Source organism: Erythranthe guttata, chromosome 4 (assembly GCF_056151865.1).
Source record: "Erythranthe guttata isolate IM_541 chromosome 4, IM_541, whole genome shotgun sequence".
In the NCBI taxonomy this organism is placed as follows: Eukaryota; Viridiplantae; Streptophyta; class Magnoliopsida; order Lamiales; family Phrymaceae; genus Erythranthe; species Erythranthe guttata.
In genome coordinates, this window is record NC_142536.1 from 18,412,091 (window position 1) to 18,682,198 (window position 270,108).

The following is a 270,108-nucleotide window of genomic DNA, read 5'->3' on the forward strand; positions in this document are numbered from 1 at the left end:
AATCAATTCTTTGAATTCAAACACAATTAAAAAATATATATTTCCTCATTTGTTGTGGTGATTGGTTTAATCTTTGTCTTGGAGGAGTTGGGAGTTATACTGTAGGCTTTTGAGGTTGGGAATAGGCCAACTAAAAAAAATATACAAGCATTATATTTTTTTTCTTATTCCTATGTTATCGTTTAGACTATAAGTTAAAGCTATTTACGAAAGAGTTTTTGGGATCGATTGGAGGCGAACTATATATAAATAGTGTTCTTTTTATTCATGTGCCTTCGTTTTGAATATACTTCAAAGTTATTTGTGTACAATATGAAAGAATATGCAAAACAAGAAAATGATTTCAAGATTTATACTACATATTGAAGTTGTCCAGGCGTATATATTTAGATTTTTAATTTCTTATACACATTCAGCTCTATGGTTTACTTTTATGTTTTTTGTTATGTAGTTTGAGGCCACTTTTATTTTTGGCGGTTTGCACTCAATATTTTCTTTAAGTATACTCATTTTTGTTTTTGTTTTTTTTGGTTTCAAAAGAAAATATACTCATTTTCCAGATCATGTTTTGAATCACTATTTTGCTCATTTTCGAATGTCACCCCGTATGAACATCTCCCCGTGCATCGCACGGGTACGAGTACTAGTATGATATACATTCTTAATTATTTTTTTATCCCTAAACTGCCCTTATAACCTATTTTTTTTAATCTACATATTCACGCAGTTCTTTTAATAAATTTATTTCTATTTGTTCTTTACTTTTTCTTTCTCTCTATCCCCCTCCCTCTCTCGCCTCTTTCTCTCTATTTTTTCTCTCTTTTTCTCTCCCTGCCTCTTTATTTCTCTCTGTTTTTTTTCTCTTTTTTCTCCCCCTCTATCTATCACTTTCTTTCTCTCTCTTCCTCTCCCGATCTCCATATTCCTCTGGACTAGTTTTTTATTTGGGCTCACAAATCAGTTATGCCGTATGCTTGGAGAAGCAAACATGGGTGGCGGCGGCGGAGTGGGCGGCAGTGAATCTTAAGGTGGCGGCTGCGGTGAATCTATGGTGACGGTGGATCTGAAAGCGGCGACGAGTGGGTAGCGGTAGCGCGTCGGATCTATGGTGGCGGTGGTCAGGACGGACCCAGGGGGTTTTCTTGGGGGTCGAAAATATAGGGGTAATTTAAGAGAGGAATTTTTTTTTGTCTTTGGGGACTAAAGTGTACAAAATTAAAAGTTTGGGGGGCGAAAGTATATTAACTAATACATAAATACCCAAAAAAAAAAAGCTTAAAAAAAAATCTTGGGGGGGCGGGGGCCACCCCAGCCATAGGCATGGGTACGCCCCTAGCGGTGGTGGATCTGAAGCGGAAGCACACGTGTTTGGGAAGAGATGAGTCCAAATATATGAGTGGTGGTGGGTTATGGTGGGGGTGGTTATGGCAATAACGGAGGCGGTGGCTATGGTGTCGGCGATGATGGCAGCAAATCTAGGGTTTAGCATGGAGATGACTATGAGTTACTATAGACTACTACGAGTTTATGTGCGGTGGCGGCTAGAGTTCAAATAGGGGCTAGGGTTTTCAAAGTGTGTAACTACCAATAACTATGGATGACTACAGACTACTATGAGTTTCTATGAATACAGACTTCTACGGATTTCTATGGGTATCTATAGATACAGTTGAAAAACATTAAAAAAATTATTTTCATAATTTTCAATATTTATTCAGAAAAAATAAGGTTTTTATAATAATGAACAAATATGAAAATGGAAAAATAAAAAAGTGTACTACGTAAAAGAAAAAAGTAATAAGTTGGTAGATGTAAAATTGAAAATATTAAATACAAAATAAAAAATGATAAATATTGTTTTAATATTACTTGGTGCAACTTTCCTTTTTTGTGTGTAAAGGGCAATTTTGGAATGAATTTTATAAAGGATATGAAACAAATGTTTATTTGTACTTGTCATTTAGTTCTAATAAATTTTGTCATCAGGGTCCTATATCTTAAAGCCCCTATTTTTATTTTACTTTTTTTAGCTTTTGAAATTTTGAAATTTTTCTGCGCGATTTTGAAATTAATTCAGCCACGCGTTACTAATCAATTGTCATGTGATTAATAAATGTTCCATTTTTTTATTATTTTAATTTTATTTATATAAAATGTACTTTAGGATAGTGGCGAGTCCATATAGATATTTTATGTATAATATATACTTTGCAATATTTAGACATGGTAGATATTTACTATTTAGAAGGAAAAAAAAAATTACTTCATTTATTCAATATAAAATATCGTCCAGTGCATCTTTTTCTAATATAGTAATATAAAAATATATATATCTAATCTAAATAACCTTAGTACATACCAATCAAATCGCACATTAGATTAGAGCAGCTCCAATCGTAAACATACGAATTGAGTTATTAATTCCTCATTTGATATTTGCGAGAAAGATTTTAAAATTTGGGAGTAAATTGGAGGTTAATAGTTAAAAGGAGACTCGTCAATTAATCGATCACCGATGAAAAAAATAGGTTTTCAAGATATGGGATTTGACCATGACCAATCGTAGTTGTAAACGACCGTACGTTAACTCGAGTCGCGACTTGGTCGATCGAACATAGAGCAACAGTCGAGTTCCCCGAAAATGGCGGTTGCCCGTTAAATTCCATCCATGCTACCTTTTCTTGACTTAGGCTACTGCTGCTGCTGCTAGTTACTTTGATAATTTGACAACATTTTTTGCTAAATAAATACAAATACCCTCCCAAACATGTCATCTTTAATTGATTGTAAACTTCACGTGCTAAACCTGGATACGGCAACTTGTTCAATCTGTCGCATGTCGAATCGAAACAAACTATTTCCACACGACAATTACCACGTCTTTCGATTTCCACAAGAAAATATAAATCACCACCGTCGAAACTGACCCCTTGGCCCATGCTTACTTCATCGAGCGACGAAAACCCGTTTACGGTGTCTAATTTAATCTTACTCCACACCTTGGTCCTACAATGAAAAACCGCGTAGTGCTTCTTATAAATAATGACCACCTTGTAATCCTTGAGTAACGGATCGTAGCACAGACCGTAAGCTGTTCTACTATGAGCCCGTTTGGCTAAGCTTATAAGCTCCTAAAAACATCTTATAAGATGTTTAGGAGCTTATAAGTTGTTAAAAGGTGTTTGGTAAAAAAATTGCAAAAGATCTTATTTTTTCAAAAAATAAGCTGTTAGGGAGCTTATAAGATGTTTTTAAAAAAGTACCTCTACCCCACCTTTTTTCTTTAAGATCTTATTTGCTTCTTTACTAAACACTTAAAATACAAAATTACCCTCAAATACTTTATTATATTACATGAATACTAATAATATTTATATTTTATCAAAACAACGTATTCTTGTAATCAAGATTAATAATTAGTTACATATAATTATCGTAATTATCATAATAATTGTAAAAAAAATTATTCTCTATTTATATTTTATATGTATATAAAAATACACGAATATTCTTATTATCTCCATAATAAATTATATTTCTTTCATCTACAAAAAAATTATATTTCTTTTACAACTTTTATTTTATATTATTATATAATTTTATATTATTATTATTATTATTTGAAACAATAATTTGTAAATATTATAATAATATTTTAGGAACAAAAATATTTGAGTAAAATAAGTTTAAAAATTATACTGGCGTCATGTACTTTTTTGTCATTATAGCAATAAACAGACCTTTTATTTCCAAACACCAGAACAACTTATAAAAACAAAAAGTAACTTATAAGCTACATATCCAAACACTTTAAAAAATAATTTTTAAAATAAGATCTAACAGCTTATCAGCTCCTAAAACATCTTATCAGATGTAGGAGCTTATAAGATGTTTTAAATAAGCTTAGCCAAACGGGCTCTATATCTACGGTGATATATTCGATAAGGGCATCTGAACTGTACCCATGTTCGAGACGATGGATTGCACAGCACGTAAGTCTTGTCCTTGGCTTTACGAGTGCGCCTCAGAGCTAATCCATCGCAGTGACACAACACCTCGAGATGCAATCCTTGTTCCATAGGAAACTCGATCTGCTTCCGCTTTCTGGATTTCATGGATTCAAAGTCTTGTAATGTGATCAAGTTTGTTTTATTACCGTTAGGGTAAGTTTCGATCCAAAACATTAAGTTTTTGTTGGATGAAGAAGCCGAAATCTTAGATTGTCGGAGATGAACGTCCGAGAAACCAGGGTCGTCGCAGATTATCGATTTCCATGATTTCGAAACTGCTTTGAACCTTAGTAGAGATTTCGCCGGCAGTCGACATAGGATGTTTTCTAGAATTTCGTGTGGAATATGATGTCTTTCGGCCGGTGCTATTAGCTTTTGTCTCTTCTCCATTCTGTCGATCGCCACAATAATTAATACAAGATGGAAAAACAAACGGAGATCTAAACAAGCAAGTCGATTTAAGTAGAATCAAGATTCAAATCAAAATCAAGTGAATGCAATCGAACTACCAAAATTTTACCGGAAAGCTAAAAATCGATCAGGTAGAATCAAGATTAAAATCAAAATCAAGTGTATGCAACCGAACACAACTTCAATCGAACTACCAAAATTTACCAGGAAAGCTAAAAATCAATTAAGCAGAATCAACATTAAAATCAAAATCAAGTGTATGCAATCGAACACAACTTCAATCGAACTACCAGAATTTACCGGAAAGCTAAAAATCGATTAAATAGAATCAAGATTAAAATCAAAATCAGGTGAATGCAATTGAACACAACTTTTGAACTACGAAAACTTACTGGAAAGCTAAAAATCGATTAAGTAGGATCAAGATTAAAATCAATATCAAGTGAATGCAATTGAACACAACTTCAATCGAACTACGAAAACTTATCGGAAAGCTAAAAATCGATTAAGTAGGATCAAGATTAAAATCAATATCAAGTGAATGCAATTGAACACAACTTCAATCGAACTACGAAAACTTACCGGAAAGCTAAAAATCGATTAAGTAGGATCAAGATTAAAATCAATATCAAGTGAATGCAATTGAACACAACTTCAATCGAACTACGAAAACTTACCGGAAAGCTAAAAATCGATTAAGTAGAATCAAGATTAAAATCAAAATCAAGTGAATGCTTGTATGATTATGATCTGTGAATTGTTAAGACTCTCTTTTATGCATACAAAGTATTGAACTTCCCGATTCACAAATATTATTTAACTCCTAATATAATACTAATTTTCATATAAAAATATCCAACCAACTAATTAAGGACAAATAATATTAAAAGAAAATTCTTTTGTATTAGTGCCCAAGTTAGTGGTTTTTTGGGGAAATAGAATCCCACTGGATTCTAACAATTCTGATTTGAATCTTACTTTACGTGGTTTTATTGACTTTTAAAATTACCTAATATTGATTTATTGACTTTTACAATTACCTAATATTTTTATTTTGTGTGTAATTAAGAGATATACAAAAGTCGTGATTCATTAGTTTGTTCGAAAACGAAAAGAACACTGGTACATTTAGATTAAGAACCCGTTTGACTAAATTTATTTTAAACAACTGATAAGCTATTACGTTAGATAAGATGTTATAAGAGCTGATAAGTTGTTACATTTTACTTTTTGAACTAATTTTTAAGTGTTTGGAATTTGGATAATGAGTTTATTTGTTATTTTACTCATTATAAAATCCTAAATAAAAAGATTGGGGTATATATACTTTTTAAAAAAAATCTTGTTTGCTCTGTAACAATTTAATTAAAAAAAATGAAGATATTTTTAAAAAATATTATCAAACAATTTGGAAAAACTTATAAACTTCTAATCCTCTTATAAGTTCCTTTAACATCTTAGAAGGTTAACCAAACATCATCTGACTTACGAATAATTAAGAAGACAAAATGCACTTCATCCTTTACAAATTTTTCAAGGGGGTCGAATCGATCCTTTTGATAAACAAACCAACCTTTCGTCATTAATCTTCGGAGGGAAATTCCATATGAATTTTAATTTTCCTTGTCCAAATCTTGTTCACAATCAGGGGGTTAAGTTAGCGATATTCCTTTTCTTTGGTATACCTAACCTTAATGAATTTAAGAAGTCAAAATCATGCCACGAGCCCGGTGAAAAACAGCAAAGAGTTATTCACATAGATTTAGGGAATAACCTGATGTATTTGTGGACAAGCTAAAGTTTGTTGAAAAATGCTTTGGTAAGTTTCATTGTCAACAATGTAATGAATGGGGAGTCTGCTTTAAAATCGTCCGCCCTGCACCCACCCCAGAGTATATGCTTCAACAGGAATCACACAAGGGTAGATTGGGTTTTTTTCTACCAATTGGGGCTCTCCCTTCACCACCCCATGGGGATGATCTACAGGGTTCATAACTACTCCTCTTACTACAGGACGCTTACCTAGCCAACGCTTGGATCCGGCTCTACCCAAACTTTTCTGGTTCGCCCCAACATTCCCCACTTGTCCGACTGTTGCTGAGCAGTTTTTGGATATCAAACGGACCTCCCCAGAAGGTAATTTTAATGTGGCCGATTTCCCCTCTTTTGCAATCAGTTTCGCTACAGCACCCGCTGCTCTAACTAATTGTCCACCCTTTCCAAGTGTGATTTCTATGTTATGTATGGCCGTGCCTAAGGGCATATCGGTTGAAGTAGATTCCTCTTTTTGATCAATAAAAACCCCTTCCCAAATTTCGCACTTTCCCTCCTAAAAATTCAAAAACTGAATAATCTGTCTTCAAAATATTATTTTGGTTGCAATTTTCCCCACAAGACAATTTATGGTGGGTATTGTGCAGCAAAAATAACATTTTAAAGGGGAAATGCAAAAAAGATAATGTTTTTAAGGGGTAACGTGTAACAAAAATAACATATAAAAGGGCAATGTGCAACACAAATACTCAAATGTCGATGAATGATCCATCGAAATATTGCCATCGGGCAATGTGCAACAAGAATAACACTTTGAAGGGGGACTTTTACTTTTTAAAATTATGAGGAGGTAAATACAAAAATAAGAAATTTTTAGGGGGTAATGTCAATATTCCCAAGAATTAAATTACTCAAAGCCACCACCAGTATTGGTGGGATAGAACAATTTCTGGTTATATTTTAATCTAATGATGAGTCAGATTGATATGAGCAAACAGTTCTGGATACATTTTTATGAATATTTTTCTCAATTTCATAGGGAAAACAATAGATTTTCGATTTTTTCGACTTCAATCTAAAAAAAATTGATTTTGTTACGATATTTTCATTCCAAAGTCGAAATTTTCAATATTTCCATTTCTTTTATTGAATTCGAATCTTCATCAATACCTCTTAAAAAAATCGGTGCCCCCCATAAAATTTAACCTAACCCGTTAATCGTTATATTATTTCAAAAAGAAAAAAAAATCGTTGTCATTTCAACAACGTCTACAAAGTTCTCCTCGGGCCCCCGAAATCTTAGAATCGGGCATGACCATAAGATTCCATGTCAATTATGTGATTCAAAGTTGTGAGCATGGGATACTTGTTTGGTTTACCTTAGCAATAAACCGAAGAAAAAACAGAGGAAAAAACAGGGCAAAATGGACACTATAAGATAGTTTTTTTTTGCTACTATTAATTTTCAATATAAAAAAAAATTACATATTAATACAAATAGATCAAAAAAAATAAAGGTAACAATAGTAACATGAACTGTACAAATAAAATAAAAAAGGGCCTCAAAAGGCGAAAATTAGAAGTAATAATCCAAAATGAATAATCATCATCCTCCGGAGTTGTAGCCACTCGGAGTTTCGTACGGGCTTGTCGAGTTCGAGCTCGAGCTCATACCATTTTCTCGAATTCGTTTCGATTGATCATCGGCGGGCGATGACAAGAATCCGGCAGTCGAGTACTTGACAAAAGACTTGAGTATATTAATCTTGATTTGCCCTCGACGAGGTGGAGGCCTCTGGTTTTGTTTGGACATAGGTTTTTTTGTAAGAGATTGCATCTTTGGTTCTGTTAGAACAGAGGAAAACAGAGCAAAACAGGGGCTGATGACGTGGAGTATTGAGGAGAAGAGTGAGTGTGTGTGTTGAGAATTTATTTAATTTATCCAATGATGCAGTAGGGACTAATCAGTAAATTCAAGAAACTTGGCCTCCAAGATTGGGTGAAAAGTGGGGCCAATCAGTTTTCAGACCAGTCAATCTAGACACATACTTGATTTCATTTAACTATATGTATTTTTTTTTAATTATTAAGTTTTGATGGAAATTGGAATTAAATTTTTCGATTTTATTCGGATTCAATCTGAAAGTTTTCGATTTTGTAATGGTATGTAACTATTTTTAGTTCCCGATTCGAAAAATTCAATATTTCCCTTTTATTATTGAATTGAAAAATATACGAGATTCGAATTTTCGACTGCTTTTAATTTTTTAAAATATTTATAGAATCAATGTTATTATAATTGTGCAAGTGGCCAAAGTTTTCCAAAGATTGACCTAAGAATCAAGAACAAATATCAGCACGTGAATTAATCAACAATAGTTTATGTATTATATATGAATAAATTCTAGACGGTTGTAGAATGAGGATATATACCCAAGAAATTCTTATAACTATTAGAAAATATTGTCTAATGTATGATGGAATTATCAAAGTTGTAATTTTTAATTGGGTCCATTATTTTTTAATAATCCTTGAATTTGATGGAATTGAATTTGTCACGTTTGAGTGTGGGATTGTCTTTGGAGTTTGGACGAACTCAGCTGGATCCACCCCAAAAATAAATTAAATAATTATGAGTACTCTAACAATATAACATAGAAATCATTTTGATTAGTACAATTCTTTAAGGTAAGGTCTAATCACAGAAAAAAATTCGTCATATTTGATTAATTACAATCATCCATCAACTATGAATCTTTGTATACATACACTTTTGTAGTGTTAGATTTAATAGAATCTTCTAAACTATGTGTGATATTCTCCCGTTTGTACCCACTTTAGCCCATTCGAGCTTCATATTTTGAAATAAGATGATCATAAGATTTGTCTCTAACTTGTAAATATCAAACCCGTTGCACATCAAAAACTGCACTTATACGCAAAACGAGTCCAACTAAAGAACATTTTATGTTGAATTTAACACCATAAGAATGAAGGTTTAAAAAAATTCATAATTGATGGGTGATTGTAATTATCCAAACATGAGTAATTTATTCGTAATTTGACTTTACCTAAGGGGTTTAGCCGTAATTTACCCAATTATCAAAAAGAATAAGTAGAAATCATTTCGGTAGTTGACCTCTTTTTTTAGTAGTTGACCTTAAAGAACAACCGGCGCCACTTTCTCCGTCACCAAGATTCCAGAGAGATTCCACAGAGAGAGAGATAGAGAGAGAGAGAACACTGGAATTTTATTAATAAATAGTATTATTATACAAAGAGATACAAACAAGAAAGAGAAACCCACAAAAATACCATCTCCAATCTAAAATACTTGAGAGATGATATATGTAGGAAGAAGAGGCCATACAAATTATAAATTCCACACAAAATAAAAACCCAAATTACTTTCAGAGCCAACACTAATAAAACAAAAGCTCTGACCCGACCCGACCCGACCCGAAAACCCAACTACGGTTACTCTATTTCAAGTTTTCAACACTGCCTTTTTCTTTTATTCAAACTATTAATTAATTAATTAATAATAATAATATTATACAGAACACACAAATGAAAAAGGCAACAAAAAAAGCATGCCCAATTTCACTGATCATGAAACATATCCATCCAATCAGATCGTTCCAAGCCTGACTGATCGATCAGGGTAACGGTCCGCTCGGCGGTGGGCTGGCGGATGGGGAGATTTCGTCGACGGCGGCGGCGGCGGAGGTGGAGGCGGAGGCTAATTTGATTTTACCGAGCGCCTCCGCGGTTTTAGAGGCGGCGGTGTAGAGGTTTCCGGCCAAGCTCCCAAAAATTTGAGCTTTGACACGGCCCCTCCTCGACGGGGCCTTCTGGTATGTGGATGTGTTTGAAGGTGCAGTTGCTGCCATTAGAGGACCTTGAAAAAGTATATAGCTATGGAAAGATCGAAGAGAGAGAAAGTGATCGGCGCAAAGGGAGAAGAGAGAGAAAGCTAAGCCCCCTCAGGGGCGGAGAATTGGTGTAGAGGGGAAAATGAATTGTTTCAGAAATTAAACAAATGTGGGTTATTTATAAGTGGAATTTGGGGTACTTTTGTCATTTCACTTGGCAATCTAGCTACTTGGAATATTAATATTTAATACAACTACTACGATTGATACTTGCAGATCTAAGATGGATTCTTGTTCATTCGGTAAATTACAACATTCCCCTGAAGTATGGTCAATTTACGAAAAAAGTCTTTCTTGTTTGGATAATTATATTTAACTATGATTTTTTCTTACGCCTGTTTCTTATGATGTCAAATTCAAAATCTAGATTTTGTGGAATGTGCTCTAGTTTGTACTTGTTTTGTGTAAAAATACAGTTTCTAATGCACCACAATCTAATATCTACAAGCCGAATAACACATATTATGATCATCTTGCTTCAAAATGTGAAGTTCGGATGAGATAAAGCGGGTACAAAAGTGATAATATTTCATATAATCTCGAAAATTCCACTAAATTTGAAACCGCAAGGGTGGACGTGTAAAAATATTTATAGTTGAGGGGGTGGTTGTAATTACCCGAACATGAAGAGGGTTTTCGTAATTTACCATACCTCAGGGGTGGTTGTAATTTACCCTTGTTCTTTTTATATTTGGATATTTGGGGAAATTACAGTTTTCATCCCTCAAGTTTGTACTGATTTCATATTAAGTCCCTCATGTTCACGAAAAATACATTTGATTCTTCATGTTCCAATATTAACACTCTTGGTCATTTCCGTCAATTTACCGTTTGTCCGTTAGTTATAACGGAAAATTGACGGAAATGACTAAAAGTGTTGAAGTTTTTAAACATAAGGGACCAAATGTGTTTTTTCGTGAACATAGGGGACCAAATTGAAATTTATGCAAACTTGAGAGATGAAAACTGTATTTTTCCTATTTATATTTTTATATCATACTAAAGATGGGGGATTGGAACCACATTTTCAAATTCCGCAAATTTCAATTAATAAAAAATCGATTTTGAACAATATTTTCTCATTCCCATATCTAAAAATTTTAATTTTCGACTTTTTGAAGTTCTTGAACTGAAATTGAAATGGATATTTATTTAATTAAAACTATGATTCAAATTTAACCGATATAAATAACTAGATATAGCATCTAAATCCACGTAAAAGCTTTGGTAAAAGCATAAATACTTTCACCTTTCTACTTATGATATTAGATTGACTTACCAATAATTTGATCCCTCAAGTCAAGCCCACCGATATTGGTATCGAACATTCTTTATCAAAATATATTGTTATCAATCCCATTGATGAGTCAGATTGATGGGACCGCAATAAATATTGGAATATATATCTTCTTTTTTTGAATCTCAATTTCATAGGAAAGCCAACCAATTTGGCTAAATAAGATAATAAATTGGAAAAGTGTTACCCTTTTTGTAGAAAATGGGCGGCCAGGGGATTTGATTTTGATGTTAGACCTACTGATTTACATGAGTGTTTTTTTATCTTTGATTTGCATATACTTATACATTTACATGTGTTTTGTGGATAATTACTTAACATCATCAACAGTTAAAAAACGTCAGATGTATATCACCCGATGTAGTAGCACCTAACCCTGGTTGGCAGATACATATAGGCCAATAATAATCATTTTTTGGGTAGGTAGTAAATTTTTTTTATTTAATTTATTTGGCTATATTTAAGAAATTAAAAATATTTGAGATGGATGAAAATTAGAAGCAACTGAGCCAACCATTACTTGCAGTCCCACGTTATGAGTCATCGCTGACTCACTTTTGAATTCCACTTCAATCAACCATTACAAAAAGAAGGTCAATTTTTTATTTACTGGTTCGAATTTTCGAGTTTCGGGTTTCGGATATCGAGTGATCATATACCATCAATCTACATATAATAAAACATACACTCATATGTATACGTGCTTAGTGATAGTTTGTTGTATGAATTCATTGTGTAAACTCACCCGATACTTTGCATCAGGTGTGTAATATCTCACAGACCTACACTACGGTACACAAATTGTGTTCCTTTCGCAGTTAGCTCCATAAATTGTACAAATATGATATAAAAAATAAAATAGAAGATATTTGGCTGACGTATTATTTTGATTTTTTCCAAATTTTTTGATTTAAAAAATCATAAGCTGTTGGAGTTTTAATTAATTAATTAATACTTAATTACGTTATTGTACTATAAAATTATGAGCTTTGTCTCCTACATAATATGTGTGTGTCTGAAACCGAATAGACACATTCTGGGACAAACATATCATATCACACTACATATAATCTTGTTGTCAACTCAAAATCGTGTTGACGTCATCATGATTACCTAAGTAATCAAAACGCTGCGTCCCAGTCAAACTTTGGAATATTCTATACGATAGCGATTATTTAACTTGATTGACTTTGATATATTACTAATTAAGATTATTTATTTTTTCAAGCAATGATTTAGCTTGATTAAATTACCTTTTTTTCTTTTGCACAAGGGAACAATTACTATGTAAGTTTCGATCACATGCAATAGTTCACAAATCACACAAGATATATAAATTATACGTTGGCTAATTATATGTGACGATATGATATGACGATGAGGAAGTATATGTTTTGAGTTCGTGAGCGTGTGCAGGCAAAGATCTATTGAAGAATGTTTGGGTGCTATTAGTTTTTGGGACGACCACTTGTTTGGAGATGATCCTCTTTCGGGCATTATTTGGGACGACCACTTGTTTTGAGTTCGTGAGCGTATTACACATTTGAGAGTCTAGTCATAGATATCTGCTGGTGACTAGGATTGGGACATTATATTCTTGCTTAGGATTTTCGTATGGAGTGGGGTTGATCGGATTTGTGAGGTCCCGATTCATGGTGCTTCAAATGATAAGTTATCTTTGACCTCGTCTTGGACTTTGATTCTGTTGCAGCACGCCCCTACCCCTCTTATTTGCTATTTCGGGGAATTTACTTTGCATACACTATTGCCATGCAACACTTAAGTACGCATATAAAAAATTAAAAAATTAAAAAACAAATTGGTGAAAATTATTCTCTAGGTAAGTAGGCAATTATATTTAGGGAAAATGAGGGATAACCCCCTCATTAGGTAAAATAATATAGCACGGGCCCAATTTATAATTGGTCCTTTGTAGACAAACTCATTTAATATTTTTTGAATTGTGTGACCCCCCTAAGCTTATGTTAATGCCCATTATGCTCTTTTTTGTCCATATTTTTCTCCAGTTTTCTCTCTCTTCTCCTTATTTCTCTCATATCCGTCATTTTATATTCTCCATTAATTTCTCTCTCTTCCTTATTTTTCTCAATTTTTGACGTGTTCTTTTACTCTTCTTATTTTTCTCTCTCCTCTCTCCTCTCTCCTATCTTCTCTCTCTTCTCTCCCTTCTCTCTCTTCTCTCTCCTACCAAATTTCCTCGTTCACCGTATCTTTTTCTTTTCTTCTTCTCTCTCTCTCTCTCCTTTCTCTCCCCTCAATTCCTCTCTGATCGTCTGGTTCTGTTTTGATTTTTTTTTCATCTATTTCTTCTCACTACTGTACATTTTCGTATATATCTCATTTTTTGGTCGTTGAAATCAATTTGTTTTCTACTCTATGAAATTCATGTTTTCCTGAAGATGAGATTTTTATCGTGAGTATTTAATTTTATAACACTATAGTATCTTAAATTGAAAAAATAATATGGTGAATTAATGAAAAAATTATAGTTAACTACCAATTTTTTTATGGTTGACATTTGAACAATTATCGTTGACATCTATTTTTTGTAGTTGACTCTGGCAACAATATAGTTAACTACCATTTTTTTATAGTTGACATCGTAAAAATTATATTTGACTATCTACTTTTTATAGTTGACTTTGGGAAAAATATAGTAAACTACCCGATTTTATAGTTGACTCTGAGTGTAGATGACTACAATGTTTACTACAAGTTACTATTATAGTTCACTATAATCTTTGAAGGTTATTGCAAATATACATCCATAGTTGTCTGTAAAATTGAAAATGACTAAAAACTTCGTAGTTCACTATAATCTTCGTAGTTCACTTCAACCCTTGCTCAAAGTTTTGTCAGGGACCTCAATGGTCTCCAGAGCCGCTGAAAAAAACAAAAAAATGGGAATATGTCGTATTATCACATAAAATAGAGAAATCTAATTATATATTGTAGGAAAAACGAATTTCATAGAAGCCTACCTTTATTCATTTTTTTTGATTTCACTATGTTTTTGTGTCTGCTTCTCCTCGATTCACACGATTGTGAATTTTTTTTCAACAAATGTAGAAAACTAGGGTTCCATCGAAGGCTGTAGACCATAGGCAGATTTTAGCGAATTATTTGGATGATATACTGCATATTACCCTGATTTAGGGGGGAGAGATTTTTTTTCCTATAAATATTAGATATAAATCCCGTAGTTAAGATATATGGCGGGGGGGGGGGGGGGGGGGGGGGGGCTGCTGATTTCTAATACAAAATGTGAGGGTAGTATTGGTATGACACTAATTGAGGGGGTTTGACTTATTAAATATAATAAGGGGTGGTTAGTTCTAATATTTTTCATAACAAGGGGTTATGTCTCATTAACCCTTATATTTATTTATTTGATTCTATTCTAAAAATTGAGCCTACGATTTAAAAATAATAATTGAGAGATGGAATTTAGAAGCAACTGAGCAAGTAGGCTGCCGACCCACATTACGAGTCATCGCTGAGTCAGTTAATTTCATACTGATTTGACCATTATGCCCTTCCCACCATTGTCTATTAGTATAGAAGATATTCGGCTGACGTGTCAATTATGATTTTTTCCAATTTGTTGGATTTAAAAATCATAAGCTGCTGCAGTTTTAATTAATTAATTAATTCTTTACATTATTGTACTAGAAAATGAACTTGTCTCCTACCATATATTGCATTAGAACCCAACTATTTATGCAATGATTCGCTTGATAAAACTAACTCTTTTTTTTTTTTCCTTTCGAAAGTGAACACACGAATACTCGAATTGTACTAGGTAAATTCCGCTCACATGCCACAACCCACAAATCACACAAGATATATAAATTACACTTAATGCTAACCAATGAAAGAGTATTCGCAGTCGCTCCGATTTTTTTCTCTATTAATTAGCATGATTAATCTCTCTCAAATTAGCCATTGTTAAACATCGTTTACTGCTCGCATCTAACCACAACATAAAGCAGGCAGCAGCACATTATCTCAGATTGTAAAACCATCACCTTGTCTGATATCAGTGAGACATGTTGTCCCCTCCGATTGAAAGAAAACCTCATAACCGAAGGATTGCAACGTGCAACATCTGCCACAGCCTTCGCATCGACCTTCAATTTTAAAACCCTTTCACCTGCAAAAATAGTAATAAATCTAAGAACAATTACATGAAAAAAAAAAAAAAAAAGTAGAAAACATAAAATTGTGGGGGGAAAAGTTCAAAAAAAATGTCTAGTAGATGTCTCACAAGTCACAACGCATGCATGTATGTATGTGCGTGTGTGTGTGTGTGTGTGTGTGTCTATATATATATATATATATGCAAAACAATCCTTTCTTCGTTCTTTGAAAAGAGAGTGAAAGTTCACCTGTTAGCTTCCAGATCCCCATTTGACACAAGTTTGAAATTCCTCCAATGTAAATGTGGTCGTTAGAATAATCATGGCACTCGTCTTTCTCTAAGCAAACTTTGTCAAAATCTCTCGGCACCATACTGTAAAGTGAATACGAGAAAAAAAAAAGCAGTTGCCGAGTAAATTCGAGCTCCTAGCTTCAAAACCTTGATGCTTGTTCAGTCAAAGTCATATATAACGATCATCCACTTTCACCATTGATATGTAATCACCAAACCAGTAAGGAAAAAAAGAAAAGAAGTCTTCAAATTAAATCCCATATGTCCTATTGTATAGATTATTATTGCCTGAACTAGGCATTCGGATCTTGGAATCTTCGTAACCACCATAGTAGTTATTGTATCCCGACCGCTCACCCAAATTATTCCCACCCTGGGCCTCGTTCCACCCGTCATGCCATTGCCCATTAGAAGTTATTCCATTCCTAGAGTGAGGGATTGTGAACTGAGAAAATGGAGAGAGATTACTCGGTAGATTTTGCTCAATTATCCTAGAAGGAATTCTGTAAGCATCACCATTGGTCGAAAAAGATTCCCCCGGATCAGTATATCTTTGGTTCTGAGGCGAAGGAAGTGATCTTTGTAGAAACGATTGGAACCTTGAATCTTCGTATGTACCCAAATGTGGAGAAAAACTAGACCTTGTGTCTATGCCTGGAAATGTTCCTTTGCCAACAGCCAAAATTGCAGGGTCCATAAACTCAAGATCACCGTTACTAAAAGTATTACCATTTGAGGGCGTTTCATACTGATTTCTAAATAAAGAGGAAGAATCGAGAAAATGATTTCCTGCACGTATACATTAACAATAGTTTTCCATAAGAACGCAAATTTTGAAAATTAAAAAAATAAAAAATAAAAACTTAAATTTGCTCGGCATATAACTCTAACCATTAGAAAGCGATTCGTAAACTTGCTCGCTCCTTTCTTGAGAAGAAAAGCCTGGAGGTGGTGGTGCTCTACTAGGCACAGAAAATCCAGGAGGGGCAGATATCTGAGATCTTGAAACTGTTTGAAGACATTGGAAAATAGCTTTTAGGGAGGCGAAGAAATAATTAAACAGATAAACAACATACATAAACAAGAACATATAAAGGAACAAAGTAGTTCGGATATTCATTTGTGTAAAATGACACTACCTATGAGAGCTAGAGTAAATTTGAAGTAGGTCTTAAACTTCAGCCCTAATACCGGCGAATTCAGAACCGAAAACCGGTAGACTTAGACCAATTATCACTCTATGAAATGTCCGCAATGGCCCTACTATCATGTGCACCAATTCTCATTCATATGCATTAAACCGCCTATGCATAACAACCCCTAACAATGACACTCTAAAGAGGTACCGGAAGCAACATATATCAAGTAAACTTCCATTCTGAAAACAAACATCTTTTCGTTTCGAAAGTGAAAATTGTAAATATATGGCTATGAACTCGTGTTGTAAGAAAGTTGGGAAGGAAAACAAAACACGGACCAGATAAATCAAAGTGGTCCTATGATATCTAGAGATAAAGCCCAGAAGCACTATAATATTCTGTGGGATTAACTTTGAACAGGAATACATGACTCAATCCCATAAATACTCTGGTGCTGAGGATTGTGATGATGAATGGAAAAGTAAATTGCACATACTCTCAATCACTTCTAAGTCATAAACAACAAATTTCCATGATTAGGTCACATAATTAGTTATAACTTACCAGAAAGCTTGTTAGATGAAATATGAGAATGACTGTTGGCAAAAATATCCGGTTCAGCACCACCGGAAAGAGGTAAACCATTGCGACTCAGAGACTTCTCGTTATAAAAGCTGTTGCCGCTAGAGAAATCTTGGCCAGAATGGGGCTGCATACGCGCTTGTCCATAGTAATCAATAGATTGCGCATAATTAGATACATGGTTCATATTTTCATCCTCTCTAGCAAATGAGAACCTTGATTGGCTGCTATTCTGATTTTTTCTAGCACCTGGAACTCCAAAAGACCCTTGTTGTTTATCAGTTTCACCTAACAACTTAGCTAGATTCTGCGGTGAGGTTAAAGACTCATCCCATGAGTCAAATTCCATAGACAGAATATTTGATATTATGCTGCTCTCCCCCATATCAACAGCCCCGCAGCCCACTCCACCTTCATATCTCCCAACAAGAGACCTTTTCTCCTTACTTGGAAACACATTAAAACACTCGGCATTATTAACATCCTGATTATTTTGCATATTCTCAGGATGCCCTCCAGGAAAATTAGAAGTTGAAACCATCGAATTGCTATTTCTATCAACAACCTGCTTACCAAAATCAATACTGACTGACCCACCAGCTTTATGTAACTCTGGAGAATGAATATTAGAATGGTTTGATGAATTAAACAAGTGAGGATAATCTGGTACTCTATTGGTGGCAATCTCGCGATCATTAATCCTTTGGTTTTCAAAAGATAACAAATCATCGTCTACTTCATGCAAGTTGACCGGTGTTACTTGAGCTGGCATACCTAATCTATGTTCAGACTGGACACTTACATCACGTACTTCTGTTGAATTTGCAGTTTTTTCAGATGTTCGACAAATCAATGGTTCTGTAAACTGCTCAGCATAGCCATTTTGTAACTGTTGATTTTCATGAATGCTTGTTGACAAAATATTAGAGCATAGATTCTCCATGTCTCCATCTAGATCATCAATAGAATCTCTGTCTGAAGCAGGTCCACTAGACGTTGTCGCAGAATCAACTGTACTCGAAGTTTCTGACGGTGCCTTGGTTGTAGGTGCGCTATGAGGCTGTTTAATTAAGGGTCCCTTGGGAAGATGTACAGATACCATAGAACGGTCAGGTATAGTAATTTTTCGAACTGTCTTTGTTTCCTTTTTAACTGGTTCAAAAGTTTCCGTTCTATGTTTTTCTTGGGAATGGGTGCTTCCTTCTTTAAGAACCTTCTTCTTTCCAGTATCACTCTGCCACGAAGAAACTTGATTTTCCCCTGCAATTGCCTTAGAAAATGTCGATGGACCATTGCAGATTTCAGGTTTCTGATTAGATGGCCCATTGAAACATGGCGTACTAGTCGAAAAATGCTGATTAGTAAATGGACGAGAACCCCTGGTACAGACAATAGGACACTCAGAAACAGTAGAAAACTGGAAGTAGGAAGAAACTACACAAAAGGATGACGTACCATGAGGCCCCAGCTGGAAGAGCAGCAGATCTTCCAGAGCTACTATTTGGTGGAGAAACTCCAGGACTGGTAGCTGAATTCTGGTGGACCAGAAAATTGTATGAGTAAGGAGAAAGGACTATAGTGTTTCAGCAGTGATTACGTTTAGTCAAAATTTCACATTCAAAACAGAACATTAACATGAAATATCCCCAAAAAACTGATTTTAAGTAGTATCAGGAAGCTCAATGCAGCAAAATTACAAGATGTGCCCACGTAAGGGGGAAAAGAAAAAAAAAATGAAAATCAAATAAAATTTAACCAGCAAGTAGTATTAGTTAGAATAAAAGTGTCAAAAGCAATAGAAAAGAAATTTTACATTTGTGTTTATGGCAGTTTTAGTTATAGGTTTAGCTGAAGATGCAGAGGTGTTGTTGCAGTAATCTTCTGCTGGCGGAGGTAATACATTTCCTGAACGCGGCTGCGCAGCATTTGCAGAACCGGTAATTTGCTGAACTCTACTCGTTCCGAATCATTATGTTAGTCATACGATACATGAGAGGCAATAACATAAGATCCATAAAACATATCAGACAAAAATCAAAATAGTAGCAGACACATTTTTTTACGAGACATCCACAAATGAGTTCCAGTTCCCAAAATGATAATTTTCTGTCCAAGACAGTGGCACTTATTTAAAGGGTGCGAATTTGGGACGGACTCCCCATTAATAGATGAAAAACGGATGCCACTTATTTAATGCCATGTGGAAAATTAAATTAAATATTAGTTAATAATCTTGATGGACCCAATTTAAAATTAAAATTGCATGGGCGAAACAAGTGAATTGTATATTTTCTCTTTGTTTGTGTCTTATTTTTTTTTTGAGATAAAAATTTAATTTCCTTAGATTATCAATTACCAAATATTTCATATATTCTTTTATTTATTTTTTTTGAAAATATTTTTTTATTTAAATCGGAATATTCAAGTGTGAGTCTTCTACTGCCACATGTCCTTATTTGTATTTTTCTAAAACCCCTAAAGGTTAACCCAAGTGGGAGAATATATAATAAGTAATTAAATATTACACGTGGAAGCAAAAGACTCACCCGGTATTTATCATTGGGTGTAGGGTTGAAAGAACCATGGTTGTACACAACAAAAATATTTTATTAAGAATTATGCTAATTAAAAATAAATAATGCAAACTAAGATGTGAAGCATGACAAAGGTCAACAAATTTTAATTAACAAAAAGATAAGAAAAATAAAATAAGAATAGGATAAGTATTTCTATTTTAAAAAATGGTTTGAAATGTAGCGAGAGAATGATAGTGCAATACTTAAATCTTTTGTACAGGTGTCATTCAATTAATGGACTCCGTTTATCACTTATTAACGGAGAGTCCGTTTATAATTTAATCTCTTATTTAAGATATATGTATATGACAACCGGCACCAGTAAACCACTACTTTTAAGGTTTAAAACTGCGAAAATACCAGACATTTGCCTTTTCAACTCCTTTAGAATTTTATACCAATTTAAATATGGACATTTAATAACAATTAACAGGCCAAATCAATATAAGAAAAACGAAAAATATATAGGTGAGCGCATCCAGAAAAGAGATACCTTGTCTAAGCGAAAATTATTGCATCCCTATTACAACTATCCTCGTGAGAACCAATCTTATGCAAATACAGACAATCTGGAAAATTTACGGCTGAATGAAACCAGATATCGAAATACCTTGTGTAAGCAGATACTATTTCATCCTTAGTAAAACTATCCTCTTGAGAACCAATCTCATGCAGATATAGACAATCATGATTTCCGCAAGGCTGGACCAACATGTAAACTCTTTATTAGGAGACACAATGTATAAACCAATAAGCTGTGGGTGCAATACCCGAGCATCTGTAGTATCAACAAACTAATGAGTTTGTGACAAAATTTAATTGTGAAAGGTATAAAAGACGTACCATATTTTTCAGCCATGCATGACAGTATTTTGTAGTCCCAAAGCATGCCCTGCAGCAGGGGTTCTCAACAACAATCTAATATCACAAAAGATGCCAAAGTACATGAATGCAGTACGACACTCACCTCAAAGGCCTACCATCCAAAACAAACCCATGTACCAACTGGATACACCGGACTGCTTCCTCCTCCTTTGAATATGTTATATATCTAGGCCAAAAAACAACGGAGATAATTATATTAAAGGATGCAGAAACGGGTAAAAAATAATTCGTTGATAGTACTAAACTAAGATGTAATGCTGCAGAAAATATTACGTGCAAGCAATGTCAATCATTAAAGTTTAACATGACTTAAACCCTAAGATTTGTTAATCTAACCCTGGGTGAGCAGCTCATACACGAAGTAATTCTGATTTCAAGACTAGTACATAGACACAACAAATATAAACATCAATTTTATATGACCTAGAAATTTGATAAAATTAGATTTCTAAGCTTATCATGGACCTGAGGCTGTCATTCCTCCCATGCTAAATAAAATATATAAAGCAGACAATACGACAATCCTCAGGAGCATTCCCGTAAATATGCATGAATTCCTTAGAACTTTAAACAACTCCCCAAATCAACCAATATCACATAAAAAAATTTATCTCAGGAAACTTGGAACCTACACACTGCATGTACTATTTGCAAACTGTTGTATGGCACCAGATGCTGTACGCGATATCGACACCTTCAGCACCTTTCCATACTGACCAAAATATGCTCTGCGATGAAGAACCTGCTCAACCAAAATCAATATTAATAAAACAACCAGAGGAGATTGGGGAGGAAAACAGAAAGTTACAGGGGAGGTATGTACATCTTCATCTGCAAAATTCAGTGGCAACCCCACAACATACACAAGAGTCCTCTGGATAACTCGCACATCACCAAGTTGCTTCCTTCCTTCCGAGGTTTTGCTCTTTCCTTTGTGTGACTTCAACTTTTTCTCCACAGTCATCTCTGACATCAGCCTATTACCATATAAGGCAGATCACAGTTAAAGCAGGTAACACTATAACCTGATCAAAGACTGAAAGATCTCCTAAAGGAATCAACTTAATAAAACATGTAATAACCTTTCACATTTTGCTGTAGTTCCAACAATCTTTTCCTTGTTATAAGGAGTACGACATGCTGGACAACGCCCTTCAGTCTCATCTTTCTCAGCCATACCCATAATATGATGCCAACACCAAACACAAATCTACAGAGAGGAAAAGATTCACATCAAAGCAGAAAAAAACAGAGCGTAAAGAAAGGGAAGACAGCAAACAATCATGTACAGGGTGTAGATGATTAGATATTAACTGCATGCAAACGAAGCTCGACATCATAACAAAGAAACACAACCTCACCAGCAGCCATCCCAATTTACAGCAGTGTCTACTATTACTTGCAAAAGAACATGATATTTTCAACTATATTTGCTTAATTTGAGAAATTTTGAAACTTGCTATCCTATGTCATAATGTTGAAAGTTTTGCAGCTTTGCCCTTCACCTATTTACATTTTGGAAGATCTTTCAATAACAACTTTGGCTGGGCAACCTCATAATCGGTTTTCTGAAATCTCTGAGAAAGAATTGCCTCATACTTTCAGAAACTTCCGAACCACAAACTTGGAAGTTTCAAATGAAATGTCTGCTAGAACTGGTTACCTTCAGCAGTTACAGACTATGTATATACAATATATAGGGCATAATAGAGTAGACTGAGAAGGCGAAAAAGAACACTCTAGGAGAAAGAGGAGCAATTAACATAGTACAGCTCAACATCCTGAGCTTGTAAATGGGCGAAATGGAGATGAATATGCTAGAGAGGATAAAGGTTTGCAGGAATTGAAGATGGAAACAAAAGTTGACAGAAGTAATAAAAAAATCACAAGAAACATGCACTAATGTACCTCATAGCCGCACTTGCAAGGCTTCAACTGCTGATCAGTTAAATCCATCTCCTCGGCGCAGAGAGGGCAGCTCTTCTCCACTTCGTCATTCATTTTCGCCTAAAGAACATTATATAAGTTATATTATCACAAAAGTAGATATTAATTCAACCCAAGCATACAAATCTTTTTATCTGTCTAGAAACAACCAAACATTGCATGTAAATTACTAAAAAATGCAATAATAAATTACAAGTGGTTCCCCATCCCTCAAAACGAAGAAAATATTCAACATAACGATTTTTTGGAGGAATAAATCGACTAAAACCAAAAGGAAAAATCCGAATCTTAATTCTGGAAAATTAAAAAAAATTAAAACTTTTTTAGGAATAAAAATCATTTTTACCTACCCAATCCAAAGTCAAACCCTAAAAATCCTTTATCCATGAAATAAAGTATACACGCTTCCAAAATTAAATTAAAATCAAATATTCAAACACAAAATCTTAAATAATTCCCACTAATTGTTAGCCAATTAAAAGTGAATCCAGTACGAGACAAAATAGAGACACATGGTCAAAATTAAAATCAGTTAAAAAGAACACTCTAGTGCAGAAATTGAACTTAAGACAACCATGAAATCAACACAAATCAAATTGATTCATTGAAAAAAAAAATTGATTTTACCATCTGTAAATAGAATGAGAGATCTAAATTGAGGAATTGAGATTGGAAAATGCGGCGACTTACAGAGTGGATGATTGGATCGAGGAAAGGAGTATGAGATGAATAGCGACGCAGAGATATAGATATCGATAGAGAGAGAAAGAGAGCCACAAAGAGACTGCAGTATTCAGAGAGAGAGTCTAGAGAGAGAAAATTAGAGTGAGGAAAGAGAAGAGGCGGATTCGGACTATGGATCCTTTTATGCAGTTTCTATTCAGTCGGGTTTGAAGTTTGATTGTCGGGTTTGATTCCGGGTTGAGATCTGGTACTTATGGAGGATCCGACTTATAAATGGTAGGTAGCAAATCTAATTGATGATGGGATATGCATGTTAATCCTGTGGGTGGTGTTTCTATTGGGTGAAAAATCAAATGAATCGTGTATAGAAAATATATATATGTATCAGAATATTCTGTTATTCTGTCAAAAGAAAATATTCTATTTTTATTCCTAGAGAAAAAAATCAAGTGTAATTTTCGAACAAAAATTATCTATTTATATATATCTATATATATAATATAAAAAGATGATCTATGCCATCAATAATTGACATGTGGCAAATGATGATGTCATTTAACAAAATTGCTTAGTTGGAGTTTAATTGATGAGGTGGATTCTTCAATTGGTGAGTTGTCAATTTTATTTTGGTATGTATTTAAGTTATTTCCTATTTAACATTTATACACTCATTTAAACAATTACCACATGTATGTATATTATTTCCAAAGTTAATATTTTCTAAATTCGAAATAAATATCTTATTTATAGTTTCAATATATCAAAATATATTTATTGGTAGTATCTTTAAAAAAATTCAGTATACTCAATTTTTTTTACGAATATTCAAATAATTTTCAGAAAAAATATTTCTTATAATATTCAAATATTAAAATAAAGGAATACAATTGTTTTTATTTAATTTTCAGTATTTGAGAATATTCGAATATCCATTTAATAAAAAAAATTATTAAAAAAAAAGTTTTACTTTTACATTGTACTTTTAATAAATATACAATAGTTTTTATTAATAATAATTTGAAATTGAGTATTTTTATTATACGTTCAATCAATTATACTGGATTAATTTATAAAATTCATTTTTTTATTTTATTAATCTTTTTTTACTTTTGAAGATTTTTTTATTTTATTAATCTATAATATATAAAAGATAAATTCCACCCTTAATTGATTGATAATTGTCAATTTTATTAGGTGACGTGTCCCCAATTTCATCTTATGTGTCAACTTGATTGGTTGAAATACATAATAAAAAACATGTCATCATTAAACATATTACACTTAGTGTAATTATCCACGTAATTTATTGTAATTACTATATAAAAAATATAATATCAATTTCCATATATACAAATCAACAATCAAAAGTTACCAATCACATTTCAAAATTCCGAAATTAACATTTTGAATTTAATTTGAGAGTTTCAACTTTTTGGTTACTGATGTAACTTTCATTTTAATACTTTTTTTTTATTAGAGCAACTCAAATAGTTTTATCAAATATGGTATTCAAATTTTTAACTTAATGGGGTTATTAAATTAGGGTTATATTTTGATAATTCAACTCTTGAGATGTAAATTTACTTGCGGAAAATTGAGTTATAAAAAATGTAACCATTTAAACATCCAATCATAAATTGACATGTGACAATTACAAATAAAATAACCCATAAACTTCCAATTAATAGTTAATTTAATAATCATGGTTGGAGTAGAAGAATTTTAATCAATATCAAAATATTATCTCAAATATCAAATGAATGTTTAATAATTCAATTTTGATATTCGGCATTGGAGTTGCTTTTATGTTATTTTCCATAACAACGCCTCGTCTTAAATTATTTATACTAGTTTTTTTAAATAAATTTGTTTGTAAGCATGTCTTTCATTTGGGTGTTATTTGTTCTTTCAGTTATTTATCTCTGCCATTAGTCAATGGAATAGTTTTATCTTTACCCTAATTTTGTTACACTTACACGTATATTTCTATTCATTGATCAGGTAATGGCAAATTGGACATATGTATTAAGGCTGAGGTATATTTATTAAAATTGTTATTTTTTTTTTAATAATATATCAACATCGCTTATCTTTTTTGATCTAAATTTATTCAATGGATTCGATTATTTTATCATCTTTGGTTCTTGCGAATTTTTGTTTTTACTAACATTAGTGTTACAATATAGACACATATATTTCATTCATACCCTTGAGTGTTTTTATAATTTTAATTTTTCAAATCTACGGATAAATATATTTCTAAAGCAATTTGTTGCTTCTATATCTCATTGAAAGAGTCGGTTCATACACCATTGATATTCCTCAATTACGTTACTTTTACATTTTAATATTTTTTTATTGGAATGGGGTTTATAGTTGTAGGATCCGATAATTTATAAAATTAGACCCCCTTTCAAGCTTAATTTAAATATAACATTAAAACATCAAATAAAATATTTTTAGTATGTATTTTTCAACTTTTGGAATCGCTGTAAATTTTTATTAGTTGAATATATATTCCCTAATTTTATGCAATTCATTTTTATATATGAAATTAATTACTAAAATTTTGGATAGCTTTATGCACTAATTTTAATTACTCCTAATAGTCTCCATTCAAATTACTCCCATCAAACTAAATCAATAATGTTTTCTACTATATTTTTTTTAGTTTCTTAGATTATTCCAAAATCTAAAGGGATAGAAAATTCTATTATTGGTAGTGATTGGTCCATTGCTTTGGTAATGATTTTTTGTTTAATAATTTCTACATAATTACTTTTTGGAGCGTGCTAAATCTCACACTAAAATTTACTAAATCCCACACATAAATTAAAAAAATCTCTCTACTCATATTCTCTCCAACTTCTCTCCACGATGATTTTATCCAAATCACTCAAAATTCGTTAATTTTTCACGTGAATAATCATAAAAAAAAATTTCAATTTTATTTAATATTTATTCAATTTCATTATGCCTTTTTAATTATTCAAATTCATATCGATTCATTTTTTTTTCCTAAAATTCCAACTTTATTTTAGTGTGAACACGTGAAGATTTTTCTCAAATTCGAACTTGAAATGCTAGGGACGTTTTTAGTGTGACTTTGTGACAAAATTAGCACAAAAAAAAAAAGGGTGGGGAAGGAGACGAGAAGATTTTAGGGAGAGAAATATTTTCAGTTATGTGCACGATTTGGTAAAATTAGTGTGGGATTTAGCATTCCAGTTCTTTTTATTCACCCTTCCTTTTCGGCCATAATTATATTAGTGTCATTATTAGAATTTTAAATTTTAAAATCAAAAGGATATGGAATTATATTATTGGTAAATAGTATTATTTAACGATTTTTATATAATTAATTATTATCCACCCATTATTTAAGGGGATAATATGTTCATTTGATTGTTGGAATTTCAAAATTCAAAACTAAAAGTGATACGAAATTCTATTATTCGTAATAATTTATTAATGAATTATTATTGATTTGATAATGTCCATATAATTAATTTATTCATCGATTTATTTTCAACTATATAATATTAATGTGATTATAAGAATTCTAAATGTCAAATTAAACAGGATCCTAAAACTCTGTTAATGTGAAATGACATTCATCTTTTTTTTACAATGTGATCATTTTTTGTTCAAATCATATATGACATTAGTGTGCCCCATATATTTAATGTTATTAATATATTATCATTATCAATATTGGTGTCAGTATTAGCATCATTATTAATATTAATATCAGTATTAGTATGAGTATCAATATGAATATCATTATAAGTATGAGCATGATTATCAGTATTAGTATCATTAATAGTATCAGTAGCAGTATCAATATTAACATCAGTATAAGTATAAGTATAAGTATAAATATCAATATGAGTATGAGTATGAGTATCAATATTAGTATTAGTACGAGTATATGTATGATTATCAGTATTAGTTTCAGTAGCAATATTAGTATCATTATTATTATCAATATTTGTATTAGTATCAATATCAGTATGAGTATTAATATGAGTGTGCATATCAATATTAATATTAATGTTAGTATGAGTATCAATATTAGTAAACATCAGTATCAGTATCAGTATCAGTGTTAGTATGAGTATAGGTATCAGTTTTTGTATCAGCATGATTAAATGTTAGTATCATTATTAGTATCAGTAGTAGTATCAATATTAGTATCGATGTAACTATCAATATTAGTATTAGTATTTTTTTTGTTATCAAGCTGGAATAAGCGACTAATATTACATGCAATGTTGTTTACGAGGAAGTTTTTCAGGGAATATGAATGTACATCATAAAAATTGTATATTGTGATTCAAATACGCATTTGTTGTTTGTATTATTTAAATGTATAGTCATTTTGTCCTGTTAAGTTTATTTGCAGTTTATGCTAATTTTATTGTCGACTCCATTGAAGTTTTTTTTTTTTTAAATCGATGTACTTTAGTATAAATTGTATTTATTTCTTACACTTTTAGGTGATTTGTGTTTCAGTAATGTGTATCATTTATTGCATTTGAACAATGAAAAATGTGCATGTTACTCGCAAGGTATTATATGAGTTATAGGCGATGTCAATGCATGTGTTGTAAAACACTACTTTGATAATTAAGTTTCCTATTAAGGATCGAGAGTATGGGACGGGATAGTTGTACCATTTGGGTCAGATAATGCATCTGATTTTCATATCACAGTTTTTCATATTTTATATTTTCTTTATCATTTATTTTGTTTATCTCGGTACTTAAATCAAATGAAATTGATATTGTTTAAAAAAAATAGATTATACACTATTATATATCAACTATTCAAAGTTTTGGTTCGATTATTTTATCTAAAACATATTTTTATTTTTTATATTACCCTCATGCATCGCATTAACATCCTCTTTTCATTCATAAAGGTGTTTGATTTATCTCATCGACGTATTTTAGTCATTAAAAATTTGTACTTAGAATTGATCCCCGTGCATCGCACGGGTGAGTTACTAGTTTTTATTATAAATTATAATCGGGTCAGGATTATATATATATATATATATATATATATATATATATATATATATATATATATATATATATATATATATATATATATTGATGGATCATAATTTGCACCCTCGAGACTTCCCTTTGAACTCAACTCACTCGATCGTCGGGTGCCTAGATTTAGTTGGCGATGAATAAGTGACCGAGAAATTTTAAGGGAGACAAAGTGTAAAAGTGTTTTATAGATGTTCAATCGTAAACCTAATAGGGCTCTTCATATTCGTTTTGTATAGAAAATTATACATGATTATTTCATAATTTTAGATCTCTATTCACCAGAATTTTTTCTTGATTGATCAATTATCAACCCTAATTAACATTTTATTTATTTATGGAAATTACGATAGGATCTTCCTCTCCAACGGCTATCTTCAAGCTCGTCACCTACCAACCCTTATTCACCTTTTTACGCAACTTGTTACGTGTTAATTGGCTTTAATATGCGCGAACTGCATGTTCAACAATTTTCTTATCACAAGTCCGGCTCCTCTTGGTGCTATCCTTCACTGAGCCGATTTTTCTTAATGGACTTTAATTTCCATCACTCATTAGACCTCGGCCCAATAATTATGAGTACGAGAAGTTCGGCCCAGATATGCCTCCGAATCGATTCACTTAACTTTTTAGAGAAAAAAAAAAATCAGGAATATTTAGATTTCGAAATGGGAAACATTTACATTATTCGAAAATCAGAAATTATCTTAATTCAAAAAAAAAATTCAGAAATTATCTAATTGAAATCGGCAGAAATAGAAATTTATTTCCAATTGTACCCCTACTAAGCCATCCAAATTTTTTAATTTCCGCCACCTTATAAAACTGACAAAATATTCACCAGATTTCTGTACCAATAAAAATAGTCAAAAGCAAAATATCCAATCGTAGCCGTCGATTCTCTAAACAAAATGCCAGCCTCACGATTGTTCTGATCCAACGGCTTCACATTAATCTCCAATAAAACTTTCTCTCTCCATCTCCTCACTCTTTCCCTATATATATGAAACGCCACATTTCACCTATTCACCTCACTCTGCTTGTGCTCTGCTCTCTACACACTCGCAAAATACAGTTCCATACAGTTTTATCTCTGCATTTTTCGATCTCTCCATTTTTTTTCAGGTGCGATTCACACTCTACACACGCTCGATCTAATTATCGGTTTTTCATTTTTGCTTTTTGCGATCGCATTTTAATATGTGTAAGAATGCAAGCGATTTGTTACGATTTTTATTTGATTTGATTCTTTTTTTGTTTGATGAATCTGATTGTAGAAAGAGGTGAAGATGGTGAAGAATTACCCAGCTGTGAGTGAAGAGTACCTGAAGGCTGTTGATAAATGTAAGAAAAAGCTCAGAGGGTTTATCGCTGAGAAGAACTGCGCTCCTCTCATGCTCCGCCTTGCGTGAGTTTTTTGCGCCTCCGTAATTTATTTATTTTTATTTTACGTTTGAATTTTGTGGATTTATGGATGTTGATTGATATTGAATGATTTGCGTATGATAATGGTATAGTGATTTGATCTGTGGAGCACATTAAATTATGATCATCGTCGTTATGTTATTTTATTTTATATTATTGCGAATGTATTTGTGTTCTATCCTTCTTACATCTATTAAATTGATGCATATGATATTTAGAGAAGCATAATTAATTTGACTTGAGTATATATGGCTTATATGAATGATCCGATTTATGGCTTGAGTCTAGTGCCGATGATTGCGGATAATTTTCTAGTGGTTCTGATCTGTGGAGTGAGGACACACGTTCTTCGGATGATGCACGAGTAATTTTAAAATATCACTTGAATAAAATTATTTCATCGTCTATTTTAGAATCTTAAAACTATTATGAACATATACGTTTTCTTTCTATTTAACATTTGAAAAATACAACATCCGACGTAATCTACCAACGAAAGCATGATATAAAAAAGATTTGACCGAGATTTGAGATCTATTATGCCTAGGTAATATGGTTTTTTTTTTATCATCTCATCTCAATGCGGTGCCTCGTTTTTTTGTAGGTGGCACTCTGCTGGTACATTTGACCAAGGCAGCAAAACCGGAGGTCCATTTGGGACGATGAGATTCAAAGCTGAGCAGGGACACGGTGCTAACAATGGTATCCACATTGCTATTAACCTTTTGGAGCCCATCAAGGAACAGTTCCCCATCCTTTCTTATGCCGATTTCTATCAGGTAGTTTTATTTATTTATTTTTATTTCGTTCAAGAATATATTTCATGTTTGCATGGAGTTGAAATTTTTTTGGTGTCATTTTGTTCGTCACAGTTGGCTGGTGTTGTTGCTGTTGAAATAACTGGAGGGCCTGAAGTTCCATTTCACCCTGGGAGGCAGGTTGGTGAATATTCCTTATTTTCCTTCCTGAACTTATTTTTTTAATTATTAAATATATTGTTTATTACCAGCATGCTTCGACATCTATGTTTTCTTGTACTGTGAAACTGTGGTGGTGTTGATCATCAATTGAGTGTCACTACTTTGTGTTATGTTGTTCCTTTTTCATGTATGATGTGAGAGAAGGATCTGATTTGACATCTAAGGGATCGTTTGTGTATCGGTAGTGATTTTGAGTGTTCTGTCCAAATGGAGGTTTTTTCTTCGAGTATATAAATGTAACCATCGTTTTATTTCATCTTTTTTATTTCATGCATCATATGTAACGCATGTTTAAAATTGGTCGTAGTAGTAACTGATGGCTTTTCTGTTTTCTCGTTCTTCTCATCTACGGTAGACGTAGACCTATCTTGTGAAAACTATTAGAATTTTTTCCATTTCAATACGAAGCATATTGTATTTACGCAAGGGCTTTATCATTCTATTGAAATCTCAGGACAAGGAGGAGCCCCCTATCGAAGGCCGCTTGCCTGATGCTACCAAGGGTCAGTTTAGTCATTCCCCAATTAGGAAATCTTGTTTGTATTAGAAGGAAATTATTATCTTATGTTAACAATATTACTTTATTCTTATCTTATGTCTCTTTAATTTGATCATATTTTTTTCTGTTATGCAGGATGTGACCACTTGAGGGATGTTTTCGGGAAACAAATGGGTCTGAGTGATCAGGATATTGTAGCACTCTCTGGTGGCCACACTCTGGTTTGTATTTGCTATTATTTTACGATTTTCTCCACACTATTAATAATTCTTACACTGTAACTACATAACTTTTTATTTTTATTTTTATAACAGGGAAGATGCCACAAGGAACGTTCGGGATTTGACGGACCATGGACTCCTAATCCTCTCATCTTCGATAATTCTTACTTTACGTAAGACATATACACCCTCTTATACAGTTACACTCGTGGATTTTGAGTTGGTATATACGAAATTAATGTATGTTATGTTCTTGCAATTTCTGCTGCTCGAGTCTTGTAATTTGTTTTTCTCTTGGATCTGTTAACAGGGTGCTTTTAGGTGGAGATAAAGAAGGTCTTTTGATGTTGCCGTCAGACAAGGCACTTCTCTCCGATCCTGTCTTCCGCCCCCTCGTTGAGAAATACGCTGCGGTGTGTGCGACAAAAACATATCTCTATATATATATATATATATATATATATATATATATATATATATATATATATATATATATATATATATATATATATATATATATATATCTCTCTCTCTATATATATATATATATATATATATTTGTATGTTTGCTTATGGATTGTTTTGATTTAGGATGAGGATGCTTTCTTTGCCGATTACACTGTGGCTCACATGAAGCTGTCCGAGTTGGGGTAATTAATAGAACGGCTTTAGTTATTGTCCAAAGCCTTTTGGTGTTGGCATTTCTGTTAACATTGTACGTTTGATTTGCAGATTTGCAGATGCCTAAGCTACAGAGTAGTGATGGATGCCCCGGTGGATCGTTCGTTCATGTTTTTCTTTTTGATAGTCTTTTTTTTCGAATTTCGATATTGTCAGTGGCATATGGTGAATTGGTCCTTCTTGAATAATAATTAGCAGAAGATTTGACGGATCTATATCTCTCTCTCTAGACTCTCTCTCTCTCTCTCCAAATTAATATTGTAGATTGATTAACTGTAGGCTCAATCTGAAGTCACCAGCTTTGGCATCATATCATATATAATTTTCCTATGATAACCTAATCGATAACATTGACTTGTGAGCGAGTCAAAATTCAAACCATGATTATTGATTGGGTCAAATGCGATGGAGTCAGTAGGATGGTAATACGGGTTTAGATACGGGTTTGGATTCGGGTTTGGGGCGAAACTAAAATGACCATGTTAAAATAACGTATATTACACTTCCAGAAGTGTATAATTCTCATAATACTTTTCAAACTTGTGCTTAAAAATCATGGTCATCTTCAATGGGATCCAAGCTAATGCAATATTGTTCATTATTAAGAATTTATAAATGATTTGTGAATTGTGATACTTCAATAATTTTAGAACTAACTTTATTTTTTAATACACTGAACGCGTGTATTTTTTTGGATTAGAAACAACCTTGACTACTCAGTTTAGGGTTCAATTTAAAAAGTTGGTCAATTTAGGGTTCAATATTTGGATGAGGAGTCATGATTAGGTTACAAGTCAAACCTTGACAGATTAAGGCTTGTACCTTACGAATGTAAGGTTGTACATATTAGTTGCTGACTAAGGATAATTTTACCAACAAAAAAAAGAAAGAAATTCTAAAATATTAAGCACAAACATCTGAAAAATATAAAAAGTAATAATTGAAGCATGCCTCACAAAGTCACAAGTCACAGCCAAGTCGTCTGTGCTGAGTTGGACTTTTGGTCAAACTTGACACGCTCAACTAAATTTACAAAAATACCAAGCGCAAAAAAATAACAAGTAGAGTAATAAAGATAATGGAAAATGAAAATATGGACACTGGTACTCAGCGTTAAATTGACGTGGAAAAAAAGCAAAATGCGGAGAAATTATTTATTTATTTCACACACAACCTCAGATTTCCAAAAAGAAATCAATATTCAGTACATTTTTCACAGTTCCTTTCCCACTTATAATTCTTCCACGAATCTTCCATGTTATTTCCTTTACTTAAACTTATAAAAAACGTGCAACCTCACCTATTTTTATTTTTGTCACTTTAACTAATTAAAAAACTTTATTAAATTAAATAAACACACAAACTTCAATAATCACTCAAGCAACTTATTAAAATAATCACTACTACTCCCTAAAGCTCACCACAAGTGGACCAAAATCGTTGACAAGAAGAAGATAATCACTTTCCAAATTATAAAACAAAACAAAATAAAATAAAATAAAATAGCAATTCATAGGATTCAATAGAAGACCAAAACCAGCCGTTAGATCAAAGGCGGCTCAATTATCCACCCCCACCCCCACCCCCCACGCGCTTTCTTCCTCCCTACCTTCTTCTTTCCCAGCATCTCTCATCCTAGAAACTGTTTTTTTTCCATTTGCGAATTATATATATACACATACATATTCAATTTCAATATCATCAACACAATCTATATATATACATATACATATATATATGCAAGTCACGGATATAGATATTCCACACGTGCGTCATTAAATCCAAGGCTGTAGTAACAAATTGTACTTACAGAAGAAGGAGAAACAACAAATGGCAGATATGGGAGCTTCCGGCGGTCAGTACCCAGATTTTCCGGCGGCGGCGACGCACGGCGGTCAGTACATACAGTACAACATCTTCGGAAACATGTTCGAGATCACAAACAAGTACCGCCCTCCGATCATGCCTATCGGCCGTGGCGCTTACGGCATCGTCTGGTAATTAAGAAATACAAATTGAATTGAATTATTAATTAGTTAATTAATAATGTAATTAATTTATTTTTTAATGTTTGGTGTACTGAAGCTCGGTTTTGAACTCGGAGACCAACGAGATGGTGGCGATTAAAAAGATAGCGAATGCTTTCGATAACTATATGGATGCGAAGAGGACACTCAGAGAGATCAAGCTTCTTCGCCACCTGGATCACGAAAATGTTCGTATTTTTTATCCGTTATACCTACAATTCCGATTCCGATCCAAATAAAAAATAATCGAAAAATCGGAAATTATCCAAGTTACTAAAAATTTCGCAATATTTGAATATTGACACAGGTGATTGCTTTAAGAGATGTAATTCCTCCTCCTCTAAGAAGAGAATTCACAGATGTATACATTGCCATTGAATTAATGGACACTGATCTTCACCAAATAATCCGGTCTAATCAAGGATTATCCGAAGAACACTGTCAGGTAAACATTATTATATTATCACTCTAATCAAGGATTATATTATCACTCTAATCAAGGATTATGTTATCACTCTAATTAAGGATTATGTTATCACTCTAATCAAGGATTATATTATCAATAACGGCGCCAACACTAACAAAAATTTACTTTACCTGTATATTTGCAGTACTTCTTGTATCAGCTACTTAGAGGACTGAAATACATACACTCAGCCGGTGTGATACACCGAGATTTGAAGCCGAGCAATCTATTGCTTAATGCTAATTGTGACCTCAAAATATGCGACTTTGGTCTCGCCCGAATGAGCACGGAAAACGACGTCATGACAGAATATGTTGTCACGAGATGGTACAGAGCACCTGAATTGTTGTTGAATTCGTCGGAATATACTGCCGCCATCGATGTATGGTCCGTTGGCTGTATTTTCATGGAGCTCATGAATCGAAAGCCTCTTTTCGCTGGGAAAGATCACGTCCATCAAATGCACTTGTTGATCGAGGTAACAATATTCAAATTAAAAAAAAATTGAATTCTTGATTTACCTGGTTTGGATCATCAGTACTGAATATATTTTCTTCCTTTTTTGTAGCTTCTAGGAACACCAACAGATTCTGACCTGGATTTCACGAGAAACGAGGATGCGAGAAGGTACATAAGGCAACTACCACAGCATCCTCGTCAGAATTTGGCTAAGGTTTTCCCACATGTGAATCCTCTGGCTATGGATCTCGTCGATAAGATGCTCACCACGAACCCTTCTAAGAGAATTACGGGTAATTTTTATTTATTTTACTTAATGTTTATTTTTACTTGTGTACCTGTTTTAGAAAACAAAGAACTAAAAAATGTTAAAACGAATTTTAACTACATTTTACCTTACATATATATATCATGAAATGATTGTAAGAATTAAGGTTCCAATTTCTTGCATTGGTGTCTTAAAAAAAATTATTTAATGTCTTATTGCAGTCGAAGCAGCTTTGGAGCATCCATACCTAGCAAGGCTACACGATGCAGCAGACGAACCGGCATGCTTAGAGCCCTTCTCTTTCGATTTGGAGCATCAAATGCTGACAGAAGAGCAGATGAAAGACATGATATACAAGGAGGCCTTGGAACTTAATCCATCCTACGCGTGACGCCAAATAGACGCATATATACTACTAAGAAAATATGCAATAAAGAGTTATAAACGATTAGGTAAATTCGACTCACGGGGGTCGAATCAGAAGCGTCTTTATATATAGATGAAGGGCTTCAAATTCTGCTCTAACTAGTCACTCGTATTTTTTCGGTTTGTGCTAGGTTATGCACCTGGCAAATTGTCTTAAAATCTTCAAGGTGTATCCTCTCCTGTATATTGAGGGCTTGAGATTTTGTTCTTTTTTTTTTTTTTTTTTTTTGCACATTAAATTATGTTATGTGCAGATTGTATGTAATTCAGACATTCAAGATTCAAATTTATGTTTCTAAGTAATGCTAAAACCCAAATTATATAAATATATAAGAATATTATAATTTATAAATATAACTCTTTTTGGAAAAATCTGAATCTTATCTGGACATTTTCGTAAATTAAATTTGAATAGAAAAGTCAAAACTTTAATTTTAGTCAACCACACCACACGCATTTATTGGTGATACATATCAATCAATTATCAATCTTCTCAATTATTGCTTCTTCCATCATTAAATTAGGGGTAAATTACGAAAAAAAACCCAAACTTAGGCTAAATTACAAAAAAACACCCTCACCTATTCGTAATTACCAAAACCCCCCTGAAGTTTGTCTCTATCTTACATCGACCCTCTTATGGTGTGGTTTTTCACGGAATCTTTTGGAGTCGTGGGATTATTCCCGAAAAAATGCCGATTTCACCCCAGACGTGACATTATACTACTTTTTAAAGACAAAAACTAACCTTAGGGGGGCCTCTACACGAAATCTTTATTCTTCTTAAATAACACATTCACAACTTTTTAGTATTACCATTACGCGTTTGAGGTTAATTTTTGTCTTCAAAAAGTAGCATAAAGAAATGTCACGAGGTAGAATTAGCAATTTTGGCGAAATATTCACTGGAATAAAAAAGATTTCGTGAAAAATCACACCATAAGGAGGTTGGTGTAAGACGAAAACAAAGATCGGGGGAGGTTTGGTAATTACGGATAGGTGAGGGAGTTTTTCGTAATTTAGCCTAAGTTCAGGGAGTTCTTCGTAATTTACCTTTAAATTAGTGAAGGAAAAGATCATTTCATTATTGTTTCAACAAAAGATCAAGCAAAATCAACTCTTGTGTACATCAGCTCAAAAAATAGCACTCAACCAATAATCATGACATATTATAAGTATGTGACAATAGTCAGCTAGACATAATACTAAAGGATTTAGATCATCTTGGGAGGTAGTGACATGTCTGTAAAGTTATTCTCATCTCCTAAACAGACAAAGCCAACATGGTCCATTTTTTCTCAAATAATCCAACAACAAGTATTATTTTAAGGAGAAAGAATGCTGACTTTTGCTGGCTGGCAATGCAATTTTCCAAAGAATGGTTTGCTGTGCTATGAAATAATTATTTATAAGAATTGGTACACCAGCAACATTTATTTTGGACTTAAAGAAATTCTCAACATCAGTCTCTTCATAGCATAAACAGGTTGAAGTTCAGTGTCAGTGACTGTAGTGTGTGTGTGTGTGAGAGAGAGGGAGAGAAAGAGAGACTCCATGGATGAAGCAGCTCGAACAAGGCGGGGAGGATGGACTACCTTTCCGTTTATCATAGGTTTATTTCTTCAACCAACATTTTTTCCATATTTCAATAAGTATTAACATGATCACATTGTGCTAACTATGGACATTTTTGTGAAAATTAAAACACACACACAGGGACAATGGGTTGCCTAACACTAGCAGCAGGAGGATGGGTGGCAAACTTGATAGTATATTTGATTGAAGAGTTCAACATTAAGAGCATAAATGCTGCTAAGATATATAATTTTGTAAACGGAAGCATTACCTTGTTTCCTATAGTCGGAGCAATCATCGCTGACTCCTTTGTCGGATGCTTCTCCGTCATCTGGTTTTCGTCTCTCATCTCTCTCCTGGTACTTTTCATTCTTCTCCTACAATATATGTATCTGATTAGATGAAATAATATATCTATAGCTATTCTACATTCTTTGGCCATGCAACAAAAATTCAAACTATTATTAAATTAGATATAAAAAAGAAACGGAAAAAAGACTAACCGTTTTTCGCTAGTGTAGGGAACATTGCTTCTAGTTTTAACAGCAGCAATCAAACACTTGAGACCCCCAATATGCGAAAACGGATCGAGTGAATGCAAATATCCATCACATCTTCAATTCGCAATCTTATATCTCGGTTTAGCATTGGCATCTCTAGGAACTGCAGGCGCACGTTTCACAATTGCACCAATGGGAGCGGATCAATTCGACAGCTCAAAGCATCAAGGAATATTCTTCAACTGGTATATTTTCACAATGTACTCAGCCACAGTTATAAGCTCCACAGCAATAGTGTATGTCCAGGACAATGTAAGTTGGGCATGGGGCTTCAGCCTATGTGCTATGGCTAATGTGTTTGGTCTGGTCGTTTTCTTGTCTGGAAGCCGGTTCTATCGCATTGTTAAGACACAAGGGAGCCCGTTTAAGAGCTTAGCTCAAGTTATTGTTGGAGCTATCAATAAAAGAAGAATGGTTCTTTCAGACAAAAGTGAAGATTATTACCATGGTTTGCACGAAGACCGTTCCCACAAAACAGCAGCTAAGATTCCTACACCTTTCTTCAGGTCAGCTTTTTCTACTTCTTGTGCAAACTATGAACTAGGATCTCATAAAAAAAAAATCTCTATGAAAACTCTTACCGCGATTTTTTACAGGTTCTTGAATCGTGCAGCTTTGATAACCGAAGGAGACACTACGCCAGGTGGCTCCATTGCAAAACAATGGAAACTATCTACAGTGCAACAAGTGGATGATCTCAAAAGCCTTGTTAAAATCTTTCCACTATGGTCTACCGGTGTATTCCTGTGCACCCCACTAGCCATCCAATTAAGCTTGGCTATAATCCAGGCCCTTACCATGGACCGCCGCCTCCATGGTGGGTCCCACTTCAGAATCCCCGCGGGTTCCATGCCCGTTTTCATATTAATCTCAACTTCAGTCTCCATTTTCATCATAGACCGCCTCTTATTTCCACTTTGGGAAAAACTCACCAAAAGGCCACTCACACTTCTTCAAAGAATCGGAATCGGACATGCACTTACTATAATTAGTATGGCAGTATCAGCGGTGGTGGAGCTGAAGAGGCTAAATATAGCGCACTCTAGGAATCTCCAAAATCAAACAAATGTAGTTGTCCCGATTTCTGCTTTCTGGTTGGTCCCACAGCTGGCGATTGCTGGTCTTGGAGAAGCGTTCCATTTTCCGGGACAAGTTGCACTTTATTACCAAGAATTTCCGGAATCGATGAAGAGCACCTCAACTGCAGCAGTTGCCATGTTTATTGGGATTGCGTTTTATATTAGCAATGCACTTATTGATCTGGTTAGGAGGGTGACAGGGTGGCTTCCAGACAATATAAACAATGGGAGGCTAGATAATGTGTACTGGCTGTGCTGCATAGTAGGAGGACTGAATTTCGTTTACTATATAGCATGTGCCACGTTGTACAAGTATCAAAACGTTGAGGAACCGGAACATGATTGTAATAAAAGTTGATGATGTAAGGACGTATCAAGGACAGTAATAAAGAACCTGCACAACTCAAAGTGTATTCCGTTAGTTTTTCTCTACCATCATAATTCCATTTAACAAATCTGGCTTAAGGAGGACAAATATATGGCAAGCAACTAAGTGAACTCTACGTGAAACTCTTATCTTTAACACTAACACTTGTTACATAGAAAACAAGAACCAGTTTACTATTATCTAACTAGCATTCAGTAAATTGTGCTTCCATAATTCAGAGTGGACACATTTTCTTGTATCTGTCTCTTCTATATTTAGCACCTACTTTAAGAAAAATATGAAGCTAGAAAGTGAGGAAACAATCAATCAGTTGAGGCCACATACCTGTGAAAAGCGATCAAGTTTGAGCAGACCTTCAAATCCGCATATAACCATCTTAAATCCCAATCTGCTTCTGAAAAAGAACGAAAATTTTACAGACATCCCCCAAAATATGTCAGAATATAACAGAAGTTGTAAGATGACGCTGTCTCAATTTTTTGGTACATGCTATTATTATTGTAAGAACAACGTCTTCAACTTGTTCACAGATTGCAACGATGACGAAGAAAGAGACAAAAGGTTGATTTTTATTTTATTACTGCTAGCATCTCCGAGCTAAGGAAAGGCAGAGGATGATATTACATAACCGGGACTGTAGAGACCAACTATAAGATCTCGAAATATAACTGAATTATACAAGATTGATATACGATAAAAGGAAATCTTATTGACAATAATTACATAACTCTAGCTAATATTACACTCTCTCGAGTTACCACCATCCTCAGTGGCATCACCGTCAGAGAATCCAAGAACATAAGACTCTCCTTCAATATCCTCATCGCTCTCGATATCTTCTCTGTTATACCTCGGTTCGATAAATACACGCGCTTGCCTTCTGTGCAGGCGCAAAACATGCATGATCACATCAGGAGTGAAAGTTACGCGTGAATGGTCCTCACGCCCTTGCCTATTGGCTTCCATTATCTGTTCAGTTCACACACGGACAAAAAATATAAGGCTCTATTTCGTTCGTGGATTTTGAAATGAGGAAATAAAAATGTAAAAAGGCGAAAAAAAAGAATTTGCAAAATCGTGTTTGTTGAGGTTCTGACATGGAGGTGAACTATTCCCATAATTGGGTATTTCCTAGGACGGAGAGGAATTGTAATTGAAGATATAAAATCTGCTAGCTTTTACGTGTAGTTTTCCTCACCTTTTTTTGAGGAAAATGGATTTTTCTGTTCAAATATTGAACCGCCAGATTATTTTACCTAGTATCTTACCTCCTAACCAAACAGGAAATCTCTTTTACCTAGTCCTTTTTCATCTATTTTACTTGGCATTTTCTTTAATCTAAACAGAGCATAAAGAGTTGAAAACAACTGGAATTTCGAGCACAACTTGAAGTAAGTATCCAAGTTAAGGATGTTACCTCCAGAACATTATCAGGCAGACTGGTAATAACACTTGAAGATGGGGCCCACATCTTTATATTCTTCTCTATTCCACACGAGGCAAGGACCGGAATCAACGGATGGGGTTCCAGCTGGTTCACGATATGCCTATCGCCAACCATCAAACGAACAAGTTCGCCGCCTTTCTTCTTCCATATAAATATATGACCACAATCTGACCCACTTAAGACATACTCATCGTTCGGACCAAAGAAACTCACTCCTTTGACTGTCTGAGAGTTCCTATGACCTGTATAAACCTGCGGTGCATCGGCCTCTTTATGCGTGTCTTCAGACAGTGAAGAAGAAGGATTTGGACACAATCCCATGTTCTTTTGGAACAAATATACGAGCTCGTCATTGTAAGAAACGAGCAGCTCGCTCGTGTTCGAGTAAGCCAACGCTGTAATATGGGCATCGTGGGTCCCGTTAAGGTGACGGGGGCAAAAAGTTGCAAATGGGGTCCCAGCTTTAGTTGATGGGTCCGCTTGGTATTTCCTGATATCGTAAACGCGAGCGTAAACATCTGCGCCCCCTGCAGAGAAATAATTAGGGTTTCTTGGATCGATAACAATGGAGTTCAGTCCGATACTGCTTGAAGAAGATCGGCTGTTGTTTTCTGCCATGGATGTGCAGTAGAAAAGCTTTGTGGCGGTATTACTTCGTAAGTCGTACTGCAAAAAGAAATTGAGGAGTCTAGAAAATGATAATAAGGGATTTAAAAGGAAATGTGTGTATCGAAAATATTAGGATTTTTTAAAAGCCTTACATGTTGGACAAAGCCATCTTCCCCACAGCTGTAGAACACGTAAGGGCTTCCTGGTTCGACAGCAAGCCTGTGAACACGACCTTGGTGCTTCGATAATCTCTTTGTTTCGACTGAACCGTTATCCAACACCTGGCTGAGCCTGACCTGAAATAGGAAATCATAATTTGCATATGAACAACAGAATCCTAAACTTATATTTTAAACAACCCTTTTTCGAGGCAAAACTTAAAAGGAGAAAAAAATATGATAATGGTGTATCACTTAGAAGCATATATGTAAAAAAGAAAAAAAAAAAGGCCACAAACATTAAGAATGTCTAGATGTTTACAATATAAGCACCATTTTTTTAGAGAATTGCGCTATGACGTGTGAATTTTGGTAAATTGACATGTAATATTAATATTCAAACCAGTCCAATTACAAATACACGTACTATATATCGGTACTGTTTCGCTACTTAGATGAACACACTAGATTCAAAGTAATAACTTTCAAACTAAGCAGCAGTGAAAGCCTTCTATCATTCTCCATAACTATTAGGTATCTCCATAAGTAACTATCATTCGATCAATGTTTATAGAACTCTAATATTCATATCTTTTTGGCGAAATTTACCTGACAGTCAGCCGATGAAGTGACTATTTTTCGATCATCAGTGAATGGCATAATTCTGGCCTGGAATATGTTGTCCAAATGTCCAGACGGATAAGAGAATTTCAATTTCTGTGTAGCCCAGTCCCAAAGCATTATTTGTTTGTCGTCAGAACCTGAGACGAGAATCTCACCGGTGGAGTTGAACTCAATTGTATTTACACAACCCTGATGGCCACTTAGTTTCCCATACAAATCAATCCGCTTGATCATGGTCTGCATCAATCAAGCAAATATCCATATGAAAAACAATAAGTTCGAAAAGACGCATAATCTGCAGAGAGGGTTGACGTATTAAAGAGGATATAGATAAGGGAAATATTTGGCTATTCCAAGGATGAAAAATCCAGTTTGAATCTACTGTTGCACTTGGTGCTTCATCTCATATTGCACATCACAGATACATGCAACTGTAAATACAACAAAATCCCTAAAATACACGCTCACACACATGTACTTGAACATGTACACATGGCCGAAGATGCGGAATTTTAGGCAACACATGAAGAAGCGCCAAAACAATAAAAGGTCCAATTATCTTGTTTGGTTACTATCATACTACTACCAACAAGCTAAGACAAAACTTAAAATGAGTCCAATAGCTTAAACGACTCTAGGCTTTCGCATCCACAATTTATCGGATTTGAAAACCATAAAGCAATAACCAAAATCATCTTGCTTTTCGGTGGGGCTTGTGGTTGGGTGGGTGGTGTTATATGCAGATGAAATCATCACCAACAACATAAGAACCTATTATAATTCTGATGAAGACGATGAAGTATTTTAAATCCCAAATTCACAGTCGCAAATAGTAATACACGAACAAAAAACAGAGAATTCTATACACACAAAATCATCATCCAATCCAAATTAAAAAACCGCACAATGAGCTCAATTACATCCACAAAAAACTATATAATAGAAAGATACACATCGATTAAAATAGGATAAAGCGGAGAGAGGGCAAGCACCTGTGAAGCGGAGATGCGGCGAGAGAAAACCCTGGGAGCGGAGAAGCCCATCTCCCTCTTGAAGAATTCGACCGCTCCATTATCAGAATTTTTGAAAGCTCCCTCCATGAATTTGTGAGGGTTTTACAGTAGAAGAAAGAGGAGGAATTCGACGAGTGGAAAAAAGCGAGAATATATGAAGGGGAAGACGTGGCGTCTGTTTGAGGCACCACGTAATTCGAAAATTGCAGGGTATATTAACAAATCTATATATACATACAGTTAGATACAGTGTAGACTGTGATCAAGTGTGGACGCCATTTTTTTACGAGGTTTCACAATCCTCCGCTGCTGCTCGCTACATTTGTACTCCGAAGATTGAAGTATTTTAAAGGGGTTTTATCTAAAGTTTTAAAATAATACAGGGGTTTTATTACAATTTTCTCAAAAGAAAAATCTCAAATTCAGCCCTGATGACTAAATGTGCTGAAATATGACGACTTTAAAAATTTTGTTGACGGCCTTAAATGGGGACTAAAAGTGAAAAACGTGCAAATTTGGGGTACTAAAACTGTAAATATTCCGAAGACAACACTTTTGAAAATTTAGAAATTATGAGACCTTTAAAATGGAACAAACCTACATTAATCTTCTTTATTCTTATACAGTCTATCGAAATATTCTAGTGTTTTTATCGAAGAAAATAAGCGCAACACTGATTAATTTCCGATACAAAAAATGCGTTTCTTCGTTGATTTGCAGATAACTGATGAATTGGTGGAGCATTAGCAAAAAAAATGGATTCCGGTGCCCGAGTATCCGACTGTGGTAGTTGAATTATTCTGTTAGCATTGATTCATTTTATTGCTATTACAATTATTAATATTACGTTCGTGTTTTCCTACGTTTATTTGGCATTATCGAATTTACTTGCGTCTTTAAGCTGTATTTGCAAACATATTGAAAAAATGTTAACTGGAATTATAAAAGAAAAGTCGAAAAAAGAAAAACTCTAAATAAATAGTACAAAATATAATTGTCAATCCCACGAACCTGTATGGTAAGATACATTAGTCAGAACACATCCCTCTTTACAACAATTGAACACTAATCCCTTCTTTCATTTTTTCAGAGAAAATTACTCAAACGCCCTCCACATAAAACCGGTCAATTGCATCTAAACAATCTTGAGCCAAGATTTACAATTGCAACTCCCATAAATCCGTAATCTGTAATCCGTAATTCGTATCATTTTACAGCTCAAAATAAGCTTTAATTCTATAATCTATACTCCATTGCTTTGCTAGTTCGGAAAAACTTCATTTCCCCTGGCTATTTCCTGACAAAAGAAATTAAAAACCGAAGAGCACGCCAAGAAAAAAGGTGTTCTAATCTTCTTCTTCATTTAAAGCAGCAAAAGAAAACGGCACGAATTTGTAGCCGTCGCCACTGTAGAATTTGTTCTGAAATTCCACCCAATGGAGACGCAGAGCATGCAGGAAAGCGCTGAGGGTCTCCATCATTAGAAGTATAAAAGCTGTGGCAAAAGCAAAAACTGCTAGGCCAACCAAACGGATGATAAGATTGTCATACCTGCATTAATCGAGATCGGATTAGTCATACAAAAGGCAAATCAACCATCAGGCATCATAAAATGGGAAAAGTTGCTCAGCATCTAACACATTAAAAAATTAAAAAAAAATCGATGCATCGCCTATATTTGTCATGTAAATGATCTTTTTGAACCGTCAGGAATTTTCAATGGGGGATTGGAACTCGATCTCGGATCTAGATCTTGAATCCTGTTCCGGAAGCATTACATGCACAGGAAGTGGAATCAACTATATACTGCTACCCTCGAATGTTTTAAACGTGAGGCTGTGTTGCCGGTGGAAATTTACATCCTTAATTGAATTAAAAGCCTGCCAATTCCCGTCATTTTCAGCAAGATTTCACTTCAAAGAAGAATATTCAGTCGAATGGCGTAAAATACCAAGTTTCTTTTCTTAATTTATTCATTCCAAATACCTACAAATATATTTGGGACTATTTTGATAAAATCCTATTGAATCTTCCCCTTGCCACACACTGCTTGTATGGGGATTATACCATTTCATTACATTCCCAAAACAATAGACGCCATAAGGTTCCGAGATTTTGCTTCTCGAAACTTGACCTGGACTTTCTGCTCCGCTCATCATCATTTCGATAATTGAAGTCATCAAGTCTTACTGTGATCCAGACAAAACTCGACATTGGTTTCACCTGCTTCTATATCAAGAAATATAACAGTGTTTTGCCTTATTTGTAGTACGACTTGAATACCATAAGACTTCGAGAAAAGCACAACAATTTTGGAAGCAGACCTCATGCATTATTAAAAAATCAAGAGCATGTTGAAACTACAATAAGTTAAAACCCCAAAAAGAACAAACTGAAAAAAGAGGTGTTTGTTGCTGCCAAAACTTACCCCCAAGCAAGGACGAGAACTTTCTCGTAGAACACAGTCGATAGTTCTGAATGGGCCAAGCTGAAATCACGGGCAAGAATTAGAAAATGAATGAGACGATAATGAAAATTATGCATAACTCCATGTTGAAACTGCTCCTACCTCAAAGCCCATAGCCGGAGGTATGATGCGGTATTTGAAACTGAGCCAAGTACAAATTCAATGGCGTGTATCATTTGATGCACAAAGACCTCACTAAAATTGAACTCATCGGGTTGTGGTTGTCTTACGGAATCAGGGACCTCATCATCATAACTGTCGGAGGTACCAAGAATACCGTACGTCCGACCTTGAAATCTCTAAGATTTGCACAAGAAATAGAAATGTCAATAACTTTTTCAATTGTATCAGGACTTCAGTATTACAATCTATTTTTTTTCTGCGGCTTTGTGAAAACTAGTTTGGTTCTCCAGAAAACTTGTAAATGTATATTATCAGAACTAAAATGCATAAAAGATCAGGCTGGATAAGATAAAGAAAGATTTGTAAACGAACAGAAATGATATAGATAGTAGTACCTCAGTGTGAAGTTTCTTTAAAATAAAAGGTTTGGGGAAGAGCATCCACGGTACAGCAATAATAGCTAAAATCAGTAATACAACCTGCCAGAGAGATTTAATTCTTAATTTATGCATGTATATATGGACACGGATTTTTAATGGCATTTATGTATTTTTTGCAAGGATGTGTGTATATGCATATAAAACGGAATAATTAGACCAAGATTTAATGATTGACCATGCCTGAAGTACACCCTGACCCCAGAAGAGCTGATTTTCACCCAAATCTTCAAAAGGACTTAAGAACATGTAAATCATCACATGATAGAGATCTGCTTGGGAACCAGTACACCATTTCGTAATGATGAGAAGGGAAAGATACCCAAATAAGCTGTTAAGGAAGATTATCTGTGGCACAAACTGATACCTAGAGAGAAAGTAAAAGATTAAATTTCGACAAGAGATGCTAAAAGTTCAAAAGGTTGAGAAAAGGAGAGAACATACTTAATGTCAAGTGAGTTGCCGAAGTAGCGGGCATTTAAATAACTTAGTATAATTCCTAGATTCATCTGTACAATACCAAACAAAATTGACATTTTCATTTTGAGAGAATTCAAGAAAGGCAGCTCGGAACGACTTCCACGCCAACTTGGATCCACACCAAATGGATATGCATCTCGGTATTTGATTAAACCAACTGATCGAGAATCACTGTTGAGGTGAGAAAGAGAGCAATAACATGAGTTGTATTATACACCAATGTGAGAAGTCGAACCTAAATATTACCATACAGAGCTTGAAAGTTAAGAAACCATATGTAAAGCAGAAAACATAAGAGAACCAAAAAAATTTCCTACTGAATGATAAAGTAACCAGACTGAGTACGAGAGAACTCAGACTACTCCTGCTTGGTGAAAAGGCAACATGGATATTCAATTGACTAGCAAGCTAAATCTCATGTAAGAGAATAAATTTCACGAGAAAGGCAAATCATTATAGTGAATTTAAATGGTAATAGTCGGTTATTCTAATTCAAACCCAGTAGGAATGGAACATACACAATTGTACCTGCATGTGGCATCTCGGCATTGGTAGGCAGAGCTTCCAAATATGTGAAAAGGAACGGAAAAGAATTCATTGTATATCAAACCACAATAAATTGAAAAGAGGGACATCAAAAGGAGGACATATCGGCCACCATATAGCATCTCCATGAAGCTGCCAAGTTTCTGATAGAAATAAAATTTAAATTATACAGAATAGTAAAGCAAAAGATTAACTAAAGTGAAAAAAAGGAAAAAGTACATATAACCAAAATGAGATGGCATACCTGTGAACCAAACTTTTTCTCATGGGCAATAAGATATAATGCTCCCAATAGTAAACATATACCATGACCCCAGTCCCCAAACATTACAGCGAAAAGAAACGGAAATGTAACAATAGTATAAACTGCAGGATTTGCTTCCTGGTATTTAGCGACACTGCCCAAATAAAGTTTTGCATTAGTTGCCTTACAGTTATGCAGCTAAGTAATTGCATGCACAGACATAAAACAAAAGCAAACATCAATTTAAGTCCAGTTCTTCAATAAATGTTAAACATATGATAGGGTTTGCAACCTAAGATCAATAGAATATATCAACTTGCCCAAAAATTGATGATAACAAATAGCAAAGAGAAACCCAAAAAATTAAAGGGGAGCATATCATCCCAAAGTTATATAATTACACTTATTGACTTACCCATAAGCATCAACAATTTCTTGATATGCATTTGTAAAATCGTCTGTCTGGAAATATGTTGGAGGAGGCTCAATTGAATCCATTACATGAAATATTACACCCACTTGTGAGTTACTATCAGTTGTTGCACGTTGAAGAGCTTCTTGAACCTGCAATACGGTTTCCCTTCAATCAATATGATATAAATGACAGCTAATCAGGTATCTCCACAAACACCTACAACATATAACACTAGAACAAGTACCTTAGTTTTTGCAAATATAGGACACCAACCCTCACCAACCAAACACTTCTTTGTGACATCAAAATTTAGCATATTTAATGTGTCATAGACAGCCTTTTCCCTTCTCACCTAGAAAGGAGAGTTCAGGAAGTGAACTTAGTTTACCCCTAGAACAGCAGATATTTTGAGTTTAAACAGAAGAAGATGCAACAGTCATATCCTACCATCTTCATCCACTTAGCAAGATAAAGCCCAATGGAGGTGAGAGCCTTATCCCGATGCTGGAGGCCAGCCTCTAAGGTTGTTTCCAACTCAGACAAGTGTGATAAAACCTGTAATGGGAGTGACATTGTCAGCCTTGTATTCATGGAAACAACATATTACGGCATACAGCCAGTAGAAGCTAGATGAAACACTCGTGTCAATTTGTGGGTAATGTACAAATATTGAAGAAGGCCTTTGATAAATTCAATGTTGTACTGCTAATATATGGATTTGTACCGTGCAGATAAAATTACTTGTTAATCTTCCACTCCTGTGGTATATCACAACTCACAAGTATATAGTTACAAACGACCAACAGTGCCATAGACACAATCATTCTACAAATCCACCCAAATAAGAGAATGATAGTGACATACTAAGTTCTCAAGTGTACGGAACAGGAATCAAGGAATCATATTTCAGCCAGGTCGTAACAACATTATACACTGCAATTATGTGTATGGATCTTTTCTATATGCAATAAAACACAAACGCATTCAGTTACTAACATACTTCTCGACTTATTTGCCTTCGCTTGGTTGCCTCTTCCGGAACTGGATAACAATTTGCACCAAATGCTTCACAAATTTTCAGGATCTTTATCCTCACCTGCTCACTTGAGAAGAATACAACAAAAACTGTTTTCTCAACCTGTAGATAGGAGAAGCCAACAACTGCATATCAATTCCTGAAACATGCTCCAACAGTTCATCAACAAAGACAATCTAGAATATAACATCTTCTCATTCAAAATGTGAAAAATCTAAGCAAAGAAAACAAAAGTTTAAACTTTTATAGACATGTTTTTCTCTTTCATTTCATAAGTATTTAAACTTTCACTTTCTTGTGGCTTCTTTTTATGGTTAAGCTTTGGGATTCACATAAAAATTGAATATATTCTCAAAGAAAACTGAAGAAACAATACCATTTCATTTGACGCAGGATCCAGAATTTGATCATCAGCTGATGCCTGATTAAAAAGCATATTGCCCCTAGTTGTACGAAATAACATCCTCTCAAACCTCAGGATTTTAGATTTACAGATAACACCACTTATAAATCTCACACCAGATTGATTTGATGGTCCAGGTTGCAGCTCCTGAAATTTAGGAAACCTACATGATTAGGGCAACAACAATAAATCAAAAATCCTAAAAGCATCTAGTAGAAAAATCCATCTTAGTTGTTACCTGTTCGAGGAGTGATGATGTATCCGCATAATCATCACTTATATGGACATTCTCATCTAGTTCTGTCTCCTGAGCTGCAACTGGACTCCCATTCGACGATAGAAAGTCACCTGCCTGGAATTACCCATTGCAACACATAAATCTGAAAGATAATACTTGAGTTTTGAAATGATGCAAAATTTACAAAGAGAATATTATATTTTCCCTTTGTGAAAAAATCATGACAGGGAAATGTATTAGCACGTCATCCAATTTGTGTGTGTGTGTGTGTGTGTGTTTGTGGGGGGGGGGGGGGTGGTCTAATTCATGAAATCTGAAGAATCTATTTCATCTGAATTTCGGTTCCTGAAAATAAGATAGATTATATGGATTATTGTTCACCTTATAGAATAAGCATCCGTTAACTGCCTAGATTTCAACATGTGATTCACATGGTTAATAGATCGTAAAACAATTACATATTGTCCACAGAAAGAAGCCTCAAACTTGATTGAGTCAACATTTTTTTTTTTGTTTAACCTACGTAAGACCTGGTCTTCTTTAACTTTGTCTCATTCTTATTTTCTTTATTATATATTCAAATGGCTATTCCATTAATTTCTGCTTAACGATGACATCTGGCCCTCAATGTGTGGATAAGAGGATGAGTTGACTGGATGTTCCCACTTCTAATCATGACTGGTGCAGGTAAATAGTCCGTTGGTTGGAATAGTATTTCAATATTTGGAGGGTCATTTGTGATTCTAGTGTATTACAACTTACAAGTCAGCAACTATTCATTAATTACACTGACATCAACTCCTTTTCATGTCCACAAATGCCAGGAACTGTATACCAAGCATTAAGCAACAAAAACTATAATGCCCTTATCGGTTCTACTACGCTATACATTTAAGGTTGATTGAACTTTTCCAGACAAAAAGAAGACCACATATAATAACATAAATATCTATAAGGCATCTTTAAGAAGTAGCACGATGATATTCCGTAAACATAGATAATATCCTTCAAAGTGCTCTTGATTACTGTAAAAATTGAAATAATCGTATATTCTTGCACCTTTATATGCACAGGGTTCAAAGTTTTTTGTGTGTGAATTGCTATTCTTGACAAAGTAAACAAAGATAAGCATCAATAGTTTGATAATGTACCTTATGCAATACCATCTTGAACTCAAGCAGCTCATTATATGCTTGCTGCAGATGCTCACTATTGGCATTCATTTCAATTAGCCCATGTTCATGCTCTGCAAGTTGAATCTAAGATCAAATACAGAATAGTCATATTAGTTATGATATCAGGAGGAGAAAAAACCGAGGAGAAAAGGCTAATCTCTAGTTTATAAATAATAATGTGCAAGGAAAAGCAAAAATACAGACCTCCAATTCTTCCAACTCAATATCAGGTTCCGAAGCTGGATCAGGAGATGGTATCAGACCAGCTTTGTGTATGTGATCTTTGATAAACCGTAGTTTCCTAGCCATCTCAGCACATCTTTTAACCTGTGGAAATATAGCATATATAAAATCTAAACCAGCAAAAAGAATGATACCTGGTGAGATCACTCAGCAAACCAGCATTAGAGCATAATTATAGACATGTTAAATAAGCAGCCCATTTGACCATAAAAGTCAAATCATCTGATTTACATTGAAATGGAGGTAGTTACTAATAATTGGGAGAAAGTTTGTTTCTGCTATAAATGTAGTTTTATCTCCAAGAGTACCATCGCGAATCTAGGAAAACGAATGAATGACTAGGTGTTATTATAGAGAAAAACAGAGAATAGTATTTCATGAAGATTACCTGATTGACAAACGTTCGCTGGAAAGGGCTTTTGTCATCATTTAACTGCCAGTAAACATAGCAAAACATTTAATATAACAAAAAGTTAAGTATGTCGAGAAACATCAGCAAAACACAGAAATACACTAAATCTACCATCAGCTTGGAGAAGACTTGTATCAAAAGATTCTAACACAAACAATTCTAGTAATATTTCCAGATCAGGAGCCCAACAGCATCCCGTAAACAACAAAATCTTGAAATAAATCCCACTAACATCATCTATACATTTAATAATCAGAAGTATACAGTGCTAGCAAGATCGAACAGTCAATCTGAAGCGCAAGGCTTCTTACTCTGGTCCTATGAATTATATTATTTTTGCATTTTGCATACATCCATATACGAGAACCCTAAGGCACCCATCAAGCTGCACATAAAACTGGCAACTAACATCAATGAATTGGAACAGGTACTCGTTCAAGGAAGCATCTCTTTGAAATCTGAATCGTGAGCTAAAATCTTTTTCTGCTTAGATGAAAAGTTTATGCCCTTGAATTCTCCAGTTAGGATGAACTGTTGGTTACCGATTCTCATACGGAAGCCACAGCAAATCACAAAAAGCGAAACCGCATAAAGAAAACGATAAAATCCATTCCTAATCAGTGAGGCTACATCACTGCAAACCCTTGATCAACAACACTTCTACTCTGTCGGCATGATACTACATTTGTCCAATCAATTAGAACACTCTTTTAATCGAGAAAAAAAATAAATTCAAATCATCCAATAAGTAATGTCGGATACGCATTGTCACTGCACAATTACGAACTTAAACAAAGTATCAAAAACAGAGAGATCGGAGCGTACGTCGCGGAATTGCAGGAGACCGAGTTCGCCGAGATAAGAGACGGCGCGGTGAGCCGACTCGACGGGGATAATGAGCTGCACAAGCACCATCTTCTCGGAGCGCATCAGATCCATGGGTGGCAAATTGTCTATGCACTCCATTTCTCCACGCGCCGCCCAAAGAGCGCCTGATTAAACAATCTACTCGGACCAAAATCACTAAACTATTTCCTCTTATTTCAGATCTGGACACGGCGAAACTGACGTACCCGCGCGATTGTGTGTGGTGGGAGAGAAGGCATGAAACGCTCAGTGCGTGAAGAGTGTGTTGGTAAAGGTGGTGTGTTTTCGGTTATACGTATATGTGTATGTATAATTTTTTTCGGCAGCAACTAAATGGCAGCGGAGGTGGGGACTACGGTTTTCTAGTTGGGTTTGGGATTTTCCGGCGCGGTGGAGAAGAGCGGAAAATGGGAAAGAAAATCGAAATCTTATTCACGGTGTCCGTCTCTGATAACGCGGTTAAGGAAAGGAATGACAGAAGTTCGGTCAATTGATTTAATTATTTTTTATTAATTTCGATTAATTAAATTATTTTCGTCTTTATTTTGGATTTTACCTTGTAGGTCATTTTCTAGGTTTATATATTGGGTAAATTACAGACTACCTGAGTTTTAGTCACGTTACGAAAAACTTCCTCATATTTTGGTCATTAAAACCTCTCTCTCAACCAAATTTAGTGGAATCTTTTAAATTATATGGAATATTGTCAATTTTGTACCTGTTTTATCCCATTCGATCTCCACATTTTAAAGCTAGATGAGCATAATATGTGTTTTTTAGCTTGTATATATCACATTGTGGTGCATCATAAAATGTATTTTTGCACAAAACGAGTACAAACTAGAGATCAGTCCACGAAATCTAGATGATTATATTAAATTTGACACCATATGAGTTGAGATGTAAGAAGATTCACAGTCGAGGGGTAGATGTAATTATCCAAATATGAGGGATTTTTTCGTAATTTAACCGTACCTCAGAGGTGGTTGTAATTTACCCTTATATATTGAGCGGTCCCCAATAGTATGTTTTGGGTACTGCACTCGTGATAATCAACAACCCTACACTGGGTTGATGTTGGCGCCACCAAAACCATCAGTTATTTGTCGTTGCAATCAAGAATAATGTAAATATGAAGGAGTTTCTTGATACTGTAGCAGAAAAGTGTGGAGCTACATATCCAGATTCGTTGGTTCTTTAGTACCTAGCCTCGCGAAGAAGACTGTATGTGTCAATGTCGAGAGACGAAGGCGTGCGTATGCCGGTGAAGATACATGATATTTAAGATGCACATCGTCGACAATATTGTTTCTCAAAAAAACTATTTTCATCGTCGTCGAAACGAACCCGGCATAATCAGGTAATTTTTCGGTTCCTCATAAGTATGTACATGAAGTACATATAGACATAGTGTTGTCTATGGTCAATCCTTATGTGTTAATGAGCATGAGAAGCATACTCAACTCTAGCATTTAGTGTTTCCACATCCATGTTATATACTTACGTAACATATATCGTATGGACCTCACACGTACACCATATGCGCACCCTTTACCTTTAGTATGGGAAGTGCATCATTTATAGTATATGGACGTAACTCTTATCTTATGTATACGTTATCTGAACCGTTCGGATACGCAGTTTCAATTGTGTATACATAGCATAACTTTACTTTTGCTATACACTGTAATGATCCAACTATATTTTTCGTTTTATCATTGTTCAAATAGAAATAACGAAGTAAGGGGTCGATTTAGAACTCAGTTAATGCACGTAGAGACTGTATTCGTGGAAGCTGCAAAATTTTCCGAGACCCTGGTGAATTTAGGATCATGCTAACGAACTATGTTGCCAATATGCGATTAGAAGATAATAGTCATTTGCAATGATGGAAAATGCCTATGGCGGATTTCCACCACCGGTGATGACCAATTTTCGTGCTTCTTGTCACCAATCTTAACATTTCCATCTATGTGCTATTTACCCTAAAAAAAATGTTAGGAAGTATAGAACAAGTGTTTACCCACGTTAAATTTCTTCAGTTAAAAAAAATTAAAAAAAAAATTAAAAAAAAAAGAAAAGAAAAAAACAAATTTCAAACTCCATCCTAACAAGTGGTTATAGCTACAAGCAATAACTGAGGATCACTTAAACTCATTTTCTCTACAAAATGACTCTTGATATATATATAAAATTGCAACTTATGAAAAGTGCAGGAGGACAATGAGCTCTTATTCTCTTTGCATCTCTGTTATTGAATTGTGTATTTCGGACCCCAGCGTACAAAGACCTTGAAAAACTTCGTTTCTTGAATACAAATATACTTTTCTGTGTCCTGCATCATTGTCATTATTGATAAGAGAAGTAGGGAGTTGGAAAAAAAAACTCAAAGACTAACAATTGAAACACGGCAACGTAAGAGCAATTTTATACTGTAGGCATAGCAAAATACTACTGCTCGTGACTTCATAGTCCGTATGTAACTTCTCGGGACTGAAAAATGTACAATCTCTAAATAGAGGAATATCTGGGAGTTTTTTCCTAAGCTATTAGACAGGTATAATGTCTTTATAAGATATTAAGAATCAGAGAGTTAAACAACTGAACAAAAAAAATTACAAAAATATGTCCAAATCGTCCTCTGCAGATGGAGAATAAATAGGCCGTTTCCATTCACCACTCTAGAAAATTCATTAAGCCATTAACTAACCAATTTCTCAATGCTTGTAACAAGTTATTGCGATGTAAACAATCATAAATAGCTTCTTATGAACATGTGAAACTCTATGTGATTTTGTACTGCAAAGTTGTACAACTAAAGCTAATATATAAGAGGTGAGTAACACATATCCCACTTAAATATAAGCACAGGTCAAAAAAGAAAAGGCTACCAGTAGAAAAGCATAGCTCACAAATGTACGATTAACGATATACTAGTTAACAGATATTAGCATCTTACGAGGATTCAATGTAATTATGGAAGTCCATTGTCCGCAGGGTAACTCCCAAGAACCCTCATAAATGTCGCAAACTCCTGCCAAGTTGTGTACAATTGTTACGTTGCTAACCTAAAAATAATTACTTCGAGCAGGACCATATTAAGTAAACTGTACCTTTAGATGACCAAGGGCATTTTGAGCTCTTTCGTCTGCCATGGATGCTTCAAAATCAACATAGAAAAGATACGGGAAGTATCTGCATGAAAAGGTTACAAGTGATTATGCGGAAAGTTTGGTAAAAGCATTTTGAAATTCTAAGAATTATGTTGTGACGCCAACTGCCATGTTAGGGTGATTCTGCAGCCATGAATCCAATAGAATCCATGCTGTTTCTTGTAAGGAATAAAATTTTGCTAAAAGATCATTTTTTATTATAATCTGAAATTTCAAGCATAAAAAACTATAAAATATAAATGTGACCCACTTATCCTTGCTAACGGATCCTAACTCAACAAATAATGCTGGCCAAAAATCAAATTTCAGTGCATATATTGTTTCAAATCGTATGGTCATGTCTGATAATCAAGCTCCTCGAAGAACCAAACATAGGAAATGTAGAAATATAAATCACTTCGATACAAGTTTGAATATATACTAAATTCCTATAGAGCTTTATCTATTAAAAGACAAGTTTGCTGCACTTACTTAGGAAACACAGTGGCATTGCCGTCGGGTGTCTGCAAAGCCTGCTTTTGCAACGGACGGCTTTCAATCTATATCAGCAGAAAAGAGACGTTTTAGTTAAACCACAAAAAAGAAATTACCAAAAACAACCCTGGAAAGAGGTTTAAGATAAATCACCTTGGTGAGGTTGATATTCCTCATGGCAAATACAGCAAGTGCTTTAAAAAGCATCCCAGGTCCTTCCTCGAGTGAGAAGACTATACTTGTCTGATACATGATTAAATTGCTGTGTGACTAAGTGCATGAGATAAAAATGTTTCGAAACTTTGCTTATGACAAGAGTCGAACTGAAAGTCCCATTTTTCGAATTTTCTAACTGATCACTAATAGTTACTCATTTATGGGTGCTAACCTTGAAAGGTTTATCAGTGCCTGGTATGATAGGTTCTCTCGCCAACATTAAGAACCTAGTCACATTGTCAGAATCATCCTGGAAAGAAAAAGTTGAAATGACTAAATATTTATATTGTATTAAATCCAGGCGTAGAACTTCGTACGTATGAAGACAAATATCAACAAACTTTACAGACAAACCTGTATGTCCTGAGCAAGTACATTTAGACCATATATCTTAGCAGCAGTCATGCTAGCAACAGCCCCGGCATCCTTAAGTTTATGGAAGGCAACGTGCTAAATTCAAAACGAGGGAAATGTAAGGTGCATATTAAGGTTCAACTCAATTACCGACCAAAAAAACAAAAGAAAAACAATTCTTATGATCATTAACATCGACACTTTCGAAAAATCATTTGGGGTCCTGTTTTTATTCTGATGTCAAAAGACTATGCACTAAACTCTTAGCCAAGACTATTATTTACAAACTCTTCATGAGTACTTAGCCAACAAAAATTTAAAAAAGACAGTTCTAGAAGGTCTTTGAGATGCTACACCTGGTGACATACACCGGGTAATTATTAACCATTGATGTGGTGAAATAACTTCCTACTAAGCACACATACACATGGGTGTGCGTGTGATTGTGTGCAGATCAACGGTTAATAATCACCCCGGTGTATTTCACCGGGTGTAGCATCAAACAAACTGTTCTAGAACATTAAATTGGTGTTACTTATAGCATTGAAACTGCATTTTTTCAAGAAATTTATAGGAACTACACTTCTTAAAAAATTACCTTTGCAGCACCAGCAGTATCATCAACAGCTTCTCTAACAAGTCCCAGTTTAGTTAAGGTGTTCTCACACTGTGCAAGTGCCTACAGCGTCAGAAATTAAAAAACTGTGAGTTGTATGTCCTAGAGATAGATTAATATATTTCATCGAGTTTGAGTTACCTGTGGATGACTAAGAACCCTGTTAAGGTCTTCAATCTTGATGCCATGGTTAGCCAGTAAGCAGTGTCTGATTGCAAGTTTAACTTCGCCAACGATGTGCAACTTATGCCGGAGTAGAAGGTCATAGTTCCTATGAATACTGCCACCCAAAGAGTTTTCTATAGGCAAAACCGCTCTATCGACAAGCCAACTTTCAACAGCCTGTAAAATATGGAACCAACACAAAACAGAGAGGTTAGGTAATATACTGATATAGCTGCTCCATGGTTATCTGTTTGACATTGCAATGTTTATCAATTATTACGGATCGTTTTGAAACAAAGAATGCTGCTAAAACAAAAAAAAAATATACTCCAGCTGTTGACATCTGATTATAGAAGTAACTAACAAAAAGATTCAACTCAAAATAAAATTTTAATATTTGGCTAACAGAAATAACTGATGAATACTATAGAATACTAATTTACTTGAATATTCTCATAGCATTCAAGTAATAATCTATATGTCACTAATATTTAAACATTTAGACGAGATACGTCCGATATGCAAGTTATCCAGAACATAACTATATCATGGACCACATTCAATCAGTCTTAAATAAAGTAAGCAGAAGATAATTTTTGGAACTTATGCATTAAGTCAAATGAAGATATTAGCCGAAAGACGCCCAACCAACAGCAGCACCCCCCCCCCCCCCACCCCTCCTCTCTGGCTTAACCTAACCCATGCACAAATTTATTCAGGAATAGAGATTAAGAAAATTGGTAATTGAAATCTTTTTTAACAGAAGACGTAGCTAACTGTGGTCTACTAAAAACAAAATTGGAACAATGGAGCTCTCTCAGCACAGCACTCACCGAAACCATGATTATTTCATACAAAGAATGGAACCGCTAAAGTTTTACAAATTCGATGTTTTTGTCATTCATCATATCCGTCGTGAAATACAACAAGATTTTTTCGGCTTGGCCGCGTAAAGCGGTCATATAAATCAACTACATCCGGAAAGATTTATGCAAAATATGGTTAATTCGAAATTCCAAGAATGATATTTCATTACTGACTTCAAAAGCCGTGTCAAACTGTTCGCACGGAACTGGTTCACAATTTGGATACGCCTTCTCGGCTGCAGACTCACTGTAAGCACCTCGAACACCCTTTCAAAACAAAAAAAAAAACAAAAAAAAACCAATATCAGAAAAATCGCCCTAATCTACCACAGAAAATAAATCCATTTCCAGTACAATGGTCGAAGCATGAAAGTAAAACACCAGCACGTTGACCCTACGCTGACAGATGTTGTACCAATGCCCCCAAAATTTGTACCCTTAACACCACAAACTGAAAGAAAAATCAAAATTATTCCGAGGTGCAAACCTGGTAAGCAACGCGGAGATGAGACCCTTCCGTAGCCAAATTCGACAATAGAGCTGACGTCAGAGGACCTAAAATCGTCAATAATTACAGGATTAGTAAATCAAATTAATCCCCTCAATCGTAGAAAATCCAACCGTAAAACAGAAATAAAAAAAAATGCAAATCAAATCAAATTAATCATACGCGGAAGGGAAGAGGGAGAATCCTTGGAATTAAACTCGTAAGGGCTGTCTTCGATGAGCTTCTGCAGCTCAATTGCTCGGCTATTGTGCCGATTGCTTTCGCCGCCGCTACTGCTACTGGAGGCGGCGTGGAGAGGGATTCCGCGGCGGCGCTGTGGAAGATGCCTGGGGTTGAATAAGGGGGTGGGGTTAGGGTTTTGGAATTGGGAGTAGAGGGGGGTGATTGGGGATCGGGGTATGGTTGCCGTCATTGTCGGAGAGGCGTGGGTTGCATTTGCATGCGAATGAGCAACAATGGTAGATATATTATTAGCGGGAGCGAGGTTTTGAGGGTAATTTTGTTGAAGGTTTGGTTTGGTTTATCTAGCTTTTTTATTTAACAATATATTAAAAAAAAAAAAAAAAAAAACATATTTTCAAATTTTATTCACTAATTCAAAATCTTTATTTTAATAGTTTCATATCTATATATTATTTATTTGTTGATTAATTTATCCTTAACTTTGTAAAGTAGAAATTCGGAGATTTGAAACCCTGATTTTACCGTGATTCACGTTCTTTTAGCTAGAGTTCTAGTTCTCGATAAATCGACAATTGCATATTCGCGGAGGCGGCGGTTCTAAGACTAAACTTTGACTACTTAATTTTATTGGATCCCCTCGTAGAATTACTCAATCTTAGAGTCTGGATTGTATCGTAACTTTGTAGATATGAACTTTGATTGCATTTGTTCGAATTGCATTAAAAAGTTCATGACATAACAATAATTTCAATATTTTATGTAATATACGAGCTACTGGACACTGACGCAATTTATCAGTGCACTTCAATAGGTTGCATTTAAAGCGTAAATTGAAATAACGAGATTGTCCATAAACCAATGTCAGTGAGTGAAGATGAAATTCAGATGAATCAAAACTAATACTCCAATTATTAAAGAAACTAATAATTAAAGAAAGGTATACCAATTGTATATTTTTCTCTTGGAAATATCAAAATAATTTGGAAACCGAAATAAAAAAAAAAATAAAAAGAAAAATATTTGCTATTCGTTGGGGCCTGGGGGCTCAAGATAATGGATTGTGGGCCTTGAGATCAAGCCCATTTCTTCAACAATACTTTATTCATCTCAGAAACATTTAATATGGGCCAAGAACACAAAAATGAGCCCATTATTTATTTATTTTCCTCACAAGTTTTTTTTTTTTAAACGAGTTCCCTAATTCCCATCCTAATCTCCTAATTTTCTCACAAGTTTTAGGTTACTGGTTCCCTAATTCCCCTTCTAATGTCTCGGGTCCATAACCAAATATTCGTAGGTGCGCTTACCAAAGGGGCTACCTTGTCTCGACTTCTCACAATTCAATAGTCACTATTTGGTTAAATAGTTCTAAAACGAGTTGTGCGTGAGAAAGAAGGACAAACATTTAGACGCATCGAAATTCGAAAGCGGGCCATCTCGGAAGTTACAATAACTAAAACTTGGAGTGTAGCAATTCCTAACTGAACAGCAGATATATGTCACCTAAATCTTGGCTATATATATATATATATATATATATATATATATATATATATATATATATATATATATATATATATATATATATATATATATATATATATATATTTTATGTTGTTTATGTGATGATGAATCATAAGACAAATCCAAAATTCAAAACAAACCCAGCCCAACATCATCACATGTCCTGCCCACTCTATCACTCTTCCCATGTGTCCAGAAAACGACAAATGTTTTGGTAAGCTAAATTTTCAAGATTCGGGACAGTGCCTCGATTTTTTCTGTAAATTTTCAAAACATTGCCAAAATAATTTTAAACTGCTTATTTTTAATTAAGATGATTTATCAATAATTTGCAAAACATATCAACTTATCGATGCACACGTTAAACATAGATCATATAGTAATAAACTCGATCAAGAAAACACTAACAAAGAAATTTTGATTTTATATTATTAGGTTCCACAGTCTCTTGTTCCACAATTTATATCACGTTACAAGTTAATCAAAATTCTTAAACTTCGTGTGGTTGCCAAAATAGGATTATCCAATTAAACAATCTAAATAAAATCCGATTGTATTATTGGGCCATGAAATTAAGTTGATCTATTAAAAATCCTAAAAGACAAGATAAATAATACTTATAATAACATAGTATTTCTTGATTGATTCGGAAAGTTATCGGGCATACCAAACATTAAACAATTAATCATGACTAATCTCTTCAACTAAATGAGCGATCAAGATGTACAAGTCACCATATATCCAGTACATTTGATGGATGTGCCGTGAGCATCACTATATATAGTTGGTTAATTACATAAATTCGTCGTATATATAACAAAAAAAATGATAAGAATTTCACACATATAATAAGACACACAGTAGGCGGCGATCCCCTGCGTACAGCCACACAACAAGGGGGATTGATGCTTTACTTCGGAGGAGAGAAAACCGCAGAAACAAAAGCGGGACCCACCCACTAACGAAAACGATGATGGCGATTGATTTCTACACTGTTTTTCTTCTCTCTCCTCGTAAAACTGAATTTGAATTATTCGTCATCTAGCCGCATTCCTCACGCCACGTGTACTCCTTCTCAATAATACGGTGGGCCCTTCCACACCGACCGCCACTCACCGTGGGTCCCACCTGGTCTGACATGTCTGCTATCGTACGCCTTAGCCGCGCGCTTTTTTTTGTTCTCCTCGGCCCATGTTTTAGATAAATAATTATTTCAGGATATAAATATGTATTTTTCTATTTTATATATATATGTATATGTTTACTTGACAATATTATCTACAGAAAATACAAGAACATCGAACTTTTTTTAATGAACCAAAGTCCAAAACCAAATCAAAACTTTATTGAATTAATTAAAAATAATGTAAAGCATATATCTAATTATTTAAATATTCATGACATAGATCAATAATAGAGTATACTCTTTCTTCGTAAGAAAATATTGACGGGCATAAGTATACGACTGTATCCAGTTGTTCCCAAACTACAACGGCTTGAAAAATTCGAGCTCGCAGCATAACAAGGCTCAAACTTACAACGAACAAAACGAAATCCTTGGACTTTCTTAGGCACAAATTTTCTGAAAAAAGGAACGAGCTGAAAATGTACCCAATCTTTTCGCATGGACCAAACACCAATTTCGATCCAATAGCCATCGTTCGAACGAGCATGCGTCATTTGACGTGCGGGGCTGCTGGACGGTGATGTCACCTAGGACATGTGTCACGCTACGATAAACTTACGTTAACTCAAATTTAATTAATTTGTATCCAAACCATGCCCAATTCAAACATTCACAAGGCCAAAGGGGCACGGCCCGGACGAGCGGCGACGCTCGTGTGGCTTTCGCACTTAAACTCACACTTGGTAGAAATTATACAATATCTATCCATCTTACATTGTGTATACTTGTGTTTTCATCAATAAGAATGGTGTCTTTTCACTTCTCACTTCCCATAATTAATATTTTTTAAGTGGCTATCTTTATCAATTATGCATTAATTTCTCATTCAATTCATTCAAAGCACTACAAGAAATATTGGTTTTAGTGACAATTTTGTATGGTCGCTAAAAGTTAGAAAATGGTAGCTAAAACTTATAGCGACCAAATTAAGTTTGGTCACCGGTGGTCACAACAGGGTAGCTACTAAAAGTACTCAGTGACAAGAAAATTAATTGGACGCTAAAAGATGAGATTTAGCGGCGAACTAATAATGGTCACTAAAAATATAATTATTAACGACCAATTTTTGACTCGCTAATGTAAATTTTATGGTGGCAATATTATTAATATGGTTGCTATAGCAACATATATAGTGGCCATATAATTTTGGTCGCTAAATGATAGATACGTATAGTGACCATATTTTATTGTTGCTATAGGATATATATTTTGCCACCAAATTTTTTGGTTGCTACATAGTATACAGATAGTGACGGTATCTATTGGTTGATAAATAATATATCTCTTGGTTGCTAAAATATATACATATAGTTACCATATTATTGGTTGCAATAGTTTTTACATGGTTTCTCAACAATTGCATTAATTTACTGAGCAATTCAGACCCATAAAAAAAATTAAAATAAAACTAAAGATTGCAAATTTACATATTATCAATCAAATGTAAGTATTATAATTTTAGTCTATCATACTCAATACAATAATAAATCAATCATTCCAAATAATAAGAAAGATTGCTATAATTATTTCATAATAAATTCCACTTCATAAATTGTTAAGCGACAACAAATAGAACTTATTTGAATAGTTCGTGGAAGAAGATACCTTACTCTCGAGTCATGCTCAAGTCTTGAATGAGAGCTTTAGTATGCTCGATAACTATAAAAATATTTATCACTTCATAAGATTCTAAATGCTAATATAACCGTATTATTCCACTATATCACATAGTCAATTTTTTGAAACATTTATTAAGAATTTCTTGAAACATTTATTAAGAATATATTGCTGCCACAGCTTATTCGAACAATCGTTACGATCACCATACTTATCCGAATAACCTAAAAGATATATCGAATTAAAGCTAACGTATGTATCTACAGGTTCACTGAAGACCCTGAGCCCAAATTATCAACCTAACACACCAATAACTGCCCCGGAAGATGATTACATGAAACTGCCAGGTTTTAAAACAAATGCATCTGCTGGCACTGTTTATTTGAAAAATCATAACAATTTATTGAGTTATCCAAATTGTTCAAATAATACACTAAATTGAACCTGACAATGTAATCTACAAGTTCTCAGAAGACACACTGCCCAAATTATTAGCTCAACATAGCAAAAACAGCCCCGTAAGATGGATATTCAAAACTGTCCTGTTTTGACAGATTCAGGGTCGTATGATTCTGACCTCGGAAAAGGCTATACAACGTGCTCGAATTAGAAATAATGTAACACTTACTTATAACACTCGCGGTTCTCTCCGAGTTTTGAGAAGAAATGATTCCCAAATTCGCAATCCAAACCCTCCGAGTAGACGGCGTCGACTGCTTTAACGGAGATGAATTTTGTTTCCTTTATTTTCTTGCTTGAACAAGGGCAACAATGGTGAACAGTCAGAAAACAACTCAATTTGCAGAAAATAAAGAAAAAAAATCAAAAATCAAAGCATAAAATAGATAATTTGCGGCACATACAAATTAAAAACCCTAATCTCCCCAATTTTGTGTTTGCCGTTTCAATTGCGACAGAGAGGAGAACGCACACTCACCGGAAAATACACAAATGCGGAGTCTTGCCGGAAGAAAATGACGAATTCGCCGGTGAATAAGAAAATGGCTCTGTACTGAGAGAGAGAGAGAGAGAGAGAGAGAGAGAGAGAATTAAGGGCGGGCGGAGAGAGAGAGAGAGAGAGAGAGTTGAGTGTATTTTAATTTAGGGCCGGTAATTTTTTTTGAAATTATTTTAGACGAGAGTACAAGTATTCTAATGCACAAGGCACAATTCCTTAAAGCACATAAAAATCAAATAATATATTAATTAATGTAAATTAATGTACAAGCGGATAAAGAACAACGTACAAGTAATTAATGAAAATAATCACAGCATAATCTTGCACCAACTTATAAGTTATAAGAACAATCCATTCACATAATCCTTTATTGTTTCTTCCTTATTATCTCGTTCGATTCTTGCGATTTTTCCTTTGTTAAACGTTCTGAACTTCTGGTAATACTTTGGCTCATTGTCTTGCTACTCAGTAATATCAGGCGAGAATTGGTAGAGAGAGAGTGTAAGCGAGAGATTGAACAGAGTAATGATTTGGGATGAAAGAAATGCGTGTAACGAAAGAATGAGAATTCGTTGTGTTTTTCCATTATTTGCATTTTCGCCCTCCATCTTTCTTTTCATTCTTTTCATTTCTTGATTTGTTTAAAAATTAAGTTACTGACCAAATCGATAAAATTTTCATAAGTAGTTTCATAACAACCAAATTAAAGTGGTTAGTAGCAACTTAATTAGATGGTCGTTAATAATTAAATTAAGACTTGTAGCAACCGTAAAAAAAAATGATGTTAAATTGGTCACTATTGACACTAAGTTATAGTGACCATAAAAATTGTCGCTACAAACTTTAAATTTAGTTGCTATAAGATGTCAAACTATTAGTGACCACTTATAGCCACCAAATGTTCGCCGGTCGCAAAAGGATTTAGCCCTACCGACTTTTGCTACCAAATTACTTTTGGTCACTAAATGTGAATATTCAGTGACCATTTAGTTATGGTCGTTGAGAATTTTGTCGCTGAAGCTAGTTTTTCTTGTAGTGAAGTCAAAAATTAACTACATTAAATTTATCCACTCAAAACATAGATCGCAAATATGTATTCTATTTCTATTTCCATCGAATCATAACCACTTAAATATTTGGTTAAAGTTGGATCTATACCCAATTTTTCAAACGGACTCCACTTTTGATAGTAATTAAATACATTTTTAATGATTGTTTAATTACAACTGATTATAAGAATGATCCAAAATTTTCTTAATATAATAATATCCGACAAGAATGGTCCAAAATCTTATGGAGAAGCTTTATAGAAGTAAGAGAAGATCAGGTCATGAGTCATGACCTTTAGAAAAACCTAAGTATTACCATAATACCCCTCTGCACATGCTAGGTACATGCAGCAGCTGGTGGTACTCATGTTTTACCATTTGAATTATTAATTCATTTACACGTGTAAAGAGATGCGGCCAGTTTGGCAAATGTGGGTCGAGCTCCTTAGAAATGTGCCTAGCTAGTGAGCAATGTTGGTTTGAGCCCAGGCGAGTCCAGCGTATCGAAAGCCCAAAAAGCCTTCGAATCTCGTCGAAAGTGGTCGTTCAGATGTCTCTAATTGTTCGCCGTCGTAGCACCTGCTCGATCGCCTTAATAGAAGGATGGCGCGTAATAAACGGAGCCGTTGAAAGCATGGACTCGAAAATAGTTAGATACAATCTTTAAAGAATCCAAAGCCACTATATATATATATATATATATATATATATATATATATATCAAACCAATGGCGGTACCATGAAGGGGCGGGGGGGGCAGTTGACCCCCCAAGAAAAAAAAAATTTTTTTTTTTAGCTATTTTGACCTAATATTTTTTGAATATTACTTTTGGCCCCCCCAAAGATTTTGTAAATATGTTTTTTAACCCTTAATTTTTTGTTTATTCTCCATAATTTCATATAAATTATAGATATATATCATATTATAGATATGTGTCGTAATTTTTTTCGCAGTATAAACCTATTTTTACAATGTCTTGTAGCCCCCTACTTTCTAATCTTGTTCCGCCCCTGTATCAAACCCTAGCTAGGTTTCCAAGGCAGATATTATTTTCTTCTTAAATTAGGTGTAGCATGCCATATGACAAATACTATCAATTAGGCACAGTTTCCCAACGTAACCCTCTCCTTTCACTTTGCCTGTAATATTAATATCATATAATAAATATAAATATTTTTATTTTTATTTTTATTTAATTTGACTGGAAAAATTATATATCAAGAAACTAACATAACTTTGACTGGTCAAACTGATTTGACTGATGCTGATTACCCATTATTCACCATGGTCCTACATAGTCTTACATGTGGTACATTCTTGGACCCCCACCACATTATTATTTGAATCAATTTATTTATTTTTTAAATATTAAAAAGTAGTTTTTTCTTCTTTCTGTACATTATTTATATAATCCCCACACACAGTAGTGTTTTTATTCTGTGTCTTTTGAAATGTAGAGAGAGGCAAAATCAAAACCATTTTCATGGGATCCCAAGATAATGAAGAGTGCTATCAATCATTATTTGTTTATGTTATATATATATATATATATATATATATATATATATATATATATATATATATATATATATATATATATATATATATATATATATATATGTGTGTGTGTGTGTGTGCGCGTGTGTGTTTATAATGTGTGAATGTGTGTGTTAGTGACAGATGAAGGAAGAGATGTTGGAATATTTGTTGGGTGGGGGTGGCCATGCATTGAATTTCCCACCAAGAATTTTGGCCCCCTTCACATATTGGTTGATTACAATACAAACTCATCATTAATTAATTAATTAACCTACTTAAATTGCTAATTGGTGTAATTATTATCGTTTTAAATTAATTTTGATTGGCTGATTATCATTAGTAGTGGAATGCATGTGTTTGCTCATTTGTTATCTTAATGGATAAGCTAACTCATCCAATTTCATAAACATTATTTGAATATATAAACCAAAAAGAATTTATATAGCTTGTTAAAATAACAGCATCCCTATTTTGTTTTAGTGTGAAGATTCATATACATATTTGCCTTTATATAGGGTACAAAGTTATATATAAGGCTGATGAAACTTAGGCCACCTTGTTGATTTTTGTACATAATAACCGAAACTGAAATATTAAACGTCGTTTGAATTTTATTAATATCGTTATGACTACGAACATGATTTTGACCAATTTCTAATCTTATTTTGGCATAAGTGAAAACACGAAAAGTATTGTCCTTTAAGTTAGTTTTTCCTATACAGCTTGAATCAGCTAGTTTGGATGCCACATGACAAAGTTTTAATTTGCATAAATAAATTAGGTTTCGAATTTTAGATAGTTCAAATCATAAAAGTTGCGAGCTGAGCACTGGTAATTTGATTCATCGGTACCTTTCTATGCAATATATGGATTTGTTCATCCAGGTTTGGTTTAAAAAGCTAAATTGAACCAAAGAACTAAAAGTTCAATTCCGTACTGTTTTGAATTTTTCCAAATTTAGCGTAAAAATGGTCAAACACTTGTTTAAAATCGAAATGGTATTATTAAAACTGAAACGACATTTATCACCACATCCCCTATCCACAATCAAGGTTGTTTTAATTAAACACATGTTTTAATCATATAAAAACTAAATTTATATATAGCTAGGTCACCCATTGGATCCCCTTGTAAAATCTATAGGTCTAGAAAAGCAATTTTTAATTTTCTTGCCACAAAATAATATTAATTATTTTCCTCCATCCATTCTCAATTATCTCTCTAATTATTTTATCCATCATTTTAGTTTCTCTCTCTTTATTAGATATATAATTTTAATTAAGTTTAACCTTTAAAAAAAACAATAATTAAGTACAACCTTATTGTACGTACGTGTATTTGGTTATTTGGCAAATTAAATGATTTGAAAGCAGAGGCGCGTTTGCAAAGTATTCCCAGGTGGACCCCACTAATCAGGGGCGTTGGAATAGTGGGCCCCACCAGAGGTATATATTACCAGTCTTGCCTTCCCACGCCGCCGGGACCCACTGACAGAACTCGCTGAAATCATCTGATACGTAAAATCCCGTTGTCTGCTTTCCTTTTCTCTCTCTAGAATATAATCTACCCTTCCTTTTTTTTCTCTCTCTACACTCTAACTAATATTGTATGTATCTATGTATGTATGTATACGTATCTAACAACTGAAAATGAATGACTGCTTTATTTGTTTTCTTCTCTCTTGCGTGACAATATAATACTTAACAAAACACACATCCCCAGTACAATCTTGTAATCATTACTCTCACTAGCTATATTTTCTCTCTCTAGCTAGCTAGCTATGTTTCTCTCTCCTCAATATATATTGTCTATATATATTCATACCCTTGTGGTATATTTACACTATTTTCTCTCTTTGCATGTTTAATCAATATCTATATATATACATAAATATATATACATACAGTTCTTAATTAGAAGAACTTAGTGTGTTGCATGGGGATGGATTCTTCAATTGCACAGCATCACCACCAGGTGTGTGTTTTTTTCATGTGTTTGTGTGTGTGTTTATATGTATATATGTATGTATGTATAATTTTTTTTAAAATTTATTTAATTTGCAGGAAATGAATTGTTCTTCATCATCACAAACACTAGAGAGCATGCTGGCCGGCGGCACAAAATCGGCGGCGCAGCAGCAAGAAAACAAGAAACCGAGGCCGGCGGACATGGATTCCCTAAAATGCCCTCGGTGCGACTCCACCAACACAAAGTTCTGCTACTACAACAACTACAGCCTCTCCCAGCCGAGGTATTTCTGTAAATCGTGCCGGCGTTACTGGACGAAAGGGGGTACCCTCCGAAACGTTCCGGTCGGCGGAGGCTGCAGGAAGAACAAACGGCCCTCGTCCGCTTCATCTTCCTGCTCCTCCGCCTCCTCCAGGCAGCGGAGCCAGGACAACAACCACCACCACAACCCGATTGTGGTGGGGCCCGCTGCGAATATTCCGTCGTCCAACGACGATCTCAACCTTGCGATTGCTCGGCTTCAAAGGCAAGATAATACTAATCATGATTTTTCGATTTGGGGGAATCCAAACATGCCCTATCATCATATGCATGATCATTCCCTTATTAGGAGTGAGTTTCTTGAAACCCCTCTTAATGGGATTCCGAGTTTTCAGTATGAAAACATCGGAATCGGAATGGGAATTGGAATGGGAATCGGAATGGGAAACCCGTATGAGGAATTCAACACCACCACTTCCATGGCGGTGAAAGACGAAGATGAAAATAGTAAAGTGTTGTTTGGATTCCCGTGGCAGAACGGCGGTGGGAATAGCAATACCGGGGAATTCGATTCCGGCGCCAGACTAAGCTGGAATGGAATCAATAATGGTTCATCTTATAACAATTGGCATGGGCTTCTCAATAGCCCTCTCATGTAATAAAAAAAAACAAACATCGAGTCTTAATTATTCTTGGAATAATTAAACAAATATTTAATTTCAAGAACCAGGGTTTGGTGATAGATTAATTTTATTTTAATTTTTAATTTAATTATTTGAAGTGTTTAACTTAATTTTAATGATGTGGGTTTTGTCTGTAGTAAGAAGGAATGTTGTCAGTTGATTTTATTTTGTATGATGACAAACTAATGGAATTTCTATTATTACCAAATCATGGTTTTATTTATTTATTTATTTGTTTGTTTATCAGAGAATTGTTTTTTTTTTTGCAGACTGTCTGAACAACAGACTGAACAAAGATGCTGAATTTGGCAGTGTTTGGTTGATAGGAATATGATAAACAATTCAAGAGTAGGATTGATTAATTAATTAATTAAAAAAGAAAACAAAAGGTATATATAATTTTCAAGATATTCTGTGATGATTGTATAGTTATTATTATTTATTATTAAATGTCAGGGAATAATGTTTTTCTGTGAGAATGCGACCGCAGCAATTAGAGGATAGATTTTCTTCCGCGGTTTTCGCCACACAAAATCCAACAATTAGATTTAGGCGTGAAGTGGGGATTCATATATTGTCTATTATTATATTATATTAATGTTGTCACTTAGGACTTTGAACAACACATCTGAATGTTTTTTCAAACAATTTGGCCCTTCTGTCACACTTGTCAAGAAAAAAAATAAAAATAATACATATATATTGCTGAATGTTGTATGATCTAATAATACTCAAGAAATTTGTTAGAATGTGACTTTCACAATTAGTAATGGTTGAATCTTAATTAGTGTATATTTCTATATTAGACTTGGGTGGTGTTTGCAAAAGTTTTTTGAAAGTGATTATGAATTGTTTTTGTTTATAATCTGTTTGCAGGTGTTTGCAAAATCTGTTGGAATTTTTCATGATTTCCAATAATTGATATTGAGTAATATTAATTAAATTATGAAAAGAATAATTTCATTTATTTACTTGATCATAATCATGAAGTAAAGTTAATGAAAATTGTCTCGAATAATGGTTAAAGTTCAAAAGATGTGTCTCGATGTGATCGAATGATTGGATTAATTTGAATTTAGGTGTCCACAAATATTACTTTTTGGGACATTTAGTAATTAGTCAAACTAGTTGACCCATAATCTAAATAATAAAATATTGGCCCAAACCAAATATTTAATTAATTAGCCCTGCTTCTTCCTCCAACCATTGCAACTCTTTATGAATGTATCTCTACCACCTATAAAAAAAAGCAAAATCTTGCCAATTTTGTACTGAATTTAATTGCCAATTAAGAGATAGTTCTTCATATTCTTCTTTTTCTTTGTCAAAATTTCGTTCTTGTTCAAGTTCGCCGTGGATCGGATATTCGTGCAAATATTTGACAACCGATCGTTGTACCTTGGGAGACTACCGAGAAGAGACTGTGCACCGTTGACAGCCCGGAAATATTGTCTCACGAGAATTGCTTTGGCAAGCCTCGACCGTTCTTTGTGTGTTTTCACAATTCCTCTTTTCGACAAACAAATAAGTTTTTTTCATTTACGCAAACTGATATATTAATTACACCAACAAAATCAACTTTTACTTTTACTTCTCTTAAAATAATCTGCTTCAAGCTATTTTTCTAAAAGCACCCCTGGCCCTATTTTTTCTATTTAAGTTCAATTCACGGAATAACTGCAAACACCACCAACTTTTAAAAATAAACAACTCAAACAAATTTAACTCACAATCATTAACTTCTGATTTTAAAAATTCATTTGCAAACACCACCTTAGAATAATTGACCAAAATCCTTAATTACGATGAGCCCGGGTCTTAACAATAATTCCTTCAAGTCTTGGGCCATTAGCCACCGGCCCAATACAAATAATTATTTAACGGGCCCATGAAGGAACTAGGCTTAATTAGGCGTATCAATATACAAATTTATATATTTATTTTTAGTTTTTAATGAGAGTAATTAGCAGAATAAATTGTTTTGATTTGATACGTCATACTTACGCATACGATGCAAAAATTTGTGTGCATGAAATTAGCATGAAATATCCTTACACTAATTAGAAAATTTTGAGTTATATAGCCGTTGATGTTATTTTTTTTTTCCAGATTATAATTTATAAAATATTCTGAAATTTTCAAACTTATTCAGAACTATATATTTAAAAGATTATTATAAAATATTTTGATAATATTATAGTATGGTCTTAAATGTTTGCATATAATTGCCATTCCATTTAATTAATTGGGTCGACCAATCACTTTAAACAAACAAAAGCCGGTGATATGAATTAAATTATAAATAGATGTTTATTTTTACAAGACAAATTGTTTGCACAAACATCATGAATAATCAACTTATTTTAAGAGAATTTGGTCATGGGGGCTTTATATAGTTTAGCAGCTTATTTTTAGAGATCTAGAAGCAAAAGCTAGTATTGCAAACACTTCAAAAGTGCTTTTAAACCCAAAAAAACTCAAAAATCACATTTTCAAAGCTTGAGCAAACAACACCATGAATTAAGAATTATATTCAATTTAAAAAAAGGAAACGTAAAAATAAACTGTAAAATTAAAAATCAAGATTATAGGCTCCAAAGTAAAACACCTTTTGGAAAAATATCATCAATCTACTACCAAACTGTTTAGTAGCAGCCGTAAGTCCGGCCTTTTTTTCATCATCGCCAATACGCAAATACCAAAAATTCAAAACTCAAACTAAGACCTGTACAAAATATAAAATCAGCAGACATAATATCCGTATGTCAAGAAAAGACTCGTAAATCGCCCACGAGTTCATAGAACACCATTAAATTCTTCTGCAAATATATAATCAAAACTTAAATCACCAAATAAAAAGGGGAAGAAAAAATAATTCAGTCTATTTAAATTTTCATCTCCACTAATTAGCTACCCGAATAAACTTCGAGTAACCTTGAATAAAAACAGGAGAGGCATTTAGCTGTAAGTCCATTAGCATTCAAAGCAGCTCATTTGCCCAAAAGAGGGCTCAACTGATTTGCCAAGATGGACTAGAAAAGATAAAATAACACCACAAAACATTTCATCAAACACCTAAAAGACACAAGATTTGGAATTGCTATAAACAGCTAGTTATGTTTCACCGCAACTGACCTGCAAACGTCACTGATTGAGTTTCGAGTAACATTGAACAAAAATGGAAGAGATGATTTGGATGTAAGTCCATTAGCATTCAAAAGCAGCCCATTTGCCCTTAAAAGGGCTCAGCTGATTCGCCAAGATGGACTGGAATTAAAAAGCATATGATAACACCACAAAGCATTTGATCAAACTCCTAATACACATAATATTCACAATATCCACAGATAATTTGACAATAATTTTGTTCTTTTTAGATATGTTTCATCTCAACTGATCTGCAAACATAACCGATTGTGTTTCGAGTAACATTGAACAAAAATAAAGAGATGATTTGACTGTATGTCCATTAGCATTCAAAAGCAACTCATTTGCCCTTAAAAGGGCTCAGCTGATTCGCCAAGATGGACTAGAATTACAAAAGATACGATAACACCACAAAGCATTTCATCAAACACCTAACAAGCACAGAGATTCAGAATTTCTATAAACAACTTGTCAATATCTTATTAGTTATTAGATATGATCATCTCAACTGGTTAGCGAACATCACGATTGAGACATTGAACATAAAATGAAGAGATGATTTATCTGTAAGTCCATTAGCATTCAAAAGCAGCTCATTTGCCCTTAAAAGGGTTCAACTGACTTGCCAAGATGGACTAGAACAAAATAAATTAACACAAACAATCAATTCATCAAACACCTTGCATACAAAAGATCCACAATTTCAACAAATAACTATTCAATATTTATTTTTTTAATATGTTTCATCTCCACTGATCTGCAAACTTAACAGATTTAAAGAAGCAGAAAATAGTTAAGAGAAAGAGAGATTTAATATTAGTCCATTAGCATTCAAAGCAGCTCATTTGCTCTTAAAAGGGCTCAACTGATTTGCCAAGATGGACTTTTTACAATAATAATAATACCACAAATCAATTCATCAAACACCTAGCATGCACGATAAACAATTTCTCCAAATAATTCATCAAGAGCTTTTTCCAATATAAATAAATCCAAAAGGGGCAAAATCACAAACACCATATCAACAAATTTATTCACAGAGCTTCAGAAAGTGAGAAGAAAAAAAAAAACAGATTTAGAAAACCTTTAAACTTCAATTAATACAACAACTTACGTATGAAGATCGAAAACTGCTCGAGTTTTCAACGATAAAACAAGTAACCGACGAGACACGCAGATAGCTCCAAAGCTCGCCGCTTTGTGTGTCTCTCAGTTTCTTGTTCTACCGTGAATCTCAGATTAGGGTTTGTACGCCTGAATTGTGGATTTTAAAGCCCTAATTTATAGAAAGATTTGGGCCAGAAAAATATATATTTTCTCAATTTGGGCTTTATAACAATTATTAGAGCCCTACATTGGTTTTATTTTATTTTTTGAGTCCAATCTGATAATTCAATTCAAATTCCAATGGGATTGGGCTTATAAATACACCGTTATGTATATATATTGAATGGGGCTTGCTATTATCAGTGCGGTTTTTACCACTCGCAGTGCAAAATAATTCATTTTTTTTTTCTTTTCCAAATCTTATCCAAATACCCTCTCAAACACTCTCAACCTTTTATTCTTAATATTAATCAATTTTAGTAATTTTTCGACCAATATCAGTTAGAGCACAAGTATTATCGACATGGATGACAACGGCTTCGATTTTAAGGTGAAAATACACGTTTTTTGTTCGTTTCCAACGTTTTTACACATTTCGTGTTATACCACACGAAATATATGCTTTCATTTCGTGTAACACTATACGAAATATGTATTAAAATCGTTTGTTGTTTGTTATTTGTTTCGTATACAATCATACGAAATTCAAGCTTCCATTTCGTGGTAAAAACTACGAAATGCAAGTTCTTATTTCGTGTGTGTTTACACGAAATGTAGCTTACATTTCGTATGTTTTTCTACGAAATTCCTTAAATATTGTCTTTTAATTTTAAATATTTATGCAGGAACTAAGAGAACAATCTCACGATCATAGTCACTTCTTTGAACGTGGTATTGTGTGTGATAGTAGAGAAGCGTTAATTATGTGGGCAAAAGACACAACAATTAGTCATAATCATCGACTGATTAATCATTGTAAATCAGAAAAATATCATGTTTTAACGTGTGCAAGATATCAATCAGGACGACACGTACTATTAAAGAAACGTTCTTGTCCGTTCAGGTTAATTGGCAAAAAATCAACGGAGGATGGATTATGGCGATTGAGTGTGAGTAATGGTAATCATAACCATCTGCCGGGTATTTGAAAGTTTAACTTATGTTTAAATTTGTATTTGTTTTAATTTTGGAATATTTAAATTTGTAGCGTTGTGTTTTGCATTTTATATGTTTAACCTATGTTTTTGGAATGATTAAATTTGTAAGGTTATTTGTAAGGTTGTTTAAATATGTACTTTAATTGCTTCAGTTGTACGTAGTTTCTAAATTCAAATCATAAAACTAGTGAATTAAAATACAAAACAACAAACTAGTAAATTAAATAGTTCGTAATAATAATAAACAAAATTAGTAAAATAATTAGTTCATAATAAAAATAAAAATAAATTATTAAATTAAATAGTTCCTAACAATAATAAAAATGCATAGTCCTAATAATAATAAAATAAACTTTAAAATTAAATAGTTCATAAAAATACATAACTGGCAAAAAAGACCGATAAACTACCGCATCGCTCTCCTCGGCGGCTGCACCTCATGATCGTCGTCGTCATCGTCGTCGTCGTTGTCGTTGTCATGGTCGATGCCAATATATCGGGCGGCGGGCTGCATAATATCTCCAAGATCGGCACGTAGATCGGCAAACTGCTGCATCCAGTCTTGTCCAGTGCTCCTGGTGATCGGGTACAGTGCACGTACTATCTGGTAATAAGCCGGCTGATCTGGTGGCCTCACATTCTCTCGATGCACTGGAGCCGGGCCTACGTCGGGGTTGTTGATCTTCGGATGGGTCCGATCGGTGTACCATTCCATGTAGTGCTCGTCGACTTCCCACCCGTTGCCGTGCCGTCCTGTATGCGTTGGCACGAATGGAATGAGCTTGGACCATGTCCCACATCCCACCCGGAAATGGGTAGTTGACTTTGTACAATGTACCTCCTTTGGGACCGCGTGAACATGGCTTCATCGATGGAATCAAACTGCGCGGTATATCCTGAACCCACCCGAACTGTCAGACGCAACGATCAGGCATATACGGCTCTACGACCCACATGTACTGGATCGTGCCATGATACAACGTACGAGGGATACTCTCGTGTATATCCCGACCATACGGTAGCCACTCGACCTAAAGAAAACAATATAAATACATAAATCAAAAAATTCTTATTTAAACAAACTACAAATATAAATACATAAATATAAAAGACTTACATCATCCGCTGTCATATTGTCGAGTAAACCTCGAATATGCTCGAGCGTGCCCGCTTTTGGCGGCGCGTTCCACCTCTTGCATCGAGGCTGAAACTCGAGGTAACGCTCGCTCTCCTCCGGCGGCTGGAATCTCGGGAAATACTCGTATATCCAGCACTGCAATATTTTATTTAAAGATATTAAAATTTATTAAAATATATAAAATTTACAAAATATATTACAATTTATTAAAATATATTAAAATGAACAAAAAAAGTTCAAAATATATTAAAATTTACCTGAAGAAGGGTGGTGCAACCCGTCAAGCCCCTCGACTGTGCTCGGCTGCATATACCCAACTCTCTGTATAGATTGGCCAAACAGGCCGAACCCCACGAATACGTGCCGACCTGATCAAGCACTGAATCCTCGAGCACGTGCATATACCACGGTTTCACCCGATCACATGTCTTGTCGGGGAATAAAATAGATCCGAGGAGAAACACCAGGTATATCTGAACTCGGCGTCTCATGGGCGTGTCGGGCATCAACAACTGTCCCTGTATCATCCTCCATGTGGGGCCCCCACGCTTCCATGACTCGTAAATACACGCAATTTGTCCGCTCGATGGCCTCGTCGTACCTAGGCGCGACCACCCGTCCCTCCACATTGGCACCTAGAATCATCTGGACATCGTGGAGAGTGATAGTCATCTCTCCCCACGGCATATGGAAGCTGTTCGTCTCCGGCAGCCACCGCTCCACGAATGCAAACAATAATGGAGTATCTAGGCCCGGTAAATAACATCGGGCTAGGGGATACAAACCGGTCATCCGCAGAAAATGCTTGTCTACGGATACATCTACGTCTTCTAGGGCAGCTGCTATCTTCTCGTAGTTGAATTGGTTCAGGGAGTTGATACGGGACTCCACTCGTCCAACCGGACGTTCCTGCAATCATTTATTTAGAAAACATATTAATTAATCAACTATATAAGTATTTTAATAGAAGATACAAAAATTATAATATTAAAATTAAAACAAGTAATTAACTTACTTCTCCCCTCCAAATATATGCCGCTACGTGCGACTTGAAACTCGGTATCAAAGACGGATCCCGCGGGCCACCGGGAAACGGACCATCTAGCACATCCGGATTGACTCGAGTATGAGGTCGACCACCACGGCCCCGTCCTCGGCCTCCACGACCTCCACGAGCTACAACCTCAGTCTCGTGAACGGGGTCCACAACATCCTCCTCTTCTTCCTCCTCCTCCGTAGCACGAGAAGATCCAACATCGGGATGTGGAACTGATGATCTGGCTTCACCAGCTCTCTCAGCCTCTCGCCTACGTCGTGTAGACATAGTCATGCGCTCGCGCTCTTGATGTTCAGCCTCTTCACGAACTGCTCGCATAATTGCCCTTGATTTCCCTTTGTCTGCCATCTGTTAAATAAAACACTATTAACGTCAGTCTAAATAAAAATAATAAATAAAACAAATCTTAAAAAAAAAACTGAACCGTGCTATTTCACTGTCATTTAGTGGACAAACACACGAAATTAGTGCTTCCATTTCGTGTAAGAACACACGAAATACAAGCACTAATTTCGTGTGTTTGTCCACGAAATGACAGTAAAACTACCAAAACACATACGGTTCGTGCACAATTATACGAAACAAAAGCTTACATTTCGTGAGAAATCTCACGAAATATAAGCTTTTGTTTCGTATTATTGTGTACGAAACGTAAGAAAAACAAACAAATAAGCTAATTTCGTGTAAAAACTCACGAAATTAGCCCCTTAATTTCGTGAGTTTCTACACGAAACGTAACTTTAATTCCGAAAAGTTTCGAATGTTTTCAAAATACTGAAAACGTAACGATTTTCGACGAAATTTGTTAATATACTACTATAAAACATTGGGTTAACGATTTTGAGTTCGAATTTTACCTTAAATCGTTGTTGAATTGCTCGTTTAATCCGCAAGAACTCGAAGAACCTTGGATAGGGTTTGAGGGGATTTTGAATTTTCTAAAGAAAAGTTACAAATGAAATAAAGTCGCACTGCAAGCCGGTAAAAGTTGTTCTATGAATAGCATTTCAGATATTGAATACTTATCACACTGAATACCGAATTACTAATGAAATTGAATTTATACTGATGTTACAGTATTGAATACCGAAATATTTGATAAATATTTATTTATTTTATTTTAAATTCATTAAGGTTATAATAAATTATAAAATACTTTTACATTGATTTTTATTTTTCATTATTTACAAATTATCCTCTATTGATAATTAGTTTTTGTTTTTAGGGTTGATTATAGAAACTTTAATGAAAAATTCAAGAATTAATTAGTTTAAATATATTATTTTACATTTTTTTTTAAAATATTAAAACATATTGTTGTTCGTACTGTTATCGAACCTAAAAATCCGAATCAATTCCGTAAATATCCGTACTGAACAGAATATATCAATTTGGTAGCGATACACATTTTCATAGTACTGAAATTTAGATTTACATAATGATAAAAAAACGTTAAATTGGATTCGAATTGCAAAATAACTATTTAATTCGGAGAAGAGCTATTAATGGGCATCGGTGGAGATATCGAAAGAAATTATGGAAAAATAAGGGTTTTCAACGAACTCAAATTGTATTTGAATACGAAACGAACTTTATCTCAAGTGAAACGGCGCAAGGAACAAAACTCATGAGCTTTGCTCATGAATTACGCCAAATTTCAGCAATCCAGCGTTAGACTCCTAAAAGTTCGTTTTTGCTATTTTAGGCAATATTTAGAAAACTAATATCAAATCATAGAAAAATCGGATTAAGATTCCGTAAATTGGGTTATTCCCAAAATTACGAGATCTACTAGAATCAGACTCTAACTCGTTTTTGCCCTTTTTGGTAATTTTTATTATTTTCTTAGTTTAATTAAAGTTTTCAGTTTTTTTAGTATAAATAGCTGCCTTAGGACTTTATTTTGAGAAGAATTTCGAATTTTAATAAAATATTTAGAGTTTTCTCTATTTTTCTGGTGGATTCCAGAATTTTCGGAGGATTCCGAATGTTATCGTGTTCTATAGGATTAATAATTCGTAGAAATTAATTATTTACCGTGCTTCCGTTCTGCGTCACATAAATTATGATACGATTCTATATAGTGCTCTAAATTATGATACGATTCTATTTTTCTGATGGATTCCAGAATTTTCGGTGGATTCCGAATGTTATCGTGTTCTATAGGATTAATTCGTAGAAATTAATTCTTTACCGTGCTTCCGTAGGGCGTCACATAAATTATGATACGATTCTATACAGTATTACCGAATGAACACCGGTACGGGGCTAAGAAAGTGCTGAGAACTTCATATCAAATTATTAAACAGTATTGTTTATCAAGTAGATTATTAATTTTCTTAATTTTAATCATTGTCGTAAGAGTTTCAACAAAGTAATAATTTTAAATGATTTCTTAGTGGGGCCCACTGTCTCTAACCACCGACCACTTGACCTTCTTTGCATGGGGTAAACTCATATGCATGTGCAACTATTTTTATATGGTGGGGTCACAAACAATTAAGTGGTTTTTAATGGGTGATAATTGTAATTTTAAAAAATATCTTTTTCGTTCCACATTTTTCTTCCATGAAATATGCTCGAATTTCAGGGACACACTTCTTATTTGCATTGAATTTGCTGGATACAACAATTTCCATAGGGTAATTTAGTCATTTCCTAGTAAAACTTTGTTTCAACAAAGAATGAAGGGCTAGTGGCACTTCACCCTCTAAACTATCGCGTGATTTGCACGTTGCCCCTTGAAAAAAAAATACAAAAATTTACATGAACTTGTTAAATAGTTGTACGGTGCTTCAATTTTACCAATTCGGTTCATTTCTCGTCCGCATGTGGGTTTTTTAGGGTATAAACATTCATTCGCTGCAAATTTATTCGTACTTCTATTTCCCCTCGTTTTTTTGCTTCTTTTTGCCCTCAAAAAATTGAAGTGAATGGACATGTGACGCACATGTCGACGATTCCAGCAAGAAATGAACCGAATTGGTAAAACTGAGACACCCAGGGTGTAACGAGCAAAACGCACAATAGTTTGGGGAGCAAAGTGCCATTAACCCAAAATTTAAACAAAATTAGTAAATCACTCATTGTGTAGAGGGTACTTTAGTCATTTCACATTAAAAACTGTGTAACAAAGCATGCTTATCTCTGTTTCCCACAAAATTTTGATTTTCCCCAAAGCTTTTTCTCCATTATATTAATATATCTGCTCCCCAATAAATACAGCAGTACTCTCTCTCTCTCTCTCTCTTGTAAGACAAAATTAAATTTCAAAAAAATCACAACCACCGCCACCACCGCAACCGCCGCCGCCATGAGAACGGGCAACCACCTAATAGGCGCCCTGAACTTCCTCACCTTCGTCCTGTCGATCCCCATCCTCGGCGGCGGAATATGGCTGAGCAGCCGCGCGAACAACACCGACTGCCTGAAGTTCCTCCAGTGGCCGCTCATAATAATCGGCGTCTCCATCATGGTCGTCTCCCTCGCCGGAATCGCCGGCGCCTGCTACCGGAACAACTTCCTCATGTACCTCTACCTGTGGGCCATGTTCATCATCATCGCCACCCTCCTCGGCTTCGTCATCTTCGCCTACGCCGTCACCGGCAAGGGTTCCGGCCAGCCCGTCATGAACCGGGCCTACCTAGACTACTCGCTCCAGGACTACTCGGGTTGGCTCTCGGATCGGGTCGCCAGTGATAGTTACTGGAGCAAAATCGGGTCCTGCATTAGGGATTCACGCGCGTGTAGAAAGATGGGCAGAAATATTGGGGGCGTTCCTGAATCTGCCGAGATGTTTTACCTCAGAAAACTCAGCCCTATTCAGGTCAGAAAAACAATTTAATTATTATTTTTTTATTTTTTTAATTGTTGATTTTAATTTATTGAATCTCTGAAAATCTGATACCTATTAGAATTCATTAATTAATCTATATATGTTTGGAGCTTTGAATTAATTAGTGTTCTTAATTTGGTGATTATGTAAACATGCCCATTTTTTAATTTATATTAAAAAAATAAAATAAAAAATCAGTCTTTATTATTATTAGGGGATAAGATATCTTAACCACAAATTTCTGTTGTCGTTTTGTAATAACACTTTGATTTGAACTAGAGAGAGATTACACTGTTCTACTTTATTACTACCAATAAAGCAGATATTTTTTCTAGTGATTTATTATTTGAAATATTTAATTAATTAATTATATGAGCTTTTTGGTTAAATTTAAAAATCCCTTTTGCCTTAAACTTTTTTGTTCAAAGTTCAAACATCCTTCTTGTTGTGCCTTTTTGTTGCTTCGCTTCTTGTGATGCAAAAAGATTCATAGGAACTCTTTGTACTAGCTTTATTATTTTATTGGGTAAATTACGGTCACCCCCCCGAGGTAAGAGGTAAGGTTAAATTACGAAAAAAATTCTTCTTGTTTGGGTAATTACAACCACCGATCAACTATGAATCTCCTTACACGTCCACCCATGTTGTGTCAAATTTAGTAACATCTTCTGGAATCTCCAGTTTGTACCCGTTTTACCCTAATCCAATTCTACATTTTGAAACAAGATTATCATAAGATGTGCCTCTTCGCTTGTAAATATCAGATTGTGGTGCATTTGAAACTGTCTTTTGCACAAAATGAGAAATTAGAGAAGATTTCACATAATCTAGAAGATTATGTTGAATTTGACGTCATAAGGGTGAACGTGTAATAAAAATCATAGTTGAGGAGGGGTTAAAATTACCCAAACATGAAGTTTTTTTTCGTAATTTGACCTTACTTCAAGGGGCGGTGCCGTAATTTACCCAATTTTATTTTATTTTTCATCAAACGTTCATTTAATCATAATGTAAAATGGCCTAGCTAGTCGAAGAAAAATAGAACGAAAACGACATCAATAATACGAAAGCTAGGCTATCATCAAATAAAATAAAATAATTATTTATCTATAGTTTCTGGTACGTATCACTTTCTTCTTGTGTCTTTTACCAAAAGCCAAAGGGCTATTGTCATTGTCTACACTTGAAGTTTTTTTTTTCTTTTACCTAGTATTTTAATTTTCTCTTGAGATAATAATTGGCATTATTTTTTTTCCAAGCATTGATTGAGTAATTGCTAAGAACGTGCTCCATAACTTGTTCACATGGCCTGACAACATATATGGGGGGTCCTTTCATTAGATATTTCCTTCTTATATTAAATTTTAGGATTATATATATATATATATATATATATATATATATATATATATATATATATATATATATATATATATATATATATATATATATATATATATATATATATTATTGAATTTTAAACTAGTTGGTTGAGAGCTATTACTTCACTTGAAAGGATGATTTCAGAAGTAAAAAAACAATAAAAAATTATTAACTTTCTTAATACATATGCCAAACATTAAACAAACAACAAATATTTTGAGAGGGGGGCATGTGATAAAATTCGAGGTAATTGAATTGTTTTTAAATCATATGGGGTTAGTTCCGGGTTTTTATTTTTTTTATTTTTTAATAATGTTGGAGATAGGTTTTCTGTGGTAATGGTTACTGGTTTAGAGGCCAACCCTTTTCTGTACTTTACTCATGTGTGCATGGCTGTATAATCAATTCAAAATATGAAATTGTGAAAAAGACTCAACCTACTTATATAATTAACCGAGGTCGTATAAAATATTCGGTGTAGTTATATAAATATATTATCAGATCAACATAATTGCATCTGTGATGACTAAATAAAGACGAGTTCGATGATGAAAGTGATCGAACGGTAGTTATAGGAGATAGCTTATTAGATCATCGTCACACTTTCTTGATATTCAAAAGGGCAATAATTGATTTGGTGACTATATGGAATCAAACATAAAAAAGTATGCACACTTTTTTTTCTCTTTCTTGAATTTATTTATCTGGTTCTTGAAAGCATATAACATATAATATTGTTTGGCTTATCTCGTGCCTCTATGCACTCGGTATCTAGTTCTCGAAACTAGTCCCCGTTTGGTTGGTTGAGTAGATATGCCATGATTAATTAACGGGCTTTTATTTGGTTTCGTTCATGCTCTTTATCTGTTTATTTTGACTTACTGGGACCCGTTGGTCTAATTATACAATCCGGACTTCAATAAGATCGTGTATATATCTTGGCTACGAAACAAGGCCTTAATAGGATAACACGGGGGACTTTATTGCATTTAGCATCCCTATGTTCCGTGTTATGTATATATTAGCCAAAATCATTTGTGATGCAATTTTTGAACTAGTAGACTACCCCCTAAAACGCACCATTTAGGGGGGCCGTGTGCTAAAAAAAATGCACCATGGGGTTCTTTTGCTAATATTATAACATGAAGACTTTTTTAGCAAATCAAGATTTTTTGGCAAGTCAAATATAACTCTTAGCTTGCATGCTTAACATTGGTTTAACATGTGCTAGTCTGGATGTTGCAAACCGCCCACATCATGCGGATACGTGTACATAAACGAGACGGTCTGGACGCCAGGTGGCGGCCTCGTGGGGCCCGACATAGATTGCACAAAATGGAGCAACGACCAGGAGCAATTATGCTACGGGTGCGATTCTTGCAAAGCTGGAGTAGTGGCTAGCTTGAAGAAGAGCTGGAGAAAAGTGTCGGTTATTAACATAGTTGTTTTGATAATCCTCGTTATACTCTATGTGGTTGCTTGTGCTGCTTTTAGGCACAACAAAAGGATCGACAACGACGAGCCTTATGGAGAGACAAGAATGGAGAAGTCGCAGCCTAGTAGGATACATTTCTAGAGATGCGTTTGGATTTTAAAGATTTTTACGAGCAACGCGCGTGTGTGGAATTATTTTGCGGTTTATTTGGCGTTTTCGGGAAGAAAAAAAAAAAGAAAAAAAGAAAAAAATGCTGTCTGTATATTTGTATTGATGTGATGACGTGTCTTGTAATGGAAGTATTTAAGAACTATGCTGCACATGGAAACTACGTAAGGGTGTTGTTTATTCTGTTACATGTTTAAAATAGGTTTATAAGCAACTGCATGTGCACAATGCATGATTGAGTAGACATGGATCCATGAAAGGTGTTTAATTAAGAGTGTTAATTAATATTTTGTTGTTTAATCACTTCAAATTCAATTTATTTTTGAAGAGTATTAATCTTCTAGTTTTTACTTATATTATTTTGGGCAAATTACAGTTACCCCCAAGAGGTAAGATCAAATTATGAAAAAACCCTTCATGTTTGACACATTTAACTATTGAAGGAGGGTTTTTTCGTAAGACAATACATAGTTGAGGGGATGGTTGTAATTATTCAAACATCATGGAGGTACCCGTAATTTGCTCAATTATTTTCTCTGTAATATTTTCTCCTGATCACATGTGCACATGAAAAAATAAAAAATTTAGTACATGTTATGAATGCAGTACTGGTAAATCTTTTACTTAGATACAGTGCATGCAGCAGATTCCTGCCCAAAATCAGTAGACCTATTTCTGCAGCAATCTCTTATTTATATAAGATGGCGAAATCTTACAAACAACATCATAACTGGTACAATAAACAAGAGTTAAGTTAAGCTTATGACTTACACGATTCCTTCTCCGCCACCGTACAAATCTCCCGGCTTTGCTCGGGATTCCACCTGGCAACGACTCTCTCCTCGACGCTGTAATAATTAATACTCCAAGGAGAAGAACTAGCACCGTCACAATCGTTACAGTTTCTGCTAATGTGGAGAACCAACAACGTTTTTGCAACACTGCCACAAAGACGAAGAGTGCAATGAAAATCAGACCAAACCTTCAAACGTCGATTTCCATTCCCATCTTCATCGGACGAGGCAATAACCGCGTACTCAGAGTGCACTAAAGCCGGGTGGTGTCGGTAGGCAACAAAGTCAACACCGTACTGAGACCCCGCCCTAACCACCCAGTTCTTCGTACGAAGATGAGAATACGCTTTATACAGAATCCGGAAATTCTCTCTCTTGGACGACATGTAATCCCAGAGCTCTTCCTCGTTTTTTACGCAGTTATTTTGACCTACAATCTTGATGCATTTCAATACGGTGCAGAGGTAAAAAGCTTCCTCGAGGCATAGTTGAAACCACTGCTTGTTCTTCTCTGTGGTGATAACGGGACGGCCGAAACAAGCCTGGTTGAAAAGCTGCGTTTGTTCTTCGTGTGCTGCAAGAAGAACACTGCTCCCTGAAAGGATTCCTTGAGAATTGGATACGATCAAAGAGGATTGGAGCCGAGAAACTATCGCGGACATGGGTTCGGCTAGGGCTTTTGCTTCGGCTGTTTTTCCTTTCCATCTTGCTGCCATTATCTGTTCCATAGAAAACGATAAGACGAAAAGTAGACAGAGTATTAAGACAAACACCTGTTTTCCTCATCCACCATGGATATTAAGCTTTGACATAATCATATCACAAGAGAGAAAAGAGAAGAAATTTTTTAGAGGAAAAAGAGTTGACAAGAGAGTAACTCGAAAAGTGGGACCCGATCGACCTTTTCATTCGTCAAACTATGCCAGATCAACGACACCAGTAAGAGAGCTCAAGAATATCGTAATTGACCAACGAGGCAACAACTATAGGCTCTAGCTATCAAGCACAAATGCCAAGAAAACGAAGAAAAATTCATTTGATTCGCACGCAAGGTACTCAAAGTCGAGACTTTTGAGTAAAACCAGAGAGCGGGTTGTTCAATCGGATCGTAAAATTGCAACATTTTACATATATTGTTATTGTAAAATTAATAGCACGCCAAATTACACATTCGAATACACTGAAAACATCTCCTAACACATAAAAAACATGTCCAAAAAAAACTAATGTTAAACGAAAAAACGAGCTGCCCGGATTTACGTAGAATAAAACAACATGCCCTGATTCAGAAGGTTATCCCACCGATCATAATCTATCGTGGAACGTTGTAATCTAATCCAACACTTAATCCCATACGAATGCACAACTCCGGGCCACTTTCGATGGCAATACCATCTAGCAGGGGTGTACTACTGTACTACTCAGTTCACATCAACAACTCCAATATTCAAATCCACCACAAAGAGAAAAATGATTGCTTGGAAATAAATTTAGAAAATACTACTTCAGAATTGTGAAATCAATACCCAAAGGGAACAAACTCAAACTTGAAACTGCCCAAAACTCGAATTTGGCGAGTGAGATTGTGTTTTTTACCTTAAAAGACCCAATTACCCTTCATCACAAATTTACAAATTAAAGATTCACCCTTTATTTTTCAGAAGCACCAAAATGAACTTTTAAATGTTTTTATTTCAGTCCCTTACACTTGAAAAAAGCCCTCTCCTACACCACACCAGACGTCGAGCTCTGCCACCACCTCCGCTTCGCTGCCCGCCACGCCACGCCACCTCCCCTGCCGCCTACGACTTCCCTCTCTACCGTCGACCTCAATAAAACCCTCGACTCGCCAAAATCTCACAAATGCCAAAAGGAAAGTTGTACGTTACCTCTCTTCCAAGGAATTCCGACCACTTCAACAGGCAAAAAACGCCGCAGTTCCACCAAATTAACCACCACTATGGCGGCGCAATGTTCGGAATTAATTTCGTTGGACACCGCTGTCTGAGATGCGAGTGTGCGATGTTCGGTGGTGGGCGGCTGATTTGGATTGTGAGAGGTAGACAGCTGACATCGACGGGAATATGGGGCGGTGGCGGGATGAGATAATTGCCGCGGGTGGTGGTGGTGGAAGTTTGAAGGAAGAGGGGCAGGTGTGGCGACGGCTAGAAGAAAGAGAATAATTATTTCTTGCTCTTGCTTTTTTTTTTTTCTTCACGATTTTTTTATTTGGGTTTAGGGTAGTGTGCTTTATTTTAAATTAGGGATAATTTTGTCTTTTCATTCACTTTAACAATTAAATCTAATAAATAGGGGTTATTTGCTAATTATTTTATCACAATGACTTTTTTGAAATTGGAATACAATTTTGGAATTCGTCAATTTTAATTTAATTCTAATTTCGAAATTTTCCAAACTATTTTTGAATCAATAACGAAAAATATATATTAATAAATATTTTTCTAGGCTTCTTCCCCAACAGTCGTCTCCCCAATTTGCAGACTTCACACAAAACGACGCCGTATCAAATTGGAACATACCGAACACGGCGGTAGCAGAATCTCGTCAATGGATTCCGATTGCAGCACCATTCCTTCTCTCCTCTCCTCCTTCGTCGACACTTTCGTCGATTTCTCCGTCAGCGGCGGTCTTTTCTTACCGCCCGAACCGGATTCGATTAAGAACCCGACCGGTTCACTGCAGACATTTTTCCCTCAGCCGAGCCGCCTAATCGCCATCGGTGACCTCCACGGCGACCTTCCCAAGGCTAAGCAGGCCCTGAGGCTCGCCGGTCTGGTCGGCCCCGACGACCGCTGGTCCGGCGGCTCCGCCACCGTCGTCCAGGTTGGTGATATATTTGACCGCGGCGGCGACGAGATAAAGCTGCTGTATTTCTTCGAGAAGCTGAAGCGGGAGGCTGCCGGAGCCGGCGGTCTCGTCATCACCATGAACGGCAACCACGAAATCATGAACGTGGAAGGGGATTTCAGATTCGCCGCTCGCGAGGGTTTCGAAGAATTCGAAAATTGGGCAAATTTTCAGCGCGTGGGAAACTCCATGAAGAAGCTGTGCGACGGCATTGATCAGAACTCCGTTAGCGATTTCCTCGAAGGAGTCCCCAATCAATTACCGAGAATCAAACCCGAGCTTCTCAACGGCGCTAGGGCACGCATCGCCGCCCTTCGCCCCAACGGATTGATATCGAGTCGATTCTTATCGAAGAATCAAACAGTTGTTGTAGTGGGCGACTCCGTTTTCGCACACGGTGGATTATTGCAAAACCACGTGAGTTACGGATTGGACCTTATCAACGAAGAAGTCCGCGATTGGATACTCGGATTGAAGAAGAACGTATCGAACAATTTGGTTAGAGGGAGGGACTCCATTGTTTGGCTGAGGAGCTTCTCGAACGAACTCGCACAAGACTGCGATTGTTCGATGCTCGAGCATGTGCTAGCGACTATTCCCGGTGTGAAAAGAATGATCATGGGGCACACGATTCAGAGGAATGGTATTAATACTGTTTGTGGGAATCGAGCTGTGAGAATCGATGTGGGAATGTCGAGATTGTGCGGGGGTCGATTTCCGGAGGTTTTGGAGATTGGTGAAAATTCGGAGCTCAAAGTTTTGACTTCGAATCCTTTGTATTATAAAGGTTATGAAGACTCTGTGGAAGCTGATAAGAAAGAAGGGCTTGGTTTGTTGATCCCCGAACAAAGTGCAAGGCAAATTGAGGTGAATGCTTGAGTATTTATTCGTGTAGTTTGGAGAAATACGAAAGGTTCGTTTTTTTCGTAATTGAAATGAATATTTGAAGTGTATAAGAATTCTTGGTCTTGTGCTTGCGAAAACGGTATGAGGGATATTTTTATGTCACTCGGTAATATGAACTTGAAGCATTATTCTCAATTGTTGAACTGATCTGCCATTTCTTATTATTGTTTTGTGCTCTCAAATACTTCAATCTTTCGATCGTATTTTGATTTCGATCGTGTGTACGCGCGCTTCATTCATCATGCAATTTGTCATTCTTTGGCCATAAGGGAAATGCTTCTTGTCTAATATATATTTTGGTAGTTGTTCTGCTGCGTAGAGTGAATTTGTTGCACTCTATGTAACACGGCGCCGTAAACGGCGATACGGAGAAACGGGAAAAGAAAAGACGTGTCCCAAAAATGAGGATTCGGAAACTTGGGGGGAAACATGTAGATATTAAAAGTATAGAAGTATATTTATAAATATGCTATATAGACATGCATTAGTTTTTATTTATATGTAAATTCTTTTTATATATTTCAATACAAATATATTCAAAATAAAATTATTATCGATTATTAATTTGCAATTGATCATTAAATCATGTATATAATTAGAGAAACAATAACAATATTTGAAAATTTGCTATTAAAAAACGTTTTCAACTTTTCAAAAGTTACAAAATGAACTATAAGATGTATGGCAGGTGTCAGACACGAACGTGTCTGATGTTTATTGAAATAGGTAGTCTTAAAACTAAGAAGCACCCTCAAAAGGTTACACAAGATTAGATTATGTAACTTCAAAATAATTTGATGATTGAACATTAATAAAAATCTTAAAAACATTATTAATTCTTTTAACTGGACCCACTCTGCATATATCTACAAAATGGAAGGGCTCAAAATATAAATAAGCAAGAGTACAGTACCAAAATGAAAACAGAAAAGTACACTACTATACATACAAAACAGAATCAATACATTCTGCTCATTCACAAATTCACAAACTGACGTTCAATCTGTTCGTCGATCGATCGATCAATCAGCCAATCAAATCGCAGCGGTGAAAAAAAATGAGCGGAGCGGCGAAGAAAGTAGCCGACGTTGCATTCAAAAGCGGGAGGAATATCGATTGGGAAGGAATGGCGAAGCTGCTTGTCACCGACGACGCTCGTCGGGAGTTCGCCACCCTCCGCCGCGCCTTCGACGACGTCAACACCCAGCTCCAAACCAAATTCAGCCAGGTTAATTTTTTTCCTTTTTCTTCCCCCAGTTTTTAATTGTGTTATACAATTCATATATTATCTTCTGTGTCATGAGCTATCGGTTTTTGATTTAATATGTGATGTGGATTAGATTTTTTTGAATAAATGTGGAATTTGTTTCTGGCTATTGTGTGATGGTTTTGGGTGGTTTTCTGATTCTAATTGTTTACTTTATCCTTGTTCCCCTTTTTTGGTAATTATGTTTGAAGAAGTCAACAATGAAGACAATGTGTATTGGTAGAGTGGTTGATTGTGGTTCTTATTAATATTGGTTAGCTTATTTTGATCAATTTCTACAATTCCTTTTGTTTTCTTAATCTAAGTATTTCCCGGCATCGAATGTTAAGGATGAATGGGCTGGGTTTCGTAGCTTGGAGTAGGATGAATGTTTGGATTGCAAGTCACAGTTTCCTTGTACCGTGCATCTTTACATCAAATTGGAAATAATTTTCTGATTCCGAGATGAGTCATTTCAATCATATCAAATGCAACTTTGCTTCATACAGGTCAAGACTTTTGAACTGTTGCTCTTTGTTCGCCTTTTAGATCGTTATGTGTTTATCTCACAATACCATAACTCGTAAATATTTTGATACTTTGAAATACAGGACAAGAACTTCATGTAAACGGTGGTTTATAATTATATCTATGCCTTAATAAATAAATAAATGAAAATAAATTGTTTTTATTGGTGGGAAAAATTAAGCTGTAATGTTCTTCTCCTTATGGCGTACGTGGTGTTTGTATGATATAGCTATGCTATTTTGTAGGCTTTGCAATTTTTTTGCAACTATTTATGTTATAGAAATAGCATGCTTTTGCGGCTCTGATTTATAACTTTTTTTTTATTGCGAGTCAGGCTCCAATTACGCGTGGCGTTGCTGAGTGTCTGCTTATCTATGTGTTAATTCAGTTTAGTGTTTTTAATTTAGGAAAAAAATTGAGTGACATTGCTGAATGTTAGTGGTCACACATGTTATTTTAATCATTTCATTGACTTAGAAAATTTGTGTGTGGCACGGCTGAGTATCAGTGGTCATCCACTTGGCTTTAACCATTTGATCGTGTTCTTCAATTTTGCAAATTTTCGTCTGTTATTCCTATAACTTTTAGATGTTATTTTTTTAGATGAAACCCTTTTTTTTTTTTTTTTTTTCCGTTTCTGTAAACATGCAGGAACCAGAACCCATAGACTGGGAGTATTACAAGAAAGGAATTGGGTCTCGTTTGGTTGATATGTACAAGCAAGCTTACGATGGTATGCATTGTTTGTTCAATTAACTGATTTTCATCCCTTGTTTTGAAATTCGATTAACTGATTTTTTAAATTTTTTTCCTACGCAGAGGTTAAAATTCCGAAATATGTTGACAATGTCACTCCTCAGTACAAACCTAAGTTTGATTCTCTGGTGAGAAAATATTGAAATTTACTTATATTTTACTGCTACTTTTCTTGAAAAGAACATGGATAATTTAATACCGACGTTCTCGATGTACAGCTGGTAGAGCTGAAAGAAGCTGAGCAGCAGTCTCTGAAGGAGTCCGAAAGATTAGAAAAAGAAATTGTGGATGTCCAAGAGTTGAAGGTGAGTTGAATATCTCTCTCTCTCTCACACACACGAACATGCTCGTGTGTGGATTTCTCATACTTGTTTCGTTTTTGGTGAAACAGAAGAAGCTAAGTACAATGACAGCTGATGAATACTTTGCAAAGCATCCCGAACTCAAGAAGAAGTTTGATGACGAGATTCGAAATGATTACTGGGGATATTAACTGGTTTTGATCTAATGTAACACTTTTTCGGAACCATTTTGAGGTGAACATTTTTAGTTCAACTGCAATTTGGAAATAAAGAGACGAACGGACTTCTTGTCGTTTAGCTTTCCGGGTATTTTAAAGACTGAAAATTAATAATTGTATTTTTGATACTTATAACAATTTTGCTAAGATACGAGTTAACTGCAACTAGGGATGAAAATTGGAATGGAGTTTCCGACTTCCGCTGACTCCAATTGTTTCCGATTTTGCAAGATAAATGTTTCCAAATGTAGTTTTTGGAACAAATTATAATATGGAGGTCTTATATTGAAATGCAATATATTTAGGCCTTGTTTGGTTAGAGAGATTTGCTACTATTAATTAAATAATTGGATTTTGTTTGATGTTTGATATTTCCAATAACTTAGCCGGATTGACCATTAAATGTTATGTTATCATGGCTTATCTTATACAAGCTAAAATATATTGTGAAATAATTAGAAAGATGAAAAAGAAAGTTAATATATTTTATTTTATAAAAAAAATCACATTCTATAAAATATTATTTTAATATAAGTTTGAAAAAGAACTACAATTCAATAATTACGGAATAGAAATTATTATTATTAATTTTTATTTTCTTTTTAAAAAATTATTTCTTGTATGGATAATAGCCTAATAGGGTCTCACGAATTTGATGAAGTGCCCCGTCAAACTCGGATCTAAACTGGAGCGGTTCTGGATTTGGACCGAGTTATAATTCTGACCCATTTGCATCCCGGGTTAAAATCTGCCAACCAAGAAGTAAATCTTATTCGAATCGGGTTAATAAATCTAACCCGTTTACATCCCTCGTAGTTCGCACAGCCAAAGGGCTGAATACCCGACCCAAACAAGGCGGCGCGTGTAATTTTACATTTTCTCCGGAATTTTCTGTTTTCTTTTGACGCTATATATAGAACCTGCTTCTCCGTTGCAATCCCGTTGAATGTCGGTTTGCCGGCGAATAGTTTCCGGTGCTGCTCGTACTTCGTATTCTCGTTCTCCCTTTCCTTCTAGAAGCTTCGTTTTCGTTCGCCGATTCTCCTTCACTCTCGCTCACTACTCACTGTTCCCTTTGACCATGCCCCGGAACCAGGTATTCCATTAATTGTAACGTGTTTTTTTGCAGTGTCGGATATGCGTGTTTATGTTGAGTTGATGGATGATCGGAACTACAGGTTTCGTAATTCGTAGTGTTTATGATGTCTGGATGTTTACTTTTGTGATTGTATTGGACATTTGGATTAACGGAGCTGATGAATATATGGCGCTTCTGTATTGTAAATTGCATGTGATGTGTCTTATTACAACTTTTCTCATTTTTTTTTATTTTTTTTTGGTTTGTTGAGGTTTTTGAGTTTTGATCAGTGATCAAGCTGTTGATTTGGTCTGAAATTGGTACTCATGAATGCATTGAGTTGGAATTTTTGTAAGATATTGTTAATTTGGTAATTGGCATGTTGTATTTTCTGATTTATGGGGACCGAATGTGTACAATGTGAATTTGTTCCATGCCTTTGTACTATTGCAAGCCATCTTGTTTCGAATATGGTATTCCTCGAGATTGTTTTCAAGTCAATGCTGGTTGCGTATTGCTTCTAAATCTACGTTGGTATATAATTGACTTTTTTATGGTGAAATTCAGAAAAGGGGAAGTTCTAAAGAAAATAGATGGGTAGAGAAGAAGAAACCTGATGGACCATCTACCTCATCATCTGCATCGCAGAGTTTCACTAATGCAACCGCTGAAGCTGTTTCTGAAAGATTTGGCACATTGAGTATTGCAGAAAGCAAAGAGCTTCCTGTTGCTTCGGTGCCATCAGTACAATTTGGGAGCATTGGGCAAAAACATCATGCACCTGTTCGCGAACAGAGAGCTGTGTGGAAGCCCAAATCATATGGAACAGTAAGTGGAGCTACAACAGTAGAAGTTGATAAAGCTCCACTTGATCATAAAACGGTACTGGGCAATGGAACTCAAACAGAATCTGCTGGGAAATCTAATGCTGTTTTGAGTAATTTGTTCAGTGGTAGATTATTGGAGAACTTTACCGTGGACAACTCGACATGCTCAGTTGCACAAGTTAGAGCAACATTTTATCCAAAATTTGAAAATGAGAAGTCGGATCAAGAGGTAAGCTATCCCCATCCATGGTTTTTTTGTGGGACAAAGCAATTCAGAATATAATAATGTTAACCTTAGATTACTTTTATCTCATTAAACACACTTAAATATTCAGAATTTTATGATTTTAGTGCTTATGTTGGCATAATTATGTAGGCGTCGTTAACAGTTACCTTGAGCCAACTGTAATTGTCAGCGGTGGCAGTCAATGTTATGTCTGGTACAAAAAAAAAATGATTTCTAAGATGTACTTCGTCAACCTTTTGATATGCCATTCAAGCAGGTTAGGACAAGGATGGCAGAGATGGTTTCGAAAGGCTTAGCTACATTGGAGGTAGGCCATCGACCTTTTCATGCAATCTTTTTGTTGCCCTTCTCTGTAAAAGAGTTCTTGGTTGATCTAATGGTGACTCCTGTCTTCTCATTCCATCCATTTACTCTCACTCAGATTGTTGATTATTTCCTCTATCCTACTCAAGTTCGTAGCCGTGCCCTTTTCATATAATGTTTTTGTGTAACATCAATAAATCAATAGGTTTCCTTGAAGCATTCGGGATCACTTTTCATGTATGCTGGACACGAGGGAGGAGCATATGCCAAGAATAGCTATGGGAATATGTAAGTCAATTACACACCAGAAATAAGAAATACTAGGTGTTTTGAGCTCCAATGGATCTTTATCCTCTTAATTGCAATTACCTCATTATGTTTTCTGTTTTAGTAAAGCTTTCTGAATTCCATGAATATACCACAGTTATACTGCTGTTGGCGTCTTTGTACTTGGGCGCATGTTTCGTGAAGCATGGGGTTCACAGTCCAGCAAGAAGCAAGCCGAGTTCAATAAGTTCCTTGAGGTAAATCTAGATTGGGTAGTTATGGTTAAATCAAGTTAAGTTGATGAAGGTTTGCATTTCTTCTGTTTGATTAATAGTGGTATTAATAGTGGTGATATTGAGATATTTTACTTGGTTGGAGGTTAGGAAGTGAGTTTAAGAGAATATGACTTGTTATCAATTGCATTTTAGCAATAGTATAGTTGTATAGATCTTTTTATCTTTCCCATCCTGAAATCATATGAAGATACCTCTTATGCATTGTTATCATACTTGCGTCGCTATTTGAATTGCATAGTTCTTAATTTGCTTTATATTACATGAGTATGAACAATGATTTCTATGCGCATGTGGATGCCTACATATCCTTATTCTATCTTCAGGGGGTTTTCATTGTGATTTAACGTTACTCTTTCGTTCTCTTCAGAGCAATCGTATGTGCATATCAATGGAACTGGTTACTGCTGTATTAGGAGACCATGGGCAACGTCCTCGCGAGGATTATGGTGAGTGGATAAGAAAATATCATTTCCGAGTCCTTGATATTGACTATATGCAATCCATGATATAAGCTTTTGAAATCGATATACTAATACTGATTAAGCATTAGTGCTAAAACATGTGTGGTATATTCTTTGGCATGCTTAATCAAACAGTGATCCAATTTCCTTGTGGCTGAATAACAGTCTTTCATTCCTTTTTGTGCTCTTTTGCTTAGCATTTCTTCTATATATCTTCACTTTTCTGAAAATAGTCATAATAGCTTTTCATCTTAAATATTTTTCACAGAAAATTAGTTTGTGCCGCAAGATTGCTGATACTTCTCGTTTTCCATGTTTGGCAGTGGTCGTGACTGCAGTCACCGAGTTGGGTTGTGGAAAACCAAAATTCTATTCAACTCCTGATATAATAGCTTTCTGTAGGAAATGGCGGCTACCAACCAACCATGTCTGGTTATTCTCAACAAGGTGATTTTTGGTTTATTATTATTTTAGAAGAGAATCTTGTTGCTTGATGTGCAGAAAGGTTATCCTCTGTTTTTCACAAATTGAACCACCATGACTAGAGTAGACATAGAATGATTTGATAATTGCCCTTATTAACCTGCTATTTTCATAAATATTTGGTCCCATGCTCGGTAGTTTTTGGGTTCTGATTAAACGTCCAATCGGGAAGCATGTTATGCATTTCGATCTTGATAGTTGAGGCTTTTCCTACCCAAGTTTGTAAAGAAGAGTGATACTCTAGACATATCCTGAAAAATTCCATAGTGCTAACGAATAAAATAAACTAAACTATTTTCTTATTTAACAGAAAAATATTTTCCTTTTAGATGGTAACATATCATTCCATATGCTTGGAGGTCCTACCATCCAGTCTTTTTCTTGGATCCATAGATAAAAAATGCAGTGAATTATTTTGCCCAATTAGTTAGGCGCTATTCGAAGTGTTCTCTTCGTTCTTGTTCTACTTGTGCGCTTGTAAGTTCTTTGAATACTTGTATGCATGTAAAACCTCAGGTTCAGCAGGGTTAATGCATTAAAAGGGTCTCCATTTCAGGAAGTCTGTGATATCATTTTTTGCTGCTTACGACGCACTCTGTGAGGAAGGAACAGCCACAACTGTATGTAAGGCACTCGATGAAGTTGCAGACGTATCTATTCCTGGTAAGATTTATATGTGGTTAAAAATGGAACCTTTCCCAAATATATGTGGACAGTTTGTTGCATCTGTGAAAGATCATATGGAGACATACGTTTTGGCAGATGAACTATAAATACTTTATTGCTTCAAGTGAATTTCATGGGGTTTGATATGCTTAAGTATTCACTTGCTGTTTGATGTACCATGTTGACTTCACCCACTGCTAAACTAGGTCACTATTGATTAGCTTATGAATTCCAGTAGGGCATCTTTTATTCATCAATAATCATCTTTCTTTTTTTGTTGTTACTGCTCAACTTCTTTTGCCCCTCTTTCATTAAGTGTGGCCCTTACTCCCTGATGTTTAGTTGTTCTATGGGTTCTTCCGTTTCATAACTTTCTTTTATACCATTCAATTGAAGGCCCCCATCCTGCCTGCATTCCATTGTGATTCCCTTGGTCCTCGCCCCCGTCATTTATTATGTAGTTTGAATTCTCACTTTGTATCTCCTTGTTTGCATGCACTATTTTTTTTGCTTTCTAAACTGCTTTATGTTTCATATGTACACTTATTGAAAGTAGTTTCATGCAAAGGCTGACTATTATTTTTTCCCCTTACCTGTAGGATCAAAAGATCACATCAAGGTGCAGGGTGAAATCTTGGAAGGTCTAGTTGCTCGTATAGTAACCCGTGAGAGCTCAGAACATATGGAGCAGGTCTTGAGAGACTATCCCCTACCACCGTCGGAGGGAGGTAAGAATGTTTTGCTCAATTTAGTTTTATTTTCTACTGCCAGTTTCTGCTATACCTCTTGATGTCGTGAAAGTGGGTTCACTGTTGAAGCATATCCAAAGGGCCGAATTAGCAAAAATTAATGCAGATTTTTCAGTTATTGTCCTAGTGACTTCTTTGCTCATCGTACTGCGTTTGGTGCGAGTTAATTTTGTTATTCCTAAGTACCAAGTCATATGAAAGATAATGCAAGTCAAAGTAAAAAGATTTACTTTTTGACCGAAGATTTACATTTACCCCCCTTAAACCATGAACTCTAAACCCTACATCTTTTTACAATATATTTGAGTGTTAAAGTATAATTTTTTTTGAACATTTTAGCGATTTTGAGCAAAAAGCGTGTGCTATATAAGTATAAAAAAAATATAGCGTGTGCTATATAAGTATAAAGCGTGAGCAAAAACCCTACATCTTTTTATACGATTTTTTGTGATTTTTTGGTTGACTATTAAAAAATTATTTAAATAATTTTCGATGAACAATTCTTGACTACATATGGATAAACATCTTTTATACTATATACTTGAGTGTTAAAAAGTATAAAAAAAATATTTGACTATTTCAGCGATTTTTAGCAAAAAGAGTGTGCTATAATATAGTATACGACTTTTTGTGATTTTGCTTGACTATAAAAAATTTAGTGAAACAACTTTCAGATGAATTATTTCTTGACTACTTGTAAATAAACATCTTCTACATAATATTTTTAGTGTTAAAAATATTAAAAAAAAGAATTGAACATTTCAATGATTTTAGCAAAAAGCGTGTCGATTTTGATTATCTATTAAAAAAATAGTGAAACAATATTTAGATGAACAATTTCTTGACGACTTGCGGATAAACATCTTCTATACTATTTGAGTGTTAAAAAATATTTAAATATTTGAACGATTTCTAGCAAAAAGTGTTTTTTTTTTTTTTTTTTTTTTTTTCCGGTGAATTTTGCTTCACTATTCAAGAAAGTGTTTTTTTTAAGATAAAGTATTTTTTGACCACTTATAAGTAAATATCTTCTATATTATGTACATATTTGTGTGTTCAAATATATTAAAAAAAATATTTGAACATTTCAATTTTTTTAGCGAAAAGCGCTTGCCATAGATATATAGTATACAATGTATTTCTGATTTTCATGACGATGGGTCTGGTTATGACGCAACTGTTTTAGGATTTCTTAGTTTAATGGGAAATAATGGTCTTTTATGCAAGTCTCTGACAGATAGCCATTTCCTTTTGTGTCTTCCATATTTTGGGTCCTGTGAATGAAAAGTATTCTTGGTGCTTCCAATTGCCTTGTAATAGTGATATATATTTTTTTCACCAATCTACTTTTCAGTCCTGATTGTGACTCACCGTGGATTATGTCTTGATCTGTGTACTTGTTGTATTCACAAATTTTATATCAGCTGACCTGGGATCCAGCCTGCGGGAAATCTGCGCTGAAAATAGAAGTGATGAGAAGCAGGTGGCTCCGATATTTCTTACTGTTAAGATACTATAATTGGAATTGTTCATATTATTTATTTTGTTTGATTGTGAGTTACAGCAAATTAAGGCACTTCTTGAGAGTGTCGGTACCTCTTTCTGCCCAAATTCTTTGGATTGGTTTGGAAATGATGTCGCTGATGGCCATTCAAGAAATGCAGATAGATCTGTTGTGTCCAAATTTCTGCAAGCGCGCCCTGCAGATTATTCCACTATCAAATTACAGGTAGGCTGTTCTCCTGTTTACTATATTGTCGACTATGAGTGATGGGGAAGTTGAAAAAATTGAAAAGGTGCATGGTATTTGCTTGGGCAAAGGTTTGTATTCTGTATTTTATACTGAATGATCCGGGTAATAGGAAAATGCAGCAATGTTTATCAGGTAGCTGATGCTTTTCCTTGAAAGCTATTCCTTGATGGCTTTCGACCAATACTATTGTATTCTCCTTGGTAGACAAGAGGATTAATATTCTTTCTCTTCTCTCTTGTGTGTTGGTGTGCTCTAATATCTTGATATGTATTTCTCCTCTAATTGAATGATATTATCGAACCTTTTGCTTCAGGAAATGGTTCGTCTAATGACGGAAAAGCGCTTCCCCGCTGCTTTTAAGTGTTATCATAATTTTCATAAAATCAACTCTGTGGCAAGTGATGATCTTCATTTTAAGATGGTCATTCATGTCCATAGTGATTCAGCTTTTAGACGGTACCAGAAAGAGATGAGGTCTGCTTCTCATTATTATATGCCTCGATCCATTCATATAAAACAAATTTGGCATTATGCATAAGATTTACCGATCCTTTGGATTTTCATTTGGAAATATGGTATGTTGCAGGCACAATCCAGGACTATGGCCACTTTATCGAGGTATACGATTTATTTTGTATTGCAATCAGTGTATCTCTGCATTGATGTGCTTATTGTACTTGATAGTATGTATATGGTGCAACTTATGAACGACATATGGGGCTTCTGTGAGTTTCCTATATAACTTTTGTCTAACAAAACTGCCAAGTCAGGGCCTTGGCTTGATGCAGTGGTTTATAAGGTATGGGATATTTCTGAAGAACCAGGTGGGGTGGGGGGGTTGGTTGTTGTTATAGTGGAACAGTAATTATATCGTTTAAAAACTGCGTCATTTTTTGTTGACTGCTAATGTGAATAATGTCAAATTCTGTCTATATCCGCGTGTATAACCATTTCCACAACTACTTGGAACTCAAATGTTTTTTCTTTTTGTTTCTTATAGGACTCAAATGCTTTTTATGTCGTTTGATTGAAAAAAAAAGAAAGAAAAATTCATTCTTGTTATAAATGGGAAAGTAGGGAAGGGGCAGGATTCGAACCCTAGATCTTGACCGTAGTTATCAAGGCTAGGTATCAACGCCTGTAATGAGGGTTGGTTTTATACTGTTAGATAGTTATTTAAGAATGCTCCAAATGCTTTGCTTTAGAGCATTTTACTTGGTGGTTGATGATATTATTTCTAGATAGTCTGCTTGTTTTTAGTTGACATATGAGGACGATATGTCAATAGTGTAAAATTTCGGGTATATCTGCTTGGGGTGACCCTTTGCACAATTGTTTGGGACTTCTTTTGACGATGTCAGGAAGTTAGTTATTTATGCTCCAATTCCTGTGGATATAATTTTTCTTGCTTTCTCAGGGTTCTTTGTGGACCTAAACTTATTCAAGGATAAGAAGGGGATATCAGTGAAATCCTCCCAGGAAATTAATTCTGGGAGTGGCACAAATGGTGCATCTGCAAAAGATGGTTTAGCTGATGAAGATGCAAACCTGATGATCAAGTTGAAATTCCTCACATATAAGGTGCGAGATACAGTCTTGTAAAATCTGTTGTTGAATCTTATAACCACTGGTAATTGTGGTTAATGCTGCAGACATATGAATATTGAATAGAAACATGATTGCTTTTCTTCATTTAGAAAGTGATGGATGGTTTATTTTTTTGTTTCCTAAATTTTTGAATATTCAGATAAGGACCTTTTTGATCCGGAATGGCTTGTCGGTTCTTTTTAAACAAGGTGAAGCTGCATACAAGGCCTACTACCTGAGGTTGGTTTTCTTAAAATCCTATACATGAATAGTTGTGTATTTTAAAATGATATTTTCCCTTCTTAAAGTATTTTATATGCTTTTGCAATTTGACAATAATCCTATTAAAGAATATAGTTGTGTATTTTAAAATGATATTTAAGTTGAAAGACCTGAAAGATTTTGTCATTCCACATTGGACTAGCTTTCTTGCACATTGTTTTGAAGAATAATTCTGGTTCTCGTTCTTGGAGCAGTTTTGCAAGACTTCACCTGATCTATTAGAGAAATAAATTGTTTTGTTACTTCAATTTGTTAACTGAATATTTATTCCCATAGCTAAACTCAAGTTGAAAACCTAGTTAAGGACTACCTTTTGTGCTAGATAACAGACAAGCATTTGCATTTTCTTCGATAATTGTAACTTTAATTGATATCTAGAAACTTCAGCATCTATTTTATGCTATGGAAGTTTCTTTCGGGATTTGAATTAGGTTTAATGCATGAAGTAAACTTTATGCTTTGTTCTTCTCTTGACTTTTATCTTATAAATCATAATTTGTTGAAAATGATTAGATTATCAAGGAACAAGGGCTATTATGGTCTTCTAAACAAAATAGTGGCATGGTCGAGTCCTAGTACTTAAAATAGGTTTTTGTGTGTGCGCTCTTCTGCCTTATCCAATGACTAATTTGTGGTCGTTCTAGGCAAATGCAGAAATGGAATACTTCAGCTGCAAAGCAAAGAGAACTGAGCAGGATGCTGGATGAATGGTATTTCTGGAATTCTTTTTGCATTACTTTGAATTTGTAATCCAGTAATTGATTATCTTTTTTGCCTCTGTTAAGGGCTGTACATATTCGTAGAAAATATGGACACAAACAACTGTCTTCATCCACGTACTTAAGCGAAGCTGAACCATTCCTGGAGCAGTACGCGAAGCGCAGTCCGAAAAATCAGGCTTTGATAGGATCTGCTGGAAGTTTCGTGAGAGCTGAAGATTTTATGGCCATCATCGAGGGACGCAGAGACGAAGAGGGTGACCTTGAGCCAGAGAGAGATATAATACCTTCTAGTCCGACTCCGATGGTGAAGGAAGTCATTAGGAAGGACGAGGGACTCATCGTCTTCTTTCCAGGTAAGAGTTATGTTGGTTTACTGCGCTCTTCTTGTATATTGCTGTAGTTTCAGTTTTATTTGATCTGCTGAGTGTTTTGATAATCAGCATGATATTCATTAAATGCTTTGAGAAAATTAGCTAGCTCTATTAGAGTGGCTGTTAATGAGAAATTCCATTTGGAATAGTTAACTGACCTGTATCTTTTGCCATATTTGCTATATTTGCCATATTTTGTTTTCCAACTGCTGTATTAACTGACCTGCTTCACTAATCGCCGCTTTAGGAATACCTGGTTGTGCTAAGTCAGCACTTTGTAAAGAGATATTGAGTGCCCCTGGAGGACTTGGTGATGATCGTTCAGTCCATAGTCTGATGGGTGATCTTGTCAAAGGTAGTGAGCTGAATTTTCCTTCTTTCTTTCCTGTAATTGTCTGATTTGGTGTTAATGATGATCTGTTTTTGTGCGTCTTTTGTGCACAAATTTTAATCAGCAGCAACACCACTACACTATATCAACAAGGAAGTTCCGATATGAGCATTCTAAGAATGATATTTTCACTTTTTTATGCTGTTTTCTTGTTGTGGTGGTGGTTGAGTCATACTGCTTATCTGATACATGTGTATACACATCTCCTGTATCTGTCAGTTAAGTTTTCAAGATGGTGAACTTTCTTCCAAATTGTTGAACTGTAATATTCAATTATCTTACGTTGAAGCATTTGAAAACAAGTAACCGTTTGAAATCAGGCAAAGTCTATGTTTTCCTACGTTGAAACATTTTCAGTGCTTGCTAGCATATTGTATCCTGCAAATTATTTGGCCTTAGATGTTCTTTTCGCTTAAGTCATTCTCCTGAGGACCCTACTAAATATTTTTTTCCCCTTAGCATTGATTTCTTTTACTGTGAGTTCAGATGATTCTTTGAGGTTGCTTTTCCACTATAAAGTCTTAACAACTGTACCATTGCTGCTTCATTACCTCATTTTTCTCAAGCAATTGTCTTTTTTTATTTTTATATTCAATTTACTTGTTGTGACATGACAGGAAAATATTGGGGAAAGATTGCTGAAGAGCGCCGCAAGAAACCTTATTCTGTTCTGCTGGCAGACAAAAATGCTCCCAATGAAGATGTTTGGAGGCAGGTGATATATTTATTCGTTCATTCTTAAGCTCTCCCTACAGATATGCTTTAATAACATCTGCATAATCCGTCTAATTTATTCTTATGAACGAGTTGGCGGTATGTTGATCACCACAAAATTGTTAATAACAGTAGCATGTCATGTAATATGCCTGAAAGAGAATCTAGGGTTTGATGTCTCAACATGGTGCTGGCTGTGGTCTGTTTACGGCATATGAGATGCAACTTGATGCATGACAAAATAGAGTTGGGCTTTTCCATGCAGTAGTCTTCCCTTTAAATTCCTAATACCTAGTCTCCTCAATCTTACTTTGGGGTGTTTCTTCATATGAATATATAAAAAAAAAAAAGAATGTTTTGGTTTGTGTGTGTGTGTGTGTGTGTGTGTGTGTGGGGTGGGGGGGGGGGGGGGGGGGGGGGGGGGCGTGATCCTCAAATAAGTTTTTGGTGAGTTGTTTGGGTGGCGTAATTTATCTATTATGGAAATCTCTGCAGATTGAGGACATGTGTCGTCGCACCAAGGCATCTGCAATTCCAGTTGTACCTGATTCAGAAGGTTAGTTTACTGAAGTAAATTGTTATGATTTTTTAAGAGAGTACAGCATTTAAGCGGGACATTCTGCCGTGCGATCATGAGTGTTTTCACACTTGCCAAAATGATATATTTGTTAATTTGATGATATTGTTGTATATGGTTTGATTGTTGCTATGTATAAAGAAATTGTACACATTGTTTTTTTCTGATTTTTTCATCATTCATTTTTCATGCTTTTTGTGAAGTATCTTCTTTGTAATATCTCAAGAATCATGTATTGGCTACCTAAACCTAGTTGTGTGCATATCAAACATTTGTTCTAAATATTGCATTTTCTTTTATCGTATTTACTCATCTTTGCTTTTATAGTTTTCCTATTTGGTTTATTGGTGTACTTTCTCCTTCGGAAATATGCAGGGACTGAATCAAATCCATTCTCTCTCGACGCCCTTGCTGTTTTCATATCCCGAGTGCTTAACCGTGCTAATCACCCAGTAATAATCCATTAAGCTACTCACATATTATCTTGCGCTATTCCACTGGCTTTATTCTCATAAGTGGAACTAATTGTGCTGGTTTCTGTTTGTTCCTTCGTATTTTTAAGGGAAATCTTGACAAGTCATCTCCAAGTGCTGGCTACGTGTTGTTAATGTTCTACCATCTATACGATGGCAAGGTACTGTTTCTGTTTGGAGTTTTAGTCATATACTTGTCTCTCTTTTAAATATTTTTCTCATGACGCTCGTTTCCTACAATCTCCAGAATCGCACGGAGTTTGAGGCTGAGCTAATAGACCGTTTTGGTTCGCTTGTGAAGATGCCCTTATTGAAACCCAATAGGTCTGTGATATATTTATAAGATCTCACTGTAACTTAATTATGTCTATGCTTAAGCAATCCTGTTGTTACTTTTGTTTTGAGTTTTATCGAACCTAATGCTCTGGACTATTCATAAGTATTATGTATATATGAAGTACTATTTTCTTTCAAGAATGAAATCAGGATTTAATTTGTGATATTGTTACAATCTATTAAAATGACAGGTGATGATGGAAAATTAATAATTATAGTAGAAAGTAACATTTACGTTTTGCCCTCTTGAAGTCCAAAAGCTCTTTTTCCTTGTTAGCAACATGAGTGGCGTGTTTATATCCTATTATCTTGGTCTTTGCTGAGACTCTCCGCTTTTTCTGTTTCTTTCTGCATGTGAAGAGCTCCTTTGCCTGAATCTGTAAGGTCTACTTTGGAGGAAGGATTAGATCTGTACAAGCTTCATACGAGGTGGCATGGGAGGTGGTCACTGCCCCATTTGTGTACTATTTATCATTTCGGTTTCCGATGAAAGAATATTTAATCATTGGTTATATGCATTATTTTACTTTTCCGTCATAACCTATATCTGCGAACAATTGAGTCCTCCGATGTAAGGGTTGGGTTGCGTCTGTTTCTACTGGATTTAATTTGACTTTGCTTCTTTATCTTTTCTGTAGATTGGAATCCAGCAAAGGCACGTATTGTAAGGAGTGGGCTAAATGGGAGACTCAATTGCGTGAGACTTTGCTTCGAAATGTTGAATATCTCAATTTTATTCAGGTCAGTTTTACGGCTGTTGATAAATAGGTGAATTTCATTGTCTTTTATGTACCATAGTCTTTTACTTTGATGTCGATACTAAGCTTCAACTCTTAGTTAAGGTAATGTAGCAAAAGTAGCCACGTTATGGAAAATATTTAAGTTACCCTTTTATGGCCAAAAACCATATATTCGGGGTCTAGGATTTCAGCCTCAAATTTTAGGCATAATTGTAAGGAACAAGCATCGCTCAGTATTTTTTATTGGAGAATTACTGGAAATATTAGTTCATTAAGTAGCAGTTCCACATATGCCAGTCGAACTTCACGTTCTGATCTCTGCATAATTACATGACGGGATTAGATAAGTAAATTAACACAAAATACTGCCATTGAAATTCACCAACTCACTTACTTGTAATGTCAAATTTACTATCAATTTTGCCAATGGCAAAGTGGAGTTATCTGTCTCTATATCTTTAACATTAATTCCTTTTCATATTCCAAATGAGGAAAAGATTCAATTTTTGTCTGGTAATCCGTGTACGCTGTATTTCCAGGTCCCGTTTGAATCTTCTGTAGAAGATGTTCTCAAACAACTTAAAGCAATTGCTAAAGGAGAATATACAGCACCACCAAGTTCTGAAAAACGGAGCTTCGGTACCATTGTCTATGCCGCTGTCGATCTGCCGGTTTCAGAAATCCTAGATCAGCTTCATAACGTAAGTCAACTTTCTGTCAATGCGTTTCTATCAGCATTGTTATTCTAATTCATAAGCGCTTTCCTTTCAAATTAAATATCTAGCTTTCTAGCTTTACATAGATTCCGGATTTGATTTTCCTTTTTCATTAATCATGGCTGAGACAGTTAGGTGAGAAGGATCCTAGAATCGAAGGTTTCCTCAAGGACAAGAATTTGAAAAGCAGCCTTACAAGAGCCCATTTGACCCTCGCTCACAAGAGAAGTCACGGTGTAACTGCTGTAGCCAATTACGGTCCATATGTCCACCAAAACGTACCAATCGATATGCGAGCAATATTATTCTCGGATAAAACTGCAGCATTTGAAGCTGAACCTGGTGTAGTTGAAGGTGAGAAGTTGACTTCGAAAAACGAATGGCCACATGTCACATTATGGACTGCTCAAGGAGTTCAAGCCAGGGATGCAAATAAGTTGCCTAATTTACTTGCTGAAGGAAAGGCTACTCGTGTCGAGATCAACCCGCCTATCACAATAACTGGAGTTTTAAAGTTCTTTTGAATGTTGCTTTTCTCATAATTTGGGTTTTAAAATTCGAAGTTGAATTGTCGAGGGGTGTAATAATCTGAACAATACTGCAAGTTTGGAGAATAGTTTTGTAGCATAGGTTTTCCACTCCGATAACGAATATGATGATGATGAATACAATGATACGAATAAAGAGTGAAAATAAATTACTGTTTGCTAATTTCAGTTTTGTTTCCTGTTAATGAATGATGGAGCATAATCCGAACCCTGATTCCATTTGAACTTGATTCACTCAATCGTCGGGGAGTTCATCAGACGCTGGATCTAGGGCCGCGGCGATGAACAAATGACCCGACAATATTAAAGAGAAAGAGAGAATTCAAGAGAAAGGGTAACTGTGTTTATTGATACTGAATCGTAACCCTAATAGGGTTTTTCATGTTCGTTTAGATTGAAGAGAATTATACATAGCTATTTCCTAATCTAAGATCTCTTCATTCGTCCGACATTTACATTGATTGATTAATTATAATCCTAATTTACATACTTTCTTTATCTATTTATGAGAATTATAGGAAACCTCTTCTCTAACGGCAATCTTCGAGCTCGCCACCTACCATTCATTATTCTTCTAAGCAAGGGTAATTGACAATCAAGAAAGGAACATCGTTTAGAGCTATAAGTGAAAACACACCAAACGTTTTTGTTCCAATTGGTTTGCATTTCAACAGAAGAATCCAAATTTGAGATTTTAATAATTTCACATAAAATTAATTCAAAATTCATGAAGACTCAGAGAAATAGTTGAAGTTAAGAATTTAACATCCAAACATATTTAATAAATACGTAATATGAATATGAAATTCTTAGCATCAATTCGTCGAATCTAGATATAAGATGAACTCTAAATCCACCAGAATGATCACATTAACACAACCTATAAAAGCCAATATCCATAACCAATTAAAAGCAGTTCTACATTTCCAGCAGATATGTGATATCAAGGTAAACTGCTCCAGTTTCTAACCCAATCAGATAAAGTAGAAACATTCGTATCTATATCATCGATGCAGTCGCTTTTTAACGCCACCACAATATCTTCTTTATAACTGTCTCTGGCCTCCTCCAACAGAACCTGAAATATCTCACATTCAATATTGTTCGACAGCTTTTTCCCTTCATAACCCCTGCTCACAGAGGAAAAGATGGAACATAAGAGAGGTCAGCAAACAAGTTGCAATTAAAATACAAGAAAAAGCAAACACAGAAAAAAAAAAATCGAAGCAAAACACGGGAAAAAAACCAATCAGACAGATGTGGAAATATGTTACCTCTTAGTTAGCCGGTCATATAATACGGAGTTGTCAGTTTGGAGCACCACTACATAATCGAACCAACGTTCCGGAAAGAAGTCACAACCATGGTGATCCACAATGTTTCCACCTTGTTCCATCAAGTCTTCAAGCTCGTCACATACCTGCCAAATATGACGAAACTCATCATTCATGTGAAAATACATAGAAACGAAGAGAAAGTAGAAAGGAAGTTTTTTAAATATTATCCACCTCATCTGACAGAAGTTTATTATTGTCAAAATTATTTGAAGATTTGACACACTGAATAAGTTAGTTACCAAGTTCCATTCATGTAATATCAATTCCGCGGAGACGATCATAAACGAAGTATGAAAAAAGTTCCATTATCCATATCTGATGTACTTAAGCTCGGGAACATGTGGGTGGGAGAGTTTCTACAAAAATCCTACATTTCCTACATTTAGACATTCGGAGCACTATGTAGTCCCGCAAATGCTCTAATGAAAGTCTCTAATCCGAAAACAGAAAACATCCATTCCGCTCTTAATTGTGTATATCTATGTTTTTTTTACTTTCTGTTCGTTTCCATTCGGCAAAATGCAATTTCGGGGCCCACGGGAATTATCTTAGCTAATTCTAAAACTATTTCACTCGGAATGAATTCATTATCATCTCAGATTATCCAAATCAAGCAATCTCTTACAAATGAGAAAAAAAAAAAACTAGAGCTAAATCAAGTTCACAAATCAAATAATCTGTCTGCTAAATTAAAACAATTTGCTCCCAAAACAAAAATAAAAAATCAATCACGTATCATTTCAATTAATCACAGAAACATAAGACTTAAAAGGAACTTACAAGGTCTTCGTTAATGATATAACAGTCGAACTCATCGTCCCAGCCATCGTGGAGGTTCTTCTCCTTAACCAAATCGCCGATGTTGATATGCCGGAGATTGGCCGCTTCCGCCAGAGCCACAGACGTCGTCGATTTTCCTGTTCCCGGCGTTCCCGTTATCAGTATGTTCGGCCTCTCTCTCTTCTTCCTTCCACCGCCATTCTGCGCCATTTCTGTTTGAGATTGTGATTATGTAATGTGAATTGTTGAGATAGAGATAACGGCTGATTAGGGTTTCGAACAAGTGACTGTGTACAAGATTTGGGGTTTTTCGCACTTTTTAATCGGTGTAGCGACTTCAAATACACGTGGCTGCGTTTGATAGGTTTATTTAAATATCAACGGAGAGAGAAGTAAAAGTGACATTTATTTTTTATTTCCTACAATTTTAGCATATTATTAGACTTTTTAATATTCATATTGCAACCTGAAATGAATTTGTGTATTCCTTTTTCAATTTTGGGGTTTTTGTGAAAAAGTAATATTTTTCAGGACTTTCTATATATACTTTTTAAGTCAGGAAAATTTTTCGGTATCTTTTCATAATTTTTAAAATGACCCACGTAATTAGTAAAATATAAAAATTACAAACTACGGGGCGCCGGGTGTAATTTCTCAAAAAGAAGAGTTAGTTTTGTAATTGCACTTTACCTCAGGGTGGTGGTTGTAATTCACCCTTTGTATTTAATGTAGATATAAAAATTACAAAAGCTGCTTAAATCAATATTAAATCAAAACATTGCACAAAAAAATAACTAGACTTCTACAGCACCTATTTATGTACAACATCAATATGTGAAAGTCTTCAAATAAATCAGAAATAATTAATAAATGAAGAATGCATAAAAAACTGAATCAAAATCGAGTTTCGGGAATGGTTGGTTTTACTCTTGAGATGGCTCGGGGGGAATAACTTCTTCACTCTTTGATGACCCTTCGGAATTCGGGTTGGTTGGACATATAGAAGCAAACTTACAAAACCTGCATTTCCAACGCTCCTCCATTGGAGGGAAACTCGCTTCTCTCTTTCCCTGCCAAAACTCGAGACATGATTTTATTTGATCCGTTAGCCAATCGTGCTCATAAGCAAACTCATCTTCGCCTAGTAATGTTTGATCTTCCTGTAATTCATATCTGTGTAACAACCGACAAATTTATATATGCGTTACGTAAGTGTACTTTAGAAACATGCATTAGAAACATGAAAATATCCACTATATATATATAATCCGAAAATGGAATTTAATTGTAACGAACAAGACATTTTGATTTTCTTGAAAGAATCAATTATGCTAATAAGTCCTGGAAAATACGATACAGAACAGATAAACTCCCGGTTTATTCTCATATTTTTTTGGAAATTATTAGAATGTCGAAAGAATTTCCAAAGCTATTTCGAGTTCCAGTTCATTGTTCAAGCTTACCTCAACAGTAGCCGATCGTGAGCCTTAGGCAGCAAAGAACAACTATTTAGAAAATACCGAACCACGTCGCTGAGAGTCTGCATGATTAAACAAAACAAATATCAAATCAAAGCAACCATATGCAAATTCTTCTTACGACTTCTCTTTTTCATAATGTATCTTGTTAATAACATTTTACCTTAAGCACAGGCATAAGCGATAGGTAAACGAGATCTGTTATTCCGTCTATTTAATTTCACAATGCAAAAAGAATTATATTGAGGGACGTAATCAGAAAGAAATGTTTACCTCTGAAGGAAAACCTGATTTTGCTGTACTCTCTCTAATTTCTTGGTTTAAGATTTGATGGGGATTCAACGAAAAGAATTCATAGAACTTTTGGGATGGAAATCTGTCAGCAATCAAACTGTCCCACATATACTTGTAGCACATCAACTGAAGCCTAGCAAAACGGGTTTTGAAATGACTTAGAAAGAGGGGAAAGGGGGCAAAAATGAAATTCACTAGACCAATTGACACGAGTGACCTTATACCTTCCATTTCGCCTTTGTGGTTCACTGGGAAGTGTTGCTCGCACACGAGTTTTTGTGTCAACTAATATTGGAAATCTTGTGGACTCAGAAATAGGCATCCGTATTTCATCTATTATCCCCACCGTCCATACACCTTCTACAAAGCCGACTCTGAAGGCAAATTTACATAATATCAACAATATCGTCAGAATAAAAGCTAACAGAATAAACATATGAATTCAGCTTAAAATTGCAAAAAAAATTCCACGAGCAATCTTCAGTACAAAAAACTTACAAAGGCAACTCGCGTGTTAATCCATCAAATAACAGTTGATTCGCTCCAACAATAAAATTCATAAATTTAATCGCCCACACATCTTCAGCTGATTCAGCCTGAACTTTAACCCTTTTGATCACCTGCTCATATTCATTAGAGGAGTCACAAGTACTACCAAAAGAACATGCAGGAGAAGCTGCAGACAATCCTAAACACTCTCAGCCCGATACTTGCAGAGATGACTGCCAAATGTATTCAAGTAAGAACTTAAAGAAAGGAAATATCGATCCAAATGTAAAATTAAGGAGGAGCAGCAACAAGATGATGAATCAATATAATGATAGACTGATAGACGACTACGCAACAAGTTACAAACAAAAGGAATGCCAACTTCTACTAAGTACCACCACGCAAAAGATCCCATTGTTTATGTCATTCAGTTCTGTTCCGTGAAACGATTTAACAACATGAGTTCAGTCATACAGGATCTACGACGATATACAAAAACTATCATGCATAACATTTTCGCAAAAAGAAATATTTTTTAAAGCATACATTCTTATTTCCTGGATCAGTAGATCAACATAATTAAAAAAAAAATCTCATACCTCTTCTTCAAGTACTGCGTGGCGTGCACTACCTGCTTGCATAGCTTTCGTCTTTTTGGGTTTACCATAGAGTAGAATATACTCCATTTGTTTTTCACACCATTCCTAGATAAAGTGAAAATATTTCAGGGAAGGGAAAATATTTAAAAATAATAATAAATTTAAAAATGGATTCAACAAAGATAAAGTGTCAATTGGCAATTCTCTAACACAACTGTAACAACAAAATGGTTAAAAAGATTTAAGAAAAATATATATACAGACGGAAAGGAAAAAGTTACAGTACAGTGGCGGTAAAGTCGGTGACGGATAGACCTCTTGCCTTCCGGTACTGATGCAGAAAAGACACAATTCCTTTGTTCTTCTTATTCTTCTGCGGACTACCGGATCCAACAACCCGACCCGAGTCCTCGATATCAGTAGATCGGGTTGCGGTGCAGGAAGACAACCCGCGCTTGGACAATAGAGTAATAGAGCGAATTGACCTGTAATTCCGGTGGAATTGAGCAGCAGGTGCGGCGAAGGCGGCGGCGGCGGCGGTGAAGGCGGCTTCGATGAGTGTCATTTCCTCTTCGGTAACGATCTCAATTGGAATTTTGGGGTTTTTATCATCAGAAACGGTGGTGGTGGAGGTGGTGGGAGAGGAGGGGGAGTGGCTCATGATTGCGGAAGCGGCGGCGACGGGATACACACACGTGCGGCAGTGGCCGTCGGGAGCGGCGTGTCCGATGGGGAAGGGGAATGATCTCATGTGAGGGAGGGTGGAGAAAATGGTTATGTACAAGTTTCAATGCGTGGGGTACAAACGGTCTGATTTTCTTTCTGGGTCACCTCAATTTCAATTTTCAATGACCGTTGGATAAAATGTTGAGCATTTCAGACGACGTCGTTTAGCTAGCTTTAGTTGCAAGCTTTTCAAACTCTAATTAATTATTTAATTTTACTGTTTTTAAATACTTTGATATAAAATGTAGTGTACATAAATAATAGGGTAAAGTTCAAAATACCTACCTGAACTATACCCAACGTATAAAAATACCCCCTGAACTTCAAAATGTACCGAATCAGCCCCTCTGTTAAAATTCCGTCCCACTCCTGCTGACATGGCACGTTGACTTTTTGAATTATGTCTGTTGTAATCTTTTGCGGACGATTTTACCCCTGTTGACATGGCCAATTATAGGCTTTTCTTCCCATTTTTTTTATTTTTCCTTTTTCCACAGATTTCACCTTTTTTTTCTCTTCTTTTTTTTTTTCCTCTAAATTTCTGTAGGTGTTTTTTATTTGTTTGTGTAACTCAAAATTCTATATATATATATATATATATATATATATATATATATATATATATATATATATATATATATATATATATATATATATATATATATATATATATATACATATACATATACATACATATTTTATCCTTTTTTAGTAACACAAAAATGTCTAGTAGCAGCACAAACACACAAGATTCTTGTCTTTTCTGTTACAAATCCAAGCATTATGTGACTAGATTTCTTCGAGGAACAACATGTCCTCTTTCTCTGAATCAACCTCCAAAATCAGCCTCGGTTTTCTGTCGTGCCAACTTTGATTTGTAAATCTCTTCCTTCTCTAGCAAATCAACTTCCAACTGCGTTACCCTCTTTTGAATTTAAGCCCAAATTTAAAAAAAAAAATGAAAAGCTGATTCGAACTTGAAATTAAGTCCAAATTGAAAACCCTAATTCGAATTAAAAAAAAAAGTTTATAAATTTGTAACCTAATTCGATTTCAATTTCTAAAAATAACCCCAAGTTCCAAAAATTCGAATCCCCTAACATATTAAACGAATCCCTAACACAACTTCTATGTGAATCGTACCTGAAATCAACACCAAATATCTAACGAATCGCGACTTCCTTCTTCAAACGACAAAGAATTCAAACGAATCGGGTCTTCCTTCAAAGTTCAAACCAGCTCCAAAGAATCGCGCCTTCCTTACACAGCTTATTATCGGTTCAATTTACTCAATAAATGTGTAATCAACGGAAGGGTGAGATGAGAAAACTGCAAAGTGAAATGAGAGAGGTGAGTGAAGAGGGAATTTTTTTACGGTCTTTTTTTCCAAGTGTTGGAGAGAGAAAATGTTCAGCACTAGGGTTAATTAATGGAGGACATAAAAGTAATTGCATAGTGTAAATTAACAGCGTTAATATTTCTGTGTTTTTTAACGTTGACTGATAATCAAGAGGGACTGTTTCGGTACATTTTGAAGTTCAGGGGGGTATTTTATACGTTGGGTATAGTTCAGGTAGGTATTTTGAACTTTACCCTAAATAATATCCTATTATATGATTTACATGAAATATAATTATTAGATAATTCAACATTAAATATGGCTCTAGTTAGATTAGTTATAATTAATTTGATAATTCAACCTTACTGGATGATTGGCTTATTGGTTAGTCCGATAATTTTTCGAGTCAGCCCATATTAATATGGAGAAATGGCTAATCTTGATTAAATATGGCTAATTGTTAGATTATTTATTTGACATCCAAATACAACTTAATTTTGATAAGATTATTTAATTTTATCTTAACTTCTGGAACCAAACAAGGCATTACAACATGTGAATTTTAGTTCTCCTCGTTGGAGATGCTCTTATAATGTTTGGCCAACCTATTTTACATCATATATTTTAGAAAATGTTGGCAATTTTATTTAATGATCATATATAATTGATATTACTTACGTTGCAATCTAGAAAAACATCGAAACGAAAAATTATTACTTTCTCTATTTATTTATTTTTTAACAAAGAAACTCATAACCACTGATGTACACTGGGAAAATCTCATTCTCGTGCACTAGCCCTCAAACCTATCGTAAATTAGATTTAGCAAGCCATCTGCGACGAACTCGACCTAGAAAGTGAAAATGTATTAATACGAGAAATCAATAATCTCGGAGCGCAAAGTATATACACCCTTTTTTTTATTATTCCTCGTGCCATAATATATAGAATGTTGGTGATTTTTATATTGAAACAAGAATCACCATTTGTATATAAACATCTGAAAACCCGAAAAGCCCGAAAACCCGAGAGATACCTATAATTAGGGGTGGAAATCGGACGGATCGGATCGGATTTGGGTGTTTCGGAAAATTTCCGATTTTTTTCGGAACTCCAAAACGACTTCCGATTCCGATTCCGATTTTTTCGGAATTCAAAAAGTGATTCCGATTCCGATTTTTTCGGAATTTTCGGAAAATCGGAATTTTTCGGAAATATTCATTTTCGGAATTTTCGGAAATTTTCGGAAATATTTCGGAAATTTTCGGAAATTTTTCGGAAATTTTCGGAATTTTTCGGAAATTTTCGGAAATTTTCAGAATTTTCCCAAAAAAAAAAAAAAAAAAAAAAAAAAATGAGCACCGACACAGTAGCAAAACAGAACATCTCACACAAAAACACACAACAATTGAATTAAATCAATTGAATGAAGATTAAATTTGAATCAATTAAATTAGATTTATTCTAAAAATACCCGATAGAGAGAGCGGCTTTGCTGGTGGTCGTCGGAGAGCCGGGAGGCCTGGTTGCGATGGTGGTGGTTGGAGAATCGGGAGGCGCAAGTGGTGGTGGTCGTCGCAGAATTGGGAGGCGCTGCTGGTGGTGGTGGTCGTCGGAGAGCCGAGATGCGCTAGTGGTGGTGGTCGTCGGAGAACCGAGAGGCAGTGGTGGTGGTGGTCGTCGGAGAAGGCGCTGGTGGTGGTGGGGGAGAAAGAACGGTCGGATTGCTGAGAGAGAGAGTCGGGAAATTAGGGTTTCGAAGTAATTTTAATAAATGTTGAGTTTTTGACTTTTGTATGTTTTAGAAAATTAAAAAATAATAATATATATATATATATATATATATATATATATATATATATATATATATATATAATAATTGTAAAAAAAATATTAGTAATATACTATTAATTAGTACAGGCGGATAGATATATACATATATTATATATTATATATAGTAATAAATATTAATATTATAATTGAAAAAATCGGAAAAAATCGGAAATAATCGGAAATAATCGGAATAATTTCGGATCGGAAATCGGAAATTCCGAAATTCTGTAATGTATTTCCGATTCCGATCCGATTTTTTTCGGAATTTTCGGAAATCGGAATTTCGGAATTCGGAATTGAAAAAGTTGTTCCAAAATCGGAATATTTCGGATCGGATTCGGCGGAAATCGGAATTTTCGTTCCAATTTCCACCCCTACCTATAATATACATGTATGTATTTTATATATATGTAAAATCAATGACCTTGTCTCAATGCCCAAGGGACCCCTATTATTTCTCATCTTAAATCCCAAAATTGTAATTAATATTTAATATTTACCATAAACTCAAACAAAGGCCAAGAATTCATGCATGGCCTTACAACTGTACCCCTTTCTCCTCTTCTTCCCCCACTACATAAACACCAATTTCTTGCACCCACATAACACAACCTTAAAAAAAGGTAGAGTACAACACATTTTCTTGGAAGTGAAGTAAATATGGTAAGTACTAGAATTTGGTCTCTATGTGTGCTATTGGTGGTGGTTTGCTGTTCACATGCGGCAGCTGAAGAAGAAGGCTGGCAGCTGAGGGAAGAAGGAGGTGCCGCCGGCGAAGAGGGCGGCGGCAGCAGCACGGGGAAGTGGTTCGTGTTGCAGGACTCGAAACACGTGGTGAAAACTGATGCTGGAGATATGAGGGTGGTTGGGGGTTTTGGAAGCAAATTTATGACAAGCCCGATGCATGTCGGGTTCATTACTATGGAACCGAGAACCCTTTTCATCCCTCAGTACGTACCTCGATTCCAGCCTCATTCTCTTCGTTAACCAAGGTCATTTTCGTCATTCCTATCTATAATATATATATGTGTGTGCGTGTGTGTGTGCGCGCGCAATACTTATCTTGGATTGGATCAATGGACTATAGGGGAAGCAAGAGTTGGGCATATATACAAAGATGAACTTGTGGAGAGGAGTTTGAAGGTGGGAGATATCTATAGAATCGAAGCAGGCTCGGCTTTTTATATGATCAATAGAGCAGAGGGGGAAAAGCTGCATGTAATCTGCAGCATTGATGCATCAGATTCTCTTGGATGGCACACAGTCCAGGTTAAATAAATTAATTAATTAAATGTCTTACTTTCGGATTTCAACGAAACGTTGTTTGGATGGCAGTCTTTCTTCGTTGCTGGTGGAACGTATCCAACGTCGGTTCTTGCTGGCTTCGATCACTCGACGTTGTCAGCTGCATTCAATGTATTCAATTCACATCTCATCACTCGAACAACATTATCAAATTATTATTTTTGATTTCTCGACAGGTTTCAGAAGCGGAATTAGGCAAAATGCTGACGAAGCAGCACAAAGGTCCGATTATATACTTATCATCCAACGACTCGCGTTCACCTAGTGTGTGGTCGAAATTCTCCGAAATGGAGCATCATCAGAAACTAACACACATGAGGAGAATTGTCCATGTAACTGTTGGAAATTTGAGAAGTTTTAAAACTTAAAATTGCTTTATTTTAATTATATTTTGTAACGTCCCCTTCAATGGCCATTATGCACCATTAAACTCTCTTTGACCCTTAAGGTCACAACCACCCTATAAATAGGGTCATTAGCTTACTTGCTAGAATACATCATAGCATAGAACACTACACATACACACTTACACAAAGCATGCATCATCTTCTATATATTTTCCTATAAACCTTGGGCACTTAGATAAGGTTCATTCTTTAGTTTCCTATGATCGTTGCTCATAGACGAAGCACCGGCGAGGCCATTGGGTTTTATCTTGGGAGTATGATCAGCTGTCAATACCTGCACGAAGGGAGGCAATCATTCTCTTAGGACAGTGTCTAGTGGCACGACTCCTATTCAGGCCAGCCGTTCTATTACTTTTACTTTAATCTATTTTCTATTCCTATATGATTATTTTATTTTTATATATTGCATGTTCTTAATTGTTTAATATAAAATTGTATTTTATAAAATAGTCACAACAATCTAAGAGAATGATTTTTTGCTTATAAAAATGTGGGTATTGTTTCTAGCATATTGTTAATTGATAACTATAGTTATGGTACAAAAGGTTTGTACGAATCTCATCTAAATTTGATTAATATCAATCCTTATTATAACATGCATATGTTAGTTGTTGTTCATAGTATATCATTTTATGGTGACACAAATCTGGTTCTTGTTTAATCTATTTTGGTCGATCGGCTAATCTTACATATATTTGTGGATTGTGATAAATTCATTTATTTGATAGTCAATTAATGCTCAAACTCGTTAAGTACATAGTTATAACTTTAAGGATTGGAGAACAATTGAATATAGAAATGAAAATTCTCCTTTCTGTTTCTGCTTTTGAATATGAATAGCTTATTTTAATTTATGTGTTATATATAGTTTGTCTGGACGTTTCATTAGCTTATTCATCATCATAACTAAATTCATTTATATATGATTTATATTTTATAATTAGTGGGAATTTTGTAGTAGATATTGGTAGTTATCAGAATCACAATCAACTATATATTTAGATATATATTATCGTATGTATTGCATATATAATTGGAAGCTTGATAATTCATGATCTTTAATTTATATTTATTTAAATATTTAATTGCATTTATTTTGTAACCGAAAAGAAATATTTATGTGACACATGATAAAATTAGAATTCAATTCATTCTGTCAACGTTAAAGCTTCTTACGGTTAATTAGTACTCATAAACTTGATATAGTCTAATATATCCATATAGGTTATCCTTAGTCTATGCATCAGATGAAAAATCTTATTGCCTTTATATTTAAATCATTGAATTGATTATTAGTTTTATAATCACTTAGTATTGTCATTTTAATGAAATGAATAATTTGAAAACCATATATCCCATATGTCATATCATGTGTATTATTAACGTATAAACCATCAGTTGTGATTGCATTATAAGGAAATCGCACTCAATGGGAAGTTTGTGGATACATAATAAAAAGGATGAATGTAGCTACGAACGGATCCTAGTCGTTCAAGAGGTATGCTTGCTAAAAGTTTTAAAGTCGTCTAAGTTATGTGTCTACTCGTGGACAACTTAATTATCTATATGATGTGTTTGCGCACTTACGATTAATTGTCTACAATATAATTCAAATTGTTGAGAATTGAAAAATCCACAATCTTTGGGTACTATTATGAAAATATAATAATAAATAAATAAGTTGAAATGAAAATGATAGTTAAACCCGTATATTGAGGGGCATGAGATATGATATATCTTTAATAACATTTTAGAGGATAAAATTATTTCTTCTGGAAGTAGCTAAAATATAGATGTGCTATTGGCTAATTAATCACTAAAGATCCTAGTCGTTTGTGTTCGGGGGTAATTTGTATATTCGAACATTTTACTTCTTGTTGTTTGCATGAATCGATTAGTGTTATATTTCGAATAATGGGTTACATATGAATATTGTTCAGAGTATCATTTGGCATGATTTAATTGTTAAAAGTTAACTGAAATATTAATTAATTATTTGTTTATTTGCCCATTGGAAATTAACTAATTAAGAAATATTTTTATAACATTCATTAGCCTGCCAATTGTATGTAATTATTTTAGTTTATGACTATGCATGGCATTTATTTTACATAAAAATAAAATGGTGTGAATTTTGACTCTCTTCTTTAAATTATTCTGTCTCCACTTATAAATCCAATTTTGGATAATTGTCTACATATAGTTATTGTTTATAAATAAAATAAAGTTTAAAGTTATGTTTGGTGAACTTTCAAATGGATTTAACACTTCATGAATTCAAGATATTATTGCATGCATGAATTTAAGTATGTGAAATTTTGATATTCCATGAGACTATGTCCGTGCTATTTGATTTGTTTGAATTCTAGAATGCCTCTGCATGAAAACCATTCTATGATAATGGCTCAACTATTTTCACATTGTTTAGATTGAAAATGATTCTCATAATATGTTCATGTTATCAAAAGTGAACTATTGAGTTTGAATTAAGTGTGCAGTTTATTTTGGTGAAAATCAAAATTTGATAGAGATATGTTTTCGTAGTAAATTAAATCAAAGGTTAATTATCCTTAAGTATGCTGATGCATGGCATTAAATGGTGAATTTGAAAGTTAATATATTGTTTTAATTTGAGTGAATATTTCTCCTTATTTAAAATAACGTGATTTAAAAAGGAAGATATTGGAAAAGTCTATATTTTCATTTGAAATCTAAAACTCCCACTATCCTTTGTGAATTTTGCTTAAATAGCTATTTTCAATTACTCGAAACTAAAAGCTCTATGCTATTGTTGTTGCAATAATTATTTCATGCATAAATTCTCTTGAAATGTGGGGGTATTTATCAAATGAAAACTTGATCATATAATATCATGTATGAGAAAATTAAAATATTTGATCATTGATCTTCGTACAAGAAATTGAGTTTGACACCTGCAGGAAAATCTCAAAAGTATTGAGTATCAGTTGAAGAGAAATATGATATTCTCTCAACAGTAAAGTTTGAAACACTTGTTAAAGATCTGCCCTCTAAGGGTGTATAAATCATTGATCAAATTAAAATTTTGAAAGAAATGATCATTGATCTATTAAAGATTCATCCTATAAGGATGTAAAAAAAAAATCATCGAGGGGGATGGGCATAAGCCCGTAAGGGAGTCACCTCCGGGAGTAACCCAACCTTTGTGATTGGAGACCCCATGAAGAAGGTTCAATGTGGTAGAAACAACCCGTAAATGCGTGACTCGTTAAGCACTAAATTAAAATTATGAGGAGAGCACCTCCTTCCCATCCCTATGGTGATATAGTGCTTTATAGTGTGACGAAAAGGATGGGTTTAACCCTTAATGAAACCAAAGCGGGAATACCGTAGGGTGGAGGTCATACGTACCCTTGGAGGTTTCACCTAAGTGAAAAGTTGCCATGAGGCCGTGGCTATGGGTTTGGGCTAACCCTAGAAACTTTCATGAGAATCAAGATAAGAGCGCATGGCCGATAACGCGCTAACCCGCTTGAACTGAACCGATATCGATATTGTGTGTGTGATGCATTGAAGTTTGGTGAAGGGACGTAATTCAAAGCGCTTGCGCCATTACCGTTCCCTCAAATGGAAATCATCAACACTAAGTGTAGGCTCAAGCTCGGAAGGCTCCTACACCCATTGCACAATATTAGTGCCCTATTTTATATATAAGTATACATGCATACATTTTAAGTTTTAAACCTTGTGGGGGATTGTTGGAAATTTGAGAAGTTTTAAAACTTAAAATTGCTTTATTTTAATTATATTTTGTAACGTCCCCTTCAATGGCCATTATGCACCATTAAACTCTCTTTGACCCTTAAGGTCACAACCACCCTATAAATAGGGTCATTAGCTTACTTGCTAGAATACATCATAGCATAGAACACTACACATACACACTTACACAAAGCATGCATCATCTTCTATATATTTTCCTATAAACCTTGGGCACTTAGATAAGGTTCATTCTTTAGTTTCCTATGATCGTTGCTCATAGACGAAGCACCGGCGAGGCCATTGGGTTTTATCTTGGGAGTATGATCAGCTGTCAATACCTGCACGAAGGGAGGCAATCATTCTCTTAGGACAGTGTCTAGTGGCACGACTCCTATTCAGGCCAGCCGTTCTATTACTTTTACTTTAATCTATTTTCTATTCCTATATGATTATTTTATTTTTATATATTGCATGTTCTTAATTGTTTAATATAAAATTGTATTTTATAAAATAGTCACAACAGTAACTGGGGCAGAGGATATCGAAGACGTGGAAGAACAACAACCAATAGTAGCATGGTCTATCAGAAAACTCCTATTCTCCGTTTTTGGTAAAGTAGACAACAAAAAAATGGAAAGCAAAAAGCCACATTCTTACAACATCTACGACAGGAAGCCCGACTTCGAGAACAACTACGGTTGGAGCACTGCGTTGGACGGGTCCCACTATTCACCCCTTAAACACGATGATCTCGGTGTTTATCTTGTCAATCTATATATCTGCGGTATGGTCCATTAATTTCACATATCTCATGAACATATGTCTTTTTTTTTCATATAGTCCTCTCCTCCCACAAAAACACACACATGTGTGTGTGATTAATAATCACGGGCCTGTCCAAGAATTCCGATATTCAAGGCTGAAATCCACTAAGAACTCGTTTGGGAATAAGAATCGAACTTGATAGACAATATAATCAAGATTAACCAAATGTTTGGGGTTTAGGTTTGGAGCACGTGATTAAAAACGGGCATCGAATTTAATCAAGCATAAGGATTACATAATCATAACTACCAAACATGAGATAGTTACATATTACGTATCATCGAAAATGTAATCATATTCAACGCAATCAATCCTATCAACTTTCTCAAACGAGGCCTACTAATATATCGATTTTTGAACTGGATAAACAGTATAAAATCTAATTAATTTTATTCGGGCTTAACAGGATAAGTAAAAAGCCGTATTGGTGTAAAATTGTTGAATGTGATCTAAGAAAATGTACATGTTTGATAAAATTGCAGGGATCGATGATGGCACCACACATCAATCCAAGAGCAACCGAATACGGGATAGTATTGAGAGGATCCGGTACTATCCAAATAGTGCACCCGAACGGAACCCTAGCCATGAACGCACAGGTGACGGAGGGCGACGTTTTCTGGATACCGCGATACTTCCCCTTCTGCCAGATCGCATCCAGATCCGGCCCGTTTGAGTTCTTCGGGTTCACCACATCGGCCCGAAACAACAGGCCTCAGTTCCTCGCCGGAGCGAACTCGCTGCTGCACGTTATGAGAGGGCCCGAGTTCGAAGCTGGATTCGGGCTGACCGAGGACGGGCTGAATGAGATCCTGAACGCGCAGCGGGAGTCGATTATCTTGCCCGCGGCGGCGGAAGGAGGTCCGACGGAAGAGGTGGTCGGAAACTAATTAGCGTAGGCAGTGATTCGGTGCATGTGTTCGATTAGCGGGCATTTTTTATTTTGATTTTGATTTTGATTTTGATTTTGATTATTGAGGTGATCTTCATTAAGTAATAAATGTGGAGTTTGTTTGCATACAAATTCGAAATCATGATCATCGTTCGTCTTTGGACTTGCAAATTCTATTTCACGTCATGCAAGCTAAGCTAAGCACTCGACTATTTCTCCACCAATATCGTCTAATTGCCGATTCTATCGATCTCCGGAGACCTTTCGAAAGCGTAAAGCAGCTCATTTGCACTCCGAATCATTGCTATAAAAGCCGATGCACAACGAAGGGGAAAAAGATCGAGAGTCAGAAAGGGGTCGCCTTGACGAAGACCTCTCGAAAGCTACAAACATCCAAATCGTGACTCAGTAATAAGAAAGAGTAGAAACACAAATTATATATTTTTGTTATATAATTTTTTTTTCTAAATTTCAGAATTTCAATAATGTATTAATTTATTATTTTTAAATTTTATTCTTATTATTTTTAATTAGTTGAGAAAAAATTGGTGGAAATAAAACTAATAAGATGATTAATTATTTCAGATATTGCAAGCACCACCCATACGTATTTGCAATTCAATTTTTATTTTATTTTTATTCTGATTAAATATCTAAAATAATTATATTTTCTTTTTTCTTAAATACATTTATAATTATTGTCAAAAGTATATATAAATCAGTTGCTTTTGAGATCTCCAATCGAAGTATCCAAACACAAAGATTTAGGGCTCTTCTCATCAGCTGCTCAGAGAAACACCACCGGCGAGTTCATCGGCAGTTAATTCCGGTCACAATGCGGCGCCGTTTCACTACTCTCTCTGCCTCCGTCGTACTATTGTTTCTATCCTCCATTCTTCTATTCACTCCGCTAAGCAATCGTTCCGTAAAAGCTGAAGTCATAACATTGACAACTGAAACTTTTAGCGACAAGGTAATTTTTCTTATTTATTTTTATAATTCTCTCATAGATCGCGCCTGTTAAGTTTGTGGTTACGCTATTTTGATTCAATTTCTGATATGGGTTGCCGTCGGAGCATTTAATTGGGGATTTTTTTTTTTTTTTGGCTGAATTTTGATGCTTCTGTTTATCTGTTTAATTTTGTCAGTTATTTATGGTTTGCTATCTAATCGATTTGGATTGTGTTTGATATAATAGTAAGATCTTTGTTCTCGGATGCTTTACTGTTATTGCAGTTTTTGTTTCTATGTAAAAATCAAATCTTTATCCCTTTTTATCATTGTCGTCGGCGATGTTTTTTTCGTCCTACTCGGATATTCTCTTCTGCTAATCTCGATTTCATCGGAAGCATAACAAATGCCATCGGTTCTGTAAAAGAAAACTTGTGGAGAAAATTGTTGATTGCCTTAATCACTTTACAACCTCTATGTATTGTTCAAGATTTTTTTTTACGTTTATGGTTTATTAGGTACAAGAGAAAGATACAGCGTGGTTCGTTAAGTTCTGTCTTCCTTGGTGCAAGCACTGGTAATTTTCTTTTCTTTTTTTTCGTTTCTCTGCCTTCGTTTTCCGTTTTCAAAACGAACTTTTGTTTCGGCGCTCAAATAATAACAGTTGAAAATTTGTTTAATCAGCAAAAACTTGGGGACGGTATGGGAAGAATTGGGGAAAGAGATGGAAGGTGAGGATGAAATTGAGATTGGAGAAGTTGACTGTTCAACGAGTAAACCAGTGTGTTCTAAAGTAGATATTCATTCGTATCCGACTTTCAAGTTATTCTACAATGGAGAAGAAGTTACAGTGTACAACGGTAAGCGTCCTTCTGTTCATCTGTCTGAACTATGTGCTCTTAACTAAGTTTAGCTTGGCTCATGCTTAACCGTAAATTTATTGTGTGAAGCGTGAAACTTGCACCACAAGTTGTTATCTATATGCACTAGTTGGCTTGGAACTTTTGTGATGCATATGTATTTGTGTTCTTCTTCCAATGTGTGTGTCCCCACACCCCACCATCGGAGATTCAAGAACCCTTAAAAACCTACACAAATCATGGATGCTTTGTGAGTATTCAGATATCAGTTATATCAACTTCTCGTTCTGCGATTTTAAAACGTCAAATATACTCGAGATTTTGCAACTTTAGATTTAAATAAATGTCCCTAGCAAGTAGCATCCCATGTCATAATGTTTAGCCGTATACGAATTAAGAGATTTTTGCAGTGATATGTATGAATTGCAACTCCTTATATTAATTAAGCTCTACAGGCAAGTGAAATCATTAAATATGTAGTACAACCCCCCGGAAAAAGAGAGTGAGAAATAAGTAGGGTAGTTGTTTGGGAACTAATTATCATACAAATCTGCAAACTGTTTCGTTCTTTTGTCATGTACATGATTTACATTTACATTTCATTAATTTGATCAGATATATATGGTTGGGTTACATTTTCTGCGACCGTCAATTGTTCGTCTTCTTTCCGTGCATGGCTGTGTTGATTGAATGTTGTCTATGTTGTTCTTGAGTTCTTTTAAATGTTATTTGACTATATTACCCCTAACTTGCTCTAGCAAAACTGAAATGTCAATGTCACAGGAACGAGGAAGGTTGAATTACTCAAAGCATTTGCTGTGCAAGAAACAGAAAAAGCAGCCGCAAAAGCACAACTTGACGACGATGCCGAGCTCTAACTGTTCTTTCAGGTAACTATGGCCTCCAATACATTTTCTGATACTAATTTAATCTTTGTTTTCTTATTACGTATTTCAAACTGTCTGTCAAATGATAATTTGCAGGTTTAAAATTACTTACTGTAGGTCTTCACGTTCTGCAGCTAAAGCTCCATTTATGCTGCTACGATATGTACTCATCAATCAAGAAATATACAATAGCTTTTTTTTTCCAAGATAGATTGAGATTAAATCGTACGGAACTTGCTTTCCCTCGTTGGATCAATTTTTGGCTTTCAGAATATGATTTTTATGCTTCAGTTCTATAATATAAATACATTCATCTTTAGCATAATAGTATATACACCTGTGCGATGATCCACCATTAACCATGGGTTTATTGTAGAGCAGAAAATCAAGAAAACAACTAAATTCCCTCTGAAAATTAATTTAATTTAATTTAAACTTAAGTTAATAATTTTCCATGAACTTCTGATATTAAGAAGACAGAACTAAATTCCCTCTGAAAATTAATGTAACTGCAAGTTTAGTTAATAATCTTCTATGAAATTGTGATATGAAGAAGATATATTCTACTAAGCTATGAAGCAAAATCAAGAAAAAAGACAAACAAAAGTAGAAACGAACAGAAATACGAAGATTTTTAAAGCAACCAATGTCTGAAACTCATCATAAACTCAAAAGTAAAAAACGATTGGAGGGTATACACAAAGATTATCACCACGCCCATCAAGCAATAAGGTTAAACCATATTGCTTAATACTCTACTATCCTCATAAATGAGGCTAGATGACGTGACAACAAACTTATGCAGACCATACAAAAAGTAAAAAATTGTCCATAATAAATACCAAAAACAAAAACTAAAGATGAAAACCAAAATCGAAACACATCCTCTTCACTTGGCTCCCTTCTTGGCAGCAGCCTTGGTAACTTTTGCGCCTGATGGGTCCTTCTTCTCAACGCTCTTGATAACACCAACAGCAACTGTCTGACGCATGTCACGAACGGCAAAACGACCCAAAGGAGGGTACTCTGAGAAAGTCTCAACCACCATGGGCTTGGTCGGAATCATGTTAACCATACCGGCATCACCATTCTTGAGGAACTTGGGCTCCTTCTCAATCTCCTTACCCGATCGCCTGTCAATCTTGGTCAAGATTTCCCTGAACTTGACAGCAATGTGGGATGTGTGACAGTCGAGCACTGGTGCATAACCGTTTCCAATCTGACCAGGGTGGTTCATGATGATGACCTGGGAAGTGAAGTTGGCAGCTTCCTTAGCAGGGTCATCCTTTGAGTTCGATGCAACGAACCCACGCTTGAGATCCTTGACTGCAACATTCTTCACATTGAACCCAACATTGTCTCCGGGGAGAGCCTCGGGCATAGACTCGTGGTGCATCTCAACGGACTTAACCTCAGTGGTCAGACCAGTTGGTCCGAAAGTGACGAGCATACCAGGCTTGATCAGACCAGTCTCCACACGACCGACGGGCACCGTTCCAATACCACCAATCTTGTAGACATCCTGAAGTGGGAGACGGAGTGGCTTGTCTGAGGGCCTCTTAGGCTCAGAGATTAAGTCAAGAGCCTCAAGAAGAGTTGGGCCCTTGTACCAGTCAAGGTTGGTCGACCTCTCAATCATGTTGTCTCCCTCGAAACCAGAGATGGGAACGAATGGGATTTTGTCGGGGTTGTATCCAACCTTCTTGAGGTATGAAGACACCTCCTTCACGATTTCCTCGTACCTACCCTTGGAGTACTTGGGGGTGGTGGCATCCATCTGCACACAACAATGAAACAAAATTATTAGACATTAAAATATAATAAGAGATAAGCAAGAAAAAGCACAATGTACAAGGAAGTATATAAAACACTATACCTTGTTACAACAACAGATCATCTGCTTGACACCAAGAGTGAAAGCAAGAAGAGCATGCTCACGAGTCTGACCATCCTTGGAAATACCAGCCTCAAAACCACCAGTGGTGGAGTCAATGATGAGGACAGCACAGTCAGCCTGTGAGGTACCAGTAATCATGTTCTTGATGAAATCACGATGTCCAGGGGCATCGATGACTGTGCAGTAGTACTTCGTGGTCTCAAACTTCCACAAGGCAATATCAATGGTGATACCACGCTCACGCTCGGCCTTAAGCTTGTCCAAAACCCATGCGTACTTGAAGGACCTCTTGTTCATCTCAGCAGCCTCCTTCTCGAACCTCTCGATCACACGCTTGTCAATACCACCTAGCTTGTAGATCAAGTGACCAGTGGTGGTCGATTTCCCGGAGTCGACATGTCCAATGACGACAATGTTGATATGAAACTTTTCTTTACCCATGTTGAACCTTGAAAACTGTACTGCAGCAACAGAATAAACACTATTCAGACTAGCAATTGCAGAAGTCAATTAAAAATTAAAAATTCCTTAACCATGATTTTAATTAAAATTAATATCAATTAATCCAGTCAACAAGCATGCAACAAACAAAATCAAAAAACACACAGATCTAATACAGTAAATTCAACAGTACAAGCAACACAAATATTTCGATCCAGTAAATCATTAATTTTCCACTAATTCAAATTTAATCGTAGATTTGACATCAAAACCAACTCATATATTTGATACTGTCAGAACATATGAATACATAAAATGACTAATTCATATTCTGATATCAAATCCAACAGATACACATCATAAGATAAGAACATCTGTTTACATAAAAACATAAATTATGATATCATGCTCGAAAACACAATTCATCGCAAATCTATACAGATCTGTAATTTAAAAAGAAAATAATCTCTAGAATAAATCAATACGCTTCATACGTGGATAAACATTTAAACAACATACAGAAAATAAGCATACATCAATTTCATACATGAATACAGAAGCTACGAAGATATACACACACATGCATACAGAGAGAAAGATCAGCTGAATAACATACACACAATTATAGATACATAGATACATACAGAGAGGAGGCTACCTTAGAGAGAAGAGGATTGATCTCTTTCGCCGCCGATTTGCAGAAAGAGAGTGTGATTTCTGAGTAGAACGTAAAGAAAAATTGTGTAGCCGAGAAAAGCTTTATAGAAGGGGGTTTCGAGTATGGAGGGTGTGTGATTAGGGTTTTATTTCAGCCGTTGGATTAGATGAGATCCAACGGATGAAAATAGACAATTAGCCGCGGAATTGCGTTTCCATCTTTTGCCCTAGTGCGCCTACGCGTTACTCCTTTTTCTCACTGGCTCCTTTCCAATTGACTGTTTTGTCCTCATGAGTTTTGTATAATTACCACTTGTTTTTTCCCCTTTTATTTCACCTTTTCTTTAGTCATTTTGACTACCGTTGACTTTAAACATCTATATAATATATAAAAGTTGAATTGCATAGCTAATTGATTGACATTTGGCATTTTCAATTGATGACATGTCTTCAATTTCATCCCAAGTGGCGAATTGATTGGTGTAAATAAATCATCAAAAAACATGTCATCATTTTCTAAAATTAAAGGTAATTAAATATATTCAATTATTTTATTAATATTTATATCTTACCATTTATAAGATGCTCTAAATATATCAACTTTCTTGGAAACCCTAAATAAATTTATTTTTTAATGTAATTTTATAACTAATTTAATTTGTATTTAGTTAAATTCGATTTAAAATCTTCTCTTATTATAATTGCATAATTGGTGGTGTTACGATTTTTCTTTAATTTTAATTCATAAACTTGAATTTATTAACAAAAAATATTGCAGAATAAGTTATTTGATATTATACATTTTACATGAACATGACTAGAGAATATGTATTTTTTTACTAATTTAACATTATATATTGATATTATCTATATAATATATAAAAGTTGAATTCCGCAACTAATTGATTGACATTTGTCGATTTCAATTGGTGACATGTATTCAATTTCATCTCATGTGGGGAATTGATTGGTGAAAATAAATCATCAAAAAACATGTCACCATTTTCCAAAATTAAAAAGATATTAAATTATTTTATTATATATTTATATCATACCATTTATAAAATGCTCTAAATATATCAACTTTATTTTAATTTAATTTTAATAGTAATTAATTTAGTTTAAATTTATTTAAATTCAATTTAAAATCTTCACGTATTATAATTGTATGATTGATGGTGTTACGAAAATTTTGTATTTTAATTCATAAACTTGGATTTATATAAAAAAATATTTCAGAATAAATTATTTGATATTATATATTTTACATAAACATGACCAGAGAAAATGTTTATCTTTTTTACTTATTTAATATCATATTCGTAATTACCAAAATTTCCCTCATGTTTGTTTTCGTCTTACATCGACCCCCTTACGGTACGATTATTCACGGAATTTTTTTTTATTACGTGAAATATTCCCCGAAAAATGCAGATTCTACCCTGCACAAGACATTTGTTTATGGTACTTTTTAAAGACAAAAATTACCCTGAGTGGGACTTTACACGAAATATTTATCTTCTTAAATAACATCGCTTCACAACTTTTTAGTATTACTATTATCTCGCCTAAGGCTAATTTTGTATTTACAAAGTAAGATAACAGAAATGTCAGGTTTTTTGGATATTACATGGAATAAAAAAGATTTCGTAAACTGGGGGTACTTTCCGTAATTTAGCCTAAGTTCATGAGGAGTTTCGCAATTTATCCTATTAACAACGATTATCGTTCTTTTCACGTTTTAACGTGTGCTTATACCCTTATACAATTTTAAATAATTTTAATGTCAGCTTGATAATATAATTAAATATTAATTTCTAATATATTTAATATGTGTTTTTGATGTTTGTGGTACCACACATAAGGAATTTGATATAAAAGTTGCGAGATTGAAAAAAATGTTTTTATACAAAATAATAGATAATTGCAAACACATTGATGCAAAATCATAATTAGGATTGTGATTAGTATTAACATTAGAATTATGATTATAATTATTATTCTTTGATTTAGTATTAGTATTAATACTATAGTTAGGATTCAGATTAATATATTATTATAATTAATATTAGGATTAGGATTATCATTATGATTATGATTAATATTAGTAATTGAATTATAATTAAAATTATGATTATTGATTAGTACTACAATTAGTGACATGTATTCGTATTATAATTATGATTAGTATTAGGATTAGGATTATGGTTAGAATTAAAATTAGAATTATAATTAGAATTAACATTAGCATTAGCATTAGTATTATTAGTAATAAAATTATTAGGATTATAATTAATGTTAGAAATAGGTTTTGGATTAGAATTATGATTAAGATTAGAATCATGATTAGTGTTATGAATAGGATTAGGAATAGGATAAAATTTGGATAATATTAGTATTACAATTATAACCAGCATAAAGCAAATCCAGATTAACATTAACATTAAAATTAGTATTAGCATTAGAATATGTACATTAGCATTAACATTAACAATATTGACATATTAGTATTAAAATTAATATGAATATTAAGATTGGTATTAGTATTAGTATTAATATTAGTATTAGTATTAGTAATAGTATTAGTAATAGTATTAGTATTAATATTAGTATTAGTAATAGTATTAGTATTAATATTATTGTTAATATTAGTTTTAATATTAGTATTAATATTAATATTAATATTAATATTAATATTAATATTAGTCTAAATATCAGTATCAATATCAATATCAGTATCGATATCATTCTCGGTATCGGCATTAGTATCGGCATCAGTATCGGTATCAGCATCGGCATCGGCATCGGTATCGATATCAGTATCGGTATTAATATTAGTATCAATATCAATATCATTATCATTATCATTATCAGTATCGGTATCAGTATCAATATCAGTATCATTATCATTATCAGTATCGGTATCAGTATCAATATCAGTTTCAGTTTAAGTATTCGTATCCGTATTAGTATTAGTATCAGTATCAGTATCAACATTTGTATCAATATCAATATCAGTATCAGTATCAGTATCAATATCAATATCGATATTAGTATCACTATCAGTATCAGTATCAGTATTAGTATCAGTATCAATATCAATATTAGTATCAGTATTAGTACGAGTATCAGTATGACTGTGAGTATCAGTATGAGTATGAATATCATATTAGTATGAGTATCAGTATTAGTATAAGTATCAGAGTATGAATATTAGTATTAGTATTACTATGAATATCAATATGAGTATCGATATTAGTATCAGTATCAATATTAGTATTAGTATTAGTATTAATATTAGTATTAGTATTAGTATTAGTATTAGTATTAGTATTAGTATTAGTATTAGTATTAGTATTAGTATTAGTATTAGTATTAGTATTAGTATTAGTATTAGTATTAGTATTAGTATTAGTATTAGTATTTGTATTAATATTAGTATCAATATCACTGTAATTATCAATGTATGTATCAATATTATTATTAGTATTAGTATCAGTATTAGTGTTATTCTTAGTATTAGTATTAGTCTCAATATGAATATTAGTATTAATTTTAGTTTTATTATTAGAATTAGTATTAGTATTGGTACGAGTATGAGTATGAGTATTAGTAGTATCAATATTATTATTAATATCAATTATTATTAATATTTGTATTAGTATCAATATTAGTATTAGTATTAATATTAGTATTAATATTAATATTAGTACCAGTATTAGTACCAGTATTAGTACCAATATTAGTATTAGTATGAGTATTAATATTAGTATTAGTATGAGTATTAATATTAGTATTAGTATTAATATCAATATCACTATAATTATCAATATAAGTATCAATATTATTATTAGTATTAGTATCAATATTAGTCTTATTCTTAGTATTAGTATTAGTATCAATATGAATATTAGTATTTGTATTAGTATTGGTACGAGTATGAGTATTAGTATTAGTATCAGTATTATTATTAGTATCAGTATTAGTATCGGTATTAATATTAGTATTAGTATTAGTATTAATATTTGTATTAATATTAATATTAGTACCAGTATTATTACCAATATTAGTATTAGTATTAGTATCACTATTAGTATTAGTATTAGTATTAGTATTAGTATTAGTATTAGTATTAGTATTAGTATTATTATTAGTATTAATATTAGTATTATTATTAGTATTAGTATAAGTATTAGTATAAGTATTAGTATTAGTATTAATATTAGTATAAGTATTAGTATTAGTATTAGTATTAGTATTAGTATTAATCGAATTAGTATTACTATTGGTAACATTATTGGTATCAGTATTGATATCGGTATTGGTATCCACATTGGTATCAGTACTGGTAGTGGCGTATACATCATATTTCTTTTGCAATATTTATAAGTTTTATTGTTGTTTGAGTAATGTGCATCACTAATTGATTGTCGTTAGTGATAAAATTGCAGGTTATTTGAATAACTATTGTGTTACTTCTATGCTACTGTGTTTGTTGATACCTTAGTTATTTTGCAGAAGATTCACATGGTGTAGTAGATTTCAATCCAAGAAATAGAGTTATACCATATGTTTTAAATGATTTCACTTAATCTTGCAGAAAATTCACATGGTGTAGTAGATTGCAATCCAAGAAATAGAGTTATACCACATGTTTTAAATGATTTCACTTAATCTTGATATCGTGTTTTGCACGCTTCATGTTTTTTTAGTTGTAATATTTAACTTTATTTCATATGTTAAATCTAAATTAAGAGATAAAGTTTATGTATTTTATTTCCTTCCATTTTGTTTTACTTAAATTGGTATTGTTATAAAGAGATAGTCGTTTACGTAAATTTATTTTTCTCATTTTGAAACTGACCTCCGTGCAACGCACGGGTGAAATACTAGTTTTGAACAAATTTAATTGGTTTTTTGAGAAATTACTTTTGAAAGATTAAGAGGGTGTTTGGCTAAGCTTATAAGATGTTAAAAGGAGCCTATAAGATGTTTAAGAAGCTCTTCCACAGTGTTTGGTAAATTTTTAGAAAAAGATCTTAATTTTTTTTTTTAAATAAGTTGTTGGAGAGCAAATAAGATCTTTTTAAATAAGTACCTCTACCCCACCTTTTTATTTAAGATCTTTTAATGGGTAAAAATAGGAAATAAGCTCATTATCCAAACACTCTAAAAATTAATCGTAAAAATAAGATATAACAGCTTATCAGCTCTTAAAACATCTTATCAGACGTAAGAGCTTATCAGCTATTTAAAATAAGCTTAGCCAAACACCCTCTGAGTAATCCATACTATGGGATCTTGTGTATATGTGATCCATAAAAATCTACTCGGTGTATATGTATCAGATGTAACATAGATTTGTGATATTCTTTATTGGACGGGCCCAATAAACAAATAAGTATTTGACTTATCTAAAAGGTTTGATCCATGTACGAGGTCATCAACTAATGACTCAATTCAATTAATAAGATTTACAAGCCCATCCGACAGGTACTCCGACCCCAATCACCTACTCGCGTGCAGTTACCTACCATCGTATTCCCGTTCTATCTACCCAAAGTTAGTAGCACAACATCAATTTGGACTTTTAAAAATTTATTATCTTATTGCAATTGGCCTCACTAAACCATTTTTCGTATGCTTGCTATTTGATTCATCAAGTGTAAATGTGTAATATCGATTCTGACTCTTGAGATTTTACTATCTTAGTGCATTTGAGCTCATTAAACCTCATTTTCTACGTTTGAAATTTGAATAAGTAATTGGACCTTAATCGATGAATTCACGTCATTAAGAGCTGTAATTTATTTATTTTAAATGGCCTTTAAATGACATTTGAAACACTCATAAAAAAAATGCTCGAATTCCCAACATTTTTCCATACCACGATTCCACTCGTTCTAAGACGTTGGTTCGATAAGAACTCAATTTGAATGTTAAAACACTCTTCGGCATCTTATTTAATTTTCATATATTCGAAATTGAACACTTACATAATTTTACGGAAATTGCTAATTTTGCAGAAGCTTTTGAAAAATAGACTACGATCATTTTTTTGTTTCATAATAATATACTTGGCTAGTTCGACACTTGGAACCGAGCCCATCGAATTTTACGGTAGATTTTAAACCGGTACCAAATATGCCATTGCACAATTTAAACTTTGGAAAAATTACAAATATATATTAACTCAAATTTCACGTGGAATAAATGGATTACAGATACAAACAAGATAGATTCATGAACGAAATCAGCAAATCAATCAGAAAAAAATCAAAAAGCCCTAAAATTTAGGGCTTTTCGGTGAACTTGTACGAAGCATAGGAGAGCGTCCCAAGGCTCCAGCTATGGTGGACGAGCTCACCTCTGGTGTTTTCGCCGGCGGCGCCCATGGCAACGTGGAGCGGGTAGAAGTGGTCGGGCCACGGGTGCGCCACCTTCGCGTGCGGCGCTTTCTTCTCGTAGTCGTTCACATCGTCGTACCGCCCTTCGAGCAGCGCATCCTTGATCCACGTGTCGAACTCGTCCGCCCACGGCGCCACCGCATCGCCGCTGCCGCGGTCGAGCTTCCTCAGGTTGTGCGTGGCGGCGCCGGATCCGACGATCAGAACGCCGTCGTCCTTCAGCGGCGCCAGCGCCTGCCCTAAACGGTAATGGTGCGCGGCGTCCTTCTGCGTCTGGACGGACAGCTGGCACACCGGGATATCCGCGTCCGGGTACATCAGCATGAGCGGTACCCACGCGCCGTGGTCCAGCCCGCGTTTTTTGTCCACGTGGACAGATCCGAATCCGGATCCGATCAGCAGCTGCTTAACCCGGTTAGCCAATTCCGGTGCTCCCGGAGCCGGGTATTTCAGCCGGTACATCCGATCCGGAAACCCGTAGAAGTCGTATATGGTTTCGCTGGGTCCGGTAACGGCGTTGACCGAGGGTTCGGAGGTTTCCCAGTGGCCGGAGATTATGAGGATTGCTTTAGGTTTCTCCGGCAGAACCTTCTGCTGGAACGATTTGAGGAAGTGGCGTGCGGGGAGGGAATCGTCTATTGAAAGCGTCGGTGAGCCGTGGGATATGTAGAAGGTGTCTTTCATTGACTTTATTGCCTTGTTGTTATCCGCCGCCGCCGCCATGGTCGGTTTCTTCTCGTCGGAGAATTGTGTTTGGGGGTTTGAGAAATTAATTAGGGCGAAGATGATGCAGAAACAGAGGCATCCGATTGCGTATATAAAGAAGAGGGATTTTGTGTGCATTCCGTGGGGTTCTTTCTTTCTGCAGAATCACCGGGTTTTGATTTTGACCCGTTTCTTCTTTTAATGCGCGATTCGATTGCTTACTCGGGTCGGTTTCCATTTTCTTGTACCTACTCTGCCTACGTTGGTGCTTACGTTTGAAAAATGCCAAGACAGCTCACCAGTTACCATGATTGTTTTTTAATTGTATCCCAATAGAAAACTCGTTTAATTTATGGACAATTTTTTATTCATTTTTGGATTTTGTTTTATTGATTCCTTGTATTGCTGCATGTTACGCTTGGAGCATGATAGTGGGCCTTTTGTTCTGGTACTATAAGTCCACCATTCAATCTGTATAAATCACTATAATAAAAAAACGTTGGTTTTCCTTGATTTTGTAGTCATTTTTTTGTGGTTGTTTGTTACTTTCGAAATTGATTTCATTGTTCAATTACGATTTTAGTGGGTGATTTTAGTAGGCAGTTTCTTTAATCGATTATTCTTTATAGTCGATTAATACATAACAGAAAAGAAAAATAATAATAACAAGAGTGAAAAGCAGCTTGCCCCCTAAACTAAAAATCGTTTCGCACTTTGCCTCCCAAATAAAAAAAAATTGCATGTTTTTACCTAAACTCGTTAATTCATTGCACGGTGCCTCCTAAAAGGAATATTCCAGCAATTTTGACCGGAATGGGAAACCATGTGCGTTGCATGTGAAATTTACAGGGGTAAATATGTCCCTTCACTTATATCATATATATATATATATACATATATATATATATTAAAATATAAACTAATCATTAAAAATAAATTTAAAAAAAGAAAAAGAAAAAATAAAAGAAATCAGCCACCATCCCGTCGGCTACTAAAAAAATCCCAAACTCTTCCCCACTACGATTTTTTATATTTCTTCATAAATCAACTGTTGTTTGTTCTTCTTCTCAGCCTTGTGTGTGTGTCCGTGGGCTTGAGGACGAGGCAGGTAAATTGAGTTTGAAGATTTATCTCTCCACAAAGGAAGAGGTTAAAGAGGTCATAAATGGTGGCGTTGGTGGAAGCGGAGTGGCCGAAAAATCCACTGATTTGGTCTATGCGTCCTCCCTCCTCCCCGCTTCTTCTTCTTCTTCTTCTTCTTTCAACTGTGACCCTCTTTAGAATTTGTAATTTTGTCCCCCAAACAAATTGATGATGCTGCTTCAGAGATTTTTTTTTCTTTATTCACTTTTAGGTTTTTAGAAAATTATCTAGGTTTCAATTTGAATGATAAATAATAAGAGAAACGAAATCTGCACATCGAGATTTTAGGAAGATAGCAGAAATCTGAATTTCAATAGATAGATAGCATTTCGCCACCTAGACTTTGCCCGTTTTTTTACGTACATAACCACCTAAGGGAAATATTCCGGTGAATCTTTTCATTTTCCGGTGCACGCGATGTACATGCTTAATGGAAGGGTTTTTTTGGTCATTTCACCTCAAAATTTTTGTGGGGCCTGTTTTCTCTCTCTCTCTCCCTTTCTCTCTCTTTCTTTCTCTCTCTCACACACCCACACACATACAGACATCCCCATCATCATCTTCTTCTCCTCTTATTTCTTTGTGCTTTTGTCAAGAATCAATCTTCGTCCGCTGCCGTCGCTGCGTCCTCGTCGAAAATGGTGGGGATGAATTGGAGCTCATTGGAGTGGGCATTCTAGCGGTTCCTGCATGAGGCCGCCTCCCCCGATCACAACAGCACCACCGTACAACGCAACGACGTCGGTATATGAGAAATAGATTTGGAGAAAAGAGAGAATCATATCTCTCACGTATATTAATCATATATATAGTTATATGTAAGAAACTCTAACCTACTAGACAAAGTAACCTATTATACAAGGTAACTATAATAAATAAGAATAATAATAATATACGTAATATATATAATATATACGCTAATACACCCCCGCAGTCGAAACGGGAAAGGAGAGGACTTGGAGACTGGAGACAAACTGTTGGAACAGTTGAGTAGGGAGTCCTTTCGTTAAGATATCGGCAAACTGGTAGGCGAATGGGACGTGAAGAACTCGAACGTGTCCAAAAGCAACTTTGTCTCGGACAAAGTGGATATCGATATCCACATGTTTCGTACGAGAGTGTTGAATAGGATTGCTGGATAGGTAGACGGCACTGACGTTGTCACAGTAGACAATAGTGGCTTTCGAAAGTGGGCATAGCAACTCAGAAATTAGGTTGCGTAACCAAGTCGTTTCGGCGACGGCATTTGCGACAGCTCGATATTTGGCCTCCGCACTCGATCGAGAAGTAGTGACCTGTCGTTTGGAGGACCAAGATATGAGGTTGTTGCCGAGGAAAACACAATAGCCCGATGTCGAGCGACGAGTGTCAGGGCAGCCACCCTAATCGGCGTCGGAGTAAGCGATAAGGGAGAGGTCCGGATTGGGAGAGAGCTGAAGGCCGTGATAGAGAGTGCCACGAATGTAGCGAAAGATACGCTTGAGAGCAGCCATATGAGGTTCCCTCGGATCATGCATGAATAGACATATTTGTTGCACAGCATAGCAGATGTCGGGACGAGTAAACATGAGGTATTGCAGTGCACCGGCAAGGCTGCGATAAAGAGTAGGGTCAGCAACGGGGGGTCCAGTGGTCGAAGACAACTTGCTCTTTGTGTCAGCCGGCGTAAGACAAGGGTTGCAAGAAGCCATGTGTGCACGCTCTAGTATCTCGTCGGCGTACTTGCGTTGAGAGAGAAATAGCCCATTCGACGAGCGAGTAACTGAGATGCCGAGAAAGTAGTGAAGATCGCCAAGATCCTTCATTGCGAACTCTTGATTAAGGGCAGCGATGATAGAGCGGAGCAATTCAAGTGTGGAGGCCGTAAGTACAATGTCATCGACATACATCAGAAGGTAGGCGTATGAACTGTTGCGACAGTCGCGTGAACTGTTGCGACAGCACACAAAGAGTGAAGTGTCGGACTTGCATTCTCTGAACCCCATGGTAGTAATGTGAGATGCAAAATGCTTGTACCAAGCACGTGGTGCCTGCTTGAGACCGTAGAGTGCTTTGTTGAGACGACACACGTGAGTGGGGCGAGATGGATCGACGAATCCGGGAGGTTGCTCACAGTAGACAGTTTCAGAGAGATTGCCATGTAAGAAGTCATTTTTCACATCCAGCTGGTGGATTGGCCATGATCGCGAGAGAGCAATACTAAGAACTGTTCGAACAGTGGCTGGTTTGACAACTGGGCTAAAAGTCTCGTCAAAATCGATGCCAGCCTGCTGGTGAAACCCACGAACAACCCCCGTGCTTTGTATCGCTCAAGGGAGCCATGAGACTTGAGTTTCTGTTTGTATATCCACTTACCAGAAATAACATTAGTAAACGGGGGGTGGGGCACAACATTTCAAGTATTGTTTTTAATTAAAGCGGTATATTCCTCAATCAGGGCGTTTCGCCAATTTTGGTCAAGAAGAGCTTGGCGATAGTTGGTGGGAATGGAAGAGGTAGAGGACGCAACGAGAGAAAAATGGACTTTGGGTTTGTGGATGCCCACTATACTGCGAGTCACCATAGGGTGAGCAGGGGGGGTGGGGGATGTGTGGGAGTAGGAGAAAGAGATGTGGAAGTAGGAGAAGAGGTTGTGAGCTGGTCGTGGTCGAGAGGTGGTGCTGCAGGTGAAACAGGTGTTGACTGTGTTATAGGACTGTTGGACGAACTGTTGGAACATGGTGGTTCACTGTTGGAACAGTTGGAGGAACTGTTGCAATAGTTAGACGAAGTCTGAGGGAGGAGGAACATGGAAGGTGTGTTTTCGTCCAAAGCAGAGGTAGGAAGTGTGTTTTTTGGGGGAGTTGACTCAGCAAAAGGAAAGTGAGTTTCGTCGAAGGTAACATGACGAGATATTATGATTCGGCCAGTGGATCTATCAAGGCAACGATAGCCTTTGTGAGAGGAAGGGTGACCGAGATAGACACAAGGAGTAGAACTGGGGGCGAGTTTATGTGGTGTGGTGGCGGTGAGGTTGGGATAACAGAGACAGTCGAATACTCGAAGATGAGAGTATGTAGGTTTGATGAGGTAAAGAGCTTCGTGAGGAGTCCGGTTTTGTGTGGTTTTGATAGGTAAGATATTGAGTAGTGTGTGGCCATATGAAGGGCTTCGACCCAATAAGTAGGAGGAAGATGAGCTTAAAAGATGAGGGATCGAATCATGTTAGTTATAGTGTGGATCATTCGTTCTGCGTGTCCATTTTGAGGAGAGGTGTGGGGACACGAAAAACGATTTAGGATGCCGTGTTTAGTGAAATAGTTTTGAAAATCCGCATTTTTGAATTCACGACCATTATCACTTTGTAAGGCTTTCAGGGGATGTTGGAATTGAGTTTTGAGAAGTGTATGAAAATTGACAAAGGTTGTAAAAACGTCAGATTTATTTCGAAGAGGAAAAGTCCATAAATAATGGGTAAAATCATCAACTAACACAAGATAATATTTGAAACCCGTAAGACTAGAAACATGAGAAGTCCATAAATCAGCATGAATAATTTGAAATGGAGCAACAGTAGTAGATTTTTGAGAAAAAAATGGTAGACTAAAATGTTTGCCTAATTGACAGGCATTACAAAGAGACTCCCTAGGGTCTTTATTATGTGAAATAAAAGTGCTAGAAAATAAACGGGACATGACGTGTTTGCCGGGATGACCTAGACGCCGATGCCAAAGAGTGCGAGACGAAGGTGTTGCGACAGTGAGGAAAGCAGCGGGAGGTGAGGTGGGGGGAGGGACGCCAAATGGATATAGGTCACCGGAGCTATTGCACCTGAAAATCTCGACTCGACTCCGAAAATCCTTCATAGAAAAACCAAACGGGTCAAATTCAACCGAACATGAGTTATCGCGGGTGAACTTTCGAACAGAGATAAGGTGTTTGACGATATTGGGTGTGACATAGACATTTGTGAGGCGGAAATGAGTGGTGGGAAGAATTGTGTGGCCTATGTGGGTTATGGAGAGGGTGGAACCATTACCGACGACGACATGTTTGGGGAAATTACTGCCAGGATTAAAAATAAAATTGAAATTACTTGAGTGTGGTGCCATATGAGAGGTCGCCCCGCTGTCCATGAACCACTGTGACTCAGTAGGCTGCTGAAGTGTCACCGTATTCAAACGGTTTGCGAGATCCACCACGTTGGCACTATTGCAGGAACTGTTGCAACGGTTGATGAAACTGTTAGAGTTGTGGCATGGTTGCTGGTGCAGATGAACCTGAGTAGGAGCCGAGTGGCCGGTGTAGGGTTCAGGTGGTCCAGTAAAGTAGGCTTGAGCCGCTGGAGTGGATGTGTGGCCCGATGTATTTGGAGCGGATCCCAGAATTGACGGTTGTCGGTAAGGTATGCGCCAGAGTTGAGATTCGCCATGAGCATTATGGTAGCCGTAGTGCTGCATGGGGTGACGGTTAGTGCTGCGACCTCCGCGACGGTTGGATCGGCCACCCCCGCGGTGATAGCGCGAAGAACTACCTCCGCGAGAACTGTTGCAGAAACCGTTGCAACTGTTGGATGGACAGTTCGCGTTGGAGACGTAGAAAACAGCAGCGGTCTGCTCCGGTTAAGAAATTCTTGTTTCTTCCATCTGAAGAAGCGATCGAGTCTGTAGAAAGGTTGACGACGGTCCCGTAATTTTTCGGAGGGCCGTGTAGGGTTTGTAGGACGAGTTATTTGTTGGAGATTGGATTTCCGACGTCGGCCAAGTTGTCCGCCGTGGTTTTGACTTTTGATTATTTGGCAATAATCGTGAATGGAGAGAGTGCCTTTCTTGAGGGACTTGAAATTTTCTTCAAGTTGAATGGCTCGATAATCTTTGTTATCGGTGAAGAGAGAAGAGATGGCGGTCCATAGATCACTGGCGGTGGAGGTTTTTTAGAGAACCATGCTGGACAGATCATCGGAGATGGTGCCGTAGATCCAAGATTGGAGGAGATAGTCGGTGCGCTGCCATTCATCGGCAGAAATCGAATCCGGTCGGGGTTTTCCATGTAGAAGATTGGAGAGGCAGAAACGACCGACGGTAATCGTGAAAAAGTGGCTCCACTTTTGATAATTGGGATTTTTCAGATCTAGAGTAACGGGGATAAAAGATTTGATATTAGAGATGGCATGAGCAAGGTGAAAAGGATTGAGAGGGGCGGTGGAGGGAGAAGAAGCGTCGCCGGCCATGGAGAAGAAGGGGGGCCGACGGCTATGGAGAAGAAGGGGTGGTGACGGCTAGGTTAACCTAGTGTCTGATACCATATAGGAAAAATAGATTTGGAGAAAAGAGAGAATCATATCTCTCACGTATATTAATCATATATATAGTTACATGTAGGAAATCCTAACCTACTACACAAGGTAACCTATTATACAAGGTAACTATAATAAATAAGAATAATAATAATATACGTAATATATATAATATATACGCTAATAATCGGTAAGATCGAAGCCAACTCCAATCGTAACCATGATAATCCGCGGTGACAGATTGAGGCGGTGGTGGGCCCATCCCCAATTATTCTTGTAAATTTTGAGTAGTATCACGCCTTCCTTAAAAGCCGCCTCAAGTTGGCATGCACCGCCATCGCTTTGTCCCGGCTACAAGCTTTTTTTCTTATCCAATTTTAATTTTGAATGAAATAGGAAAAATAGTGGAATTCCATTTTGATGATGCTAGGATGATAATTTGTACCATATGCTTTATGTTTTGTACCTTATGCTTCTTTCCACATGTTTAATCTACATGTTCTGTATAATTTATGATATTTACTACAATATGAGTCATATATATATATATATATATATATATATATATATATATATATATATATATATATATATATATATATATATATATATATATATATATATATATATATATTTTACTTACAAGTTGAAAAATGGACATCCATTTGTGCTTGTAAAGGTGGATGGTGCTTTGTACATGATTGAAAAAATGGTCAATAATGGAATCAAACCTACGATTTATACTTCACAGCATTGCTCGGGGAGTTTCTTTTGGGAAAAGATTGATTCTTTACAAAAGCACAAAGAAAGAACATAAGAAGAAGATGATGATGGGGGATGTCTGTATGTGTGTGGGTGTGCGAGATAGTGAGAGAGAATAAGAGAGAGAAGGAGAAGAAAGAGTAAAAAGAGGGCCCACAAAATTTTTGAGGGGAAATGACCAAAAAACCCATCCATTAAGCATGTGCATCGCGCATGCGTTGTAAAATTAGAAGATTCGCCGGAATATTCCCCTTAGGTGGTTATGTGCGTCAAAAAAGTGAGTTTGGGTGTGCTTGTGCAACTTTTTTTAGTTAAGGTGGTAAAGTGCAAAAACGGGCAAAATCTAGGTGGCGAAATGCTATTAACCCATATGAGAATCAAAATCCAATTTAGGGAGCACTTGCTCGGATTTTGAAAATTGGTGACGAGAGAAAGCTGGTGTGAAGTGGGAAGGCAAAGAAACAAGTGAAAGATGGGATTTCAGCAGCGGCGGCGCTGCCGTAGGCCACCACGGCGGTGTTAGCCATTTTCATGGTGGGCTTTCAAACAAGTGTCCCTTGAATGAGACAAGCCATTGGCGTGCTGCAAAATGTGAAAGAATTTAAGAAATAATTGGGGAAAGAACGAAGTGTTATGGTTGAGGAGAAAAAATAAGTGAAGAGACTACTTTGCCCCTTTCAAACTCACGTGGTTTGCACATGTATCAGATTCCGGTGGATCTCACCTGGAAATAGCCACTGTGCCACAAAATATCGAGTTTGGGTAAATTTTTGCAAAAAAAAATGTTTGGGGGGCAAAGTGCAAAACGGGTCTTAATTTAGGAGGTAAAATGCTTTTTACTCTAATAACAATTAAAGAAAATTAAAAAGGAATAACACTAATAAATAAAAAAAAAAAGCAAAAATTAATTCACGTGAAATAATTTTCTAGATTGAAATTGAATTATAAATTTTGAGGGGGTGCAACTTGCCAAGTGAATGTGAATTCAATGGGTACTGAATTTTGCAATATGAGGTTGTAAAATGACCAAACGCCTATTTAAAGGACGCCAAGTGTTGCTTTTTTTACTTTAGCCTATATTCAAATAAGTGTCGGAAAAATCGATCGAGGCGTCAATCAATCAGTTTTTTAGACAGACACAGTCCAACAACTTTAAAATTTTAATATAAAAGTTTCAAATTTGGGTTTTCGCCCTGTGAGGCGGTTTGAGGTGGTCCGAGATGGTAAAATATTGGAGTCGCGTCAAAATCGGTCATTTTGTTTTGATAAATTAATAAAAAAAATTGGGTTGCGAAAAAATGAGTTATGATTTGTGATACATTCAAAAGGAACGTGGCCCAATGACTTCTTTTATTGAAATGGAGTTGACCTGGGAAAAAAGAGAATTGAACTGACGCCGGAGTTAGAACTCCGAGGATCAAGTCAGTATCGGATCACGTGTAGTTTCAATTATTTTTAGTGATATGTAATTGCGTAAGAAATGATAAGAAGAACATGGCCCTCTTGATGGGTGCAGGCTTCCATTTATAGTGTCCCTCTGGCTTGGCTCGTTCTCCGAGAGTCTCTGAATTTAGGACGGGTGGGTTTGAGCGGCCGCTTTATCACTTTTGCCCGGGTGGCCCGGGTTATGATGATTTCTCTATGTCTAGGCTTCTTGTATTTATGTATGACAGAGAACTCTTCGCCTGGCTTTCCCCGACTTTCTGACCGCACTTGGTCATTCGGACATTAAATGCCATTGTCAGGGCATTTAATGTGCCACTGGAACGTCTGTCGGTGTATTTATATCTCCTTTTTCGTACTTTCCCCGACCTTTTTAGTCCTGACGAGTTTCCCGAGCGCCGTTCACAATCCGCAGGTCTCCATCATCCTCTTTTGTCGTTTACTCCAGTCGAGTTTGCGGAGCGGAGTTGGGCCTTTCTTAGACCGCTTGCAACGGACTTTGACTTTGGGTCTGGTGAGCGAGATTCTTAGTTATGTTAATCACTTAAATTATTTTTGTAAAGGACCTAATGATGTTATGCTTGCAATGTTCAAGTCTAATTTTGAATGAATGCGGAAGATTTGTATTTTTTAATTGTATTCTGTTCTTATTATTGTTAAATATTTATTATGTTATTATGGTATATAAAACGATTGGGATAGAACCATCTTTAAATATCTTTTTATATTTTTTGAGTATTTATAAATAATCTTCAGATATATATTTTATTAAATTTGAGAATCGATTTATTTCCGTTTTATAGCCGATTAATAAGCGTTGCGTCAAGTAATCATGAAGCGGTGCCTAACCGCCTCTAACCCGATTTCACACTATTTGCAATCTTGAATTAAGTCTAATTCAAGGGGCAAAAAGCTATTTTTGTAATATTAGATTGTAAATTGAAAACAACACCTAACTCAAAGGGGCAAAACGCTATTTTGGTGTAAATTGAAATAATGCGTAACTCAAAGGGGCAAAGTGCTATTTCTGTAGTGTTAGCGTGTAGAATGATAGACCCCCTAATTCAAGGGGCCGAACTGTCAATAACCCCTAAATTATATTGTTTTTATTTTGATACCGGTACTACCCTTGGCCGCCCTGAATAGAGATCCTTTGGAAAAAGACCTAAGAAAGGTCAATATAGTAAATATCGGAAAACACCTCCCACATAAGCCCTACTAGCACCCACTATAAAATCACAGAATTCGCGTTGCCATCCTCACTTTGCTCTTCGCTTCTCTGAATTGCATCTGCGGCTAGGGTTTTCTGCGAAGGCTCTTTTCTCTCTCTGTGGTAAATCTCTTCTCCTCCCCCTCCTCTCAAATTCGCTTTGCATGTTCATAGATTCAATCTTACGCTTGTATGTTCTTGTTCCGATGGGAATTTAGTCCTTTGTTTGTCTTTGTTGATTAATTTATGTCGATTTTGTTTTGATTTGAAAATTTTAGATTTAATCTTTAGGAATCCGATCTGAGCATCTGATGCGATTTTTCATGCCTCGATTTGTTTTTTATTTGAAAATTTTAATTTTGACCGAAATTAGATATTCCTGGTTTTCAAAGGATTGAAGATAAAATAATAGAAAGCTGTGAATAAGGTTGCAGATTATCCGATCTATGCTGTTGTGAATCAATTTTGTTTAATAAATAGCATCCAATATTCTGTTTTTATATTTAGTTCTATTTACGTTCTATGCTGTTGTGATTGTGTTTGAATGCTTGTAATTTATGCAGATTATTTGCTTTCACTTATGCAAATTTAAGTGATTTTTGCAATCCTTGTATATTAATCTTCATGGATTTGTTATGTTGACTTCCTTAATTACAGTAGTCTCACAATAATTATTCTCTTGCTGCAGTTCATTTTTCAAGGTTCAACATGGGTAAAGAAAAGTTTCACATCAACATTGTGGTTATTGGACATGTCGACTCTGGGAAATCGACCACCACTGGTCACTTGATCTACAAGCTAGGTGGTATTGACAAGCGTGTGATCGAGAGGTTCGAGAAGGAGGCTGCTGAGATGAACAAGAGGTCCTTCAAGTACGCATGGGTTTTGGACAAGCTTAAGGCTGAGCGTGAGCGTGGTATCACCATCGATATTGCCTTGTGGAAGTTTGAGACCACCAAATACTACTGCACCGTCATCGATGCCCCCGGACATCGTGATTTCATCAAGAACATGATTACTGGTACCTCACAGGCTGATTGTGCTGTCCTCATCATCGACTCCACCACTGGTGGTTTCGAAGCTGGTATCTCCAAGGATGGACAGACCCGTGAGCATGCTCTTCTTGCTTTCACTCTTGGTGTCAAGCAGATGATCTGTTGTTGTAACAAGGTAATATATTGTATATATACATCGTGTTTTGTCATGCTTATCTGTTATTATATTATAATGTCTAATAATTTTATTTCATTGTTGTGTTCAGATGGATGCCACCACTCCTAAGTACTCCAAGGGTAGGTATGAGGAAATTGTCAAGGAGGTGTCTTCGTACCTCAAGAAGGTTGGATACAACCCCGACAAAATCCCATTCGTTCCCATCTCTGGTTTTGAGGGTGACAACATGATTGAGAGGTCAACCAACCTTGACTGGTACAAGGGCCCAACCCTTCTCGAGGCTCTTGACTTAATCTCTGAGCCAAAGAGGCCCTCAGACAAGCCACTCCGTCTCCCACTTCAGGATGTCTACAAGATTGGTGGTATTGGAACGGTGCCCGTCGGTCGTGTTGAGACTGGTTTGATCAAGCCGGGTATGCTCGTCACTTTTGGACCTACTGGTTTGACCACTGAGGTTAAGTCTGTTGAGATGCACCACGAGTCTATGCCTGAGGCTCTCCCAGGAGACAATGTTGGGTTCAACGTCAAGAACGTTGCAGTCAAGGATCTCAAGCGTGGGTTTGTTGCATCCAACTCGAAGGACGACCCTGCTAAGGAAGCTGCTAACTTCACTTCCCAGGTCATCATCATGAACCACCCCGGACAGATTGGAAACGGTTATGCACCAGTCCTCGATTGTCACACATCCCACATTGCTGTCAAGTTTAGGGAAATCTTGACCAAGATCGACAGGCGATCGGGCAAGGAGATTGAGAAGGAGCCCAAGTTCCTCAAGAATGGTGATGCCGGTATGGTTAATATGATTCCGACCAAGCCTATGGTGGTGGAGACCTTCTCAGAGTACCCTCCTTTGGGTCGTTTTGCTGTTCGTGACATGCGTCAGACAGTTGCTGTTGGTGTCATCAAGAGTGTTGAGAAGAAGGACCCATCAGGAGCCAAGGTTACCAAGGCTGCTGCCAAGAAGGGTGCCAAGTGAACTGTGCTGGTTTTCGGTTATCCTTATTCTGCCCATGACTTTTGTTTGCGTCTTAAAAACTCTATTTGTATTTTTAATGCTTTAGTAGGTCCTTTATATTGCTTGTTGTGTTGTATTTTCTTGCCCTGTATGTTTGGTAGCCATTCGCAGAATTGGGTACTCGACAGGCGGTGGCAGGATTTACAGCATTGAAACTTTGTTTCAGTTTTGGTGGTTTGTTTTTCGTTGTGGTACTGAATTATTTAATGGGCTTTAATATTTAATTTTGATTTGCTTTTATATTTGGTCTATGTTTGATTTTCATACAGTTTGCTGTATCTTGCTGATTGCTAGTAGGTTATATAATTCCGGTTTTCGATTTCTTGAAAGTATTTGATATAGAGCTTGCTCAAATCATTTGTAATCCTTCCATTTAGATCCAAATACCTTTATTTTTTTTCTTGTTCAATGCCTTATTCTTGTATCTAGCTAAATTGGAATATTCTTACGGATGAAGCGAAAATGTATGCAATCTATCGCTCGTTCGTAATAATTTAACATGTTCTCACCGAGTTGGGACCGAGAGAAACAATTATTTAGGCGAGCCCATCGACATGGTTTATCGAGGCATAAGAAAGATTTTCAAACATGTCTTCCTTTTCTTCAACTTGATGTATAGTTGAAGTCAGTTAATTTATCATTATATAATGAGTGATTTCTATGTTTGACGAAGCAAAAATTGGGGATTTGAGAAATTAGATTAAGAAATTTTAAGTAGGAAAAATTAGGGTTTATGGCAAATTGGGGAAACTCCGATTCTTGAGGTGAAGAAGGGAACGAGTTAAGGGGATTTCACGTATGTAGTACAATCTTCACGGCGGATTAAAAGTGAAAAAAAAAATGTCATTTAAGAGAGTGGAATTAGTTTATTTTACTCCAAATTTGATTACTTATTGAAAATTATTAATATTACTCGGTGTCATTTTTACTCCACAAAATTAACAAATATTTCCATAATAAAAATTACAAGATAGTTTTTTGGAAAATTAATTATTAAGATTTTATTTTTTTGAGGAAAAAATTAACAAGATTTTATTTTTTTGAGGAAAAAATAACAAGATTTACTAATCCTAAGTTTATTACTTTATAGAGAGGTTTGACCTAATTACAAAACAAAGACCTTGGCTAACACGTATATGCATAATTAGTAAAAAAAGACCTTTCACTATCAAGAAGCATAATCTAAATCAAAGACTAATTAATGTGATTAAAAAAATCATAATAAATCATATATTTATTTTCATAACAATTCTTAATTAGAATTAAATCTAGTGAATAAAAATTGTTCCTTGGCCACAAAGAAAAAGAAAGTAAGACTATTCAATCACACAACAAATACAAAAAGAAAAAAATTAGGTTTAATTTGGATGCCAAAAATACCCTTCAGCGCACTTAATTAGATACCCTTTCCAAAAGGATCTATAAAAGGACAATATAGTAATTTACATCCAAAAGTTTCCAACATAAGCCCTAGCAGCACCCCTTTATAAACCCACAGAATCCTCGTTGCAGAACCTCACTTTGCTCTTCGCTTCTCTGGATTGCTTCTGCGGCTAGGGTTTTCAGCGAAGGCTATTTCTCTCTCTAGCAGCTCTCTGATTTTAAGGTATGATCTTCTCTCTTTTCGTTTGCATGTTTCGTCGATTTATAATTTTTGAATAGACTGTTCTTGTTTCGATTAGATTTAATCTGTTGTTTGCATGTTTCGTCGATTTATAATTTTTGAATTGACTGCTATTGTTTCGATTAGATTTAATCTGTTGTTTGCCTTTTGTTTGATTAATTTTTGCCGATTCTGTTTTGATGAAAAAAATTAGATCTTTTCTTTAGAAGCCGATCTGAGTATTTGCCGATTTTGTATGCGTTTTCATGTCTCAATTTATTATTTTTGAAGAAGCTAGCGTACGGCCGATCATGATTTTGTCAGCAGAATAACATAGTTTGGAATAATTTTGTCCTTGCAGTTATTGAAATCTATGTTCATGTGTGTATTGATCTTATGTTTAATGTCTCCTTTGAGAATCATTAATTTTTAATTTGATGTATGTTATGCGGTCAATTTGTTTCATGAACTACAATTTGGGTTCTCAATTATGTTTGTAATGATGTTAGCCTGTTGATAGATTAGTTTCCTTTTATTTGTATTCGGAGTGATTTTGATGATATATTTTTATAATTGCTGAAAATCTATGAGTTCTTAGTGATTCTATTTGGTATCTGTTATTCTTTATCATTTATGCAGACTTGTTCATTTAATTTTGATATGATTGCAGTTAAGCATCCATTATGGGTAAAGAAAAGTTTCACATCAACATTGTCGTCATTGGACATGTCGACTCCGGGAAATCGACCACCACCGGTCACTTGATCTACAAGCTAGGTGGTATTGACAAGCGTGTGATCGAGAGGTTCGAGAAGGAGGCTGCTGAGATGAACAAGAGGTCCTTCAAGTACGCATGGGTTTTGGACAAGCTTAAGGCCGAGCGTGAGCGTGGTATCACCATTGATATTGCCTTGTGGAAGTTTGAGACCACGAAGTACTACTGCACCGTCATCGATGCCCCGGGACATCGTGATTTCATCAAGAACATGATTACTGGTACCTCACAGGCTGATTGTGCTGTCCTTATCATTGACTCCACCACTGGTGGTTTCGAAGCTGGTATTTCCAAGGATGGACAGACCCGTGAGCATGCTCTTCTTGCTTTCACTCTTGGTGTCAAGCAGATGATCTGTTGTTGTAACAAGGTAATATATTGTATATATACATTGTGTTTTGTCATGCTTATCTCTTATTATATTATGATGTATAATAATTTTATTTCATTGTTTTGTGCAGATGGATGCCACCACACCTAAGTACTCCAAGGGTAGGTACGAGGAAATTGTTAAGGAGGTGTCTTCATACCTAAAGAAGGTTGGATACAACCCAGACAAAATCCCATTCGTTCCCATCTCTGGTTTCGAGGGAGACAACATGATTGAGAGGTCGACCAACCTTGACTGGTACAAGGGCCCAACCCTTCTTGAGGCTCTTGACCTGATCTCCGAGCCAAAGAGGCCCTCAGACAAGCCACTCCGTCTCCCACTTCAGGATGTCTACAAGATTGGTGGTATTGGAACGGTGCCTGTCGGTCGTGTGGAGACCGGTCTGATCAAGCCTGGTATGCTCGTCACTTTCGGACCAACTGGTTTGACCACTGAGGTTAAGTCAGTTGAGATGCACCACGAGTCCATGCCCGAGGCTCTTCCAGGAGACAATGTTGGGTTCAATGTCAAGAATGTTGCAGTCAAGGATTTGAAGCGTGGTTTTGTTGCCTCGAACTCAAAGGATGACCCTGCTAAGGAAGCTGCTAACTTCACTTCCCAGGTCATCATCATGAACCACCCTGGTCAGATCGGAAACGGTTATGCACCAGTGCTCGACTGTCACACATCCCACATTGCTGTCAAGTTTAGGGAAATCTTGACCAAGATTGACAGGCGATCGGGTAAGGAGATTGAGAAGGAACCCAAGTTCCTCAAGAATGGAGATGCTGGTATGGTTAATATGATTCCGACCAAGCCTATGGTTGTTGAAACTTTCTCAGAGTACCCTCCTTTGGGTCGTTTCGCTGTTCGTGACATGCGTCAGACAGTTGCTGTTGGTGTTATTAAGAGTGTTGAGAAGAAGGACCCATCAGGAGCCAAGGTCACCAAGGCTGCTGCCAAGAAGGGTGCCAAGTGAACTTTGCCGGTTTTCGGTTCAGCTGGAGAATATTATTTGCATAATTTATGTCTTAAATACTTTTTTCTGATTTACAATGCTTTATTTGGATTTTTATATTGCTTGTTGTGTTGTATTTTTCTGCCTTGTATGTTTGGTATCCATTCCCAGAATTGGGTACTAGACAGGCGGTGGCGGATTTACAGCATTTGAATTCCGTATGCAGTACTCTGGTTTACAGACATACTTTCATCTTTATTTATGGTTTGATTTTTAATATTGCTTCGTAAAATTTCTCTTGCTTAATTCGTGTTTATGTTAAATGATTTTTCTTCAGAGATGATTTCTTTAATATATATTTTGCATATATGTGTCTTCAGGGGTGGACCAGGGGTTTTTTTTGGGGGCTAGAATATGTGTATAAAATTGGAAGTTTTTCACAAAATGAACTGACTTATTAATCATATAATAAAATATAACGTTAGAAACGGAGATAGACATGGATAGGATTCATGTGAAGTGTTTGTACTCTTAGCTGCAGCCACAGAGAATAATACAGAACCGTTCCGAATATACTTCTTTACGTATATTTTTACGATCAAGAATCGAGGATTCTCAAGACGTTATGTATTGTGAGCCAAGAATACGTATTTACTACTTCAGTAGTTACAAAGTCAACAATATAGTTTCAGCAATATGCACAGTACATTGAAAGTCCAAATCTCTCCTGTGGCAAGGCCTCCAACCTTCTGCCTACTAAAATCCACCTCGACCGCCTTTTTTCCTTTGCCAGAAACTGACTGCTTCTTTTGCGGCTCCTCATTTCTAAATGGCGATTTCGTATTGATCCTTTTAGGAATGAACCACTTACGGCTTGGCTTGGCTTGCTCTCATTCTGAATAAAAATAATAATTTCTTTATCTCTCAATCCTCTCGTGATGAACTTGTCATTTTTGCAGCGGTTTTATTTGATCTGTTTGGATGAATAGAAACAAAGTTGCTCATGGTTCCTTTCCTCCTCTTTCCCATTGCAGAAATTGCTGGCGATGGCCACAAAATGCAACGATGACCACTGGAAAAGCCAAAAGATCAGCCACCTTCTGTGGTCTTTGCCTCCTCTAAAGCCCACAAACGTCACGACTCTCTCGCTGCTGATTCGTGCCGTTCTTGAAGCCTGCAAACTCATCAACTTTGCAAATCTCAAAGATGCTATCTTTGAATCGGACTGCATTAATGCAAGAATCGCTCTCTTCCCTGGACAGCAGCTGTTCGTTCCCCTTGAAGAAATCCCTAGATACTGGGGTTTGTGGCCTAAATGGAAATTCAGATTCATCCCCAGGAATGGAGGTCGGCCCATTGTTGATGTTTGTTCGTTTCGTTTCTGTTAATGCAATTATCTTATAAAAAAATATATATATATGCACAGCACACCGAAGCCAAATACATGCAGCAGTATGAACATTTAGGAAATGATATTCGATCATTTATTTAAAAAGATAAAAATAAAGTAGGACTTACAAGACTTTAAGCAATAATTTGGAAGTTCGTATCAAAGAGGACATCTCTTCATTCATATTACTCGAATCAACGTCTGAAGTTTGAACTCCCACTATCATCTTCCAGTTCATACAATAGTTTTTTGTACGTATTTCCATCGACAAGTTTCTTCTCTTGCACCTTTTCTAAAAACCTCAAAGCATCTTCATTCCCTTTCTGTCGTGATATTTCATCCAAAACAGTACGATAAGTAATAAAATCAGCTAACCTTTCGTTTTCCGCCATCTCAAACAAGAACTTCACCGCTTCATCAACTTCCCCCTCAAGCGCCAGAGCGTTCACAAGTGAATTATACGATTTACTGCTCGGGACAAACCCGTTTTTCTTCATTCTATCACAAAGCTCCTTTGCGTTTTCAGTTCGGCCTTGTGCACACAACCCATGTACCAAATAATTATATGAAAACGAATTAGGCTGGCAATTGTAAACCACTTCCATCTGATGAAAAATTCGAAGGGCATCGTTGACATGAAGCGAAAGCACATACCCTTTGATCATAGAATTCAGACAAAAAATATCGGGCTCGACCCCGTCATCAACCATTTGCTTGAACAAACACCGTATAGTCTCCATGTACATGTGATTAATATACGAATTCTTTCCCGTACTCAAAAGTGCAGCAAATAGTATGTTGTAGGTTCTAATCGACGGCCTGCAGTCCAATTTCCTAGAGCGACACATGTGCTTATATATACTCACAGCCCTAACCAATTTCCTAGCTTCGGTAAAATAATATATCATGCTATTATAAAGAGCCTCGGAAGCAATGGAAGGAATAGCTAGCACCTGGTTGACAATGGAGTCCATCTCCTCGTACATTTTAGCTGCACCGAGTTTCTTGATCGTGATGTGATACGTCAGCAAATTGTGCCTGAACCTGTGCTGTTGCGTCGCCCAGTTGAAAAGCTCGAGACACACTAGGGGGTCGTTCTGTGAGGATATTACGTCGTGAAGCTCTTCGGGTGTGAATCTAGGAGGAAGTCGGGATACAGCTTCTTGATAAAGAGATTCGTTCAGGACGGGCTGTGCTGCGATTCTTGCTCTTTTGTTGATTCTCTTTCTCAAAGATCTTGGTATATGACCTTTATATACTCTTGTAGAATAAAACGAAATGTGGGAGAGTCTACACGAGATTTGCGGTTGTCGTTTATCGGGAAGTAAAGAAAAGGGTGTGGAGGAATTGGAATGAGAGGCTGGATTTGACTGCCTATGGACTGTGCTTGAGGAAGAACTGTGAGTTTGTGAAAGGGTTAGATATAAGTTACTGTATGTAGAGGTCCCATTGGAGTGAAAATGGCGAAGTTGATTTCTTCGCAGTGTGTGCATTTTCGTAATTTACCAAACAAAAAGATGAGTGCAGGAGAGGTGGGCTGAGGTTGATTCGAAATTGGTGGACGACGGAAAAAACTAAAAAAATCGGATAATCAAAGTTTTTGTAGAGAAATTCAGAGTAGACAACAATGGAGGCTGAGATGCAACAAATATGGACAATCAAAGCATTAAATGCACTTCAAATCACGGGAAGAAGAGAGAGAAAGTGCAGAATTAAAATCTAAAGGCAAAATTTCTCCGATGGAGTACAGAGAAACTGAAATAATCGAGATTCAGAGATACAACAGTTCTTACAGAAGCTTATGTCGTGACACACGGTGGTTCCGGTGGCGGCAATGGCGACGTAGGCGGCGGAGATTTGGGGGGAGAAGGTGGCTATGGTTTTGAAGATTGGAGCTTTGGAGAAGATGAATTGGGAACCTGAGGATTGATGTACGACGTCGTATTGGGGAATTATGCTGATGTTGGGCTGCATTTTAGAGCTGGGCTTAATTTAGAGGCTGCAGGATTTATTGGGCAAACTAACAATAATCTTTAATTTTTAAAGTCACTTGTTATTAGGCCTGTGCGCGGTCGTAAACCCGCATGTTCTAGCAAAACCCGTCATCGTCCCGTCAATCAACGGTTCTTGATTTTAACGACGGGTTTATTGTGGGTTTAGGAACCCAATCTTCACGGGTCAAAACACGTCGTCATTTAAAAAAAATATTTTCTTTAATAATTTATAAGTTTTACGCAAAATTATTTAGAAATTAAAATGAATGACAAAACGAAAAAAATTCAATTGAAACAAACGTGAATAATATCAATGATAAATGTTACGAGTAAATAAAATTAATACGTTTTAACCATAAAAAAAAATAGTAACTATATTCAAATCTTTATAAGACAAAATTTAAAATAAAGTAGATAACCATAGACAATACAAGATGATGTCGTCGTCATAGATATAAGTTTTGACATGTAAGAGATACTTTATTCTCGTATTATACATTATTAATTTATTATACTATATAATATAAACCAAAACGACGTCGTTCTGTATAGCGGGGCAGGACGGGACGCAATCCTATAGATGGACCTATCTGTTCTGTCCTAGCAGGGCGATTTTTACCGAGTTTAACGGGCTCATCGGGTTGAATGGTCCGACTTGCTCACCCCTACTTGTTATATATATATAAAAAATACATAAATATATTAATATCTAAAATATAATTCAAGAAAATGTTTTCCAAAATTATATTATCATCGCAATTTAATATGTATTCAACTATCGTTTTCCAAAAGTTCTGCAAGTGGGTTTGTGTCAATTGACCTAAATTCAAATTTCCTTTTGTCAACGGTGTTAGATAGAACTTGTCACATACGGTTAATTAGTATAGTGTGATTTACGTTTTTTCACATGGTTTGCAAGCTGCTATACTATAGTGTAAGTAAAAACTAAGAAAAAATAAAATAAAATTGGATAATCAGCAATCGAAGCATGCTACTATACAAAAGTGTACATAAAAAATCAAAGAATAAATAAAAATCGATATTTAGAATGTCGATAGGATCTTGTAAATTATAACAAAGTTACATGAAAATTAATGTTAATTTATTTAGCTTCGACTTTCATAATTAAGGACAAGAATTGGAATACCCAACCATAAGAGATGACATAGAAAAACACTATATATGAATTATCATTACTTTTAATAATTACTAATAATAAAAAAAATAAAAAGAATATGAAGAAATATGTCGCCACAATGTGTCCAGAATTACACTCCCCCACCCGTTAGGCCGTTACCGTTAGCTCGGAATATTCCAGAAGAATCAAAGGGTGTTTTAGTAAATTCAGCAACGAAAAACTACAGTCAAAAGAAGCCCTAGCTCTTGCCCGCCTCGTTGCTATATATATCCACAAAACCCTAGAAATTCACTCCTCTCCGTATTTCACTGCTGCTGCTAAGGGCCGTTTTGTAGGCAAAGCGACTCGTTCTCTTTCTCTCTCTAACATCTGCCTACAAGGTTAGATCCATTACAATTTTTCTTCTTCGATCTGTTTATTGTTTTTGAATCCGTTTTGCAAAACAAAAGTATGCTGCTTTGTTTCTCAAATTGGATTGGATTTTGCTTTAGATTTTTGTTCAATTTTCGATGCCGATGTCTTTAATTTGTAGATCTAATTATGGATTGTTCAGATTTGTGATTTAATGCTTTTTTTATCCATATCCGGTCATGTATATGAATTTCTCTTGTTTAATCGTTTATTCAATCGACTTTATTAATCTCGTCGATTTAGAAAGAAATGAGTTTTGATCTGTGTTTATGTCACCTGCCTAAGGGATTGGTTTGCTTTTATTTATAATCCATTTATGTGAAGATGTTGAATTGGTTAATCTGTATAAATCTGTAGATCTGTATTATTTGTGTTTACCGTGTTTGTAATTGCTTTGATGGATATATGCATGCACAGATGAATTTTTATTAATCAGCTCTTTGTCGAAAAAAATGTATCTGTTCGTTTCAAACAGTATTCTGGTTATGCTTATATAGAGAGTTTAATTGTTAGAAGACTAATGTATTTTGATTGAAAATTGCAGTTTGTAGCCTTTCACTATGGGTAAAGAAAAGTTTCACATCAACATTGTCGTCATTGGACATGTCGACTCCGGGAAATCGACCACCACTGGTCACTTGATCTACAAGCTAGGTGGTATTGACAAGCGTGTGATCGAGAGGTTCGAGAAGGAGGCTGCTGAGATGAACAAGAGGTCCTTCAAGTACGCATGGGTTTTGGACAAGCTTAAGGCCGAGCGTGAGCGTGGTATCACCATTGATATTGCCTTGTGGAAGTTTGAGACCACCAAGTACTACTGCACTGTCATCGATGCCCCCGGACATCGTGATTTCATCAAGAACATGATTACCGGTACCTCACAGGCTGACTGTGCTGTTCTCATCATTGACTCCACCACTGGTGGTTTTGAAGCCGGTATTTCCAAAGATGGGCAGACCCGTGAGCATGCTCTCCTTGCATTCACTCTTGGAGTCAAGCAGATGATCTGTTGTTGTAACAAGGTAATATATTGTATATACTTCTTGTTCGTTGAGTTTTATTCCTTATTTGTCTATTATTATATTATAATGTCTAATATGCTGAATTAATTGTTTTGTACAGATGGATGCCACCACACCCAAGTACTCCAAGGGCAGGTACGAGGAAATTGTCAAGGAGGTGTCTTCATACCTGAAGAAGGTCGGATACAACCCCGACAAAATCCCATTCGTTCCCATCTCTGGTTTTGAGGGAGACAACATGATTGAGAGGTCGACCAACCTTGACTGGTACAAGGGCCCAACCCTTCTCGAGGCTCTTGACTTAATCTCTGAGCCAAAGAGGCCCTCAGACAAGCCACTCCGTCTCCCACTTCAGGATGTCTACAAGATTGGTGGTATTGGAACGGTGCCCGTCGGACGTGTGGAGACCGGTCTTATCAAGCCTGGTATGCTCGTCACTTTCGGACCAACTGGTCTGACCACTGAGGTTAAGTCCGTTGAGATGCACCACGAGTCCATGCCCGAGGCTCTCCCCGGAGACAATGTTGGGTTCAACGTCAAGAATGTTGCTGTCAAGGATCTCAAGCGTGGGTTTGTTGCATCCAACTCGAAGGACGACCCTGCTAAGGAAGCTGCTAACTTCACTTCCCAGGTCATCATCATGAACCACCCTGGTCAGATTGGAAACGGTTATGCGCCAGTGCTCGACTGTCACACATCCCACATTGCTGTCAAGTTTAGGGAAATCTTGACCAAGATTGACAGGCGATCCGGCAAGGAGATTGAGAAGGAGCCCAAGTTCTTGAAGAATGGTGATGCTGGTATGGTCAATATGATTCCGACCAAGCCTATGGTGGTGGAGACCTTCTCAGAGTACCCTCCTTTGGGTCGTTTTGCTGTTCGTGATATGCGTCAGACAGTTGCTGTTGGTGTCATCAAGAGTGTCGAGAAGAAGGACCCATCAGGTGCCAAGGTCACCAAGGCTGCTGCCAAGAAGGGTGCCAAGTGAATGGTGCAGGTTCTTGAATCGAATTTTCGTTCGAGTGAACTTTATCTTTTTAATAAACTCTGTCATGAAAACTCCATTTTTAGATTTGTCGTTTTGTTTTGTCGGCTGTGGTTTTGCTTTTGCCTTTCACTCCCTTGTCTTTTGGGTGGTCAATCCCAGAATTGGGTGTTGGACAGGCGGTGGCGGGATCTACAGCATCGAGTCAGTGTTTTTCGATTTTAGTAATGTTTTATTCTGTTGTGTGTTTTGAGGTGCTCCGGTTTTATACTGGGCGGCTCGAGAATTTTGTGTTGTTTCCTTGCAAGTGATTAGAATTGAACTATTTGACCTTAGCTTTCAAATTTATGCTGTGTTACTTATGCTCTTTTTCCCTTTTTCTCTATTATTACTTGGCCTCATATTCTCTTCAAATTTATTCATTATTAGGGAGTTATGAATTTTAAGAATCAATAGTGTAATGTTTTATCTCGTATTAATCCTAAACCAGAAATACATATACATATAATTGTGTTATGAGATTCGCAAACACAAGATTCATTTATGAATTTGAAAATTTGATAGACATTAGAGGGGTGAATATTGTGGCATATGAGCCCATCTTCGTGTAATTTATGTAATTTTCAGAATATTTTTGGTGTGATTTTGTTTCGATTTCCAGATTTTCAGCGCATTCGGGCGTTTTCTGCTATATCCAGCACATTCTTTTAAATAACAATTGCGTTTTTTTTTTAACGATATGTGGAGGTAAACGATACACGATATATTTCCGTATAGTATAAACATGGTATCAACAAGTAATAGAAAAAAGAATGAAATGCCATTCATTACTTGGTTGCAGTAACAATTGATCTCGCAACAAATTATAGGAATGAAATAAAAATATATTATAATAGCCAAATTATCCTTCGACAAAAATCAAAATAACAATAATTCATTTACTAATTTGATTCAATATTATATTCTTTTTAACATATACGTGACAAAATTATTGTATGAGCCAACAACAGTTCATCAAATTAAATTTTATTAAACTTGAGATATAATTGAATATGAAGTAGTTTAAATTAAAATTTCGAAATTATGATTTATGATTTATGATTATGAATTATGATCATATTCCAATATTCTTTCAGAAAACGCAACGGCCCACGAGCCCACTTACGTCGAAACCTATGACCGCATGAATTTTTGTTTTTCCGAAAAGTATAAAAAGAAAATAAAAAAAAGAAAAAAACCCTATAGTGTGACACGTCGGCTGGATAGCAGGTGATCGAAACCCGGACGTGTCTGCGGCAAATTAACCGGAATTGATAAACCGGCGATACGTCCGGCAAATTTGGTAGCTTCCTCTTTCGTCTGGTTATTGGGGTCAAAACAAAAACACATATTTTCCTGCCATTTTTGTGCGTGACTGTGTGTGTGTGTGAGAGAGAGAGAGTGAGAGAGGCGGCGGAAAAAAGCTGAGCCGCCGTGCCAAAACCCTTATTGGTTTTACCGCCAAAAGCCTCGTCAATTTCGTTCTGTCCTTGATTTTGTTTGATTGATTTATACCTTTGTGTTGATTTATTCCTGTAAGTCTATCTTAATTTTTTTTTTTCTGAAATTTGAGTGCACGATTGCTTGTATTTATGCTTGATTTAATTTTAAATTTTTTTTGGTGTTGATTTTGGTTTTGGGTCTAATGTGCTTGTTGATTGATGATTCCGATGTTTTTTTTTATTTTGATTGCTGATTGTTTTTATTTGAGTAGATCACTTGTGGATTGGAGGTTGAATCGGAACTTCTGAGTGGAAATTAACTGATCATTTGCTGATTATTCTGAGGATGGACCTTATGGCTAGTTGCACGGTAAATTTATATATATATTTTTTTTATTAATTTTGTTTTGGCATGGAGTTGGTGTTTTCTACAAGATTGTGTTTTTCTATCCTAACTCTCAATTTTAGTACGGTGCGAACATTGTGGTGATTGATCATTCCATTGGACACGATGTACATGTACCGTATATTGTTATTTTCATGTTAAACTCTGTTGATTTTGTCCAATTGAAGCAGAAAATAGCTATTTTGACTTTTAGCTACGTAAAGTCACAATTGCGCATGCTCAATTAATTGATTTTTGTGATCATTTGGATATTTAATTGTGGCCCATGGCTAAATAGTCCAAACCCGTGTACGATATCACCTTACACCAACCTTTTCAACTGTTTCAACGTGAACATATTTGTTACCACATGGTTTCAAAAACTGAATTCCAACAATTCCACTGTCTGGTAAGAAGATAGTTTGGTCTTCTAAGTGGAGGAGTAGATCACACATTTTGTCCTCTTCCACTCTCACTCTCATAATTGCATTATTTGATGGGAGTGCTGGTGTTGATCGCCGTTCTGAATGTTTTTACACTAAAAATATTCCTAGACCTTTTTCCTAGTTACCCATAATAATCAAGGGATTTATTTTATTGCAATCACTGATCCTTTCCAAGCATGATCATTCTTAAGGTTTTTTTCGTTGTCCACGCTCTTTTCATCCCTTGAATAAAACCATCAATATCTCACACAATCTGTTATATTATACTTTTTAACTGTCTACTTGTGTTGGTCTTGTTATGGTTTGGTGAAATCAGGATTGTGCTTAGGTACTATAATATGTTTATTTCCTGTAGAAGGACTGAATATGTTTGCTGTCTTGCAGGACAAATTAACACATTTTCGGATAAAAGAGCTCAAGGATGTACTTACCCAGCTAGGTCTTTCCAAGCAGGGGAAGAAGCAGGTTTAGATTTAAGAAATATTGCTGATATGGGTGAATCTTTATAATCAGTTAATCAGCCGGCGATACTACTTCCCTTTATTTGTTTCTCTTATTGCCTTGAGGCGATGGGTGGATGAGAACTAAAACCAGTTGATTGCTTTTGTTATTATATTGTTCAAAAAATTGAGCTGGATTTTTTTCTAATTTGCTTCCCTTACTCTTTATGTTTGTATATGAAGTGCACTGTATCTGGTCTTGCCCATTTATTTTAAGCAAGTTATCCAAAGCATCACAGTCCTTCAAGTCTGGTTGGGATCTGGATATTGATCTCATTCTTCTTTTTTCCCATTTTGGTTTTTGAATTTAATTTCTGTGGACTTTCACATAACTTTGTAAGGACTATTAACATGCTTATTTCCCATAGTCAGCTTTTGGTACATTTGAATACAAAAAGGTGTTTAATTGTTTGCTGCATTGTCTTGGCACAGGACCTTGTTGATCGAATATTGGGTGTTCTCTCTGATGAGCAAGGTAAACCGTAATGCATCTCTTATTTTTTAGCTTCCAAAGATGTTAAAAATCTGTTTCAACAGACAACAAGGATTTACATCACCTATTCCATTTATTTTTCTTCTAAAATATGGAAAGTTGAAATGTACTATCGGCCGCCATGAGATGTGTATTTTTCTTATACGATTATTTGCATTTCTCTTCTCTCACTTATGAACATTTGAATTTAAGTAGCACCGCTGTTACATGAGGTCATCAATTCATGTACTTTGCCCTTGAGGAGCTTCTTTCCTTGTGCACGATCATGTTCTTACTCCATAATCATATACATCCTAGTATCCTATGTTTTACTATTTTTCTCGTCTTAGACCATATTGAGATTAGAATTAATACATGTATGAGTACTTAGGAGTTGAAAACTTTGATGGTGTTGTGAATCGTGAGATTCAGCCAATTGTATTGACTGTAGAATATTATTCAGAAATAGTTATCAGTGTTTTCAAAGGTTTCTTGCAATTAATGATTTAATTTTATCATGGAATGAGTCAACCACCCACTGTGGTCTCCTATTGAATAAACTGGGTGTTTCTCCAAATGATCATGAATTTCGATTTTCGGGAAGTATCATGATCATCCAGTACAAAGGGCTTCCATAATCAATAATTTGTAGACCGTGCATGCATTTCTAAGCTGGCACTTCAAAGCTGACTTTTTCCATGAACATATGCACCTGATACTGTATTTCACCATTGCAGGAACATGGGCCCAAAAAAATGCTGTTGGAAAGGAGGGAGTGGTAAAGATAGTCGATGATACTTACAGGTGTTTTGTTATTGTTTGATACATGGACTTGCGCAAAACCTATGTTCAGGGTCTTTTATCATTCTTCCTTATCTTGTATGATTACAATTTTTTGCTTATTCACATTTTCCAATGATAAGAGCCCAGTCAAAGTCACTGTACTTCAATTACACTTCCTACCTTTGACATCAATCAGAAAACGGGCTGAAAGAGAAAAAAAAATAGAAGACAATGGAATTTTTTTCTGGAAAGTAGAATTTGAGAGTCTGCAACTTCTACGGTCAAATGTAACCGGGAGGTAGAGAATGGGGATATTCTAATTAGATAATGTTACCTGTGTTTTCTCTTTGCTATCTTCAGAAAAATGCAGGGTTCTGGGGCTCCTGGCCTGGCTTCAAAATCACAATCTGTCTCAGATAATACAAACATAAAATTCAAAGAGGAAACTGAAGAATCTTTTCAGTTGGAAAAGATACGCTGCCTCTGCGGAAGCACACTGCCAACTGATTCAATGGTCAAGGTAAAATATATTTGCTTATTGTATGTTTAAGCACATTTATATTGATATAGATCGTGGAATGCTATTTGAACTTATAAATATGATAATGTTTGTCATGTTGGCATACAGTTTTGCGTCCAAACTTTATTTCTCCGTATGGTTTTGACAATTTGCAATCTGGTGCAGTGTGAAGATCCTAGGTGTAATGTCTGGCAGCATATAGCATGTGTGCTGATTTCTGAGAAACCCATTGAGGGCGTCTTACCAAATCCCCCAGATATTTTTTACTGTGAAGTTTGCAGACTGAATCGGTCTGACCCGTAAGTGACCAGTTTCCTAATTTATTTGTATCATTATCTGATAGAATCAGAATGTGTAGTGTTTTTTCTAAATTTTCTTGTGCATTTGCTAGCTGATTATTGTTATGGATCTTGTTGGTTCTCTAGGATATAATGATTATCCTGGATTATGTCATCTAGTAGTAGTTTGGTTAGTTTCTCTCGTTTGTTAAGCAAAAGAAAGACGGACACTTTTCTGTTTTATAACAGATTTGAACTTTAATGTCGAAGGGGAAAAGATAGACCCAAAACTAGAAGTGTGTCTGTTGAGCATATTCATAATGGTCAGAGATTGGATGAAACTCCGTGTTACCATAGAGTTCTAGATGCGATGGCCTGTGATTGGGCTTATCTTCCATTTTCCCTTCTAACTCATGCAAACTATTTCATCCAGAAGAATCCTACGATTACTTATTACGTACATTGAATCAAAGTAGCAGTATGTCCAGGAATAATCTTGCAGTATTTTAGCAGAGTCTTGCTTGTAACTGATGAAAAAGTTATTTGGTTGATATATTTAAGCGATTCTGACTTGTGGTTTCGTGAGCTGGTAGTTAAGTAATATTCTTTCCGACTCTTGTTGCTGCTGCAATTTAGTTTTGGATGCTTTGGTTTTTGATTATCAAACAGGTTATGACAAAAGCATACATTTTGGTTTTTGCTCTCGATGGATTAGTCAGCAGATAATCTATTGTTCTATGTGAAACATCTAAAAAACAAGATACTGTGCTCTTATAGAGTCGTATACAGTCAATTAGGGGTGGGAACGAGCCGAGCTCGAGCCGAGCTCGGCTCTTTTGGCCAGCTCGAGCTCGAGCTCGAGTCCATGTTGCCGAGCTTGAGCTCGAGCTCATCGAGCCAATTTTTTTTGGCTCGAGCCTATTTAATTTTTTTTTTAATTATTTAATTTTTTTATTAAAATCATTTTATTTTTTATTAAAAATTATTCATAGGAAAATAAAAAAAAATTATAAAATAAATAATGAACTCTAGTTATATATATTTTTTATTTTTTCTATTATTATTATTATAATATTTTATATATTATGAATTATTTAAGTAATATAGATTTGTTTCTATTTAAATACTAGATATATTTATTATTATAGACTATTTACTATTTAGTTAATAATAATAATAATAATAATAATAATAAGAATAATGTATATATATATATATATATATATATATATATATATATATATATATATATATATATATATATATATATATATATATATATATATATATATATATATAGAAAGAAAGAAAAAAAAAAAAAAAAGAAGGCAGCTCGCTAGCCGGATCGCGAGCTGCCGAACAACTAATTTTGGGCTCGAGCTCGAGCTCGAAAAACCCGAGCTCGAGTTCGAGCTTTTTTCGAGCCGGCTCGTCGAGTTCGCGAGCCGGCTCGGCTCGTTTACCACCCCTACAGTCAATGCTGCATGTTTTCTCTGTGCTTGGATTAAATTTTGAAAACCTTTTGGTGTCTGACATGGTGGATTTTGAATGCCTGATAGTATGGCTGATGTTTTTTTTTTAATATGCAGCTTCTGGGTGACGGTTGCACATCCCCTACATCCTGTGAAGTTGAATATCACGAGTGTTCCTATAGACGGGTAAGTACATGCTGTAACCTTTTGCATTAGTTTTAATTCAAAAGGCTCAAGGCGTACCACTGTACTCTGTTTTTGCTACTTACTTTTCGAATCTGGATATCTGTTTCTGTCTCAAGTTATTATCAATATCCTTTTAACTGTTGATGTAGACTGAAGCAAAACTTTGTCCTAATGTACTAATATTTGAGCTATTTACTTGCTGAGCCTGCATTTGCTCTCAAGCTGCAACGAGTTTCTTGCAACTGGTCATGTAATCCGAACAAAACTTCAGTCTTGGCTTCTAGTAATCTTTTGGATCTATCGCATGCATTTATTTGGTGAACATTCTTCACTTGCTATAGTCGTGGTAATTTGTTTAGGTGAAGTTACCCCTTGAATTTTTTTTTGAAATTTCTTGTTTATGGCATTTGCTATCAAATTAGTTTTATATGAGTCTACAATGTTAATTTTTGTATGAAGTTATACTTGTTGTCTAGGTGAATTTCCATCTATGTGAAAATCATCTGTAGTATTCCATCCAACTGTACCAAATTCTCATTTAGGTTGATTAGATCAGACAAGGTAAATGCATATACTTCGAATTTGTGATAAGCTTAAAAAGTAATTTTATATTATTCTTGTTTGGATGAAAATCATGGCTGGTTCTTAAGGCTAGTTTTCCTATTAAGCATTTTGATGTGCAACTGTACTTTCCTCCGATTTACATTTCTTACGGGTGATAAAATCTTGTATTGCACTTGGTTTGTTTGCCATTTGTCAAAATTTTAAAATTTTACTAATAGTTCTGATGTTTACTTTCCGTTGTTTTTTTCAAGCACTCTTTCAGCATGTAGTCTTGTAATGAAGACTGTTTTGTTCTGCTTATTTGTTGCCTGGGGAATAACTATAGTCCTGGAAAAGAATCTATATCATTCCAAACATCTTGTTTTGATGCATTTAATGCCTTCTTGCTGTTCATTTGTCCGATTATATTTCTTTGTTTAAGCTCATTTTGTTTGCAATTAATTTTCAAGTGTCTGGCTCCTTGTGGACTTTCAGTTCAAATCCGGGCCAGAGCATTGAGAAGACATTTCAACTGACAAGGGCAGACAGGGACTTGTTGTCAAAAGAAGAATATGATGTTCAGGTTGTCTAGAATGCTATGTGATAGTAACAGTTATATGTTCTGAATGTTCAAAATATGCTGATTACATCAATGCTTACGATGTATGTGGTATTGATGATCAGGCATGGTGCATGCTTCTTAATGACAAGGTGACGTTTAGAATGCATTGGCCCCAACAGACAGATCTACAGATTAATGGTACATTTGCTCACTTGTAGGCACTGGGTAGAGTGAAAATACTATTTGGTATATAATTGCTAGATTTCTTTTCATCAATAGATTGAATATACTTAGCTAGTGCAGCTCTATTACAATGTGCCAAATCATCTTTTCTCTCTGTCATACATGTGAAAACCGGAATCTATAACATATCTGTAGGCTTGATGGCTCACGTCCTAATGTATTTAGTAATTGCTTGAAGAATGCATGCTTTTCAAAGTTCGGTCAAATTTATATTCCCTGGTACTTTTTTTTGGCATGTAAATAATGGAGCTTTTGTCATACTTACTTGACCTATTTTTTCACTTTCTTCTCATAAAGCATTCTACCTTTCTGATAAAACAGGTGTAGCAGTAAAGGCAATAAACAGACTGGGCTCTCAGCTGTTGGGAGCGAATGGTCGAGATGATGGACCTGTTGTGAGTTTTCTCTCTCCGCATAAACATCTTTTAACCGTTTATGAAAGTTTAAGAATTCTTCGTTGTCTCTATTAGTCTTATTTAGGAGGTGTTTCTACTATAGCTGGTTTTAAGAGAAGCATGTTTTCATTGCAAGTTCATCTACTGATAATTTTGCCATGCCCCTCCTGGGACATTGGTTATGAAAGTTTTCTTTTTATTTGTTGTCTGTCAAATCTTCCCTTCACATTTTGCACCTTCGAATACTCTCTTGATGCAAATATTAAATTGGAAAATTGAATAGACGGCTTTATAATATTACTCAACTCGCCAACCTTTTTTCACATGTTCGTCAAAGGTTAGTTACATGGATCCTTTATTCCGTTGTGCTCTGTCAAAGATTCAAATGTCATCTTTGAAATCTAAGGATGACTGTCAGTAGTTATCTATTGTTATCAATTGTCCATCTCAATACGTATGCTCATGATGTAACTTGTTTTTCTTGGTTTTTTCTTTATTCATAAGCTTTTTAAACATCCTTTTTTATGTTTCCCCCTTTTTTTTGTTTTTTCCCTTTTGAGCTCTGGGAGGAGGAGGTCAATGACCTCAATTTAACATTTCACTGTGTTCCACAGGACTTTATTTGTTGATTTTTAATTTTCCTTAGTATATGTTTTTTTTTAGATTACACAATGCACCAAGGATGGAATTAATAAGATCATCTTAGGAGGTTGCGATGCTCGCATATTCTGTGTGGGAGTTAGAATTGTCAAGAGGCGCACTCTTCAGCAGGTCAGCTGATTTTCATTATCTTTTTATGCTTTGATATATTCCGAAGCATGGTTACTGTATTTAGTTCAAGGTTAGAGGGGATAAGTGTATGTTCTTTGCTTACTTATCTCTTATATGATTTATGCCTGTTTGGCTATATGTAGAGTTTTCTGGCGTTCTCGAGGTTTTTATGTGATGCTGCTTTATGTGTATCTTACATATAAAGTACTTTTATCATCTATCTGGACAATAGCTATTAGGATATCTAAATTTTCTTGACCAAATTGTTTTAACCATTTTTTGGGGTTGAAATGTTTTTATTCTTGTTTTTCCCCTTCTTTGTTGATTGGAAATTAGCTTTTGTAATTGCACTCGGCTTATGAGTTATGACCCTTTAAGGTTGATGGGAATTCGCTTTATTGTTCTCGACTTTGAGATCAGAAAATTGTGGATGGTTTTGGCAATTCCATGTTTATTTCCATTTTGTGACTGGCAAGAGATAAATACTTTTGGAATCTCTTTGTTAGGTTCTTAACATGATCCCAAAGGAGAATGAAGGAGAGCGTTTTGAGGACGCATTAGCTCGTGTTCTTAGATGTGTTGGTGGTGGAGCTGCCACAGAAAATGCTGATAGTGATAGTGATATTGAAGTTGTTGCTGATTGCATTCCAGTCAATCTCCGTTGTCCGGTAAGTAGTTTTAGTGTTTGCATACTTGGACTATTGATTGTAGTTAAAAAAAAAACTACGAAGAAAATAATGTGAAAGTATTCAATTATCTAGTCGTTATGGTGCTAATGAAGAGAAAATAGTGTACATTCTGTGATGTTGCAGCAATGTTGCTGATGAGCCTGTATCATTTGTCAGACACAAGTAAATCTCTTAATGATATCTTTTTATTGCATGACTGCTGATTAATGAATCCACTATTTTGGCTTGACAAGAAGAGGGAGATTGGTTTTCTGAATTTTTGTTTTAAGATAATTTTCTGACCCTTGTTAAGTATAACTTGTATATGTGGTCTGGTCTAACCTTAAGCATGCATTAACAGATCACGACTTCGGCCAAGACGCATATGCCGTTTATAATATTATTTTTGAGCCGTACAAAGATTTACCTTCATTGTGTTTAATTACTAATAATTACTTTAAAATGGTTTTCTTGTATCTGTATTCACTTTTACTTGCACATAAATATCGAATATGTATTTATTCATGCTGCAGATGAGTGGTTTAAGAATGAAGGTGGCTGGAAGATTTAAGCCTTGTGCGCACATGGGCTGTTTTGATCTTGAAGTGTTTGTGGAAATGAATCAACGCTCTAGGAAGGCAAGTAACCATGGCACCTTGTCATTTATTTTTGCTTCCTTTCTGATGGGTTTTTCCCCTGTGCAATTTCAGATAAGATACATGCAATTCTTAAGTATAATAGATACCCTGAAGTCAACTAACTCATACAACCTCTTTCTGTGATGTATATTTCCCGACTTCCCTACTTATGTTTTTTGAGTTGTTTTTGTCGGTGCAGTGGCAGTGTCCTATTTGTCTGAAAAACTACTCTCTGGAGAAAATGATCATAGATCCATATTTCAATCGAATCACATCTAAGGTATTTTCTGCATTACACCTTGCGACTAAGTTGTCCACTGCAATACATATTAATTTTTTTTCAATGATGTCTTACAGATGCAGACCTGTGCAGAAGATGTGTCCGACATTGAGGTGAAGCCTGATGGCTCCTGGCGTGCTAAGGCAGAGGGTGACCGTAGGGCTATCGGGGAGCTTGGGCAGTGGCATTTGCCTGATGGTAGTATCTGTGCTTCAGTGGTCGTAGAATCAAAACCGAATCTGGAGCTTAAATCTGTTAAACAGGAAGTTGGGTCTGATAGTCATGCTGGTCTTAAATTAGGAATAAGAAAAAACCAAAACGGAATATGGGAATTTAACAAACGGGATAATTTGCCGAGAAGCTTACCTGCAAATAAATTTGATAACGGTGACAAAGTAATTGCTATGAGCAGCAGTGCCACTGGCAGTGGCAGAGATTACGGGGATGTTAGTGTTAACCAGGATGATGATTTTTCTACAGTTAATGGTATCGAGTACGATTCCGTTCCCATGAAAATCGATCCAGCACATGGATTTAACGATCGAGTAGTGTCTGCATCTGGCGGGGACCCTGAAGTAATTGTCCTCAGTGATTCAGAAGACGAAATCGAAACACTGATGTCGCCTGGAGTTTACAAGAATGCTGGTGGAATCCCATTTCCAGATGCACATAACGGAATTCCCGATCCATATTATGAAAATCCCGCTCTTGGTGCTGGTGGAATTTACAGTGCAAATGATGATGACTTTGGAATAAACATGTGGTCTTTGCCTTCTGTTAGTCAAACGGGTCCAGGTTTTCAGTTATTTGGTCCTGACGTGGATGTCTCTGACGCCTTAGTTGAAATGCAGCACGATCCTCTTAATGGTTCTTCATCCATTAATGGCTATACGGTAACTGCAGAGACTGCAATTGGATCTTCTACTGCACTTGTCCCCGAGTCTACTGCCCAGCATTCTAATATTATGAATGATGGCTTATTAGATAATGATCCTTTAGCATTCGGTAGTAATGATCCTTCTCTTCAAATATTTCTACCGACACGGCCTTCGGATCCATCAGTCGAGCAGTCTGATGTGAGAGACAATCCGGACGTCTCAAAGGGTATTCGTACTGAGGATTGGATTTCTCTCAGGATTGGTGATGGTGTCGGAGTTGTTACAGGTGAATCTGCTGCTGCAGCAAATGATTTGAATCCAGGACAACCGTTGAAACAGAAGGATGGTGCATTGGATTCTTTACCAGACAACGGTATGGTTTGTTACTCTATATTTAAGTGTAGTTTTCCAGAAAAAATGGAATTTTCGAGAAATTAAAATCGGATCGGAATTTGGAATTCGATATGTACTCCAATTCTGTTCCAAAAAACATAGAAAAATCGGGAATCGGAACTTCCGAAATTCGCAATGAAAAATATTGTTCCAAAATGAAAACTATTTGGATGAATCGGTATTGGGAAATGCTGTTCGAATTTCCACACATAGTTGCATCAGTTGTTTGATGTGTTCTTTAATGTTAATCATTTTGTTAATTGATTTTTTTTCCTTCTTAATTTCTACTTTGGCAGCATCTTTGTTGCTGGGGATGAACGACAATAGGTCAGGAAAGACGAGTAGGGAAAGCACTGATAGTCCATTCTCATTTCCTCGACAACGGCGTTCAGTAAGACCAAGATTATATCTGTCTATTGATTCAGACTCGGAATAATTAAAAAGCCGATGTGGGACTCTTTATCCGGAGCAGTTATCTTCTTTATGTAAAAACCCTGCAGGAATGATATCAGATGCCATTTCATTTGAACAAGACAGCTGTTTCCAGAAAAGATCCGTACCTCATTCTCTATGTATATGCCGAATTGAAGAAAGAGCTAACACCAATTTTGAACAGTGAATCTGGCAAATTTATAGTCATATCACTGTGCTGCCAGCACAAGAGTTTTGCTTCTGATAGGTAGAGTCACTCACTATGAACACTCTGCACTTTTGCCGATCCAGGATTTTGTCCTCGGGAACAGGTGGGGCTCGATTATCGGTTGACTTGGTAGATTGTGCATATGACAGCTTTTTATTTTATTATTAGGAAAACTGAAAACAAGTTTAAATTATTTTCTAGTTGTAGAGGGGAAGAAGGTTTTAGGACAGAGGAATCCTCCTCATGCTCTTAGTTTTGATGAGAGTAGTCTTGTAAATCTGATTACCAAATTTCGATATATATAGAGATATAAGTTCGATGTTTGAGCACGTGTTCTTTGATCAGCCAGAGTGTGTGTGTATATATATATATATACACAACACCAAATTTCTCACACTTCACTATAAATCTATTCTTGTACCAAAAATCTTTAAAATGAGTATACAAATTGATCTACTTGTCTTTGTAAATTAAAAGAAGATATCAAAACTAATACATTCGTTTATTTGTTTATTACTACTCAATGGCTAAGCTCTACTAGTAGTTCCCCGTCCCAAAATACGAGCATAATTTAATCCTTCGTCTCAAAATAGAAAGCAATATCTGGCGAAAAGTTGATTGCTCCACCACGATCAAAATCTTAAAAAGAAAAAAAAATCAAATTTCCTGTCTAGTTCTTCAACCGCCAACTGTTTCAAACACGACATAAGCAATGCCGATTCTGTCATCCTTCAACGGTACCATTGGACTTAGAATGGCGGAAGCTCTCACAACCTGGGCAATTATGCAAGCTCTCGTGAATGTAAATGTCACAATCAAGGCAGAAATACTGCTTGCATTTCGGACAACAAACACGAGAACCCGGCATATTTCCTGCATCAATTACAGCAAAGTGTTGAGGCATTGTCACCGAAAAATAATGCTTGCATCACATATTTATGCAATGAAATGGGCTTCGAATGGACACTTACCAGGATTCAGGAGAGTTTGTTGGCAACCAAAGCAATTCTTTGCAAGATAGCGTGGATCACTTGAAACCGATGGTGCCACGTCATCAAACGGGGTTATAGGAAATAGATGGTGGTAAGATCGAGCCAGATGAGGTGAAGAAACGAGTGTCAGTCCACAAATCTGGCATTCTGTAGGCAAATCGCAAATACGTGCTTTGCATCTCGGACAAGTGTAGCCCCCACCGACCTTAGCCTCTTTATGACAAGAACAGATCGAAATTACACCTTCCGCTGCTCTTTGAGGAAATCCCATCTTGATCAAATTCGCAATTGCAAATTCCGCTATAGCTGGAGGTGGCGGTGCATGCTCAAAGACCAATTCTTTCAAGTGATGCTGAAATTGGAACCATTTGTAGATTAATTTGCAATTTAATACTCGGGTTTTCCTTAAAACACATATAAATTGAAAACAATCACAAATATATTTCACCTCATCTACGGCTACATAGTACGATCCGCCAGTTTCTTGACAAAGATATTTGCAAATGTAGAGCTCAGCAGAGAGACCTATAACCGAGCATCTGATTTTCGAAGCTTTGCATTTTTGGATGGTTTCCATAATATCACTCGGATCACAAGTGTTAAGCGAGGAATACAATATCAGAACTTCACGATGCCCATATGTTGGCATCTGATTTAGGTGGCTGTGCACAAGATCGAGGCCATTTTGGAGGGATGCATCGCCCGAGCTTGTCAGCTTACCCATCAAAGCTTTGATGTGTGACTCGGGACTTCCACCAAGATCCGTCAGGGAATTTGCTACTCCGTCTTTCAATGTCAATAATCCGATTTGACTCAAAGGGTTTTGATCGAAGAACTCCCTAATGAAAGCCTCCACTTGTCTGGCAACAACGACCATGCGGCTTGGTTTATAGTCCGTCTCTCCAGCTGCCTACATACACGTGAAATAATAAATGCATCGTAATCTCGTGAAATTATACAACAGACATGCGGATAAAACAATTATGTATTCTCGTGTAATGCCACTTCATTAGCATCCATCGGTAAAAAGGGTTGTTGTGGGATGGATTCATTGGCATGACCGATTATAGTGAGTTTCTTGAATAATTCTTATAAACATTTTACTAGGTGCAAATGTGCAATAGATTGAAACCCTTCACACAAATCCTCTTACAAAATCTAAATCCTTCAATCCAAATGAAACCTCAAAGAATTTTAACTTCTTTGTATACATCCCAGTTCCAGAATTCCAAAGAACGCAATCCACTTTTGTAGTATCAATTGAATTCTACAGTACAACTCAAAGGGAAAGCAACAAGAAGAGACTAACTAACTAACACTATCTCTTGAATTTGAATGATAGCAAAGTCACAGTGAGTACACATACCCGAGAAAGATCGATGACAATGTACAAGTAACGAATCAATCCTTTCTGAATCCGAGTAGTGGTACTCGTGCGAAGGCGTCTTCGATACTGAGCATGGTACAGCGTTTTGTTGTCAATTGGTCGGAGAAGACCGGATTCATCCTCTTGCAGAGACTCCCATGATCGCTCGTCTGCATAAGTTCTCTCCCACGCCTCACGGCCCTTACCATCTTCCTCATCATCTTCATCCTCGTCTCCTCTCTTAAACTTCCTTCCTTCATTGGTACTACTTTCTTGCCTTGACATTGTTATCAACTCTTCTGCCAAAATAACACCTCTAATATAAAAAGTTGAAAAATGCATCTTTTTGATAAACTGAAACAAGATAATTATGTAATGTAGAACAAGTAATTACAAAAAAAAAAAAAAAACAAGTAATAACAAAATATACAAAAATCATGATTTTGATGAACTGAAAGTTCAGGAAAATTTACAGTTAGATATGTAATGTAGAACACGTTCTCTGGACTATATATATCCAGAGATCAGTAATAGGGTTTCGACCCGTCCAACCCTGCACCAGAAAATACGGGTCGGGGAACGATTTTAGGGATTCGGGATGTTGAATTGAACGGGAGGGGGGCGGAGGGGTGTGAAAGTAAAGCTCTTACTGCGAAATAGCGGCTGTCGCCGCCTCGCCGGCGGCGGTTGAGAAACCTTTGGGATTCTCCTCCGCTCCCTGACGGCGGCGAAATTTGTTTCCGGAGAATTTCTGGGCGGCGGTTCAAAATTATGATTTCTCCAATTGTGAAAAATATGGGGTGAATTGCATATAAGCCCATGACAAACAGTTAAATTAAAAAAGAAGCATGCTATTTTTTTATACACGCCAATCTTACCCCTAACTATTTTAAACACTCCAAATTCATTTTAAGCTTGCAATTTTTTTTTTTTTGAGAAAATTTTAAGCTTGTATTAAGAATTTAAGATTACACAATTTCAGTTCACACAATGTTAACCATACACCTCAAGCAGAAGATAATTCCCCTTGCACACTTGGGGAGCACGAAATGAGTCACCCGAAGAATAATCTAGAATACGACACATGTTTCTTCCTAAATAGTTGAGCCGTAGTTTTGCAACCGATTCTTTTTCACTTTCTATGTTACAACGGCTTATTATTATTACCGCATTCCGAACAAACAGCTAATCGAAGTTTACTTAGCAGCATATATAAACACAAGAGAAAGCACCTATTCTAGTTTAACCGGGGAAGAATCATGCGGGCCCCACTGAAGACGACTGCAAAATAGTTGATATAGGTAAAATGTCACATAAAATAGTCATGAATCATGGTTGATAGCTCATTTCCACTTAATACCAATTGTCGATATAGGGCTCTCGGCGACAACTTTCAATAATGTAGGCTCCGTTTTTTGGCTATAGCATTCATCGAAAAATAAATAAAGAGAAAATGGTGGTTGAGGTGCTCTAATAACTTGACTAATGCAACTGGATCATTAACACAGTTGAATAAAATTAGTTTGTCTTTTGCACGCAAGTGTGATTTAGTTGCTAGAAAGTGCGACGTCTAATGATTCGAGTTCGATTTCCGCACCAACACTTTCTAGATCGAGTTCGTCGTACATAGCTTGCCCAATTGCATTTTTTCTTGTGATTGTTTCAATTTCTACTTTTTAGTCATAATCAACTAGAAAAAAACTAAACAAAAAAAAAAAAAAAAAGCAATTCATGAACAAATAGGAAAAATCTACAATCCTTGTATCAAATGATCAAAACAACAACAATAAACTTAGCTATTAATTACTTTCCCTACACCACAATTCACACAACACTTGAATTTTTTACCCACCACAAACTTCATAACCCCCAAAAAAGAACATAGAAAAAACCATGCAAACTTCACAAAACAACAAAAAAATCAAGAAGTATTCAATTTTCATCTTTTTTCTTCACCATTTTCATTCATCAAAACCTCATCTTTACACCAATTTCATCAACCAAATCACCATTTTCTTGATTATCAACAACACTTGCCTCCTTATTCACATAGCTCTCTTCTTTCACGAGCCCATAGCTAACCGACAGTTTCTTCCACTCTTGCTCCTCGTTTAGATACTCGTGGCGCCCCGTGTACTTCTTGAGCGCCACTCGGATATTACGAATCGGCTAACAAAAAAATAATAAGAGATTCATAACAATAAGCTATCAACAAAAATCAAAGCGAAAATCATATATAAACGAAACACATGTTCCAATTAATTACTTAAGCGAATTAGAATACCTCTGCTTTGGATTCGAAAGCCAGTCCGAAGAAAGCAGCAGAAACAGAGTGTTTCCCAACCGATTCGGCTAATTTGATCTGCGATAGCCAATAGGCCGAAGTCTCGAGCTTGTCGAACCTGCACTTGCTGCATTTCTCCGCCGTGCGGTAAGGCGTGGCTGAGTGGCGCGGCTTCTCTGGAACTGCCGCCGCCGGCGACTTCGCCGGAGTTCGAGGCTCCCCTGCTTTTCCGTCCCCGGAAAGTTTCTGGTTTTCCTGGAAGCACACGCTTTTCTTCTTCGTCCTTGCCGGGGTTTTCTCCGACGCGTTCTTAGCCTCCGGCGGACCGGGGAGCGGCGATCGGGTTGCTTGAATTGGCTTCACCGATTTTTTTAGCAGCGCCGACGAGGGTTTGCCCTTGACCGGCTTTTCCGGTGCCGATTTAGAAGGTAAATTAGGGTTCCGGGCAGTTCCAAATACTCGTTTTTCCCTGAGATTGATTTTTGGGGCATCGGAGATTTTCCTGGTTGATTTTGGCTTCACGTAATCAGATTTAACAACTGCAATTTCAACAGACGAAATTCAGGAAAAACGATGATTCAAATTTCACAGAATCGTCAAATAAAATCGAAACCATGAAAAAAATAAATAAATAAAATTAAACCTGGAAATGGAGTGGGATTGATTTCCATTGCTAATACGAATCAGATTTAACAGAGAGGAATCTTTCTGATTTTTTACAGGATCTTTTTGTAGAAAAAATGGAGAGTAATTAATATTAATACTAAGTTTAAATGGAGGAAAAAGAGCGGGAACAGGTTTTTCAAATTCTTCTATACGCTCCTCCTACTTTTACTATTTAAATATTAATTAATAAATAAATTATAAATTATAGGAATAGCGGGGCCCATTAGTAATATAATAATATTAATAATAATAATAATAAAAAAAAAATTAAACAATAATTTAACATTAATAAATATTAATTGAATTCAATAAATTTATCGAGGTCATGCGGGCTATAGATTAGGTATGGGCCAAAGGTTCGGGCCCAATTAGCTAGCTGGACCACCAACACTAATTTAACAAGAATGGGTTTTTACTTTGACAATTTAATTGATTTTTGGTAACCTGTTGTAAACGAATCGAATCGAGTCAAATGCATGACTGTTCAATATATTTTTTTTTTTATCGAAATTTTAAATTTATGTTTGATTTCGGTAATAAGCAGTTTAGCCAAGTTCGAACGAGCTTTAATCAAATTGAATACGAATCAATTTTGAGTCGAATATGTTTTTATTGGTTTCACCGTTGGGCAACAACAAATGATGTCGAAAATGGGATTTTTTTTTTTAATTCTTCATTTCCTTCATCAACTTCTTAAAAAAAAAAAAAAAAAAAAAAAAACCCTTCTTCAATTTATACTCATTGTATTTTACCAATGCATGCAATTTACCATGTCTTGAGGAATCAACAACCATAAAAGCAGTGGCGAGTCAAGAAATTTATTTTTTCAGGGTGGGCTTAAATTTTTGGGGGCACCGTCCCCGAAATTTTTTTAGGATATTTTTGTGACAAAATTAGAAAATTGGAAAAGAAAAAAAAGGAAATGTAAAAAAATTTAGAGTTTTTTTCATGAATTTGAATTTTGAGTGCACTAATTAATAAAAATTGAGATTTTTCTTGCATTAATTTGAATTTTGGGTAGGTTGATTAATAAAAGTTGGATGACCTAAATAAATATATAGGTATAATATAAGGTAAAAAAATATAAATTGAGGAGGGGCTTGAGTCCACATTTGCCCAACAGTGGACTCGCCCCTTACATACACTAAGTAAATTCCACTTTCGTATTAAATTGCTCGAAAATGATAATAAAAGTGTATAAAATGCAAAATTTGTTCGATACAAACTCGACTTAAAAAGTGTTGACAAGAAAAATCGATGCGTACAGCGCACCAATTAGGCAACTGAGTTTTCATAATTAAAAAATTGATTATACGTAATAAATTAAAACAAGTGATATACGCAAGTCAAAAGTCAAGTTTGTAAATAGACAAATTAAAGGGACCGGAAATCAATCCCACTCGAGATAAAGGATCACCCCATAAGGCGTCACTCACTCAGAAGGGGATAGTGGGGTCAACGGTCAACGTTTTAAACTGAAGAATTATATTATTATTTTAATATATAAGAAAATCCATTCACAATAGTCAAATGAATTAGAATGGTTTCATCAAAGTCAAGAGATCAATCCACCAAGACCTAGCTATCACTATCACGCGTTTGCATTAAGTCAAACGTTATGGATAGCATTTTCCTTTTTTGCCCCTCATTCTTTTTACTTTTCCCAATTTTGTCCTCTCTCTTTCTCTATACATATATATATGTACACGTATTTATGACATTCTTGTTCATAACTTAAATCAGTACAGTCTTTAATTTCCTTTTCAGTTAGTTGTTCTGTTCTAAAAATTCCTTTTGCCAAGTGTGGAACTATTGAATAAAAAAAGTGAAATTCATATATAATTATAGTGGAAGAGGCGGCGGAGGAGCATATATATATAGAAGATGGCCGGAGGCGGCGGAGGAAGGTCACTCGAGCAAACTCCGACGTGGGCCGTCGCCGTTGTTTGCTTTGTTCTTGTTTCCGTTTCCATCGTCATCGAGTATATCATCCATTTAATAGGAAAGGTAATCGTGTGCGTATATATATATGTGTGCGCGCGCGATTGTTTAATGTGCAACAACACTTTGCAAAATTTGTTTCATAGGCGCGCGCGGCGGAGCTAGCATAGGCCCAGAGGGGGCCATGGCCCCTCCCCAACTATTCTCGAATTTCTATTTTTTATGTAAATATTAAAAAAAAAACATTAGATATAATTAGCATTATCGACCCTCTCATAATAGTTTTAATACATTCGGGCCCGCAAACTTAAAATTCTGGCTCCCCCAGTGTTAATAGTTTGTTTTGAAATATTTGACAGTGGCTGAAGTCGAAACACAAAAGGGCTTTGTACGAAGCACTCGAGAAGGTCAAATCAGGTATTTTATTATTCTCTTATTTAAAAAAAAAAAAGATATTATATATGATTATTTATTTATTTATTTATTTGATTAATGAAATTGGATAATTTTTGTGTGCATGTGGTGAAAGAGTTGATGCTGCTAGGGTTTATATCCTTGCTGTTGACAGTAGGCCAAAGCCCTATCTCGGACATATGTATATCAGAGAAAGTGGGCGCCACGTGGCACCCATGCAGCAAGAAACAAGAGAAATATTATTACAAGGATCCCGTCCTCGGAGACGAAAGCCGCCGGAAACTTCTTGCCGCCAGCGGCGGCAGCTTACGGCGGAACTTGGCAGCTGCCGGAACTGATAACTGCGCAGCCAAGGCAACAACATATATAAGATGACAATAAATAAATACTATTGATTAATTACTTACTAATTAGAATATTTATTGTATTAATTAATAATTAATTAATATATAAATAAATATAATTTGCAGGGTAAAGTGGCGTTTGTGTCTGCTGATGCAATCCACCAGCTACATATTTTCATATTTGTTTTGGCTATTTTTCATGTACTCTACTGCATTCTTACCATGGCCCTTGGAAGAGCTAAGGTGTGTGTATATATTTAATTTGATATACAAAAAAATCTATTAATGATTGTTTTAATTTATTTTAATTTTTTAATTTTAGATGAGAAGATGGAAGGCATGGGAAAGAGAAACAAGAACAGCTGAATACCAATTCTCACACGGTACGTAATCAATTTATATTTATACCTAATTAACGGGCAGTCACAATCGAATGTTATGGACGCTTGTGTGTGCTGACTGCACTAAAATGCTAGTATTTGCAACTTCCCGATACGTTAGTTTTTTTTTGATAGATTTTGAGTAATTAATTTTATTTCATTGCGTGCATGCATGCAGATCCGGAGAGATTTAGGTTTGCAAGAGAAACATCGTTTGGGAGAAGGCACTTGAGCTTCTGGAGCAAAACTCCCATTTTGATGTGGATCGTAAGTATTAATTAATTAATTAATTATTTGATTATTACGGTTAATAACATGTCCTAATCACGCTCTAATCAACTCGTACGTACGTTGTATGATTAATGGATATTAATGTATGATTGATACTTGATAGGTGATCCATATCCCAAATAGTAGGGTCCGAGTTATAAATTATAGTAATTAATTCAATTCATATTGAAGTCGAAAAAAAATAATAAAGAGTTTACCAATTAAATTAAAATATTGATTTAATTAAATGATGGAAAATATATATTTATTGTAAGTAGTGTGAATGGGACTATGTAATAAAATGATTCTTTCATTCATGCATATCCATTGGTTTGACGTTTTTTCAAGACATAGTGTTGACTTTCTCCTCTCCATATTTTTTTTTTCTAATTGTTTTCACGTTTTTTTATTTTCTTCTGTCGTAATCCACTTGAATGTAAAACGAAGAAAAAAAATAAAGGATAAATCTATTTTATTTACAAGTCCCACTCATTTTTGGTAGCATGTAATATTATCACAAATTAATTCAAAATTTGGTAGTGACATCTTCTTCTTATTATTTATTTATTTATTTTTTTTTTCCATTTTTTCCCCCCGATTTCAGGTTTGTTTTTTTAGGCAATTCGTGAGATCTGTTCCGAAAGTCGATTATTTGACTCTACGTCACGGATTTATCATGGTAAAATTACTACTACTCACCATTTTATTTTTTATAAATTTTTGAAATTATTTATCGTTCGTTTTATTAATCCCTAGTTTTATCGACACCAGGCACATTTGGCACCACAAAGCCACGCCAAATTTGATTTTCAGAAGTATATCAATCGGTCACTCGAAGAGGACTTCAAAGTTGTTGTCGGAATTAGGTTCGAATTAATTCGTGCTTCATTTATTTAATTTTTCAGGAAAAAAAAAAATTTACACCCCAAACTATTTTTTTTTCGTACGATTAAATTACCGTAAATCAAACTTATATATTTGGCCTTCAATTTTTGTTTCAGTCCCCCTATCTGGTTTTTTGCCGTGCTGTTCCTACTTTTTAACACTCATGGTAAGAGAATATGTATCTATATATATATATATATGCATAAATATTATTTTTTTCTCATATAATTTGTTCAATTGAACATTATTAGATTTTTTTTTAATTGGACCTAATTAATTAAAAAAAAAGAGGATTATTTATATAAAAATATTTAGTATTTAATTACTCTAAATCAGAGACTTGTACGTATCTCTAAACTATATAATAAACTTGTCATATTTCAGGGTGGTATTCGTATCTATGGCTGCCATTCATCCCATTGATTGTAAGCATATTTCAATATATTAAATTTTCAAAAATATTTGAGTTCAGAAAAAAAAAAATTCAAAATATTTACTTTAGGTAATTCAAAGTTTTTGAATTCGATATAATAAATATTCGATAAATTTTTTTTTGTTGAAATTACAGATAATATTGCTGGTAGGGACGAAACTACAAGTGATAATAACGAAAATGGGATTAAGGATTCAAGAGCGGGGCGAGGTGGTTAAGGGCGTGCCCGTGGTTCAACCCGGAGACGACCTTTTCTGGTTCAACCGCCCTCGTCTCATTCTTTACCTCATTAATTTTGTACTTTTTCAGGTAATTTAATCTCCCATTTAATTTATATTAATTTCGATAAACTATTTTTAGAATTTGGGTTATTACTCGATTAAAATTTATATATTCGATATTTTTGGTTATAATCTTGTAATCTTGAATTAACGTTGCTAATTTTGTTTCGATCAGAACGCATTTCAGTTGGCCTTCTTTGCCTGGACTTGGGTAAGATTATTGATTTATTTAATATTGCATTAAATAAAATACATATTCATTATATATATATATATATTGAATTGAAGTGTGACAATTAATTAGTGATATAATTATTTTGGTGTGACAGTACGAATTCGGGTTAAAATCTTGTTTCCATGAAAAAGTTGAGGATATCATAATCAGAATCTCAATGGGGTGAGGCCACGTCATAAATTGTTGATTATTTTGCTTTATTTTAATTTTGTATATCCACCTAATTAAGTCAATTATTAAACTAGGTTAATTAAATTAATCTATCATAATTAATTTTGTATATATGATGACCAGGGTTATCATACAGATCCTTTGCAGCTATGTCACTCTCCCACTTTATGCCCTTGTCACTCAGGTACGTATGCATGCATGCATGTAATGTGTGTGTGAGAGAGAGACAAAATAATGTGTTTAATTTTCTACACATATTAATTAGTTTTATTTAAAAAAAATTATCGAAAAAAATCAGTTATATATATATATATATATATATATATATATATATATATATATATATATATGTATAATGTATGTATATCTTGATTTACAACGCGTGTGCAGATGGGATCATCGATGAAACCGACGATATTCAACGAACGAGTGGCGGCAGCCCTAAAGAACTGGCACCACACCGCCAAGAAACACATCAAGCAAGCCAAGCACCACCAACATTCGGGGCCCACCACCCCGATGTCGAGCCGGCCCGCCACCCCCTCCACCGGCATGTCTCCGGTGCACCTGCTCCGCCACCACCGGAGCGAAACGGAGACATTTGAATCCCCGACAAAGTCACCAAACCATGATATTGACGTGGACCGTTGGATCACCGTGGGCCCGCCCCCACCCAATAATCACATTGAGTTAGGTTTACTGGAGCGTGTGGCGGAGGAGCTCCATCGCCATGAGATCACCGATTCGCGCCACGTGGCGGCGCCACGTGAGCAGCACGAGATCGATGTTGATGGCGGCTTAATGATGCCTAAGGACTTTTCGTTTGATAAGAGATCAGCTAGTAAATAATTCCATAAATTGAAGGGCAATTTGGGGAAATATTGGAATATAAATGAAGGGTCTTTTGATGCATATTTATTTAGAATAATTCAATATGTATGGAGCTTGAGATGTGGGGTGTGTTTGTTTTTTCTTCTTTAATTTTTTTCCCCTTTTTTAGAGGCTTGATTGGTGCCCTTGTTTACATGCAACTTAATTGTGTAAATAAAGTGTTGTAATAGAGAAAAAGATGAATTGTCAATTTTTTTTTTAAATATTGAATGAAGAAATATATTATGTAAAATGCAATAGTTTGAGTGAGGTATTGTTAGCCCCCTAGTAGGAGATATCAGCTATGACTCGAGTGTAGTCGAGTCATGGTTGAAAAATTGTATCAAGTGAGGGTTGGCGCTAGACAACCATACATCGGTCAATGAGTGGTCAAGTGTTGTGGAGGCATTTTGGGTGCTTGTTCGAGAAAACAAGGAATGATATATGCTTGATTTTCGAACGGGAGCAGTGATCGAGAGTACTTGGCGGCTGACACGGACATGGCCGTCTGACATGTACTGGCACAAGTGATGAGTCTACAATACTCGCGTAATTGCTCGGCAAGTGCACGAGTGATTCTTGACAAGACTTGTGGCTGACATGGGCATTGCTCGACAGCCAATGCGGACATAGGCAACCACTATAATAATAGTCACAAAAGAAAATAATAAAAACTATTTAAAATTTCTTTTTATGTTGATGGGCTCGGAGTAGTCTAATTAATTGTGGAACCATATGTATAGGGTATTTAACTTTAATACAATTTAGGCCCATTTAAATTGAAGATTGGGCCATCAAACTTTCATATATTGCAACCATGACCCTTCATCAACTCAATATTTTAGTTTAATTCATTACGTGTCAACTTCATCCTTCAATTATCGATTATCATCAATGGCGCGTGGCTCCTCCCAGTCACAAGCTTCCTCCACCACCCGCCCCGGTACCCCGGCTCCACCGCGTGGCTCAGCCGCCGCCGCCGCTGCAGGGATGCGTCGGCGGAGGCTGGGCGGTGGTTCTTCTACGGTCAACTCGTCGGCCGGTGGCGGCGGCGGATCTGGCAACAACATGCTTAGATTCTACACGGATGATTCGCCGGGGCTGAAGATCAGCCCCACCGTGGTTCTTTTCATGAGCCTCTGCTTCATCGGATTTGTCACTGCTTTACACGTCATCGGCAAGTTTTACCGCTTCAAATCCGGATAGCCCTATAGCTGCCACGTGTACTTTGCTGCTTTTCGTGTGATTTATTCTATACTATTTTCTTATCGTTAGTGTGTGAGCTTAAATATTTGTTCAAGTTATCTTAATGTAAATAGAGTTAAGCTGAAACAATAATAAAATAATTACTATTTATGTGGATTCCGATTCGAATTTTTTTGATTATGAAACAATGTTTTTCATTCCTAATTCCCCGATTTTATTTTTGTATCAAAATTGGGATACCTAATAAAAAAAAAATCTCCAGCCCAATCGATCCCAAAATTTCTGATTTCAGAACTGTTTTTAATTCCAATTTCTTGGTTTCCGATATTCGATTTTCTTTGACCAGAATAGAAGCTAATTTTTCAATTTTAGAAGAATGTTTTCAAAAGAGTTAATTAATCCGTGCGTTTTCACCTCTATTAAATCCCTTAAATTTGGAAAGTTACTTAAATCTCATTTATTTTTTTCAAAAACAAAAAAGAAATTAAAAAAAAAAAAAAAGACGAGATATTAGTGGAACCACACGATTTCAACTGAGGAGGTACAACGCAGTAAAAAAAAATCGAACGGGGTTTCCTAAATGCTATTATTATACACAGAAAAATTATATTTTATATAAATTTAATAAATATTGGCGTGACCCTCATAATGCTTATGCTTCCATCCACATAAATATATTGTTTATTTATTTTTATTTATAGAAAAAAGTCACATTAATAACATTAATCAATGTATTTATCAAATATGATGTGATTGAGACCCATTTTCGTCGGGTGATGCGGGCCCCACCCAAGCCAAGAGCACTCGTGCAACCAATTCTCTGAAATTATGCCATTTCTGTCAATTTATTCACTTCCCCTCAATCTCCTCTCTCTCTCCTCTCTCTTTCTCTCTCATCTCTTCTCTCTCTAACCTGTATTCGTTTGTCTGTTATTAATCGCCACTCCATAATTTTCCAGATAAAGCATAAATCAACAGGGGGAGAAATAAGAAATAATGATGGAGGTTCGAGATGAAGCCGATGTTCAATCAGGTCATCATCACTCGCCGCCGCCGTCCGCCGCCGTAGCATCCAAGCAACTCGTATCTTCCCCTACTCCCGTCGATACCAATTCCGTTACCCAAAGGTACAGTTGTTCAATTTTAATTTTTTCCTATTATTTTTTTTTTTTTTGTAATTACTAATTGTTCGTGAAATTACCGAAAAAGAATGAATTAATCAAAGACTAGTACTTTTTTCTTCATGGCCTTTTGATTATCAATATGTCTTTTGCAGGTTGCAGAAGGAGCTGATGGCTCTCATGGTATGTGTGTCTTAATTTACAAAATAAACGAAAAATAATACATGCACACCATCTGTTTGATTAAAGTACTCAATGACGCAATTGAATCTCAATGAGGTTAACTCGAACTATTCTGCTGCTCTGTTCTGTTGGTTATATTTTATTGGTTATTGAAAAGCAAAATATTTGAGTGCAGAGAGAAAAAATCAAGGTGTTAACTTAATCGCTTAACTGAATTTACAACGGTTTTACGAGCAAAATTCGATAATAATTGATTTTAATTGTAACTTTTTCATATAGATGAGTGGAGGGGATTTGGGAGTATCTGCCTTTCCTGAAGGAGAGAGCATATTTACATGGATCGGAACTATCGAGGGCGGCAAAGGAACTATGTACGAGGGTTTATCTTACAAACTATCCCTTCGATTTCCACTTGATTATCCGTTCAAGCCTCCTCAAGTTAAGTTTGAGACGACGTGCTTCCATCCTAATGTCGATCAATATGGGAATATTTGTTTGGACATTCTTCAGGTATTGCCCGTAATTCTCATAATTTATCTGTCATACTCTTACATGCCGATAGATATCAATTTACCCAAAAAAAAAAATCTGCGTAAATTTATATGTATTTTACGTCTCTTTGCAGGATAAATGGTCTTCGGCATATGATTGCAGAACAATTCTCTTGTCTATACAGAGTCTTCTAGGAGGTGAAAATGATGTTCCGATTTTTCACTTTCTGATTCTCTTTGTTTGGCTATGTTTTTGTTGTTCTTATAATCTTGTTTTCTTTTGCAGAACCGAATAACGAGAGCCCTCTCAACAGCTCTGCTGCTTCACTCTGGAAGAACCAGGAAGGTTGGTAATTCTGCTCGAAAATCAACAGAAAAAATATTTTCATTCATAACTGTTTACTTTTCTAGTTGAATTGAGCTTCTTTGAATAAACCTTCCATGGGTACAATTTATTATAAAGAACTCGATTTTGCTATCTAAAGGTGAGTATTTCGGGTAAAATGCCTCAATTTGATAACTTGCTCATTAAAAAAAATCGTAACTTCTTGAATTTCAGAGTACAGAAAAATGGTGCGCAAACATTACATGGCTGGAGAAACGTTTGAGAACTGATCCTCAAATTCTCATCCCAACTGTAAAAAGGATCTGCGAGACAACAATAAACTTCGTGATGGAAGAATATTTGTAGGGGAATATTAAGGTTAAACGACGTTTTTTCCTTTTCTTTTCTTTTCGTATTTATTTAAAATCACAGAAAATCAAGACACGTGTGTAGTTTATGCAACATTTTTGCTTCATTGCTAGATTTGCAGCACCGTTGATTTATGTATTTGTGTATCCAAATATGAATGTTTGTATAGAGATGTTGTATAGTTACTCAAAAAGTCAAAATTCATGTTTAAGGTTTTGATTCGTTCGTAATCTCGATTATTTCTTGCTCATTAATTGAGGAAGTTTACTACCTTGCTATTACCAGTTGAGGGAGAATGGTTGAGAGTGGCAAGTTTATCAGACTGTACATATATATATACATATATATATATATATATATATATATTTCTTTTTTTTTCTTTTTGGGATTTAAACGACTCTCAAATATTTATTACAATTTCGATAAAAAAAAAATCAGAAATCAGAATTTTGAAAATTGGAACGGAAAAATTTGTTTCACTGGAAGATTTGTGGATGAAATCGGTCGAATCCAATTTTTTTTACTTTTTATCGGTTTATGATATAAAATGCATAATAATATTGACAATATAGCTATAATTTTTGGGAAGAAAGTTTGGAACTTTGAAACTATTTTCGAAAATTAAAATCGGATGGAAAATCGGAACCTATATATATATATATATATATATATATATATATAAACCCGATCCAAGAACTTTGCAAAAAAAATGGAAATTAAAATTTTCGAAATTGTAAATATAGTTTTATAAAATTGAAATTTTGTTGGATTCAAATATACGCAACTTGAAAATTTATTATATATATATATATATATATATGGGCAGATTATTATTGGCGCGCATTCTCCATTCATTAACCGCCATTAACGGCGAACCCTCTGTTCCACCAGAAAAAGGGTGAAGAATGTCAGAAAGAGAAGACGGCCGCCGTTTCTCATTCCCAAAACAACAAGAGATCGGAGCCCCCTTTTTCCCTCTTTCCCCAAATCAAAAAGAGGAAAAACAAATCAGAAGAAAAAATGAGCGTAATCGATATTCTGTTCAGGCTGGATGACATCAGCAAAAAGTACGAAAAATACGATGTCGAAAAGCAGCGCTCCGTCAATGGTTCCTCCGACGACGCCTTCGCTCGCCTCTACTCCTCGTTCGAATCCCAAATTGAAGCCACTCTCATGGTCAGATCGGAAATCAATTAATTTAATTTTTCCCTAATTAATTGATTTTTATTCTAAAATCAATTTTTTTCGTCTAGAAATCGGAGGTGGCGGCGGTTGAGACAAACAGGGCAACTATGGTGGCGATGAATGCGGAGGTGCGGCGGACCAAAGCCAGGCTTATGGATGAGGTGCCTAAGTTGCAGAAACTTGCTCAGAAAAAGGTCCTTTTTTTTAACCCCTAGCAAAAAAATATTTTAATTTTTTTTTAATTGTTTGTTATGAGATATTCTGGTTATATTTATAGTTGATGGATATTATGGATCATTATTGGGATTCAATGTATCTATACAATTTATGTATGTATTGCTGCATACACAATTCGTGACGGGAAAGAAAAAAAATCGAGAAGACAAATAGATTCGAAAGTTACACAATGATCATAGTGAATGGTATTATTACATCAAAGGATAGGTTCGTTGAAGAAAACGAGAAAAAAACTGTCGTGTATTAGATTAGCTAACAAGATTTTTACCTAGTCTGCGTAACTAGAGCAAGAGATTGAAATGCAAAGGCTACCTATAAACTTCAGTCTAGAAAAAACAAATTTACGTGGCCGTAGTGAAATCAAAGAAACTACCGCGTCGAACTTGGATAAGTAATAAACTAATATATGTTTTGCAGCTGACTAAGCAATTACTATTAATAGGGCGATGTTTTGATGATAATATACAATTAATTCCAACAGGTGAAAGGCCTTACTAAAGAAGAACTGGAAGCTCGAGTTGACCTTGTTCTCACACTTCCCGAGAGAATTCAAGCAATATCAGACGGCAGTAGTAAACAAACTCAAGGATGGGGCGCTTCATCTTCTCATAAGAAAATAACGTTTGATTCTGGTGATTCTTGATGTTGTATTTTTTGTTAATTTTTTTTTACTTGTAAATAAATTTCTGGACGAGTTTTTTTTATTTTTTTATTTTTATTTTTTTATATATGACCCTTATATATATGTGTATATATATTAGATGGGAAGTTTGATGACGATTTCTTCCAACATAGTGAAGAAGCAACTCAATTTAAGCAAGAATTCGAGATGCGGAAAATGAAGCAGGCTTGTAGCGCCTCCATTTTTCTTCTTGTTTTTTTTTTTTAATATTATTTCCTCCCTTGAGATTGATTTTTATTTTTATTTTTTGGTGCAGGACGAAGGTCTGGACGTAATATCGGATGGTTTGGATATATTAAAGAATTTGGCAAAGGATATGAATGAGGTAATTTGCTTGGTGGCATTTTCCCCCACATTTGATGCCATTTAAATAATTAAAAAAAAAACGAGTCTAATTTAATTTATCTCCACTTCTTCGTTTTTCTCGTTCCAGGAATTGGATAGGCAGGTCCCGTTGATGGATGAAATGGATACAAAGGTTTGAATATTTATTCGTACTTTTTTTTTAATCGAGAAGGAGCAAGAATTTATCGAACTAATTATTTTCCCTCGGTGTCGTGCAGGTGGATAAGGCTTCAAGTGATCTGAGACGTAATAACGTTAGATTGAAGGAAACACTTCATAATGTAAGTATATTTGTTGTTTCTCAATTTTAAATCGATCTTTTATTTATTTATTATTTTTTCTTTTTTTCGATATAAATTTTGTTATCATGCGCAGGTGAGGTCGAGTCAGAACTTCTGCATTGATATCACTCTGATGTGTATTTTTCTGGGAATTGTAACCTATTTATACAAGTGAGTCCTCTATTTATACGAAATATCGCAAATATTATTTAGGAACCTCGCATTTGAATTAAATAAATACTCGATTCTCACGCAAAACTCAATTACTCAACATTCCGTACTAATTGATTGTTCACTTTGACTAATGCAGAATATTGAGCTGAACGCTTTCGAAAGATTCCATGCATCACCTTGTTTTTCGTGATCTCGAGTTTGCCTTGTAGTACAGTCACTTTCTTTCCTCGAGTAAAATATATGTTCATTCAAACGTTACTTTATCTAGATTGTATTATGTGAAGTAATTATTAAGCTTATTTAATGCATTCGTATTTTTAGTAGTAACTCATTCCGGAAGTTTCTCAAGCTCCCACACACGTACGAGTCCTTATTTGGTTAGTAAGATAAGTCACGATCAATTAAATAATTCGAACTTATTTGATGCTGTCCACTATGATTCATATCACTTTTCGTGTTATTAACATTTCACACACAAACTTTACAACTTCGAAAATACATGCAAGTACAAATAAATAAAGTAAACCACGCACGATAACTCGATCGGATTCGAGGTCTTATTTAATTTGAAGATGCACAGAAAACCAATTGCTCCTTTTTTATTATAGAAAATTATCAGATAATAATGCTGGAATATCGAGTTCTTTCATGTTGGTGTGTTGGCAATATGAGTTTGTATCCATTGTAGCTACCGTTTTTCCTGACAGAGAGGTCGTTTGTACTGAGTCGGAGAAACTCTCGAGCAAAGAGAAATTTTCTTCGGTATTAATATTTTCCGACGTAATTATTTGTTCGCGTATTGTTCCAGGAATAGTTAAAAGTCCAGGATCATGTCCAATAAGTAACGAAGCTATTATATGATATTCAGTCGATAGCAGATATTCTGCAAGCATATCTCTTCGATTTTCTCTACACAGTGAAGGAGGCTCATCTTCTTGGGCTATTATATTTTTTGACTTGTTGCCTTTTTGTCGAACCCGACACAAAACCCAGTCATCCAACTGAATGGTGGTTATCCAAATCATTTTATTAGTCGTTGCGCGTATAATATATACATATATTTATTTCATTTGGCAATTAAAAAAAAAAAAAAAGACTTACCCTCATGGACCCTTTGGAGGGACAAGTGTGGGGAAGTCTATATTCGATCATGATCCAGTTCATCTTGATTCCGTTTGGTGGCTTACCTTTGTAGAAAACGAGAGTTTTTTTGACACCGATTTTTCTTGATCCGGTTGAGTTTAGGATTGGTTTATCGATTCCGGTAGCTTTCCAGTAACCTGATACTGCTGTTCGATTAGGCCTCCCTCCGTTAGGATATTTCCTATCCCTCGGTGTAAAGAAGTACCATTCCTCTTCTCCAGCAAACAATGCTTTTCCTGTGTGTATTATGTGTATATGAGAGAGAGAGAGAGAGAGAGAGAGAGAGAGAGAGAGAGAGAGAGAGAGAGAGAGAGAGAGAGAGAGAGAGAGAGAGAGAGAGAGACGCGTATTACGTAAGGAAAAAGAAGGATGTAAAAGTCGAAGAGAAACATACTAGGGAGATCCCAAGGGTTGTAGCTATAGAGATGTATATCAGTAATCACATTTGGTGGTAATGGAAGATAATTAACTTTTCTGTGTAGGTAATAACTGATTAATTCCTCATCAGAAGGGTGGAATCTGATTCCAGGTGGATATTCTACATCCGAAAAACGATTCTTTTCCTCCATTAAAAAAAAAAGAAAAAAGAAAAAAAAACACCCTTTTAATTTTCCTGCTCCGATTAGGGCAAGATTGGCTAAAGAGTGTAACTTGGCAGAACGGTGCGTCGGTATATATATAGATGGATGGATGGATGTTAGTTTATATACTTGTTCATTGTTCTTACCGAGCCAAGAATTTCGGATGGTTACGAAATGTCTTGTTGTGAATCGACATTATTGTAGCAGCTGCATGACAGCCGATAAGTTAACGCATGCAGAAGGTATATTTCATTTATTATGGCATGGCATTGCATAAGTATTTTACCATGATGTTGCTATATTTTTGTGTATGTATATTTATAGATATATATTCTGTGTTATGTCTTAACTTCCTTGGATTAATGTTGAGGTAAGAATTTATTTTAATTACATGATGTTTTAGTATACATACATGAATTCGTGTTGCGTTTGGAAATCCGAAATTGTCGAGAAGTGAAGCAGCAAGCAAGCACACACCTAGACAAATTTATAGGCAAAGTTGTTAATTTGTGCTTCTAGCCTTGTTTCCTCCGAACGAATTTGTTATTTACGTAATAAAAAAGTTTATCATAATATATAATTGGGATCATTTCATGGACCACGACATTTGAGAAAAATATATTGAACTAACTGCCAAGGAGATTACACTTGTTACGATTAGAGCTCGATCGTAAATCGAGAGAAAAGCGCGGGTAATTTTATTGAATTCAAATTTGGTTTTCTACCGACAATTACACGCATGAACTACTCAACTTTTCCCTTTTTTTATAGCCGACGGTTAGCCACATGTCGACCAGTCATTGGCTTTAGGTTTACGGATAAAAGAAAAGAAAGATAACAAAAATGTGAAAATGTTTTCGTAAGTGTGAGTTGCGCCAACGTCACTAAACGGTGTCGTCTCTCTTGTATCCTTCACCTAGCTACCAAACGCCGTCGTCTTCGGGGTAGCCGTTATAACCGTTACATGCCTCCCCCCTTAAGGAACCGTGTCCGAAAATTATAAAATCGATTCAGAATACCAACAACATCTTTCCACGTAGCTTCAGCCTCGGATAAGTGAGGTCCTAGGATCGAATCCTGACAGCCGCAGTGTGAGAATTTCAACTCCAATGAGGCCAGTGTTGGTTCCTTGTGACTTGTGAGCACCAGGTCCGGGTCCGCTACCTTAACGGACCGTTGAGTTACCATGATTTACATTCCTCTATCAAATACTTGTCGGGCCAAGAGATGGGGCCGCCAGTAAGTGGGCCCACTTATCAACATGTGACCCATGGCGATATTTTTCAATGTTTTACCCATATTTATTCGTCATTTGTTTAGGGAATATAAGATTTTTAAACTAGGACACTGTATTTGAGGCGCGTGAGTAGTTTGTGCCAACATTCTTGAGACATAGAAAAGAATCCATGTCCTTCAAAATAGCAACATCCAATAGCTTCATTCCAAAAGTGGTTGATGAGTATTTAAATTTAATATTTTCTAAATTTTTGGCAAAACAAATTATGTCATCATTAATTCAATTTCACATACTTCATTTTCTAATTAATTGACTTTTTTTCAGCTTTGCATATGTATTATTAAGACCGTCAACAAATATGTCTTGATTGTAAGAAAGTTACAGTAAATTTATTTATTTATTTTGTGTTTTCATTTTTAGTCAATTATTATTTAAAATTTTCAAATTGAGAAAAATTCTTAAGAGAAACGTGTGGGTCTCGTGGGGTAGTCGACATTTGAAGGGGTAGCAGTCATCTCTTGTCTTTCTTATCAACTTATCTCTTTCCCAATTTTTCTTAACATGCATATTTTTATTTTATTTTTTATGTTTTTTCATATATTATTTGATGTGTTGTGGTTGATGTGTCAATTTTAATTTAGCTCTTATGAAAAGAAAAAAATAGCATATATTTAGGGGCTCAATTTCTCACTCTACTTCCTTGTTTGTATAATTACGAGTACATCCTTGAAATATCGGCTGCGAAAAACCGTAACATAACATATATAGTGATTGTGTAAAATAAAAATGTGTTAAATGGAAGAGAAAAAAAGGTCATTAATATAATTTTCTGATATCCTTACATTTGGCCCATCATGCAATATAAAACCTTATACATAACCCCTTTTAACACAAAAACGACCTTTGTTAACAGTGAACCAAAAAAACATTCCAAAAAAAAAAAGAGTTCAAAAAATAAAATTATAAAGAAAAAAGAGAGAATTGTTTTACAAACCATACTATTAGACCCCTAAAGGGAATTCTAGTCATTATAGATGAATATTTCATGGAATCTATATAATTTCGTTAATTTTAACTTTGTGAGGGTAAATTACAGGACGAAGAATACCTAAAGGGGTGCTCAGTAATTATGCAAAATAAGGAGGACTTTTTCATAATTAGACATTACTTCAGGGGTAGCTTGTAATTTGCACTATAGAATACGGCAAAAGTCACATTCATGTTTTATTATTTATTATAATTTTATTTAGAGCAAAAAATCTACCTACTCTCCCACTGAATCCATTTGCCGTCAGTTGTTCACGAGACGGCACCGTATTATAAATAATACATTTACTACTATTTGTAGTACTATTCAAATTTCTTTCATTACAAATTAATTAAAAAATAAAAAAAATAAAAATAATTATGGCATAATGATTTTTCACGAACCCCCTTTGGCTCTAAAAAGTTTATCAGCTTTTCGTGACTACCAAAGTTAAAAATTCCACTTTTACATCACCCAATGTCTTTGACTACCAACAAATCTTAATTCTTAATTTTTTTTTAAATAATATATATATATATATATATATATATATATAAATGAGTATTTTGTTAAGATTTTTAATTTTTTTTTTGTCACTAGTAATGTTTTGACGGAATAAATTGAGAAAGAAAGTAATATTTGTTTATAATTTGAGACAAGACAAAATTAACTGTAACAGTCAAATCATATTTAAAGATGTTGGAACAATGTATTTAGAAGAATAATTTAAAAAACAAAGTGATTAAACTTATTTTGAAAAGTTAAACAAATATGTATTCGTTTCGAGAAAAAAAAAAAAAGGATAAAAATGAAATGAAAACATAACCGAAGATTGACTATTTGGATCGTAATACTTCTAGATTATCTTTAAATTTTTATCTTCCAGAATATTTTTTAAATTAATTTATAATATTAGTAAACGTATAAATAAATAAATAATAACAATATTTCGTCCAATTGCTATGTCTCACTTTCAAAACTTGCAATTTCCACATATACAGTAATTATTTAATTAATTCTAATAAAATCATCTGCCATAGAATGTTTACATACATATTTTAGTCAAATTAGACTCAATTATTCTGGTACCTAATGCTCTTTCAAGAGAGAGAGAGAGAGAGAGAGAGAGAAGCAGCCATGTAAGATAAGGGGAGAGAGAGAGAGAGAGAGAGAGAGAGAGAGAGAGAGAGAGAGAGAGAGAGAGAGAGAGAGAGAGAGAGAGAGAGAGAGAGAAGCAGCCATGAGAGAGAGAGAGAAGCAGCCATGAGAGAGAGAGAGAGAGAGAGAGAGAGAGAGAGAGAGAGAGAGGAAAAGAAAATATTCTCCATTACAGATTTTCTTCATTGGCATATTTATTTATGGTGTTTTTTCAGCTAAGATTCAAAAAATAGATGCAACCAAAAACAAAATATCTCTGCTGTAATCAAAACCTAGCTAGCTCATCAGCTTATAAGCTAGTTCCCTTTTTTCAGCTTTCTTTTTCACACAAGCTTTAATTCTTCTTCTTCAGGTCTTTTTTTACCCATTTTCAGCTATACATATTCTTCTTCATTTCACACACACACACACACACACTAGAATCATAGTACAAGAAAACAAAAAAATGATGTCTGATGATGGGCAGCACCTTGCTTCCATTAGATCCTTCATTCAAGATCCTAATCCAAACCCTAATCCCATTATTCATCCATCCAAACGCAAACGAAATCTCCCCGGAACACCAGGCAACCTTAATTAATCTCAATTAATTAATTAATTTCTTGCACATATATATATATACATACACATATACATATGAATTGAATTTATATATGTATGTGCAGATCCGGATGCGGAAGTAATGGCACTGTCACCAAAGTCGCTAATGGCGACGAACAGATTCGTGTGCGAGGTGTGCAACAAGGGTTTCCAGCGCGACCAGAACCTCCAGCTACACAGAAGAGGGCACAATCTTCCATGGAAACTTAAGCAAAGAAGCAACAAAGAATTCATCAGGAAGAAAGTCTACATTTGCCCCGAGAAAACATGCGTCCACCACCACCCGGCCCGGGCACTCGGAGATTTGACCGGGATCAAGAAACACTACAGCAGGAAACACGGCGAGAAGAAATACAAGTGCGATAAATGCTCGAAGAAGTACGCGGTTCAATCCGATTGGAAAGCCCACTCCAAGATATGCGGTACCCGCGAGTATAAATGCGACTGCGGAACCCTCTTCTCCAGGTCCTGATCATCCTTTATATATATATACAGTAGAACATCGATAAATTAAATTAATAACCTCGCTTAAGTAATAGTTTCTTCTGGTCCTTTAGTCGGTGAAAACCTACTGAATTATTAATTCGCTAATTTAATATTTCGCTGAATTAATAGAATTTTGCTGATTCTCGACTTTATTAATTTATAGAGGTTTAATGCAAAGTCTGTGTGTATTTATTGGTATTACAGAAAGGACAGCTTCATTACACACAGAGCATTCTGCGATGCGCTGGTGGAAGAAAGTACGAGGTTTAATAACAATAATTCGCCGCCGCCAGTTTCTTCTTCTGCCGGAAATAGTTTGAAGTTTTCAGGCGGGATGTTCGTCGGGTCGTCGTCTCAAAATCATCATCACATGATAAACCTGGATTTATTACAAAAGACGCCGCCTCCGCTCAGGAATATTCCGGTGTGGCTCGACAGTATTGCAAATCCGGGCTTACCGGAATTTGAGCAAATGGCGGCGGAGGCGCAGAACGAGTGGTTCGGTAGGGGACAAGAACCAATGTTTGGCGGCGAGAATAATATTTGTAATATTAACAATGGTTCAATGGAAGAAGGGAACAAATTAGGAAATATGTCTGAAGCAATAAGTAGTTCGATTTATTACAGCAGCAAAGAAAGAAACAATCCATCATCATCATCATCTTCATCAGCTCCGATGTCTGCAACTGCATTGCTTCAGAAAGCAGCTCAAATGGGGTCGACAAGAAACGCCGCCGTTTTGGGTGGCATTGGCACCGGTTCTTTCGGGCTGATGATGAGCTCGTCGTCTTTATCCAATAATCATGGAAAAAGCTTGAGTAATCCATTAATGGCGGCCGGGGACAAAAATACCACAAACAGCGGCAAATTACTACTAAGGAGTGGGATCATCGGAGATGAAAGCAGTGATCTCACCCGGGATTTTCTTGGTGTGGGTGGTGATGGAAACCGGCGGCGGTTCTTGCAAGAGAATGATGACCTGGCAAATTTTGGTTCAATGCAGGGCGCTTCCGCGATGGATATGATGAATCATTACACCAGAAACCACTGACACCGGTAAACAAACAAAAAAAAAAAAAAAAAAAAAAGAAGAGCAGATTTTCCCTAGAAACAGAAGAGAACTTGTGAACTGTCAGAGGTAGGGTGGGGTGGGGGGGGTGGTGCAGCATGTTGGAAGAGACGTGACAGAAGGTGACGTGGCAATCACGGGGAAGAAAGTTGAGTTGTTGTTACTGCATGTAGAAGGTATTTTTTTTTTTTTTTTTTTTTTTCCTTTTACCTTTTGGGGTTAGGGTTTGATATATGGAGTATGGACCACTCACTGCATATTATTTGAATAAATGTATTAATTAATTAATTAAATTTTTCGTTTAATTAATATTTGGAAAAATAAAATAAAATAAAGTGGATATTCAGTACCGTTAGGGTGGGTTGGGCCTGTAGATTTATGTTATTTTGGATTTCCATCTTAAGGCCCATAACATGAATATTATAAAAAAAATAAAAATTGAAAAGGTAAATTGCACTCACACCCTTGAGATATGCTAAAATAGCTTTACGGTCCATGTAGTAGTGGTAATTACATTCAATCCCGAAACATATTTTTTGTTTTTGTTTTAGAAGATTTTTGTTTGATCACTTGTTGAAATTATATGATGGATGCATGTGAAAAATGTAGGATAAATTACGGTCAGCTCCTGCGGTGAAGTCAAATTACGAAAAAAATCCTTCGTGTTTGGATAGTTACAACCATCTCCCTCAACTATGAATCTACTTACACATCAACTCTTATGGTGTCAAATTCAACATAATTTTCTAGATTCCGTGAAATTTTCTCTAGTTTGTACTCGTTTTGTGCAAAATACAGTTTCTGATGCACTACAATCTGATATTTAGAAAGCCAAGAGACGCATCATATCATTATGTTGTTTCAAAATGTGAAGCTCGAATGGAGTAAAATGGGTACAAACTGAAGAATATTCCACATAATATAGAATATTACACTAAATTTGATGTATCAATAATAGACGTGCATATAAGAAGATTCATAATTGCAGGATAATTTATAATTACTCAAATACGAAGGTTTTTTTTCATATATAGTTTAAACTAATTACATGTGTTCGTAATTTACCAAAAAATGTAATATGTAAATAGGACATATGTAAAAAAATTAAAATATCACTTATACTAAAAATATTTATAACCAAATAATATTGATACAAATCTCCGAACAATAGATCATCACATCACATACACAAACACAAAGAAAATAAAATAAAAAATACGAATCAAGAAAAGGAAAAATTACAATTTGAATATAAAAAAAATTAAAGAAACAAAAATGTTGGACAAATTAAAACCCTCTCATCAATTCAAAAAATCACAAACCAAAAATTGCCAAAACCGCTATCCCAAGCCCCACAGCTCCATGCACGGCAATACCAGTCGCACCAGACGCATCCACGTCAGCGCCGCCGCCAACCGGGCTATCGGCGGCCCCGGATTTCTTCTTCGTCGCCTTTGGCGGCGACGGGGCGGCGGCCGGCGCCGGGGTCCCGAACAAACTCAACGGAAGAAGCACCTTGTCAACCTGGTAAACAGCGAGCTGGTTGTCGGAGTAGACGGTGTTCGCCACGGTGGCGTCGTTCACTCCGGTGGAGACGTTCACCTGGCTGCCGGAGGTGGTGACATTCAGAGGGAACGCCCCGGCGGCGCTGTCGCCGGCCTGAGTCCTCAACGGATTGCTCACTGTCTGGAACTGTGACATGGAGAGGAAAGACGGCAGGATGTGGAACTGGACCAGCGAGACTTTCTGCTGGTCGGTCAACGAGTTTAGGGTTCCGGCGGGGAGGTTCGAGAACGCGTTGTCGGTGGGGGCGAAAACGGTTAGCCCCTGGTTGGAGTTGTTGAGCTGCGTGTTGATTTGGTCGCATATTTGGGTGATCTTGCAGAGGCGGATTAGGGTTGTGTATTGCCCGGCCTTTTCGAGGATCTTGGTTATGTTCGTGGGGCCCGCCGGTGCTGGCGCCGGAGTTTGCGCTACGACGGTGGTTGCGCATTGGAAGAGACATAGGAGCATTGTAAAGGATAGTGAGAAAAGGGCTTTTTGGTCCATTTTTTTAATATTTTCTTGATTTTCAAGAGTGTGTGTGTGTGTGTGTGTGTGTGTGTGTGTGTGTGTGTGTGTGTGTGTGTGAAGGGGAAAGAAGAGGGGGGATTTTATGGAGGAATTGAGAGAGAAAAAATTGTTAATTAGGTGAAGTGGTGTTTATTAATTAATTATGAGCTAGTTGGCATAAGTTGTATAATGTGATGGGAATTATTAAATTTGGTGAAGTGTTGCAATTATAATTAAAAGAATTTAGTTAGGGGAAATTGCATGTTTTCTTGATTTATTTATGAGTTAATTTCAATTATAAAATTACTCTTTCCACATTTTTCAATCATGCATGACACAAGAGCAAAGATGGTAGATTATTTTGCTTGTGAATGCAGGAAAAACAGAACATATATATAACTTTATGTAAGTGGAATGTTGGGAGGTGTATCATATTATGGTTGCTTAGCTTTTACTACTTGTGTGCAAATATATATAGGGTAAATCACGTTACCCCTTCAGGTAAGGTTAAATTACGAAAAATCTCCTCTTGTTTGGATAATTATTTCCACTATCCTCAATTATAAATTTTCTTACACATTCATTGTTATGGTGTCAAATTCAACACAATCTTCTAGATTTAATTCCGTGAAATGTTCTCTAGTTTGTACTAATTTTGTGTAACAATGCAGTTTCTAATGCACCACAATCTGATATTTATAAGTCAAGAGACACAGTCTCACGATTTATATTGGTGATTGTTTTGGAAATGTTTGTGTTGAATATGTACTCATACATGACAAGTATTTGTTCTCTATATTTGTATTTGATAGTATGTTTAACTTAGAGAAGTGTACTTAAAAGGTAAAATAAAATTGAGGTATGGATGAAGTGAATTAAGCTAGGTATTTTAAAGGTTGTTAGAAGATCCAATTCTAAATTGATTGCAAGTCATATTCGATTTAAAAGAAGTGACGTAGGGAACATAATCAATCAATTAAGACCATGATCAAATCTTGATAGTGAAGAAACTATAATGTCCAAACCCCACATCCAGCTTTAATATTTCTTTTCACATAAAAGTGTTTCATAAATCCTAAAATTATAACTACCTCTGAGGTAATGTTAAATTACAAAAATCCCCTTATATTTTGGTAATTACAACTACCCTCGGCTATGAATCTTCTTACACACTCATTCTTATGATGTCAAATTCAACATAATCTTCTAGATTCTGTAGAATGTTCTCTAGTTTGTAATCGTTTTGTGCAAAAAATACAGTTTTTGATGCACCACAATCTAATATATACAAGCCAAAAAACACATGCATCTTATGATCATTTTGGTTCAAAACGTGGAGTTCGAATGAGATGAAACGGGTACAAACTTGAGAATACTTCATGTAATCTAGAAAATTTCAAGAAATTTGACACCGCAAGGATAGACGTGTAAAAAGATTCATAATTAAGGGGGTGATTGTAATTATTCAAATATGAGAGAGGTTTTTGTAATTTGACCTTATCTCAGGAAAGTGGCGTAATTTAGCCTTCATATTATTAATTGTGTAAAACAACATCATTTGATATATAATTTATGTATATACTCGGTTATGTATATGTGTAACAGTGTAAGCAATGAAATCTTATTTCATTTTGCAAAAGGAGAAAAAGAAAAAAAAAAGTCTTATATGATTGGGCCGGGCCTAACATAGGACACCTGGGGCAACTGTTCAAAGCCCAACGCTAAAAGGGCCCGATATTTTTTATATGCATTTTCTAAATGAACTCGCGAAAAATATTTATTAATTTTAAATTGACTTAATTTTTTTTGTATCGATGTTAGAAACTTTAAAAGAGCCCAAGTTCTCAATATATTCAATTTGATATTACAAATTTAATATTTGTAAATATATTCATTTCTATTTTGTTGTTAATAAAGTGATAATAAATATGTAATATATAGATGTTATACCATTTTACAGATATACCCCCAAAAAGAATCTAAGTTCACAGATATTTATATTGCAATAAATACTGAAACTAAAAGTTGTTGAACTGCATTTATACAGAAAGATAGATAGCCTCATCAATTCCCCTTTGTATAGTTAGTTGTACAGATAAACATTATTTTATTAATTTTGAGGAGAAAAATGATGAAATTTGGTGACTTAATTTTCAGAGGACAACTTTTAGAGAACCGACAGAATTCAGGTCCTTGTTAGTCAATATATTCTGTTGATTTGTATTTGATTGAATTCATACTACGTGCAAGGAAGGCTGGACATGAGTGCGGTCGGGTAATTATCGGTGAATTTATCTACTCGACCCGACCATTATAGTTGGCAATCGACTTTGTCAGATAAATAATGAGTTGATTGGTTGGTTGGTAGGCCGATATTATGCCTAACCAACTGACTTTTTGAGTAAACTGAAAATCACTAATCGACTCATTTATATATTGGTCGGTTAAAATTATCGATCATAATCTATAAATGAGTTAATTATCGACTACCGGCGAAGAAAAGTGGATCGGTTGGCCGATAAAACCGACCCATATCCAACCCTAGGGGTAAGGAGACTTTATTATTTGCACAATCAATTGTTACAATCAAACATCATGCATAATGTGCCCAATTATCACTTGTTAATTGAATGATATAACTACTCACTCCATTATAGAGGATCATATACCATCTTTTGGACAATTATACGTTTCTAGAATGTTAATATTTGCTAAAATATTTAAAATAATGCAACTATAATTAATAATTTAATTTGATTGTGCTTACAAAATAATGGAATTATTTATTTATTCAATAATAAAAAAAGTACAATCCTAAAAAAATCGGACCCATTAGCAAACCATTGGTCGAACACGTTCTAACTATGGGTTTTATAAATGCTGCACCCGGTGAAATATATTAGGTGGTCATGTACCATTAATCTATACATAATAACACACTCATGTGTATATTTACTTACTGAATAATTATTTGTATAGATTTTAAGGTGCAAAACAAAGCATCTCACACACCCTAACTATGCTACCTAAAAAAATAGTATTAATTGACTGAAAAAGAATAAAAATTATCAAAACGTGGTCCAAGTGGATTAATCATATCCAAGGCTTCAAATTATCCTAGTCTTGCACGACACTTTGAATGTGATGTGACCATCTTCCTTCAATTGATCACCAATAAAATACAATAAATAAATAATCGTGGCAATACTAATCAAATCCTTATCCTTTTCTATTAATTAAAATTTTTAGGTCGATGTTTTTGTTAGGGAAGAAAGATCCCACAAGTACTAATTAAATTTTTTTATGGAAAAATTCAATAGAAATCAAATTATATGACAACATTTAGATGTATATAATAGATTGATAATTTTTAAGTTAGAACTGATGATAATTAATTTGGTTATAATATAAGTCGTGCACGTCAATATTTTATTTACGCAATAAATTTGCAGTTGGACTTAGTTCTGGAAGAAAAAAAATCAAGTTTTAAATTTATAAATTAGCCTGAAATAAAAACCTATATATTCTGATAATTGTGTTGAAGACTTGAAGTTAAAGTTGTACCAAATTGTCCTTTATTAGGAAAAATAACTTTCAAAATGTCCATTTCTTTTATTATTCTCTACACTAAAACTCCCTCCTAAAATTAACAAAAAATATCTTTTGTGCCAAACAATAAATAAAATAAATACATGTCGATTTGGTACAATTTTGCTTCAATATAGAAATATTATATGTTGATGTCATGAAGGATTAATTAACTATATATAGCTTTATTTGATGCATGTATTAAAATGTGCAAATTATTTGGAAAAAAGAATGATAATTAATTAGGATAATTAAGTGGTACGATAAATAGACACTAAGGTGGTGTTTGCAAATGATTATTTAAAAGCATAAGTTAGTGATTGTGATTTAAGTTAGTTTTAAGTGCTTATTGCTAAAAGTTGGGGGTGTTTGCAAAAATTTCGAAAAATGAACTAAAATTGAAAAAGCAGGGTTAGGGGTGCTTTTGAAAAAATATCTTAAAGCAGATTATTTTAAGAGAAGCAAAAGCAAAAGTTGATTTTGCAAACACCTAAAAAAAGATTATGAGCAAAATAAACCGCATAATCACTTTCAAAAAGCATTTGCAAACACCACCTAATAGTGATTAGTGGGTTAAGTGAACTTAATCACTATACTGTATTTGTTGGGCATGCAATGCCACGTCACCACCGACAAATGAAGTGATTCCCACCTCATTTCAAAGCTAGTCATTAAGCTTTCATGATCGATGCAATGATTAGAAACTTTATTTTATAACTTTTTTCCTAACTTATTATTAATATTAATAATTTTGCAATTAGTAGAGTACTATTAATTCTAAAAACTGTGTTTGGATTTTAGAGTGTAATATTTACTAGTATAATTAAACACCGACAACCTGCATGCATTTATTTCTATTCTACACACACCCAGTGTATATGAATGGTGGTAAAGATTTACCGAGTGTATTTCACGCGGTATAGCATAAAATAGACCGAAGCATGCAGCACATTTGTCGTGCGTTCGTGTTTCGAGCCTATCACAGCATTTAATACTATTGTAAAAGTCTGTAACAGAAAATCAAAAATTTCTTATCCCAACCAAAAAAAAAAGTCACAGAAAAAATCAAAGTCCCAAAAGAGAAAACGTCAGACAAAAAACATGCAGCTCACGGTTGAATTTAACCCCCCCTCTCTATAAAAATCCGCCCCCAGAATTTAAACTCTCCGCGCACATTAGCATAAACCGCCGTAAGAGATAACCAGAAGACGACGACGACGAAACACAAACGTCACGTGGTTAAAATTGAGCTAGCGTGTCGTCACCGGCGCACAATAGCTATCTTCCCCGCCATTAATTTAACTGTTTTTAAGTTTAAGCAATTGGTTCAATTTTTTTTTTTCTCTGTTTATAAATATTGTACACAAATTCAGAATTGGGGAAAAGGAATTATTAGGTACTGTAATTTGGGGAGGAAAAATGAGAGGCGGCGATACAATGGCGGCGGTGGGGTTTGGTTTAATTCTGGTCTTGGCTGTAACGACGCCGTTTTGCTATGCCGCCAATGTGACGTACGATCACCGGGCACTGGTTATCGACGGAAAGAGGCGCGTTCTGGTTTCTGGTTCCATTCATTACCCTCGGAGCACACCTGAAGTCAGTATTATTTCTACACATTTATACATACAATTTTTTGTATCTAAATGTGATTTTTTTTTTTTTTTTTTTGGAATGTGATAAAAATCAGATGTGGCCGGACTTGATACAGAAATCCAAGGACGGAGGATTGGATGTGATAGAAACTTATGTTTTCTGGAATTTGCACGAACCAATTCAGGGACAGGTTATTTTTTTATTTTATTTTTTATTATTTTTTTTTAATTAATTTTGTTTTTTTTAGTGTTTATTTTCTTAATATTACTATCCTTTACTTGAATGTTTGGATTGTTTGTTTACGGGGGAATGGGGAAAGTAAAGTAGAAAAAAAGCATATTCCCTTTTTAGCCTTTTCAATTTTCTTGTTCCTAAATGTCAAGAACTTTTTTGGGCACATTTTTTAATTGATTCCTACGTTATTAATCATTGTTGTTTAGATTCATTATTATTATTATTATTATTATTATTATTATTATTATTATTATTATTATTATTATTATTTATTTTTATTTTAATGTGTGAAAGAAGTCAATTTGAAAAAGAACATTAGTAAAGAAAGTTATGCTGAAACACGAAAGGCAAATTTGTTTTGCAGTATGATTTTAAAGGAGGGAAAGATTTGGTGAAATTCGTGAAGTTGGTTAAGGAAGCCGGTCTTTTGGTTCATCTTCGTATCGGTCCTTATGTTTGCGCTGAATGGAATTACGGGTAACAATAATCGTTTTTCTTAAATAATTTTTTTAATCACAAATCTTATACGAAAGGGTTCTCGATGTTTTCAAGCAGTGGATTTCCTCTTTGGCTGCATTATATACCAGGAATTGTCCTTCGAACCGATAACGAACCCTTCAAGGTAACTACTCGACTACTCTTTTTTTTCGTCTTTAATTGTTAGCTATTTTTCGTAATAAAAATCAATATAAGAGAAAGATTTTTTCAGGCTGAAATGAAGAAATTTACGGCCAAAATTGTCGAAATGATGAAGCAAGAAAATCTATATGCATCTCAAGGGGGACCAATAATTTTATCTCAGGTTATAATTAAATGCATGGCATTGGATAAATGTTTCAAATTACTATTACTTGCAATCTTGTTTTAGCTATAATAAGAACTATATTAACTCAAATATTTTTTTTTTATATTTTAATTTAAATTAATTCCAGATAGAAAATGAGTACGGAAATATCGATTCTGCGTACGGTAACGGTGCTAAACCATACATAAATTGGGCTGCATCAATGGCCACGTCATTAGATACAGGTGTGCCGTGGGTGATGTGTCAGCAAAGCGATGCTCCTAGCTCTGTTGTAAGAAAATCTCTGTTATTTATTTATAGCAATTTCGAAAATATCAATTATTATTATCCGACTTATATTCGTCATTTCCGAATAATTACAGATCAACACTTGCAACGGGTTTTATTGCGACCAATTCACCCCGAATTCTAAAAACAGCCCGAAAATGTGGACCGAGAACTGGAGTGGATGGTTAGTTAGAACATCATTTTTTTTATATAAATTCAATAATTAGATACTCTGTTTTTTTTAATTGCTTATGTAATTTATTTAATTTTCATCAGGTTCTCGGCTTTCGGCGATTCTTTACCATACAGACCTACGGAAGATCTCGCTTTTGCTGTGGCGCGTTTTTACCAGCTCGGTGGAACCTTCCAGAACTATTACATGGTACCTTCATATAATCATAAAAAAAATCATTTACAATATATAAATAACTTGTCGCACGAACTTTAATTTATTGCATTTTTGAACAGTACCACGGTGGAACTAACTTCGGACGTAGTTCGGGTGGACCTTTCATTACAACAAGCTACGATTACGATGCTCCGATCGATGAGTATGGTATGTCATTTATTTATTTATTTATTATCCTTAGATTATCGCAATTTTTTTTAATTTTGTACATTAATTATTTCTTATGATATTCAATTTAATTTTTTAATGTTTTTTTAAGGCCTTTTAAGGCAGCCGAAATGGGGTCACTTGAAAGATGTACACAAGGCTATAAAACTTTGTGAAGAGGCAATGGTGGAAACCGATCCGAAAACCACTTCCCTCGGTTCGAATTTAGAGGTATACCGTATTTTCGTTATAATTGACTAATTACTCTGCATGAGAATTTTGTCTGAATATTAATAATACAGATTTTTTGTCTCGGTCGCAGGCGACTGTTTATAAAACAGAATCGGGAAAATGTGCTGCTTTTCTTGCGAATGTCGGCACGCAGTCCGATGCAACTGTGAAATTCAACGGCAATTCTTACAACTTACCTGCTTGGTCCGTCAGCATCTTACCTGACTGCAACAACGTCGTTCTCAATACCGCGAAAGTACGACACATCACAAAAAATTTAAATTAAATTAAATCATCATTAAATTTGAGTTTATATTCCAAAAAAAAATTTAATAATAATAATTTATTGGTAAAAAATGACAGATAAACTCTGTTTCCACCACTACGAAATTTGTTCGTCAAACTTCGAAAGATTCCACTACAGCAACAACAGATGCATTTTCGAGCTGGAGTTGGATAAACGAGCCTATAGGTATATCGAGCGATATTTCATTTACAAAACCGGGATTAATGGAGCAAATAAATACGACCGGTGATTTAAGTGACTATCTGTGGTATTCTCTGAGGTATATATAAAAATTTTCCCTTAAGTGCAATAATTTTATTTCGACGCGGTTTTAAATTTTTTAATGCTTTCTCGATTTGTTTCAGCGTTGATACGAAAGGGAACGAGCCGTTTCTTGAAGATGGATCGGAGACGGTTCTTCACGTGAATTCTCTAGGCCATGCGCTTTACGCTTTTATCAATGGCGAACTCGTTGGTAAATTGAAACTAAATTTTTAAATATCTTATGAATTGAAATTATTACAAGAATATTCGACTAAAATTTTAAGCTACTTAGGGAGCGGGAAAGGACGAAACAGCAACCCTAAAGTTTCGATAGATGTTCCGATAAGCCTCAAACCCGGAAAAAACAAGATTGATCTTTTGAGTTTGACAGTAGGATTACAGGTAAATTAGTTATAATTTATAATCTCTCTAAACAATTTTTTTTAATTAACTAATGCAGAGTTTTTTCGTTTCAGAACTACGGAGCTTTCTTTGATAAAACGGGTGCCGGAATTACCGGTCCAGTACAGTTGAAAGGCTTAAAGAATGGATCTACTCTTGATCTTTCCTCTCAGCAATGGACTTATCAGGTAATTTCTGTTTAAATATACGTGTGTGTGTGTGTGTGTGTGTGTGTGTGTGTGTGTGTGTGTATATATATGGTTATAATGTATGTATATACAACTCAACGAAGAAACGGATGTGAAAGCAGGTTGGTTTGAGTGGAGAAGACTTAGGACTGTCGAGCGGAGGCACCTCGTTTTGGGTATCGCAACCTAATCTGCCTAAGAATCAACCATTGATGTGGTACAAGGTACAAAACTTATTACGATTTATTGCATACGGCACCCCTGTACTTTCTCTAATTAATCTCTCTCTCTCTCTCTCTCTCTCTCTCTCTCTCTCTCTCTCTCTCTCTCTCTCTCTCTCTCTCTCTCTCTCTCTCTCTCTCTCTCTCTCTCTCTCTCTCTCTCTCTCATCCAGACGACATTCGATGCACCTTCCGGAAGCAGCCCCGTCGCACTAGACTTCACAGGAATGGGGAAAGGTCAAGCATGGATAAACGGGCAAAGCATCGGTCGTTATTGGCCGACAAATATCGCTCCAAGTAGCGGTTGCACCGACTCATGCAATTACAGGGGAGCTTACAGTGACGGAAAATGCCGAAGAAACTGCGGAAAGCCATCTCAGCACCTGTAAGAAAATTTATAATTTTTTTTCTTAAAAATCCAAAATATATTATTATTACTATATATATATTTAGCAAAATTTTAAATCATAAATTTCAGCTATCACGTACCTCGTTCGTGGATGAAACCGAGCGGAAACATCCTAGTACTGTTCGAAGAAGGTGGTGGAGATCCAACGCAGCTGTCTTTCGCCACTAGAGAGACGGAAAGTATATGCTCTCGTATTTCGCAGTCGCACCCGATTCCGATCGACACGTGGACTACCTCAGACAAAGAAACAAGAAAAAATACAAAACCGACTCTCTCACTAAGCTGTCCATTCCCAAATCAAGTTATATCGAAAATCAAATTTGCCAGCTTCGGAAACCCTAAAGGAACATGCGGAAGCTTTAGCCACGGTCAATGCAGCAGCAAAAACGCGCGAACCATAGTCGAGAAGGTTTTTTAATATAATGATTCTGTTTACGGTATTATTGCTTTTTTTTTTTGTATTATATTTTCTTAACGATGTAATAATTTTTTATTTTTTTTTACAGGCTTGCATTGGTTCGAGAAGCTGCAGTATCGGAGTTTCGGTGAATACGTTCGGTGAGCCTTGTGCCGGAATAAGTAAAAGCTTAGCAGTGGAAGCTTCATGTTCATAGTGAAGTGTCTGTTGTTTGTAAAATCCAACCAATTAAGTTTGTTGGTATAAATAAATAATTACAGAAATAATTAAAAGGTTTCATAGTTTGTCAATTGTCAATTTATATGACAGACTGTGGTGCTGAAAGAAAAATGGAGGAAATAAATTAATATGTTATCTATTGTCAATTATATACATGATAAAATGTCAACTAACGAAAATATCCCTTATATTTAGATATGAGTAAAAAGCAGTTTGCCCCCTAAACTAATGTCCGTTTTGCACTTTGCCCCCCAAACAAAAAAAATTTGCACGTTCTTACCTGAACTCCGTTTTTTGTTGCACGGTGCCTCAAAATTGGAATTTTCAGGTCATTTTGATCGGAATCTTGCACATGTGCTTTTCACGTGAGTTTTAAGGGGGCAAAAGAGTCTATTCCTTACATTCTTCATAGTAAATTAAAAAAAAAAAAAAAAAGTGAAAAACAAGGTGGGGAAATCTGCCACTGGAGAGAACCTGCTCCTCAGAAAAATTTTCAAACTGTAAACTATAAAATGTGTGAAAGCAAAAAGAAATTGATGGGTGGCAAATTTTGTGCAAAGAAGAATTAGAGAAGAAGAAAATGTGTGTGGGGGATTTGAGTGTAGGTTTCAGCTTGTGGGGGAGATATCATTATTTCCTCTTCCAACAAATCCAAGATCCGAAGCCAAGATAGAATCATCTAATACATTTTGATTGAATTGAATTTGGGATTTTTTTGGAATGAAAATTTTGGATTCTTTTGACCATCTACACTGCTCCTCTGCAGACCCAACGATGGAAACTCACACTGCTCTGCCTGCAAATTCGACGCTACATCCGGCGGCTTTTCCATCTATATGTGGAAACCCTCAACTTCATCCTCCACCAGAAACGCTGCCAATTTTCCCACTCACATGAAGAGAGATATAACTCTGCAAATTTGCTAAGAATGTTACCTCGGAACAGAGACCCAACTTAGAGATCTGGAGAAGTACAGCGGAAGCATCGATGCGACGCCACCCAACTCCGACGGTGTCCTGAAGAGAGAGAATCGGCGAACGGGAGACGGAATCGATTACGAGGGGAGAGGGGGTCTCGTTGGCGCCGCCGTGGTTGATACAGATGAAGACGAAGCTGGTTCCGAAATGGCAGATCAGCAGCCCCTTATTTTCTTTCATTCTTTTTTTTTTTTTTTTTTTTTGTTTTTTTTTTATTTACTATGAAGAATGTAAGGAATAGACTCTTTTGCCCCCTTAAAACTCACGTGAAAAGCACATGTGCAAGATTCCGATCAAAATGACCTGAAAATTCCAATTTTGAGGCACCGTGCAACAAAAAACGGAGTTCAGGTAAGAACGTGCAAATTTTTTTTGTTTGGGGGGCAAAGTGCAAAACGGACATTAGTTTAGGGGGCAAACTGCTTTTTACTCTTTAGATAATTACAACCACCTCCCTCAACTATGAATTTTCTTACACGTCCACCTCTGCGGTGTCAAATTTAGTGGAATTTTCTAGATTATGTGGAATGTTCTCTAATTTGTACCCGTTTTACCGCGTTAGAGCTTCATATTTTGAAACAAGATGATCATAAGATGTGACTCTTGAATTGTAAATATCAGTTTATGGTGCATTAATAACTACATTTTTGCACAAAACGAGTACGTACAAACTAGAGAACATTCCACATAATTTGACACCATAAGGGCGGACGTGTTAAAAAATTCATAGTTGATGGGTGGTTGTAATTACCCAAACATGAAGGATTTTTTCGTAATTTGACATTACCTCAGGGGGTGTCAGTAATTTATCCCCAAAAAAAAAGTCACAACCACAAAAACTTTTAGTACATTTTGCCGGATAATAGGTGGAATTGAAGCTGACCCAAAAAGTACGAACACTTGATGCTTGGAAAACGGATATACCATTATTAGAAAACATATATCTTCATAGAAAATAATAGCTCTATAAAAACTTAGAAACCAACACATCATTTTTTCTCACACTAGAGAGATGATTCAACTAACTCAATAAAGTAGGAAAACAGAAAACAACAACAACAAATTAGGAAAAAAAAAAAATTAAAAAACTAAAACAAAAAAAAAAAATTATCTAGCTTGGATTCCAAAAAAATAAAAAAAAATATAATTAATAAAAAAAAGAAAGATGGAAAGCAGAACTCAAGTAATAGTGTTTTTGCTTTTTGTGGCTATGGCATCGGTTTCGCATGCAGCTGTGAATGTGACCTACGATGGTCGAGCTCTCGCAATTGACGGCAGGCGTAGAGTTTTAGTCTCCGGTTCCATTCATTATCCACGTAGCACTCCCGAGGTTAGTGTAGTGTGTGAATTTGTGTATATATACATATATATAGATTATAGATACAAGTTTTTGTATGTATAATTACTAATTGTGGTGTAATATTGATTGCATGGACGCATGCATGCAGATGTGGCCGGATCTGATAAAGAAATCGAAAGATGGAGGGTTGGATATTATTGAGACCTACGTCTTTTGGGACATGCATGAACCAGTTCGAGGCCAGGTACGGTGGCCTTCTAGTAATAGTAATATACAAAATATATATTAAAAAAAATATATTATAATTATTAATTTTATGTAATTGGTAATTATTCTTGGCAGTTTGATTTTACTGGAAGAAAAGATTTGGTGAAGTTCATAAAATTGGTTGCTGATGCTGGCTTGTACCTTCATCTCCGTATCGGCCCTTACGTTTGCGCTGAATGGAACTATGGGTACATATATATATGTATGCATATATTCTTGATGTTAGAATTTTATACAACTTCTCTGTTTTCGATTCCAGAGGATTCCCTATTTGGTTGCATTCTATGCCCAATATCGAGCTTCGTACCGACAACGAACCATACAAGGTTGTCCCTTTTTTTTAATTAATTACTTCATTTTTTTAAAAATAAATTTGAGCGATTTATTTAATTATGTACGATTGTTATTTCTGTTTTTTTAGGCTGAAATGGAGCGATTCACGACCAAGATTGTCGACATGATGAAGCAAAACAATCTCTATGCTTCACAAGGGGGACCAATTATTTTGTCACAAGTAATTAATATAATATACTAATTAATATATAGTACTATTTGGTTAATATATATGATTAATGAGAGTTTAACGACAGATCGAAAACGAGTACGGAAACGTCGAATCATCGTATGGTGAGAGAGCCAAGCCTTACATAGACTGGGCTGCACAAATGGCTACTTCTTTGAACATAGGTGTTCCATGGGTCATGTGCCAGCAAGGCGATGCCCCCGATCCAATGGTAATTCTTTTTTTTTTTTTTTTTTTATTATTTATGTTCGTCGCCGATAAAATGCATAATATTTTTTAATTTTTGGCAGATAAACACTTGCAATGGATTTTATTGTGACCAATTCACACCGAATTCCGATCAGAAGCCGAAGTTTTGGACAGAGCTCTGGAGCGGATGGTGACACTAATTACTATATATCATACTAATTAATTTTCCGTTTGCGATGAATATGTTAATTGTTATAATTAGTTTATGTAAATATCTGATTTATGTTTATGTTGAAAAAAAAAATATCAGGTTTACGTCGTGGGGCGATCCTGTGCCCTACAGACCAGCGGAAGACGTTGCGTTCGCTGTGGCCCGATTTTACCAGAACAACGGAACCTTAATGAACTATTACATGGTATATATATATATATATATATATATATATATATATATATATATATATATATATATATATATATATATATATATATATATATATATATATATATATATATATATATATATATATATATATATATATATATATATATAGTACTATTAATGCTCACTAATTAAGGATTAATTATAATTATAAGATTATTGAAAATTAGTAATGAATAAATTTGTTTTGATTCACTTTTGTTTTATTAGTACCACGGTGGGACGAACTTTGGGCGGACTTCGGGCGGACCGTTTATCTCTACAAGCTACGATTACGATGCTCCGATTGATGAGTATGGTATGCCTATTTTTTAAATTGTTTCTTTAACAAATTCATATAGTTCGTTATTTAATTAGATTTCGAAGGATTTTAATTAAGGTCGATTTTCGGTCGGTGTTTTAGGTCTTCTTAGGCAGCCTAAGTGGGGCCACTTGAAAGATCTACACAAGGCTATAAAACTTTGTGAAGAAGCAATGGTGGCTGCTTTTGGTAATACTACTAGTCTTGGCCAGAATTTAGAGGTAAAATTAAAATTTAAAATAAATAAAAAATCAACTTTTGATCGAATGATAATTTTTCGTTTGATTATATATTTTTCGAATTCAGGTTACCGTTTATCAATCAGAATCAGGGTCGTGTGCTGCTTTTCTAGCAAATCTTGATAACCAATTAGATACAACGGTCAACTTCAACGGCAATTCGTTTGACTTGCCCGCTTGGTCCGTTAGCATCTTGCCCGATTGCAAGAACGTAGTATACAATACCGCAAAGGTGTAATTTTATTCGTAACCCTTAATAATATTTGGTCTCGATTTCTCATTATTTTGAATTAAAAGACAACCTTTATTTAATTTTTAATAATTATTATTTTTTTTTCTGAAACGACAGGTCAATTCTATAACGGGAATCTCAAAGTTCGTTAAACAACTTGCTCAAACTAATTCTTCCGGTAACGGTGCAACGTTTTCGAGTTGGAGTTGGTATAGTGAACCCGTAGGAATATCGAGTAGCAATGCTTTCGTGTTACCTGGTTTGTTGGAGCAAATCAATACTACTGCTGATAAAAGTGACTACTTGTGGTATTCTTTAAGGTATATATATTTAATTAAATTTCAATATATAAGCAAAAAAAATAATTAATTGCAAAATAGCCCGTACATCTGTGAATTATGACCAAATAGGTCCTAGGTGCAAGATGTTTACGAGCAGACTGACTCGTCATTATTATTGTTTTTTTGTGCAGCATGGGTCTAAACGACAACGACCCGTTACTTCGAGACGGATCGCAGATTGTACTTCATATCGACTCACTCGGACATGTTCTTTACACTTTTATCAACGGAAAACTTGCGGGTGACATATATAAGATAATAAATTAAAGAAAAAACATTATTTCGTATTTATTAGTTATTACTATATTCTTGAATTTTTGTTTTTTTTAAATACACAAAAACCGGGTGCAGGAAGTGGAAAAGGTAGCGCGAAAAACAGTAATGTATCGATTGAGGTTCCTGTAAACCTTGAACCGGGAAACAATACCATAGATCTTTTGAGTGTCACTGTTGGCTTAAAGGTTCAACCTTTTTATATAACAACTAATTTAATTATTATTTTTCTAACGCTGATAATTAATTAATTAATTAATTAATTAATCCAGAATTATGGAGCATTCTTCGATGAAGCCGGAGCCGGAATTTGTGGTCCGGTTCAGTTGAAAGGTTTGAGTAATGGGTCGACCGTTGATCTCTCCGGTGAACAGTGGACATATCAGGTCATAATTAATTTTTTCAGGTCTATTTACGAAAAAAACTCTCGTGTTTCTATAATTACATCCACCCCAACAATTTGTCGATTTTTTACATTAACACCCTTTTGTAGGGGGTTGGATGTAAGAAATTTACAAACTTCAGTTGCTGGATGTGATTTCTAAAAAATAAGGGTTTTTTTTTTTGTAATTACACTTTAATTTAGGGAGGTGGTTGTAATTTACCCAAGATTAAATTAATTTGCAATATATATATAAATATATATTTGAGCAGGTTGGCCTAAAAGGGGAACAATCAGAGCTATCTAGTGGAAGTTCTGCATTATGGCTGTCCGAGCCTACTCTTCCTAAAAACACGCCGTTAACATGGTACAAGGTAATAATGTATTATTGTATTTATTTATTTTATTAATTTTTTAATTATTATTATTATTATTTTTTTTTTCTGTTGACCAGACAACATTTTCGGCACCAGCTGGAAATAGTCCAGTTGCAATAGACTTCACCGGCATGGGAAAGGGTCACGCCTGGGTTAACGGCCAAGGGATCGGCCGTTATTGGCCGTCAAATATTGTTGACCCGAACGGCTATTGCACCACGTGTAATTACAGGGGTACTTATGACCAAAACAAATGTCTCGCCAATTGTGGAAAGCCAAGTCAGCAGCAGTAAGTCCTAATTAAAATTTCTTATGGGGTTTATTAAAAAAAAAAAAAACCCATATTATTTTACTAGCAAAAATCCCACCACAATTCACTTTATTTTAGCAATTTGATATAATCTCTAATGATGGTTACAACTTACATACATTATTATGTAAATTGTTATAACAAAGAGGGAATCTTTAATTTACAGAAACCACGTTCCTCGTTCGTGGCTTAAGCAAGGGGAGAATGTGCTGGTATTGCTGGAGGAAGTAGGCGGCGATCCGACGATGATATCTTTTGTGACAAGAGAAGTGGCGACCGTTTGCTCGAAAGTGTCGGAATCTTACCCGCCCCCAATGGATTTGTGGTCCTCTAATTATCTGACACGTGTCATTAAACCGACACTATTACTAGAATGCCCCTCTCCATCACAAGTCATAAGTCAATTCCAATTTGTGAGCTTTGGGAATCCACATGGTGGATGTGGTGGTTTTACGCACGGCCGATGCAGGAGCAAACGTGCTCGACGCGTCGTCCATAAGGTTCTTTATTTTTATTTTTAATTTTAATCTACGAACACTAATTGATAAAATCTTGGATTCGTCACTGATCGGTGAAAACGTTAATAACGCAGGCTTGCATGGGGAAACCAAAGTGCAGTATTGAAGTGACGGTTGAGAATTTAGGGAATCCTTGTGCAAATATAACCAAGAGTTTAGCTGTGGAAGCTTCTTGTAGTTAAGACTTAATCGCTATTCAATCGGATATAATAGGGTAACAATTAAGATAATTTTTTGTTACCTAATAAATAAAAAAATTACAGCCAAATTTCAGAAGGCTAAAGTTTTGTAGAATTAATTACTAGTGTAGCTTTTGCGGAGGTGAGGTTTATTGATGATGCCACCCTGCTTCTTGTGTATGATTGTAAGTTGTACGTAGCGATTTAATGTATATTTTGGATCTATATTATGTCTAGTTCGTTAAATACGAAGAATTTAATATACAACTGTTGGGCACTCGTCTGAACTCCAAGATATATATAAGAGATACATATATAATACCTAATATATTACATATATTCCTTACGGGATATGGAAATACAGAACAATATATATGAACGAAATGAACACAACCAGAGAAGCTATGAGTAGCATCACTTCAACAAATCAAGGGGCTTACGGGTCGCGTCAGTTTCTTTGGTCACATTTTTTTATCATCCAAAACCCATCGGCCGTGGCTCTAACAACACAATAAAGTGTCACCCAAAAACCCTATCCAGATCAGGTCAGAACCACTCAGTTTGCTCAACGCTCTCATCCATAACCCCCCAACCTCACCAGATTTGAAAACTCTCTCTCTCTCTCTCTCTCTCTCTCTCTCTCTCTCTCTCTCTCTCTCTCTCTCTCTCTCTCTCTCTCTCGTGTTTCCCTCACTTAGAGGTTTATATATCTCACTCGTTCATCAAAGAACATACGTTTGAAACTTAGAAGAAATTCAAAATTGTGTGTGTATTCTATCTCTCTCTAAAACAGGTTACTATATATAGATGGAAAGGAGAAGTTGTCTCTAAAGCGGAGAACATATTCGATACAGTCATAGTTATGTTGAATAGGTAGAAGAGAGAAGAGACGAAATATCATAAAATATGGTTTGGGGAAGAGGTGGGGGTCAAATATCTTGAATGAGTGTTTGTACGTGGATCAAATAAATGAAAATCAACGGTCAAGATTGAAGATCTAAACGGTTCTCGGAATTTAACCGATCACATGTCCGCTGGATATTGGGTTAATGGGCTGGATATAAAATCCATTTAGGCCCAAAAATCCAACAATATCAAGTTTGTAAAGCCTCATCAATTTTTTTACATTTTATACGATTTAATAAGATGTAAATAATATTTGAATTCATTTCAAATAAGTAGGTTCAGTACGATAAGTGAAAGTTGTGCCAAAATAAAAAAAATAAAGCGTCACGAAAGTTAAATCATCTTATATTGTGTGATTGACACAAACAATCAAAGCATCCAACCATAGAATGCACATGCATATCCAGTACTTCCAAAATAATTTGTACGCTTACCGTACCAAACTATTCGGTTCGGTTTTTTACCGAATTAATTCGATTGTTTCAGTTCGGTATCGGTAAAACCAAAATTATATTTTAATATTATAAAAAATGTAAAAAAAAAAAAAGAAACATTTAAATAAATTAATTCTTGAATTTGACATTTAAAATTTCAATAATCAACCCTAATAACACAAACTGATTTTTAGTAGTGGCTAATTTGTAAATAATTGAAAAAAATATCAATCTATAATTATTTTATAATTTTTTTATAACCTTAAAGAATTTAGAATAAAACAAAAAAATAAATATTTATTAAATATTTTCGGTATTCGGTACGCTTCTGTATTCCGGACATCAATACGTATACCGTACCTAAAACCAGAATTCCAAAGAATATTTACCGAATATCGAGACGAATTTTCCGTTCAATATTCGACACTTACTGAATTTTTGTTTTCTGTCAGTTTACCGGTGAAAATTTAAATTTATTCTAAAAGTATGCTATTAGTGACAAATTGCTATATAATAAAAATTGTTGCTTGCTTAAATTAATAATTAATAAACTGTAACAAGTGTTGTGACTTGTGTGGACTTATACTTTACAAATATGAGAAATAAAATGGGGAAATAAAATCTTTTATTTGCAATTTATTTATATACAGATTCTAAATTTGATGTACAAATTTTATTACATTGGCAAGCTGGAAAATCAAATAATTAACCACAGAAAGCTTCAACAGCTAAACTCTTTGTCACATTTCCACAGTTAGGATCACCCAAATTCTCCACCGTTACATCGATACTGCATTTCGTTTTCCCCGTGCAAGCCTGTACGAAACCGGAAAAACAAAATCCACATAAAAAATCTTGATTTTTCGACAAATAAAAAGTGTAAGAAGAAAAAAAAATACCCTGTGAATAACGCGTCGAGCACGGTTGCTCCTGCATCGGCCGTGTGTGTAACCGCCACATCCTCCATGCGGATTTCCGAAGCTCACAAACTGTAGTCTCTTTATGACTTGTGATGGAGAAGGGCATTCCAGTAAAAGCGTCGGTTTCGTGACACGTGTCAAGTAGTTAGAGTCCCACAAATCGAGGGGTGCAGGGTAGTTTTCGGAGACTTTGCCACAGAGGAGTCCTAGCTCTCTTGTGGCGAAAGATATCATCGTCGGATCGCCTCCGATTTCCTCCAACACCACTAGGGTATTTCCGGTTGGCTTGAGCCACGATCGCGGCACGTGATATCTGCGATAGTATTTTATTAATATGTAAAAAAAAAATTAAGAAATGAAAAAATCGTGAAATAATATTTTACGAGACGTACTGCTGCTGAGTTGGCTTTCCGCAGCCTTTAAGACATTTGTTGTTGGAGTATGATCCTCTGTAGTTGCATGTGTCCGCGCAGTTTCCGTTCGACGGAGCGACGTTGGCTGGCCAATAGCGCCCGATTCCGTGTCCATTAACCCATGCGTGCCCCTTTCCCATTCCCGTGAAGTCGATCGCAACAGGGCTATTGCCAGCTGGAGCAGAGAATGTTGTCTGATTTTTCAAGAAAATGTTCATCAATTAATTAATTCGATAATTAATATAAAAAAAACGAAAAGAAAACGGGAGTACGTGTGGATGTATATTATTACCTTGTACCATGTTAGCGGTGTGTTCTTAGGAAGAGCAGGCTGGGAATCCCATTGTCCGGAAACTCCGTTAGATAGGCCTAATTGTTCGCCTTTCAGACCAACCTGTTTTTCGATATAATCCATAATCGATAAATAAAAATTAAATTAAATTAAATTAAATAAATGCAATTATAGAAATTTAAATGACCTGATAAGTCCATTGTTGTGGGGAGAGATCAATGGTTGAGCCATTGGCTAAGCCTTTGAACTGCACCGGACCGCCGATTCCAGCTGTGTACGTATCGAAGAATGCTCCGTAATTCTGGAAATAGTTTTGCATTATTATGTAAGGAATCATAATTCCGATAAAAAACAAAAAGAGATTGTTATTGAAAATGAGGTTACGAACCGATAGCCCGACAGTCAAACACAATAGATCAATGGTATTATTTCCTGGTTCCAAATTCATCGGAACATCCATCGAAAACTTGTTGTTGCTGCTACTGCCTTTTCCACTCCCTATAAAACAAAATTCGATCATCGGTTGAAGTTCCGATTATTTGGAATTCAAAAAAGAAAAAAATTATCGTTATTTCGAATAATTAACCTGCAAGATCGCCATTGACGAAAGCGTAAAGTCCGTGTCCAACGGAATCGAGATGAAGTAGTATCTGAGATCCTTCTTTAAGCAAAGGGTCGTTAGCGTTTAGATCGATACTGCACAAAATTCGAAAAACATGTTAAGAAAAAAAACGATCGTATTATATATACGATTGTGAACTTTTATATATATATATATATGTACCTCAAAGAGTACCACAAGAAGTCACTCTTGTCAGCAGTAGTGTTAATCTGCTCAACCAAACCAGGTAAAACGAACGCTTCGTTGTTGAGTGAAATTCCGACAGGTTCCTTAAACCAACTCCAGCTCGAGAGGGATACAACCGAAGAATTCGAACCGCTTTGTGGCACAAACTTTGTGAGGGCTGTTATAGCATTCACCTGTCGTCGTTTTAGTTTAAAAAAAAACGACGGTTAATAACAAATTAAGACAACAAAATTAAGGTTGTCAATTTAAGAGACGAATTAAATTAATTACCTTAGCAGTGTTGTACACTACATTCTTGCAGTCGGGTAATATGCTGACGGACCAAGCCGGCAAGTCGTAAGAATTGCCGTTGAAGGTCACCGTTGCGTCTAACTGCCAATCGAAATTGGCAAGAAACGCTGCACATTCGCCTGATTCAGCTTTATAAACAGTAACCTGTGAAATCAAATAAATTATCATTCCACACGAGTTTCCAAATTCAAGACATAATCGAAAAAGATGATTCGTTTTTTTTTCTTTTTTTTTTTACCTCCAAATTCTGGCCGAGACTAGTCGTATTACCGACTGTTGACACCATTGCCTCTTCACAGAGTTTTATAGCCTTGTGTAGATCTTTCAAGTGGCCCCACTTTGGCTGCCTAAGAAGACCTAAATCACAGCAAAAAAAAATTTTTTTATCGAAATTAGTATATTTTTACGACGAATAATAATAGCGAGAAAAGGCATATATACCATATTCATCGATTGGAGAATCATAATCGTAGCTAGTTGTGATGAAGGGTCCACCAGAAGTTCGGGCGAAGTTAGTTCCACCGTGGTACTGCATGCAATCAAATGTTGGTATAAAAAGTCGAAAGTTCTTGTAATCGTATTTATTAAAAAAAAAGCACTATAATTACAACATAAGACATACCATGTAATAGTTGAGCAAGGTTCCGTTGTTCTGGTAAAACCGCGCTGCAGCAAACGCAACGTCTTCGACCGGTCTGTACGGCACCGGATTTCCCCATGCAGAAAACCTAATATTACAATAACAATGCATTAATAATTTAGTATAAAATAAAACAAATATGAAGAGATTAATTATTTTTATTACAACTATTTATGTTTATTACCATCCACTCCATAGTTCAGTCCAAAACTTCGGCTTCGAAGGCGAATTAGGGGTGAATTGGTCACAGTAGAATCCATTGCAAGTGTTTATCTGCACAAGTAAACGAGCAATTAGAATCGTCGTCTAAAAATAAATAAATAAATCGATTGCAATTAGAAGTTAATTAATTAATTACCATGGGATCAGGGGCATTGTTCTGCTGGCACATAACCCATGGAACACCCGTGTTCATCGAGGTTGCCATTTGTGCAGCCCAATCAATATAAGGTTTCGCACTCGAACCATACTGCCAGTCAATGTTTCCGTACTCGTTTTCGATCTGCATTCGTTAAATTCAATCAATCATTTTTTTTTCGTTAATTCGGAAATAAATGTTTGATTAAGTAAATCATCATATATACCTGAGACAAAACAATGGGACCGCCTTGCGATGCATACAAATTGTTCTGCTTCATCATGCCCACAATCTTGGCCGTAAATCGCTGCATTTCAGCCTACACGCAACACAATTTAAACATCATATATTTATTAATTAATGCAGCTAAAATTTATTATCAAGAATGATGTAAATTAATAAGGAAAAATAGAAACCTTGTATACGTCATTGTCGGTACGAAGCTGAATACCGGGTAGAAAATGCAACCACAGAGGGAATCCACTGCGGTTATAAAAAATCGAGAAGCAAACCATTTTCGCATTAATGTGAATAATTTCAAGAACCAAAAATAAAAATATTTATATATATTTTTAAGTGTTTTTAATTACCCATAGTTCCATTCGGCACAAACATAAGGACCGATACGGAGATGCAAGTATAAACCAGCTTCAGCAACCAGCTTTACGAATTTCACCAAATCTTTTCTTTCGGTAAAATCGTACTGCCAAAATTTTACTTGATTATTATCGTCGTCGTCATCATTATCATTATTATTAGTATTATTTTAATTTTAAAAAATAACAATTTTTCGTATATTTTTTCTAAACAAAAAAAAAACCTGGCCTCGAACTGGTTCGTGCATGTCCCAGAAGACGTAAGTCTCGATAATATCCAATCCTCCATCTTTCGATTTCTTTATCAAATCCGGCCACATCTGCATGCATGCACGCGACGCAAACACGATTACATACAAAACCTTGTATCTATAGTCTATACGCACAAATATATATACTTACATCGGGGGTGCTACGTGGATAATGAATGGATCCGGAGACCAAAACCCTACGCTTGCCGTCGATGACCAACGCCCGCCCGTCGTAATCCACGCTCACAGCTGTACACAGCGACGCCGACGCCGCCAAGAGCAAAAACACCACCGCCGCCGTCCGGCTTCCGGCCATTATTCCCGATCAGAAGACAAAATTAAAAAGGTGCTTATTCTATTTACAGAATTTATTTATTTACAAAGAGCAACTTTTTTTTTTGTCTTCTGATTTAATTTTTATTTATTATTTATTTTAATTAGGGGAAGCCCTAGGCCGGATCTAGGAATCCAGTGGTAGTGGTGGTGCTCTGAATAATGGAAATGGAATTCCGCCATTTATATAGCTTGAGAAGGATGGTGCGTTGGCTTTTGTGGAGTGGTTTTCTCTGAATATGAGGTGTGCTCGGATTCTGCGGTATACATTCATTCTGTTTCCCCAATTTCTCCGGCGCCATGAAAATTGCTTGCCTCTTATTTAAATTTGGGTAAATTACACACCACCTCTGATATATGATCAAATTACGAAAAAATCTCTTCTGAGTTTGGATAATTACAATCACTCCTCAACTATAAATCTTCTTACACGTCCACCTTTGCGGTGTCAAATTTATTGGAATCTGCTAGATTATATGGAATATTCTCAATTTTGTACCCGATTTATCCCAGCTTAGCATTTTGAAGCAAGATGATCGTAAGATGTGTTTTTTTATTGTAAATATCAGATTGTGATACATCAGAAACTATATTATTGCAAAAAACGAGTACAAACTAGAGAACATTCCACGGAATTTAGAAGATTGTGTTGAATTTAACACCATAAGTGTGGACGTGTAAGAAAATTCATAATTGAGAGGTCATTTGTAATTATCTAAACCTGAGGATTTTTTTTGTAATTTACTCTTTAAATTTAGAAAAAAATAAAGGGCCTTTTGTATTGAATTACTAAATACTCTTATATTAAGTTGGATTTGATCAAGTAAATGATAGACATTCATATATAAATAAGAATTATGAATTATGATTAATCAAATATATATGATTGGGAGATTTGAAATAAAGAGAGGAATTTCTACAATTTACCTATTTCTTTTGAGTAATGAAAAAACCAGCAGAGCTAACTATATCGGTGCACTGGCCGGTAAATTTAAACTCTCGTACAATAGTTTGCAAATCATATGAGAGACATAAATGACACTAGGCTAACTATATGTGACAAACTCCAACTAGCGATCGCCAGCAAGGGACTTTGAATTTGGATCAATCGACGTAGGTTCATTTGCTACAACCGTTAGATCATTTCTTACTACAATGTAATTTACTATGTAATTTGAAGAGATGAATTGTGGAAGTTAATTTACTTATTAAATAAGGGAAAATTGGCCACCAACACAAGTTTTTAAGGACCATATTCTTCTTTTTTCTTTTGCTATAGAACACAAACAAAGATGAACAACTCACAAAATCACATGCACACACTCACACACACACACACACACACACACACACACACACACACACACACACACACACACACACACACACACACAGTGGCGGATCCAGGATTTTTGCCAAGGGGGTTCGAAATTGTAGAATAAAAAATTAAAATATCATTTTATAAAAATAGTGGACCAAAAATTTATAATTTACAAATTTTAGGTGAATTGTGTAAATATTTAAAGACCAAAAAGTTGAAAAATGTTGTAGAATAAAAAATTAAAATATCATTTTATAAAAATAGTGGACCAAAAATTTATAATTTACAAATTTTAGGTGAATTGTGTAAATATTTAAAGACCAAAAAGTTGAAAAATGTTAAGATTTCAAAAAAATTCCATTATTGTGTGGGTGGGTTTCGAACCCATGACCTATTAATAAAATAAGACATATCTTTACCACTTCAGCCAACTGCCTTTTCTGTTATTTTATGTATAATAGTAATATATTCTGAAAATCAAGGGTGTGCAACTGCACACCCTAGACCATGGCTACATCCGCCACTGCACACACACACACACATAACACACACTAATACGTGTAACATGCACACACAACTCGCGAGTCACACGCACAAATTTCAAACTTTTGTGTGTGTGTGTGTGTGTGTGTGTGTGTGTGTGTGTTGGGGTGTTTATGTGTGTGAGTTTATGAAGCTGGCTGCCTAAATGCCATGATCTTCATCAACAATATTTTTTTTTAATTATTTATTTATTTTTCGTACTTAGTTATATTTGCTTGCATGCATGCTTGATTTTTCTATTCACTAATCACTACCATTGGTATATAAGCTTTAAATTATATATAGGTTTCATTATTCTAATATCTTTTGCATGGATCAACCATTACAAAACAATACGATTAATTAAAATTTGTGTTACTCGAATTCAAAATATAGTATATATTCGGATTAATTATTTGTGTATTTAGTAATACTTTTTAATTACTACTAATTAATTAGCTGTGCTGGCAATTTGAACTCTTAATTAATCTCACTTAACCATATTAATATCTTAAAAATGAGAGGGTAAGCTATTTTCATGGCGCCGGTGAAAATTCGGAAACAGATATGTACCGTAGATTCAAATTCAGTGTACAAAAGTCAACGCATCATCTTCTCAAGCTATATATTAATGGCGGAACCCCAATTCAATTTTTCGGAGCACCACCACCAGTGGATTCCTAGATCTGCCCTAGGGCTCGCAGCTCAAAAAAAAAAAAATAGTTGCTCTCTGTAAATAAATGATTCCTGTAAATAGAAGGAAATAAGCGAAAAAAAAAAATCTTTCTGTTTTTCCGATTGAAAATGGCCGGAATCCCGACGGCGGCGGTGGTGTTTTTGCTTTTGGCGGCTGCGGCCTCGCTGTGTACAGCTGCGAACGTGTCGTACGATGGACGGGCGCTAATTATCGACGGCAAGCGTAGGGTTTTGGTCTCCGGATCCATTCATTATCCACGAAGCACTCCCGGTGTTAGTACGTCGATTAGTTTCACGCACGATTGTGCGTATAGATTATAGATACAAGTTTGTGTATCTAATTGTGTGAAAATATTGCATGCAGATGTGGCCGGGTTTGATAAAGAAATCGAAAGAGGGAGGATTGGATATTATCGAGACTTACGTTTTCTGGGACCTGCATGAACCAGTTCGAGGCCAGGTTTTCGATTTTTTTTCGTTTAAAAAAAATAAAAAACTATAAATTAATTAATAGTTATAATTATTATTTTGTTGATTTTTTTCTTGGCAGTATAATTTTACTGGACGAAACGATTTGGTGAAATTCATCAAGCTGATCGGTAAAGCCGGTTTATACGTTCATCTTCGTATCGGTCCTTACGTTTGTGCTGAATGGAACTATGGGTAATTATCACTCAAAAATATTCATTTTTTTCTTTTTAATTCTTTCGCATTAATCGTAATTAGTCTTACTAAACGCTAAAATGGTTTGCTTCTCGATTTTAATTCACCGCAGTGGATTCCCTCTGTGGTTGCATTTTCTACCCGGTATTGAGCTTCGCACTAACAATGACGTATTCAAGGTTTCTCTTTGTACTAATTAATAATTACGATTCTATTCTCGATAATAATTTTTAGCTGCCTTTTTAATTTATGTTCGGTATCGTATTGCAGTCTGAAATGCAGCGATTTACGTCTAGGGTTGTGAACCTAATGAAGATGAACAATCTGTTTGCATCACAAGGAGGCCCCATTATTTTGTCTCAGGTATAAATAATTTAAGTTAAACTAACCATGTTTTTTAATCTCTTACAAATTAATGATTTTTATTTTTTGTGAATATAATGTAAGATCGAAAACGAGTATGGAAATGTGGAGTCGAAATATGGTGACGGTGCGAAACCTTACATCGAGTGGGCCGCAGAAATGGCAACCTCGATGGAGACAGACGTCCCGTGGGTAATGTGCCAGCAAGACGATGCACCCTATTCAATGGTAACAATTATATTATTCTTGCTTTTTTACGTCTCTTTCAAACGAGTGATTTTTTTATGTAGATGTAACGTTATTTCTCGTTTATTCGCGCAGATAAACACGTGCAATGGATTCTACTGTGACAAATTCACTCCTAATTCCCCTGATAAGCCCAAGTTTTTCACCGAACTCTGGAGTGGATGGTAATAAACACTAATAATATGTTTTCGTAATTTTTTCGTATGTTTTTTATACTAATTATAAATGCCTTCATGATATAAAACATTAGGTTTTCCGCATGGGGACTTCCGGTGCCATACAGACCGGTAGAAGACGTTGCTTTCGCTGCAGCGCGGTTTTTCCAGAACAACGGAACATTGCTCAACTATTACATGGTACTTTATAATTACAATTTTTTCCGTTTTCTTTTTAAATAAGATCATCGGAACTTTCGACTTTTTTATTTCAGTACCATGGTGGGACTAACTTCGGACGGACTTCTGGTGGACCGTTCATCACAACTAGCTACGACTATGATTCTCCTATGGATGAATATGGTATATATATACAGTTGAACCTCTATAAATTAATACAGTCGGGACTAGGAAAATTCTATTAATTTAGCGAATTATTAAATTATCAAGTATTAATTTATCGATTTTCTATTGCGATTTAGGTCTTCCTCGACAGCCGAAGTGGGGTCACTTGAAAGATTTACACAAGGCTATAAAGCTCTGTGAATATGCAATGGTGGAAACTGTTGGTGTTACCACTAGTGTTGGCACTAATTTGGAGGTTAAAAAAAATCGATTTATCAATTCAATTCGAGCTCGTATATATTCTTGCGAACGATGATTTTTTACGGTTTATTTTTTGTTTTCCGATTATTTTCACAGACAACCGTTTATCAGTTAGAATCAGGGGCATGTGCTGCTTTTCTTGCCAATTTGGATACTCAGTCGAACGCAAAGATTTATTTCAACGGGAATTACCACGACGTACCGGCTTGGTCCGTCAGCATATTACCCGACTGCAAGAATGTAGTGTACAACACTGCGAAGGTAAATTTAAATTCGTCTCGTGGTATCGACAATCTTGATTTTTTTTTTGTTGTACGTCTTACAAAGTTATTAAGTATTTTCGTTTATTTTAAATTTTTTTGTCGTTGCTAAAACGACAGGTGAATGCTATAACAGCCTTCACAAAGTTCGTGCCACGAACTACGTTGAACTGGAGCTGGAGCTGGTTTAAGGAGCCTATCGGAATTTCTCTCACCGGTGACGCTTTTGTGCAGCCTTCGTTGGCAGAGCAGATTGGCGTTACCGGTGACAGAAGTGACTTCTTGTGGTACTCTTTAAGGTATACAGTTAAACCTCTATAAATTAAAACAGTCGGGACCAGAAAAATTCTATTAATTTAGCGAATTATTAATCGAGTTAATAATTAAACACGTTTTCACCAAATGGGGACCAAGAGAAACTATTATTTAATCGAGGTTCTACTGTATTTATTTATATATAAAATTTGACAAATTTATATATATATATACTATAATTTTATTTTATTTAATTTTTTTTGGGTATGTGCAGGAGCTTAAATCTCGATGCTAACGACCCTCTGGTTAACGAAGCGTCTACGGTGCAACTTCACGTCGAATCCGTTAGGCATGGACTGTACGCGTTTGTCAATGGGAAGCTTGCAGGTTTTTTCATAATTAAAACGATAATTTTATTCATCTATTTTTCGACAATGAGTTAGTTATAATCTTGAATTTTTTTTAAAAAAAAATTATAGGTGGTGGAAGAAGTGATAGCATCGGTAGCAGGTTCGCGACCGACGTTCCTCTGAACAACTTGAAACCAGGCAAAAACAACATCGATTTATTGTGTTTCACCGTGGGGCTATCGGTTCGTCGTTGATCACACATTTATTCAACCATCTTTCTTTTTCGGAATTATTGTTTCGTAATAATACAAATCAATTGTCGAAAATCCAGAACTACGGAGCATTCTTCGATCAAATACCGGCAGGAATCCAAGGGCCGGTTCAGATCAATGGTTTAAGCAATGGTTCATCAACTATTGAACTCTCCAAAGTACCATGGACTTATCAGGTCATTTAAAGTTCTTTTTCATTAAATTTTTTCATTATTTTTATTTATTTATATATTTTTATTTTTATTTTCTAATTATGGAATATAACTAAACAGATTGGTCTGAAAGGAGAACAATTAGGCCTATCGAACGGAGGTTCCGAATATTGGGTGTCCGAGCCTGTGTTTCCGAAGAACACTCCGTTAACATGGTACAAGGTAATATATTTCGATCATCGATGCCTACTCCGTAAATATTTTTTTATTTATTCCCGAAATAAAAATCGAAATGAATTTTTTATTTTTTGCATTTTTCGGAATCAAATTCAACTTTTTCACTTCCTATTTTTTTTTTAATTAATTTGCAACTAAAATTTTGTTCTTAAAAAAATGGAATTTCAGAAATTAAAGTCATAAATTTCCAAAATATGGAAAATTCGAAATGAATTTTTAAATTTCTGCATTTTTCGTAATCACATTCGATTTTTCACTTCCGAATTTTGTTTAATGTAAATTTGCAATTAAGAATTTTTGTTCTTGAAAAAAAAACAGAATTTCAGAAATACTTTTCATTTTTTACAAATATAAATGGTAAATTTCCAAAATATGGAGTTCGAAATGAATTTATAATTTCTGCATTTGTTTGGAATCAGAATGGATTTTTTTTAAATATTTTTTAATTTTAATTTGGTGTATAAAATTTTGTTGACCAGACACAGTTTTCGGCTCCAGCTGGCAATAGTCCAGTAGCAATAGACTTCACAGGAATGGGAAAGGGGCATGCTTGGATTAACGGTAACGGAATCGGCCGTTACTGGCCGGCTTACGTGTCACCTCCAGAAGGCAAGTGCACAGACAACTGCGACTACAGAGGAGAATATTCCCAGGACAAATGTCTCAAAGGCTGTGGAAAGCCAGCTCAGCAGCAGTACGTGTCAATTAACATATTCTAATATTAAATAATTTTATCTTTTTCTCTTGAATAAATAAATAAAATATTACTGCAGATATCACGTGCCACGCTCGTGGCTCAAACCAACCGGAAACACTCTGGTGGTGCTGGAGGAAATCGGAGGCGATCCGACAATGATATCCATCGCCACAAGGGAGATAGGGCTCATCTGTGGCGCAGTCTCGGAATCTTACCCTGCACCCCTGGATTTGTGGGACTCTAATTATCTGACACGTGTCACCAAACCGACGCTTTTACTGGAATGCCCTTACCAATCACAGGTGATTAAGGAACTCCAGTTTGTCGGCTACGGAAATCCGCAGGGTAAATGTGGAAGTTTCACACAAGGTCAATGCAGGAGCAACCGGGCTACGACCGTTGTTAATAAGGTATTTAATCTTTTTTAATTTTTTCTTAATCGTGTTGTATTAATTATTAATTATTAATTATTAATTATATTAAAATATTATTATTTCTATTACAGTATTGCATGGGAAAACAAAAATGCAGCATTGAAATGACTCTGGAGAATTTGGGTGATCCTTGTCCAGATATTTACAAGACTTTAGCTGTGGAAGCTTTTTGTGGTTGATACTTAGATTATTTATATCAGGTGGATTTCGACCGTAGATTTGATTAAATAATTATCTATTAAGTATAGATACACATAATTGTGTGTGATTTTATGCGTAGATCTACGATTGAAATTCATCCAACGTCAATGACCGGTTGTAGCTTCTAATTACCCCTAAATTTGTGGGTCAATGTAAAAATATGTACATAATTTTTGTATAGGATTTATTGTAATTAGTACCCTTGTGTCAACATTGAATTGCTAAAACTACCACCATATATTATCTTATTTGCACAAAAACCCCGTATAATTCAATTAAAGATAGCACACAACCCCTAAACAAGGGTACCAATTGCAAAAATAAATTAAATCCTATGGTAGATTTTGCAAATGAAATAACATGGGCAGTTCTTTAGCAATTCTATATAACATACTGGTACAATTTGGAATAAACTCTTTTTTGCATATAAAGATGGGTAAATCACAACTACATCCCCTGAAGTAAAGTCTATTACAAAAAATCCCTCATATTTGAGAAATTACATCTAATCACTGCAGTTTGCAAATTTCTTACATCCACCCTACAAAAGGGTGTTAATGTAAGAAATTTACAAATTCAAGGGAGATGGATGTAATTATGTAAAAAATAGGGAATTTTTTTACATTATAAAGATTTCCAAAGTTTATAATATTCCAAAGTTTCTAACTGATTTTATATAAAGTACGTCATAAATATAAGCCAGATTAAAATATAAATACAAATGATTTAAATTACAGGAGAAACCAAATAATATAACATAAAATAAAATATTTGCCCCAAAATAAAATTCAAAACATATTTAACAGCTCAATTATATGTTACGTAATATATATAATATAATCTAATATTCGAAATTCACCTTAATTAGGCAAATATAGGCGTATCCTAATTACAATGCAATTCTGCCTTTATTAAATTATTATTTATGGTAAATATACATAAAACCTCTAGTTCTAATGTGATTCTGTTTAGATTATATGAAACCTAGCTTGAATCTATCTCTCTGTCTATATATACGTATATGTCGATGTATATATTATAAATAAATATTCATACTACGTACACAGATTGAAGAAGGCTCTAGATAAATTAATTAGAGAGCAAGTAATTGTAAGATGATTAATAATATTGATAATGATGATGATGGGGTGGACAAGATCAGCCAGCTGCCGGACGATATTCTCGTATCGATAATCTCATGGCTACCGGTGGCCGAAGCTGTGTGCACGAGCGTCCTATCCACACGTTGGCGTGGGCTCCACAAGTACACCACCCGTCTCGATTTTTCTCCAACCTCCAAACAACTAGGAGCGTTTAAAGATCAAGAAGAGAAGCGCAGCCGCAAAAAAGGTATTTTTCTCTCTCTCTATATATATGCCTGATACACAGAAAAAACCCTGACACATAATTATTTAATTAAGCAAGACAACATGATCGATTAATCCCTTAATTATAATTTAAAACTTCACATACATAATAATAATTTAATTCAAAAGGCTGCCGCCAATTCCAAGAAAGTCTATAAACGGCGGTGCGGTTATTTCCTCTGCAGTTCCTACTACAATTAATGCCTGCAGTTGAAACTTGCTGCCTGCTAACGACGCTGTGAATATTTCTTAATAATAATAATTAGGGAAATCATTATTATTATTAAACCAAGATATGTCTGTGGTGCCCATATAGGTGATGATCGAGTATTCGATGAGGAGGTCGAAAGAAGTTGCGCTAGCATAATCGATCGCACATTGGACTCACTCAAGGGAGGTGCGGCTCTAGAAGAAATTCGACTCTACTTACCTTGGTTCCAGATAAACACGTGGTCGGACGACGAGACGACATGGCCAATCGAGAGGTGGCTCGATTTCGCGTTTTCCAAAAAATTCGTCCGAACCGTCCACCTACACTTAAATTCCGTTCACGCATCGGCCCGTTTCCCCTTTCCTCCTTGTAATTTCGAAAGAAACTTACCGGCCTTCAAATCACTAAAAGAACTATCTCTACAAGGCGTTGTTTTCGACGACGAGGGTTTGAGGCTACTACTTTCGAATTCCGTCGCTCTCGAGCGCCTCTCGATTTCGCGTAACGATGCATTGAGCGACGTGCGTATATCTGGCGATTTGGCGCCAAAGTTGAAGCACTTGAGCATAAGTACGTGTTGGAGTATCAAAACCATGGAGATTAGAGACATGACGAACCTCGAATCTATGAGGTTTCATGAATTTCCGCGTTATTGTCTGCTCGTGATAGCAAATGTGCCGAGACTTGTTGAGTTGGACACTGATTGTATCAAAATCGGAACTGAAATCCTCTCGCGCGGCAATATAATTAGTGAGCAATTGGCGAAGGTTAAACATGTGGAGTTGGAATGTCATCTATCCAGGAATAGTATTAGCTTCCAGGAACTCGTTTGTTTCATCGACGCTTGTCCGTGCTTGCAGAGACTCGAGATTAAGGTAATTTATATATCCTAATATTTTATAAATTATCCAAAAATTGATCAAGTACTGGACTCGATTATATTCATATATGTACATTAATATATTGTTATAATTTTGCAGTTTACGGCAACAAGGTTTGACGAACGATATTATCGTATGAAGGTGGTGAACAAGGCCTCAAATGATGATCATCCGAAAACGGTGAAACTGTCGGGACTCGAAGCATCCCCGAATGAAGTGGAACTCGGGGTGCTCGTTGTTGGAAAAGCTACGGCACTTGAAGAGCTTATCGTGGAAATTAGCCCCGACAAAAGTTACACAAGCCGAGAAAGGACGATCGCTCGTGTGCGGAAACAATTTCAACCAATACTACAAGATTCGATTAATTTTGTTGTAGTCTAGATATTTAATTTAATTCAAGACCATCGAATTTATATTATATACTGCTTGGTTGTGCTTGAGAATGCCCTGTTTGTGCCATCTTGGTGCAAACAAGTTTATATATATAACAGCAGTTCTTTTCGATAATTTTCCGACATGATTAGCATATTACGTAAATTACAATAAACACATTATCAACATAAATCAAATACATAAGACACATAATGGTACATTTATTAATTATAATAATCAAACAAACAAAACAAATGATTAATATACAAATCAAACAACAGCAACTGAAATTGAAGGTCTCTTAAAAATGCAAACTTTACAGAGAGGTGAATAGAGAGATGGAGTCAAGTACTTGTCTTCTCCGCCCATCATCGGCATCGGAACTCCTCTCTTCACCGGACTTACGTACCCCGGCCGGTACGTCTTCCCCAAAACACCCTCCACATCGTCGGACAAATCGAAAAACTTAAACTGCGTCTCGAGATGGGCAAACGCGTCACCGGTAGGCAATTGATAGTTGTGAACCCTATTTTCCTCTTCCCCGATTGGAGTCACGCGCACGTCGATCTCGACCAATCCCGTCACCGTTACCCTAACGGTGTTGACGTCGTCGGTCCTCTCGACGACGACTTCTCTCTCTGCGCCGTTTGCCCTCCACTCCGCCTCGCCGTCGGTCGGGACGGTGATCGATTCGCCATTCCACTTCACGATGAGCGCGTCGGCGTCGCTCCATTGTCGGACTTTTTTGGCTCCTAGGGTTAGTGTGTGCGCATCGAACATGATCGATAGAGCTTGCACCCACGTGTAATCGCGAGTTCGCCCCTGAGGCCTAGTACCGATGAGGTGCGCGTTGATTTGGAGATTCTCGTCGGAGACGATGGCAAAATCGCCGCCCTTAGCGCCGTGGAAGTAGAACATGACGCCGTCGCCGCCGATGAAGCGTGGATCGTAACATAGGGCGCCATATCCGGTGCACTTGGGCCTTCTCCCTACATACGTGATTAATTACATACATTATATAATTGCATTTAGGACCCCTATATAATGTATAATTGCTAAAAAAGATCCAGTATCATTTTTTTGTAGCAAAAACACCCTTATAATGCATTTTTTATCAGACAACCCCCTAAAAAAGTGAGTTTTATGGGTAGTTTGCTGAGAAAAAAAATGGATCATAGGGGGGTTTTTTGCTGATAAAAAATAATATGGGGTTTTTTTTTAACAATTAGAGAAAAGATAGGGGTGTTAAATGTAATAAAAAAGTTGAGTTGGACTTACATTTGCAAGTGACTTCACACTTGCTACTGCAGTCAACAAAGCATCCCTTTTGCTTCTTGTTCTTCTTGGGCTTCCTTTGAGGGCATTGAGAAGGGCATGTGAGGGTCTTGAAATTGCATTTGCCTCTTGCTTTGCAGAAAGCTCTTTCTTCTTGCGTGTTTGGCAATGGCGCTAACGGTGTGTAGTTAGTCGAAGCCGCATCGTTCAGAGGCGGCTTCTGTTTACTTCCGCCTGCGTTGCCATTCCCGTTCCCGTTCCCATTCCCATTCCCATTCCCATTCCCATTCCCATTCCCGTTACCGTTCCCATTCCCATTCCCGTTTCCGTTCCCATTACCGTTTCCGTTGCCATTCCCGTTACCGTTGCCATTCTCACTCCCGTTCCCATTGCCGTTGTTATTACCATTGTTGGAGCCGTTGCCGTTCCCGTTGTTGTTACCGTTGTTACTACCATTCCCGTTGCCATTGTTATTACCATTGTCGTCGCCTTGGGCAAGAATGGTGCCGACCTCCATCGAGACGAACAGAAGGACAAAAGCCATCAAGAAACACAGCTTCCTCGCCTCCATAACTTTTTTTTTTATCAACTTCTCATGCAAATTCGAAGTTTTCTGTTTTTTTCTACTTTCAAATGATTTTTTGCTATGGACAAACAAACACGAAATGCAGGCATTTAAATAGGTACTCGGGTAAACGAAAGATCGCCGTGGAATTTGGCTAAAGTTATGTGAGTTAGCTTATTCCCATGGCGAAAACAGCTGTTAGAAGTTGGCTTTTTATTTGATTCTTCTCAGAATAATCAACACAACCTTGAACTAACATGTTCTGCTTGAGTCTCTCGTAAGTCAACTCCATTGACTATTCTAATAACTATCATGCTTTTGTTATCTAGCATTGTTGTTTATTTATGAAATTCCTTATTATAAATCTTTATTATTATTATTATTATTATTTCGGCCACCCCTGAGGTAATGTCAAATTACTAAAACCCCCTTATGCTTGGGTAATTACAGCCACACCTCAACTATGAATCTTCTTACACGTTCATCCTTGCGGTGTCAAATTTAGTAGAATCTTCTAAATTATGTGGAATATTCTCTAGTAGGTACTCGTTTTATCCCATTCGAACTCCACATTTTGAAACAAGATGATCATAAGGTGTATCACTTGGCTTATAAATATCAGATTGTGGTGCATTATAAACTGCATTTTTGCACAAAACGAGTACAACTATAGAAATTCCACTAACGTGGAAGATTCTATTGAATTTGACACCATGAGGATAGACATGTAATTAGATTCATAGTTGAGGGAATGATTGTAATTACCCAAACGGAAGAGGTTTCTTCATAATTTGTTCTCACCTCGGGGGGGTTGACCGTAATTTACCCTTACTATTATCAGTTCCAACCTGGAAATTTTGGTTATGACTTATGATGGATGGTCTTTAATCCCTTTCTCAAGGCAGAAGCTATTTCAGACATAAAAAAATATGCACAAGTACAGCTTTGAGATTTGCAGAAGGCTTACTTTCTACACTATCCAAAAGTCAGAACAACAATTTAATTTTTATTATTAAAAAAAAAAAAAAACAATATACAAATTTACATAGGAAGTTACTTTGTCATACACATTGAGTAGAAAAGACCCTTTCAGGCCGGTGTTGATACAAAATTGCCAACGCGATTAACATGCTTTTCTAGCCAAAACGCGTCCCGAAATTTTGTAAAGACACGTTTTTTAGGTGTAATAATACAACAATTCAATCAACGGACAGATCCATGTGTAATATAATAATAATTATGAAGTGATGAACAAATTCTGCACAACATACGTTATCTGATACGAGTTTGACAGTAATTTGTAATAACTGCGACTTCTTAGTCAGCATCGAGGATTCGAACAACTATAATCAACTTTTTATAAAACTATGTAGTATGTACAACGGAGGTGTACAATTTTTTTAAGACATGCTAAATAATTTTTGGTTCGTTAAATTATCGGGAGATCATACTTGGGTTTCTCGGAGAGAATCAGATCCTCAGAAGGCAATAATGAGGTGCTGGTCGATGCTTCTTGGCTGGTCTCGTTCACCATCTTCAAGAAATAACTGTGCCTGTATAGTAATATTGGAGATAGTTTAGGGACTAAATAAATAAATAAGAAAAAGTTTAGTACACAAAGAACACGAGACAGACCATCGGGTGTCTGCAGTAAGCTCCGGGTGAAAAGCAGTTGCTAGCAAGTTCCCTTGCTTTACAGCAACTATCACTTTCTTTTCAGATCCGGCATTTTCCTGAAGGGTAATTTAGTAATTTATGATTTGATTGAAAAAATCAAATTGCTGAAAGTACCATATGAAAAAAAATTATTAACATTTTCATTTAGGTCTCTGCATATGACGATTTTCTCACTTATTAACATTAATCAATTTCAGATGTGAGTAGGTTTATCATAAGATGAGAGACGAATTCACCGAAACATATATACATTTCATTTAGGATAATTAAATAAATAGATATAACTCTCTACCTCTAGACTTTCAGGGGCAGAATCAGATTTAGTACTTGTGTGAGATGGAGCAGAAATTTCTGCCAACACTTGTACTTCCGGGCCCACTTCAAGAATTCCGGGGGCCCGAATAAACACACCACGGAAACTTGGAGGACCACCTTCTTTGGCCACAATTTCCGGAACAGAAATCTCAGCCTCAAAGCTTTGAATCTGATCCAGTGATATCCATTTTCAGATTAAGTGTTATTAAAAGTGTTAATCAGAAAAATCAAGAATTAACGAGCATTTGAAATATCTATCTTCGAACTTACAAAAGTTGTAAATAAAATTAGTGAACTCAAGAAGAATGTTACGCGTATGGTACCTGACTACCAAAGAAGTTTCGATGAACGGTGCAATTAAGGCCGCCAATAAGTTCCTGTCCGCCAAGTTTCTGCCCTGAAACAAGATTGATCAATTTTAAAACTTAATTACAAGACTCCATAATCCTTAAAAGTTAAGAACCTAGTAGAAGCGTAACGTAATAATTGTAAAAATAAATACCTACCAATTGCTTTGTCAGCTAAAAAAATAAGGCCTGCACATGTCCCCCAAACCGGATTTCCCATTTTCACAAAATCCCGTAATGCCGGAAACTGCAGTTGTAACAAAATTCAGCACAAAGAGCAAGAGAATGTCAAAGAATTCAGTATTCCAATTTCAATTTCCTCGTGTTTCATAAGCCATTGACGACTTATCAAAAGCATTTCAATTTCCTCGTGTTTCATACGACACACATAACCTTAAAATTCAAGCTTCGTAGAGTTGAACATTTCATTGATAGGATTGCCATTGAATTCGAAAGAATGACCAAAAAAATCGATTCTCTTTTCGGACAGAGTGATTTTCGTCTTAACGTTAAAGATTGTTCGACTGGACTCGTTTGTTTTCATTCTTAGGACATGACGACAGATGTCATCTTAAATCAGGTGATTTAAAAAAAAAAAAAAAAATCACACTTTCAAAAATCGAACCGAGGTTTATTCACAAATAGGTCATTTTATTTTACCCTTTTCCGACGACAGAACTCCTCGGACTTATAAAATCACTGTGAATATTAAGATGAATCAATCAAATGGTTTTTAGGTAAATTTGATAAGCCAATGTGTTTCAAATACAGTTAAGCAGCATGTTAAAAATTGCCTTTTTTTCTATAAATATGTGCGAAATAGAACCCTAGAAAGCCGACATAAAAAACACATACGAGGTTATGATATTCGGCAAGCTTAGCCATGGTGGTGCTCTCCCCACCGGGAATAATAAGCGCCGTCACGCTCTGCAGCTGCTCCGGCTTCCTTATCTCCACCCCCTTCACCCCCACCCTTTTCAACGCTGCAACACCAATCCACACACACACACACATTAATCGATTACATATATATATATATATATATATATATATATATATATATAATTGAAGGTATGGGGGTAGTGGAGTATAGATTGAATACCTGCAATGTGTTCGTTGAAAGAGCCCTGTAAAGCAAGAACACCCACCGCCATTGTTGCCGGCCGCGCAATTAGGGTACAACCCGCCAAAGCACAAAGTACCACTCCGGGGGAGGAAGTGAGAATCAGAGAATCGTGTCAGACTCTGCTTCACGGAATTGGAATGATTGGGATAAAATGGGAGTCAAAATTTTGCCCTTTTTAATTCCAGGTGCGCCGCCATGAACGAACGGCTGGCTTACAAAATGGACTCAGGCCCAATTAAACTTTTTTATTTATTGGGCTTTAGTCCCTTTTTCAATTTGGGCCGATTTATTATATTATTTTATTTTTGTTTTTGTTTGTCTAAATCCAACTAGATATTGATGTTATGCTTGGTGAAATACATGTGATATTTTGTTATATTTTATTTACAAAAAAACCCTAAAAAGTAGACTAAATTTATCGCAATCGAACTGTCTTCCTCTCATATCAACACAAAAATGTAAAGATTAAAAAATCGACGAACTTAAACATAAGATCTCGTTAACATAACACATGTATCTCAGAATAATAGTATGCGCATCTGCGAATTGTATTGTGTTTCTATCATCGCACCATAAACACAACAATACAGAAGCGACTAACAACGATGAACAACAAAAACGGCCAAAACAAGCTAAGATCATTTCATTCTCGACTAAGATCACCATCAAAATGATTGATAACCAACAACGAAACATCACATGCATGAACTTATATTCCATTTACATAAAATTCGAATCACTTACATGAATCGCACCATGCATTCCTATCCTCACACTGCAAAATGGCTAAGTCGAACCAAAAGCTCACAAAATCATGAATTGATCAATACCCACCAACGAAGCACAAAGCAGAACAAAAACGTACGCGATTAAAGGGATAGACAATTTTTCCATATTGAAAGTGTAAATGTGGTTAATACTGTATATTTCTATAACTTCATCTTATATTGGTCTAGGTTAAAACGCTCAGAGAACTTTTAGCGAATAGTATAAACCCGTGTATCCTATTAGCTATAGAAAATATTATTCAGGGAGCAACAAAACAATTTCCACTATAAATTTCATGTAAAACAATATACCTTATTGTAGTATATTATCCGAATATAGCATCTACAATAAGTATCCAAATTCAAGAAGAAAAAAAAGGCACTGAAAAGGAAAGAAAACCGTTTTCCTATTCTGGATTTAAAATTTCCAACTACCAAACACTCCCCAAACTAATTACCAATTTGGATGTCAAAAAAGGAAGACCTGGAAACTGACCACCACGCGCCAACCCCCACCACGCGCCAACCCCCAAATCTAACAAACATCCATCCAAAAAAAACCCCTTTCTTCTTCTTCTTCTGCCCTACCTGAATTTTCAATTCCAATTACATCCTGAACCAACCAGTCCAAATTTTCATTATTTTTATCATAGTATATATATACAGACAAAATTATTTTTCTTTTATTGAATTTTCAGCATATTCTTCTCTCACATCGATTTTATTTTCGCCATCCTAAATTTCCTCCTCCGTACATCTCTCTCCCCCGCCTTTGCGTGCGCGTCTCTCCGACGAAGAACCGTTGGGCTGTAATGAAATCTGAACCCAATTGCTTTTATTTTTTCATTTCGTGATTACCTGTTTGTTTATTTTGTTCAATTTTTTTTTTTTTGCGGGGTCGATTAGAATTGGATTGTTTGTTGATTTTACAGCTAGGGCTACGGCTAGGGCTTTTTTTTGTTGCTTCATCGTTTTGTCGAACACGTCATTGAGAAAGGTAATTCGTTTTTGGGTTTATGTTTGGCTTCGTTTTTTTTGTTTTTTTGTATATATAATTTTCTGGATGTTCTCGATGAGCAAAGCCTTTGTCCTTTCCTGCAATCAGCCTAAATCCAGAATGGATCTGCTTGCATTATAAAATTAGCTTTTTTTTTTGTTGAATAACGAGACATTGATATTGCCGTCTTGATTAAAAAAACAACACTTATAATTTTTTTTGTATCTCTGTTGTTTTCTGTTCTATAAATAAATAGGGCAATAGTTCGAGGCGTTGTTGGCTTAACGAGGCAGGAAAATGAGGGCTTAGCCTGCTCTCATTTCTTATAACAATAATTGAAGTGGGGCCTTCTTTGCTATGTTGGCTTTGAATCGCAATGGAATCAGTATGGTCAACTGTTTCTTTCATTTTGCTGAATGGCATCCTCTGGAAGAGAGTAGTTGATCGAAATTCCGAGCCCACTTCAGTTTTTCCATTAGACAAAGAGAAAAGGTTATTTCTTTACTTCAATTAGGAATCTTGAAATTAAAGCTTCTGGAATTTGTGTTAGACTTGATAAATATTACGTTTTTTTACGATTTCTCTGTCTTCAGGTTCTGCAGTCAGGCTTGTTAGTTTATTGTGTGTTCTAAATTATTGGGGGACAGTTTTTGGCATTGCAAAGTATACACTAAGAGGAATTCGATTGAGGAAAGTGGCAGAGATGGGCTGCTGTTGGTGCTTCGGTTTCTCGTTTGCAAGAAAGCCGAAGAAGGTGATGAGATCCAGTAGGGGGATGAGTAATAATCCTTCACAGGAGTTCCTGTTGGATGATGACGTGGAAGATGATGATGGCGATGATTATTACAATGGTGACATGTCTGATACTGGAAATGGCGATGAATATGATTTTAAAAGCCCTACAAAACGTTCGGAAGAGATTCTCATGTACCGACTGCAGCATGGATTGATATGCAGGGAGTCTCCTGTTAAGGAAACCTACACTGTGATACGCTCAGAGGTGATTTGCAGGAAAAAGTGTTCGTTCTTTTGCTTTCATCTCAATCACTTATGCATTAGGACCTAGTTCATATGAATGAACAATATTTAACACAATTAATAACTTGGTTGCTATTTGTGAGATTAGAGAGCATTGTTACTTAAGAAGTTGGGTCCATAAAGCAATATACCCCCTCCCCTTCAAGTATAAGACACAACAGAAAAACTCAAAAATAAAAACTAAGGGAAAAGAAAAGGACATGGACTTTACCGTAAAAAACTAATATGATGCATTGGAATTTGTGATCGTTTAGGTTAGTAAGCTATCCATTCTTGTGGTGTTTACAATGTGTCTCAGAAATTGCATTTAATTGTGGCTTTCTTGTTCTCAATATTTTGCTACACAAAAAATCGATTGTAACATGTGTGTAGCACTTTTTAGTTGGGTTTAAAACAATCTCTGTGCATGTGGATAGTTGAAGCGTAAGGCAAATCTCTCTGATGGTAGAAATATGTTGTTCGTGTGATATTTGTGTTTTGAGAGATTGCGCAATGAAAATATTAGTATTCATTCAGTACCCATTATTGATGTTCCAGGATGAAGATGGGAACAAAACCGTTAATGAATACGTACGAGAACACAAGATTGGTGCTGGCAGCTATGGGAAAGTGGTGAGCACATTTCTAAAATATTAAATTTTCTGGATCTGTTTTATGCTATCTAACATGTAAATGACGTCTTTGGAAATGTTTAGGTTCTCTATCGGAACCGCACAGATGGAAAACATTATGCAATTAAGGTAATGTCGACTGTGTTCTTGATTAAGTATTTAGTTGTTACATCTGCCATCAAATTTTCGTTTTGTATTTTTTACCCGCTTTGGATTAAAGAGTTTATTGATAAGGATCTAACTTTAGACCTTTGCAAAAGCACAATCGAGAGCCAGCCATGTGTATGAATGTTTATTGATAAGGATCATAACCAGCTTTACTTATTTTTTTTGGCATAGGCCTTCCACAAATCTCATTTATTGAAGCTACGAGTTGCACCCTCGGAAACTGCAATGACTGACGTTTTTCGTGAGGTATTGATACTTACGTCTTGTGTATTTATTTTCCTTGAGGTATCGATTCATTTGTTTGTATATTCTGATTTGTATTATTAATGTTGTGTTTTCAGGTTTTAATCATGAAAGTGTTAAGCCATCCTAATATAGTCAACCTAGTTGAGGTTATTGATGACCCCACAACTGACCACTTCTACATGGGTATTTTATGCTATGTCCTTTTTATGCCCTCCCCCTAAGCTAACTTTGACTTTTTAAGTTGACTAAGTGATACTTTGGTTCAGTTCTGGAATATGTCGAAGACAAATGGATTTGTGATGGTGCTGGTCCGCCAGGTCGTCTAGGAGAAAATACTGCACGGAAATACTTACGTGATGTAGTTTCTGGTTTGATGTACCTTCATGCTCATGTACGAGGCTAAGACTACTTTTTGCAATTTCATCTCTCTGTTTGATATATAACTTTGAACCTAAATATTTTCTTGCACTTCCTTAAATATTTTGCTTTTTACCAAAAAAATTTATTGCACTTCTTCAACTCTAAATATTTTTGTGACATCATGATATAGTATATAGACCAAATGCCTGTAACTTATTTAATCGGTTTCAACACTTGAATACATATTGAAATTGTATTATCTTAATAGCAGATGTACCATAATTTATAAATTGCGTAGGCTGTTTAGTCTTCTTGTAAAGCCTTGACCTACCAATATTTCTCCGATCGTGTTTTTGATAGCTTTAAATTGAATTGTATTTCTCATGCTTGCTCTCACATTTTTCACTAATATCGTATGTTAACATCTTCGATTGACAGAATATAGTGCATGGAGATATTAAACCTGATAACTTATTAGTTACTGCTTCTGGCACTGTCAAGATTGCTGATTTCAGCGTCAGCCAGGTTTCTGAGGTACGTAATTTTGTATTTTAAATAACAGGTTTCTCAACGTACAGTGTATGATTTAGTTTACGAGTCTTGCTCATCCTGTATCTATTTTAAATAAAATGTTTAATTTCACCTTTTATGGTAAACAAACATGTTTACTTTAATGCAATCGTTCGTTCCCTCTAATTGGATGCAACAAAATAGAATGTATGCTTACATCTTTGCTCGGAGGAATCAAGTAAAATTATTTCATCACTTTTTATTGTAGGATGATAATGACGAGCTTCGTCGCTCCCCTGGAACTCCTGTATTTACTGCACCTGAATGTTGCTTAGGTCAGCGTTTTTCTTTTGTAATGAATCATGAGAGCGCCTGCTTTTGACCATGTAAATTTATAAAAACTTAAAATCATTGAAATCCATCTTATATATATAGGAATAACATATCATGGAAAAGCAGCCGACACTTGGGCTGTCGGAGTTACTCTCTACTGCTTAATTCTGGGTAACTACCCATTTCTTGGAGAGACTCTCCAAGACACCTACGACAAGGTCGGTGAATATTTCCGTTTCTAGAAAACATTTTCTCAATAATATATTTTCACACACACACACACACACACACACACATATATATATATATATATATATATATATATATATATATATATATATATATATATATATATATATATATATATATATATATATATATATCCAGTATTGATTCTTATTGCCGATTTTATTGTCTAATTTGTAAAATGTTGCCTCGCTCAGATAGTAAATAACCCGTTATTGCTCCCTGATGATATGAACCCTCTCTTGAAAGACCTACTCGAGGGTCTTCTTTGCAAAGGTCTTTTTTTTTTTTTTATCGTGTCCTCATTTTCTTTCACATTTCGAGAATCCATTTTGTTTTTTTTCCTTTTTTAGCCTCACCGATGAATTTTAATGTGCAGATCCAAAACAAAGAATGACTCTAGAGAATGTGGCGCAGCACGCGTGGGTGATCGGAGAAGAAGGGCCACTCCCCAAATACCCGTGCTGGTGTAAGAGAGAAGTAACCGATGGGAGTGGTACAAATATGCTACTCACGTAACAATACTAACACACACACACACAAGTATTTTACCAGAATACCCCTCTCTTCGACCAACAAATTACATGCCCAACCGAGGCGGTTATAGACAAAAACAAGCAATGCATTTGCGGACGGAACCTACTAGACTTCTTGGTTTTTCTAGATTGAAGAGAAAATAGGAAAAAAAAAAAAGCCTTTGTTTGATAGAAATTATATATTTTCTGATTCTCTCTCGTAAATTTTCGAAAAAACATTGCTTGTGTATGGAGGTTTTTTCTCAGTTGATGTTTTATTTAGAATGGTTCTTTTTTTGTTGTTTTTTTTTCGTGGCTTCGTTTAATTTTGTTTTCCGATTATCGTTCGATTGTTAAAAACGAAATCTAGTGAATTTAGTGAACAGTTAACAGTATATGATTAAGGCATGGTCCAGTGATGGGATTGGTTCTGTCTGTGTATTTTCTGTTTATGTGTTGAAGTTATTGATGTGGTTGAGTTTTATTTATTTTGTCATACATTTATAGGAAATGATTTGGTCCTACTCTATTTAATTAATTGCTACCAAATTTTGGTAGCATCCTTTCTCATTGTTATATTATTGAAAATTATATACAGTCCAAATTTTTATTTTTTAATAATTTAGTGTTTTATTTTTGTGTTATTTATGTTAAATTTATGGATTATTTTATAATTAAATAAAAATAGTATGTGTATTTGCTATTTGGTGTTTAAATGGAAATATTTTGTACCTGAAAGAGAAATAGTTTATTAGATCATAAATCATAGCGTTTTAAACTGAAATATGTTGCAGTTACCCATATTAATTTTTTTTAAATAATATTTAATTGCATTTATTTGAATAACTACAATTAGTAGTATTCTTCAAATCTTCAAGAATTCGTCTTAAATCAGTATTATTTGAGTCAAATTCATAACAGTAAAATTAATTCTGTATATCCAAATTTAACCAAAAATTATGTTAAACTTTTTTAGTGGTCTAGTTGTAAATTTTTTATTTTTTTTTAATTTGTGGTGATTTAAAAAATGCTCTATACATATATTTTTAATTTTTTTAATATATATTATATGAGTTGTTATTGTGTGTACATAAAAACCTGGAGAAAGTAAATATGGGCAGCAGCTAAAAGGATAGGGCACGCGTTAAGGAAAAGTAAAACTGAAAAAAGTTGACCCGATAAAATCATAAATACTTGTAATTAACGTGCCAATTTTGCAAATAAACTACTTTACATAGAAAAGGGGAAAAATAATTTCTCTCTCTACTCTCACACTTCTCTCTCTCTCTCTACCCTCACCGTCTCCGGCGACGATGCCGGCGCTGGATTCTACAATCGACGGGATTGATTTCCGATACAGCTCTAGTATTTTCTCTCAGCTGAAGGATATCCCGGCGGCCGCATCTGTCGTGCCGGAATGACGCCGCTTTATCAGGGAAGATCCTATTAACTTGTTGCTCCTGGTTCGGATCCGAATCGATGGCTCAATTTCTAATATAATTTGTATGTTTTCCAGCTGGAAAGCTGAATTTGTTGGATTTGTTGTTGTTTTATGTTTTTGTTTTATTTCTTCATAAAACCAGAATAAGAAGCTGGGGGTATACGGATGGGGTTTCGCTGATAAATCGAAGTTTGAATCTTTATTGAAATAGATTTTGATTCTCCTTTTTTTTTTTTTTTTTTTTTTCTTTCCATGGATTGGGAATAATTGAAAGCTTTCAAGTGTGAATATAGTTTTTATTTATAATGTAGGGTGAAGATATTTTTAAAAGGAGAAGTATTTCTTGACCTGAAACAAAATTGATGGGTATAATTGATACATGATGAATACCTGATTTTGTGGGGATGGAAAAATAAAAATGACTTAAAAATAATTTTGGTTTATAACTGGGGTTTTGAAATTTTGGGATTCAATTGATTTGTTAAACCTATTAGTGTGTGTGGTATAGAAAGGGGCTAACATGGATTCCGAAGCCCGGGACTCAAAAAAGTTAAAGCTCTGTTCTTACAACACCAATCTGACGAATCTTGCTCGTTCGGTTGAAGAAGAAACCGAAACGAGTTCAAGAGGAGAAGGTGAAGATGGTCGTGTTTTCGGATCAAGTGATTCCTTTCTCCCTGGCTTGCACGATGACGTGGCTCTAACGTGTCTAGCTCGTGCTAGTAGATCAGATTACGCTTCTCTGTCCTGCCTAAACATGAGATTCTACACGCTTATCAAAAGTGGCTACTTATACGGATTGAGAAGGCAATTGGATATTGTGGAGCATTGGGTCTACATGGTATGTGATCCAAGGGGGTGGGAGGCATTCGACCCCTTCCGAAACAAGTGGGCAAGACTTCCGAAAATACCCTGCGATGACTGTTTCAACTATGCGGACAAAGAGTCACTAGCTGTGGGGAATGAACTCCTAGTCTTCGGGCGCGAGTTGTTCGAATTCGCAATTTGGAAGTACAGTTTGACCAACCGCGATTGGTCAAAGTGTGAAGGAATGAACCGCCCCCGTTGCCTCTTTGCTTCGGGCAGTCTTCGCTCAATAGCTATTGTGGCAGGTGGGAGTGATAAAAACGGGAAAATCTTGAAATCTGCAGAGCTCTACGATTCTTTGACTGGGAAATGGGAGATGCTGCCTAGCATGCACTCGCCACGTAGACTGTGCTCGGGGTTTTTCATGGATGGGAAGTTTTACGTGATCGGTGGAATGACGGGCCCTACAGATTCGTTGACTTGTGCAGAGGAGTTTGACCTCAAGGCAAGAAAGTGGAGGAGAATCGAGGGTATGTACCCGAACGTGAATCGAGCTGCTCAAGCTCCTCCACTCGTTGCTGTTGTAAATAACGAGCTCTATGCGGTTGAGTATATGACCAACATGGTTAAGAGGTATGATAAGGGGAAGAACTCTTGGGTTGAGTTAGGGAGACTTCCGGTTAGGGCTGACTCATCGAATGGGTGGGGGCTTGCTTTCAAGTCTTGTGGAGAGAATCTTCTTGTTGTGGGGGGGCAGAGAGGCCCGGAAGGGGAAGCGATCGTGTTGAATTCTTGGTGTCCGAAAAAGGGGGTTAGAGACGGGGCGTTGGATTGGGAGGTACTAGGTGTGAAGGAGCATGCTGGTGTGTTTGTCTACAATTGTGCTGTCATGGGGTGCTGAAGGAGGGAAGAAACAGAAACAGAAACATAAACAGGTTTTTTAATGCATCTATTGTGTTGTTGTATTCGGTTTTAAGTTTGTTGTATTGTCGTATTTGTGTCGAACGGATTTGTTATTATTGAATTATTCTCTTTTAATTGTTGCATAATAGTTTTTTTTTTTTGGGTTTTATGAGATTCTGAATCTTGTTTTGGTTTCGGAACTTTTCTGTTGTTCGTTTTCTCGGATTTTCTGTGTTCGTCATTCGCATTTTAAAACTGCATGATTCAGAGACACTACTACTTTGCAGTTAACATTGTAAAGTCTAGTGGTTTTTCTTATGTTTTTCAACCTTGTATTTGTAATAAAATGACTTTGACATGGTTTTCATGTTTTTTTTTTGGGTCTTCTTTGACAACCATATTTTTATTTGTTAAACTACGGCCACCCCTGAATTAAGGTCAAATGACGAAAAAATCCCTGGTAATAACATCAACCCCTTAACTATGAATCTTCTTTCACTCCCACCATTGAAGTGTCTATTTTAGTGAATTTTCTAAATTATGTGAAATATTCTCCAATTGGTATCTGTTTTCGAGCTCTACATTTTAAAACAAGATGATCGTAAGATGTGTCTCTGCACTTGTGAATATCAGATTATGATCACGTGTAATTAGATTAATAATTGAGGTGGTTGTAATTACCCAAACACGTGGAGTTTTTCGTAATTTGTCGTTACCTTAGAGGATGGCCGTAATTTAAACTTTTTATTATTCCCAAATGAGGCTTCTTTAATGAAAAGATTGATGCAAATCACAAAGCAACACAACCCCAATAAACAAAGATTAATATTTTAATCATAGCATAAACTTTTTAAAACAACAACACTCCATTCAACATACAACACAAATTCAAAACACAGTTACACAGAGAAGATAAATGGTAAGACAGCTCATATGCTAAATCCACCACCTCCACTCATTTTATTCTTCAACACAACACACAACCAAACACTAAATCGTATCAAATCAAACTCACACCACCATCAAGTAACCCTAGTTAATCCCCCAACCACACATGAGCATACACACCACTCTTCCTCAAACTCTCCACGGTCTTCGTACAGTCAGCACCACTGTCCGGACATCGAAGAAAGAGTTCATCCACACGGCATATACCTCCCGATTTAAACAGCTCGACGAGAATATCCATCTCCACCAACTCCGCTTTCATCATCAGCACAACAAAATCCCCGTCGGAAACAGTCTCGTCAAACCAGCGAGCAAAGTCGAACCCTTCATCGTCACTCGGGGCGCTCATAAACTCGTCCGAGGTAATCTCCGGAGCAGAGGAGTTTCCGGAAAGTTCCGGATGGTACACGAAGTTGATACCCGGATCCGTCACGTAGGACGAAAGCACCGATGCCCTATGGTCGATAACGTACACCTCGAACGCCGCATGGTGGTCCCCACAATAGGTTTTTGACATTTTTGCGACGCTCGTTTTTGCGTACTCACCCGCACCAAGATTGATATAGACCAACTTGCTTCTAGAAGAAATGTTCATGTAGTTGGGGAGATACGAGGGTTCAGGAAACCCTAAAGGCCGTTCGACGTACTTCATGTAGGGCCCGTTATTTGTGACGGAAGCACATTTATCCGGGAGTTGAAAGGCGAAACTCTCGAGCCTCTTTTTGAACACTAAAAGTGAGAAAGATCCAATTTCACATGCATGAATGATATCGGAGCTTTTCAAGAAACCACCGTAGTGGATTTTGTGGGGGCCGACGAGCATAGCACCGGTGCCACCTGGACGTAGGACCCGCTCGATCTCGGAGACTAGTAGGGCCGGGACGGAAACCCTATCGAGATTATCGGAGAAAACAAAGTCGAAAAGATTGTCCTGAAAATCGAGCTCGTACACGAATCTCCTCTTGAGGAGAGAGAAAAACGGGTGCCTTTCGATACTAAAGGCGTTGAAGAACCCTAAATGGCGCAATGCCAATACAGCGGAGCCGGATTTGGGCCCCACGCACAACGCTCCAGCGTTCGATTGCAGCAACTTCTTCTCCATCAATTCTTTGAAAACTGTTCTAGTCAAGTTTTCGCTTTCTCTGCAGGAAACGGGAGAAGCACCGCCGAAGAGGGTTTTCTTCGAGCACGGCCCGGAACTCAAGAAACGGGTGAGGTTGAAACCCGGGTCTGATCCGAAATCGAACGGGCATTCGTCGGCGGCGCTCGAGTACATTGGCTCGACCACTCGAATTTCACGGGTCATTTGGGTTAAACAAACCACAATCACAGCCAATACAAGCATGAAGGCTCTAAGCACCACGCGCCTCATCAACGGCCCACCAAGCAGATGCCATTTCAAGAACTTCTTCAAGTCCATGTTTTTCTTCAACTTAAAAAAAAAAAACGGATCTTTTTTTTTTTCAAGTAGTTTCGAAAGTAGCAGGCGGATCGATCTATACTCTAGTATGAACTCAAAAAAAAGCTCACAGAATAAGATTATTTCAGTAGTTAAAAAAAAGAGATTTTTAAATAGAAAGCCAACTAAGACTAACTGTAGAAAAACACACAGTTTAGCGAGTGCAAAACCTGGAGGAGGTGTGGTTTCCACCCACCATTAATCCCATTGACATTTGAAACCCTAGCCACACCCTTCTCTGAACCCTTCTCCCCATCGGCTCAAACCAATCACCACCCATCTTCAATTTTACCTCAATTCATCACGGAGTTGAGAATTAAGCGCGGAATTACATGTTTTTTAAAAAAAAAATTCTGTAAAATTGTTCAAAATTGAGCTTGAGAAGAAGAATCGAACAGTGGGGTTATGGAAATGGGATGAAATTAAAAGGAGTGGATCTAAAGTAGGTGAAGCGAACGAGGTAGAGAGAGAGAATGAGAGATAGAGAGAGAGAGTGATTGAGCTGTGGAGTTGATATAGAGGTTTGATTTGGACGAAGGTTCGAAACGGTGTCGTTTTTGGGTAAGCAGGTACCTACGTGTACGATGAATATTGGATGCAGAGTGGAAAGTTGAGGTTGACGGAGGACCTACTTATTTAAAGCACCCCATGTGAAAATGGTATCAATTATTTATTTTTTTTGGGGAAAATTGATTCTTATTATTAAGCAAGATATATTAATTTTTAATTATATTTAAATTTATATTTTAATTTTAGTGAAACATACCGTTTTCATCCTTCAAGTATGCACGGATTCAACATTTGGTCCTTCGTGTTTCAAACATTCAACACGTTTAGTTTTTTCCGTCAATTTTTCATTTGCACTGACGATATTAAGTGTGTTCGTATCACTGTCTTAACTAATGGACTAACGGTCCATTGAGTGAGAGGGCCATAAGTGGTAAATTATTAAACATAATGGACCAAATGTGTTTTTTTTATGAACATGAGGGTCATATGTAAAAGGTGCAAACTTGAGGGATGAAAATTGTAATTTTTCCTTTCATTTTATCTCTTACCCCCTCTATTTTTATTTAAGTCCTGCTATTTGAATAACTTTTAATGTTAGATTCGTCTTCATTCTAGATTCTCACGATTACCACCTTATCACCGATGGTCGTCGCCGAGGCACCACCGTCTGGACATCAAAAACTTTCACTGCTGGAATTGAATAGCCCTCCTCCAATAAACTACAACTTCCTCCTCTATGTCCCCGACCAACATATTGCATGGCAGAGCTTCTCCTATCTATTACGATATACTTCAGTTTTTCTGGTATCGATTTTAGTATTATTATGTGATAGTTTACATTTCAGTATTTGTTATATGTTGAGAGCAATATTTTAATATAATCTTCCTATTGTGCTAGTATGACTTAATTTTCAGATGTCTAATTTGGTCCAATGCGTGCCTTTTATTAAATTATTTTCTTGTTATATAAAAATTTATTGCAGGTTGATACTTTTCTTAGAGTGTGGGATTTTTTGGGAATATTGATTTATCACTTGAATTATACTTGTAATATATGAAAAATATTATTATCACAAACTCTTTAATGAGTTTGTTTTTTAATACTTTTAGACCATGAAAGATAGTGTATTAGATTAATGGGTTACTGCAAATAATTAGTAATATATAGTGACTGACAAACTAATGGTCCCAACGGTCTTTTTCTTTCACCAAAAAGTCAATATTTTTATTTTTAAATTATACCAAAGTTTTGCACATGATATGAATATATATTTGATAAATAGGTGACCGTCAGAATTGAATTTAAGTTTTATTTTTCACAACTCTATAACATTGTATCGGATAATTATTTCATCTTAAGAATAATAATATATTTGTTTTAAAGTTATTAAAATGATAACAATCAAAATGGGCGAAATTTAAAAAAAAAAAATTTATTTATAACTAGCAGTTTTCCCCTTGCGATGCACGGGATATTATTTAAATAGTAAAAAGAAAAATTAATCAATTTAATACGAAATAAGAAAATATAGTACACTAATATATTAAAATTTAATAATGTAGTATTATCCATATTTTATGTAACATTAGTTTTTTTAAATTTTACATATTAAGATGATAGGATTTATAATCCAAATGAATAGACTAGATTTAACCAATCGAATTTCTAGCTTATCTCTTAAGATTTGAGATATATTGATAAAAAATAGTAGATTAATAATTGTTGAAAATTATAGTTATAAAATTAATAGAGAAAAAATGTTAAAAGTAAATAATTACATAAGTACCAATAAGGTAGGATCCTTCACGGGTTAGTTTTAATTTTGATAATTGTTAAAAATTATAGTTAGAAATTAGTAGAGAAAAAATATTAAAAATAAATAATTACAGAAATATCATTATGATTTTTTTAGAGTTGCCCAGCGTTTCTTTATTTAATATATAAGATAAGATATGGAAGAGTATACATACTAATATTATTATTATTTATCATAAATGCAATTTTTGGAAAAAAAATTCAGAATATTTGAATTATTTTTTAAAATTATAATCGGATTGACAATCGGCATATAATATGTACTCCAATTCCGATTTTTTTTCCGGAAATCTAGAAAAAGAAAATCCGAAATCCAGAAGATAATTTTGTTCCAAAATCGAGAGTTTTTTAGGCCTTGTTTGATTGCCTCTTAATACAAGAGTAGCTCTTATTCGGCCAGATAGAAGCAATTTAGTTTGTTTGATGCATAACTCTGAATGGAACCAATTACTGCTGACCGATTCAGCCGAAAAATCAAGTCTTATTGATTCAGTGGTCGGCTGAATAGAAATGAATATAATGTCACACAAAATTATCCCCTAAAATTTGTTGGAAGTAGTTGACTTTTTGAAGACAACATAACTCAGAATGAACGCGGTGGCCTTTTTATTAGTTTGCCAGATGTTTCAAAGATTGTTATGTAATTTGTTTTTTATTCATTATTTTATAATAAAAATTTGATTTGCCACAGTTTGGTTCTTCCACTAATATCTATAAAAATGGATACATTTTTACTTTGTTACAGATATTAATTTTACAATGAAGGATTAGAATTATGTTGAAAATTTTATCTTTTATATGTAATAAATGTATAATTTAGATAAATTTTGTGAAAAGAAATTTAATATAATAATTACAATGGACATAGTTAATAATTTTGAGAGTAAATAAATATATATTTAACAATTATGAGATCTAATATCGTAAACTTATATTAGTCAGATGCAATAGCTCTTTCAGTTATCAAACAAATTTAAACGTTCAACATTCAGTAATCAGACTTTTATCTTAATCATTCAATTATGTATTCAACATTCAGTGTACAGTGCTTAATGTTATCAAACAAAGCGTTAATTTGAATTGGAGCAAGTCGATTTTTTTTCCCTTCCAATTTTCATCCGAAGTCCGAATATATGATCCAGTGTTTGATTTAGACATACTCCATTCTTATTGGGCTTTTGTAGATTTTAGGCCCATTCAATTTGAAGATTTGAGATTTTAGGTCCACTCTATATTAAAAACATTGCTTAGTAAACTTATCTTAATTGACACAAGTTCAAACTTATCGTTAGTCTAGTTCGGTTTTACATTTTTTGTATGGTTTGCAAACTATTATACGAGCATGTCGGTTTATTCAGTGCACCTATACGATTGGTTACGGGTTCCTCGATTAAAAAGAAAGTAATTAAATTTTTTATTATAATTATTTTAATGAACATGTTAATTTCACGAAAAAAGTAATTTAATAATTTTTTTTCTTTTAACTATTTAACACAATAATATCTTTTATTTGTCACTTATTTATTTATTTATTTATTTTTCTTAATCCTAAATGTTGAGAGTGGTTTATATTTTCCTACATGCGTAAAGTATAAAGCAGTTTTAAAACTGAAACCCCACTTCTACATTCATACCCAAACCCTCCAATGTCTGAAATCCCGCCAACACAAACCCTAACCCCTCCAATGGACGCCCTCGATTCCTCCGATCAATCGAACCCATCGGAAGTCCGGCTAATAGAAACCCTAACCTCTCCAATGGATGCTTGCGATTCCTCCGACCTATCGAATCCATTGGAAATTCCTCCCGATTCCTCCGCCGCCGACACCAACCTGCCGGAGAAGCGGAAGCGGGAGTCCGAACCTGAACCGGAAACTCCAACCGACCCGACCCAATCGCAGAAGCAGCATCCAATGTCGAAAACGAGCCTCTGCTCGTACTTCCGGAGATTCGGGGAGTCATGCAGCCATGGGGAATCGTGCCGGTACGCTCACGGAGAGGCGGAGCTCAAGCCACGGCCCGATAACACCTGGGACCCCACCTCTGAGCGGGCGAAGAAGATGGCCAAAACAAAGGAGGAAGAGGCGGCAGCGGCGGCGGAGAAGTGTGGTGTAATGATGACCGATGCTGTGGAGGGGAATGGGGAGGAATCTTCTCCTGGTTTGTCGAAATGCCTCGTTAATTTACCTATGAAGTGGAGTTCCGATAATTTGAGAAGCTTCCTCACCGAACAGGTTACTATTTATTGTCTAATTCTGTAATTACTTTTTCCATCAACTGTTACTTTATCTGAGTTTTTTTGTCCTCCGATTTTTCGATGTATGTTTCGTGTTATTTGCTTGAGTTGATACATAATGCTTGATGTATGCCGTGCGGTCTGATAAAAATTGCTACTCCAGGGAATTGTGTTTAAATCAGCCAAGAAAAAGAAAGGGATGATTGTTGGATTTGCTACTTTTGAAAGCGCAGAGCAAGCAAAGATTGCTGCAGAGGTACACTTGAGAATTGAGATTCATTTTTCGAAACATTATCAGATGTCTGAAATTGGTTATTCAGACTGATATTCTTGAATTTGCAGGAATTGGATGGGAAATCCATTGGCAATAACAGAACTTTAAAGGTTTCAGACGTCATTCCCCGGCCATTTGAGAAAAGTAATAAAGTTGTTACGACTCAGAAATTGGAAAATACTTCGACAGATGGTGACATGAATGAGTCTGCAAGCAATGACGAGAATGGCAATCTAGTTACCGATGGTTCAGTTTCAAAGGGTAGAAGTGCACGTGATGCAGTCACTCCACTTGCTCACATGTCATATTCTGATCAGCTGGAGCACAAGAAAAACTCTCTGGCCCAAACTCTCAAAAAACTAGTTAGTAAAAAAAATACGTAATTTATTTTCTCGCCTTTTGCAACTGATGGAATCCAATTCCATTTGCAGTCTACTAATCGGGGTTTTCGTTTTTGTTATTTGTAGACTCGCAATGCTCGTAAGGCTTGTCCAAACGGTGTTTCACTTCCAGAATGGATTCTGAATGCCAGAGAAATAGGTTCGGGTCTGACCATGTCTATGAAGTTCAATAAAATTATTATGCAAAAATTTGCATTTTGCCTGTAATATGTAAATTATACGGAGAAGTATAAACATTATGTTACAATGCTAGCTGAGAAGAAATCCTCACTTTTATTTCATTATAATAAATTACTATCTCAGTCTCTCTTACTCAAAATGCTCTTTGACCTATTCTCTGTGCTGACATTCAGGCGGTCTTCCATGCAAGTTGGAGGGTATTATTGAATCACCTCTTGTTAATGGATACCGTAACAAGTGCGAATTCTCCGTTGGATGTTCCTTGCAAGGCAAGCATACAGTGGGTTTTTTACTTGGGAATTTCAGGTGGGGGTCTGCAATTATTAAATAGTAATAATTATTTGATGTGCTTTTTTTTTTCCACTCGAAAATAATTGGAAAATTTGTGTAGGGAGGGTGTGACTGCTGTTGAGGAACCTGTTGACTGTCCAAATGTTTCCAAAATTGCCTGCAAATATGCCACTGTTTTTCAAGAATTTCTGCAGCAGCATTCAGCCTTGCCCGTATGGAACAGATTGAACAATTCTGGATTCTGGCGTCAACTTACTGTATGTTTCGTACAACAAATACTGTGAATATCAATTGAAGTAGTTGAGTTTGTTTATGGTCCAAAAATTGATGAATTTTGCTTCATTTCAGAAACCAAAATAAACATTGCGATACCTTTTTTTAAATACTATTGAATAGAAAGTACCAAAAGTTCTTCCACTGACTGTTTGTATCCTATATTTATATCAAGGTTCGTGAAGGAAAGAAGGCTTGCCAGATAGTTGATGTTGACAATCCTGAAACCAATATTTCAGAGGTCCTTCTCATAGTTCAGGTTCATGTTCTACTGCCTTTCAATTTCGAGCGACCGCCTTTTGTAAAATTCATTTATTGATCGTATAGAATACTCACTTGATTTAAGTCTGTTTTCAGTAATCTATTTAAAATATGTGTTTTGGTCTGCAAATCCTTATATACTTGATTGGTTATGTTGCAGGTTTGCACAAAGGGTTTTGATGACGGGCAGGTGAAAGATGAACTTGAACGTTTAGCTCAAGCATTTTCTGTGGGATCTCCTCCTTTGCCTCTTACAGCATTTGTAGTTCAGGTAAGAGTCAGAAAGCCAAGTGTATATTTTCTGTGGATTTTGATTTTGGTATTTCTTTCAAGAATGTTAAAATAGATTTCTAAAAAAGGTTGTGATCGAATTATCAAGTCGATCCGACGAATTATGGACTTTTGATTATTTTAATGGGTTTAAGTAGCAAGTACTCCGCAAATTCGACGTAGTACTATCTACTCAACTGCTACTTAGTTGGCCTAAATCTGTGACATATCTTTGCTTAATGGATGTTCGGCTCCTTATCTCCACCCTCTCATTTAGCTGTTCCATAATGCATATATTTTTTGGGGTCTTAGCATGCACACTTGCTAGTTCGTGAAGCATTCAGTGATCTTAAAATTTTATTATAAATAATTTTGAATTCCAGGTATTAGATAATTAGATAGGAAAGAGTTTTCCAACTCAGTTATTGTGTTTTTCGTTGGCAACTTATTTGTTGGATTGTAGTTGGGAATTAAATACAAAAATTATTCTGATTTCCAATGAAAAGCAACTGCAATCTCCATCAGTACGTCACGTTGGTGTCAGACTCTTGTCTCTGGGCACCCTTCTTTGTTAATTTATTAGTACCTTGAAATTTAAATGTTAAATGCACTCAAAATAGAAGAAGAAAAAAATCATGTGTGATATTTTATCAATTATATGCATCTTAATCCTATTGTATTGTGCCATCTTTATCCAGGATCACACTGGAATATCAAATGCTGCACCAGCTGATGCACCTCTGCGATGTGTTTTTATCAATAAAGGAGGCGAAGGCGTACTGGAGATAGCTAATGATGTAGAACCAAGAATTCATGACCACATCAGCAATCTTCGGTTTTCTATATCTCCATCAGCTTTCTTTCAGGTGCAATCACCTGATTACTTTGTGAAATTCTACTCATTTAAGAAACACCCATAAATAAAGAAAAAAATGGAGAAAGATTCTTTCTCAAATCTCACATTGTTAATTTCAATTTGTTTTCAAATTCTGGCAGGTTAATACGCTTGCTGCTGAGAAGTTGTATTCACTTGCTGGAGACTGGGCTGGTCTTGGTCCCGACACTTTACTCTTTGATATTTGCTGTGGGACTGGGACAATAGGCCTCACTTTAGCCCATCGTGTTGGTATGGTAATGCTTAACAGTCCATTTTAATATTACATTAATCTCCCTTTTTTCTGCATTGCTTGTAGGGTTTGTCAATTGTATAAATTTAGATAATTTATCGAGACAGAAAATTGATGAGATAACGTAATATGGAGTTCTTTATCTCCCAGCCACCCCATATTAGTTCCTTAGAATGATAAATGATTATGAGCTTCAATTTGTTCAGGTGGTCGGCATTGAAATGAATGCTTCTGCAGTTGTAGATGCACAGAGAAATGCAGAAATTAACGGCATAAAAAACTGCAGATTTGTCTGTGGAAAGGTTAGTATTTTTTCTATTTGTCCTTGTTCTTTCTTTGGGAGATCAATCTTGACCAAGTATGTATTAATTTGTGTTGCGCTAATTCGATGTGCCCTGTTGCACTATCAGGCTGAGGATGTCACTGGGTCGTTGATGAAAGAGTACTTATCTTTACCAGAAAAGCCATGTGATGATGTCAGCATAGCATCACAAAACAAAGAGGAGTCTGAAGTAGAACGTGCTGAAGAAAGGAACTCAAGCGTCGACCCCGAAAACGGGTTTAATGCAAGTACACGTGCAACAGACGAAACCCAGTTGGAGAAGCAATGCATCCCGGAGAATAATTCCCCACTGCATCGATTCAAAAACGTTGTTGCTATAGTGGACCCCCCACGTGTTGGACTTCATCCCACTGTAAGTGGTTTTGAAGTATTTAATTGCACCCGATGTACTTATGGGAAAATGTTATTCCATTCAACTAAATAATAATGTACTTGTGTGAATGCAGGTGATCAAAGTTCTACGCACACAATCGCAGTTGAAGAGGCTTGTGTAAGTTGTCCTTGAGTGAATTTAGCATTTGTTTTTATTTCATATGAATTTATTTTGGAAATGTAATTTAAACCCAATTCTCCTTTTTTCAGCTACATTTCGTGTAATCCCGAAAGTTTGGTGGCAAATGCTATCGAGCTCTGCACTCCATCACCAGACAATATCGAGAAAGGAAATAACAAGAACAACAGGGGATGGAGAAATATGAGTTCGGCTGGTCTTGCTCGACACAGAGCAAAGTCCATGCCGAATTCTGAGCCGTTCAAACCCATCAAAGCAATGGCTGTCGATCTTTTTCCCCATACACCACACTGTGAGCTAGTGATGCTTCTCGAGAGGTAAATACGCCTCTCATGAGATAATTATATCTGTTTGCTTTGCAGTGTTTTTTGAGCTTATTTGTTCCTTTGATTAGTTCAGCTAAACCTGTTAATTAACTTGTTTAAGTATTTATGAGGAAATCTTCTTTATTGTGTTAAAAATGATTTTGGCCTTCGCGTTTTTCGTTAATCCCGGGATTATGATGATTATAATTTTTTATTCATATGCTCCTTTTCTTTTTTATTCCTTTTTTGTACTAATATTTAGTATTTATGGATAAAATTGCCCTTTTTTTTATTTAGTTTTATCAAGGGTTATATTAATTCCAGATTTTGTTAATCCCTCCGTTCCTTTATAATTGTCGTGTTTTAAGCTTTGAGATGGATTAACAATCTCATTAAATATGGCTTGATTTTAGGAATATGTATGGTCTTGTACTAAAATGCCCTTGCCATTACGAGAATTAATAAGTCTCGAGTTGTGGAAAAACAAAAATAAATTAAAAAATAAATATATTCTAGTGTGAAAGAATCTGCAAATATTGACTGAAGTTGTGATAATCTTTTGAAGTCTGATTTGTGAGAAAAGAATAAAAAAACTCATCAATAGTCAGAAGGAAAATCAAAGGAATAAAGAATCAGATCTATAAAGAAAAAGTAGATGTTGATTAGAGCGTGTTGAACTAAAAATAACTTTGTGGCCGGAATTTTCTATTTAAATAGACTGATTAATTGCTTAATGGTGCATAAGTATCTAATATAATCCCTTGTTTAATTAATTTAAACTTTTGCCACGAGATATATTTGGAACAGCAAGAAAGTGGAGACTGCTTTTATATGTTATATCTGTTCAAATACTCAATCTTTCCTTATCAAAACAAATCATTGAGATTAACATAAAATCAAACTATTATTAGTAATATTTGTCGTTTTGGATCGATGCATGTATATTAAGAAAACTAACAAGTATTCATGAATTATAAAAAATGGGCTCTTTGAGAAAATCCCCTCACTATTTTTTTAAATGGAGGGAGGCCCAAAATATTTTAGTTCATTTGAGAAAAGCTACACCCATTTTCAGCCATTATGTTTTCCAACTTTGCCCCCGCCCGCCACATCATCACTGGGTCACGCGCTCATCGATTTTTCTTTTTTTTTTTTCCATTTTTTTTCCCGTCTTTTCTGTATCAGTTTCCTTAATCGACTATGCTTCATAGTCGATTAAGGAAATTATTTAATTTTTTAATTTTTTTTTTGTTTTTAATTTTTTTTATATCAGGTATATTAATTGACTATGATGTGAAGCATAGTCGATTAAGAATCTGCTCTAAAAATAACAAATCACCATTGCGAAAAAAATACAAAATCAAATATATATTACAAAAACAAAAAATATACAAATATTATAAATGATTTATACAATTGGAATCAATAAACAAAAAGTTCAAAAAAAATAAAAAAAATTGGAGTCGATCAACCTTAATCGACTGCCAGAGCATAGTCGGATTAGCTTAATCGACTATGAACATGTACATAGTCAATTAAGGTTTCAGCATGCGCGAAATTCTCTACCGGTGCCGTCCTCCACCTGATCCACCAAAAAACCCTAAATCTGCCTCCTCATCGTCACCACACCGCTGCCACAACACACCATCACCACCTTACTTTGACATTATGACGGTTTTTTATTACAAATAAATAAATAAAATCACAACTCGCACCACCAATCAAAGCAGAACCACCACCCATCAAAATCAGATTCCAATCGACAATTTTACCTCTTTTCGCCGCCGATGTAACAATCGTGGCATTCGAACTCAGAATCGCTATCAAAATCATCATCATCTTTATGGCTTTTGTTAAGATCTGCAACGACGGCGACAGCGACGACGACTTCAACGAAATTGACATCGTTGTTCTGGCGGTGATGTCGGTGGTTGGTTCTTCATCTTCCGATAAGAGAGAATGAGAGAAAAGTATAAAAGAGAGAAAAAAAAACAGAGAAAAACGCGAGAGAAGAGACGGAAAAGAGAAAATAAAATTAGGGTTTTGAAAGAGTATAATAGACAATTAATTGTAGTTTTGGAATTATCAAAATATCACTTGGGTGGATATTAGCTAAGGGGGTTTTCTCTAATTATTTTTGAAATGGGGTGTTTCCTTAACTCATTTTCCTAGATGAGGGGGTTCTTGCTAATTATCTCTATAAAAAAAACATATAAAAATAATTAACATACAGTTCTGTTATTATTTTTTATTTATTAATTATCTCTTAAGTAATTAGCAATAATAAGTGTAGAATTGAATAAGCAAATGATAAGTAATTTTAATTTTTAAGATTGTTTTTGATAAAAATCTGCCTACCTAATTTTCTCCTATCTGTGTATTTTATAATTAAATATAAAAAGCAAAACAAAGATGATAAGAAAGTGATAGAGCACTTATCGAATGAGTAATGCCAAATTAAAGCAACATAACTTTTTCACACAGGCACAAATTATTCCTATCCGTATGTCTATCTATCCCTTGTTCCATATTTAGCTTGAGACTAATTATAAAATAGATAAATAAATAACCTCTTTTTTGGAGTAATATTCAAGATTTACTCCATAAAAATGGGATAATCTATAATATACAAAATGAGAAAAAAGTAATAAAAAAAAAAGAAGGTAAATTACAAAAACTCCCCTGAATTTAGGCTAAATACAAAAATGCCCCCATCTATCCGTAATTACTAAACCCCCGTCATTTGTTAACGTCTTACAGTGTGATTTTCATGGAATCTTTTAATTCCACATAATATTTTTTGAAAAATACCGATTCTACCCAGACGTGACATTTCTTTATGCTACTTTTTAAAGATAAAAAATACTCTTACACGGTAATGGTAATACTAAAAACTTGTCAATTTGTCATTTAAGAAGAATAAAGATTCCGTGTAACGGTCCTCATATGGTAATTTTTATCTTTAAAAAATAACATAAAGAAATGCCATGGCTGCAAGGGTAGAATCGACATTTTTCAAGAAATATTCCCTTCAATAAAAATGATTTCGTGAAAAATCACACCATAAGGGTTCGGAGTAATACGAAAACAAATGCCGAGGGATTTTCGGTAATTACAGATAGGTGGGGGCATTTTTCGTAATTTAGTCTAAGTTCAGGGGTTTTGCGTAATTTACCGAAAAACAATAATAAAAAAAAATTAAGAGAGACATGCCCATGGCCCCACCTCTCAGCAGTTGGTGAAAAGGTGATGAAGAAAGCCCCCACTCACTCTGTGTGTGTGAGAGAGAGAGGAGAGAGAGAGAGAAGAGAAGAGAGAGAAAGTGGGGATTAATGGAAATTGAAAGCAGCAGTAGCAGTAGCAGTGCCCTCCACTCTTGTTGCGGAGAATTTCCTGTGGAAACCATTAATGTCAATTCTGTAAATACCATACCAAATTACCAACCACCACCTGCTTCATTCACTCACTCCCCTCCCCCCATCAACAATTCCATTAACCTTTTTTTTCTCACTCTAAAAATTCAGGTAGAGCGAGAAACTCCGAATAATTCCACTTATTTGGGGATAGAGATCGAATTCTAGTGAGAGAAAACGATGACCACTGAAGAAAACAACACACCGCTGCATCATACGATTATTCCTACATCCGAAAGAGAACCAGCTCTTCCAATTATCCCTAAGGTTTGGCTTTCTGATTTTTTTTTTTTGATTGCACGAGTTCTGAAATAGTGAAAATAGTTTATTAGATTATCGCAATAATTAGATTTTTAATAAATGTGGTTTTGATTATTTTTTGAGTTTTTTTTTTTCTGTTGTAAATGTAATTGAAATAACAGGTTTTGCCTTCGATTAGTTTTTTGAGTTTTGGCTGTTGATTTAATCTAATGTTCTTCAATTTATCTAACAATTGTGATTGTAAAAAAAAAAAATTGAACTAACAACTTTTGTCAATGATGGGATTTTTTATTTTTCGTTGGAGTTAACTAGTTTACGATATGTCGATACACCAGTTCGATATGCAATTCAAAGTCTGTATTAGGAGTCTAGTAATGGCAATTCGTTCCGATTAACCATCGAAACAACGCGAGTAAACCGACATGTTAAACTTATCGATTACAAGAAACTGGATCAATTTTTTTTCAAGGTTTTTGTAAGCATTTTGTAATTTAATTAGCCTTTCCTCAGATGGACGAATCCTCGGGTGTGGCCAAAGAAACATCGCAGGGGAAACAGTGGAAAAAGCCGAATCTATTCTTGGAGATACCGAACAGAACATCGGAAATGCCTCTTCAAGAATTCGTTCAAATAAACATGCCTCCATTAACAACTCCCACCCCGAAAAGAGTGAACTTCTTTATATCTTCGAGCCCGTCTTCCGACTCAAGACTAACTGCACCCTCATCGACCAGAGGGAAATCTTCATCATCTATCAGAAGCCTACTGCCTAAATTGAGCTTCAAATTTCGGGGTTCTGATTCAGATTTGGAGAAGGCTGAGTCAGCTCCTTCGACTGTGGCTAATCAAGGTAATAAGCCGCCAGTTTCGAGGTCATGGTCGTTTTCGAAGATATTTACACCTAGGATGAAGAGGACTTCGTCTTTGCCTGTGTCTCCGTTTGAAAATCAAGATCAAGACAGTGCTCATGGTGGGAGGATAAACAGTCATCTCACACTTGATGTAAGCTGTTAGATATTTTTTATTTTATTTTAAATATAATGTTTTGGTACCCGAGTTGTCGTTCCTTCATACTATATTTTGTAGAAATATATATGTGTAAAATGATATAGAATAATAGGCTACCTAGTTATTGATGCAAACCTTACAAAAATTCATTATCAATAGAAATTAAAATGATATAGAATAGGCTTTTATAATTAGATGATCTAATATTCCATAAATTATGACGGTATAATTAGTCGATAAATATGTGTTTATTAAGTATTTTTTATGTTTGAAAATGTATCCATTTTCATGCAAGTAATTGTGCTGTATGAAATAAAACTTATAAACTAGTGCATGAAACTAAATATTTCCTTTTAAATACAGAAAAAAATATTTTAGGAAAATTAATGTATAATAAAATCGATACGTAACTTTTTTTTAAATTCCAAATTGTTGATTGTTTCTTGCAGAAAAAAGAAGTTCCGCACATGCCCCGCTCATTTTCTTTACCCGTAATCAACAAGGAAAAAGCCATCCAAAAATCGAATTCTTTCTTCCGTGTCACTCTCTCAACTCCAAGAACGAAGGATGACAACATCTCTCAAGATTTGTCAATTGCCACAACACAACACAATGGTAAATATTGTTATTACCTTAATTAATAATGCAATAACATATATATATATATATATATATATATATATATATATAATATATATATATATATATATATATATATTTCATCGAATGTTGTTATATAAGATCTGAAGTTTTGCACTCATGGAATTTCCAGAAAACAACGAAGCGAATGAAGGTGATCAAGATATACCTGAAGAAGAAGCCGTTTGTCGAATCTGCTTCGTCGAACTATGTGAAGGCGGAGAAACCCTAAAGATGGAATGTAGCTGCAAAGGCGAACTCGCTTTAGCTCATCAAGAATGTGCCTTAAAATGGTTCTCAATTAAAGGTAACAAAACATGCGATATTTGCAATCAAGAAGTTCGAAATCTACCCGTCACGCTTTTACGTATTCAAAGCTGTGTAAACAATCGCAATGCTGCAAGGCCAGCTAATTTCGGAGACATCGAATTCAGCGGTGTCAGGCAAGCAAAATTCATTTTTATTTTTATTTTTTTTCTTTTTTATTATTAATTAATTATATTGTTTGTCTGAAGTTTTTAATTTTTTTCGTTTCTTTTATGTATGTAGGGTTTGGCAGGAGTTTCCTATTCTTGTAATTATCAGTATGCTGGCTTACTTTTGTTTTCTCGAGCAGCTATTGGTAAGATAAAACCGAAATTCATTTTTTTGCTAACCATGATTAATTCTTTACTAATAGCTCGGGTTAAATGCAGGTGAAGAAAATGGACACAAGTGCAATTGCTATATCACTTCCATTTTCTTGCGTACTTGGCATCCTTTCTTCTGTAACTTCTGCAACTATGGGTACGTTCCGAATTTATTTGAAAATTAAACTTCAATAAATGCGGCTAGTATTAGAAATAAAAAAAGTAGTATAATTAATCTCTCTCAAAAGGGCTAACATTCTTGATATTTTTAGTGAGGAGAAGATTTGTATGGTTGTATGCATCGATTCAATTCGGTCTCGTGGTTCTCTGTGCTCATATCTTCTACGATTTGGTAAGAAATTATTTTTTCGTGTCGCGAATTTTCTTTAATTAGCAAAATAAAAAAAAATTAATTATATATACAGGTTTTTCAATTTAGCTTTTTTTTTTTTTTTTTTGATATTTGTAGGTTCATGTGCAAGCAGTTGTATCGGTCCTTCTATCGACATTTGCTGGATTTGGTGTGGCGATGTGTGGAGCTTCGATTCTCGTGGAGTTTCTGAGATGGAGAGCACGCCATGGGGCCCACAGGGCCGTCTCGAATCGAGTGGAAAATCCGGAAAATCTTAATCGGAGCTAATTTAATGAAATGAAAATTGAGATAATTGCAGTTTCTGTAAAGAGATGAAGATGGATTTTTCCTTCCATTGAACTTATTTATTATGTACATAGAATGAATTTCAGACAGTTCATATTTATGGTATTTTTAAGACTGGAAGATTAGAATGGAAGATTATTTATATATCTATAAGTTCTTTTTATACATTTTCAATTTTTCATATAAATATATTCAAAATATATATTATTATTAACTGTCAATTTGCAATTAATATTTAAATCATATAAATAATGAGGGGAAAAAGAAAAAAAAAATTGGATATTCACAATTCAAATGCGTTTATAACTTTTTCAAAATTTGCAAAATTGCCCAAAAAATGCGCAGGCATGTGTCCTCAATTGTCGGAAACGAAACGTATTCGAAATGCGAATAAGTTAGGAAGTTGAAGTTTATGTGCTACTAAATAAGTGGAAATGCATCTTCAAAATTAGATTTCTATATCGCCTTTTTTTTGTTGCATTGACAAATATTCATTTGAAAAAAAGGATTTTATTGCAATAAATAGCCCTAATTTTAATAATTTAAAGAACATAACCAAAATTTGGTCAGTTCCAATTAAATAGGGCTCTCTCTCCAACTCTCTCTCTAGACCGAGTGCGCGCAGTGAACGTAGAGAGAGAGATAAAGTAGCCGCAGTGGAAGCAAAAGATTTCTGATGAGAATAATTGCTCCGACAACAATTCTCCATACTCATAGGCTGCTGCCCCTCTTCTTCTCCTCTCTCTCTCTACAATCTCCAGGTATTCTCTCTCTCTCTCTCTCTCTCTCTCTGACTATTTTAGTCAACTGTAATTTGGAACTGCCATTTCCAATTAAACGCTCTTGTATCTGAACGCCTTTTTCGATTTGGGGGTAAATGTTTTTTTTTCTTCTTTCAATTGTTTGAGTGTATACATTTCGTGCGTGTTTGTGTGAAGGGGTGCAGAAGTTGCAGTTTGTGAAGATATTGCAAAGTAGGAGGGAAATTGGAGGAACTTCTGCGAAGAGAATGGCTTGGAGTTTAGAGAAATGTGATGGGCAAAGTGTGGAATCTGCTACAATGGGTGCTGTGCACCCCGCCACAGAGGATTATGCTGACGAGGCAATCAAAGCTTTGAGGGCAGGGCAAGTGATTGCTGTGCCTACTGATACCCTCTACGGCTTTGCTTGTGATGCTTGGTCTCTCTCTCTCTCTCTCTCTCTCTCTCTCTCTCTCTCTCTCTCTCTCTCTCTCTCTCTCTCTCTCTCGCCCCCCCCACACACACACGCACATATGGCACCAAGCTCAATTCAATCTTATGGACTATGCATTTTAATTTCATTGTCTTCGTTGATGTTAAGAGAAGTTCGGCTATTTTAGTATTAACAGAATAAATAAATTGCAAATTGATTGAATGACGATATTCCACTTGATTATTCGATGAAGAAAAAGCCCTCTCGTTTTTCAAATGCATTTGTGATTGCTTAATTAAAAAAAAAAAAAAAAAAAAAAGAAGCTAAAATAGTTTCATTGTTCATGATATGAGCTACGGATTACAAAGGTAACTCAGTTTCGTTTCGCCTTTTCTTTTTTCCGTTTTTTTAATTCTGGCCTAGAGCAGCTCGATGGAGGCAGTTCATCGAATATACGAAATAAAAGGCCGTAAGTACACAAGCCCTCTTGCAATTTGCGTCGGCGACGTACACGACATACAACGCTTTGCTGTAACTGACCATTTGCCTCACGGACTGCTCGATTCTCTTCTTCCTGGACCCGTAACACTCGTCCTAACACGAGGTATGTAAACCCTAATGCCGTTTTCTTTTAATATTTTTTTATTACATGTTCTCTACTCTTCTTCGGTTAATCAACTTTTTTTTATTTCTTAGCGTGAATTTGGATATTTTGTAGGGGAGTCGAGTATTCTTGAGAAGTCGTTGAACCCTGGATTGGATAGTATAGGCGTTCGAGTGCCCGATTGTAATTTCATTAGGGCAGTTGCTCGTGGTTCGGGTAGTGCATTGGCCCTCACTAGTGCAAACCTTAGTGGTCAACGAAGCAGTGTAGATGTAAGAGATTTCGAAAATCTATGGCAGCACTGCGCGTACATCTACAACGATGGTGTTCTTCCATCCGGGCGTGCGGGGTCCACAGTAATCGATCTTACTAGTGTCGGAAAGTACAAGATTCTAAGGCCCGGAAGGTAAAATATCTAGTATCCTAAATCTTTTTTATTTATTTATTATTTTTTATAATATATGATTGTCATCTTGTGAAATTGTAGTTCCAAATCGAGAAAAAAAAATGAGGCTCGTTTATCGGGAAAATAGATTTTTTTTTTGTAACGGGGATGAAATTGTATTGTTTGCAGATTTTGTTCTATTATATTCTTGTCGAAAATAATATGTATAGAACTGCAAAAACATGTTTTTGCTTAATCTGATATTGGAGATGACATGGCATGTTCTGCGTTTCTTTTATTATTAAAAGACGATATTGCCCTTTTTCGTGTATTGGCAGTGCCGAGGAGGAGACAGTTGCGGTTCTTCAGAGATACGATCTGGTGGAAGATGGCAATGCCTCTTAACAAAGTTTGTCTGAGCTATTTCAAATCTGCTGCTTTCTTTTAGAGTACTCTTTAATGTGTACATTATTAGAATTTTAATTTTATTTTTATTTTATTTTAAATACTTGGATAGTTGAAGTGAAATATGTATGTTTACTGTTTAGCCCCTGCTTCATCCTCTTGAATGAGAAACATTCAAGGGTAGAATGGGACTACTTCCACGTATGCAGTTTAATTAAAAAAAACATGTTGTGCTTGTGAAATGAATGTATGCATTTTTTTAGTAACTTGAAATATTTTTATCCTTGTTTCGAATTTTTTGTTATTATTTTTATTAAATATAAAATTAGTATATAAATCACATTGGGGGACCAATGAAGGAACCTGCAACCAACCATATAATAACTTGCAAACCATACGAGAGCCAACTATATAGGTGCATTGGATAAGCCTACACTCTCGTATAATAGCTTGCAAACAATACGAAATACGTAAATCAGACTAAACTAACCATGTGTGACAAACTCGACCTAATGACCATTGACAACTGTATCCGAACTTGTATTTATTGACACAAGTCCACTTACTTCAACGGCTAGACTATTCCTTGTAGGACATGGGGCCAACTTAATGGTTACTATAATAAGTTGCCCTAATTTCAATTCCAAGCATTATTTAGTATACAAAATAATGTACAAAAATCAAGTTATTCGAGTTCGATTTATAACACCATGAATCCTATATTTTTTAGGAAATAAAAGGGAGAATTATAGGTTGCATCCCTCTAGTTTGCACCGATTTCGCATTTGGTCCTCCATGTTCACAAAAAATACATTTGGTCCCTCATGTTTTAATAATTTAACAATTTTGCTCATTGCCATTACTTTATCTTTACTTCGTCAGTTAAGACAGTCATGAACACACGCATGATTCTGTTAGTTTTAACGAAAAATTGATGAAAAGGGACTTAAAGTGTTGAATTTTTGAAACATTATGTGTTTTTTTATGAACATGAGGGTAAAATGTGAAATTAGTGCAAACTTGAGGGGTTAAAAAAAGTATGTTTCCCGAAATAAAACTAATAAAAAAGGATTTATAACTTAAATAGTAAGTACAACACGCTGCTCATGCTTTTGAAGCTGCTCTCTGTGTTCCTCACAAATACAGTTAGAGAGAGAGAGAGAGAGAGAGAGAGAGAAGCATCTCTCACAATAGAAGAGAAGCTTTTGTGATTTTATCACAACAGAAAAGATACTTGCAGAAGAAGGAAAGAATAACCGAAGAAACTCGACGAAAAAAAGCGGCTAAAAATCAACAAACAAGTTGGAAATGAAGATAATAAAAGTAAAATCGACGGCGAAGAAGAAGAGAATCGCCACTCACACCCACATTAAAGGCCTTGGCCTTGAGGTAATTTCTTCTGTTCGCCTCTGTAATTTTTTTTTTAATCCGCTTCAAGTTTTATTTTCCTTGATCGTGTTTTTAGTTGATATTCTAACCACTCTGCATTATGGAATTTCGATTTCATTTATTTTATTTTTTGAATTTTTTTTATGTGGTTCTGTGGGGGGTTTAAGGGTTAGGGTTTTGCCATTCTTCAATTTTCGCATTTTCCGATTTCTATGTGGCGCAAATGGCAAATTTATGGATGTAGTAGAAATGTAAGGGGGGCATATAAATGAAACATTGCATAATATCTGGTTGTACGTAGATGAAGAAATTTTGCTTTTATTAAATAGATTAGTTTTTGTTCTTGATTATTGCATTATTATACATAGGAAAATGGACACGCGAGACCTTTAGCTGATGGATTTGTGGGCCAGAAATCTGCAAGAGAAGCTGGCGGTCTTGTGGCTGAGATGGTTCGGCAAAAGAAGATGGCTGGGCGCGCCGTTCTGTTCGCCGGTCCATCCGGTACTGGAAAAACCGCTCTTGCTTTAGGAATTTCTAAAGAACTCGATCACAAGGTATATATATATATATATATATATATATATATATATATATATATATATATATATATATATATTAAGTGTTCGTTTGATGATCGTATAGAATTTGGAGCAAGAATTACATTAAACATTCACTTTGGTAAGAAGGGTCGAATCATTGTTTCATCTTATCTCATTTTCGTTACTAGTTTCTACGTTTTATTTGGAGAACCAATAATTGGACAAATACGCGACTGAGTGATCGATCCACTCTATTTGTAAGTAGTGGTTTTAAGGTTTTCTTGTGCCTTGTAAAATATGTAGGTTCCTTTTTGCGCCATGGTTGCATCAGAAGTGTACTCATCGGAAGTGAAAAAGACGGAAGTTCTAATGGAGAATTTTCGACGAGCTATTGGTATACGTCTTAAAGAGAAAAAGGAGGTTTATGAAGGAGAAGTAAGCAGCCACTCTACTATGAACTAATTTGTTACAAAAAATTCACTACAATTTTTTTTTTAAATATGGCTTCAGACTATGTTTCAGTTTCTTGTTACGATTACGTTTTTTACTGTTTATGTTACAGGTGACCGAATTATCTCCAGAAGAAACCGACAGTGTACCTGACATATATGGTAAAAGTACATGCCATGTTATAATCGAGTTAAAAACTGTAAAAGGGACGAAACAACTGAAGTTGGATCCATCCATATACGATGCTTTGATCAAAGAAAAGGTCCGTTTCTAAGAAACATATATCATTTCAAGTGAAGTCTTTTGTAATCTGAATTTATTCGAAAGGATTTTGCATGAACAGAAGAATTCGCCAATTTCTTAACAGCACTATTTCACCATGTTTCGTTTAATGTCACAAATTACAGGTGGCTGTGGGTGATGTTATATGCATCGAAATAAATAGCGGAGAAGTTAAAAGGTTGGGAAGGAGTGATGCTTTTGCTACCGAATTCGATCTCGAGAAGGAAGAATATGTTCGACTTCCTAAAGGACAGGTTCACAAAAAGAAAAAAATCATCGAGGTTCGATCCTAATTATTTCGAAAAAAATAATTTTTATTTTTAGTTAATATATAGTCTTCTTGCGTATATTTTAGTTCTTACTTATTGCAGTACGTGACACTGCATGATCTTGATGTTGAAAATGCACGGCCTGGAGGAGAACGAGATATTTTGTCCTTAATTGGCCAAATGATGAAGCCAAGGAAAACCGAAATTACTGACAAATTAAGACAGGAAGTAAATAAGGTATGGTCTGAATTGAAACATGTCATAGGACTTTGAACAAGTGTTTAAAGCAGTTTTGATTTATTTGGTTAACTGATTGCAGGTTATTAATGGGTATATAAATGAAGGTGTGGCTGAACTCGTCCCTGGTGTCTTGTTTATTGACGAGGTTTTTTTTTTTTTTTTTTTTCTTTTTCGTATATTTAACTTTAATCTTAAACTTTATGCTTGTATTATACGGTAACACTTTACGAATAACTCAGGTTCATATGCTGGATATGGAGTGCTTTTCTTACTTAAACCGTGCTTTGGAAAGTTCACTGTCCCCCATTGTGATTTTTGCCACAAATCGAGGAATTTGTAATGTCAGGTATCCAAATTCATCGATGTTTCTAAATCTAAGATTTTGATCAATTTTCTTGAAAATGCTGAATTTAATTATGTTTTATTTTTCCGGGGTATTTAACATTGCTTTTGCAGAGGAACCGAGATGGCTAGTCCACATGGTGTACCAGTTGACTGGTTGGACCGATTGGTTATTATAAAAACCGAAACCTATGGCCTCGCTGAAATGATTCAGGTGAAGACCTTGTTATTCTTACACAATTTATTTCGATTTAAAGTTCTTACAACCTCGAATATTCTTAGAAAATATGACGTCAATCTTTTTGCCAGATATTAGCAATCCGAGCACAGGTGGAGGGACTTAAAATTGACGAGGAAAGTCTGGCTTATCTTGGAGAGATTGGACAACGATCATCTTTGAGGTGATTTTTTTTTATTTTTTTATTTATTATTTATTTATTTATTTTTTATCTTTTTGTTTTTCGTTAATTTTTTTCTCTCAGGCATGCGGTTCAGCTGTTATCTCCTGCAAGCATAATTGCAAAAATGAGCGGTCGTGATAATATTTGCAAGGTGATTAAATTGATCGTTTTGATTTAATTTTTTCGGTGATTCTTTTTAGGAGAAAAATAAAATAATTTTTTTTTTTTAAATTAAACTTGTTGTACCTTTATACAGGCGGATATTGAAGAAGTGAATT

At 35.5% G+C, this 270,108-nt stretch overlaps 48 protein-coding genes, 2 long non-coding RNA genes, 1 other non-coding gene and 1 pseudogene across 71 annotated transcripts in view; 29 read left to right on the plus strand and 23 right to left on the minus strand.

Annotated features, from left to right (window-relative positions):
• Positions 1-2,793: 2,793 nt before the first annotated feature.
• Positions 2,794-4,400, minus strand: LOC148771326 (putative F-box protein At3g16210). Its single transcript, XM_088817596.1, has 3 exons — positions 3,963-4,400; positions 2,946-3,128; positions 2,794-2,829 (listed from the first exon to the last, which is right to left on the minus strand). Exons 1-3 carry the CDS (start codon positions 4,398-4,400, stop codon positions 2,794-2,796), a joined length of 657 nt encoding a protein of 218 aa, XP_088673722.1.
• Positions 4,401-15,181: 10,781 nt separating this feature from the next.
• Positions 15,182-24,099, minus strand: LOC105949099 (uncharacterized). 2 transcript variants are annotated; one of them, XM_012972371.2, is made up of 14 exons: positions 23,699-24,099; positions 22,970-23,068; positions 22,144-22,271; positions 21,885-22,038; positions 21,694-21,803; positions 21,144-21,227; positions 21,020-21,068; positions 20,787-20,878; positions 19,414-19,552; positions 19,056-19,135; positions 17,583-18,979; positions 16,771-16,887; positions 15,836-16,668; positions 15,182-15,600 (listed from the first exon to the last, which is right to left on the minus strand). In XM_012972371.2, exons 2-13 carry the CDS (start codon positions 23,060-23,062, stop codon positions 16,130-16,132), a joined length of 2,982 nt encoding a protein of 993 aa, XP_012827825.2. In that variant the 5' UTR covers positions 23,063-23,068; positions 23,699-24,099; the 3' UTR covers positions 15,182-15,600; positions 15,836-16,129. The 2 variants fall into 2 exon arrangements, with proteins under 2 accessions (XP_012827825.2, XP_088673303.1); XM_088817177.1 differs by having other exon boundaries at positions 23,636-24,019.
• Positions 24,100-29,749: 5,650 nt separating this feature from the next.
• Positions 29,750-32,776, plus strand: LOC105949203 (L-ascorbate peroxidase 1, cytosolic). Its single transcript, XM_012972496.2, has 10 exons — positions 29,750-29,880; positions 30,033-30,163; positions 30,785-30,959; positions 31,053-31,118; positions 31,615-31,663; positions 31,795-31,880; positions 31,974-32,053; positions 32,191-32,293; positions 32,472-32,530; positions 32,613-32,776. Exons 2-10 carry the CDS (start codon positions 30,045-30,047, stop codon positions 32,626-32,628), a joined length of 753 nt encoding a protein of 250 aa, XP_012827950.2. The 5' UTR covers positions 29,750-29,880; positions 30,033-30,044; the 3' UTR covers positions 32,629-32,776.
• A 1,259-nt stretch (positions 32,777-34,035) lies between these two features.
• On the plus strand, positions 34,036-36,518 carry MPK3 (mitogen-activated protein kinase 3). Its single transcript, XM_012972342.2, has 6 exons — positions 34,036-34,558; positions 34,647-34,776; positions 34,896-35,033; positions 35,200-35,532; positions 35,623-35,806; positions 36,003-36,518. The coding sequence occupies exons 1-6, from the start codon at positions 34,392-34,394 to the stop codon at positions 36,170-36,172; spliced, it is 1,122 nt and encodes a 373-aa protein (XP_012827796.2). The 5' UTR covers positions 34,036-34,391; the 3' UTR covers positions 36,173-36,518.
• Positions 36,519-37,534: 1,016 nt separating this feature from the next.
• On the plus strand, positions 37,535-39,842 carry LOC105949072 (protein NRT1/ PTR FAMILY 2.7). The gene is made up of 4 exons (XM_012972340.2): positions 37,535-37,819; positions 37,924-38,141; positions 38,304-38,848; positions 38,939-39,842. Exons 1-4 carry the CDS (start codon positions 37,762-37,764, stop codon positions 39,777-39,779), a joined length of 1,662 nt encoding a protein of 553 aa, XP_012827794.2. The 5' UTR covers positions 37,535-37,761; the 3' UTR covers positions 39,780-39,842.
• A 512-nt stretch (positions 39,843-40,354) lies between these two features.
• Positions 40,355-44,093, minus strand: LOC105949074 (Transducin/WD40 repeat-like superfamily protein). The gene is made up of 5 exons (XM_012972341.2): positions 43,640-44,093; positions 42,633-42,884; positions 42,018-42,161; positions 41,227-41,922; positions 40,355-40,778 (listed from the first exon to the last, which is right to left on the minus strand). Exons 1-5 carry the CDS (start codon positions 43,745-43,747, stop codon positions 40,539-40,541), a joined length of 1,440 nt encoding a protein of 479 aa, XP_012827795.2. The 5' UTR covers positions 43,748-44,093; the 3' UTR covers positions 40,355-40,538.
• A 523-nt stretch (positions 44,094-44,616) lies between these two features.
• LOC105949129 (V-type proton ATPase subunit a1) lies at positions 44,617-53,368 on the minus strand. Of its 2 annotated transcripts, none has more exons than XM_012972405.2 (18): positions 52,705-53,368; positions 51,856-51,900; positions 51,429-51,551; positions 51,201-51,308; positions 50,050-50,163; positions 49,785-49,958; positions 49,373-49,510; positions 48,820-48,927; positions 48,617-48,724; positions 48,373-48,521; positions 47,958-48,111; positions 47,696-47,856; positions 47,132-47,338; positions 46,871-47,054; positions 46,646-46,729; positions 46,230-46,426; positions 46,089-46,148; positions 44,617-45,211 (listed from the first exon to the last, which is right to left on the minus strand). In XM_012972405.2, the coding sequence occupies exons 1-18, from the start codon at positions 52,843-52,845 to the stop codon at positions 45,007-45,009; spliced, it is 2,460 nt and encodes an 819-aa protein (XP_012827859.1). In that variant the 5' UTR covers positions 52,846-53,368; the 3' UTR covers positions 44,617-45,006. The 2 variants fall into 2 exon arrangements, with proteins under 2 accessions (XP_012827859.1, XP_088673308.1); XM_088817182.1 differs by having other exon boundaries at positions 49,785-49,974; positions 52,705-53,207.
• A 1,380-nt stretch (positions 53,369-54,748) lies between these two features.
• LOC105949170 (arogenate dehydratase 2) lies at positions 54,749-59,632 on the minus strand. Of its 2 annotated transcripts, none has more exons than XM_012972459.2 (12): positions 59,281-59,632; positions 59,098-59,165; positions 58,785-58,877; positions 57,721-57,921; positions 57,562-57,642; positions 56,964-57,059; positions 56,782-56,859; positions 56,547-56,636; positions 56,391-56,458; positions 55,860-55,941; positions 55,706-55,780; positions 54,749-55,081 (listed from the first exon to the last, which is right to left on the minus strand). In XM_012972459.2, the coding sequence occupies exons 1-11, from the start codon at positions 59,528-59,530 to the stop codon at positions 55,721-55,723; spliced, it is 1,167 nt and encodes a 388-aa protein (XP_012827913.2). In that variant the 5' UTR covers positions 59,531-59,632; the 3' UTR covers positions 54,749-55,081; positions 55,706-55,720. The 2 variants fall into 2 exon arrangements, with proteins under 2 accessions (XP_012827913.2, XP_088673305.1); XM_088817179.1 differs by having other exon boundaries at positions 54,994-55,089.
• Positions 59,633-63,612: 3,980 nt separating this feature from the next.
• On the minus strand, positions 63,613-64,707 carry LOC148771327 (uncharacterized). The gene is made up of 3 exons (XR_016031062.1): positions 64,566-64,707; positions 64,257-64,382; positions 63,613-63,670 (listed from the first exon to the last, which is right to left on the minus strand). It is a non-coding gene; the product is annotated as an uncharacterized LOC148771327 (long non-coding RNA).
• A 4,102-nt stretch (positions 64,708-68,809) lies between these two features.
• LOC105949033 (dof zinc finger protein DOF2.1) lies at positions 68,810-70,295 on the plus strand. Its single transcript, XM_012972302.2, has 2 exons — positions 68,810-69,149; positions 69,239-70,295. The coding sequence occupies exons 1-2, from the start codon at positions 69,111-69,113 to the stop codon at positions 70,061-70,063; spliced, it is 864 nt and encodes a 287-aa protein (XP_012827756.1). The 5' UTR covers positions 68,810-69,110; the 3' UTR covers positions 70,064-70,295.
• Positions 70,296-72,546: 2,251 nt separating this feature from the next.
• Positions 72,547-74,507, minus strand: LOC105949193 (uncharacterized). The gene is made up of 2 exons (XR_016030942.1): positions 74,349-74,507; positions 72,547-73,616 (listed from the first exon to the last, which is right to left on the minus strand). It is a non-coding gene; the product is annotated as an uncharacterized LOC105949193 (long non-coding RNA).
• On the minus strand, positions 72,676-72,774 carry LOC148771328 (small nucleolar RNA snoR113). Its single transcript, XR_016031083.1, has one exon. It is a non-coding gene; the product is annotated as a small nucleolar RNA snoR113 (small nucleolar RNA).
• Positions 74,508-77,056: 2,549 nt separating the features above from the next.
• Positions 77,057-78,683, minus strand: LOC148771329 (uncharacterized). The gene is made up of 3 exons (XM_088817597.1): positions 78,551-78,683; positions 77,652-78,041; positions 77,057-77,545 (listed from the first exon to the last, which is right to left on the minus strand). The coding sequence occupies exons 2-3, from the start codon at positions 78,039-78,041 to the stop codon at positions 77,057-77,059; spliced, it is 879 nt and encodes a 292-aa protein (XP_088673723.1). The 5' UTR covers positions 78,551-78,683.
• A 2,130-nt stretch (positions 78,684-80,813) lies between these two features.
• LOC148771330 (tetraspanin-3-like) lies at positions 80,814-84,814 on the plus strand. Its single transcript, XM_088817183.1, has 2 exons — positions 80,814-81,519; positions 84,143-84,814. Exons 1-2 carry the CDS (start codon positions 81,007-81,009, stop codon positions 84,485-84,487), a joined length of 858 nt encoding a protein of 285 aa, XP_088673309.1. The 5' UTR covers positions 80,814-81,006; the 3' UTR covers positions 84,488-84,814.
• Positions 84,815-85,076: 262 nt separating this feature from the next.
• Positions 85,077-87,511, minus strand: LOC148771331 (tRNA-splicing endonuclease subunit Sen2-1-like). 2 transcript variants are annotated; one of them, XM_088817185.1, is made up of 2 exons: positions 87,015-87,511; positions 85,077-86,027 (listed from the first exon to the last, which is right to left on the minus strand). In XM_088817185.1, exon 2 carries the CDS (start codon positions 86,022-86,024, stop codon positions 85,275-85,277), a length of 750 nt encoding a protein of 249 aa, XP_088673311.1. In that variant the 5' UTR covers positions 86,025-86,027; positions 87,015-87,511; the 3' UTR covers positions 85,077-85,274. The 2 variants fall into 2 exon arrangements, with proteins under 2 accessions (XP_088673311.1, XP_088673310.1); XM_088817184.1 differs by lacking the exon at positions 87,015-87,511 and having other exon boundaries at positions 85,077-85,189; positions 85,286-87,006.
• Positions 87,512-87,753: 242 nt separating this feature from the next.
• On the plus strand, positions 87,754-89,243 carry SLP2 (Calcineurin-like metallo-phosphoesterase superfamily protein). Its single transcript, XM_012972375.2, has one exon. It carries the CDS (start codon positions 87,877-87,879, stop codon positions 89,053-89,055), a length of 1,179 nt encoding a protein of 392 aa, XP_012827829.2. The 5' UTR covers positions 87,754-87,876; the 3' UTR covers positions 89,056-89,243.
• A 781-nt stretch (positions 89,244-90,024) lies between these two features.
• LOC105949031 (ATP synthase subunit d, mitochondrial) lies at positions 90,025-92,338 on the plus strand. Its single transcript, XM_012972299.2, has 5 exons — positions 90,025-90,310; positions 91,508-91,589; positions 91,676-91,740; positions 91,831-91,917; positions 92,004-92,338. Exons 1-5 carry the CDS (start codon positions 90,140-90,142, stop codon positions 92,103-92,105), a joined length of 507 nt encoding a protein of 168 aa, XP_012827753.2. The 5' UTR covers positions 90,025-90,139; the 3' UTR covers positions 92,106-92,338.
• A 434-nt stretch (positions 92,339-92,772) lies between these two features.
• RNL (RNAligase) lies at positions 92,773-106,882 on the plus strand. Its single transcript, XM_088817180.1, has 27 exons — positions 92,773-93,228; positions 93,778-94,266; positions 94,541-94,591; positions 94,793-94,875; positions 95,012-95,111; positions 95,518-95,596; positions 95,935-96,058; positions 96,651-96,757; positions 97,360-97,488; positions 98,934-98,992; positions 99,074-99,238; positions 99,576-99,736; positions 99,849-99,880; positions 100,680-100,843; positions 101,010-101,089; positions 101,776-101,841; positions 101,917-102,206; positions 102,472-102,579; positions 103,233-103,330; positions 103,825-103,885; positions 104,282-104,358; positions 104,469-104,540; positions 104,627-104,703; positions 105,076-105,156; positions 105,354-105,456; positions 105,995-106,156; positions 106,303-106,882. The coding sequence occupies exons 1-27, from the start codon at positions 93,079-93,081 to the stop codon at positions 106,693-106,695; spliced, it is 3,561 nt and encodes a 1,186-aa protein (XP_088673306.1). The 5' UTR covers positions 92,773-93,078; the 3' UTR covers positions 106,696-106,882.
• Positions 106,883-107,479: 597 nt separating this feature from the next.
• Positions 107,480-109,167, minus strand: AAK6 (P-loop containing nucleoside triphosphate hydrolases superfamily protein). The gene is made up of 3 exons (XM_012972324.2): positions 108,837-109,167; positions 107,994-108,139; positions 107,480-107,849 (listed from the first exon to the last, which is right to left on the minus strand). Exons 1-3 carry the CDS (start codon positions 109,044-109,046, stop codon positions 107,663-107,665), a joined length of 543 nt encoding a protein of 180 aa, XP_012827778.2. The 5' UTR covers positions 109,047-109,167; the 3' UTR covers positions 107,480-107,662.
• Positions 109,168-109,577: 410 nt separating this feature from the next.
• LOC105949056 (exonuclease V-like protein) lies at positions 109,578-112,569 on the minus strand. 2 transcript variants are annotated; one of them, XM_012972323.2, is made up of 7 exons: positions 111,983-112,569; positions 111,697-111,801; positions 111,107-111,228; positions 110,833-110,982; positions 110,588-110,741; positions 110,300-110,376; positions 109,578-110,009 (listed from the first exon to the last, which is right to left on the minus strand). In XM_012972323.2, the coding sequence occupies exons 1-7, from the start codon at positions 112,445-112,447 to the stop codon at positions 109,760-109,762; spliced, it is 1,323 nt and encodes a 440-aa protein (XP_012827777.2). In that variant the 5' UTR covers positions 112,448-112,569; the 3' UTR covers positions 109,578-109,759. The 2 variants fall into 2 exon arrangements, with proteins under 2 accessions (XP_012827777.2, XP_088673307.1); XM_088817181.1 differs by having other exon boundaries at positions 112,019-112,549.
• A 3,678-nt stretch (positions 112,570-116,247) lies between these two features.
• Positions 116,248-122,890, plus strand: LOC105949005 (vicilin-like seed storage protein At2g28490). Its single transcript, XM_088817598.1, is given in 7 exon segments — positions 116,248-116,545; positions 116,547-116,586; positions 116,682-116,863; positions 116,930-117,010; positions 117,076-117,253; positions 121,562-121,836; positions 122,355-122,890. Coding segments are annotated over 7 exon segments (1,455 nt in total). The 5' UTR covers positions 116,248-116,254; the 3' UTR covers positions 122,763-122,890.
• Positions 122,891-123,327: 437 nt separating this feature from the next.
• PDIL5-1 (PDI-like 5-1) lies at positions 123,328-125,781 on the plus strand. 2 transcript variants are annotated; one of them, XM_012972300.2, is made up of 5 exons: positions 123,328-123,737; positions 124,234-124,292; positions 124,400-124,575; positions 125,359-125,465; positions 125,559-125,781. In XM_012972300.2, the coding sequence occupies exons 1-4, from the start codon at positions 123,600-123,602 to the stop codon at positions 125,451-125,453; spliced, it is 468 nt and encodes a 155-aa protein (XP_012827754.2). In that variant the 5' UTR covers positions 123,328-123,599; the 3' UTR covers positions 125,454-125,465; positions 125,559-125,781. The 2 variants fall into 2 exon arrangements, with proteins under 2 accessions (XP_012827754.2, XP_012827755.2); XM_012972301.2 differs by having other exon boundaries at positions 123,483-123,737; positions 125,580-125,781.
• A 288-nt stretch (positions 125,782-126,069) lies between these two features.
• LOC105949068 (elongation factor 1-alpha) lies at positions 126,070-128,726 on the minus strand. 2 transcript variants are annotated; one of them, XM_088817186.1, is made up of 3 exons: positions 128,459-128,726; positions 127,339-127,820; positions 126,070-127,239 (listed from the first exon to the last, which is right to left on the minus strand). In XM_088817186.1, the coding sequence occupies exons 2-3, from the start codon at positions 127,798-127,800 to the stop codon at positions 126,352-126,354; spliced, it is 1,350 nt and encodes a 449-aa protein (XP_088673312.1). In that variant the 5' UTR covers positions 127,801-127,820; positions 128,459-128,726; the 3' UTR covers positions 126,070-126,351. The 2 variants fall into 2 exon arrangements, with proteins under 2 accessions (XP_088673312.1, XP_088673313.1); XM_088817187.1 differs by having other exon boundaries at positions 127,339-127,815; positions 128,459-128,686.
• A 5,896-nt stretch (positions 128,727-134,622) lies between these two features.
• On the minus strand, positions 134,623-136,073 carry LOC105949179 (4,5-DOPA dioxygenase extradiol). The gene has a single exon (XM_012972466.2). The coding sequence runs from the start codon at positions 135,705-135,707 to the stop codon at positions 134,751-134,753; it is 957 nt and encodes a 318-aa protein (XP_012827920.2). The 5' UTR covers positions 135,708-136,073; the 3' UTR covers positions 134,623-134,750.
• A 9,321-nt stretch (positions 136,074-145,394) lies between these two features.
• LOC105949027 (elongation factor 1-alpha) lies at positions 145,395-147,830 on the plus strand. The gene is made up of 3 exons (XM_088817189.1): positions 145,395-145,525; positions 146,091-146,572; positions 146,664-147,830. The coding sequence occupies exons 2-3, from the start codon at positions 146,111-146,113 to the stop codon at positions 147,549-147,551; spliced, it is 1,350 nt and encodes a 449-aa protein (XP_088673315.1). The 5' UTR covers positions 145,395-145,525; positions 146,091-146,110; the 3' UTR covers positions 147,552-147,830.
• Positions 145,501-158,580, plus strand: LOC105949026 (elongation factor 1-alpha). 2 transcript variants are annotated; one of them, XM_088817188.1, is made up of 3 exons: positions 145,501-145,525; positions 156,774-157,251; positions 157,352-158,580. In XM_088817188.1, exons 2-3 carry the CDS (start codon positions 156,790-156,792, stop codon positions 158,237-158,239), a joined length of 1,350 nt encoding a protein of 449 aa, XP_088673314.1. In that variant the 5' UTR covers positions 145,501-145,525; positions 156,774-156,789; the 3' UTR covers positions 158,240-158,580. The 2 variants fall into 2 exon arrangements, with proteins under 2 accessions (XP_088673314.1, XP_012827747.1); XM_012972293.2 differs by lacking the exon at positions 145,501-145,525 and adding an exon at positions 156,014-156,198.
• On the plus strand, positions 149,024-151,573 carry LOC148771332 (elongation factor 1-alpha). The gene is made up of 3 exons (XM_012972295.2): positions 149,024-149,196; positions 149,864-150,338; positions 150,430-151,573. Exons 2-3 carry the CDS (start codon positions 149,877-149,879, stop codon positions 151,315-151,317), a joined length of 1,350 nt encoding a protein of 449 aa, XP_012827749.1. The 5' UTR covers positions 149,024-149,196; positions 149,864-149,876; the 3' UTR covers positions 151,318-151,573.
• On the minus strand, positions 151,848-154,668 carry LOC105949029 (Tetratricopeptide repeat (TPR)-like superfamily protein). Its single transcript, XM_012972298.2, has 2 exons — positions 152,815-154,668; positions 151,848-152,677 (listed from the first exon to the last, which is right to left on the minus strand). Exon 1 carries the CDS (start codon positions 154,177-154,179, stop codon positions 152,881-152,883), a length of 1,299 nt encoding a protein of 432 aa, XP_012827752.2. The 5' UTR covers positions 154,180-154,668; the 3' UTR covers positions 151,848-152,677; positions 152,815-152,880.
• An 805-nt stretch (positions 158,581-159,385) lies between the features above and the next one.
• Positions 159,386-171,093, plus strand: LOC105949079 (E3 SUMO-protein ligase SIZ1). Of its 5 annotated transcripts, none has more exons than XM_012972348.2 (18): positions 159,386-159,810; positions 159,990-160,087; positions 160,933-161,013; positions 161,481-161,523; positions 162,258-162,324; positions 162,664-162,823; positions 162,989-163,122; positions 164,691-164,759; positions 165,798-165,885; positions 165,987-166,062; positions 166,429-166,502; positions 167,166-167,273; positions 167,780-167,941; positions 168,475-168,579; positions 168,779-168,859; positions 168,937-170,110; positions 170,427-170,521; positions 170,631-171,093. In XM_012972348.2, the coding sequence occupies exons 2-18, from the start codon at positions 160,064-160,066 to the stop codon at positions 170,634-170,636; spliced, it is 2,547 nt and encodes an 848-aa protein (XP_012827802.2). In that variant the 5' UTR covers positions 159,386-159,810; positions 159,990-160,063; the 3' UTR covers positions 170,637-171,093. The 5 variants fall into 5 exon arrangements, with proteins under 5 accessions (XP_012827802.2, XP_012827801.2, XP_088673319.1 ...); XM_088817193.1 differs by having other exon boundaries at positions 159,445-159,810; positions 162,258-162,554; positions 162,602-162,823; XM_012972347.2 differs by having other exon boundaries at positions 159,388-159,810; positions 170,427-170,711.
• A 64-nt stretch (positions 171,094-171,157) lies between these two features.
• On the minus strand, positions 171,158-174,195 carry GTF2H2 (general transcription factor II H2). 2 transcript variants are annotated; one of them, XM_012972350.2, is made up of 6 exons: positions 173,779-173,930; positions 173,602-173,681; positions 173,129-173,427; positions 172,211-172,672; positions 171,742-172,114; positions 171,158-171,643 (listed from the first exon to the last, which is right to left on the minus strand). In XM_012972350.2, the coding sequence occupies exons 3-6, from the start codon at positions 173,411-173,413 to the stop codon at positions 171,495-171,497; spliced, it is 1,269 nt and encodes a 422-aa protein (XP_012827804.1). In that variant the 5' UTR covers positions 173,414-173,427; positions 173,602-173,681; positions 173,779-173,930; the 3' UTR covers positions 171,158-171,494. The 2 variants fall into 2 exon arrangements, with proteins under 2 accessions (XP_012827804.1, XP_012827803.1); XM_012972349.2 differs by lacking the exon at positions 173,602-173,681 and having other exon boundaries at positions 173,779-174,195.
• Positions 174,196-174,860: 665 nt separating this feature from the next.
• On the minus strand, positions 174,861-176,199 carry LOC105949037 (uncharacterized). The gene is made up of 3 exons (XM_012972305.2): positions 176,056-176,199; positions 175,413-175,951; positions 174,861-175,297 (listed from the first exon to the last, which is right to left on the minus strand). Exons 1-3 carry the CDS (start codon positions 176,081-176,083, stop codon positions 175,097-175,099), a joined length of 768 nt encoding a protein of 255 aa, XP_012827759.2. The 5' UTR covers positions 176,084-176,199; the 3' UTR covers positions 174,861-175,096.
• A 1,598-nt stretch (positions 176,200-177,797) lies between these two features.
• LOC105949003 (MLO-like protein 12) lies at positions 177,798-182,560 on the plus strand. 2 transcript variants are annotated; one of them, XM_012972269.2, is made up of 15 exons: positions 177,798-178,085; positions 178,379-178,436; positions 178,549-178,787; positions 178,904-179,020; positions 179,100-179,160; positions 179,336-179,424; positions 180,032-180,106; positions 180,199-180,293; positions 180,429-180,478; positions 180,697-180,737; positions 180,881-181,054; positions 181,202-181,237; positions 181,356-181,423; positions 181,556-181,616; positions 181,823-182,560. In XM_012972269.2, exons 1-15 carry the CDS (start codon positions 177,963-177,965, stop codon positions 182,279-182,281), a joined length of 1,746 nt encoding a protein of 581 aa, XP_012827723.2. In that variant the 5' UTR covers positions 177,798-177,962; the 3' UTR covers positions 182,282-182,560. The 2 variants fall into 2 exon arrangements, with proteins under 2 accessions (XP_012827723.2, XP_088673320.1); XM_088817194.1 differs by lacking the exons at positions 181,556-181,616; positions 181,823-182,560 and having other exon boundaries at positions 177,845-178,085; positions 181,356-181,427.
• A 566-nt stretch (positions 182,561-183,126) lies between these two features.
• Positions 183,127-183,664, plus strand: LOC105949046 (Preprotein translocase Sec, Sec61-beta subunit protein). Its single transcript, XM_012972314.2, has one exon. The coding sequence runs from the start codon at positions 183,197-183,199 to the stop codon at positions 183,506-183,508; it is 312 nt and encodes a 103-aa protein (XP_012827768.2). The 5' UTR covers positions 183,127-183,196; the 3' UTR covers positions 183,509-183,664.
• A 568-nt stretch (positions 183,665-184,232) lies between these two features.
• LOC105949206 (uncharacterized) lies at positions 184,233-186,227 on the plus strand. Its single transcript, XM_012972499.2, has 6 exons — positions 184,233-184,635; positions 184,785-184,812; positions 185,092-185,322; positions 185,438-185,501; positions 185,590-185,649; positions 185,863-186,227. The coding sequence occupies exons 1-6, from the start codon at positions 184,505-184,507 to the stop codon at positions 185,916-185,918; spliced, it is 570 nt and encodes a 189-aa protein (XP_012827953.2). The 5' UTR covers positions 184,233-184,504; the 3' UTR covers positions 185,919-186,227.
• A 608-nt stretch (positions 186,228-186,835) lies between these two features.
• On the plus strand, positions 186,836-189,228 carry LOC105949040 (syntaxin-71). Of its 2 annotated transcripts, XM_012972309.2 has the most exons (9): positions 186,836-187,173; positions 187,251-187,376; positions 187,901-188,051; positions 188,181-188,266; positions 188,358-188,426; positions 188,535-188,579; positions 188,665-188,727; positions 188,822-188,898; positions 189,038-189,228. In XM_012972309.2, exons 1-9 carry the CDS (start codon positions 187,018-187,020, stop codon positions 189,048-189,050), a joined length of 786 nt encoding a protein of 261 aa, XP_012827763.1. In that variant the 5' UTR covers positions 186,836-187,017; the 3' UTR covers positions 189,051-189,228. The 2 variants fall into 2 exon arrangements, with proteins under 2 accessions (XP_012827763.1, XP_088673321.1); XM_088817195.1 differs by lacking the exon at positions 189,038-189,228 and having other exon boundaries at positions 188,822-188,902.
• A 275-nt stretch (positions 189,229-189,503) lies between these two features.
• On the minus strand, positions 189,504-190,658 carry LOC148771333 (NAC transcription factor 32 pseudogene; annotated as a pseudogene). Its single transcript, XR_016030987.1, has 3 exons — positions 190,439-190,658; positions 190,003-190,280; positions 189,504-189,902 (listed from the first exon to the last, which is right to left on the minus strand). The product of XR_016030987.1 is annotated as an NAC transcription factor 32 pseudogene (transcript).
• A 3,499-nt stretch (positions 190,659-194,157) lies between these two features.
• LOC105949060 (C2H2 and C2HC zinc fingers superfamily protein) lies at positions 194,158-196,224 on the plus strand. Its single transcript, XM_012972327.2, has 3 exons — positions 194,158-194,613; positions 194,713-195,112; positions 195,338-196,224. The coding sequence occupies exons 1-3, from the start codon at positions 194,493-194,495 to the stop codon at positions 196,182-196,184; spliced, it is 1,368 nt and encodes a 455-aa protein (XP_012827781.2). The 5' UTR covers positions 194,158-194,492; the 3' UTR covers positions 196,185-196,224.
• Positions 196,225-197,300: 1,076 nt separating this feature from the next.
• Positions 197,301-198,452, minus strand: FLA12 (FASCICLIN-like arabinogalactan-protein 12). The gene has a single exon (XM_012972328.2). The coding sequence runs from the start codon at positions 198,249-198,251 to the stop codon at positions 197,517-197,519; it is 735 nt and encodes a 244-aa protein (XP_012827782.2). The 5' UTR covers positions 198,252-198,452; the 3' UTR covers positions 197,301-197,516.
• Positions 198,453-202,609: 4,157 nt separating this feature from the next.
• Positions 202,610-208,114, plus strand: LOC105949059 (beta-galactosidase 8). 2 transcript variants are annotated; one of them, XM_088817197.1, is made up of 20 exons: positions 202,769-203,438; positions 203,530-203,625; positions 204,034-204,146; positions 204,225-204,291; positions 204,379-204,471; positions 204,602-204,745; positions 204,837-204,925; positions 205,018-205,123; positions 205,210-205,297; positions 205,410-205,528; positions 205,620-205,784; positions 205,892-206,094; positions 206,180-206,289; positions 206,371-206,480; positions 206,555-206,668; positions 206,791-206,892; positions 207,063-207,274; positions 207,368-207,707; positions 207,805-207,914; positions 207,947-208,114. In XM_088817197.1, the coding sequence occupies exons 1-19, from the start codon at positions 203,262-203,264 to the stop codon at positions 207,910-207,912; spliced, it is 2,556 nt and encodes an 851-aa protein (XP_088673323.1). In that variant the 5' UTR covers positions 202,769-203,261; the 3' UTR covers positions 207,913-207,914; positions 207,947-208,114. The 2 variants fall into 2 exon arrangements, with proteins under 2 accessions (XP_012827780.2, XP_088673323.1); XM_012972326.2 differs by having other exon boundaries at positions 202,610-203,438; positions 207,805-208,114.
• A 1,714-nt stretch (positions 208,115-209,828) lies between these two features.
• Positions 209,829-215,031, plus strand: LOC105949109 (beta-galactosidase 8). Its single transcript, XM_012972383.2, has 19 exons — positions 209,829-210,242; positions 210,361-210,456; positions 210,555-210,667; positions 210,739-210,805; positions 210,901-210,993; positions 211,070-211,213; positions 211,293-211,381; positions 211,502-211,607; positions 211,844-211,931; positions 212,037-212,155; positions 212,241-212,405; positions 212,523-212,725; positions 212,878-212,987; positions 213,098-213,207; positions 213,292-213,405; positions 213,674-213,775; positions 213,856-214,067; positions 214,255-214,588; positions 214,681-215,031. Exons 1-19 carry the CDS (start codon positions 210,078-210,080, stop codon positions 214,786-214,788), a joined length of 2,538 nt encoding a protein of 845 aa, XP_012827837.2. The 5' UTR covers positions 209,829-210,077; the 3' UTR covers positions 214,789-215,031.
• A 1,702-nt stretch (positions 215,032-216,733) lies between these two features.
• LOC105949108 (beta-galactosidase 8) lies at positions 216,734-221,293 on the minus strand. Its single transcript, XM_012972382.2, has 19 exons — positions 220,846-221,293; positions 220,668-220,763; positions 220,438-220,550; positions 220,264-220,330; positions 220,074-220,166; positions 219,848-219,991; positions 219,674-219,762; positions 219,472-219,577; positions 219,291-219,378; positions 219,088-219,206; positions 218,829-218,993; positions 218,535-218,731; positions 218,337-218,446; positions 218,139-218,248; positions 217,938-218,051; positions 217,751-217,852; positions 217,438-217,652; positions 217,025-217,358; positions 216,734-216,941 (listed from the first exon to the last, which is right to left on the minus strand). Exons 1-19 carry the CDS (start codon positions 221,008-221,010, stop codon positions 216,831-216,833), a joined length of 2,538 nt encoding a protein of 845 aa, XP_012827836.2. The 5' UTR covers positions 221,011-221,293; the 3' UTR covers positions 216,734-216,830.
• Positions 221,294-223,461: 2,168 nt separating this feature from the next.
• Positions 223,462-228,717, plus strand: LOC105949001 (beta-galactosidase 8). Of its 2 annotated transcripts, none has more exons than XM_088817198.1 (19): positions 223,462-223,839; positions 223,931-224,026; positions 224,117-224,229; positions 224,342-224,408; positions 224,500-224,592; positions 224,677-224,820; positions 224,914-225,002; positions 225,089-225,194; positions 225,269-225,356; positions 225,476-225,594; positions 225,696-225,860; positions 225,980-226,158; positions 226,389-226,501; positions 226,594-226,706; positions 226,796-226,912; positions 227,009-227,110; positions 227,605-227,819; positions 227,899-228,232; positions 228,328-228,717. In XM_088817198.1, the coding sequence occupies exons 1-19, from the start codon at positions 223,675-223,677 to the stop codon at positions 228,433-228,435; spliced, it is 2,526 nt and encodes an 841-aa protein (XP_088673324.1). In that variant the 5' UTR covers positions 223,462-223,674; the 3' UTR covers positions 228,436-228,717. The 2 variants fall into 2 exon arrangements, 1 of the variants encoding a protein (XP_088673324.1); XR_016030943.1 differs by having other exon boundaries at positions 223,504-223,839; positions 227,009-227,141; positions 227,444-227,819.
• An 855-nt stretch (positions 228,718-229,572) lies between these two features.
• LOC105948999 (F-box/LRR-repeat protein At3g26922-like) lies at positions 229,573-231,297 on the plus strand. Its single transcript, XM_012972265.1, has 3 exons — positions 229,573-229,807; positions 230,141-230,910; positions 231,016-231,297. The coding sequence occupies exons 1-3, from the start codon at positions 229,573-229,575 to the stop codon at positions 231,295-231,297; spliced, it is 1,287 nt and encodes a 428-aa protein (XP_012827719.1).
• A 190-nt stretch (positions 231,298-231,487) lies between these two features.
• On the minus strand, positions 231,488-233,297 carry LOC105949041 (uncharacterized). The gene is made up of 2 exons (XM_012972310.2): positions 232,567-233,297; positions 231,488-232,277 (listed from the first exon to the last, which is right to left on the minus strand). Exons 1-2 carry the CDS (start codon positions 233,132-233,134, stop codon positions 231,559-231,561), a joined length of 1,287 nt encoding a protein of 428 aa, XP_012827764.2. The 5' UTR covers positions 233,135-233,297; the 3' UTR covers positions 231,488-231,558.
• Positions 233,298-234,326: 1,029 nt separating this feature from the next.
• On the minus strand, positions 234,327-236,758 carry PDX2 (pyridoxine biosynthesis 2). The gene is made up of 7 exons (XM_012972501.2): positions 236,570-236,758; positions 236,323-236,450; positions 235,627-235,714; positions 235,444-235,517; positions 235,098-235,289; positions 234,764-234,861; positions 234,327-234,681 (listed from the first exon to the last, which is right to left on the minus strand). The coding sequence occupies exons 1-7, from the start codon at positions 236,619-236,621 to the stop codon at positions 234,558-234,560; spliced, it is 756 nt and encodes a 251-aa protein (XP_012827955.2). The 5' UTR covers positions 236,622-236,758; the 3' UTR covers positions 234,327-234,557.
• Positions 236,759-237,532: 774 nt separating this feature from the next.
• On the plus strand, positions 237,533-242,915 carry GRIK2 (geminivirus rep interacting kinase 2). 2 transcript variants are annotated; one of them, XM_088817199.1, is made up of 14 exons: positions 237,533-238,169; positions 238,293-238,357; positions 238,614-238,849; positions 238,951-239,357; positions 239,933-240,007; positions 240,091-240,135; positions 240,346-240,420; positions 240,516-240,603; positions 240,687-240,811; positions 241,219-241,314; positions 241,559-241,625; positions 241,726-241,841; positions 242,067-242,145; positions 242,249-242,915. In XM_088817199.1, the coding sequence occupies exons 4-14, from the start codon at positions 239,061-239,063 to the stop codon at positions 242,386-242,388; spliced, it is 1,203 nt and encodes a 400-aa protein (XP_088673325.1). In that variant the 5' UTR covers positions 237,533-238,169; positions 238,293-238,357; positions 238,614-238,849; positions 238,951-239,060; the 3' UTR covers positions 242,389-242,915. The 2 variants fall into 2 exon arrangements, with proteins under 2 accessions (XP_088673325.1, XP_088673326.1); XM_088817200.1 differs by lacking the exon at positions 238,293-238,357 and having other exon boundaries at positions 237,878-238,169.
• A 572-nt stretch (positions 242,916-243,487) lies between these two features.
• Positions 243,488-245,670, plus strand: LOC105949091 (Galactose oxidase/kelch repeat superfamily protein). The gene has a single exon (XM_012972359.2). The coding sequence runs from the start codon at positions 244,346-244,348 to the stop codon at positions 245,531-245,533; it is 1,188 nt and encodes a 395-aa protein (XP_012827813.1). The 5' UTR covers positions 243,488-244,345; the 3' UTR covers positions 245,534-245,670.
• Positions 245,671-246,347: 677 nt separating this feature from the next.
• On the minus strand, positions 246,348-248,427 carry LOC105948998 (uncharacterized). The gene is made up of 2 exons (XM_012972263.2): positions 248,113-248,427; positions 246,348-247,915 (listed from the first exon to the last, which is right to left on the minus strand). Exon 2 carries the CDS (start codon positions 247,901-247,903, stop codon positions 246,572-246,574), a length of 1,332 nt encoding a protein of 443 aa, XP_012827717.1. The 5' UTR covers positions 247,904-247,915; positions 248,113-248,427; the 3' UTR covers positions 246,348-246,571.
• A 3,395-nt stretch (positions 248,428-251,822) lies between these two features.
• Positions 251,823-256,958, plus strand: LOC105948997 (zinc finger (CCCH-type) family protein). Its single transcript, XM_088817201.1, has 14 exons — positions 251,823-252,502; positions 252,668-252,760; positions 252,847-253,140; positions 253,246-253,318; positions 253,533-253,665; positions 253,751-253,907; positions 254,099-254,182; positions 254,345-254,455; positions 255,153-255,320; positions 255,451-255,585; positions 255,788-255,883; positions 255,992-256,276; positions 256,371-256,414; positions 256,507-256,958. Exons 1-14 carry the CDS (start codon positions 251,915-251,917, stop codon positions 256,754-256,756), a joined length of 2,511 nt encoding a protein of 836 aa, XP_088673327.1. The 5' UTR covers positions 251,823-251,914; the 3' UTR covers positions 256,757-256,958.
• Positions 256,959-259,963: 3,005 nt separating this feature from the next.
• LOC105949190 (RING/U-box superfamily protein) lies at positions 259,964-263,473 on the plus strand. The gene is made up of 8 exons (XM_088817202.1): positions 259,964-260,420; positions 260,925-261,416; positions 261,872-262,037; positions 262,195-262,504; positions 262,611-262,683; positions 262,757-262,847; positions 262,963-263,042; positions 263,160-263,473. Exons 1-8 carry the CDS (start codon positions 260,334-260,336, stop codon positions 263,328-263,330), a joined length of 1,470 nt encoding a protein of 489 aa, XP_088673328.1. The 5' UTR covers positions 259,964-260,333; the 3' UTR covers positions 263,331-263,473.
• A 422-nt stretch (positions 263,474-263,895) lies between these two features.
• On the plus strand, positions 263,896-266,181 carry LOC105949198 (DHBP synthase RibB-like alpha/beta domain-containing protein). Of its 2 annotated transcripts, none has more exons than XM_012972488.2 (5): positions 263,896-264,109; positions 264,287-264,527; positions 264,950-265,125; positions 265,240-265,531; positions 265,849-266,181. In XM_012972488.2, exons 1-5 carry the CDS (start codon positions 264,025-264,027, stop codon positions 265,913-265,915), a joined length of 861 nt encoding a protein of 286 aa, XP_012827942.1. In that variant the 5' UTR covers positions 263,896-264,024; the 3' UTR covers positions 265,916-266,181. The 2 variants fall into 2 exon arrangements, with proteins under 2 accessions (XP_012827942.1, XP_012827943.1); XM_012972489.2 differs by having other exon boundaries at positions 263,900-264,109; positions 264,295-264,527.
• Positions 266,182-267,005: 824 nt separating this feature from the next.
• Positions 267,006-270,108, plus strand: part of LOC105949122 (ruvB-like protein 1) — a 3,405-nt gene continuing 302 nt past the window's right edge. The window contains exons 1-12 of the mRNA XM_012972398.2: positions 267,006-267,304; positions 267,673-267,861; positions 268,150-268,281; positions 268,409-268,558; positions 268,704-268,859; positions 268,950-269,084; positions 269,167-269,232; positions 269,327-269,433; positions 269,544-269,643; positions 269,739-269,830; positions 269,912-269,981; positions 270,087-270,108. The exon at positions 270,087-270,108 is cut by the window's right edge and continues 302 nt beyond it. Of these exons, the coding sequence (XP_012827852.1) occupies positions 267,224-267,304; positions 267,673-267,861; positions 268,150-268,281; positions 268,409-268,558; positions 268,704-268,859; positions 268,950-269,084; positions 269,167-269,232; positions 269,327-269,433; positions 269,544-269,643; positions 269,739-269,830; positions 269,912-269,981; positions 270,087-270,108 (1,300 nt within the window). The 5' untranslated portion in view covers positions 267,006-267,223. The remainder of the gene's footprint in view (positions 267,305-267,672; positions 267,862-268,149; positions 268,282-268,408; positions 268,559-268,703; positions 268,860-268,949; positions 269,085-269,166; positions 269,233-269,326; positions 269,434-269,543; positions 269,644-269,738; positions 269,831-269,911; positions 269,982-270,086) is intronic.

What these genes read in the sequence shown, in the direction of transcription:
- LOC148771326 (XM_088817596.1), bottom strand. Translation starts at nt 4,400, where the DNA reads ATGGAGAAGAGACAAAAGCTAATAGCACCGGCCGAAAGACATCATATT. An exon ending in ATCCATCGTCTCGAACATGG is followed by an intron (nt 3,129 to 3,962) that starts GTACAGTTCAGA and finishes TGTTTTTAGGAG; the next exon opens with CTTATAAGCTTAGCCAAACG. An exon ending in GGTTTTCGTCGCTCGATGAA is followed by an intron (nt 2,830 to 2,945) that starts GTAAGCATGGGC and finishes GACATGCGACAG; the next exon opens with ATTGAACAAGTTGCCGTATC.
- LOC105949099 (XM_088817177.1), bottom strand. An exon ending in TTGGATGGTAGGCCTTTGAG is followed by an intron (nt 21,069 to 21,143) that starts GTGAGTGTCGTA and finishes CCCCTGCTGCAG; the next exon opens with GGCATGCTTTGGGACTACAA. An exon ending in CTTCCAGCTGGGGCCTCATG is followed by an intron (nt 18,980 to 19,055) that starts GTACGTCATCCT and finishes TGTCTGTACCAG; the next exon opens with GGGTTCTCGTCCATTTACTA.
- LOC105949203 (XM_012972496.2), top strand. Translation starts at nt 30,045, where the DNA reads ATGGTGAAGAATTACCCAGCTGTGAGTGAAGAGTACCTGAAGGCTGTT. An exon ending in CCTCTCATGCTCCGCCTTGC is followed by an intron (nt 30,164 to 30,784) that starts GTGAGTTTTTTG and finishes GTTTTTTTGTAG; the next exon opens with GTGGCACTCTGCTGGTACAT. An exon ending in TTCGATAATTCTTACTTTAC is followed by an intron (nt 32,054 to 32,190) that starts GTAAGACATATA and finishes ATCTGTTAACAG; the next exon opens with GGTGCTTTTAGGTGGAGATA.
- MPK3 (XM_012972342.2), top strand. Translation starts at nt 34,392, where the DNA reads ATGGCAGATATGGGAGCTTCCGGCGGTCAGTACCCAGATTTTCCGGCG. An exon ending in TATCCGAAGAACACTGTCAG is followed by an intron (nt 35,034 to 35,199) that starts GTAAACATTATT and finishes GTATATTTGCAG; the next exon opens with TACTTCTTGTATCAGCTACT. An exon ending in AAATGCACTTGTTGATCGAG is followed by an intron (nt 35,533 to 35,622) that starts GTAACAATATTC and finishes CCTTTTTTGTAG; the next exon opens with CTTCTAGGAACACCAACAGA.
- LOC105949072 (XM_012972340.2), top strand. Translation starts at nt 37,762, where the DNA reads ATGGATGAAGCAGCTCGAACAAGGCGGGGAGGATGGACTACCTTTCCG. An exon ending in TACCTTTCCGTTTATCATAG is followed by an intron (nt 37,820 to 37,923) that starts GTTTATTTCTTC and finishes ACACACACACAG; the next exon opens with GGACAATGGGTTGCCTAACA. An exon ending in ATTCCTACACCTTTCTTCAG is followed by an intron (nt 38,849 to 38,938) that starts GTCAGCTTTTTC and finishes GATTTTTTACAG; the next exon opens with GTTCTTGAATCGTGCAGCTT.
- LOC105949074 (XM_012972341.2), bottom strand. Translation starts at nt 43,747, where the DNA reads ATGGAGGGAGCTTTCAAAAATTCTGATAATGGAGCGGTCGAATTCTTC. An exon ending in CTTCATCGGCTGACTGTCAG is followed by an intron (nt 42,162 to 42,632) that starts GTAAATTTCGCC and finishes TTCCTATTTCAG; the next exon opens with GTCAGGCTCAGCCAGGTGTT. An exon ending in TGCCTGATAATGTTCTGGAG is followed by an intron (nt 40,779 to 41,226) that starts GTAACATCCTTA and finishes TGAACTGAACAG; the next exon opens with ATAATGGAAGCCAATAGGCA.
- LOC105949129 (XM_012972405.2), bottom strand. Translation starts at nt 52,845, where the DNA reads ATGGAGTGCATAGACAATTTGCCACCCATGGATCTGATGCGCTCCGAG. An exon ending in CTATATTTGCAAAAACTAAG is followed by an intron (nt 48,522 to 48,616) that starts GTACTTGTTCTA and finishes ACCGTATTGCAG; the next exon opens with GTTCAAGAAGCTCTTCAACG. An exon ending in GGCAACTCACTTGACATTAA is followed by an intron (nt 47,055 to 47,131) that starts GTATGTTCTCTC and finishes CTTTCTCTCTAG; the next exon opens with GTATCAGTTTGTGCCACAGA.
- LOC105949170 (XM_012972459.2), bottom strand. Translation starts at nt 59,530, where the DNA reads ATGACGGCAACCATACCCCGATCCCCAATCACCCCCCTCTACTCCCAA. An exon ending in TTCTCCCTCTTCCCTTCCGC is followed by an intron (nt 59,166 to 59,280) that starts GTATGATTAATT and finishes TGACGATTTTAG; the next exon opens with GTCCTCTGACGTCAGCTCTA. An exon ending in GGAATATCAACCTCACCAAG is followed by an intron (nt 56,459 to 56,546) that starts GTGATTTATCTT and finishes CTGCTGATATAG; the next exon opens with ATTGAAAGCCGTCCGTTGCA.
- LOC105949033 (XM_012972302.2), top strand. Translation starts at nt 69,111, where the DNA reads ATGGGGATGGATTCTTCAATTGCACAGCATCACCACCAG. An exon ending in TTGCACAGCATCACCACCAG is followed by an intron (nt 69,150 to 69,238) that starts GTGTGTGTTTTT and finishes TTTAATTTGCAG; the next exon opens with GAAATGAATTGTTCTTCATC.
- LOC148771329 (XM_088817597.1), bottom strand. Translation starts at nt 78,041, where the DNA reads ATGGCAGACAAAGGGAAATCAAGGGCAATTATGCGAGCAGTTCGTGAA. An exon ending in CATATATTTGGAGGGGAGAA is followed by an intron (nt 77,546 to 77,651) that starts GTAAGTTAATTA and finishes AAATGATTGCAG; the next exon opens with GAACGTCCGGTTGGACGAGT.
- LOC148771330 (XM_088817183.1), top strand. Translation starts at nt 81,007, where the DNA reads ATGAGAACGGGCAACCACCTAATAGGCGCCCTGAACTTCCTCACCTTC. An exon ending in GAAAACTCAGCCCTATTCAG is followed by an intron (nt 81,520 to 84,142) that starts GTCAGAAAAACA and finishes AACATGTGCTAG; the next exon opens with TCTGGATGTTGCAAACCGCC.
- LOC148771331 (XM_088817184.1), bottom strand. Translation starts at nt 86,036, where the DNA reads ATGGAACAGATAATGGCAGCAAGATGGAAAGGAAAAACAGCCGAAGCA.
- SLP2 (XM_012972375.2), top strand. Translation starts at nt 87,877, where the DNA reads ATGGATTCCGATTGCAGCACCATTCCTTCTCTCCTCTCCTCCTTCGTC.
- LOC105949031 (XM_012972299.2), top strand. Translation starts at nt 90,140, where the DNA reads ATGAGCGGAGCGGCGAAGAAAGTAGCCGACGTTGCATTCAAAAGCGGG. An exon ending in GTACAAGCAAGCTTACGATG is followed by an intron (nt 91,590 to 91,675) that starts GTATGCATTGTT and finishes TTTCCTACGCAG; the next exon opens with AGGTTAAAATTCCGAAATAT. An exon ending in TGGATGTCCAAGAGTTGAAG is followed by an intron (nt 91,918 to 92,003) that starts GTGAGTTGAATA and finishes TTGGTGAAACAG; the next exon opens with AAGAAGCTAAGTACAATGAC.
- RNL (XM_088817180.1), top strand. Translation starts at nt 93,079, where the DNA reads ATGTCGGTTTGCCGGCGAATAGTTTCCGGTGCTGCTCGTACTTCGTAT. An exon ending in TGACCATGCCCCGGAACCAG is followed by an intron (nt 93,229 to 93,777) that starts GTATTCCATTAA and finishes GGTGAAATTCAG; the next exon opens with AAAAGGGGAAGTTCTAAAGA. An exon ending in AAGAATAGCTATGGGAATAT is followed by an intron (nt 94,876 to 95,011) that starts GTAAGTCAATTA and finishes AATATACCACAG; the next exon opens with TTATACTGCTGTTGGCGTCT.
- AAK6 (XM_012972324.2), bottom strand. Translation starts at nt 109,046, where the DNA reads ATGGCGCAGAATGGCGGTGGAAGGAAGAAGAGAGAGAGGCCGAACATA. An exon ending in ATATCATTAACGAAGACCTT is followed by an intron (nt 108,140 to 108,836) that starts GTAAGTTCCTTT and finishes CATATTTGGCAG; the next exon opens with GTATGTGACGAGCTTGAAGA. An exon ending in TATGACCGGCTAACTAAGAG is followed by an intron (nt 107,850 to 107,993) that starts GTAACATATTTC and finishes CTCTGTGAGCAG; the next exon opens with GGGTTATGAAGGGAAAAAGC.
- LOC105949056 (XM_012972323.2), bottom strand. Translation starts at nt 112,447, where the DNA reads ATGAGATCATTCCCCTTCCCCATCGGACACGCCGCTCCCGACGGCCAC. An exon ending in TCACCGACTTTACCGCCACT is followed by an intron (nt 111,802 to 111,982) that starts GTACTGTAACTT and finishes CACTTTATCTAG; the next exon opens with GAATGGTGTGAAAAACAAAT. An exon ending in TTAACACGCGAGTTGCCTTT is followed by an intron (nt 110,983 to 111,106) that starts GTAAGTTTTTTG and finishes ATTTGCCTTCAG; the next exon opens with AGTCGGCTTTGTAGAAGGTG.
- PDIL5-1 (XM_012972300.2), top strand. Translation starts at nt 123,600, where the DNA reads ATGCGGCGCCGTTTCACTACTCTCTCTGCCTCCGTCGTACTATTGTTT. An exon ending in CTGAAACTTTTAGCGACAAG is followed by an intron (nt 123,738 to 124,233) that starts GTAATTTTTCTT and finishes ATGGTTTATTAG; the next exon opens with GTACAAGAGAAAGATACAGC. An exon ending in CTTCCTTGGTGCAAGCACTG is followed by an intron (nt 124,293 to 124,399) that starts GTAATTTTCTTT and finishes TTGTTTAATCAG; the next exon opens with CAAAAACTTGGGGACGGTAT.
- LOC105949068 (XM_088817186.1), bottom strand. Translation starts at nt 127,800, where the DNA reads ATGGGTAAAGAAAAGTTTCATATCAACATTGTCGTCATTGGACATGTC. An exon ending in TGATCTGTTGTTGTAACAAG is followed by an intron (nt 127,240 to 127,338) that starts GTATAGTGTTTT and finishes TGTTGTGTGCAG; the next exon opens with ATGGATGCCACCACCCCCAA.
- LOC105949179 (XM_012972466.2), bottom strand. Translation starts at nt 135,707, where the DNA reads ATGCACACAAAATCCCTCTTCTTTATATACGCAATCGGATGCCTCTGT.
- LOC105949027 (XM_088817189.1), top strand. Translation starts at nt 146,111, where the DNA reads ATGGGTAAAGAAAAGTTTCACATCAACATTGTGGTTATTGGACATGTC. An exon ending in TGATCTGTTGTTGTAACAAG is followed by an intron (nt 146,573 to 146,663) that starts GTAATATATTGT and finishes TGTTGTGTTCAG; the next exon opens with ATGGATGCCACCACTCCTAA.
- LOC148771332 (XM_012972295.2), top strand. Translation starts at nt 149,877, where the DNA reads ATGGGTAAAGAAAAGTTTCACATCAACATTGTCGTCATTGGACATGTC. An exon ending in TGATCTGTTGTTGTAACAAG is followed by an intron (nt 150,339 to 150,429) that starts GTAATATATTGT and finishes TGTTTTGTGCAG; the next exon opens with ATGGATGCCACCACACCTAA.
- LOC105949029 (XM_012972298.2), bottom strand. Translation starts at nt 154,179, where the DNA reads ATGCACACACTGCGAAGAAATCAACTTCGCCATTTTCACTCCAATGGG.
- LOC105949026 (XM_088817188.1), top strand. Translation starts at nt 156,790, where the DNA reads ATGGGTAAAGAAAAGTTTCACATCAACATTGTCGTCATTGGACATGTC. An exon ending in TGATCTGTTGTTGTAACAAG is followed by an intron (nt 157,252 to 157,351) that starts GTAATATATTGT and finishes TGTTTTGTACAG; the next exon opens with ATGGATGCCACCACACCCAA.
- LOC105949079 (XM_012972347.2), top strand. Translation starts at nt 160,064, where the DNA reads ATGGACCTTATGGCTAGTTGCACG. An exon ending in AGACTGAATCGGTCTGACCC is followed by an intron (nt 163,123 to 164,690) that starts GTAAGTGACCAG and finishes TTTAATATGCAG; the next exon opens with CTTCTGGGTGACGGTTGCAC. An exon ending in GTCGAGATGATGGACCTGTT is followed by an intron (nt 166,503 to 167,165) that starts GTGAGTTTTCTC and finishes GTTTTTTTTTAG; the next exon opens with ATTACACAATGCACCAAGGA.
- GTF2H2 (XM_012972349.2), bottom strand. Translation starts at nt 173,413, where the DNA reads ATGTCAAGGCAAGAAAGTAGTACCAATGAAGGAAGGAAGTTTAAGAGA. An exon ending in ACTATGTAGCCGTAGATGAG is followed by an intron (nt 172,115 to 172,210) that starts GTGAAATATATT and finishes TTCCAATTTCAG; the next exon opens with CATCACTTGAAAGAATTGGT. An exon ending in ACAAACTCTCCTGAATCCTG is followed by an intron (nt 171,644 to 171,741) that starts GTAAGTGTCCAT and finishes TAATTGATGCAG; the next exon opens with GAAATATGCCGGGTTCTCGT.
- LOC105949037 (XM_012972305.2), bottom strand. Translation starts at nt 176,083, where the DNA reads ATGGAAATCAATCCCACTCCATTTCCAG. An exon ending in CAATCCCACTCCATTTCCAG is followed by an intron (nt 175,952 to 176,055) that starts GTTTAATTTTAT and finishes TTGAAATTGCAG; the next exon opens with TTGTTAAATCTGATTACGTG. An exon ending in CTTTCGAATCCAAAGCAGAG is followed by an intron (nt 175,298 to 175,412) that starts GTATTCTAATTC and finishes TTTTTTTGTTAG; the next exon opens with CCGATTCGTAATATCCGAGT.
- LOC105949003 (XM_012972269.2), top strand. Translation starts at nt 177,963, where the DNA reads ATGGCCGGAGGCGGCGGAGGAAGGTCACTCGAGCAAACTCCGACGTGG. An exon ending in TCATCCATTTAATAGGAAAG is followed by an intron (nt 178,086 to 178,378) that starts GTAATCGTGTGC and finishes AATATTTGACAG; the next exon opens with TGGCTGAAGTCGAAACACAA. An exon ending in CTCCCATTTTGATGTGGATC is followed by an intron (nt 179,425 to 180,031) that starts GTAAGTATTAAT and finishes CCCCGATTTCAG; the next exon opens with GTTTGTTTTTTTAGGCAATT.
- LOC105949046 (XM_012972314.2), top strand. Translation starts at nt 183,197, where the DNA reads ATGGCGCGTGGCTCCTCCCAGTCACAAGCTTCCTCCACCACCCGCCCC.
- LOC105949206 (XM_012972499.2), top strand. Translation starts at nt 184,505, where the DNA reads ATGATGGAGGTTCGAGATGAAGCCGATGTTCAATCAGGTCATCATCAC. An exon ending in TTTGTTTGGACATTCTTCAG is followed by an intron (nt 185,323 to 185,437) that starts GTATTGCCCGTA and finishes GTCTCTTTGCAG; the next exon opens with GATAAATGGTCTTCGGCATA. An exon ending in TATACAGAGTCTTCTAGGAG is followed by an intron (nt 185,502 to 185,589) that starts GTGAAAATGATG and finishes TTTCTTTTGCAG; the next exon opens with AACCGAATAACGAGAGCCCT.
- LOC105949040 (XM_012972309.2), top strand. Translation starts at nt 187,018, where the DNA reads ATGAGCGTAATCGATATTCTGTTCAGGCTGGATGACATCAGCAAAAAG. An exon ending in GAAAATAACGTTTGATTCTG is followed by an intron (nt 188,052 to 188,180) that starts GTGATTCTTGAT and finishes TATATATATTAG; the next exon opens with ATGGGAAGTTTGATGACGAT. An exon ending in TGGATGAAATGGATACAAAG is followed by an intron (nt 188,580 to 188,664) that starts GTTTGAATATTT and finishes GGTGTCGTGCAG; the next exon opens with GTGGATAAGGCTTCAAGTGA.
- LOC105949060 (XM_012972327.2), top strand. Translation starts at nt 194,493, where the DNA reads ATGATGTCTGATGATGGGCAGCACCTTGCTTCCATTAGATCCTTCATT. An exon ending in AAATCTCCCCGGAACACCAG is followed by an intron (nt 194,614 to 194,712) that starts GCAACCTTAATT and finishes ATGTATGTGCAG; the next exon opens with ATCCGGATGCGGAAGTAATG. An exon ending in TGCGGAACCCTCTTCTCCAG is followed by an intron (nt 195,113 to 195,337) that starts GTCCTGATCATC and finishes TTGGTATTACAG; the next exon opens with AAAGGACAGCTTCATTACAC.
- FLA12 (XM_012972328.2), bottom strand. Translation starts at nt 198,251, where the DNA reads ATGGACCAAAAAGCCCTTTTCTCACTATCCTTTACAATGCTCCTATGT.
- LOC105949059 (XM_012972326.2), top strand. Translation starts at nt 203,262, where the DNA reads ATGAGAGGCGGCGATACAATGGCGGCGGTGGGGTTTGGTTTAATTCTG. An exon ending in GCGATGCTCCTAGCTCTGTT is followed by an intron (nt 204,746 to 204,836) that starts GTAAGAAAATCT and finishes GAATAATTACAG; the next exon opens with ATCAACACTTGCAACGGGTT. An exon ending in CTCAGCAATGGACTTATCAG is followed by an intron (nt 206,669 to 206,790) that starts GTAATTTCTGTT and finishes ATGTGAAAGCAG; the next exon opens with GTTGGTTTGAGTGGAGAAGA.
- LOC105949109 (XM_012972383.2), top strand. Translation starts at nt 210,078, where the DNA reads ATGGAAAGCAGAACTCAAGTAATAGTGTTTTTGCTTTTTGTGGCTATG. An exon ending in CCGACAACGAACCATACAAG is followed by an intron (nt 210,806 to 210,900) that starts GTTGTCCCTTTT and finishes CTGTTTTTTTAG; the next exon opens with GCTGAAATGGAGCGATTCAC. An exon ending in TGCTCCGATTGATGAGTATG is followed by an intron (nt 211,932 to 212,036) that starts GTATGCCTATTT and finishes TCGGTGTTTTAG; the next exon opens with GTCTTCTTAGGCAGCCTAAG.
- LOC105949108 (XM_012972382.2), bottom strand. Translation starts at nt 221,010, where the DNA reads ATGGCCGGAAGCCGGACGGCGGCGGTGGTGTTTTTGCTCTTGGCGGCG. An exon ending in CCTTGCTCAACTATTACATG is followed by an intron (nt 219,379 to 219,471) that starts GTATGTCTTATG and finishes GATTGCATGCAG; the next exon opens with TACCACGGTGGAACTAACTT. An exon ending in GTCTCGGCCAGAATTTGGAG is followed by an intron (nt 218,994 to 219,087) that starts GTAAAAAAAAAA and finishes TTGATTTCACAG; the next exon opens with GTTACTGTTTATAAAGCTGA.
- LOC105949001 (XM_088817198.1), top strand. Translation starts at nt 223,675, where the DNA reads ATGGCCGGAATCCCGACGGCGGCGGTGGTGTTTTTGCTTTTGGCGGCT. An exon ending in ATCCACGAAGCACTCCCGGT is followed by an intron (nt 223,840 to 223,930) that starts GTTAGTACGTCG and finishes TATTGCATGCAG; the next exon opens with ATGTGGCCGGGTTTGATAAA. An exon ending in TAGTGTACAACACTGCGAAG is followed by an intron (nt 225,861 to 225,979) that starts GTAAATTTAAAT and finishes CTAAAACGACAG; the next exon opens with GTGAATGCTATAACAGCCTT.
- LOC105948999 (XM_012972265.1), top strand. Translation starts at nt 229,573, where the DNA reads ATGATTAATAATATTGATAATGATGATGATGGGGTGGACAAGATCAGC. An exon ending in GAAGCGCAGCCGCAAAAAAG is followed by an intron (nt 229,808 to 230,140) that starts GTATTTTTCTCT and finishes GTGCCCATATAG; the next exon opens with GTGATGATCGAGTATTCGAT. An exon ending in TGCAGAGACTCGAGATTAAG is followed by an intron (nt 230,911 to 231,015) that starts GTAATTTATATA and finishes ATAATTTTGCAG; the next exon opens with TTTACGGCAACAAGGTTTGA.
- LOC105949041 (XM_012972310.2), bottom strand. Translation starts at nt 233,134, where the DNA reads ATGGAGGCGAGGAAGCTGTGTTTCTTGATGGCTTTTGTCCTTCTGTTC. An exon ending in GTGTGAAGTCACTTGCAAAT is followed by an intron (nt 232,278 to 232,566) that starts GTAAGTCCAACT and finishes TCACGTATGTAG; the next exon opens with GGAGAAGGCCCAAGTGCACC.
- PDX2 (XM_012972501.2), bottom strand. Translation starts at nt 236,621, where the DNA reads ATGGCGGTGGGTGTTCTTGCTTTACAGGGCTCTTTCAACGAACACATT. An exon ending in TTTCAACGAACACATTGCAG is followed by an intron (nt 236,451 to 236,569) that starts GTATTCAATCTA and finishes TTGGTGTTGCAG; the next exon opens with CGTTGAAAAGGGTGGGGGTG. An exon ending in TTTAGCTGACAAAGCAATTG is followed by an intron (nt 235,518 to 235,626) that starts GTAGGTATTTAT and finishes ATCTTGTTTCAG; the next exon opens with GGCAGAAACTTGGCGGACAG.
- GRIK2 (XM_088817199.1), top strand. Translation starts at nt 239,061, where the DNA reads ATGGGCTGCTGTTGGTGCTTCGGTTTCTCGTTTGCAAGAAAGCCGAAG. An exon ending in CTGGCAGCTATGGGAAAGTG is followed by an intron (nt 240,008 to 240,090) that starts GTGAGCACATTT and finishes GGAAATGTTTAG; the next exon opens with GTTCTCTATCGGAACCGCAC. An exon ending in TGATGTACCTTCATGCTCAT is followed by an intron (nt 240,812 to 241,218) that starts GTACGAGGCTAA and finishes TTCGATTGACAG; the next exon opens with AATATAGTGCATGGAGATAT.
- LOC105949091 (XM_012972359.2), top strand. Translation starts at nt 244,346, where the DNA reads ATGGATTCCGAAGCCCGGGACTCAAAAAAGTTAAAGCTCTGTTCTTAC.
- LOC105948998 (XM_012972263.2), bottom strand. Translation starts at nt 247,903, where the DNA reads ATGGACTTGAAGAAGTTCTTGAAATGGCATCTGCTTGGTGGGCCGTTG.
- LOC105948997 (XM_088817201.1), top strand. Translation starts at nt 251,915, where the DNA reads ATGTCTGAAATCCCGCCAACACAAACCCTAACCCCTCCAATGGACGCC. An exon ending in TTTTTACTTGGGAATTTCAG is followed by an intron (nt 253,666 to 253,750) that starts GTGGGGGTCTGC and finishes AAATTTGTGTAG; the next exon opens with GGAGGGTGTGACTGCTGTTG. An exon ending in GCAGATTTGTCTGTGGAAAG is followed by an intron (nt 255,884 to 255,991) that starts GTTAGTATTTTT and finishes TTGCACTATCAG; the next exon opens with GCTGAGGATGTCACTGGGTC.
- LOC105949190 (XM_088817202.1), top strand. Translation starts at nt 260,334, where the DNA reads ATGACCACTGAAGAAAACAACACACCGCTGCATCATACGATTATTCCT. An exon ending in GTTTTCTCGAGCAGCTATTG is followed by an intron (nt 262,684 to 262,756) that starts GTAAGATAAAAC and finishes GGTTAAATGCAG; the next exon opens with GTGAAGAAAATGGACACAAG. An exon ending in CTCATATCTTCTACGATTTG is followed by an intron (nt 263,043 to 263,159) that starts GTAAGAAATTAT and finishes TGATATTTGTAG; the next exon opens with GTTCATGTGCAAGCAGTTGT.
- LOC105949198 (XM_012972488.2), top strand. Translation starts at nt 264,025, where the DNA reads ATGAGAATAATTGCTCCGACAACAATTCTCCATACTCATAGGCTGCTG. An exon ending in GGCTTTGCTTGTGATGCTTG is followed by an intron (nt 264,528 to 264,949) that starts GTCTCTCTCTCT and finishes GGCCTAGAGCAG; the next exon opens with CTCGATGGAGGCAGTTCATC. An exon ending in AACACTCGTCCTAACACGAG is followed by an intron (nt 265,126 to 265,239) that starts GTATGTAAACCC and finishes GATATTTTGTAG; the next exon opens with GGGAGTCGAGTATTCTTGAG.